Genomic DNA, 288358 nt, shown 5'->3' with positions numbered 1-288358 from the left:
TTTATTTAATTAATCCTTAATTTGTACAATTATAACCATACACTTTCTAGTGGGTTGGATCCATTTTTTTCCTAACAGGAGAAAGAACTTTCAGAGCCAAATTTTGTTCAGGTAACTCCGGCAAGCAAGAAAGGGAAAAAGTCATTCTTTTGTGATTGCTCCAGTGCCATCTGTCATGCTGTTCTAGGGGGATCAGCAACAGGCCAAATTTGGATCATGGCTGAAGAGATTGTAAGACCAAGGGGGCAATTAGCAAAGATCACCAACTCCCACTAGAAATACTCCCCGGATTTGAACCCTTTCATTTGAACAGAGCTAGTTGTTACTGATGAAAGGTAGAGATTCACATCGGGAAAGAGGAAGCTCTTAGGAAGATCCATACACCAGCCAAAAATTTCAGACAGGATGAAAAATTTGAAGTTGGTGCAAAAGCAAAAATATTTAAGATCGCAGAGCAACAGTGTTCTGAGATATTTAGTTTTAGTCCCTGCAAAATATTCAAAACAAAAGGAATTTATGAAAGAAGAAAACACTAGGATTAGGATGAGACACAGCATAAAATTTCGAGAATAGCAATGAGACAGAAAGATCTGTAGACAGATTGCCCTTGAAAATTGGTAAGAGAGCACCAGCACGGCTCACAGAATTTGGTTTGGCCTATGCCTCCATTTTGACAAACATACAGTACCTGCAGTAATCAAGTGAAAATGGTTTGGGGCTTTGGGAGATCCGTATTAGCAACTAACATATAGAAGAAGAAATTAAATTCCCCACATAAAGAAGGAGAAACACATCTGATCACACACAGAGCTCTTTGTTGAGGTTGACATGACAGTTTTCATTCATAACCCAGGTCCATGTGAACAGTATAGGTGCTCAATTAACTAATACTCATTGTACCAGAATAACAAGGAAAACTGCTGAATAAGAACAATTATAAAGTTACATTAAATTGCAAGATAATTTTTAAAAATGTACATATAAAGTTGATGACTTTGGATGCACCACACCAGAGATTCTCAACCTTTCATATCTTAATCCAGGCTAATCCTCTATTAAAAACAAGCAAACCTAAGTACATACCATGTTAAGAAAAACATTTTCCCCAAGCTGGATGTTTATGCATCTACAAGTATTTAATCATTATTATATTTCTTACAAGAAACAAATGTTCAATAAGTCTACTGCAGTAAGTGCCATCTGTGAATACCTTACACCTCTGGACAATTTGTGAAAAGTGCTCCATATCAGATGGCAAAACCCCTGGATCATTTTGAAAGAAATCGATCACTTATCTGCAATTGGCAGAGAACCTAAGAAACCAGGTGCCAATTTTGTGCTTTACAGATTTGAAAAATGTGAAGTGGAATTGCAATGCAGGGAGAGGAAAGGGGGTGTTGAGGTAAAAGAAAAATACCAGAAGAGCCAGAAATCTTACTTGGTGTGAAACCCCCTCAGCCACATCAAGCTTATGAAAAGAGGAAAGAGGTCTTTGCCAAGAGCAAACAAAGTGGGCGTGCCTTTTAAATAATTATCCTAAGACTGATTACCTTTCCAAGGAATTAAGCATTATGAAAGGTTATTAACATGCTGATCACTGATAGCTTTGAAAATTGCCAGCACAGCGTGAGGGAGCAGACAACTGCATGGGGGCAGAAGGCAGAATATATTTCTATAGCCTTTAATAGACTCCAGCCTGCTTGTCATCAAGCTGCTGCTATTGTTGCAGAAAAGGAAAACGATAGGTTAAATTATCTCCTTTTGTAAGCTTGGAAGAACCCATACAAAACAAGTGGGGGGTGAGGGAAAACTTTCAGGTCCTAAAAATGGTAGGGTGCCTTAAAATGCCATGGAGACAGCAAGAGAGGAAAGAGAGGTATGCACTCCATAAAACTGAAAGCCTCACTCACAACTGGGGGGAGGGGGGGCAATTAAAATTACGGTTCTCTAAACTAGCCTGATGATAGTGCTCAGGGCAAGTTAACTTCAGCATAAAGCTGGCCAAGCAGGAGTTGAGCAATGTTTTAATTCCAGAGAAGAGGGCTGCAAGAGACTGTCTCTGGAATTCATCAAGCCTGCCTATTTACTGCCCTGGAGCGGCCATGCAATATTTCCCTCCAATCTTCTCTTTACATTTTGTTCCCTTTCTCACGTTTCCAAAGGGAAGACAATGTTTGAAGGTTGTTTACTGTGGTCCACAACTTTTAAGAGGAACTAAATGTGTGTTCAAAGAAGAATTGTTTCTTTGATTTATTCTCTGGTTTTCTTGTCAGCTGTAAAACCAACAATGCTGGCTCTTCCTTACAAAGAAAGAGATTTCCTTGGGATTTTGGTGAACCCCTTCATGATCAAGAAGTCTTGGTGAGCTTCCCTGGTGCCTGGCAGCTTCTATACACTGACTACACAATACAAGATGAGCAGATCTGGTCACTAGGTTAAACTTCCCACAGTATGACAAAGTACTGTTCCAGGGTTCTGTGAGAAGTTAAAATGGTAGCAAGAATCCAAGCATAAATTATGGGCCCTGCCAGCTACTCAAGGATGCCAAATGCTGATGCCAGTCTTGAACCCTTCATAGTTGTAAAGACAGAATTTTCCCTGAAGGACAAGTAGGTAAAGAAAAAAAGCACCATTTTGTTTAGGGTTGGATCTACCATTGCAAGTCAGCCTTAGAGATCTCTATAACTTCATTACATCACAGAATGCTAAACAGAGCCCAGAGCAAAAAAATAGCCAGTTAACCTTAGCTATCTTGTCAGCAGATCATTTTGGATCAGGTGTTTCATTGGAAATTCCACAGAGATATTTAATAAGACACTTAATAATAGATGAGAGTTCCATGGAAGATGGTTTGTCCACATAAGGAAATGCATTTTGAGCAAGTTCTACTTCTGACAGACGTTCAGGGCCAGAGTAATGTTTTAAGTTTAAAAAAGTTGTTGTACACATAGAAAGCTTATCACTCATCTAGAGGAAATAGTGAGAAGTTTTCACTCTCACATTGCATCTGAATAGACTACATTTTTTTTCCAAACATGAAGCCTGCATTCAGTAATGCAGTTTCCGCCTATTTTCAAAAAGAGTATCACTTCAGAAGTTTTGATTCATCTCAAAGATTTCTGGGTAAAATACACCTATTTTTGGATTTTCACATTTTGAGGTCACATTTGATTGAGGGTCTTTACAGGATTCCAAAGTTCAAAACTGTCCACAATATTATTTGTGTGATGACAAAAGAAACCTAAAATGCAAAGGAAGAAAATATTGACCTATAACACAAGAAAACAGTTCTTCTATCTAAAATACAGCTGATTTTTAAAAAGCATTTTTTGTTTTAGGCAGTATTGTTACCAATGTCCTATACTAAAATGTTACAACTTTTGCTCCAAATAGTTTTCTTGATTATTAATTGATATGGTTTGTCAGGGAGCTAAGTTCTGTATCCCAGAGATGCAGTGTCTAGGTCTCTTGTATCAAACTCTTTTGTGTTAAGGAATCACAAGTTTTGGAGGGAAAGCACCCTGCGAAGACTCTACCTAATGGGGAACCAGCTCACCTTTCTTCCTATTTCTGAAAAGGGAAGATAATGATTGTAATCTTAAAGTAGCCCCCTTGCTTTATTTTACTAAATTGTTATTTCACCATGAGTTTGCTCATACAGGATCCTGCAGGGGTAGATGTAAGAGTCTGTGAAAATGTTGGAAGCATAGTCCCTTAGGCGAGGTTTTTCTCCCTCTCAACATACCATAGAAGCAGGCTGTTATCCATGAAATAATTGAACTGTAGCTCACAGGTAGAATGTAAGCTTTCCACACAGAAATCCTGAGGTCTGTTCTTGGACTCTGCAGGCAATGGAGTAAGCCCTCAGATGCTAATTGGCAGAAGCAGGCAGCAAGTTGTTCCTGGCCACAGTTGTATATCATTTGCCTGCCTTTAACCTCCTAAATAACCATTTGCCCTTAGGTGCAGTGTAGAATACTACCTTGTCATTACTGTTGAAATAAGATTAATTTGTTAGTCAGGTCACCATTTACTGTAAACATGGAATGGGTGGAGATACTTATCCTGCTTATTGCCCCCAGCAGCAAAAGGTTTTCAGCCAGCCCAAGAGCTCAAGGTGCAGTCAGTAGAAGACTCATATGGACTCCAGAAAGCCAATTGCTTATTTAACAACTAAACATAAATATAGTTATGTCAGCACACAAGAAATTTCCACAGTTCTGCAATACTTTTCTTAGAATCAAGCAAATTAATAATCAAACAATGTGCACGTATCTGAAAATTCTTTATTCATTTATTTTCCAAGATCTGTAGATGGTTAAATAATCTGACTTGCTCCCCTGTGTTCTTCAGGTCACAATTAAGACTGCTAGATTGCAAATTATTATTATTTAACTGCAGAGAAATACAAAAGGTGTATCATTGGCCCTGGTGCATACAGTTGCTTAGGTGTTTTCAGATTTTGTAAGGGATTGTGTTATTTCAAACCGTGCCAACTTCATTTGAACAGCAGCAATTCGGGGATAAAAAAAACACACGAAGTCTCTACTCTACCAAATAATTCAGCTTCTATTGCCACTCAGATATCTCAGAAACATGTCCAAGCTTTATGAGATGCAACCAAAAATAATTTGTCTGTGGCAATGTTGATTTGCCCAGACATTCCTTTTGAATAAATTCTCCAATCACTTGTTACAGCAATCTCGTTTCCTCTTGAGTGTTTTGGCCTTTATATTTTTATCGTAAAAAATGTTGGTTTCCCCATGTTTTAAGGGGTAATATAGTGGGTAACTTTAATCTTAGTTCAACACTCTTTGACTCTGTATTCAGATAGAGATAGCAATAGCATTTAGATTTATATACTGCTTCACAGTGCTTTACAGCCCTCTGTAAATGGTTTATAGAGTCAGCATACTGTCCCCAACAATCTGAGTCCTCATTTTACTGACCTTGGAAGGATGGAAGGCTGAGTCAACCTTGAGCCTGGTGAGATTTGAACTGCCAAATTTCAGGCAGCCAGCAGTCAGCAGAAGTAGCCTGAAGTACTGCATTCTAACCATTGTGTCACCGTCGCTCTTAATTTGCTAAAGTAGTCTTACTGGTCTACAGATCCTCCTGCTCACTCAGATGAATAGGTCTCCGGGGATCAATAAAAGGATCACTGGTTTTAAAAGATTTGGAAATATTTATATCTATGGGAGAACTTAAGTGAGTGCACACCCATCAGAAATAAACAGAAAAGGGGAGGGGGGATCCACATTAGCAGAGCCCAATTATGTAATCTGTAAGTGAGATGTGAATTATGTCACGTACTGTAAAGCATCTATTCATCACTAAGGGTAAATATAATTAATCTCAAGTAATAGAAGTAGATCACATGAAAGTGATCCAGCTTGGATTGCCCTTATTCTCAGTGTCTTTGGCAAATGATATATTTCACCTACTGGTTGTAGAAGCCAGCCAGAAGTATCTTTAGTACAAGCTGTAGAATGCTGAAAGGAACAGAAAGGCCATTACCTGAATTTTACATAAGCATCTTTTTCAATTCATCATACTATTCTACCTTACTCTTTCTTTGCTTTTCCCTCTTCAAGTCACTTATTCATCATAATCAAGTGTGAATCTTTCCCCTGAAAGTATTTCCTGAAAGTCCAAGAGAAGGATTGCTTGGGTGACTAGGGGAGACATGATAGCAGTGTTCTAATATTTCAGGGGTTGTGTCATGCCCCTGGTGGAGACTGACTCTGAGGAAGAGGAGGAACAGCCAACAGGGAGTGGAAGTGTGGCTTCAGAGGTGGTGGAGGAGGCTGGGGAAGGGCAGAGACCGGCTGAGCAGTCAGAGGAGGACCCAGGCCCATCCCCTATCCACCCTAGGGCACGTAGGGAGGAGAGGATCAGGGTAAAACGTAATCTACTCGGGAGGAGAGGGCCATGATCCTCTTCATGGGTTGCAGGTATGAGATTTGCATAAGAGTTTGGACCTGCGTGCTAACAGATGCTGAAGACAAATTAGAGTTTTATTCCCAAAGAAGGTTTATCTTGGTTGGCGTTCTTCCAAAGGACTGTACCTGGTTATCTTCCTGAAGTTGGCAATTATCTATCTGGTCTGTCATGGAACTTTATTCAGTGCAGTTTGTTTTTGGTTTTCGCTTCGTTATTGGCTCTTTGAACTGTGTTTCTTTTCTTTGAAATGTTATTTTGAAAATAGTTTACTCCTCCACTGTGAACAATTAAACAGTGAAGCCAAGTTAAAGGCATTAAAGGACTTTTATTTATGTTTTGGTTTTTGTTATATTTCTGATACACTCTGAGTCATCACAGGTTGCCACAAAGAAGAGGGAGTCAAGCTATTCGCCAAAGCACCTGAGGGCAGGACAAGAAGCAATGGGTGGAAACTAATCAAGGAGAGAAGCAACCTAGAACTAAGGAGAAATTTCCAGACAGTTGGAACAATTAATCAGTTAGAACAATCAATCAATTAACAACTTGCCTCCAGAAGTTGTGAGTGCACGAACACTGAATGTTTTTAAGAAGAGATTGGACAACCATTTGTCTAAATGATAAAGAGGTTAGCCATTTTCATTTCATTTGTGGAAAGTAGATTCATTTCCATTTTTTTTCCAGAGAAGAGAATGTTGGTAGAACTTTTCATGCCTGGGAAATAGTGTTCTTGCACTTAGTCTATTACCAAAAAGCCAAGGGTTTAGTTTCATTGCCCTGTCTTTCATTGCACAATTATCTCTCTAACGGTCTGCAGCTCCTTGGCTTCTCAGACTATTAAAGGAAAGACATATGACCAACACCAACCTCTTGTAGTGGACTTTTTCAATTGAAAAGTATGGACAAACAGGAGGTATTACAGCAACAGAAAGATGGAGAATAGAACAGGAATGTTAGCAGGCACACTTACCGTCCTCTTCCTCTATCAAGACCCATCATACAAAATACAAAAGAAATCCTCACAGAAAGGAGGCAAAAACCCAAAACTTTTTCACAAAGAAGGAAAACTTCTAGGAACTGGAAATGACACCCTTTCCCCCATTATCCAAGGCTGATCAAGTTATTGTAGCTTCAGAGGCAAAATATCCTAGAAGAGTTTATCTGTGAGAGTAAAACAGGTAAATTAACAAAAGCAACAGTGTCCATGATGCTTAAAATAATTTTTATAAGGTCATAACCTCACTCTGCATTATGATACAACTGGCTCCAGAAGATGTCAAGGAGATGTATCTAGTTCAGCCTGCCTCCTCATTGTTATTTCTATCTCTAGAAACAACAATTACAACAACTAATGCTTCATCTCCTCATCCTGTTTGTGGAAGTGTTCATACATGCAATCTCACCCTCCTGGAAATATCAGAACTTCACAATTCATTATATTAAATATAAGGACAGGCCCTCAACATATGAATTAATTAGAGATGTGTAACTGAATATTTATTTTGATGATGTATCAAACAATCGCAATATCCTCACATTTCCTATACTGAAAATAATCCTTTATTATACCGGGTGGAAACCTATTCACTTGGTATTTGTATTTTTGTTTTCCATATCAGAGGTTCTTATGGGTCCTACTGATATATAAAGAGAAGAAAGAATATTAAAAATTGATGGGGCTTGTTTAATCTCTTTCATAAACAAAGTAACCTAACATGTTTTTTTTAAATAAAGTTTTATTTGGGTTTTTACACACACAAAATACAAGTAAAACATCTTTTTTGAAAATAGCATGGTCCTGGGTTGAACTTCTTTATACAGACACAAACTCAATTTCATGCTCTTTTTTGTGTTCTATTCCATATCTTATACTATTCTACATTTTCTATATAGTTTTTCCCCTCTTTTAGTTTTCTCAATTTTATTTTGATTATCTCATCTCAATTCAAATCATTATATTTATATTTTTGTCTGTTCTGTTTCAATTTCATATTATCTTTTCTCATTAAACAAATTTTCTCCTGTAGTTACTAATTGGAGTATGACACCTTTATATCTTTTAATTATATCCATTCAACTCTTATTTAAACTTCAATATATACCTTAAGGTTATGACCTTCAATATAATACATAACTTCCAATCTAATTCTGCTTGGTACATTCTTATAATACACACTATATTCTTAAAAAAAAAGGATTATAAATATATGGAATGATAAACTCTCATTCCATTCCAATTCAGTTCTATCATTAATAATCATTAAAGTCTTAACATCTTTAAAATTTCTTTTCAATTAAATATCATACTTCCTTAAAGACACATATAATCTCCCTAATTAATTTTTCCCTTATTTCTCTTCACATGTTTTGTAAATCATTAAATATTCATTTTGTTACATTTATTTATTGACAAGCATTCCACTAAGTTACGATAACTATTTTATCAAACATTTTAATCATACATTGTTTCATATTTTCTGAAATTATTTCTATTTCTAATATAACAATACTATCCTGTGTACCTTTGTAGAATCCCTTTTTCCATTAGATTTTCACCCATTATCTCTAAATAGGCCCTGTTTCTCTATATATTGTTTCTGTCCTTTATAACTTCTTTTCCTTTCTTTCTTCCCTCTCTTCTTCTCCCTTCCCTTTTTACCCCCTTGTCTCTCTACTTCTAATTCTCTCTTTTGCATTTCCCTCTTCTGTTGCTTTCTGATTTTATACTTATTTTTCACTCTATTCTTTTTTTGGGTTGTTTTTCCCAATCTTAAACTTTCCATTCTCTTTCCCCCCTTTCCTTCCCCCCCCTCACCTAAGATTACTTCTTCATTAAAGATGGCTTCTTCTTTGTCCCAATCTTCTTGTTCGGCAGGCATTTCTTGTTGTTTCTCATAGTTCCAAATCTCCATTTCTAAGAACTGAAATACGAAGCCAAAAGAACCTTTCCCTTCTTGTGCATCTTCTTTGTACTTTTTAAGTTCCATTTTCAGTTCTTCTAAAAGTGGAGCCATTTTAAACAGTTTTAAACAACCACCTGATTGATTTTAGTCATTCAAATGCAATAACCAAGAATCCAGAGATCATCAAGTAATCCAAATAGTCCCAAGCTGTTTCTTCTTATTTCTTTTTTCACTTTCTCTTCCTGGGGTTTTACTATTTTGTTGCGATGTTTCAGTTAAGATGTATCTTTTGGAAGTCTTGTTGCAATTTTGCTGTAAGTTCTTTTCAATTCCAGGCAGTCTCCTCCCTTCCAGATCCTGCCCTTTTATTCTTTTTCTCTCCTTTCCTGTTTTCAAAAGCTTTTAATTATCCAGAAATCTTTATTATCCCTTTGACTTTTTATTTTCAGCATTAAATGCCTATTAATGTCAAAGTGGATTTTTTTCTAATTTCTTGGTTAAGTCTCTTAGCTGTCAGTATAGGAAAAGGAGAAAACCAAACCCTTTCCCTTTGCTCTCTCCTTCGCAGCTTAGAAATCTTCTTAGGGAACAATGTTATTGTTTTTTTTTAATAGTTTCAATTCCAGGATACCTTATTTGTTGCTTTTGTTGTTTGACCCGGTCAACCAAAACTTTCTCTTCTTATCTTCCTCCTGCACATTCTTTTCTGGTCGAGTTCTTCTTTGTGGTGGCCATTTCTGATCACTGCTACAACCACCTTCGGGAAAGGGAGTAATGGCCAGCTGGGGAGGAGAGATGCGGCTCTCCTCAACCCTGCAAGCAGTCTCCCCCTTCTTCACCACCTCTACGGGGTGGCTTAGCCCCGAAACCAGCCGGCTCGGGGCACTCCAGCGGCGAGCACGGATCGAAACCGCGCAGAGACGCAGTTTTGGTCTGTCGCCGAAGAAGCTCAAACCGGAGTTCCAAGTAATCTAACATGTTATGTGCCAATGTGAAAAAGTAGTAACTCCTTTAATCCAAATACATTACATTAAATACACTGATTTTAAATTAATTATATTTACATTAATAAATCAAATCCCCAAAATAAAATTCATCTACATGTTTTCATTTTAATTATTTTAATGTTGTTAATTAAATAAGTTGGGCTAGTTATGCAAGTATGTGATTAAACATTTAAGGTTAATTTGGACAAGCCTTTACAAAACTATTTCTAATGCTTTTAGGTTCCAGCAATCCCCAGTCAGGTGCATAGCCTGAAACTGAGAAGATTTGGAGCACTAATAAATCTTCTCAAGAGGAGCTGTCTGGTCAAAATCACTACCAGCCAAAATGAATGAACTAAATAGCTATCTGCAAGGCCTTCTTACCTTGGCTGAAGCCAGTATTGATGGCTCTACCATTAGAAAATTATGGTAAGATTAACAGGAGAAGAACAAGGCAGAAGTATTGCAAATTAAGAAGACTGATGCTCATCTCCGCTTTGCTAAAAGTTCCTAAAAGATCCTCAAGACTTCTGGAAGGAATATTTAAAGGACAAAAGAATCAAAAATGAAACTTTGGAGTTATATGGATATGTTACTGTATGTCTGGCACAAATCAAAAGCTATATTCCATAGTAAGAGCTGTAGAGATATTGAAATTTTTTTAATGACATACTGTAAATGCACTTCATGTGGTTTTATGCATATTTGCTAAATTGTCCTACATTGTATATTCAACTAGTCTTTTTTCATCTAAGGCATTGGTTCTCAACCTGTGGGCCGCGACCCCTTTGGGGGTCAAACGACCCTTTCATAGGGGTCGCCTAAGACCATCGGAAAACATATATTTTCAATGGCCTTAGGAACCGAGCCATAATTTTATGGTTGAGGGTCACCACAACATGAAGAACTGTATTAAAGGGTCACAGCATTAGGAAGGTTGAGAACCACTGATCTAAGGGTCTTTGAGATAGTAGTTAAACATATATTTTAAACAAGAATGAAAAACAAGAATCAAAACAATGGTGTGCCAAAAGTATATATAGCAAGTTAACTATATTGCCAAGGAGATTATTCCAGAAAAAAAGGTACGTACAGAATAAGTTAAAATATTATGCTGCTTAACTTGATAATTTGTGTGGGCCTTTACATCTGTGCAAATGAGATATAATTAGGCTTGCCTCTGGCTAGCTGTAAACCTGCCCAACCTGTTTTGTTTCTTCTGTATTATTGTATATATTTTGCTTATCCTGAATGCTTATGGGAAGATAGGAATGTTATCTCTTACAATCAGCCCAAACTGTTGTTTTGCAAGAATGCACCAAAACATAAAGATACCACAAATACATATAGATTCTTTAATGTTGGGCACACTGCAATTTAATGGATATACGTAACAGGGCTTGTATGGTATTGTAAACAAAGAAACAAAAGATACTGTGCACATACTGAAACAAGAAAAAGAGAGAAGGAACACTCACGTTTTTATATAAAGCTATTTTTAGATTCTCACAGGGGAAAACAATGTATCTCCTCCTAAGGTTATAAATGCTGATTCAGGAAATGGGAGCTATTCTAGATCTGAACTATTCTATTAATCTATTTTAAACTAATCTATTCTAATCTATAACTAATCTATTCTAGTTCTAGATCCTTGTGCTGAGGAGCACCCCAGCCTTTGAATGTCTCGTGTAGAAAAAGAAGAATGAGTTTGCAAAACATTTTTTTTACAAAAAAATGAAAATAAAATCTAATTAAGGTATTAGTACAATAACTTTTAATTAACATCATTGCTGAATTGTTGATTTTGCATTTATATAAGCACTTTACAGAGATCTCGTCACAATCACAGTTGATTTCCAGGTTGATCATCAAGTAAGAAGCATGTGAGCAAAAATACCTCCCACCCCACTGTCTCATATATACGACCTATCTATCTTTCCCTATCTTTGACACATATGTCTCACAGAGGAAAGAGGGAGAATGAGGCAGAAAGGTGCCATTCCAGAAGTTTGTTGCTGGTAAGGAACTGAACATAGGAGGATGTAGGGGAACTGAGTTATGAAGGGGTTGATCACCTGGGGTGCAAATTGTGTACTGTATAATTTGGAATTCCATGTCAGAAGAAAGATGAGGAGTTTAGCTTTTTAGGGATTGTGTAACTATGTACTACCAAGTTATTTTCAACTTCTAGCAACTATATACAATAGAGAGATTTCCTCCAAGTCTTCCATTTTCTCTCACTGTTCAGCACACTGGCTGGGGCTAGTGGGATGTTCACAAACATCCCTAGGGTATTCCAACATCCATACTCCCTACAGAATGAGTTTCCTTTTCCTCCTAGCAAAGAACTCTCCTTTCTTTCTCCTTCCACTATTCCCCCTCGCATGCCCCATACACAATAAATGACACCAGTCTAGGAACCCTACTGCATGTGCCTGCCTTTTTCAATAGGTGAGGAACGCAGATATTTCAGGCAGAAAACATTCCTCCTGAATGAAAATGGTCATCTAATCTGAGCAGTAAACTCTCACAATAGCCTACAACAGGGATCTCCAACCTTGACAACTTTAAGACTTGTGGACTTCAACTCCCAGCAAAGCTGGATGAGGAATTCTGGGAGTTGAAGTCCACAAGTCTTAAAGTTGTCAAGGTTGGAGTCCCCTGGCCTGCAAGAAACATTGGAAGGAAGGTGGCTGCAACTTCGTTTCTCATTAGCAAGTGGCAGAAAAGCAAACACGAGGGAGGATAGTTTTTCAGGTACATACTTAGAATTATTTTAGACTTCATTGCTATCTCCTGCTGTTTTAATTGCAAACAGCTTCTGTGGCCTAGGAATTCGAAGTCAGAATTTTTTTTTTTTTAAACAAGTTTTATTAATTTTTCAGAAACAAACAAATCATCATTAACCATTACATACTTAAACCTTTTTCCATTATAAATTTAACAAGTCAGATAAAACCTATAATTCTATTTTAAACCATTTCCATATAAGCATACAAAAACCTCTTATCCAGTTTCTCTTCACTTCTCTTTACTCTTATTCAATTTCATTATTATTATTTCATCTATTTCTTTCTCGAAGTCAGAATTTCTTAAACTATGGTCGGTGGATAAACCATAGTAGTAGAATGTTAACACACCATGGGATGTTTCATGTATTGTAATACGCCAAAACACATGATAATTTAGAATATGTGAATCAAAACTTTTACAATGGCATTTTTTTACACACTGTGAACCTCTGTCCTGAGGCAATCCAGCTTGCAAAAGTGATATTTTATTTTAGGGAGAAAAAGCCCATTGGTGTTGTCACCATTTTGTTTCTTCAAGATTAAGGCAAATATGCATGTTATGGAAGAAACACAATGGTGGAAAATATAATTGGTATTAAGCTGGGTTTCCTGTAAATTTGTGGACGATATTCATGGTGGATACATATTTTAGACAGTGCCCAGGTTGCTGGGATTCCCACATGAGCACACTAAGCTGGCAAAAGATGTGAACAGATGATGTTATTATCTAAGGTATTGCAAGAGACTTCTCTCCTATGCAACAACCATGCTTGCCACATAATGAGTAGCTTTTAATCAGCACAATGTAATATTTGTACCTGCTTCTCTGTGGTTAGCTGCACACATGCCAGCTGCCATGTTTCAGAATGAACACGTTTTTTCTACCTCAAAGTTCCATTAACCATCTGCCACTCAGCCTTATCAATGGTGGTGGTAAGAAGAAAAAAATCCAGTTCATTGGTAATTCTTCGCTGTCACATCAGATGGATGAAATGGACATTGCTATAGTAGAAATGATGAAAGCTTATTTCAAATCTCCCCTTGCCCATTATGTTCACTAGATAGATAATCTAAGTCACGTACAGTAGTTGTGAACATAAAATTAAGAGAGAAAAGGAATGTTATTTGAAGGAATGGTAGGATAAAAAAATTAAAATGATAACTGCTGTAGAATTACACTGACAAAAAGGACAAGGCCTTATGTCTTAGCAGCCATGTTTTGAATATACACATCAGGTCAAACTAAAAAATTAGCTAAAATTAGAGGACTAAAAAAAAATTAGCTCTACAGAAAGGGACTTTAAAACAAACAGCTAACACAAACTTATCCTCAATGCCCTACTTATGGAATATGTTCTGCATATGGATTTAATAGTTTTTCATTCTTATCTCTGCATCTGAGACTGTTTCATGATTTTGGTCATTTTAGATTTCACCATTATTTGGAGAGTTTTTCTGGAAAACTTGGCCATATAGTAATTCTAATCCACCAAGATCTCTCTATCTGTATTTACTCCTCTCTCTACTGCATAATCCACTTACAAGGAAAGTGATAATCATTCAACCTTTGATATCAAGATAGAAATAGAGTCTACCTTCTTCTCCAGCTGCAATATTTGTGTGTCACTGGAAATTGCACAAATGGCATCACAGAAGTGCTGCCATATGTCCATCAGCAGTGATACGTCCACCAAGTTTGTTCAAATATTATGCAAATTAAATAAGGAGTGTATGCAAACAAGCTGTGCACATTAGGTACGACCCTCTGGCTCACAATATGTGTTTTCCCCGAATGAGTCTCTCTCTGTGTTGAACTAATTGGCCATTTCGGGGGTTAGTATTACTACAATTTGGCATGGGAGGTGCATGCATGAGGCAGGGGGTGCATTTTAACAACAAAGTCATATTAGATCTGTGGGACAAAGTTGAAATTCATCTTTGGCATTGGTTGCAAGAGGGAAAGACAGGGATGGGAGGCAATGCATTGAATGCTTCTGGGCCAGAGATTCTGCCAAATACATTTTCTGATACATCTCAAACTTTCTAAAAACATATGAATACACGTAAAATTAAAAGGTGAGAAATGTTGGGGGAAAAAAGAAAAGCATAGTTGAAGGAAGAAGAGAGGGAGAATAGAAGGTAAGAATACTGCACATCTTCTTGTAGCCCAAAATATTAAAATTGTATATTTTTCGCTGGCTGAAATACTCTTCATACTTCTTACTAATCTTGAGTTTGATTAATATGTATACCACTGAAATGCTTTAAAAAAAAATAATAAAATTGAAAATAGACAAAGCCTCATTAAAATCGCACTACAGCAGTAGCACTTAGACTTATATACCACTTCATAGTGCTTTACAGCCCTCTCTAAGCAGTTTACAGAGTCAGAATATTGCCCCCAACAATCTGGATCCTCTTTTTACCGACCTCGGAAGGATGGAAGGCTGAGTCAACCTTAAGCTCCATCAGGATTGAACTGCTGGCAGTTGGCAGAGTCAGCTTGCAATACAGTATTTTAACCACTGCACCAGCACAGTTCAATATGATGAGAAACTTTATTTTGCCTTTGTATTGCTGTCCGGCAGAGTCCTAAAATGTGGAGGTTTTCTGTTGGCATTCCTAGTTCTGTTATTTTGTTCAAATTAAGAGCCTATTTTACCCATGACGTGAGGCCCTTGGTATACTGTATAGGAGTGATCATTAATTAAAGCGATGGAGTTATTTTAGTTATTTACTTCATTCTGCAAGCTACACTCGTGTTCCTGGAACATGCAGCACCCAAGCTTCTCATTTGCCTGTCAGAGTTCCTCCCTTGCCCTGAAACCTGGAACTTAACTTGTTTAATGTTCAGGCAAGACTGGACCGAGCAAGCATGCATGTTATCTCTTGTTTTTTAAGGAACAGATTGGGTTATTGCTCAACCCAAGGCAGCTCTGAACACATGTCTGGGATACTAAAAGACAAGCTTGTTTAGAATTACTTTGGCCAAGTAATTTATTGCAAGAGAACTTTATCACTACCAGATCTCAGTATGTTACACGCAACTGATTCTTTTCTCAGGCGATGGATTGCTTTGTGTATGTGGCGTGTATGTGAGCGCTGGTCTCTAGGACAAACAAGTCCAGTTCTAAGCTTCAAAAGCAGTTGAAGCCAATGGAAATTTTCAAATGCAATGCACCATAAGAAATCACAGTCATTTATCATAGCTGTAGCAGATGTAGGGTGAGTATGTCTACAAGTCACAGAGGAGAATTAGTTATGAGTGCCTTTTGGGAAACCTGATTTCTCACTACTAAATAATGTTTCTACCTGCAAACACCGATGAGGAAAGTAGGAAAAGGATGGATTAGGCTACCAAAGCAATTTCTTCTATGTGGTCTTTTTTCTAAATACTGATACATCCTCTGCAGAAAAGATAAAGAGCTTTTATGAACTGTCCAAAAGGAACCCAGAAAAAAGCATCTATCATAATTGACCTCCTGTTGCCTAAGTTTTTATGTATCAAAGTTATTTGGGGGGGGGGAGTTACTCTATGATATTAGAGCACTTTGTGTGCCTTCTCAGCCTGTAGCCCTGGTGATAGGGGATGATAGGCAACTGCAAAGTGATGCTTTTCCTTCTTTACCTTTAAACTGTCCCAGCAGAGGGCAACACGTCACTGCCCTTGGCTGATCCTTCTTCCATAAACAGTTAAGCAACATGTTTGTTTTAAAATTGACACGATACGCTGTAGCACCAGATAATCGCAGCCACCATTTTCATAATATTCATAATTGTATTTTGAACCAACTAGAGTTATTTCTGATAGGGGTGTCAGCAAGGTATGGCCAAAAATCTATCAAGATGATGGATGCAATGGGGAAGACCTGCTTGCGTTTTATGTGCATTGCATATAGAATCCATATAAAATTCAGGTGGGGCATCAATCGCACCATTGCAGCTGCTATGCCGATTTTGTTGACCGCATCCTAGTAATGTGGATACTAAACTTTGCCAGTTTGCTTATGTATTTAAACGAAATTTAAACGAAATAAGTGTGTATTATTTATGAATTTTTAGCATTTAGAGGATTTAAGAATTTTTAGCACTTACAAAAACATTTCTAGATTGCATATGGCTCATAGCATATAGATTGTCCTCTCTTGTCTAAAGAAAGGGTAGTCAATAAAAATCTTTTTAATTTGGTTTGGACCTTAACTCCATAGCCCATTGTTATATCTATGCTTATCAAACAGAACCTAGGATTGCACAGACAGAAAATCCAGTATCCAAGCCACGTATTACTTTTCATTTTAGATATAAAATGCCAAAGGTAGTTTTCTAAACTTTCTTTAAAATGTCTATCCAATTCTACATAGATTTTTAAAACCCTGTGGCATCAGTCTTTGTCAATGAGTAATTCAGAATTATTTCAACCATGGCAGTTTTTAAAATCTTGCTGATGCATTGGCAGAGGTGCTTTAGCTTCAGTAACATTTCAGTACAAATCAACTGACACAGTTCTTGAATGCATGATATACTATATAAGCCAAAAAAGGACAATAATCTTATTGTGGTTCTTCCACCTTGCTGCCTAAATATAATGCAAAAAGATTGCAGCAAATGGTCTTATTTTTATAGAACTAAGCACACCACCTCTAAAAATAGGCACTGCATGAAACAAAACAGCTAATTTGGGACCAGATCTTTTTTAGATGCCAGAAAACAAAACATCTGCCAAGCAATGCACACTAAGAGGAATTTGGTTCATAAAGAGGTGCTTAATCATATGCTAAAAGGTTTCAGCTTGATGTAGTCGCGGTTTCAAATCAACACTTCAAAATGAAGTGGAATATTTTCTTCAGCAATCTCCCCCAAAATAGAAAATAACAGGAAAATCACCTTTCTCTCAGTGCAAATTTATTGAAAATATATTATTCCATCTGGTGGACCTAATGAGGTCTGATTATGGAAATGTAGGTTTCTTTCGGTCAATAAAGGAATGGGCTAAGTGCTTCCTGGCCTCGCCTCCTTCTGAAGATATTACTTTAATAGCCTTCAGATAAGTAATGCTGTTAAGTTTGGAAAATAAGGAGACCAGACATCTGACCAGTGACTTCAACTCTTTAATAATAACAGGAATAGGAATAGAACAGAGCAATGCTATGGGCAGCAGTAACCCTTTTATAGGGTTAGCTGCTGCCTTATTAACCAATGAACATGTGCACTAGTTCAAACCACTAACCAATAAGAACAGTCCCAAAGTAGCCAATCAGGGACTGGTTCTGGCCCAATCCCAAGTTGTTGTACAAGGACCAATCAAGTGTGCAGGTTTTCAACCCCTAATTTGCATTCAGGTTATTCACTTTTATTGATTCACAACACCCCTCCCCCTTGGGTTCCGTTTGAGGGGAGCTGTGATAAAATCCTCAAGATAGGCAGGCCGTTTGGTCTGCCTGGAAGATTTCCGAGGCTCCACCGGGTTTTGTCCAACGTCCGGTTCTGGTGGAGCGTTTGGATGACCATTGTTAAGTTCTATTTCACTGCATGGCGATTCCGTGCTGCCTTCACTGTGGATGTCTCTGCTGCTGCGTGTTTCTTCGGGGTTTTGCAGTTCGTTTTCCCCTGTATTAAAGTTCCCTGGTGACATCAACTCCCTCTCCGCTTCACGTTCCGGTGCTTCGCTGGGCTGTAGGGCTCCCGTTGACCCGCTATTAGTTGTATCAAAGTCAATTCCCTCGATACTCCCTCCCCCTTGAGTTGTTGAACTGGGAATTTCATGGCCGCTGGGTGATAATCTCGATCAGAGTTGGTCTATGTGGCGTTTCCACACCCTCCCATCGTCTGTTAGCAAGCGGTAGGATCTAGGCCCGGTGAGGTGGGTAACGGTTGCGGGTATCCATAACGGGTCGCCGGAAAAGTTTTTTGCAAAGATTAAATCGCCTACCTTAAATTCCCGGCATTTGCTGCTGGAGCCGACAGGTTTTTCTGGTGCGAAAGCGGGGTGGAGTCGGTCCAGGTGCGATCGTATTTTCCGCCCCATAAAAAGTTCAGCGGGTGTTTTGTTGGTCACGCTGTGAGGCGTGATGTGCTGCAATAAGAGGATTCGATTGATTTTCTCGTCGATGTTGCCAAATTCCATTTTATGCAGGGTCTTTTTCACAAATTGTACCATGCGTTCTGCACGTCCATTCGCCGCAGGGTGCGCGGGCGAGGTCAGCGCATGGCGGATGCCCCGATCAGCCAGATATTGTTTAAAGGGCAATGCAGTGAACTGCGGGCCATTGTCTGAAACCAACACGTCCGGAAACCCGTGCGTGGCAAATAGTCTGTTTAGTTTATTAATAACTGAGTCGGTTGTAGTTGTGTGCATTCGATGAATTTCGAGCCAGTTAGAATAGGCGTCGACAGTAATCAGGAAAGTGTGACCTTTGGTAGGCCCCGCAAAGTCAATATGAATACGGGACCACGGTCCCCTCGGCGTTTCCCATTCGGTTGGGCTTGCTTTCGGTGGGGCGTTGCTGACGTCCTGGCAACGTTGGCACGTAGCGACCCAGGCCTCGATTCTTTTGTCGATTCCCGGCCACCAAGCGTAGCTGCGTGCGAGTGATTTCATCCGCACAATACCCGGATGTCCCTCATGCAATACCGCCAGCACAGTCTGTTGTAATTTGGCAGGGATTACGACTCAATCGTCCCACAAGATGCAGCCTTTTTGGGAAAACAGCTCAGTTTGGCGGGCTTTGAAAGGCGCCCATTCAGGTGCAATTTGGTCCGTCGGCCACCCCCGTTCAACCCAGCGTAGTATGTGTTGCAGAACTGGGTCACGTTTCGTTTCAAAAGCAATGTCTCTAGCCGTCAAGGGTGGTGCCTGTAGAGATTCAATCTGTAGTGTTGAGAGGGTTGGGGCTGGATCCACAACAGCGTCTGGGAGCGGTGTTCTGCTCAATGCATCGGCGTGGAGAATCGATTTCCCCAGGCGGTGTTGCAAAGTGTAGTTGTAGGCCGCCAGGAATTCAGACCAACGGGTCATTCTGGGGGACAATATATACGGGGTTGGTTTATTACCCGCAATGATCCCCAGTAGCGGTTTATGATCAGTGATTATTGTAAAGGCACGGCCATAAACATATTCGTGAAATCTTTTAACTGCAGCAACAATAGCTAAAGCTTCTTTGTCCAGCTGACTATAATTGCGTTCAGCTTTAGCTAAGGTTCGCGAAAAAAACGCGATGGGGGCTTCCGCTCCGTTTGGTAACACGTGGGCCAGAATTGCCCCAACCCCAAAAGGTGATGCATCACACGTGATAGTGAGCGGCAGAGTCTCGTTGTACTGCATAAGTACTGAATCAGAAGTTAGCAATTTCTTTACTTGTTGGAAAGCATGTTGTTCCCGTTGTCCCCAAACCCATGTTGCTTTTTTGTCTAATAGTCTATGCAATGGTTCAGCCACTGTTGCTTTGTGGGGTAAAAACACATTATAGAAATTGATAAGTCCAAGGAACGCCTGTAGGTTTGCCTTGTTCCTCGGAGTGGGTGCCTTTTTAATTGCTCGTAATTTGTCTTCGGTGGGATGAATTCCTTGGCTGTCCAGGAGGTATCCCAAAAATTCTACTTTTTCGGTACATAAGTGGCATTTATCTTTTTTTACTCTGAGACCTGCATTTTGGAATCTTCGTAAAACCTCTCTGAGTCGTTTTTCTAGGGTGTCTTTGTTAGGTGCGGCGATGAGTACATCGTCGAAATATGGGACAACGCCTTTTATCCCTTGTAACAACCTTTCCATTAAACTCTGGAAGATTCCAGGGGCGACGCTTACTCCGAATTGGAGCCGGTTGCATTTAAAGGCGCCCTATGTGTTACGATCGTTTGTGCCTCGGCTGTGGTTGGGTCTACAGGCAGTTGTTGATATGCCTGGGCTAGATCTAGTTTGGCGAAAACTTTCCCGCCGCCCAGAGAGTGGAGTAAGTGTTGCACTACCGGTACTGGATAAGCACTTTGCTGCAGTGCGTGGTTTAATGTGGCCCGGTAGTCTCCGCAAATTCTTAGGGACCCATCAGGCTTGATAGGCGTCACTATTGGGGTTTCCCAACGGGCGTGGTCGGTGGGTTCCAGTACGCCCTGCGCTATCAGCTTATCGAGTTGTTCGTCGATTTTAGGCTTTAAGGCGAACGGCACCCGACGCGGCTTAAGGCGGATGGGTGCTATTTCAGGGTTCAAGTTAAACGAGATTGGGGTCCCCTTATACTTGCCTAGTCCGTTCGCGAAAACGTCTTTGAATTCTTGCACGAGGTCTTCCTCCCAATCGACGCTTTCGGCCTTGTGGACTCCGGCTACAGTGATTCCGAGCGGCCTGAACCATTGGAGGCCTAGGAGACTAGGCCTGTCGCGGTCCACGACAGTCAGTGGTAGTGCGACGGTGCGGTCCTTGAATGAGACCTGGAATCTGCGGGACCCGACGACGGGGATTCGGTTGCCCTGATAGTCTTTGAGTATAACCCTTTGAGGGTTAAGGTCTTGGCGGCGAATCGTTGGAAGGAGCTGTTGGAGCGTTTTCCACGACACCATCGAGAGGGAAGATCCCGAGTCTACCTCCATCACGCAAGGTTTGTTTTCGATGGCGACCTTTACTCGGATTTTCCCGGCATCAAGGGATGTAGCGTGGCCTATGGTGATTGTTTGGTGGGTCTCTTCCCGCCTGGTTTCCTCACGCCTGGTGGAAGTGGTGGACGGCTTGTTTCTGTAGGAGTGGTTCACTTTTTCTTGGTGTGTGCCGAAGAATCCGGAAGACTGGAATTCGGCCTGTCGTGGTTTGGAGTTCTGTTTGCTTCTGCAAACCTTTGCGATGTGTCCGCGTCTCCCGCAATGGCGGCAAAGTGCGTCAAGGAATTTGCAGCCGGATCGTGGGTGATTCGCTCCACAGCCGGCACACGGTCGAAATGAGTGTTGTGAGGACTGCTCTCTCTCTGTTCGAAGTCGGTTGACCTCTTCCTCATCGCTGTCGGACGGGGACTCTAGGTCTTCGTGGTGAGTTGATACCGGGTGTCTCTCTGAGCGAGGCGAGGTATCAGTGGCGAGTTTACGTAGCGGTGCGTTGGTGCGGCGCATTTGGGCTGCTGACTTCTTTGTCGCCTCTGCTGCTGAGGCTTCTTTAAGGGCATCGGTGAGGCTGATGTCCCCCTTAGCCATAATTTTGCTCTGGATAGCGCTGTGTTCTAGGCCCAGAACCAAACGGTCCCGGAGGGCTTCTTCCAGGTCGGCGAACCCGCAGAGGCCTCCTAGGTTCCGGAGGTCCGCGATGTAATTGGCAAGGCTTTCGCCCTTCCGTTGATCCCTCTGGTAATATTCGTGTCTTCTTACTAGGGTTGGTACGGAGGGCGCGTAGTGAGCCCGTAGTAACGGCTCGAGGACATCCCAGTCCATTTCTTTTACCTCTGCTGGCTTGGCAAGCGACTTTGCCATTTTAAACACGGTTGGCCCACAATGCGTTAGAAAGATAGCTCTTTTTTTGCCGGTTGTTGCATCTTTCAAATTGTTAGTTTCTAGAAACATCTGGAACCGATCCATGTAGGCCTCCCAGTCTTCGGTCTCTGGATTGAATGGAGCGGGTGGTACGGCACCGCTGGCCATGTTGCCGTTGATGGTGCGTGTTGACCACGTGCTCTGTAGGTTGCTCTGTAGGTTTAGTCAGCTCTTCGGTCTCCGTATCCCACCCTCGTCGCCAGTGTTAAGTTTGGAGAATAAGGAGACCAGACATCTGACCAGTGACTTCAACTCTTTAATAATAACAGGAATAGGAATAGAACAGAGCAATGCTATGGGCAGCAGTAACCCTTTTATAGGGTTAGCTGCTGCCTTATTAACCAATGAACATGTGCACTAGTTCAAACCACTAACCAATAAGAACAGTCCCAAAGTGGCCAATCAGGGACTGGTTCTGGCCCAATCCCAAGTTGTTGTACAAGGACCAATCAAGTGTGCAGGTTTTCAACCCCTAATTTGCATTCAGGTTATTCACTTTTATTGATTCACAACAAATGCGATGTATTTTTATTTCTATATTCCAAATTATTTTCCCTCGTAGTTTATTTGCACTTTATATCACAATTCTTCTTAAACACCATAGGAAACTACTTTAACTTTTCTCATCTGTTAAAGAAGGAAAAGGAACTGTTTCTAACATATATTAAATTACACAACATCCCAATCCAAACTTGACCTCTATATCCTTAATTGAAAAGAAAACCTAGAAAAGCATATTTCCTTCCTAGCCAGATAATTTTTGAGACTGATATATTGATTAGAGTGGAAGCTGATATGTACATCTTACATTATTTTCTATATGAAGTGCCTTCAGTATGTTGATACCATCTCTATTCTTTATAGAAGTGATGTCATCCTAGTTTTTCTAGTTATTAAGAATCTGTCATCAAATATACATGATTGATGTTTAAGAACATTAATTGTTTTCCTTGGCTTATACCCCGGAGATTCTAAGGACATGCCAAACAGTTAAATGATATATTTAAAATAACTTCAGATGAACAGAGGCCACACTATGATAGAAAAATAAATTAAAATAGAAAAATCCACTACAGTCTTCATGGTCCTATGATCACAATTTGGAGACTTGGTAACTGGTGCACATTTATGCAGGCTGAAGCATTCCAGTCATCACCATTTGGAAGCTTCATAACTGGCTTTTGACAAGTAAAATCAATGGGAAAGCTGGCAGGAAGTTGCGAATGGCAGTCACGCTTAATGACCCACAATGATTCACTTAACAGCTTTCTCAGCCAGAACTGACAAACTGGTGTCAGTCACGTTTCACTTTGCGACCACATCACATAATGACAGAGTTGCTGGTCCCAGTTATGATTGGTGGGGATGACCTGTATATCTATAGTCAAGGAGAAGATATACATTTACAGTATTTGTTTTCACCATGCTTGTACATCATTCAATAGCCAAAGAAACAGAGCAGTGTCTGTAAAATTAACCAAAATAAAGAAAAACTGTATTTTCCCTTACCTGTTCCAGGTTTTCCAAGATGGCTAAACTATTTTTAGGAAATGATATGTTTTTGCAGAAACCTATGGACCCAATTTTCATGTGCAGAAAACTGTGGGATACTATCACACCTAGTGTTAATAGAGTCCCAACAGGCATTCTTATATTTACTATCTCAGCTGTGAAGGGAAATGCTGATTTCTTTCATGTTTCTATTCAGAAAAGTGACCTGCCCTTACCAGTGCTGACAAATCACTGGCCTCCCTCTCCCTCTCTCTCTTTCAAAAGGAACCTACCAATTCTTGCTGCCAAAGAGAGTTGATTAAAATACTTAAGAGAGATGTGTAATTAACAACCAGCTTTGTGCTCTAATAGGCCCCTTTGCTCCAAGCCCTTTGAAAAATCAATTAAGTGGCACTCTACCTCTTTGTGGTAATGTAGAGACATTAATCTTCCAGAAGGGGAACCTCAGGCATAAAAGAGTGTGGGATTTGCCCAAGACAAGCTACATCTTTGAGTGAGTTCCCAACGCCTACCTCTAATTTGCTCCTTGTAAATTTTGAACTAATTGGATTCAACAGACGCAAAACTTACAGAAAAAGCCGTCTTCTTTCTTCTCTTGGTATGTAGATCAACATGCATGCTGGATGAGAAGACTTGCAGGCTTTTAGAACACAGTATGCAAAACAGCAAGAAAAGTCAGTTTATTCCTCTCTTTGAATAATACTGGCCAGATTAAAAAGAATTTGCATTGCCATCAGAAAGAGCTTCAGAAATTTCTGGGAAAAGGGGAATTCTGAGGCAGAGAAGCAGCAAATAAAAACATTATTCTCTATCCCTGGTTTTATTAGACATTTACTTTAAGAACATGGCAATGTGGGTTCTAGCAATGACAGTTAATGTTTCCAATGTGATTGATTTTGAGCTCTGTATTCTCCTTTTAAATGTCTAGTTTGACAAATGGACTATGCTGTGGAGGTTCTATTGTGAACCAGTAGCTGGTTATATCCAATCTTTGGAATTCTCCCTCAAAAGGGGTCCATGGTTTCTAAGAACCATTTACCCTATTTGCCTCAATGACCTGGTTTTCAGCCATCAAGTAAATTGGGTTTATATTTTTATATTATCTTCTGCTGTTTGTATTTCTGCCATTTTGATTCTTTTAGAATAATGTAATAACAGAGTTGGAAGGTCTTCTAGTCCAACCCCCTGCTCAAGTAGGGTTAGGATATCATTTCAGGAAATGGTTGTCCAATCTTTTCTTTAAAATCTCGTGTTGGGGCACCCACAACTTCTGGAGGCAAGTCATTTCACTGGTTGACTGTTCTCCTACTACTAGATTGGTTCTTTCCTTGATTAGTTTCCATCTATTGCTTTGTGTCCTGCCTTCAAGTGCTTTGGGTAATAGGTTGATCCCCTCCTTTTTTGTGGCAGTCCCTCATACATTGGAACACTGCTCTCATGTCATCCCTGCTCCTTTTCATTAAACCAGACATACCCAATTGCTGCAACCATTCTTTGTATGTTTTAGTCTCCTAATCATCTTTCTTCTCTGTACTCTTTTCTAGAGTCTCAACATCTGGATGCAATATTCCAAGTGTGGTCTAACCAAGGCATTATAAAGTGGTGTTAACACTTCTCATGATCTTGATTCTATCCCTGTGTTAATGCAGCCTAGAACTGTGTTGGCTTTTTTTGGCAACTGTAGCACACTGCTGACTCATATTTGAGTGGTTGTCCACTAGGACTCAAAGAGATCTGTCTTACAATTACTACTATTGACCCAGGTACAATCTATTCTATACCTGTATATTTGGTTTTTCTTGCCTAAATATAGAAGCTTATTTTTCTCAGCACTGAATTTCATTTTGTTAGATAGGGGCCAGTGTTCCAAGCCTGTCAAGAGGCTTCTGAATCTTGGGGCGGAGTTGGCATCCCGACAATACGGCATACGATCTTGGAGGTCTGAGATCGCTGCCGATCTCTTTGCTCCTGGATGGTCCAAATGGATCTAAACCGTCCCGAACAGACTGTGAATGTAAAGAGTGCATCCTGTCGATCCCAGGGATACCGCAAAGTCCCTGGTAGATCCAGGAGAAGCTCTTTTTTGCCAGCGGCAAAGAGGCAGCCATTAAAGCTGCTGAAGTTGGGACAGCTCTGAAACGGAAGAAGATAGAAAATGTGCCAGTTTGGTGAGAATTTTTTTTTACTTTAAGATTTGAGAGGACACCCTAAGGAAAAGAAAGAATCTGTAAAATCTCAGACAGAAGTAATTAAGCGGCGATTTTAAACAGAAAGTCAAATTAATTTTTTCTTTTTCTTTTTTTTGCTGGACTCTTTCTATACGATTTTTTACTTTGAACTGGACTGGTTTTTTTTCTATCTTATTTTTCATTTTTGTTTCTTCTCCTTTTTGTCTTTACAATATTTTAGGCTAGAGATCCCCTTTTAGCCTTTTTTTTAAAAAACCCTTTTTACTTTTTAATTAACTTTTTTATAATAATTTGTTTGGAAAAGGAGGGGGAAAGTGAAAACAGAGGAAACTTTGTAACACTGCCAACTAGAGGCTTAGAAATATTTTTTTTTCTTGACCAGACAAAGCTGAGAAAGAACTGAGACTTCTTTTCAAGGACATTGCCTGTTTGATAAGATAGAGGGAAGAGCATGGGAGAGTGTTATTGCAGGTGCTCTTCTGGGTTTCTATCAGTAGCTGGAGTCTGGTGTTGAAGTATACAGAAAAAAGATGGTAAGATTCTAGAGAAGAGAGCTATAAAAATTAACGAAAGCCTTGGATAACTAAATAGGTGCAGTGTGTTCTTTTTCTCTTTTTTAAGTTGGGCTATTCCTCACAGCCCCTCCTTATCAGCTTATTATTTGTAATAGTTATTTGGATCTCTGGACTCTTGGAACCTGCTTTTGTCTTTCTTTTTGCTTTTGGAGCCTAATTTTTACTTTTGCATTCTATTTTAAAGGAAAAACCTTAGTATTAATGTTTTCCTTTTTTTTTTTTAAGGGAGTAGGCCTTTTCTTTTTCTCTCTCTCCCTCACCTGCATTTTTTATCTACTCTCCAAACTGGTTTTTTTTTTGTGGCTTCCTTTTCTTTTTGTATACTTTTTCATACCTGAGACTTTCTAATTGGATTAAGATGTTGAAGAACTTGAAGAAATTCCTTTTTTTTCTTTTTTCTTTTTATTTTTCTGCCTTTTACAAGAATTAACAATTTTTTTCCTTTCTCTGTTTATGGTTTTTTTTCTTCCTTTTTTGAGCTTTTACTGCTATTTAACTAAGCTATTGGATTAAGGTATACAAGAACCTGAAGAAATCTTTTTTTTTCTATCTTATTTCTTTTTTTCCACTATTTTTACTTGGATTTACAATTGGCTATTCCATGAGTGGATTAAGGTTTAGAAGAACCTGAAGATTTTGAATTGTCCGAAATGAGCAGGAAATTAACAGCAGCTGGTTCTTCAATTCCTACTTCTTCCTCTTCACCATCTGGAGGTCAATGCTCAATACAGACGATGTTACAGCAAGAAAAAGAACAGGAAAATGTGACATTGCAGATGATAATGCAAGGAATTCAAAGCATACAAGCAAGAACAGAGAATATTGAAAGGAGAATAGAAAAAATTGATGAAAAAGTGGAGAATATTCAACAAATAATGAAGTATGATGAGAAATTCAAAAAAATTGAAGAAGATAAACAAAGAGATCAGAAGATTGGAGATATTGATGACAGATTAACAGTTGAACAAGATAAAAGTGGGATGCTGAGATGGGAGATGGATAGATCAGAATTTTATCTCAGATTTCAAAACATAGAGGAAGAAAAGGGACAAAACTTAGCTGAGATAATGATAGAAATCTTGGCTGAAGCTCTGGAAATAACCAAAGAGAAGATGATGGATGGAATAGACGAGGTTTTTCGAGTCTTCACAAGATATGCAATGAGAAATAGCTTACCAAGAGAAGTTCACATCAGATTTACAAAGAAAGTCATTAAAACACAAATATTACAGGTGGCAAGAGAGAAAACATTGAAATATAAAGATAAGGAGATTGTGGTCCTGAAACAAGTGCCTAGAAGAGTGAGTGAAATGAGAAGAGAATACCGATTCCTGACTAAAATCCTACTTTAAAAAGAGGTGAATTATAGATGGCTGATTCCAGGTTCACATGGCAAGAACAGAGATACAGAATTGACTCAATTGAGAAAGCTGAATCGTTTTATACTGAATACTTTGGAGGGAGAGAGGAGGAGACAGAAAAAGAAATGTCACTAATTGAATTCCAAGAGGATTGCCAAATAGCGACTGAAAAAGAAGGTGGTGCAGTAGGCGGAAAGGTGGAAGTTAAGGAACAACGTGAACCAAGATCTACAAGAGCTGCTAAACCTAATTATAAAGTACAAACATGGAAGAGAAAAAGCTGATTACAATTAACATAAACGGACTTAATTCAGCTGCTAAAAGAAGGAAAACTTTTCATAAATTAGAGAAATTAAAATGTGATATAATCTGCCTACAAGAAGTACATATTAAAAAGCAACATGAACAACTGTTGATACAGCCAAAGTTAGGGAAAATATTTACTTCTTTGACACAATGCAAGAAAAGAGGAGTGGTTTTATACATTAAAGATATTATCCCAGTGAAATTGATTGATACAGATGATAATGGAAGAGTATTAATGGTGGAAATAATGGACAATAACATAAAAACACTCCTCATGGCAATCTATGCCCCGAATGACAATCAAGAAGAATTTTATAGAAAACTACATATGAAAATATTTGAACTGGACTATACTAATATCGTTATGATGGGAGATTTCAATGGAATTGTAGATAATAAATTGGACTATACAACACAGAAAACAACAAAGCAAAACAGAAAGACTCTCCCTCAATCCTTTTTTTAAAATGACAGATGAAATAAACCTAAAAGATGCATGGAGAGAAAGAAATGCTAAGACTAAACAATACACTTTCTATTCAAACAGACATTTATCATGGTCCAGAATAGATATGATATGGATGTCAACAGAATTGTTGGCCAATATGCAAGAAAGAAATATTGAAACAAGTATTTGGGCAGATCATAATCCAATGACAATTAAATGGAAAGGACAAAGAAGAAGATCTAGATGGACATTAAACAATACTATATTAAAAGAAAATGATTTCATACAGAGGATGGAAAAAGAACTGGCTTTTTTCTTTAAAGAAAATAAAAAAGAAGACACATCAACGCAGAACGTATGGGATACAATGAAGGCATATTCCAGAGGCTTGATAATAGACTATACAAGGAAAATATCATGAAAAGACTAGCCTCTAAGACATTAGAGGATTATAAAGAACTTGAAAAAGAGTTACAGAAAATGCCACAGAAAAAGGACATTAAGTTAAAAATGGATATAATTAAACATAAAATGGGACTAATGGAAAAAGAAGAATTAGCACAGAAAATCAGAGGCACGAAACAGAACTACTCTGAAGATGCAAATAAACCAGGTAGATGGTTAGCATCTAAACTGAGAAAGGAGAAAGAACCAAGGAAAATATTGCAATTAATAGATGATCAAGGCCAAGTTTGCTATGGTAGTAAAGAGAAGAAGGAAATTATACAAGACTATTACGGGAAACTATATACACAAGAGAAAATTGATGATGGAAGAGTTAAACAGTACTTACAGAATGCTAACCTACCCCAGATACCTAAAGAGATTGAAATAATGTTAGAAAGTAATATAACGATGATGGAGTTAACTGAAGCACTTAAGAAGCAAAACAATGGAAAGGCACCAGGCCCAGATGGACTTCCGGCGGAATTTTATAAAACACTACAAGAATCATTGAATCTTCCATTGCTAGAAGTTATGAATGAAGTTATGTCAAAGAAGAAGATACCTAAATCATGGTCAGAAGCTTATATTACACTTATCCCAAAAGAGGAGGCTGACCCATTACAAATGAAGAATTACAGACCTATTTCCCTACTAAATGCAGATTATAAAATTTTTGCTTCAATATTGGCAGAAAGACTTTAAAAATACCTAAATAATTTTATTCACTCTGACCAAAATGGATTTCTGCCAAAGAGACAAATTAAAGAAAATATGAGAGTAATCTTGGACACTTTGGAATACTACGAGGCGCACCCTGAAAAACAAATGGCTTTGGTATTCTTAGATGCACAGAAGGCATTTGACAATGTGACTTGGCGATTCATGTTATTACAGCTGGAACAGATGGGTTTTGGTCAAAAATTCATCCAAGCAATAGAAGCTATATATCATAAGCAAACAGCAAAGGTAATGATAGAGGGAGAATTAACGGACTCTATTGATATAAGAAAAGGAACAAGACAAGGGTGCCCACTGTCACCTTTGTTGTTTGTGTTAACCTTGGAAGTGCTAAACAGAAATATTAGAGAAGGACATAAAAGGGATGAAAATTAAAAAAGAAGAATTTAAATTGCAAGCATTTGCAGATGATCTGGTTTTCATCTTAGAAGATCCACAAGAAACAGCATTAAAATTGATAGAAAAGATAGAGGTATATGGGAAGGTGGCTGGTTTGAAAATAAACAAAGACAAAACAAAGATTTTGACAAAGAATATGTTATCAAGACAAAAGGAAGAACTGGCGGATGTATTAAAAATCCAGGTCACGAATAAGATCAAGTACTTGGGGATACATTTGACAGCAAGATGCAGTACATTAAAAGAGAACAACTATATTAAACTTAAGCAGCAGATAGCGCTAGATTTGGCGAAATGGGAAAATTTACAACTGTTATTAATAGGGAGAATATCAACAATCAAGATGAATATATTACCCAGAATTTTATATTTGTTTCAAACAATTCCAATTAGGCTTGGAAAAGATTATTTTGAAGATTTAAATAAAATTGTGTTGAAACACATATGGCAAGGTAAGAAAGCGAGAATACAATTAAAACTTTTGCAAGATGCTAGAATAAGAGGAGGATTTGGTTTGCCTAATTGGGAGTTGTACTACCAAGCTACAAATTTGATGTGGGTTAAGGAATGGATAACATTAAAAAATGCTAGACTGTTGACACTAGAAGGACATGATCTGTTGTTGGGGTGGCATGCTTTTTTATGGTATAAAGGTATATGGTATAAAAACACAGGGGTACTTTAGAAGACATTATATACGGGAGTCTCTGTGGTTAAACTGGGAGAAGACTAAAAGGCAATGTTATTTGAAAATTCCAGTCTGGCTATCGACTATTGAAGCTTTTTCTTATCCTATAATATACAAAAAGGAACAAACAGTTAGATATGGTGAAATATTGAATGAAAAGGGTGAACTTAAATCTATGCAAAAATTAGAAGAACAAGGTATAAAGATGAATGCGCAAATACATTCAAGGTATGATAAAGATGCTAAAACAGAAGGTTTCTGATAAATTGACTGATTTTGATAAGATTTTGACAGGTACTGATGAAAAGGTGATTAAAAAATTGTATGGATATTTGTTAGAAATTAAACTAGAAGAACAAGTTAAAGAAACAATGATTGCTTGGGGGAAGAATTTTGGATATGGGATTGATCTAGAGATATGGCAAAAATTGTGGTCTCAAAATTATAAAATGACATTGTCAACAGCATATAAAGAAAATTTGTATAAGATGTTTTACAGGTGGAATTTCCCAACAAGAATAGCAAGAATGTTCAAGAATAAATCTGAAAAATGTTGGAAATGTCATCAAGTACCTGGCTCATATTACCATATGTGGTGGACTTGTGCAGATGCCAAAAAATATTTGACTAAAATCCACACATGGTTGGAAAAAATGACAAAAAAGCATATAGACTTGAAACCAGAGATATTTTTACTGGGAATTTTACCTGAAATATATAGTAAAGAATTGAAATACCTGATTGTAAATGTATTAACAGTGGCTAGGATTGTATTTGCCAAAAACTGGAAAAATGAGAAAGTACCATCACAGGAGGAAATCATTAAGAAAATATTGGAATGTGCTGAAATGAGTAGATTGACATTTGAAATTAGAGAACAAGATGATAAACAATTTTATAAAATTTGGGATCTATTCTATCAATGGTTAGACAATAAAACATGGTAATGAAATATGTAAATTTTTAGAACATAATGAATATATAAAAATGTATTTTTTTATTATATCTACAAAATGATTGTAGGATAGATCTGAAATGATAATATGAACTGTCACAAAACAAATTTAATAAAATATGGATTATCTTGTAAAACATCAATGAAAATAGTATAGTCAAATGATTGATTAATAATGATATTAATGTATTTGGGATTGACAATATGAGAATATGTACAATGTAATTGTGGTTGAAGACTACGAAGTGGAAGCACAAAACAATTTGTAAACCAACCGACACACTGTGTGTGTATATATGGAAGATGGCTTGACGTCATCTGCAAATTTAATGACTTCCCCTTCTGTCCCCTCATCTAAATCATTGATGGAGATATTGAACAGTACTAGGCCTAAGACAGAGCCTTGGGGTTCTGCACTGCATACTTTCCTCCATGCAGATATAATTCTATTAAGGACTACACATAGAGTGCAGTTGGTCAGCCAGTTATGAACCCATCTGGTGATGATGCTGTCTAACCCACATTTTTCTATCTTATCAAGTAGTAAGTTGTGGTTTACAATGCCTCACTGAAATAAGTTATATCCACAATATTTCGCTGGTCCATAATTTTGTGAAAGATTGCAATAAGATTAGTTTAGCATGATCTGTTTTTGACAAACCCATGTTGGCTTCTGGTTATGACTTTATTTGCTTCTAGGTGTTCACAGATTCATTGTTTATCTTTTCCAGAATCTTCCCAGGTATTGATGTCAGGCTGATGGGTCTGGATCCATTGTTTCCTCTTTTTTTGGAAGCTATTGATTTAAGTAGCTTCCAATAAAAAGGAAACAATGGATCAAACAGAAGAAAGGGATGATACAAATACTTTTAAAAACAAATGATTTATTTAACCCAGGGGGTCAAACTTGCATCATCACGGTGTTGTCACGTGACGTATCATGACTTTTCCTCCCCTTCGCTAAACTGGGCATGGGAGTGTCCAGCGTGTGACACATTTGGCCTGCGGGCCGCGAGTTTGACAGCCCTGATTTAATCAAATCAGCCTACAGCTGCCTCTCTCTAGCTGGCTTACAATATAAGAAAAAATACAAACAGCAATAGCTTATTAACAGACAGAAAATTAGCAAGGACCCACACTGGAAAACAAGATAACCAAAGAGAATCATAAAGGATATAACAAGCACTACGTGTTCCTCTAAGTTAATCTTATCCAGTTGAAGCCTTCTAGATACAACTCCCAAAATTCACAGGCAGTGAACTGCCCGTTCTTGTAAAGCCCTTCTTAGTTTGAGAGGCTTCTACTGACTTCTGTCCCATCACAAGTGCTTTTAAGAATGACATCCGTATTCTTCTTGAGAAGAAATTCATAGTTTGAAAATATCAAATAATTCCTCACCAATTTCATAACTGAACTCTGCACCCAAAACTATGGTGACTGAGTATAGTTCCTGCCCCTCAACTTGTGCTTCTTGATCCTAGAGTTATTACTTTTGGAAGACCAAGAGCCCACTATATCCAAGAGTCACGCACTAGGTGAGCGCAGGTGAGAATTTTGTCCTCCTGGAGGCTAACTAACCCTAACCCTAACTGTATTTAAAATAAATCATTGTAAGGCCGGGCTAACCACAATGAACACATTGAGATGAGAGATGAATAAAACTTCCAAATGATTGTAAGGCCCAAGAGATTCATGCCTTATTATGAGCCTGGCATTAAGCTAATCATTAGAATGGTAAGTCTCTGAGCAACTTGAGATAAGGTTTTCATACTTCAGTTTAAAAATAAAGTATTGCACCTGACCCCTATCAGGTTACTGAAATGAAGAAAGGCAAGTTTACAAAATGAGATCTACTGTATCAGACCAAATTCTATCTAGTTCTGCATTCTGATTGCACATGGGCCAAATATTTGCCAGCCCCCACAATTTCTCTCCAGGGGCATTTTGTCCCAGAAACTGAAATCAATCAATAGCAATCTTGCTTAGTAGCCACTGAACAAGAAAGACTTTGTTTTTTGTGAATGTTTCCGGTAATCAGGAATGGACTTTTGTGCTCAATTATGGCAATCGGGACAAATCCCCAAGTTCAAAAGTCCAAAGGAATGATGTAAGGGTTTGTGTTTTTAATAATGAAAACACATTAAATATAACTCACCAGCCCCAGCTCTGCCTGACCTTACTATTCAGTGTCTGGCAACAGTTTTCCTGGGGTTTAACAGGAGCCTTTTCTAGATCTACCCAGAGATGACAGGAATAAAACTCTTGAGAACTTCAGTATGTAAACAATGAATCATAGCCGTATCAGGAACTACTGTAATTGATATGGCTTACAGGTTTCTACGCATTGCTTCATTGAGCCGTGTTGTCTTAATTGTTTTATCTCAGCTTTCTATACTACAATACACTGAGACGATTGATAAAATTTATCAGCCAAAAGCACTATGAAATGACTGGTAATTATTACAGGCATATTAGTCATGTAGACTTCATACTCTCTGACTATAGTTCCCATAGTCTTGTTTTTAAGTCCCTCTTGCAATTATATCACAGAATTGTAAATACATATCAAGCTGTGATTTATGATGATGCTGTCAGTATAACCTCTCATCTACATTAGCCACACAGAGGTATCCAGGAAATAGCTATTGGTGGAATCGAAACTTGGGGGACTTATAATTGAAATCTTCAATCTGAACATCTACTCAGTACAGGTAGTGCTCGACTTATGACAATTGAACCCAGAATTTATGTTGCTAAGTGAGAAATTTGTTAAGTGCCCCATTTTACAACTTTTCTTGCCACAATTGTTAAGTGAATCTGTCTTCCCCACTGACTTTGCTTGTCAGGTTGCAAAAGGTGATGACATGACCCCTGGACATTGCATCATCATAAATATTATGAGTCAAGCATCTGAATGTAAATCACATGACCATGGGATGCTGCAGCTGTTGTAAGTGTGAAAAATTGTCATAAGTACCTTTTTTTCAATCTGTTATAACTTTAAACCATCACTATATGAACTGTTCTAAGTCAAAGACTACCTGAAGTTGCTTCTGTTGTACAGCAAGTTTGGAGAAAGTTGCTTAGGTATTCTGGGAATTGTATTCCCAACACCTCAAGAAGACACACGTTTGTATAATATTTTACACTGCTGGAATGATAAGCACTGCAACCTCATGTATTGATGTCATGCTCCTGACTCAAGAAGTGTATTCAAATTTGGAGCTGTGAAGCAAAAATGAAAGGAAGGCCATGTCCCTTTGAAAACTCAAAACATAAAGCGTATTTGTTTTGAATATTTCTTGCTCTTTATGCCGTTTCCAAGATGTTCAGCAGCGACCTAGCAAGCGTTGGGGAGCAAGGGGCCTAAATGCAGTTTATGTGACTTATCAGCAGGAGCCACGTCGTTTCCGAACATATAATTTATGGCATCTGAAAGCCTAATCGGGCAAATCAGCCTTCAAACCCGAAAGAATAACTCTGTATTTTTTAAGGCGATGCGCGAGGCACTTTTGGGTAGGATTTCAATTGCCGGTTATTTTGCCAAGTCTTTTTACAACAAAAGCATTGCTTTGCAGGCACTTCGGGATCCCTCGGTGTGTCTTGTCCGCGATTCCCTCTTCCTCCCCTTTTTCAATTAATTTGAACTGCTGATGCGGAGTTTTTTTCTCATGCAAAACCTAAGTTTCCATATAGGCAAAGGGGAGGGGAGCCGTGCGCACCTAATTTCCTGGAGAGCTGCTTTTTCGAAAAAGAAAAAAAAAAACCAAACCAAACGTCCGGGCAGACGTAATTCTCAGCGGGAAATTCCATCTTCCGCCGCCCCCTCCCTCCTTTTCCCGCAACTCCGGTCTGGGCTGGGCAGATCTTTGCCCCCGTTACGTTTCCGGCCCGCTGCCTCCCGTCTCGGAGGCGTCACGGCTTCGCTTTCTCCTTCGCGGCGTTGCAAAGGTTGCATCAAGGGCCGCCCAAATTCCGCAGAAACTCCTTGATCTCTGGGGACTAACCAGCAGCCACGTCACTTTACTGGAAGGCAACCGACCCGAGTAACTCCATCGGTGCGTGTAAAGCAGCACAAATCAGACGCAGCAGCAGCAGCGCCGCTCCGCCTACACAGGCTAGCCGGCCCTTTACTGGAAGAGGAGTGGCTCTTTGCAGCGAAGAAGGGGAGGCTTTCTGGTCCGGCTCCAGACGAGGTTGGTCCGGGCCAAGCGCCCGACCGGAGCCGAAGGGAACATAGAGTCCCCCTCGCTCCCCTCCCCTCCTTGCAACTTGTTTATATGGTAGGCCATCGGCCAGGATCATAGGAATATGGGTAGTCTCGAAGCTCCGGCCCGGCTTTCCTTCTCCTTAAATGACTTGCGCCGCTTGGCGGCGGCTACGAACAAATCCTGTAGCTTCCCTCGCCGAAGGGCTTGCAAAGGCGGGCGCCGGTCGTTTCCCCGTTCGGTACAAAGCGTTCCCCAGATGTTCTTCTCGCTGATGCAATTTTATTCTTCTGTGCAAATTCCAAGTCGATGCTGCGCCTCTTAACTTCGAAACAAGAGCCAATTCGGGGCTTCGTGGAGTCTACGTGCCGGAGTCTTAAAAGAGCGCGGTTCCCAACGTCTTTTACTCGGGCATCCTGGGTTCCCTGGGTTCAACAGGCGGGGGGAAAAGAATTGCTCTGCGTAACAATAACGCGGGCGCAGACTCTTCTGTGGAGCTTTTTATCTTTCAGACGAACGAAAAGCGGCCGTCAGCCGTTTCCCCCCATAACTCCTGAGGAGCTGACAGTAGCGATACGCGTGTAGTATAGAAATGAATCAAGTCTGGACAAGGAGCCGCTCCAGACTGTAGAGTCCAGGTTCTAGGACTCCGGGTTGTATTTAGAGCAGGCGAGCTGAGGAAATTAACTGTGAGAGCCGATGGTCGCACCTCAAGAAGCCTCGGCTATTAAGTTTATACCACAAGATCAATGATAACGCGAGGATGTCAATGGGATTCTAGGCGGTGTTGAAGCTCCAGCAACGCTACCTGGGTTCTGGCCCAGGTTTCTTTTCTCGAATCCCGTCACCTTTTCGGAATTTTTCCGTTAGCTACTATATTTACTGGAACCCCCTCCCCCCCACCATATTTTAACATCTCATCTAAATTCAACATTGCAAAGAATGAAAATGGTGTTATGAGGAAAATTGTTTAATAAAAATATTTTTTTAAAAAATAAATTCAATATTTGAGTAAACCTCGCAGCCTCCGAAACGCAACTCTCTCCCCCCACCCTCTTCTTCCCTGCCTGTCCTGCTTCCGAGTCGCCCTCGAGTTTTCCGCCTTCGCTCCCGCGCAGGACGGCCTGCTCCCCGCCCGAGAAAGAACCGGGGAGGAATCAGAAGAGGCTTCTTTGAATCCGTTCTCTCCCGCCTTTTCTATTAAGATTCACCACTTAATTGAGATTTGATCTGTGGCGGGCGAGCAGGGAATCCCTCTCCGAGCGCGTCACTCTAACCAAGGAAACCCGCGCTCACGTAGTACCACGCAAATGACCATCTTTGGCAACCGCGACCTGCGACAATGGAACAGACTAAACCGAGACGTGGGGAGGGGGGGGAGAGAGAGGAAAAACCATTCCGGACCAGGCAACGGACTGTCCGGTCGGGCGGCCTGGCGAGTGGGCGTCAGACCGTCTGCCTGAATTGCCCGCCTATCCGCCTTCCGATCGTCTGCATTCAGTAAACTGGGTCGGGTTTAATGAGCCGACCGATTTTTGCCTTCCTCCTGTCTCCTCCTCCTCCTCCTCCCCCTACCGGTGGGAGGCTCCGCGTTGCGAGTGGGGCGTGGCCAAGCTGCAAGCTTGACGCTTGGAAGTCCACATGGTACAGATCTTAAGAAGAGGAGATGCAATGAGGCTCGGGATTTGAACTAATGCCATCGCACTGACTCATCCAGGGAGAGTAAAGGAGCTCAGAGAACAAGGATACCAAGCTAGAGAGGCGCTTGCTCAAGGGAAAGAGAAAGGAGGGGGAGGTTACGTGTAAGCAGGGGGACAGAAGAGTTCGCCTTCGTGGCCGAGGAGAGCAAAATCAAGAGCTAGATCGATAATTCAGTCAAATTTTTCAACAATAAGTAAATAAAAAGAGCCTCAAATCCCGGGCTGAGTCATCCAGTCCAGTTCGAGCAGGAAGACGGCACTTTTCTGAAGGGCTTAATTATACAGGAGGCAACGATCCTCCTTAAAACTACAGAGAGATTAAGACTTGGATACCAGTAGGCAGGCAAAGGGGAAAGAAGGGGAAACAAGACACGTCCAATTTTCTTTAGAAATAAAGACGCGTTTGGAAAGTCTCTCTTTTTTTAAAGACTGTTCACAGTTATGCTGACGTTCTTAAGAGACTCAATGATTTGGCTCTACAAGCAGTGAATTTTGCATTCTTATACGTGGTAGGTTTGGGGTGAATCTTTTCTTTTTTAATCCCACGGTCCTGTGTCAAGAGAGAGAGAAATCAGGCTTTAAAATAGAATCAAAATCCAAATTGCCAGCTGCATCCGCCTCCACCTGAGCGCGTTTGAAACCTAAAGCATCACGATTGGAAACCAAGACAGGAAGGTGGAACAAGAGGGAACAACAGCTAGAAAGAATATTATTTTTTCATTATTATTTCTCTTCCACTTGCACCTTGGACAATGTACCAGGACTTTCCGGCAAATTTTGATACCTCCTCTCGGGGCAGCAGCACTTCTCCAGGGCATCCGGAAACTTACTCGAGCATCACAACTCAACAGGTAGGGGGCCAGCTCGGGCACCTTGGTCACCAAATTGCCCAAATCTGGTTCTGACAGCGAGGCTCTCCTTTTACCAGGACACGTGTCCTATCTCCTCTCCTAAATTCATCCTCTCTCTCCCGTTTGTGGTCCCGTGACAGGAATTCGTCTTGGGGTGCGGAACAGCCTCTTACATTTTATTTTAATGTGACTTTGCCTAGTTCGGGTCGCTGTTATCGTGCTGATTATTTATTATTTGCTTTTCTTCCCCCTCCTCAGCGCCTCTCCCTCGCACGCTTCTCACCCCCCTCCCACCCCGCGAGCGATCTGTGTGCCCCCTCCCTTCCTCCGCGGCTCGCAGCAACTCCTTAACCAAATAGTAAAGTTCGCTAACCACACCCCAGTCCACCTCCTGTGCGAGCGCCTCGACCTCTCCCCTCAGTCGGAGATAAGAGGGGAACAGCGGGCGACGCGTCTCCTTTGGCCTCCAGTCCAATAGCCGCCTCTCTGCGCGCTCACACCTTAAAAGGAGGCGGAAACGGCCGCGGCTTTTCAAGAGTTGGGGCGGTTGCGGGTGAGCGCGAACAAGTCCTTGGAAGTGCAAAGGAGGGAGAGAGAGAGAGAAAGAGAAAGAGAGCGCGAGAGCCCTTGGAAGTTGTTAGGCAGGAGGCACAGCCCGATCGGAGTGACAAGCCAGCCCAATGCGACCCTGAGCCACCGATTTGGGCGGCGCGCCGGCTAAGTAAGCGGGGTTGGTTGGGGGGGCAAGGGCGGGCGGTCCTCTCCCTTCCCTTGTTTTTCCTTTTCTTCCTGGGAAAAGAGAGCTTCACGGTTGTCCGTGCGCTCGCGATCCCTTAGCCGGGATTCTTCAGAGCTCAAGCAGAACCCGAACCCTGCGCCCCTTAGGCGGTCTTGCTTTCCGCAGCTTGTGCTGGCCTCTGGTGGAGCCAAAGGCGATGAGGCAGAGGCGCGCGGTGGGGAGGGTGGGAGGTTGCTTTGCTTCTCTTGGCTTCGGGGTGGGGTGGGGTGGGGAGTCTCTTCTGGGAAAGGTGGTATCTTCGGTCCATTCTCCTCAGAGGAGATCAGTGTTGTCTGGAGGTCCTCTCACGGAGAATCGGAGGGAAGGGGAGCCTTTCTGGGCGAGAGTCTAGAAATCCAGGGCGAAGAGAAAGCCTGAGCGGCCATCTCTATGTACAGAGCCATACGCGCCAGGTCAAAGGGTTGGGTGGGTACGGCGGTCGGCGGCATGTTTTTCTCGGAATAAAACGTCCACTTGGGAACAAAAGAGAGGAAATCATGAGTAGCTTTCTGGAACTGTTAACACAGGTTTCCACTGGCGTGTAAGCAGTATAAAGGGGGATATGTGGGCCTCAAGCTCTTCAATCATTCCCATTGGGAAAGAATGCCAAAATGTCTGGTACCTTAGCTGAAGGAGAGCCAAAGAAAGAAGTTGGTTTCTTTTGTGGACTTTTAAGAGTGCAGAGGAGGAGATGAACCAAGTTCGTCTTCAGGCATATTCAGTAGAAAACGCCCCCCCACCCCCCAAAGTAAGCAGCTTGCAAACAGCAGCCTAAATGTAGGTCTGGTCATCTGTAATGTTTCCTTGACTTGACTTTTTCACTTATGGTATTTCCAAAAGTTCAGAAGTTGCAGTTTTGGGGTGAGATTTTACAGAGTAGAAAATAATCTGGGGAAGGACCATAAGCCATGAATTCCCAGCCCTTTTAAGCATTGGGCACATTTTAAGAGAAAGTTATATGTGTTCTTAATAATTTGGAGAGGACAGTAGGACTTGCACATTTACAAATGCCCATCAAGATAGTTAGGGCAAGTCACAAAACTCCTTTATTTTACAAAATAGAAAATGTAGGTTACCTATGAACTTTACCTAGGAAGGCAAGAAGGAATTCTGGGCTTCTATAAACACAAAATTTCTGCTTTGAGCTCATAGTCTTCTACTCCAGTACCCATTTCACAGAGGGCAAATTGAGGAGACTTAGGCTGAGAGATAAATAACTTTGCCAAATGAATACAATGCAGAGGTGTGGTCTGAATGTCAAGTGCCAAAACACGTATCTGCCTGCACAAAGCACAACAAAATACTTTTTTTTCACATAATGCAAACAGGTTATGTTTAAAGAAACACACAGATCATTATACTCCCACATAGAAGAAAATCTCAGACAAAAAGTACACCACACCAAAACATACAAATGAGCTAACATGCATCACATGATTATGTTGGAAACTGGTGCTTTGCTTTGCAGCAAACTATTTTCCAGCAGAAAACTAATGTTTAAGTAAAAAATAAAAATGATTTTAAAATTAGGGGCAATGAAATGAGCCCTAATGGTTCTAAGGGGCACATCTGTGAACCCAGTGGTACCCACATTAAAGGCCTATATAATTCCAGGGTAGTTGAGGCTCACCTGGACCCTTGTGAGACTTAATCAGTGTAAAAGGTCACTGAAATGACCAAACGGAATTGAAGTCATTTGAAATGCATGTGACTTTATGGACAGATAGATATATTTTCTTTATATGGATTGATCACTCCTCTATTTCTTATCTCTAAGTTTCTTATTTAAGAAATAGAAGTTTAAGGAGAGAAAGGAAATTGTGAAAGGCACCAGGTCTTGGGAACAGTCCAAGTCTTACATGTCTGTTCCCAGGAGAAGCCACAATGGGAATCTCCTTTGAACTGCTTCAGTTCCTAAGTTCCTTCAATTCAAATGAGTTAAGCTTATGAAATAATCGTTTTTAGGATTTGGAAAAAATAAAACAAAAATAGAGATGTCTTCAGGGAATATGGTTGGTGCCAGCTCACATAACTGTCAGGACAGAATTAAGGATTTGGAATGTGACTAATGTATTTGTAATACCATTGTGTGAATCTAGAAAAATGGAATCTACAATGTCCTCTAGAAAATTATTTCAAAGGTCCAAAGAAAGATACATTATTTTCATTATATAGTAGTTGGTCTATAGGAAGGAGCCTGAAAAAGTATATGGGCAAAATTAGGCTATACTTTGGCAGTTAACAAAATTAGATATTTTTATGAATGTTTAATGTGCTGGTTATAGTTTTCAAAATTGGGAATAATGCATCTGTATAATTTTTGTGTTATCTGATTTTGTATCTAGGGTGAAAATTATGAATCAAAAGTCGTAAGAAGCAGGAAAAGATTGGTTATTTAGTGAAGATGGGTTTACAGAGTTAATACATTTCTGCCTCACTCTTTGGAAATAAGTTCTCCCCTCCCTTTTCAAATACTAGTCTTCAATTTTCCAAGATATTTCTAAAATGCAAAATGTTTCCTTGATATTTGTAATGGTTAGCATTTTTTACTGTGACACCCACCCCATTTATTTGTGCTTTATTTGGTAGAAGTAGATTTTCAGAGTTATGGATGTAACTTCTTCAAATTTCCAAAGAACCACATATCTCTTTCTGTGAATCGAAAATCAAATTGGTTCTTCCTTTTTCTCCTATTGTATAAACAGAATTTTTATGTTATTTTTAGGATTCTAAGGAGGCTGCAATACTTTGAAAAGGTAGAAATTACATCAGAATAAGCTTGAAATAATTACATTTGCTTTTCAAAAAGGATTTAATGTTAGTATCATTAGCTTGATTTGTAATTTACTTTAACTCAGTTGTCGAACTAAATATTATACGCGCAAAGCAAAATGGCTTTTTCCATTGAAAATCTAGAATCTAAATTCAAAATCTGATGTGGGATTACATATTTGTTTTTTAGTTTCAGTATGTTAATGGTGACATATGTTCTGTATGTTTTTGTGTTCAGTACTTTCTTTATAATCCCATCTAATAAATGGCCCTGAAAAAAGCATTTTTGCAATGGATTGTAAATCATTTGTTACATTGAAAAAAATGTAAAGCAAGAGAGAATTTTTTCCCCTAGATTAGGCAGAATGTATTACTGTCTTTGTTGCTCTATTGCAAATTAGTGGAATCTGCAAGTGGAATTGTACTTTTTAAAATATGGATTTTCTTTATCTCTTGTTTGCAACTCTTCTGTTTTACTCTAGCTGGGATCATTTTCCCTTCCATGAACTCTAAGGCTGTTTCATGAAGCTTTTCGGTGTGTGCTAAAAATGTTGTTTAAATGATACAGCCATAGGCAAAATACAAACACCCCCCCCCCCCCCAATATCTCCTATCCTTTCAAAGGAGTTGATTCAATTTGGTTTCTACATTTTTAAACAGTTTTTCCCAGAAGGAATTGGAATGCCTTTTTTTTTTTTGTATCTGCTTTATCTTCAGGCAAACAAGAGAGGGCAATTACTGTTTTCCTTTGGTATTCAGACATTCCTCGGCTTGTTGGTATTTATTGTTGATTGGGTTTTGACCTTCAGAATGCAAGTTCTTACAGGATCTGAGCAATCTGGCTACATTTTTGGGATACTTTTTTTTGGTCAGTGTCTGGTCTTCAATGATGTCGGAACTTAAAGAATGAGGAATATTTCCTGTTGGAACTGAAGTCTGATGGCCGGTTTGTTCTCCGCCTTTTTTCTCTCAATTTGCATTGCTCTCTTGATTTCTTCCTCATCCCGCCCGCCTCTAGCTGCCTTTTCATCATAGGCAAAATTTATGGCTTCTCTGAAAGACATTGCACAATCTCCTCAGTTACACAAACTTATGATATTTCATAACATGTTTACATCGGTTGTCTTTGCTTTCCTTATACCTCCCCCCCATGGCTTTTTTATTATTTGTGCAGTAAAGCAGCAACAGGGGGAGTACAGCATTATTTTTACAATAAGCTATAGGTGGTTTTTTTGTGTGTGTGTGTGCATAATTGCCTTGTGTTAAGCTTTGCTAGTAATTCCAGTCTGCAAGATTCCATACATCAAAGAGGTTCTCCTCCCCATTTCTTTTTTTACCAGAAATGACTCTCTCTGTGCTTAGTTCCATAGCAAAGACACACACCTCTTTGGTGCCCTCTTTTGGCTAATCCAGATAGATTTCCAAAGATTATAGATAATGGAAAGCAGTAATTTACACTAAGTGTGTGGACTGGGTGAATTGTTTGCTTCAAATATACAGCATATTAAAAAATACCCATGTGGTTCAAATGGTTGCTTCCTCAGTTTTATACATTTTTTGCCTGAAAGCTTCATCCCTTTAGACTTTCCACCTATATTTACACACATCCCAATACACTTTTGTAAAATCTGCTCTCTGGGACTGGAATTGTTTCAGGTGCCTTTACCTTACTGGTTTCCGAAGATCAGGATTGTGCTGTTCAAGTGACTGGCCAAATAGCCAACCAACTCTGGCCTTCTCATATGCCGACTATCTGTTAGTAGTCGTTTCAATCTATTGGATGCAACATAAGAATCCCAATTGGCTTCAGCCTTCGACATCATGTATATATGACGATACTTCTGCCGGTACCAGTATTTCTTATAAGATTTCATTTGTAGAGGCAACAACTTTAAAGCTAGTCCTTGACTTACAACAGTTCATTTAGTGACCGTTCAAAGTTAGAATGGCATTGAAAAAAATGATTTATGACCACTTCACAGTTATGACCTTTCCAGCATCCCCATGATCATGTAATCAAAATTCAGATGCTTGGCAACCGGCTCATATTTATGACCGTTGCCGTGTCCCAAGATCATGTGATCATCTTTTGCGACGTTCTGGAAAGCAAAGTTAATGAGATTCACATAACAACCAGGTTACTAACTTATCAACTGCAGTGATTCACTTAACAACTGAAGCAAGAAAGGTCATAAAATGGGGCATAGTTCACTTAAAAATGACTCTCTTAACAACAGAAATTTGGGGCTCAACTGTGGTCGTAAGTCAAGGACTACCCGTATTCACTACTACAGTACATGCTGTCCTTAAATCTTTGCCAAAAGGCCAAGAAGTTAAATCCTACCCACCTGCCTTCAACTGAGGACCTGTATACTGCACGAGTCAAAAAGAGGGCTGTGAAAATATTTACAGACCCCTCACATCCCGGACATAAACTGTTTCAACTCCTTCCCTCAAAATGACGCTATAGAGCACTGCACACCAGAACAACTAGACACAAGAACAGTTTTTTCCCCGAAAGCCATCACTGCTAAACAAATAATTCCCTCAACACTGTTTAACTTACAACTTACTATGGGTGTACACTACTATTACTATTAATCTTCTCACGACTCCTTATCACCCATCCCCTCCCACTTGACTGTTTCCTAGTATGATTTGATTGTTGATTGTACCCTATGACTATCATTAAGTTGTACGTATGATTCTTGATTCTTAACGAATGTACCTTTTCTTTATGTATACTGAGAGTATTTACACCAAGCAAATTACTTGTGTGTCCAATCACACTTGGCCAATAAAGTATTCTACATTCAAGTTAAATCCTTTGCACAGAGGTCCCGAAATTCAATCTTGTTTTGTGCCTTCAGTGTTTGTTGACAGTTTGTGATAATAGTAGCTCCATTCTAAGAGTGTTTTTTTTTTAAGCATGATGGAAATTTTATAAAGAAATAAAGAACAGCTTGGTCCAAAAAGGGTGTGGTGTAACACCCTAAGACACTGCTGTTATGTTCCAGATTAAATAAAGACATGGCAAACATGTCAGAATAGATGCATGTATGGCTTGCGTCTGACAGTTCAAAGAGAATATGAAAGTTTCAGCTTTCAGCTTTTGCTTTGATTCTTCCTGATGTTGCAGATTAAGCATAAATCTGAACTTCAACTCAAGAATTAATGTTTCATAAACTCCTTATTTTATGTCAGCTGCCTTACCAGAGAAAAAAATGTATTGAATTCATTCTCCCTCATCTATCTCCAATCTGCCCCCTCCTTTTCTTAATTCAGAGTGAGGCATCTTTTCTTTGGGAACATACTGCCTTTAAATTGCTGCACTCTTAAAGCAGTCTGTTATTTATGAAAATGATGCTGTTATCACAAATTCCCAGTACAGATAACTTTGCACATAATGGATGCATTTTGATATTTCACCCTGGGACTTGAAAATATCCTGCAAGGTTAACGATCTGAATCATAATAATTCAGATCAGATAACAATTTATCTTTCAATTTATGAAAGAGTAAAAAAGATGAGATCCTGTAAGCCATCACTGTAAGTAGATCTGATCTTTTTACAAAAAAATAAATAAATCTCAAATGTTGTGAAGCAGTCAGAAGATTGCAGCAGATCAGTTTCATCATGAGGCTAATGGGTGACCTCAACCAAGTCACTCATTTTCTGCTGAATATCCTCATGGAGTTATAGTGATGGTAAATAAAATAATGCTAAGAAGAGTAGCAGATTTGTGTAATAAATAGGAGCCATAAGAATGTGCAGGTTCTTCTTGTCATGGTATATCTCTTATTAGGAAGAATGATCTCAAACATAGATGGATACTTATCATGGTTGTTACTTCCAATATCAGAAGAATACTATATCACTTACTATGGGTGCATAGACCGGCTGCTGTAAGACATAATAAAGGATAAAGCAAATCTTGTGGGAAATCCAGCACTATTTTTCTTAAACGTTCCACAAATGTACAATGGTTCTTCTTTGCTTTGAATTATGGAAGTCCACAGTAGCTTTCCATTTTTATTCTGATCTGATAGCTCTAGATTCCCCTCTGAATGAAAAAGATTAGCAGCTTGATGTTTAATAATTAAAATAGTTAAGTTTTCCATCCTGCAAAAGATTACTCAAGAATATCCATCTGAGCTTGAAGTGTGCTTCACTGAAGGGAAAAAAAATCCTATTAAAATGTAAAAGAAAAATAGCATTAGAAAGATTGTTTTTTCTCCCTCTAGCCAGATGTGTTGGAAATTAGCGTGTATGTGCATGTACACAGAGAGCTGCACATAACCAGTTTGAGATTAGTTAAGCAAACAAACTAACCTATATCAATCCTGACTCAAAATCCTTCTGCTTCGTTGTAGGCTCTCTTGTCTCTAGGGCTATTCCTATTTGAAAAGTAATGAGACCATGACCGTAGTTGCCAAGAATATTGTACCTGAGCCACTTTGCTGATTTTTATTCCACAATCATTTAGGATATTTTTATTTCTGAGTACTCACATAAGTAATTTAGATCAGGGGTCTCCAACCTTGGCAACTTTTTTGTGGACTTCAACTCAGCAAAGCTGGCTGAGGAACTCTGGGAGTTGAAGTCCACAAGTCTTAAAGTTGCCAAGGTTGGAGACCCCTGATTTAGATGACCTATATGATAGGAACTCCTCCCTTAACATATGGCATCATATAATACAGGTGGTCCTCAACTTATAGCATTTCGCTTAGTGACTCTTCAAAGTTACAACGGCACTGAAACAAATGACTTACGACCTTTTTTCACATTTATGACCATTGCATCATTCCCCAAGATCATATGATCAAAATTCAGATGCCTGGCAACTGATTCACATTTATGACAGTTGTCGCATCCTGGGGTCAGGTGATCCCCTTTTGTGACCTTTTGACAAGCAAAGTCAAAGGGGAACCCAAACTCACTTTAACAGCTCTGTTACTAAGTTAACAACTGCAGTGATTCACTTAACAACGGTGGCAAGAAAAGTTGTAAAATGGGGCAAAACTCACTTAACAGATGTTTCACTTAGCAACAGAAATTTGGGGCTCAATTGTGGCCATAGGTTGGGGACCACCTGTAGTGTTTCCTTGATAGCTCTTAATCACTGTTTTACCTTTTGTCCAACTCAGTGCCATTCAGATGGGTTGAAATTAAGTACGGTAAAAACACTCAAGTTCAGCTCTGTCTCTGGTGACCAGGCATACCTATCCACGCTGTTAGCCTTGACAGTAATATGGAGATGATTTGTTAATTAATTTCTTTTAGGATATTGTTTTTCCCAGTCGAGTCTACAGCCTTGGCTCTATTTCACCTCCAAATCTTGATAAAGTCCGCTAAAATCTTAAAATTCTCAATCTTCTGGATTTAATTGATTATGTACCATCCAGTTGGTGTCAACTCTTAGCGACCACATACGTTTTGTCTGTGACAATCTTTCCTTACTTATTCTTTTAGTTCTTCGAATTGTGTACTCAACAACATATCACAACTGAGCCGTCCACCTGGTTACTGATTGTCCTCTTCTTCTCTTTCCTTCTACCTTTCCCAAGCATTACAGGCTTCTTTAGAGAACCAGGTTCTCACATAATAGGATAGGTAGAGCCTTGAGTGAGAACTTTGGCTTAATTTGTTTGCTTGGTTTGTTTTTCCTTGATTATCCATGGTATTCTCAGAAGTCTGCATGTTCTAGCATTTGCATAGTATGCTTTCTTGTTGCACAGAAAAACAGCACTTAACTCCTAAATACGCTCTTTAGGAGGTTTTGAGGAGTATCTTCCTTGTTGATTACAGAGGGATGTTGGTTCCGAGAATAGTAAGACTGAGTGTTTTAATCTGAAAGCCATTGTTAATGCAGACTTCTCCTTTACAGTGGGGCTTTTTCCTTCCTTTGTAAGTCCTACCCCCGCCAACCCTTTAACTACTATTCTAGAATATTAACTTTCCCAAGCAGGTTGTGAGAATGAGGACATACAGTGTATCGCCACTGACTTCTCTCCTTTTTCCCTTGCTCCCTTGTTTATGTTGCATCATTCTGGAAAATAAATATGTGTTCTTCTCATCACATACCTTCACAGTTAAGATTATTACTAACTTTGCAGATTATCCTCAAGGCACCAATTCTGAATCAGTAGTTGACCTTAGGTTGGATTCTGCAGGACAGATCTGCTGTTTTTGCTCGTTTATTTTACTTCCCTTAATGTCATTATATCAATCAAAACAGCGGGGATAATTTCCATATACTGCAAATACTTTTAGTTAATGGGTTTAAAAACCCCATGCTGGGGCATGATGAGCCTGTAAATCTAATCCAACAATTGTTGTCTCCTTGTTAGAGAAAAGCATTCCCTTTTCTCTACTTTTTTTTTGTCCTTCAGAGGCTGCCAGTTGTTTTCTTTTTCCTCCATTGCCCCAGCTTTTGGTGCCAGCAAAAGTTCCAGATTTACTAAGAAAACAAAACAAGGTGGACTAGTATGCCTTTAAATTTTTATATATGCACACAAATACATACACATTTTTGAAATAAATTATTATCTAGCGTCTTTCTTAAAAGCTGCTGCTTTGTTTTGTCTAGACAGAGGAAAAACCTTCAGGGATTTTTTTCTGATCTGAATCCCAAAACACTTTTTATGGAGTATTATTAAAGTATAGGCACATAAATCTGCTTTAGCCTGAGGCATCTTTATATTCTGCTTTTAAAACCATCCTCTAGATCAGACATATAAAGCAGCAGTACTTCTAACTGGTACCAGGGCTTAAAATTCTGTGCTATATTGGTGGAACAATGTCTGTGAAACAGCTTTTTCATTTTTATATTTATTTGTCATGTTTCCATATATTCTTTTTTTTTCATTTTCTATCAGTTTGGAACATACCAGAACAACAAGTATTTTTCAGTTATTGACATTTTAACTGATAAAGCAATAAGCAGGAAAAGTTAAGGGTATTTGGATAATTTAAAACTCTCTTAAGGTATCTTTTTAAAATTCTATCAATACTACAAATATTGTTATTATTGGAATTGTTAAGCTTTTTTAGAAGAAAAGAAAGATGTGACTGTATAAAATGCAACCATTCAGTTTTCATGGGAATAGTATGGAAGTTTTTACTGGATGTTTTTGGACTTTCCAGTCTAGCATACAAACTTGTAGTTTTCTAGTAGTTTCATCCCTCAGTAGGTTTAACTTACAAGGTCAATGTCATTCAGATTCTTCCAGAAACATAAACTTTTTAGTTTTAAATATGAAATGGTTTGCTTAAGATCACCCTACTTTTTGCCTTCTAAAGAGCCAGGGATCTTGCCACTGTTTCCTTAAAGACTGCTGAAGCTTTGTCATTCTATGAGTCAGCCTTATCTTTTGAGTTACTATTGGTATTGTGGGAACATAAACAATTGAGTAGAATATGACCTAGTTACATGCTGGAATTCTCTGGGATGACTGGTTAGAAAACACAACTTTTTCCTCATCTACTCCTCCATATTTCACGGATGATCACACAGGTCAAAGAGTAAAGTTGTAATGAAGAAGGGAAAAGCACTCCCTGGGATTTAGATAAGAAAGCAGTCAATCTAAATAGTGTTTCTTAACCTTGGCAAGAAATGGTGGACTTCAACTTCAGAATTCTGGGAATTGAAGTCTATCTTAAACTTTCCAGGGTTGAGAAACATTGACCTAGACTGTGGACAGAACCCATCAAAACCCAGGAAACCCAAGCTCTAAGCAATTAACCAAGAACAATTTCCCCTATCTATCAGAACAGCTTCTGAAAAGGCAGGAGCCCAACTCCATATATCCCTACTTTTTTCATCTCCTATCAGGAGAAGATGGAATCTCTTTCAGCTGGTTTTTGCAGGCCTAGCTTTGAAATAAGGATTGATAAACAACCATCTATGGAAATGTGGGGCTAAAGGCAGATTAAAAGATGTGTGTGTGAGAATGAATTGACGTATGTGAATTGTTCAAAGCTGTTTGTTCCTTTGTATCTTTTGTTGTATTTTGTTGTGTGTGCATGTGTCTGAATGTATATTCATGCCTGGAAGAGATTGAATTTAAACTGAGAATTTCAATTTGATTTCTCATGTTGTCTTCAATTCTTAATTAGTTCCTAGTTCTATGTAATAAACAATTTATCCATTCTTCTTGAATCTGTAGTCTTAATCTGACAGGGAGTTTAGCCTGCCAAGCATCCTAGCCAATCTTAACTACAGAAACCCAGAGTAGGTGCAGATCTTAGTTGCTTCTTCCTACTGAAAACATAGAAAAGATTCTTTGTAAAGAGTGGGAAAGAAAGTGACTATATATTTTCCACTTCCACAAATCTATGCAAAGGACTCCAGGAGACCATATCTCTTGAATATATGTGGCTACAAAAGTTTTTTTTCTTTTATTGCTTTAGGTTGGGGTGTGGACCTTCAAGGTTTTCTTGTTTTTAAACAAAAAAACCTGCATGCAGGAATGAAAAAAATGGCAATATTGACATATATGGACTTAGTAATGTTCTGCAGCAACAAGCAGAGTATCTACCTGAAGGCTGCATTATCATTAGAGATTTAAATTGCTGTCCTTCCTATATTTATGGTACCTAGGAATAAATGCCATTGAATTCACTTGATGATTTTGCCATGTTTAATATGGATTTGCAAAGATACATCATTCTCCTCCATGCTGCATCGAGAGGCCAGGATGGGTTGACTCCTTCCTATGATGTCATAGCTGAGTCTGTACTAAGATATAAAAGCCAGCCCCCGGGAGAGACCCCAGCTTTTGACTCAGCTCCTTTCAGTCAGTAGCTGTGTCTCTGAAAGCGTTCTGTTAGATAGCAATCACCAGCTATCTTCAGTACTTTTTTCCTCTCTTCAAGCAGCTCCCAGGAGAGCAGGGCTCTCTCTCTCTCTGTCTCCTGCAACGTTGGGAACCGTTTTACAGAGCTCTGTGCAGGCAAGCTGGGAAGCGTCTGCAGACCTCCCCCACGCCTGCAGTTTGGAGCGATCATAAACATGATCGGCAAACTGATAAGAACTCCAGCCAGCTGATCATGTAGCTGGTTGCTGTGTTTTTCCCTTGCTGACTTCGCTCGGGGCTCTGTATAGCCTAAGGAGCGATTCTTCAATCTTGGAGCCTGTTTTCCTGTAGTCAGTGGCCATCTTGGATTCAAGCCTTCCACCACGAGGTGAGCGGCCATTTTGTAAGCCCGGGGGCCATTTATACCCTAAGGGGCTTAATAGAAAAATTTCTAAACAGCTTCTTTCCAACGCAAGAGCCTTTATTCTACAAATGGAGCAAGATAAGGCTCAGGCAGAGCTTTCCCCCCCAGTGGAGCAGTCTCTTAAGCCCAGTAGGAGAAAAAGACGTAGGCAACACACCCAATCAGTCTAGAGGGAGGTGGCTGCTAAAATCAAAGCTAAGGTTCTAGCCCCTAAGAAGGCAACTCAGGCTGAATTGAGGGCAGAGAAGCACAGACATGCAGCTCTAGAGAGGCAGTTCAACAGAACTATTCAACAGAAAGGAGTGCAACTACAGCATGTTTCAGGTGATACTCATGGGCCCCAACCAAGCCCTCCCAGGGGAGGAGACATTATTTATGAGCCTTTCCATCCTCCATCCTGGTCTCCTGAGGCTCTTGCTGTACAGTCAGATCCTCAGGATTTAAGCAGATCTGGGCCTTATTTCCAACAGGCTTCTGTGCCCTATGCTCCTCCCCCTCCCTCCAGGCCTCGAACCTCTCCTCAATCTAGGCCTGAAGCCACCTTCACTCCCACAGCAGCCGGCCTTCTGCCTCTACCTTTGAGCATAGACCAAGGGATATCCAAGATGTAGTCTCATCAGCCATTAGGCAGGGATTGGCTGAAGGCTTCAAGCAAATTCTTCAACCTCTGGAAAGGGTTCAGGCCCTTCTCCCTTCTCAATCTATAAGTTCCTTGCCTCATTATCCTGATTTACACAGGCCTCAGGACCTCAGGGTCCATTCTTCTCTACCAGAATGGGAGGAGGTTGATGAGGAAGGAAGGCCTTCTCATCTGAACACAGTTACTCCTTTCATTCAGAGTGTGAAGAGTGTGAGATTTTTGACCAAAATCTTTCAGAAGAAGACGATTCTCGCCCAGAGCAGACATTGGTCCTCTGCGTTGGTCTTCAAACCTACTCTCTTCAGACCATTACTTAGCAAGGCCTTGGTCACTGCCAAGCTGTTGCCAGGGGAAGTGGCTCCCGAGCCACAAGGAAATCCCTCTAGCCAAGGGGATTTGTTCTTCTCCAAGCCTGTAGTGCATGCAGAGGTTTTGCCTTCTCCCATTTTGTTCCTGGACATGGTCAAGGAACAGTGCGCTTCTCCTTCGGCAGGTCCTCGCCCATCTTCTCTAAATAAGCGTTTCTACAATGTCAGCGCAGCTCTGGACAATGCCCTGGCAGTGCCTTCTGTTGACATTCCGGTTCTGGCCTCGTTCTCATCTTCTAGCACTCCCACAGAGCCAGAAGATATCCTGAAACCGGATGATAAACGTTCCGAACAGACCTTCAAGCGCAATCACCAGGCTGCTGCTTGGGCTGTTCGGGCTTCAACAGCAGCATCCTTCTTCACCAGGGCATCCATACGGTGGCTGCGCCAACTCTAGAATTGATTGCTTGCTTCTGAACTTTGGTCTCACCAAGACCTTAATAAGATTATTGCAGTGGCGGAATTCACTGCGTATGCCACTCTCAATTTCGCCAAATTTGCAGGAAGTCGGAAGCCATGTTTGTTTCCTTTTTCCCTTCTCACTTGGGGCACAAGGCCTCTTCTCCTACTATAAGCAGGTGGGTCAGGTCTTGCATTGAGCAGGCCTACAAAGCTGCAGCCCTTCCGGTTCCCCGAGGTCTGATGGCGCACTCTACCAGAAGTGCGGCCACTTCTGCTGCCTGGGCGACCCAAGCATCCTTGGAGGAGATTTGTTGTGCGGCCACGTGGACATCCCCGTCTCCTTTCATCAGACACTACCGTCTGGATGCTTTTGCCTCGGCGACTGCAGCCTTCAGCAGACAGGTGCTTCAACGAGTGGTTCCACAGTCAGTGTGATGAGCCAGATGAGGACCCGCCCGTGGATATGCAAGCTTTGGTATGTCCCATCCTGGGCTCTCGATGCAGCATGGAGGAGAATGGGCGTTGGTAGAAGTTACCATGAACACCCTTTCTATCTATGCTGCGAGAGAGCCCAGCCCCTCCCTTGATACGTCCGGAGAGGGTAAGACATATTTCTGTATTTATTTTGGGCTTTCAGAGACACCTTTCAGTCTGTCAAGTATCTTCGCCAAAGCTGGGGTCTCTCCCGGGGGCTAGTACAGTATATCTAGTACAGACTCAGCTATGACGTCATAGGAAGGAGTCAACCCATCCTGGGTTGTCTCGCAGGATAGATAGAAAGGGCGTTCGCGGTAACTTCTACCAATGCCCATTCCACTTTAGCAATAGCAATAGCACTTAGACTTATATACTGCTTCATATTTACAGCTCTCTCTAAGCGGTTTACAGAGTCAGCATATTGCCTCCAACAATCTTGGTCCCCATTTTACTGATCTTGGAAGGCTGAGCCAACCTTGGAGCTGATCAGAATCGAACTCCTGGATTGAGCAGTGAGTTAGCCTGCAATACTGCATTCTAACCATTGAGCTGCTATAGCTTTAGTAAAATAATCCATGTTGTCACAGCAGAAATGGTAGATTTGCCTTGATTGGCCTTCTCGGGGGAGGGGCAGCTCTGTCATGCAGAAGACCCATTTTTCAGTCATAGCAAAACCATACAGTATAGCTGTCCTGGCTTATAAAAGCAATGCCTTTGTTTTTTAAAATTTAAAAAAATCAAATCCAAAGAATGATACGATGATATTATTTTTTGGGTGACAACAAAACCTTGTCTTTTAATAATACAGCTTAAAGTATCTGCTACTAATAACACAGGTGTCATCATACTGCTACAATAATATACAAAAATTACTTGAGTAATTCACTATTCAAAAGTAATTGAATCCCTGTGTCTCTCTGATTTATTTTACTTGTTTCCTCCAATGCTTAATAGTTTCTGTTTGTGTAATCACTCTTCTACCATGTTATCAGTGGTTTTAAAAGTTTCTAATTTGTTTGGTTACAACATTTTTCTGCATTTTCAATATTTCTGGTGCTGCCTGTTGTCAGAAAACTACAGTTAGTTCTCTAGCTAGTTGTAGATCTTTCCTATTGCTACGGTAAACCACTAGTATACCCACTGGAAGACTTGCACTTTCTCATTACTTGAGCAAGTTTTCATCAGTCATTTTCCTTAATTCTCAAAAGTGCTTTCCTACGATATTATTTTAGATTTTCCCTTTTCAATTTTTTGGTACACCTTTTTCAATGACTTTTTTTATTTCAAATGTCTGTGAAAATTTGGACTGCTGATTTGCCAAATGACTAATCTAATTTAACTTTTACTTTTTAAACATCCTTTTAACAGCTTTACCCTTTCTAATATGCCAGTTGGGTATAATAAGATTTGAAATAGTAAGTAGAATGACCCCTTTTTTTCTGGATATTACTGCAATTATTTTGAATTAAATTTAAGTAAACACTTCTTCCAATCCAGCACAATAGCATCAGCTGAAATAGAAATTATCTTATCAACAGTATAATATCTCAGATTTAGCAATTTAGTTAAATATTTAAGCTCTGCAAATACCTTATCTTGCATATCTAACCACTGAAACTCCACTTCTTGCAATAACAGTTATAAAACTGGTCATATTTGCTATGAATTTAAATGAATGAGTAATCATCTAAAAAAATCTTTATTTCATTCTGTGGACAATGTATTCCAACAATAGCTTCAGTTTTCCTTCATCAAATTTCATATTATGAGCAATGAGAATGTAGTCCAGATTTATTTCTGTTGATCTTTTAAAATTTGCTACATTTAATTTCAGATTTCTGTAAATTTGTTCAGAATTTGTTTATCATGCTCTATAATGATCTCAGTTTCTTTAAAAAAAAATTGCGGTATTCTTTGATAAACTTCAAAAGCTGATGAAATATCATATGTCAATATGTTAAAGTATACTTTAGCAAAGTAGATAAAGAAAAGTATTTTCTCAAAATTATCCTTATTCAGATTCTTTCAACTGAACTAATTTGTTCGCTATTTGATTTTTCCACATTCCACTTTTCCACATTTCCTACAGGATTAACCTATTGGTTCTTCAACTTGTGCTACTGTACCCAGCTTTTTCATCTGTTTGAGTTCTCATTATACCTTGGCTTTTAACATTAAGACATGTCTTCCAACCAGCACAAATAACCTATGGATTTCATTTAGTGGACTAGTAACCTGTATAAACAACCCCGTACTTGAAATACAGTTCATTTCTAATATGGTCTTCATACCTAAAATCTCATTTGCAACACAAATAGTTAGCTATAAAGACCAGTGAATTTTTTTTCTCTTTATTTGCAAATAATCTCACATCTTCCCACATACTTAATTCCTGCCCAAAGTAAATAAGCAATCTTGCATTTGATTTTCTCCGAAAGATTTACTTTACAATTTAATTTACAAATTGCATGAACATTTATAAACAAGATGTTGTGTATCTAAATAGTATCTCTTTTAAAGCTTTTACTTTACAATGATTCACGTTCAATTAAACTAATCTGTCCAAATCATTTGAAAAATGAAAGTTGTAGTTCCTGGATACAGTTGCCTTCCTAATAATCATTTTTATAGTCCACTACATACAAATTTCTTTTATTTGCAACTTCTTACCCCTTTTTTTGTTTTTTGTTTACTAATTTGCAACTTCTTACTCCTAGTTTTGCACTGAATGCTGTGTAGTGTCTGTAGAGTGTTGGATAAGGCGAAGCTTCTATTCTGTCATTAGAGTATTACATATACTGACTTGAGTTCCTGATTTAAAAATCAGGATAGATACCTGATAAAAAAATTAAAATGATTAAGCTCTCACATTTTTTACAATCTTCTTCCATATTCCAAGCAAGCCCGAATACTACAAATAAATATTACACTGCTGAAAGTATACTTAGCTCCTGTTCTTAACAGTGGCATTTGAAGTTATTTAGCTTTTAGTTTGTTTCATTAACTTAATATCTATAGTATTAAGTTGTTTTTGTATAATAGATCTACTATTTTTTCTGTGCAGAAACCTCTATTGTTTGTTTTTGTTTCCAGAGTTAAGTCTCACTCCCTGGGTAACTTGCTTGTGCTTTACTATCCTGTTTCCGCAAACAAAATTCACAAATTTGTACTAATAACTTTTCAAACAAACACTCCAGGATTGGTTTTTCCCCCCCTTCCTCTCGATGAAACCACATGAAATATGTATGCATTCCATACATAAATGTATGCATTCCATCCTTTTTTAGTCAATAATGTGCTTCAAATGTTAGGATAAAAGTTTGCAACTTTTGTTTACCCAATCCCTTGTCAAACTGGAAACACTCAGTGGGTTTTTCCCCAGCAATACATAGAAACGTTTGAACTTTTCAGTCTTCTTATCTGTAACAACCACACCACACAAACCTTTGCTTTCATGTTTTCCGGGTTTCGGCAACACTATCTTCAAACGCCAACTTACCTGGAGGCTTCAGCCAATCCAACCAGTACAGTATATCCCAACTATTTCTGTCTTTGTATTATGCTAAAAAGTCATGTCTGAGTATTATGAAAATATTTCTTTAAATTGGCAGCAAAAACTTATTTAATAACATAGCCTTATTTATTCGTGCTATCAGAATTCTGCTGTTAGCGACACAAGTGTCATCAATGTGCTAAAATAATTTACACATTATGTTTAATATTACTCAAAAGTAACCCAGTCATTATGGAGGGGAGTGTTTGCTTCATCTAAGCACTTTGAAGAGCTTGGTCAAGGCAAGGCATCCCTAATGTGTAAGTTTCTGCATTGAGTGAATCGGTTTAATACAATTCAGCTTTGTCCCTTTAATTGTTTTTTACGATAGTACATTTAAGCTGAACTCCAAGAAGATCAATTAGTGCATTTATTTCATATAAATTGTTGTCTAGTCATCTGCAAATTACAATGTATTCTGCCCAATGCTAAAGAGGAACCAAAGGCGTTTTTCAGTTTAACTGTCTGCTCTCACTTCTGGATTGTTTTAAACAAATGATTGGCTGCTCCAATATATAAAATGAGAAATAGAATTTCTACTATTTAGTAGGTCTAGAGATTTATGCTATGTTGTTTGCCTTGCAAATAAATAGTTAAGGTTTGTATATTTAAAAAGATTCATACAAAATAAAAATGCACACGAAGTTGTTGACTTATATTAATAGAAAACAAATTGTATGTATTTCTATCCTAGCTAGTATTTAAATCAATACTAACAGCTAGGACCATTAAAAAGCTTGCTCCAGTATACAAGTCAGTTCTTCAGAATAGGTAGATAATGGGTGTCCTTCCTAATACTTTAGGATTAATTGGAACAATGAACCACAGCAATGTTTGGAAGGATAAATTGCATCTTCTCCAATTATTACAATATTACTCCTATATAAGAATTGGAAATGCTGTCTCTTTCAATATTTTTAATAATTTACATATTTGCATATGTAACATGATTGTGTATCTTATACATCTCTATCACATCTGAAGCTATAAAATTGTGTGTGTTAACATTACACAAAAGATCAACTTTCAAACAATAATTCCTCTTTGAATAACTTGTAGCTTAACTGTTGAAGCATCAAAAAGTATGTCGTGTAAGAGAGTTGAAGATGGAGAAAGATACAGTTGTACTCTATTTAAAAATGAGAAGCAAATTCATTTAGAGGTAGCCCTTGAACTTACAACTGTAATTGAAACAGGAATTTCAGTCACTAAGTGATATAGTTGGTAAATGGGTCAACGCGTGATCAGATCTGATTTTATTGCCATTTTTATCACGGTCATTAAGTGAATGACCTGGTTGAGTGAATCCAGGTTCCCCAATTGACTTTGCTTGTTGGAAGCTGGCTGGGAAGATTGCACATTGCAATCATGTGAATGCTTGAGGTTGTGCCCATTTAAATGCAAGCCAATTGCCAAACGCCCAGATTGCAATCACATGACCCAAGGGGATGGTACGTACAGTGGTTGTAAGTTTGAAAATGGGTCATAAGTCACTTTTTCAGGATCACTGTAACTTCAAGCGAAGATTGCATGAAATACTATTAGGCTTTTCCAGATAATATTCTTGTTCTCACAGTCTAGAAACTGTATTTGTCTGGATAAGAATGCGCTGAAGAAAAATTAGGTCTAGTTATATGGGAAAATATTGCTTAAATTAGCAAGCAATAAGTTGAAAACAAAGCTCAGAACAAGAAAGCGTACTACCATCACTTTGATTAAACAATATAAAACAAAATCTCACAATTATGCTGAAATCATGCAGCAATATGGAAGTGTCTGATTACCAGATTTCTTGTAATATTGTTGATCCTCAAGAATGAAGTATTTGCTAATTATTCTTCTACCAAGCATTTTATTTGGATATTAATAGCAATAGCACATAGACTTATATACCGCTTCCCAGTGCTTTACAGCCCTCTCTAAACAGTTTACAGCATCACAGCATATTGTCCCCAACAAGCTGGCTCATCATTTTACCGACCTCAGCTCACGCTGAGCCGGTGAGACTTAAACTGTTTGAACTGCTGGCAGCCAGCAGTCAGCAGAAGTCAGCCTGCAGTACTGCATTCTAACCACTGCGTCATCACGACTCTTAAGGTCCTGAATTAATCCCTGGCATCTCCAGTTAAAACTGTTTTTCAGAGTCCTCTATTCCAGACCATGTATAACTGCTTTCAGCAAGGATGCTCAGATGAATTACATGCACATCATTTCCATTTGATGGAAAAGCAATGCATGCAATTGTCCTGGAGTTCTTTGACATCCTGTGTTTTCATTTAAATAGGTTGCTGACTTCTTTCTCTGTCTTCTAGAAATTCCGGGTCGATATGCCAGGATCGAGCAACACATTTATTCCTACTCTCAACGCGATAACCACCAGCCAAGACCTACAGTGGATGGTTCAGCCCACCGTGATAACCTCCATGCCAAGTGCCTACTCTCGCTCGCATCCCTACAGCCATGCATTGCCCAACCTGTCTTCGGTTACTGGACACACAGCCCTACAAAGGCCTGGTGTTATTAAAACCATTGGGACCACCGTGGGCAGGAGGAGAAGAGATGAGCAGGTAGCTCCCCTATTTAAAACAACTAGCGGTATTGAATGTGACATTTCTAAGTCTGTGCTTCAAATGTTGGTGGCAACTGACAATAGATTTAGGCATTACCTGAATCTGGCTTGAAGGAATACTGACTTTAGTATAAGAAAGTCTCTACAAACCATAGTTTAACTAGCTTACATTTTGACGTGAGACCTTGCATTGGTCCCAGGATTTTCCAGTGAAGGAATCTTGAATAAGAAAGCTGGGAAGATTTGTAGTGTTAAGGTAGAAAGTTGACACTAATCAGGACTGACAGCTTTCAGCAAGCTAAATGAGTAGCCCAATCTGATGTAATACCTCTGCCTAAGATTTCATTTGCATTAATGTTTTCATAGAGTCTCCTTCAGTGATAGTTTCACTGGAACATGTGGATTCCAGAAGCATTGGAAAGGTTCACTATCTCATTTTCATTGCAATTAAATTGTTGGTTGTAACTCACGTGTAAGGCTTAAGATAATACAGAATGCCATTCTTTGTTGTCTGGTGGGCATCTACACAGTAACTTCTCAAGTAAAGGGAATCCAAGGCAGCAGCCCTGTATTTCTCTCTAATGGGTAGTTCCATCCTAAAAACATAAGGACTGTTCCCCTGGAAATGCCCAGATCATGCCAAGCAGTCCTTCCCACAGTAGCCAACTGTATTCCTCTGGATAATCCATAACTAGGCAAGAGGTAATAGCAATCTCCTGCTCTTCCTGAGCAACTAATTTAGAGATAAATATCTGAAGTTGAGGGTAACACATTACTCATTATACTATGGCATAATGTGGTTTCTATGCCTCTGGTTTAGTGTGTTGTGCAAACCCACCCATTATAGCATAAGGATATGTACAGAAACCAGGCCGCAATGGCAAATTTAAACAATGTTTAAACTAAGGCCAGGCTTAGCATGATGGGTGAGTGCTCTTCTTACTATTACAGCTAGTCATTATCAAGAGCCAATGTGGTACAGCGACAAAGTCGCTGGACTAGACGTAAAGCAATTCATGTTGTAGTCAACTCTCAGCCACAGAAGCTTATGTACTTACTTTCAGCCAGTTACTCCCTCTGAGACCAGCCTATTTCATAAACAATCTGTTGTGGGAAAAATAGGAGAAAACACTGTATCCCCTTGAGTTCTCGAATGAAAAGTAAGACAGAAATCAAATAAACAAACAGTGGTATTCTCCTTCATTGGTATACTCCCATTTTAAAGCCATTAAGGTTCAGGATCATTGTGATTTCTTTTGATTTTTGAATTCACACAATTCTCAGTACAGTTGATGGCTATGAGTGCTGCAGTTCAAAGAATCTGGAACACGAGTAGATCAGTTGGAGCATCACAATCAAAGCCCTGCCCCTTTGATTGCAACACTGTATCCATCTTCATATCTTGATTTCTCCTGTCACCACCGTTGATCTGCAGTGGAACTGGCTGGACTTGACTTTGGCCATTCAGGCATAAGGAGAAGGATCAGAGAGTTAACAACGTAGCTGAGAATAAGCTAAAACCCAGTCCCCTGGGCATGGGTGCCATTCAAGTCTTTTGCACTGGGGTCAGGTTTCTTATTTCCAGTTTGTTGTTAGACCCAAAGAAATTGGTAGAATTAGATGATTGACTAGAATAAGAAAACTTTTGGGTGGCTGAATTCCTTTTTCATTGTAACAGATGGCTAACTATGGTTAGGATACTGAAGTGGTTTTAAGATAACTGTTATCTCTACCACATGTACAGGTGGGAGGAGAGGGCAGAGAAGTTACTAGAAATCTGAGTTTATCTACAGACCCTCCAAAAGCATTAATTCTCTTCTCTAGGCTGTGTATGGGCATAGTGAAACACTCCATGCCCTCCATGACATTTATCTCCTATTGCTTAAGGGCTGCCTGATGATGCAGGAAATGTAGGGTCTTATCTTAAAAAGTCAGAGGTAAGAGAGGAAAGAATGGAAAGGCAGCTCTTTTGATTTGATTAGGGTCATTCCAGTTTGTCCAGCCTCCTGGACCTTAGTTTCTGACCTTCCAGTTAATGACTGTTGTCCCAGGAAAAGAAGCGCACAGATTTTTTTTCCTAAGAAAGACAAACTTGCAACATCTTCCTATATTCTTACCTCACAAACCACCCACATTGCAAAACTACTGAGAGACTTCTATCTTTGCATTTAGCCTTAATTGCAGATTCATTGTTTTCTTGCTCAATCTTCCTGTGGTTTCTCCACTCCTGTGCTCTTCCCCTACCTTGCTATCACTTTTTCTTTCTCCTCAGTGGCTGGCTCCAGTGCTGTATTATATCAAAGCCCTGATAATATCTTGATGTGAGAAAGAATGTTTTCTCAGAGACCCTAGATCCATATGAGGGAGCCTCAGCTCTATTGCATTATTCAGCTAGTAACATGATAGTTTTTGAAGCAACTTGGCTTATCTTCACCACTCTTCAGGCCCTAATTGCTATCACCTTCCACACTAGTATAGTGTTTGAGGTTAAGAGGTTGGACAAGAACTGGGGAAGACCCAGGTTCAAGTTCACCTTGAGTCATGGAAGTTCACTGGGTGACTTTGGGCCAATCACACATTCTCAGCTCAAATCACCTTACAGAATGGTGGTTGTGGGGAAAATGGAGGAGGAAAGATTGTGGATACATTGCCTTGAGCTCCTAAAGGGAAAGCAGAATATAAATCAGTTAAACAATAAATGAAAAGTGGAAATTAAACCATGGGTTCATCAGTTGGGTCACATTTCTTATTGATTCATTGCACAAACTACCAGCTTGAACGAATGTTTTGTTCATTTGTTTATCTACAGTTATCACCTGAAGAAGAAGAGAAGCGAAGAATTCGAAGAGAAAGGAACAAACTAGCAGCAGCGAAATGCCGTAACAGGCGCCGAGAGCTGACTGAGAAACTCCAGGCAGTATGTATTTTGCATAAATTTCCTCCTTTCTTGTTATGGCCTTTATTTTTGGTAAGATGAAATGAAGTCTTGTTGAATTGAGCTCAATACCCGGTGACTTCATGTTGTCATTTTCTTGAAAATAATATGGATGTAATTTCCCATTGATGTCTTTTGTTTTTGACTTTCCATTCTAACCTGTAGTCTGGGATTTCTGAATAGCCTCCTTACCCAAGTGCTAAAATAGGCCTGTCTCTGTCCATGAAGCCAGATGACTTTGTAAATAGGGCATATAATATTCTGATTTTGTGGCTGCATGATACAAGATGATCTAATATCGTATTGATTTTTGTTGGGTATCAGGACATTTCTAAAACTCTGAAGACTTGCTGAACCACTGCTGATGTTGAGAGCTGCCCCATGGAGATTCTTGCCATGGATGGGTGGTTTTGGGTACATGGTGGGAAATTTTTTTTGATAGGGAGAATTTTTTTTGAAGAGCTAAACAGTTCTTCAAAAATTACATATCTGATACCTTTATTAAGGAATAGGGAAAGTGCTGGGAATTGGTTAACAAAAGAAGAGTAAAGTAATAAAGCTGAATATGTATGAATAGTGAGCTACCAACTTTTACTCATTCTGCTGGTGAAGTAAACACTTGAAGGTGTTAAAAAATCACCCAAAATACAGAAGAAGCAAATGCCTATACAATATTTGTTTCTGCTTTTCTTCATGACCAGCAAAAGAACTACAATTATCTCAAACCTGTTTGGATAACTATCTTTTTGGAGATCATATTTTTGCTGTAAGAATGCATTTATGCTCAGTTACAGGTAAATCGTGATTGCACCTTTACTTGTAAAGGCAAATGAGGGCATTAATCTTGCAATCATTCCAGTTTTTTAATCTGTTAAATGATTCAAATTTATCAAAGCAGCCAGTAGGTGTACATGGACAACATCCAGTCCTTGATAGATTCTTATGGTGACAAGTACTTTATTGTAGCTAAACAAGGTAAATTTTGGGAAGGAGCTTAAATTTTGAGCCTGAATATCAGTGTAGTGAATTTTTGTCAGAAAAGGTTTTGTGTTTTGGGTGTTTCAAGCCTGCTTTCAGATCTCTAGTCACCCTTTAAATGTCCAGCCATCAGTCCTTAGGCCAGGAGTCTCCAAACTTGGCAACTTTAAGACTTGTGGACTTCAACTCCCAGAATTGCCCAGCCAGCATGACTAGCTGAGGAATTCTGGGAGTTGAAGTCCACAAATCTTAAAGTTGCCAAGTTTGGAGACCTCTGCCTTAGGCAGTTAACAGAATCACTCAGAGGACCTAGTCTATCCCCCTTACAGCTGCCAATACATATTCTGCTACAGTTGGTTAAAGTGAAGTGAAGCCTCCTTATCTTGCAACCCCTTCTTGGAATGCTAATTGCTGTTCTTGCTGACTTTCTCTTTTATCTGGGATCTACAGGAAACAGAGGAGCTGGAGGAGGAGAAATCAGTGCTGCAAAAGGAGATTGCTGAACTAGAGAAGGAGAAGGAGAAGCTGAAATTCATGTTAATGGCTCACAGCCCCATGTGCAAGATCAGCCCCGAGGGGCATCGAACCCCTCCACCTCATAACCTCCAGGCCCTGAGGACTGGAATGAGTGGTCCTGTGGTGGTGAAACAAGAGCCTATGGAGGAAGAGATCCCCTCTTCCTCTTCAGATCCCGAAAAAGGGCAAAGATCTGTCATTAAGCCCATCAGCATTGTTGGGGGGTTTTATGGAGAAGAGCCACTCAACACACCTATTGTAGTGACTTCGACTCCTGCTGTTACCCCTGGAACATCCAACTTGGTCTTCACCTATCCCAGTGTGCTGGACCAGGATTCACCACTCTCCCCCTCAGAATCCTGTTCCAAAGCTCACCGGAGGAGCAGCAGCAGCGGGGATCAGTCATCTGATTCCTTGAACTCTCCAACTCTACTGGCGCTGTAACCCTTTAGCCACCACTCCACCCAGTTACTGTTGTGGGGGGGGGGAACCCCCACCTCAAGACCAGAGACAGCACAATGGCATTTGAGCACAAGGCCAACAAGAGCCAGGAAAGGAAATGATGTTGCTCCAGATACTTCCTTAGACAGGAAGACTAGAACAAATGAAAGCTGTATCAGTCTGGAGTTGGTAAGCAGCAGTCACAATCCCAGGACCCAACGATGAGGGGTTTTCCCTCACTCACCAATGACTGCAGTGGATGTGACCGTCCATAAATTGCTAGCCATTTTCCTGTTAGGTTGATGAATGGACCGTCTGACCTGGCTCCTTCTCCTGCGCTAAGTAGTACATTCCAGTTAGTTGATCTCATTTGGGCCTTAACATTTTCTTGATTTTTGTTGGATACCATGACATTTCGAAAACTCTAAAGGCTTGCTGAACCACTGCTGATATTGAGAGCTGCCTCCTGGGAATTTTTGCCATATTTGGGTGGCTTTTGGCACATGGTGGAAGTTTTGGGGGAGAAGGGAAATTTATTACAGGTCCAAATGGTTCTTCAAAAGTTACACATCCAGTGTCTTCATTAGGGAATGGGGAAAATGATGGGGAAACTGGTTAACAAAAAGACAAGAGTCTCCTTGAAGACAATAGGGAACAGTGCACTGTTTGTGTCTACAAAGGCTGTATCTGCAACATACCTTCGTCAGTGGGCCAGGAGTGGTGCCAAGGGAGCTGGGGAAATGCCAGAGTGGGTTTCCACTAAGCCTTTATTTCTGGCATGATGTCTTCTGTAATTAGTGTTTGTCAAATCTGTTGCAGGACCCTGTGTTTTCTTTCCTTTTGGCTGCCAGCCACCTTGGGTGTGATGCAGCTTCCTCTGAAGTATGCCTGAATCACCTGCTGGTGCTGTTTCTCAAACAGAGCTACCAGCTTCCAGGTTGCAGGCGGTTGCCCTTGCCCAGTGCTGCCATTCTTCTTGTGGCTGATCAGGGAAGGGGATTAATTTGAGGGAGAATGTGCAAGAAGCTCCCTGGAAGAAATCCCCACCCCACCCCTTTGGCTAAATTTCAGTCATCGGGACCTGGCCAGGGTTATGTGTATTGCCATCTGATGGTGTCAGGCCAAATCAGTCCTTTTCCTAGTCCTAGAGACAACTGAAGAAAAATGGATTCTGCACTTTGCCTCCCGCTGCGCTTGGTTTCCAACTCTTAACTACATACGACTGATAAAAAACAAAATCTGTGCTCACTACTGAAAAAGGCAGCATGTTTCACTTATGTACATCCCCTGTAGTGCCAAGCATTAATGCAACTGTACATAAAGAATGTGCCGATTTTAGCAGGGATACCCACAGATAACTTGGAGAGAGGTTTGTTATATCTTCATCTGGAAGTAGACAGTTTTACTCTAAAACTTGTCCTTTACAAAATACATAAGATAACTCAAGTTAATGGTAAACATATTAACGACTGGGTCTGCTTTCATTTTCTTTTATGGAATATGTGGACGAGCTAGGCAAGGAAGCTGATAATTTTTTTACCCCCTTGTGCTCTTCAAGCCATGTTAAGTCCGGCGGTGGGCATCTTTGCCTCTCTTCAAGATTTGCCTTAACAGCTGGGAAACTGCAGTCTTGATTCGGAAGTGTTTTTTTATTGATATCAGTGATCACATTCCTGTTTATTTTTAATGTGTCTGGGTCACAGCCATAGTTAGGAATATAATGCTAGGTTATTTGATCAGAGTTTCTAATTAATGAAGTTTTTAGAATGATCTAGATCAGGGGTGTCAAACTCACATTGTCACGGCGGCATTACGTGATGTATCGGGACTTTCCCCCCCTTCACTAAACTGGGCATAGGCGTGGTCAGACTGTGATGCATCTGGCCTGCAGGCCGAGAGTTTGACAACTCTGATCTAGATTATGGGCTTTCCCCCCCCCTAATTAGAGAAGTCAGATTTGGTGACCTGAATGAATTCTAGGGAATTTTGAGTACTGTAAAGGTAGCATTTGATTCAAGTGGAGGTCAGTTCCTGGTGATTTTGTGGACATGTTTTTATCATTGTTTGGACAATGATGGAGGCTTGCTTTCTTCAACAATATTTTTAAACTCCAGTCTAATCTGCAATCTGGGATTCCCTAGAGGTCTCCCAAATATTGATTAGATCCAAAACAAACTCCACTTAGCTTCTAAACCCAGAAATGATGAAGCTTCATTATCTATTTTTGCCTATGCTGGCCATAGGAGGAAAAAAATCTAGATTATTTCTGGCTACTGGTAGTATATTTGACTGCTAAACATGTCCTAGACATTACTTAACACTATAAAGTTTATATTTACAGCAATAAAAGCCAAACATTTGTTTTACAGGGAAGAAAGGGTGTACAAACTGATTTTTCTAGCTGTTATCTCCTATAGTAGATTCTGTTTATTGAAATAATTTAAACCAGCTGACCCAATTTATGCTCAATTTATGTGCAATGCCATAGTCTGAACCAAAATTCATGTGGTGAACAAGTCTTTCTGTAAACATGTTGAGCTGTATCATGTTGAGGAAGACTGGTGTAAAACCACACTAAAAAGTTGTCTAGAACTGCTTTTATATGCACATGATAAGTATGTTGTATGGCTGAAGATTCAGACTCGAGCATCTCATGTTTGGTATTTTAAGGAAGATTCTGATCTTAATGGGAGCATCTTGTCACTAGAGTCAAAAGGAACTACTCAATATACTTATATCAGAAGTAAGGGACCAATGCTTCTCTGCCTTAGTGTTTCAGAAATAAAATGGCCACAATTCATTTAGCACAAATTCCATCTTCTTAGGAATTATTGGAAAAACTAAAGGGTAAATAAAATTAAATAATTTGACCTGCAATTTTGGAAGTTAAATGATTATTGGCAGAAGATGACAATATTCTGTCAAAATTCCCCATTAATGTGCCAGTAGCAGGGTTAAGTATTCAGTTCCACGTTGAATCTATGACCTTGCCATCATTCCACAGATAAACTTGCTTTTCAATATGTGCTTTTCAAGAAGTGTTGCTCCAGAAAACTGGGAGAATTGAAGAAAGTACCTGAGTAGTGATCCTTTTGTTCTAATTCCATGAAGCAGGACATGATGATGCTGAGCTCAATCAGATAGAAAATAGAAAATTGCTTCAAACTTGGCTGAAGGAATAGCAATCTTAAGGGATGCTTCTAGATATCTAGACTTCTATAATTGGTTCTGATTGTTGACTCAGATCTCTCTAGGTAATTTTAGCTTGCTTCTCATTTCATTTTTATTCCATGGGTTTGTGTATCCCAGTTGGATGATGGTTCCTGGAATCTAGCAAAAGTATATTTGTATTTGTCTTCATCCAGTCTTATTACTTCAAGCAGGTTAAGGCCATTATGCTCTTCCAGTAAGTGGTGTCTTTGTGGTTAATACTTTTTGGTCAACCTTGTACAATTGGTTCATTAATGTGTTCAGATTGAGCACTGCCATATTTTGGGTAGTTGAATCCAGCTTTTATTCTAGTTTTGGCTTTTTTTTAGCATCTTTTTAAATATGCACATTTATACCCTTGAAATTGCATATTTGCATTTTCCCTTCTGCCTCACAGGTGTAAATGCTGTAAAATGTTTGCATGGCACAAACTCTTCTGTTTTGGCTTTTTCTTCCACAAGCTTCTGGTCTACAGAACAATTGGCAGAGACCCATGTTTTACAATTGTCCCAATTCGCTGAAGGAGACCTAGTAGTAGGAATTATTTAGCCTCATGAGAGCAATATAGGATGGCATCTTACACATGGCTCATGGTTATAACTAACATCTCAGATCTTGTTTTCTGTGGTACAGTTCTATGAGTAACACGCTTGTGCGTGAAGTCTTAATAACAGCTTTTATGCAATAAAGCAAACTTAAGAAGTTTTGTAGAATACATTGTATCCAAAATTTTTACAATCTACAGGATTTATACCAAACTCTGATCTGGCAATGTTTTGCCCAGCTACTTTAGGACTTATATGCATGCCTTGATGGAAAGCAATTCCTGTTCTTGCAGTATTTTGGAGAAAACAACATCTTTTCCAGAGAAAAAGTCTACTTGTCTCCCAACACTAATGCATTTTTCTCTCTCTCTTTAAATTCCTGCTTCCTACCCATTCTTAGTTCTAATGTTTATACTTGACTTTTTTATTTCCATTAGAATACAATCCAGCAAACTCTTTGCTTTGCAGCTTCTGTTAATTTCAACCTGTTTTCACCTGATGACACAGCTAGGGGTGGTGTAGTCACTGGGTTTGATGAATTTTGCTTATTAAACCAGCTGAGTACTTGTGATATAACAGGATCTGAGGTCATCATATCAGTATCAATGGATTTAAAAATATCCTTATTGTTTTATTTAATTGATCCACTAAGTTCACTTGAACTTAGCAGTATGCTTCTTTTGTATTCCAATCATAATAACACTCATTATTTCTTATTTATTGGCAAGCAAACATTTTTTGTGTCGGCTACAGTGAATCTGCTCACCATTAATTAAACAAATTGTTCCTATTTTTTATGCCAAAATGAAATTAATCAGAGAGGGTCAAAACTGTAAAAGAGAATGCAAGTGATAGCATATCTTTCTTGGTTTTTTTTTTAACATAGACTTATAATGTTTACATCTTTTTCTTTGCCACAGATCTGGATTTGAAAAATATTTTTTCCCTACTGATTTTTAAAATCCTGATTTTTTTTTCTTTTTCAAATAAAAATAGTTAGACATGGTAAGAGTTAATAATTTCTCCCCTTCCCTTTGTATAATTTTTCAATGAATTGTCTTGGTGCTTCATTTTGGTTCTCATTGTTGTTCTGTTCAAATCTGTATGAATATCTGTTCTGTTTAGAAATGGTTTACTAGTCTCAATTTCATGTTTTTTTCATTCATGAGAATTATTATTTTCGGGGGGGTGGGTGGGAAAGAATGAGGTGTTCATTAAGCCATAAGTATCTATCTGTGCAATAAACACTAGGCAAGTGCTTTCAGAAAAGGTTGGTATCTCAGTCATAATGCGCTTCGCAGGCAAAAGTTTCCAGGGCTTTTCTAAGTAGGACTGCCTCAACTGCTGAATGAAACAGACTTGATAACTCACTTTCTGTTTCTTCCAAAAAACCAATGGTTCCTATGATCATATTCAGCATTCCATTTAGGTGGCATTTTTGCATATCAGTATAATCCTAGGGTGTGTTTTATTCCAATTCATTAAAAATCCATTCTGCAGGCAAAAAGATCTAAAATGGGCAAGTAGAATATGATTTAATTCCCACAGAAAGAGTAAAAATGGTGCTCTTTCATTACATCCATCGGTTTGCATGAATTGGGTTTTTTTTTTTTTTAAATTGACAACAAAGAATGTTGATGTGATTCCATATCCAGGCTGATGGAATAGATTGTCTAACGCTGTTCTTGGCGTACACAAATGGAAAGAATATCGTAGCAAAAAAAAGGGGGGGGTGGAGGGGAATCTGCAAGAACACCAAATTGTTCATGTATATGCAGATTTTCTAATTATAGAAAACAAAGCCAGAAGAACTGAAGAAAGTAAGTGTTTTTATGTCTTTCTCTGCAAATCTCATGAGATTAACAAGGACTATAAAGATTAGGAGATTTTTTTGGCGGGGGGAGAAGCTCCAAACTTACCTATGTAAGGGGGAGAGGGAATTCTCATATAAAAATGTACAGAGGAATGGTTTCTAAAAATGAACTTTCAGTCTTCTTCAAATTATAAGATAGAACAAGAGCATTCTCTCTCAGTAAAAGACTGTTTTCCTGTCCTAAAATGGTTCTGTTTCTTTCCCACTCTTGAATTTTAATACTGTTCTGATTCTTTTGTGGCTGTTTTGATGTAGGAAAACCAGAATTATGTGTTGAAAATAGACATTTGGTCTGTCTCAGTGAGCAGATAAATGTTGTGCATGTGTATAGATTCTACTGTGTCGTCCCATTAAATATTGGTAAGAAAAAGTGCATCTTCATTAGCACAGTAAATTGATGGTATAAAACGAAAGAATGCTTTAGGATCAAAGGGCCTGATTCTCTCTTTATTTGACTGTGATCGTAAATGCATTCATTCACCGTAGATGTACGTACACCAGTGTTAAAATCAGTAGAGGAAATTGTTTCGGTGATTTTATTTTTCCCCATCGTATATACAAATCCATAGGGATCTTTATTTTTTTCTTTCTACACATTCAAAGTTTTGCATTTCCTTTTCCCCAACATGGGGTGAAATGAGTTTGGATAGGAGTGATTTAAATTGGGAGCCCTTTTCTGAATGTCTGTGTAAAAGATCTCTCATTGGTAGAGAAGCTTTCCAGGGAGGTCATCTTATTCCTTTTCTTGTAATGCAGGCCTACAATATTTGCACTAAAATTAACAAAAATAATGGTATGGAGGTGGTTTAAAGAAAGGTTGCTGCTATGAAAGAAAGAACTTAAAAGAATGGCCATGCTTTTACAGATTTTAATGTACCATTTTGTAAAATGAAAGCGGTCTAGATGGAAAAGAATGAAGGTTTTATATGTATGTGTGTGTATAAAATTATAATTATTATTTTTTACTTTCTCTTACTGTTCATTTCCACATCCCCCTTGATTCTATTCTGTGTTCTTTCATTGCTACTTTTGTGATTGTGTTCATTAACCCCATCCCCAAGTTTAAACACTTGTAAATGATGCTTTCATGGCACTGCGGACACCTTTTTTTGTTTGTACAGTGAGATCTAACTGGAGTTCTTCTCTCTCTTCAGTTGAATTCATTAAAAGAAATTATTTGTTATGACCAACTGAATGTTTACATTTTCCTTCTCTCAAGAATGGCGAACGTTGCCAGTTGCTTCTTGGCGTGATGATTCAGAGGGCAGCTTTCGTCAAAAGGAGTCTCTAAAATTCAAGACTTGGGATGATTTGGGAGGTGCTAAGGACACATGCTGTTATGTATGAAGACTTCTGACCAATATCTCTCCCTTTCTGTGCAGAACAAAGGAGAGTATTTTTTTGAAAAAGCTACTGGCCTCATAATAGTTATCTGCATAATGGAATCCCCACAATCATAAATGTGGCTCATGGTGAAAATTTTGGGTGCTCTTTACAAGTCTGTTTGAATATCCAACATTCTCTCCTAAATAGACAACCTTGCATTTTTTGAACGGCTGTGCAGGAATGAGACAAGGAACAAGGGTCCATTTTCTTACCAAAAAAAGCGAGGGACTTTTTTCTGCTGCACAGTTTTTAAAGATAATAGAATCAAGGCCAAAAATGATAGTTCCTCTCAATTCCAGGATTGAACACTTAAGTTCATGCACATTCATACATACACACATCCATGACATTTGGAAGAATGCAGGATTATTTTTTAAAAAAGCTTGGACAGCTGGGAATAAAGTTGTCACCTTACACAAATCATTTCTGTGACTCCTGCAGAATTTTTTTTTGCAGAAATATGGTTTATTTTTAGAGCATAGAGACAATGTACTGCTTCATTCTAGATGAAGCACATTTGCTGAAATCCTTTCTCTGCAGTTTTTAAAGATTATCTGAGTAGATGGATGCCATATGAGATTTTTAAAAAGTCAATGGATGACTTGTAGGATCCAGTATGTACATTTGCACAACATTCCTTCAGAGGTTACTGCTGTGTCTAACGGTTGGAAGCTGCAAGATTGTCGGTGTACAGTATTGTATATAGAAAATCTAACAATATGGCAATAACATTTCTTACTCTAAAAAGTGTTTTTATCTTTCCTTTTCGTCCCCTCCTGCCCTCCCCAACAGTTATCTAATTGTCATTTGGGAAGGAAAAATGAAGGCCAGCCATAGCCCGATGAGCAGCATTGCAGTAATTATTTTCATCCATTAGCATTCTTCATGACAATTAAGCAAAGCTGGTAGCATTGCCAGGTATCCAGCCCAATCTCCTTGTGGCTTTAAGAAAGCTTAGATGTTATGGCCCTTTCCCCACTTCCTAACAATTGTGAATGAATAGAGGGGGTAAGGCTAACTAACTCAATTTAACTTTAGCTTAATTTTGTTGGATCCTTTATGTCTTCATCTGAACCTGGTGATAGTTGGTGATAGTGGGTACCAGCAGGGGTGGGATTCGGGTGAACCCTTAGCTCCGAAGATCAGCTGGGAGTGAACCGATTCGCTATGACGATCATGTGGGCCCGCCCGCCTGCCCCTCCATTGTACTGACCTTTATCGTCCCAGCTGATCAGCGCGGAAGAGCAGATTGCCGCTCCTCAGCTGTGTTACTCCCCCAAAGTAACATACAGGTAAGGATTTTTGCATTGCTGTTCACGCGCTCGCAAAGCGCGCGATCACCAAACCGGTTGTTATACCGGCAGCACCCCATCCCTGGGTACCAGCAGATGAATGAAAAGCCCATCAGCATTACCGTGTTAAGGGCCCTGTGGAGAAATGAAATTACATCTTTCCAAATCCTGTTTATTCAAAGGAAAGCTTGGAGCCTGTGTTGACAGTGGCTTGGGCCCTGGTAATGACTCTCGGGGAAACTCACTTTTGATACTAAGTGCTGCCGCTGTGCCTGGTAAATGACATTAGAAACAGGAGCAGCAGGCCACAGCAACATTGTTGCTGCTAAAGTTTTAAAACGCAATAAGCACTTTGGTCCTATTAAAAATGCTTCTCAAAACTCCCTCAGAGGATGTCCTGGTGCCTTGTACATGCCGTATTCTGTTCCAGCCTCATTGCAGATAAAGCATAAATTGATGCCATTTCTAGTCCAATTGTTTTTGACCATTTTGGTAATACAGGAAACAAAACTTTCTATATACTTAGTGAATTGCTTGATACCAAATCGAGCAAGCTATTTATTTAATGATGCCTGGCAGAAGGATGCGCAACAACGTTTACCTGCTCTTTTTAAAAAACAACAGTGATGTTAATACAGTGAAAGAAATCACCAAACTTAGTGATACATCCCTTGCCAAATGCAGCATTCTCAAAGGATGTATTGGTTTGATTTGGGACACCTTTAAGTGCAATCAAAGTTTTATCCTGAGTATGTCCATTCTAGGCAAGCTAGAAACTATTGTTCATATATACCAACTAGAAGACATGTAATTTATAGCCCCTTGGAATTTACGGAATAAACATTCTTAGTTATTCCTGGATTCACTGATGTATACTAAAATGTATACTTAGAAATCATATTTGTCCACAATGTCCTTTTCAAGTAGTATCAAATTATTTTTCTTTAAAATTTATAAAATTTATCTGCACAATTCCTCCCTAAGTTGTTTTTTAGCTTCAACACACAGCCTCGCAAACTGGCATCTCAGCACAGTTGCTATAATTTGAATCTGAAGGTTGAAATTATGTGGCAGTACAAACTTCATGTTGAGTTCAACGTCCTTTCTCTGGGAAACAGTTAATCCACCACATTTTTCCTTCTCACATGAATTTTGCTATTTTGGTGCTTGCTTTTCTTCCTCTTGTTAAAACCCCAAATAAATATGATAATAGCTTTCTCTTTAGCAGTTTGCTTTTGGAAACTGTTTATATTTATACTATTAATATGAGATGTCCACATTAAGGATAAAATGATTCTATAGTTCCTGTTTGATGATTTTCAGTGTCTAGAACTAACTAAGAATTTGATGAAAAAACATCTGAATATCTTTTAAACTATTTACACAAAACCTAATTTTTTTAAAGAGACTTGTAACTTAAAACCTGGTATAGAAGATAAAAATAGGGCCAACCAAACTGTATCATGCACCCTACAACATTTCAAGATGTTTTGAATTTTAGGGTTTAGGTTTTTTTTTTCTTAAAAGATGAATATTTAGTATACATTTTTAAAAGTTTTTAAAAACCAACACATTAGACCAATATTTTTTATGAAGATCTTATTACTTTATTTGTACAATTGAATGTTTGAATAATTCCTTGGATGATGTCAGCTCCTGCTTGTGTATTGAAGCTTCTCAATTATTATATCTAACATGTTACTGTAATTAATTGTCCCAGTTAGAAAGGCTTGATGTAATTCTAATATAACTAGTAAAAATGGTCTTCATTTTGGTGAGATGGAATAATTGTGGGCCATTTCCCAATCATTTTACTAAATATTAAAAATTCAGTAAACGGTTAAGACAATATCTCAAAATTTGCTTTCAACACCTGTACAATTTATCACACCAATTGGTTATTAGTGAATCAAATATTTGAGATCATTTTGAACATAGCTTGGCAATGTTCAGCAGTTCACTGTGTCAGCTGCTCCCTCAATTAACTAGTTTACCCCTTGCAAAGGATGACAAGGATTAGGTGATTTCTTAGTCTCCCTTTAAAGGACACCTGGAAACAATCAAGGTGCTCGCTACTGCAGTTGGAGTCAGAAACTCAGCCTCCATGTTCTTTCTGCCCATTTGCCATAATTCAAACAGTTTAAAGAGAGAGAGAGAGAGAGATGGAATGTCTTGAAAGCAAACAATTTTTCAGGGCTTTTCCAGCCTGATGTTTCTCTTTTGGGAGTAAGAAGAGAGCTAATAACTCTGTTTATACAACACAGTTGTTCAACAAATTGGGAAAGAGTTTCAGGGTCAGCACTATTTAGGCTCTGAGATATCGAATAAGTATTGTGGGAAAATGCACGTAAGGCATGCCAAAATCTCTCAGTTTCTGGTTCTTTAGCTGTTGGTAACTAAAACTAATCTATGTCAAGTCACTGGCATTAACTGGCTGGTTTATGGTGCTTATTCACTAATGCCCTGCTCCAGTTAAGACTGTCCTATAAACAAGCCATGGTCAACATTAGTAATTGCTACAAAACATAACATAGGGACAACATTCTAGAGCACAGAGTTTAAAAAGGAAAAAAAAACAAAGGAGGTGCTTGTCAGCAGGATCACTCCAGCTATAGTTTTCACTCTTGAAAATAGGGCAACAGCCATGGAAGGTCCACACCCATTTGGCCTGATTTCCTGTTTTGAAAGGTACCCAAGTCTCCTCCCTCAAAGTGGATATATTAAAAAAACCTATAATAGATGCCTTCTCTCTCTTGCAATCCTTTCATAACAAGTTAGAGTAAATTAATGTGGAAACACAATATAGAATGATCATTTCTTTTGCTCAGTTATGAGTGTAATATATATAGCTATGAAAATACATATGTGTGTGTGTATTTACTGAATATCAGCATACACACACTCACTCACACGCACACACACACAGAGAGAGAGAGAGATTCAGTAGGTGCAGTAGCTCAGCAGGTAGTTCTTGACTTATGACCACAATTGAGTCCAAACTTCTGTTGCTAAGCGAGACAGTTAAGTGAGTTTTGCAAACTTGCTTGCCACAGTTATTAAGTGAATTACACCAATTGTTAAGTTAGTGAAACGGTTAAGTAAATCTGCTCCCCGCCATTGACTTTGGTTGTCAGATGGTTGCAAAAGGTGATCACGACCCCAGGACTCTGCGACCTTCAAAAATAAATGTCGGTTGCCAAACACCCAAATTTTGATCATGTGACCCACATGCCCCTGTGACTTTGAAGGTCACTAAAGGAATAGTTGTAAGTCAAGGACTGCCTGTATGTTATCTGGATGAAGTCACCAGGCTATACTCAAGGATGGCTACCATTTGGCTCTACCTCTCTGTAGGACTGGCAGAAATACCTTGATTAAATTTAAGCCAAAACAAAATTCAGATGAAGGGATTAATGTTAGATGAAGCAGCCTCAATGCTTCTGAAGGATGGTGTCGAATGGAAAATGTGCACTGGAAATTGCAGGCTCTCTCATCAGGAAATCATACAATAGTTTATTATGACAACATCTTCCATAATTCAAAGGATAAATCAGAGAACAAGCATGTTGATGGTGCAAAGTTTGAATTTGATAGTTACTCAGTGGAGAAAAAACTAAACAACAGATAATGATGTTACCACTATTACTAAAATTAAAATTACATTAAAATTTTGCTTTTATTCCAGTAACTTTAGGGTAATATCATTTAATCAAAATTCTTAAACTTATTTAGAATGAGAGGGACTTCCCTAAGTTGCTCTATGACCTCCCACATGAATAGATACTTGAATTTCAGCAATCTCACTGTGAATATGCAATTTTGTAACTACTACTCTCATTATCATACAGGCCTTAATATCACACATATAAGGAATATATTAAAAGAGAAGATCAAAGAGCATAAGGCAGACCCTGAAGAAAATGGAAAGACAACATCAAAGACATGCAATAGTAGCATTAAATAATAGTTAAGGCCATGAGAAGTGCAAGAACCACAACTTTGTAATTCCCTCAACACTTGAAGTGGTAAAAGGAGGAGGGGGAGAAAACAAGGAAGGAGAAGGAGAAGAACACACACCTTATTCAACTAAGATTTATTTTACCTACATTTTTGGAACAGTTAAGTCCTAACTCATGATTTACAAATGACAGTGGCTAGGGTCACATATGAGGTTACGCCAAATTCAAACAAACAGCATTGGGCCATAGCAGGATCTTTAAACACTTGCACTGTAGAAGAACAAATGGCACTCCAAAAATGTCACAAAGCAATCCTTACTGAGGTAAATGAATGCGGTCCTCAAACAACCAGCTTTTGGAGTCAATTCTATGACATTTCTATTGGTTGACCTTCTCCAAACAGTCGCCCTACAGGACTACAACTCCAAGAATTTCCAGCTACAAGCCACGCTTGCTGGGAGTTTGGAGGGATGTAGTGAGGGTCATGGAAAGGAGGATTAAAAAAGTCAAAATGGCAATCTCAATTATGGATATGAAGTTCCACATAAAAAGGCGTAGGGTTTCAGACACAGGGTGATGACTGCCATCTTGACTGTTTTGAATACTAGGCAATCCTGAATGTGGGCCAACACCAGGTTAGGGTGGTTTTTTTTTAGATATTTCTTTCCTGGACTGTAATGTTCCTCTATATCTGGACATACCTATCAATAGTTAAGAATCAGAAACATGAATATAGAAAAACAGAAATAGGGATGTGATTGTCTCAATATCTTTCAAACCACAGTAAATAAAACTTTGCTCTTCATTTTCTCTTCCCCTCACCACATGTTCTGTCTCTTGAGCTTAAAAGGAATAGTTTTCATACAATTCCAATCAAAAAAGAAATTCAAATTTTGTGTGTGCTTTATTGCATTGCATTGCATTGCATTGCATTGCATTGCATTGCATTGCATTGCATTGCATTGTATGCATACTCAGGATTGTTTGTTTGGTTGAAAACATTTATAAAGCTTCCCATCTTATAATCAACTCTAGAAAGCTCCCAATCACAAGTTAAAACAACATACAAAGCCACTTTAAAACTATAAAACTAAACACATTAAAAACAAGGTTAAGGAACTTGCTACAGCTGACTGATGGGAAAGGTTTTGGGGCTCAAATTTCAATTTCAATGAGAAAGCCAAAAAGACAGTCCTAGAATAATTAGGCAATCAGTTCTCCCTGAATGCCAATTTAGTTGTAAGAGCGTCTGCTAAGAAAACATGCTTCTCTATACACCTATTAGGAAATGAATTTTCCTAGATTCAGGGAACTTATTTTAATATTTGTATTTACAACATTGTAGCCTTCTTAAAGAGAATTACACAAAAACATGCCACAGACATAACACAACAGCTTCGTCCTTTTCCCCCTCTGACCAATATAGAACCATCTCTGGAGCACTTGTTCCTTTAGAATTATCTGATAAATCATTCTTTGCTCAGTTGTACGTATATATATTCAGATGTCAGTTCAGCTACATTCAGTTAATCTATCTATGCAATATGCTACTAACTTTCTCATGTTTATAACCTTCAGTTAGCCAAAATGGTGCATCATAGGACAAGAATTTTTGAATCAAGGTACCTCAATTGCACCAACTTAAATAATGCATACCAAAAGCAGGACTCATTAGTCCCACAGAATTGAAATTCCAAGGAGCTTTGGACCAGTTGTATTCACAAATCTGTGGCCTTTGCAGTGACACTATGGTCAGCCATGATGTCGTGGTTGTGATTTCCAACACTCACTGCCAATGGGGAAACCAGCAGGAAGTGAGAAGTCAACCCCCCCCCACCACTTTCACTGCTTTTTTGCGGCCTATGGTCATTCTATTTCTATGTTTAGGTAAGACATAGAGATATATCTCAAATGATGACCTAATGGGTTATGGATCATTTAGTGAGACTTAGTGTTAGGTAAAAATTAAACAGTACTGAAAAACACCGAGCACCATCAGAAGTAATGACTTCACTGGCAATGGTTTCTGAAAAAGGACCATTATTCCTTCACCTCCATTCCTCTCTTTTGATCATTGTGTTATAACTTATGAGGGTAAAATCATTAGGAAAAACATATTTATAATTTATGCCTCGTCAGAACTTTAAGATAGTTAAAAATCGCTCATAAATTCCTCTGCTCTGCCATTGCTAAAGCAAATATTAACTTCCCAGATATAAAGAAAATAGCAGCTCTAGATTACATTGGTTAAAGATGAAAATTCACTGTTATTGGACCCTTTGCTCTGACATGGCTTCAATATATGCCTCCAGCACAAAGGGAAGACCAACTCTCTAGTAATAAAGTGGGCATCAAATACACATGGCTTTGGAGAAGCCTCCTGCAGGGAAAACAGTGTTTAAAAAGCAAAATATGAGGAAAATAGCAGGAAACATTTCTGAAATTATTGATCTTAGATTTTTAGAGCCCAGGAACATTATTCTCTTATGGGATTGCAATTTAAAAAACATAATGGTCCTTCAGGAACATCCACAGGGAGGGGGCTCAGAAGAATACGAGAACTGACCATTACGATGTGATCAAAGCCAACTTTATTTGTATCGCATAGCACATTTTAAAATGAGTGGCGTTTCTTTTACGTGCCATCTTGACATTTTAACACACACCCTGGTGGATGCTGTGGAATTGTTTAAGTTTGTTGGGATGAGATGTTCCACTTCCATCCCAATCATCCCACAGTCTGGAGCTACGTAGGTAATAGCATGTTACTTAAACAACAGGAGGAAGAATGAACTCTCCCTTCTTTATCTAGCCATCTGTTGCATCACAGCTCGAAGACCAGGACAGGTTGGGACTGACAGTTGCTCAGATTTGCATGAGCCTTTTCTGACAACAAAATTCCCCACAACCTCTTTTTTCCTGCCATGTGCTCACATCTTTATCTGATCCCCAGCCCACAGCTGAAGCCGTCACCTTTACATAGATTCTACTATGAAACAAACTGATGCTATTTGCCAGCCATTTTGCCAGTCGGGTAGTTGGGTGACCCCTCTAGGGGATCACTCAACTACTTATGGATGCTATAGGTTAATGTGAGGACCCTCCTCTCTGTCTGTGCCTGGACCTGTCATTCAAGGCCATTCTGCTTTCAGCCAGTTCCAGCGAGGTTGATACCCCCCCCCCAATACTTATTAGATCTCTAGGCAATTCTCCAGCTAATGGACCCAAGTCAACAATAACAGCAACTGACACAGAAGTGGGGGAAAGAGAGTGAGGGGAAGGGAGAAGGCTGCAGAATGGGGCAGAAGAGAGAGACACCTAGAGAGGAAGACATTTGTTCTCTGTATTGCAATTTGATGTCTTCCTGTATTTATCAATTTGATGTTCAGACTAGTCTTGAACAGTGCTGAACCCATGTCCAAAAAGAAGTTGGTTATTAGCTCTTAAAAGATCAGGTTTTGGATACCAATGTAGCATTCTTTCAGAAGTGATTGCTGTGTTCCTTGTGGAAAAAAACCATATTGAGTTTTGATAGCTGGCTACCAGAGGAGGGCTGCACTCACGTTACCAACCAGTTGACTGGTTGGGAGCACACACTCCCCTTTGGGAGAGAAATGGAGCTTCAAACTTGCAGCTAATCAACTAAGGCACCTCTGGTGAGTACAGCAGGGGTGGCACAGAACTCACCTGGGCAGCGTGGGTGGGGGGAATGAGCCAGAAAATTAGTTATATTTGGAAAGGATAGCGCAGGGGCAGGTGGGCGGGCCCAGCCAGTGATTACAACTGCAGGTTCGCCCGAACCCATGCGACCAAGCAGCAACCCACCACTGTGGCTAACCCTGCCAGATTAGCCATCTGACAACATCCGTACCCTGCCAAGCCAAGCTCCATTCCACTTGAAAGAAAAAGATTCATGGATATTTCCCCACCAGCTGATGGCATTTGGTAGCAGGGAAAGGAAACAGAGTCCCTCTTCTTAGTTAGCTCTACATATTTTTTAAAAGTGGCATCATTTATTGGCATCACACCTGCAGCATGATAGGCAACATCAAATTTCCCTCTTAAAGTGATACAATTAACCGTTAAATGTTGCATTGTACAAGGGAAATCACATTTTAAACATTCCCTTCTAATAAAATATCCTTTTTGTGACACATAATTGTGGAAAGTGGGTTCGGAAAAAAATATTTTTCCTCCATGATGTGCTAAATTAGGAGAAGAATATCTGCAGTCTCCTGAAGGTTAGAAAAGGCTTGTTTAAGCCTCCTGGTCTCTTGCAGGTTAATATTTGTAAATATATTCCAGAGTCTTCAAACTTAGCAACTTTAAGACTTGAGGACTTCATCTCCCAGAATTCTTCAACCAGCCATATTATTCCCCATGCTGGCTGGGGAATTCTGAGAGTTGAAGTCCACCAGTTTTAAAGTTGTCAAGTTGGAGACCCTTGCTTAAACAATCCTTCATATTTTGTGACTGAATAGAGTTGGGATTAGTCCAATCGAAATGAAAAACATAAGTGCTATTGTAGTAATTAAGACCAGGAAAAGAAGCTCAAGCAATGACCAAGGGATACTTAATTCTTCTGAGGAAACATGGTTTTTTCTCTTTTTGCTGAATTCTTCATTCATTCTCACAGTATAAAAAGAATAAAACTTTCTCTCTGGGAAAAAAAAAACATCCTTACCATTTAGAGCTACTGTCTGTTCTATGGTGCTGGATTTTCAGTTATTTTTATATTGCCATTTTTGTTTACACATCCTATAGAAAATGTCCCTATATTGCAGGTAATCCATTTTGTCTAGTCACACAATCATAATACGAAGGTTAAAAAAAAATAATTCAAAGGAAACTTCTATCACCACCTGGAAGAGGAAGGCAATCTTTTGTAACCCACAATGTCATTGCAGCTGCTTTCCTGTCTGGTAGGATCCTTTGGAAAGCCATTTTGGTGTAGTGATTAAGGCACCAGGCTAGAAACCAGAAGATGGTAAGTTCTAGCCCTGCCTTAGACACAAAGCTAATGGGATGACCTTGGGCTTTTCACTCCCTCAGCCCTAGGAAGAAGCCAGTAGCAAACAACTTCTGAAAAACTTTGCCAAGAAAACTGCAGGGACTTGTCCAGGCGCCTACCAGGAGTAAGAAAGAATCACACAGGCTTTGTAGGAACTCTGAAGATTAAAAATGCCCTGTCAGCAAGGAAATGATGTTGGCTCATATGTAAAATCCGAAAAGTCCTATAAAGACAAACTCTCATACCACTTAATATGTTGTGTTCTGAGCTTTTGTGGCTGTAATGATTGAATTGAGGTTTTTATGGCTTTGATATTTTAATTTAAATTATTTGATGTCTCTTTTAGCAGAACAAATATAATTATCTTCATCTAAAAGTCTGAGAAAATCACCCTCTGAATGCTCCAGTGTGTGTGGAAAAGGGACAAGGAAATTATACAGGATGTCCCAGAGAAGAATCAACTCCAGATGTTCTTTCTGATATTTATTTTATGTGGGCAAGGATTTTATTTCTGTATCAAGCTAGGATGGAACAACATTTATGAAAAATGATTGCAATAAGCAAGTTTGATAGCTATGGGCTGTTGAATAAACTGAGACAATTATTATCAGGATAGGCTGAATGGTCTTCAGCTGGGTTAACAACAAGCAATCCTCATGCGCAGCACTTGGATTAATGACATATTTTGAGTTAGTTCTCTTCCTCGGCTTTTTGTTTTTTTGTTTTGTTTTGTATTTTTGAAGGAGGGAGTCTTTCAGTGCCTGCAAAGTTCACTGGGAATACAACTACTTTGTATTCAACTATCTGTACTTCTTAATTTTGTTCTCCATTCAGTTATTTCTATTGTTTTGTGTTTGTCTTTGTGCATTCCAAGACCTGATAGAATTTTCTGTACAATACATCAATGGTGTCTGATGTATATGTCATGCAAAGTACATAAAAAAGATGGAGCCTTGAATGCACAGTCCCAGTTGTCTTCTTTACTCTTTGACCTCCTTGAGGTACCGGTTGTACATCATGTTAGATCGGGGGAAATGAGACTTGAGACGAGTGTGACTATTCAGCTCTTTATTTGGTATATAGCTCTGTGCTGGACCTCGGAGCCATGGCAGCCCTTCATATAGGGATTGCTCGCGGCTCGCCAGCCAATGACGGCTCTTTGAATCTCCTGCGATCGGTCCGGCCAATCGCAGTTGATTCGTGGAGAGCCAATCAAGATAGTTCAGTGAACCAATCAGCTTGCTGTATGTGTGGACCAATCAGAAATGGTTATTTGGAGTATGGTAATATAGAACACATCACTTTGGCCATGTCCCTTCAGCCTGACAGAGTAATGAGAGAGATAAAGAGAGGTGGGAGGGAGGGAGGGAGAGAGAGGGGGGATCAGGCGGCTTCCTTACTCTGAAATAGTGAAAGACTATTGGCCTATCTAATTCAGAATTAGGAGAAACTTTATGGCTACTATCAGCCTGGTCTGAAGATACCAGAGACTTAATCAAGGTCCTTTGGAATTCAAAGGCTACATTCTACTTTTAGGCTGCAATTCTTCCTGTCTTCTTTCTTCCCTAAGTAGAGCATGAATTCTTTCTCTTCCCTTTCATCACAAAAAAGGTAACACCAGAAAAACAAAGTCCAGCTACCTTTTGAAAAAGCACCATTGGGACAGGGGTGAGGTTCCAATTTTTTAACAACCGGTTCTATGGGCGTGGCTTAGTTGGCGGGCGTGGCTTGGTGGTCATGTTATTGGCTGGGTGTGGCCAACTCAATTTCACTCACATCGAGGCACGCATCTCCTCGTCTGGCCTCTCGTGATTGTGGGGATGCTGCAACAGTCGTAAGTGCGAAAAATGGTCATAAGTCACTTTTTTCAGTGCCATTGTAACTTTGAATGGTCACTCCACACAAGCAAAGTACCAGCAAAGGAGGGGGGAAAAACTCCAGAGACATTCCTGAGACAGGAAGTCTAGTCCTGCCAAGAATGTAATAAGGGTTAACAGAGAGGCAGTTTCTGTAAGCAACACCAGCATGTTTCCTTCCTGCCTTCCTTACAGGATTAGGCCAGTAATTTCTTCTAACAACCGGTTCTCCAAACTGCTTAGAATGTTAAGAACCGGTTCTAGCAAATAGGTGCAAACTGATAGAATCCCACCCCTGCTTTGGGACAACCATAACCTGGATGACTGAGAATCTCCATAGACAGGTAACATCTTCATTTCAAAGTTTGATGAAGACTAAGTCTAGTAAGTTGTAGTAGCAAGAATTCTTATATACAGGGAACTTCTTTATTAATACAGGCAGATAGCAGACTTCCTTGTGATTTTGGTCTGGCCATGTTATTGATTCCAAGATTACTTTTGATAGTTTGAGGCTCTTCCTCAATAATAAGAGGAGAGTCTTTTGTTCTTACAGTCTCATTACCTGTCATCCCCCCAACTGTATAAATGTTTCAGCCATGTCCATACAATTTTCAGGAACAATACAGAAGAGGGTTGTGATTGCCTCCTTCAAAGTTTGATTTTGAATTCTTCCTCCTAAATGGCTGAGGTTCCTACTTGGCTACAGAACTCCACTAGCCCTCAACCATTTTTGGATTGCCTTTAATTTTAACTCTTTCCCTTGCAAATTTTCTGTCAAGAGCCACCTTATAAAGAATATGTGTTCCCAGCAACATTACTATCAAGGTAATTAAAACTACTGAATTCCACTATGTCTTAGGAGAAGCCATCTAATTAGAAATTTGCCAACAAAAATAGGAAAGGGTAGGGAAAAGTGAAGAGGGACTTTGCATCTGCTTGTTTTGAGAACAGACTGGGGTTTTGCACAGACCTGAAGTGATAATACTAGGAAATTATCACTAACTCTTCTTAATGCCTGTATTGTAACACCTGCTGAGCTTGTATATTTGCAAACAAAGAGATTATTGGTATTGAAACTGATTTTATTGCTCTTGTCTCTGCGGTGTGAATTCATTTAAGCCTTGACCCATCAAAATTCTGATATAAACTGCACAATGAAAAGATTTCATAAATCTTCAGTGTTTTGTTCCTCAAAGGAAACTGGTCTTGAAAGACAGTCCTGAATTGTCCGCTGCTCAGGAAGAGGAAAACAATATTCTTTGGAAAATAAATGCCTATAAAAATAGGTGCCGTGTTGTCGTGTTAAATCTGACTCCAGTCTGAACTAAGACGACCTGCAATCTTCTTTATTTACTTTGTATGCCCAAAGCAGATTTTTAGAAACAAACTCTAAGTCCAACGTTGGTGGAAAACTTGGGTCACAGCAGCAAAGAATCTCACGACACTTTAGAGATCCAGAGCCTGTTATTTGTTATTCACAATGCTGTCTGAATAGCCCCAGTTTTAATCTCTGTTCTCTTGAGGCTGGTCTGGTCTTGTTCCCAGGCCATGAATTACGCCAACTCATCCTGCTTTTTTTGGTTCCACAAAACATCTGCAGGCAGCAAAACACAAGATAGAAAAGAGCAGTCAGGACAAGATGTTAGCTCTTTCAGCTGACACAACAAGGCTGGATTGCACTAAGGATGCTGGTGAGGAACAGCTCCTATGGGGTTGTTGTGGAATAAACTTTCTTACCACAACAAATCTGCCAGTCTCTGCAATGGCAAAACATCCTTTTGTAACCTCTTTTTTCTCCAAAGTTTTTCCGTGTTATGCTATCATAATCTTAAGACAGAGTTGCACACCCACACTCTTCTAAAATTAAATAGGAAGGAGTCAGAGCATTTTGCAATTGCGCTTAGCTCTTTTTACATTGGAAAAAATTCATTTGTACAGCGACTAGGATTGGCACGGTATGTAATAGGGGAACCCTGTACTGTCGGTCTAAACATGTACTTCCTCATTTTTTAAATTTAACAATGAAATTAATTTTCCTCCAGATCTCGCTTCACTCCCAGCTTACTTTAGCTCTTAGGTTTGCCAAAAGGCAGTGAATTTCCAGCTCTACAAGGAAATCCTTAAATTTAAACACAATCAAAAACAGTATTCCCATAATGTTTGCTTACAGGCCAGTACAGTGTACTCAGCAGTTTAATTTTTTTTTAAAGTATGTCCCTCCTCTCTGCAAGTTCTTCTCCGCTAAGACCTGCATTGCACAAACAACAGGGTGTGTTCAAACGCACACAGAACAAAGCTGGGGATGAGGATGTAATATGCACAGCACCGGAACAACAGGAAGTGTTGCAATTTGGGACGAAATAGGATAAATGAGCTGCTCACTGCAATGCAAAGGGAAGGTGAGGCTGCTGTAGCCGCTGGTGTTGCAATTCAGGGGTGAAGTTTCTTGTTCAAGTATTGCAGGCTTTGGGGAAAAAAAAACAAAGAACCGTACATTTCTTCTTGGCAAAGAGCAAGACCTGAATTGCCTGCATCTGTACCTGAATGCATACAAACCTCAAAGGTAGATGTTGGAAGTGAAGAGTGCAATTAAGGTGGCCCAATGGCCAAATGTTGCCTTCTCAGAATTATAAGATGCAGAACTATAAGATACAGAGCTAGAGGACATTCCAGCTGATCTGGTTCCTCTTGTTAGTGCACATGCACAGGGCTGACTTGTCATAGGCCAGGCATGTATATAAAGATGTCATAAGGGAAAAGGAGAGGCAAGATGTTTGTTACATTACATAGGCTTGTTTACTATTTCCCAGACAGGTCACCTAAGCTTCCTCCTCAGTGGTAGGAAAATATTTTGCATAGTTTTCCCCAAATAGAGCCAACCAGGTGTTTTACATTATAACCTCCAGAAGTGGCCATTTTGTTGAGGTGATGACAACTATAGCACATACAGCTGTGGGTACCACGTGTGTAGACTTGTTCTGTGTAGCCCCACAGGATTTATCTATGTTGACAAGGCATGACTTCTGGTCTGTGGTTACTTCCCACTTTCAGAGCACCCTGAGAAGAATGATAGTCAGAAGATATCTGGGCACATATCCCCTCAGTTTCTTTTGGTTCTGTGTATATGCAAGAGAAAGAAAGAAAGAAAGAAGAAAGAAAGAAAGAAAGAAAGAAAGAAAGAAAGAAAGAAAGAAAGAAAGAAAGAAAGAAAGAAATTGAAGAAACCATGTTAAACAAAGGAGGATTACAACTGGACGTCTCAGCTCCAGGCAAAAAACTATGAATTAAGGCAGGGTTATTACCCAATAAAAATATTGTCCTGAAGTACATGAACCTGTTTGATCACCACAGCTATAATTAATGCTGGTGGCTTGACTGTACCTTCGCTATCTTACTAAAAAGCATTATATGTAAATCCTTCATTGTCTTTAAACTCTAAAGTCTTGATGGGTGGTGCAGATCTATATCTATAGGCTTATCCTGTGAAACTAGTATAAGATATAGGCATTTCCTTTCCTTTTTCTTATCTCATACCTTACCTATCTTTTAATTTATCATGTCCTACTCCTTTTCTGCCCCATGTTAAAACACTGGTTAACCCCAAAGGGAACAGAATGGTTCGGTAGCTTTGCATCTCCCTATCACAATTTGCACAGCCTCTATCATAGTGAAGCCAGAGTGAGCAAAGCGGTCTGTGATAGGGATTCACTCCCGCAATATGGGCTTAGTCAAAGAAGAGAAAGGAGCTGCGGCAAAAACTAAATTTGATTTAATTACTTTCCTGTATGTTTACAGTAAGGTGACCAATCATCCTCCTTTAGGGAGGACAGTCCTCCTTTTGAAAGTTCTGTCCTCTCTCGAAAAGTGTCCTCCTACATGTCCTCCTCTTTGATATTTGAAGACTAATCTGTAAATCTCCGTATTTGATCGATGCCAAGCCGATCCGTTGTGTGTGATGTAACGTATTTGTATTTGACATGACGATTCGTCAAGGCTCAGTACAGTGAGGCAAGACGCGATTATGAGACGCATGCGCTCCACACAGGAGAATTGTTTTGAGAGAGTGTGCCGCGCGTGAGCAAGAGTGTGCCATGTGCAATTGGCTTTGGTTTTTTTCTTCGATTTATTTGTGTCCTCCTTTTCATTGTAAAAAAGTTGGCCATCTTATTAACAGGTATACCATACTGTAATATAAGATAGTATGTTATCTTACAGTCTACATAGCCTTAATATAAATATCAATTATAATTTTACTTATAGCATTTAGTGATGAAAGTTTTATAACTTTTTATTAATACTCATTTTCAGTTTTTTTCTTGAGCTTTTTATATATTAATATTTATATTACATTATAATGCACTGTAGTTTACTTTTAACATTCACATATACATTGTAATAGGGTGGTGATATTATAGATTTTACATATTGGGTGCTCCATTGCTGAAGGTTTTCTTTCTTTCTTTCTTTCTTTCTTTCTTTCTTTCTTTCTTTCTTTCTTTCTTTCTTTCTTTCTTTCTTTCTTTCTTTCTTTCTTTCCTTCCTTCCTTCCTTCCTTCCTTCCTTCCTTCCTTCCTTCCTTCCTCTTTCTTTTTTTCTTTCTTTTTCTTTTTTCTGCTAAAATATGAGAAAAAGATGGGGAGAGACAGGATCAAAAAGGGAAAATGTTAAAAAGTGATAAGAAAAAAATAGCTGACTCCTGACTTTCTTCAATATAAATACACATATATAATAAAGTAATCTCTTACTCTAAGTTAAAACAAAAACACAGAAATAAGTAATCAAAATAACATTAGAATTGTATAACAAGATAACCTCTTACTCTAAGTTTAAAGATAAACATAAAAGAATATGTAGTATACATGCCTAATAATCACAGTAAAATACACAATATTTCTATAAACAGAGCAGATCCAATAATCAAATCATAATTTTTTACAACAAAAATATCACAAATTTACAATTTATTAAGATACATGATTAGCTAAGGGGATAAACTAAGCACCAATTTGGAAAAGAGATACGTTACTGAAAATATCAAAGTGGGAATTTAAAGTTGGAAAATATGCAGCAATGGGAAAATTAGCAGCATTTATTCACAATAGCCGCTTGACCAAATCCAAGCAAGAATGGGTCCCATACTTATCATATATTATGCAGCAAGGCAACTTTAGAGTTTAGGGTATGATTGTTTTTTTTTTTTTTTAAAACAAGTTTTATTAAAAGTTTCAACAACAAACAAATCATTACATATTAAGTCTTTCCCTGTCTTTCTACAATAATTTCCCCAGTATTCTCATAAAACACAAACAAACACAAACAAACATAAAAAAAATCTTTTAGTAAAGTACCTTGGCCCCAGTTACCTCTCTTTGCATGGGCTAAAATAATAGCACATATCACTCTTCACATTTCTATCTTATTTAATCCATCTTAATTAAATCATTAAATTTGTATCTTTTGCCCATTCATTTATCTCTCTATCTCTTCTTATAATAAAAAAAAATTTCTCCTGAAATCACTAATCAGAGTATGATGCCTTTCTATCCTCCCCTAAGTTAGTAAAATTAACATTCAGCATAACAAATACCCAATTTGGTTCTGCTTGGTACATTCTATCCACCAAAAATGTTTAAATACATTGTATCCTCCTTTCCTTCGATATTTTATTACATTTTAAAAATCAATCATTATTAAAAACTTCAACATTTTAATTTCTTATTAAATCTTAAACCATTCTAATTTACTATTTCAAATATAAATGTTACAATACCATCTTCTGTACCTTAGCAGAATCTTTCTTACAGAAAATTATATTTCATCCTTTGTCTCTAAAAAAATCCTCTTCTCCCATCCAATTTTAAAGCTTTGAGGCTTTTCTCCGCCTTTCCCCTTTCTTTCTTCCCCACCAAATCTTCCTACCCCCCCTTCTTCTTCTAACCTCTACCTTGCTGGGATCCCTTCTCTGTTGTGTTCCCTTTTTCTCTTGTTTGTTATCATTATATTTACTTTGAATCATATTTTCTCTTTCTCAAATGTTTTTTTAGATCTTAAGTCCTTCATTTTCCTTGCTCTCTTCCTTCCTTCTTCCTTAGATAAGTTTTGGGATTCAATGAAGATGGCGTCTTCGTCTCTTCCTTGTTGTTCTTCTTCCGTTTCCATCTGTTCCATTGTCTGTTGGTAATTGACCAGCGCCATTTCTAGAAATAGAAAAGCTTTTTCCATGCCATCTTTGCAGGTTGCTTTTGTTTGCTCATATTCATCCCTCAGGTCTTCAAAAAGGAAAGCCATTATAAATAAATCTTTTCTTTTCTTTATTCCTCTTTCTTCTTACACCAACCAAATATTCCGAGAGAAAGGCAAAACAATCCCAAAATCCACAATCCTCAATAAATCCAAGCAAGCCAAAATTCCCCCTTCCTCTTCCAGGGGTGGTATCAAACAAATAAAAAAAAAAAGAATCCAAGTCTATATTTTAAAGCCTTATTAAGATTGTATTTCTGTCCTCAAGTCTTCAAGGCATCTCCTCCAACAAGATCCAAATTTATATATTTTCTTTATCCTCTCCCTTCCGGCTTAATTCGTCGGGAGGGAGAGTAAACTTTCCCTTCAGCACCTCAAAATAGCCGCTTTTTTTTCTCTTGTGGAAGAAATCATCAGAAAACCATCTTTTCCAGGAATTAAATTAGATAAATCTCAAAGCCCTGGGTCGACCAAGAAGAACTTTTACTTTCAATAACTTTCTCTTCTTCCTCCTGCGCATACTTGCCCGGCTGTCAACTTCTTTGTGGCGGCCATTACGGACCGCCGCTGCACCGTCCTGGTAACAGGGGTTCTGCCGGCCAGGGAGGGGGTCTGCAACACCCCAAACCCTTCCTCCGGATCCCCTTACCTTCAGCTACCCTGCAGGGCAGCCTTGCTCCGCACCCGTCCGGGTCGGAGCCCCAAAACGGCTAGCGCGGCAGGGATCGCGCAGCTTCGCGAATCCCTACCGCTCGCGAAGCCGACAAACCGGAAACTCAGGGTATGATTGTTTTTAAAGTAAAAAAGAATTGATTAAAAAAACCTAAAGCTAGAAATATATGAAAACTTTATAAATATATAAATATTGTATATCAGTAAGAATGCAACAAAGTGGGAGTTAAAAATTAAATGTTTACCCAATGTTTTTAGCAGGTTTCCTGTTCTTTTCTCTTTTAAGTGATTTATCTTTAAATAACAAAACTGTGGAGATATTGGCTTGGCTTTCATCTCAAAGATTTTAATGAACATTTAAAATCCTTTCCTTTTTATTAAAAGGATTAAATGTATTCTGTTTTCATATGGTTAATTCTTCATCTACAATATACTGATTACAAACTTGATAACTTTGGCAATTTTTCTGTCCACTTATAGATATTATATTTTTGCCTTATTATTTTTTTTTACTTTTTGCTTGTCTCTTTTAATTTTTTTTGAAAAAGATTTATAAAAAATGAATTTTAATTCCAAGAATATTAAATTAATTAGAGTTTTGGTAATTGTGCCCTCTAGTTGTTTCAAGTAGGAGCTTCGTAACAGTCCTTGACTGAGCTAATGTAGCTACTGCTTGGTATATAGAAGCCATCTAGAAATCTATAAGTTTGTCATGGGGAGAGCGTGACTATGCCACAGCTATTTCTACTGCCAGTTGATGACTGAGAGATCCTTGTTAAAAAGTCAAAATACTACCCTGACTATGCAATCAAAGCTACTAGCTTGATGTTTCTGATTCCTCTTGTCCTTATACCTGGAGACAATAGGTTGCCATCATGAATATTGATGACTGACACCATTATCAGATAAACTACTGATTGTCATTATTGCTTAGAGCAGGGGTGTCAAACTCAAGGCCTGCAGGCTGGATCTGGCCTATGGGGTGCTTAGATCTGGCCTGTGGGTCCACCCTGGAAACAATGAAGGGCCACCCCGTGGTGCCTCTGTCAGTGAAAGCAGAGCTTGGGAAGGCCATGTACAACCCTCCTGAGCTCCATTTTCACTGTCAAAGGGCTGTAGGAAGTTGTCGCAACCCCCCTGAACTCCATTTTCTCTGGCAGAGGGCTGCAGGAGGATCCCACAGCCACCCCTGGCCATGGCCTCACCTCCTGAGGTCAAACAAAACCCTGATGCGGCCCTCAATGAAATTGAGTTTGACACCCCTGAATCAGGATGTCTATAAATAAACTATATGCTATAGAAATATATATCTGGTTTGAACCCCTTTTAATCAGTTTCAATGAATGATTCCAGATTTTGGCTGGGATGGTGGAAAAGAGTCTCTGTTACCCTTTTTTCCCCATATCATGCTTAATTTTGTGAGTCTTAAACAAAGGAAGGATGGTTTCCAAAATGGGCATGTTTAACAATGTGTCTCTTTCTAACTTGAATGGTTGGGAGATGGGAGTAGTTCTCCTTTTACATGTATGTTCCAGGTGGGATGCCATTGTATACCCATAAACATGTACAGAACATTCTAGACATGCTCAAATTTATTTAGGTCCTGTGATGAAGTAAAATAAATATTCATTGTAGCTATTTGTTTATCAGCTTTCAAAATCCAATAGCTGAAATTCAATAGCCTTTCGTCTGAATTACATACCAGATTTGAAATGAAAACAAAGAGATACTAATCTTATCATGCCATAATTTTTTGTATCAATTTACAGTAAGTACATCTTCCTGTTTCTGAGGTCTCCAGCAGTAATTTCCTTGTACTTGATGAATTGTGTGTTGCTTGTTTTCTAAGCCTACATTGGCCACCTGTTTGTGGTGAGCGGGGATCATGACTCATCTACCAGAAGCAGAAGCTAAATTTTGCATCCCACCACAAGATTCTTCAATGTGGGTTGGTTGATGGCTTGCAAAATATCAGTTTCTTCACAAAGCAAATGGATTAAACAATGTCTGGGACCTGACCAGGAACTAAAATCTGGCCAATCCAGATGTACAATCACACTCTAAGTAAGGGAGACTGTCTGGAGATGCAGCTCAGAATTATGAGCTTTATCAACTTGGTTCATCTACTTTACTTTGCTTCCCAAAGATGAAATGTAAAATCCCTGAAGAAGTGTACAGTAGGTAAAAAAATGGGAGTACAAAGCAGACCTATTGCTCTGAATTGAGGAGGAGGTAGAGCCAGATATGAATTTAAATGTGTAGTACTCACCAATGTCAATATTCTAATCACAAACAAGTAAACCACATGTTCACTGATTGTATTGTGGCACTCCAGCTTGCCCAGAGGAACTTTTAAAAACTCTCCACATTCAGAAAATGTTTAAACTTTTGCAACTGCTTGTTTTCATGTCTTATGCTGTACTGGTTAAAGAGTTAGAGCAGGGATGGAGGAAGTCCAGTCAGTTCCTTGATAACCCAGATTTTTAGGGATGGGTGATAAATGATGGTTCTGAGAAACCATCTTTATCTGCTCATAAGAGGATATAGGGTTTCAATCTGAAGTAGTTTTTGCAAGATACAGATATTTGTCTTAATTATTAAGTCAATATTTTTAACATTTTCATTTAAAAGAGACATCTCAAGCACCACTAGGTATCCAACAGTAAAGCAGAGGTCACAAGATCCAGGTTAAAAGTCATTAGACAATGCCTATCCTGTGTCTCTTTTTAAACTGTGAAAGTAAACTTTCAGAGGCCTCTGTGAACTATATTGAAATATACTTAATGTTCATTTACTCAGATGAGTACTCAAGAGGACTAAAAACATGAAAAAATTGATTAATACTGAGATGAATTAAAATTAAAAGACTGACAAGAGTTGCATCTTGGTTGTTCTAAAGGCATTTGTGATGATGTCCTTAAAACACTGGTTCACATGAAACAGTATTTTAGCTGTGCATACAGCAGGAGAGAATGGGGATAGAAGTAGGAAGAAAATTGCATGGCGTTAATTCCTCCATCATAATGAAGGGCCAACTTGGACTGGGACTGACAATACTAAGATACAACAGAAAGTGAAATGGTGGAATTCAATAGCTGAATGGATGCTAGGCTGGGTCCCTCATGAGGGCCTTCAGAAAGGTAGTAAAGACCATCTTGTAGTGGTCATTTAGGGCAAGGGTCTCCAACCTTGGCAACTTTAAGACTCCCAGCAAAGCTGGCTGAGGAATTCTGGGATTTGAAGTCCACAAGTCTTAAAGTTGCCATGGTTGGAGACCCCTGCTTTAGGGACTGACTGAACATTGACTGGAACTGGATTTTATTAAGTAAAATGATGATTCTGGGTATTCTTTAAGTGGTTTATTTTGATCTGCTGATATTGCAGGGGGTTTTATTTACTTTTTTTGTTGAGTTGTAAGCTGCCATGAGTTGACTATGGTTTGGTAGCATATATGTTCAACAGACAAACAAACAAACAAACAAGATACAACTTTCTGAAAAACGAGGGAAAGGCTTTAATGAATCTCCTTGCACTCTTTAAACTATATACAAATCTTTAGAGAAGAGAAAGCAAATATTATTTCACACCTGAACCTCTAATTGCAAAGACAATCAGAATTTAATTAGGAGGCCTCTTCTTCTCTATGAAATGTGATATGGCCAAATATGTCCCCAGAGTTAATGAATGGAAGCTGACTTATTCTTTAGTCTTCCTATATTGTAGAAATGCCAGCAGTCTCCATTCTCCAGTGGAAAACTAATCATGGGTAAAGAATGCCTTGGAATGTTTGGCAAATTGGGATGAAAAAGATTGTAACGATATGCTGTAATAATACTTCAAAAATCTTTGGTTGTTAGTTACGAAGCATTAACTGTGCCATTTAGGAAGGAGGAATTGTGAAACCAAAATAACAAACTTCTGTATGGGAACAAATAATCTTAGTGGAGGGAGGCAGGGAGGACTTTTCAGTGGGGTGTTTGCATGTTGACGGATTCAAAAACTTCATTCCAAAAATAAGATGAAAAAATGTGATGTAAAGGAGGGAGGGAGGCAGGATGGAGAGGTGAAATAGGGTACGACTGAGGAAATTGAGTGGAAGAGTGAACCAAACCCCACACAGCAACATCTTATTCCAAATGCTACCTATGTATGTGCCATTAACCCAAGAAAAAGTTTCTATTTTGCCCAGGAAGTGAAAGTGGCAAGTTTTGGAATGAATCAATCCATAGATTCTCCAAGGGGCATGGAAACAAAACAAAACAAAACAAAAACAAAACAGATATAGAATATCCACAAGCTAAAGGAATTCAATATCTGTTTTGTATTTTGTTATATGAATTCCCTTTGCTTGGCCAGTTTGTATCTTTCTTCAAGCAATATATACAGAAAAAATTCACACAATAAAATTTTCCTTGGAATTACAAGAGATGCCATTTACCATACTTGAGAATGAAAATCAGATTAATCTTACGTTTGGTAGATGGCAACCTCTCATGAACTTCATTAATTGTCCAGCTGTTCTAAAATGCACTGAAACACATACCTTGCCTTCATACTCCATGTTCCTGTTTAGCAAGGATATAATTCAGGGTGTGTGTCCCCAATAGAATGCCACACCTAGGGCGTAGTTATGAAGACAGTGTATAATTATTAACCACACCAACTGACCCAAGCATTGCACAATAAACTCAGGCCTCCTTTCAGGAGTGCGTTTTTCTTGTACACTTTGAAACGCAAGGACAAAATAAAACCTGTTTTAAAATATACATCAAACACGTCTCATTGAAGTAGGTGTCCTTATGACTTTTATTAGACATTGTAATACTCACATACCCACCATATGATAGACAATATGGACGTTTATTCTACATCCATTGATTTTATTACCATTATTCTTGCAGTCACTGTTATCATCCAGAGACTCTTGTCCTTCCCCTGCTTCAAAGAAGCTGCCATACCGTTCAGAATCTTTGCTTTGGATAGGGATGAAGAACTGCTAGAGTGCCTAATAAAAGGTTCAAATCAGAATTTAAAAGCAGTTTTTTCCTGCATGTACTTGCATTATTGTATATAGGCAGCTGGAAAAATTAACAATAACAAATAGTAGTGTAGAACCACAGTGCTTGTCCTGGTTCATAAATCAGAAGAAGGTTGGTTGGATGGTGGGTGGGTGGTTGGATAGATAGACAGATGGAAAGGTGGGTGGGTGGGTAGATTATCCCTAAATAATTTCAGGTGTGGGTGTTTACAATTGGAGGTTGTTGAAAAAAAGGATGAAACATGCCTCATGCTGTCCAATCTCTTTAAGAAGAGATTTAAGACGTAACACTTTAAGAAGAGATTGGACAGCATTAAGATGTTTCATCTTTAAGAAGAGATTGGACATTGATATTCTGCGTGACAAAGTCCCTTCCAACTCTGTTGTTCTGAAGTTGCAAAGTAAGCTTTGCCTTTTATGTACTTGTTTGCACTTGTATGTACTTGTATGCAACACAACTTGCAGTAGATTCAGATTTTTCATCATGATCCATGTTTAATCATTCCCCCCTAGATGGGCCAGTAACCTAGGACAAATCACTGAGAATTGGGCACTATACCAAAAAAAAATATATCTTCACACTACCAACTGAGCACAATAGGAGATATCATTGCACTTACTATTTTTTTAGCCTTTAGAAATCTTCTCCAACTGCCTTTCTTACTGGTGGTATATAAAATATCTACTAGGAGCTTTAATACATTCTCTGTATTCTGTCTTTCAAAGTGCCTGACACTTTTATAATCTACAGTCTTTCTGGTACCAGCTTTTCTATTTGCCCTGGCACTGGAAGAGATATGTCAACACAACCTGCTGGATAATTTAGTCTTTTACTGTCTTTTAATCTGCAGTTCTTATAAAGGATATTATTATTCATCTCTCTGGATTCCACCAAATGAATGGTTATTTAGAAACATTGTATACAGAATGTAGGTTTTCATGAACACAATTTATAGATGGCATTACTTCCATGTTATTCAGCATGAGATAATCAAAGGGTGCTAATTTTATTAACCACAATGTTGGATCAAAGTAGAGATTGGTGTGATTCCTCACTCTATCTCTTTATCACAGCTGTATCTTCTACAATCTGTGATTTTTTCCCCCAAATATGCAAGAAGTATTGAGCAAACTGTTCAAAAAGAAATGCAGAATTGAGTCCCAAATGTGTTTTTAAAAAATCGACTGGACTTCCTTGTTTTTCCTTGAAGATGTTTCACTTCTCATCCAAGAAGCTTCTTCAGTCCGAACTGAAGTTTCTTTGATGAGAAGCGAAATGTCTTTAAGAGAGAAAAAAAAAAGTATAGCTGCCTTTTGAAAAAGCACGTTTGGGAAAACCATGACCTGGATGACAGAATCTCCACAGACATACAGACCTGAGGTACTCAATACATCATCAGCCTTAAAAGTTTGAAGATACAGAAGTACATCAAAGCCATATCCAGATCAGCTTCTGGTAGTGTTGAATAGTATTCATTAGATCCTATATTTTTTAGAAATTAAGTAACTTGTTGCCCTGATGATTTAACACTTTATTGCAGGATTACTTATAGCAGTTACACAAGGTTCAAAGTTGCAAATGGGTTGCTTTTTAATAATCAAAATGGGAGTGAAGACAGAATGTTCATTAGTTTCTCAAACCTGATAAATTAAATAATTATAACCTAAGGTTAGAGTAATATATCACTGCAATGTTTTCTCCAAGCAGCATGAGAAATGAAACTCACACATATATTTTGCATCATCTTGTATCACAATTTCATATACATTTCTTACTCTGCTGCATGCACTTGGGGTCAGTCTCTTACTAGCAAAAAGAATGCTGTTCCTTGGCACTCTACTGATGGCTAGAGGGAATCCCAGCACGAAAATAGGGACTTGGCTCACCATTGTGATGAGGGGATCCATCCATAATGTGGCTGGTGCATTTTATCAACAGCCTCTCATTTCTGAAGCAGGCATTTCTTCTATTTGCCTGGAACTCCGATGGCATGACTAATGTTGAATGACCCATCTGCCCATTAATCCACTTTTGCATAGGGAATGGGAGGGAACACGCTCATCTTTTGCTCCTAAAGCATCGAGTGGATCTTACAGAGGGCATAGTATGTATGTGCAGAGTAATTCAGTCATCTCACGGGGATGATTTAGTAGTGACTTCTACATATGGCTAAACTGGCTGCCTTGCTGCCCTTGAGGAGCGTTGAGGTTCTTAAGTAATGGTGGCTAGTGTGGAGATTAACAGATTAACAGAGTTGGAAGGGACCTTGTAGGTCATCCAGTCCAGCCCCCTTCCCAAGCAGGAGACCTTACATCATTTCTGACAAATGGCAGTCCAGTCTCTTCTTGAAAGCCTCTGGAGATGCTTTGGGAGTAATCAATATGTTGAAGTAAAGTAGTAATTGTTTGCTCAACATTTCTAGGTACACCTAAGATAGCTATCAGTATCATACTGGCTGCCTTGGCTATTAGTTAATAGTCTTCCTGAGAACTCCTTTGTCTGTCAAAACCTAAAGAACCCTCTTTTTACATCTCAAATGGTAGTGACTGTTGGCAGGGGAAAATATTAATCTATAATCTGTTGGCAGGGGAAAATATTAATCTATCAATTACCTTCGGGGTAATGAGAAGAATGGAGGTATATTGTTCTTCCTCCCCTGTTCAACTTTTAAGCAGCAGTGTCTGTCTCTTCCATGAACCCTGATTTGAGTGCAAGTGAACTTATTCACCCTCCTTGGAGCAGACTGCCAGTGACGTAAACAGAAGGCATTAGTCACTCCTTTGCATCAGTTAGCTTTCCAGAAGTATGAGCAAGAAGGGTATCAGGACTCCACCAAGAAAGGGTGTATCCAGAGGCATGGTTAGAGGTGTAGATCTCTTTATTAAGGCTGTTTCTGTTGCAGCTATTGCAATCTGGTACTGTCTGAACATTCATACACAGGGAAGTTGTTTAATTCTCCTTAAACAATTGATTTGTGCCCAGGGGCAAGGAGTTGCTCCGGAGTTCTCAAGAAGGGAAGAAGATTGATGTACAAAAGGTTCACAGCTAAGGGTCAGTGTCCCATTTTGCAGGAAACGAATATTTTAGATTAGATAGAGCCTGTGATAAGTAAGAGGCAAGTCTCAACTCTCTCTTCCCTCCCCCCACACGTTGCATAGACACAAAACATCACTGTGTGTAGGCTTATTACTAACTTCTCTCTCGCTCAGACCAAAGAACCAGATAAGATGTGGTATGAAAAATCTATGGGAAAATATGAAGCAATTTTGGTGGGGAGGGAATTGGGGAACTTCTGATCCACAAACTGCAGTAAAACAACCAAGAAAATACTCTTGGAAAAACACACACTACAGCATCAAATCTTATCTGACCTTGGAAACAGGTCTTAGATAGTGTCTGCTTAGTGTGCATTGCTAAAGGTTGGCCTTGCCAAGCACTGATTATTTCTTTCACCGGCTATGACAGATTGTACCCAAGGCATTGATCTCAATCCTAATGAGATACCAGAGCGATACTAGGGATATGTGTATGAAGGGGAATGGGATAACTTCACAGTTGCTCTTCAGCAAATCTCACTGATCCCTATCAGTGGTAGAAATTCAATCATGTCCTTTTTGAAACTCAAAATATTCCCTGTTTCTCAGATAATTGTTGCTTAAGGTTGAGTAGAAATCTTCACAGAATCATAAGAATTGGAAAGGAACATTTAACTATTAATATCCTGCTCTGTGAAATAACCTAAACATACCTGATAGAGCACTATCTGACTTTTACTCAGACACAAATAATGATCTCTTACTTGGATAATTGATTCCACTTTCCAGTAGGAATCTATTGAAATGATTTTTCTAACATTCCATTAGAATTCATACTTTTATTCATTATTCTGAATCCCCACATTCTGAAATAGTTAAAAAAAACAACACCCTATTTTTATATCTTTAAATTTGTAACTTCCTTTCAGATATTTGAAGATTTCCACCCCCACCACACCATACCCGACCCCGGTCCTCTCTTTGATGATAAAATATTGTCAATTTCTTCAACTTTTCTTCAAAGGAGTACAGGTGAAACTCAAAAAATTAGAATATCATGCAAAAGTTCATTTATTTCAGTAATGCAACTTAAAAGGTGAAAGTAATATATGAGATAGACGCATTACATACAAAGCAAGATAGTTCAAGCCGTGATTCGTCATAATTGTGATGATTATGGCTTACAGCTCATGAAAACCCCAAATCCACAATATCAGAAAATTAGAATATTACATGCAATCAATAAAACAAGGATTGTACATAAAACAATATCGAACCTCTGAAAAGTATAAGCATGCACTCAGTACTTGGTTTGGGCCCCTTTTGCAGCAATTACTGCCTCAATGCGGCGTGGCATGGAAGCTATCAGCCTGTGGCACTGCTGAGGTGTTATGGAAGACCAGGATGCTTCAATAGTGGCCTTCAGCTCTTCTGGATTGTTCGGTCTCATGTCTCTCATCTTTCTCTTGACAATGCCCCATAGATTCTCTATGGGGTTCAGGTCAGGTGAGTTTGCTGGCCAATCAAACACAGTAATCCCATGGTCATTGAACCAGGTTTTGGTGCTTTTGGCAGTGTGGGCAGGTGCCAAGTCCTGCTGGAAAATGAAGTCAGCATCCCCATAAAGCTTGTCTGTGGAAGGAAGCATGAAGTGCTCCAAAATCTCCTGGTAGATGTCTGCATTGACCCTGGACTTAATGAAGCACAGTGGACCAACCCTAGAGATGACATGGCTCCCCAAATCAACACAGACTGTGGAAACTTCACACTGGACTTCAAGCATCTTGCAGTGTGTGCCTCTCCATTCTTCCTCCAGACTCTGGGTCGTTGGTTTCCAAATGAGATGCAAAAGTTGCTCTCAGCAGAAAAGGGGACTTTGGACCACTGAGCAACAGACCAGTTCTTTTTTTCTTTAACCCAGGTAAGACGCTTGTTTGTTGTTCAGGAGTGGCTTGACAAGAGGAATACGACATTTGAAGCCCATGTCCAGGATCCATCTATCTGTGGTGGCTCTTGATGCACTGACTCCAGCCTCAGTCCACTCCTTGTGAAAGTCCCCAACACTTTTGAATGGCCTTTTCCTGACAATCCTCTCCAGACTGCGGTCATCCCTGCTGCTTGTACACCTTTTTCTTCCACACTTTTCCTTTCCACATAACTTTCTATTAATGTGCTTTGATACAGCACTTTGGGAACATGCAACTTTGTTTGCAATTACCTTTTGAGGCTTTCCCTCCTTATGGAGGGTGTCAATGATGGTTTTCTGCACAACTGTCAGGCCAGCAGTCTTTCTCATGATTGAGCCAGACTGAGAGACCATTTAAAAGCTCAGGAACCCTTTGCAGATGGCTTAATTAGCTGATTAGAGTGGGACACTTTGAGCCTAGAGTATTGAACCTTTTCACAATATTCTAATTTTCTGAGATTGTGGATTTCGGGTTTTCATGAGCTGTAAGCCATAATCATCTCAATTATGACAAATCACGGCTTGAACTATCTTGCTTTGCATGTAATGAGTCTATCTCATATATTAGTTTCACCTTTTAAGTTGCATTACTGAAATAAATGAACTTTTGCACGATATTCTAATTTTTCAAGTTTCACCTGTATTTGAAGTACTTTTTCACAAGTACTACTAGCAAATATCTTTGATTATGTGTCTGCCATTCTATACTTGTTTGTTTTGTTCTGTCTCCTAAATGAAGAACTTTACATTTGTCTATATAAAGTTTAAACTGATTGTTAAGTTTCATTATCTTGTTTTCAACTTTGTCTTGTTTCTTTACAGTGTCAAGGTAGATGAAAATTAGATTCTGTCCTTTAGGAAATTAGCTATAAAGATCATTTTGAATTTTATTTTGAATACATTAATATGCTATCCCATCCAATTTTGTGTCATCTGCAAATCCGATAACCATTGTCCCCAGTTCTTCACTCTGAGAATCAATAAATGTATTGAAATATTCAAATCTCACAATTGTGCTTTGTAACACACTACCGTATTTGATTCTGATAACAGATCTCTAGTTTTTGGTATGGCATAAAAGTGCCCACAAAGCTTCTCATAAATTGTTTTCATGGTAAGAAGCCTGACTAAATAGAAGTCTGTTTTCTGTTTTCCAGGAAGAAAACGTTCTGCCATTCAATTCTATTTATTCAGTGAGACAACTGATGGTGCTATGAGAGTGAACCTCTATCATTTCACTATGGATCCTTAGGAAAAGAGGTGTAAAGAATAATGCAACAGGGAGCCTGCCCAAAAATCTGATTTTCAATTATCTTCTATATTCTATGAAATTGAGCTTAATGTTGTAAAAATGAAGAGAGAAATGAGTAAAGGCATGTCTGTTAAGAGGCCTCCAACTTCACTCTCTGCATGGAATTTCTCTGCATGGAAATTGTATTCAGGGAGGCAATAGATCATTAACCAAAGAGATCAAAGGCAATGATTTTATTGGAATTTTATATGTACTTGCTATCTTACCTCCTTTTTCTATATTTTGTTTTTTTCAATTAACTCCTTAGTTCTAGAGATTTGGTTTAATAAGGAGATTCCTGATTAAACCTCCCCTACTGCAAACCATTGTCTCTCAGTCAAATTACTTCACAGGGTGGTTGTGGAGAGAAATAGCTCTTGTACTGTCCTTGTATGTAAGTGCCAAACAAAACCAAATACCCTCTCCAGCCCTAAATACTAGATTCGTATCAGATTAGGACAGCTAATCCTCCTGCTCCTTCCTCTAGTTTCTGAAGGAAAAAAAGCAGCAAGGCAGGAAGGACAGAATTTGTTTCTAAAAATGGGATGATTGGATTACCCCAATATAACTACTTCCTTCCTCTCTGAAAGATCTGCAGTTTGTTTTTGGAAATTACCATCCATATCTCCTTGATTGAAATAGGCAATAATACACATCATCGATAGGATTAATTTATCTACATTCACCTTAAAATGTGCATTCCTATTACAGGAATGACTGTATTGCTATTGCAAGTATACTGTAGATACTTACACAGTAATTATGAGTAAATATAATTTTTTGTTAGACCAAATGTGTGAGTATCTAAGCATTTCCCCCTGACTGTTGGAATAAATGCATATGCACTGCATATGAGTCCCTGTTTATGTCCAATTGATTTTAGTGGGTTTAATGCTGAAACGCGTGCTGGAGGGCTTCACTGTGATGTGTACATATGCCTAATTGCTTTGCTGGATGGCAACCCTAGACAAATGTCAGACAAATTAAAATCTTCTCTTCTCCAGGGCATGGTGACTCTCCAGTTTTTAACATAGATGAAGTAAGAAACAAGAAAATATGCCACCCATCCCGTGCTTGAACATGAACTGCGGTTTTAATGTGAATAGACACACTTCTCACCCATCCAGTGATCTTTTGATTTCATGTGAAACCTAAACCATTCTCTGGAATGTAGTTCAAAAGGTATCTTCTGTGTCTACATTCCAACTTGTGTACCGTGCGTGAGGTTACATCTGCTTGACCATCCGTGATCTGACAGTTTAGTGTCAGGCTGTCATTTTGTGTCATATCATATTAGTAACAGGCTCTCAACAATTATGCAGCCATGTGGAGGATTCCTCCCCTCCCCCACTACAGAGATGTGAAAGCTAGATTGAGACCAAAAGATGCTTTTAGCATCCCACACTAAGTGGAACTGGCACAGCACCTTGGGATATCATGAAAGAGAACGGCCAAAGTGCAAGAGAAGGGCATTCTACTTTACCGGACTCTCTTTGCTAATTTTTCCATATTGTTTCCATTTACTCTCCATGACTTAGCTTCACATAAAGTTGGAAAGATTATTTAAAAAGCAACATGTTGACGTTCCTTTTTCAGAGGGGAAGGCACGTTAGCCTTTCGCCATAAAGCAGTCCTCTAGCACTTTAGAAAACAAGTCATCCAACCAAAATTAATGCAGACTGTGTTTGTGCCTTTTTAGGTACCCCCCCCCAAAAAAAGATCTTTGGAAATTCCCTTCAATTTTAATTCAAATATTCCTATATCTGCACAAAAGTAGCTCAGATGTAAAAGAAAGTGGGTACGAACAGACTTAAGATAATGTTTGTGGGCCATACCCACCAAGAAAACTTAAAGAAACTAGTAGGGACAAAGCTATCTGACCTCAACTTGATCTTCTAAGTTTTCCAACAGTACACTCATTACCATTTTAACTGTGTCCATCCACCTTGTTGCTGGTTGTCCTCTTCCTCACTTTCTTTCTATCTTTCCCAGCATTACAACTTTCTCCAGAGAATTAAGGTCTTTGCATTATGTCTCCAAAGTAGGATAATTTGAGCCTGGTCATTTGAGTGAGAACTTGAGTGAGAACTCTGGCTTGTATGTAAAAATATAGTGATTATCTACAAGAGCAAAATGAGGAAATTGAATTAAAATAAGGAAACTCTTCTCAAAGCAGCCCAAGAAAGAAAAAAATGTGATCAGTAACTACAGAATATGGATCAAGAAAACTAGGTTTAGCTGAATGCTCCATGGTGAGATACTTTGCTATGGGAATCAATGTATTTCACAGTTCCTTCCTTTGTAAAGAAGAAAAACAACAATTTGATCCACAAGGATCATTCAGAGACTAGGCCATGATTGGGGATAGCCATATCTAAATCATTAAATGCTTTTAGGTAAAGTAGTATTTACTGATTTTATAATTGGCTTCGGAGAATATTCATCAAATGTCATAGCTGGTTATTACTAAGCTATACCTTTCTATCTTGCTTGTATGCTGCCTTTTGAGGAGGAAATGATGAAGATGATGATGATATAGAAATAATTGCCTCACGTTTTTGTTTCATGCAAATCAATGGTTTTGAGCATGGAGAAAGCTCCAGGGAGGTACCAGAAAACCACAAGGCCAAGTTTTGTCAAACTCATTCTGTATATTTGCAAAAATTATTACTGCATAACTTGATTCCCTTCAATGTCTAAACAGCCTGTTGTGGCGCACAAATCCAGGTTGTAGTCTCAGGTTATTTTATCAAAATCCTAGATTTTCTGGTAAATGAAGCATGCAGAGAAAAGAGAACAGCCTTCAAAGAAACAATATAATTATAGATTAGATTTTAGTAGGGAGCAGCAAGACTTCCCAATGGTTTACAGACTTGACAGAAAATGAACCAACCTGATTATTATTTTCCTTTCCTTTATTTCTGTGATGAAGAGATGTTAACCTTTTCCTTTCTGTCTGTCAACAATCGTGACATTTAAGTGTGCTTTCTAAAGATTCATCCACAGGTAATTGGGCTCAGGGTGTTCCAGAGATGTACCGGAAGAGTGAACACAAGGGGAAAGACAAGAGTGACCTGCTGAACAGGTATCTTTGAGTGACTCAATAAACAGAGGGCAAATTAGAAGTAATTGTAGAAAAAAATGAATGGGAATTCATTCATAAAGTACAATCGCTTTTGTGAAGCGCATCCAACTTAACTTCAGAAAAAAATAATTACCAGTGCCATTGGGTATGTCCAAGCAGCAAAGATTCTGCACTACCTTTGAAGAACCAGTCTAACTCTTTCAGTGTAGGCATGAGAGCCAGTTTGGTGTAGTTGGTAAGGTGCTAGCCTAGAAACCAGGAGATTGTGAGTTCCAGTCCTCCTTTAGGTATGAAAGATGGCTGATTGACTTTCTCTCAACCCAGCCCACCTCAAAGGACCATTGTGGGAAAAATAGGAGAAGGAATGAGTATTATGTACGTTCACCTCCTTCAGTTATTTATAAAGTAATAAAGGAGAGATAAAGAGAAATCTAAATAAATAACACATGAAAGACATTGAGTCCATGATCATGGTAAGAATCAAACCATGTTCCAAAGTCCAAATATATGAAGAGCTTTCCCCCGCTTCACATTTTTGGTCCAAGAGGCACATTTGGAATCTGACAACATACTATGGATAGCCTGGCAAAGCAGTTGCCTTATGAACCACAAAATCACTCCTGAAATAAGCAAGCTGCTTACGGCCATCCCAAGGTTGCCTGTATCATTTTCCGCATACGGTGAAGCCACGTCCAGGCAAAATCCAGGGCTGCAGCTGCCTAGCATTTTAATTTTTAAAGAATGCCTAGATACATTATTAGAAATAAAGGTGATTCTAGCCAGTGGAATTCTGTTCCTCAGCTCATTATGGTGGCTTCTCAGAAGGGCTCAAATGCAGCTAAGTAGACTTTTGGCTCAAATTGCATTGGCTTTTGCTTCCACGTGTCGCAGAAAAGGAGGCTTGCCAACTTTTCAGAAGGAGGGAAATACGTAACTTTAAAATCTATTGAACTTTAATATGGGTATTTAATTTGCCAGTCTTGGCTCGGGATCTAGATAGAATACATTGTGCTTCCCAGCCATGTTTAGAGATAACCAAGTGTTCTGTTAATGATTTATGCATTTGCAAAAGCAGAATTTTCTGCAGCTAACAGTAGATTATTTTGATAACTCTGGAGGCACAATTCCTCCTTGTTTTTTCATCTGAACCAGTTTTGATATAGCAGAATGGTAAGTTTTCTGACTGCAGGGCACCGCTACAAGAGTACCTCAGAAAGAGCTCTACTTGATTTAGCCTGTTCTGTCTGACAGGCTGTGTCAGATTCCTGGTACTTATTTTACAAGATTCAGTCATTTGTGTGATGGTTTCCTTAATTCTGGAAAGGGCATAACAGCACACCCTCAATCAATCTAATAAACTGATGAGAGCCTGAATAAATGGATTCAGACAGGGCCCCTTTCTCAGAAACTCTCCTATGTAATCCCATTTGTACAAGGCCTATTGATAAAAAAGTAAATTAGGTTTTTATCATTCTGTCAAGGTTTGTTAAGAAGATAGAATTAGGTACTTAATAATTTGTGATTTTCTGGCTAGACACAAGACATAGAAAAGATAGCAGGTTACTCAACTGGGAAAATTAACAGTTTACTAAAGAGGCTGACTTTCAATTATCTGTTGAACACAGTGCTTAAAAGAAAAAGAAAAAAAGATTCCTCATTATTTGGATAGGAAGAGATATAACATCTTCCTTTCTATTTTTCCATAAAATTGAGCTGAAAGAGATAAGGTTCCCCAAATGGACAAATGTGGGAGATTCAACTCAGCTGGGACAATCTGTAAGTAATTTTTACAAACCTTTCGAAGAAGGAATCTGCCAGTGAAGTTCTTAAATAAAGTCTCCCTCCCTCCCAGTTTATCATAACTTAATGTAAGCATGAAGCAAATAACAGAAATCACTTACAGATTCATTTGTGTTTCCATAATGCATTTTTTACAAAGTCTCTACAATTTTCCAAAGTTTAGCTACTGCAGTCAAGTAAGTTAACAAGAATAAGCTGCAGCTTAACCAGGATGAGGTCATAACATCAGAATGTCCATGGCTTGGTGAAAATTAATCACTTTTCTGTGCTTGTGGGTGGAATTTAAGAGCCCCTCCCTTCATCAAGAACTTGGGCTTACATCACAAAGTGGACTAGGACGTTCTCCGCTTTTAGCTCCTTTTCCAGCTTATCACTGATCTGTTCTGTAACTTCTACATCTCATTACAGTACTGGGATGTAGTTTTCATGGGGCTGCCTCAGAAATTGCCTAATAACTTGAATAACTAAGTTGCATTAGCAGAGGGATACAATCAAGATCAAATGGGGTACTAATAACACTCTATAAAGCCTTACTGAAACCACACCTAGAATACTGCATCCAGTTTTGGTTACCACACTATAAAAAGATGTTGAGACTGTAGAAAAAGTACAGAGAAGAGCAACCAGGATGATTAGGGGACTGGAGACTGAAACATATGAAGACCGGTTACAGGAACTGGGCTTAGGTAGTCTACTGAAGAGAAGGACCAGGGGAGACATGATAGCAGTCTTCCAATATTTGAGGGGCTGCCACAGAGAGGAGGAAGTCAAATTATTTTCCAAGGCACCCGAAGGCCAGACAAGGAATAATGGATGGAAACTGAACAAGGAAAGATTCAACCTGGAAATAAGGAGAAATTTTCTAATAGCGAGAACAATCAACCAATGGAGCAGCTTGCCTTCAGAAGTTATGGGAGCTTCATCACTGGAGGCTTTCAAGAAGAGATTGGACTACCATTTGTCAGAAATGGTGTCTCCTGGAACTTCCGGTTTGTCGGCTTCGCGAGCGGCAGGGATTCGTGAAGCTGCGCAATCCCTGCTGCGCTAGCCGCTTTTGGGGCTCCGATCCGGATGGGTGCGGAGCTAGGCTGCCCTGCAGGGGCAGCTGAAGGTAGGAGGATCCGGAGAGGGGTTTGGGGGTGTTGCAGACCCCTCCCCGGCCGGCAGAACCCCCTTTTCCCAAGACGGTGCAGCGGCGGTCCGTAATGGCCGCCACAAAGAAGCTGGCAGCCGGGTAAGAATGCACAGGAGGAAGTGGAGAAAGTTTTCGAGAGGAGAAAGTTTTTCTTGGTTCCTAGGACTCTAAGACATATTTAACAAAATTCCTGAAAAGTATGACTTTCTGAATGATACCTTCTAGAAGAGGAAAAAAGCGGCAGTTTGATGGTGCTGAAAGGAAAGCTTACCCTCATTTCCTATGGAATAAATAAGTGAATATTAAGAAACCTATTTTTTTTAGGTGAAAACTGGCTTTAAGCAATGAGTGGGAAGAGAGAGGACTAAAAAAAATATTTGTATGTTAAGACTTTGTTGGAGGAGATGCCTTAAGGATTTGAAGACTAAAATATATTGTAATAAGATTTTAAGAAACAGATTTGGACTTTCTTTTTCTCTGATTGATACTACCCTAGGAGGAGAAAGTGAGAACTCTGCCTTGGTTTGGACTGATTGATAACTTTGGGACTGTTTTATTTTTTCTTTGGAATATTCTGGTTGTTGTAAGAAGAAAGAAGGGGAAAAGAAAAGAAAAGATTTATAATGGCTCTTTCTATTGAGGAACTGAGAAAAGATTGTGAACAAGCAAAAAAAAAATGGTAAAGCTGGTTTGAAAGAAGCCTTCCTTTTTTTTAGAAATGGCGCTTATTAACTATCAACAAACATTACAACAGATGAAGACAGCAGAAGAAGAAGAAGGAGAGGAAGCCATTTTTAATAAATCTCAGAACTCGACCAAGAAAGAAGGAAGAGGGAAAGGAAGAGAAATAAAGGACTTAAGATTCAAAAAAACACTTAAGAAAGGGAAAAATAAGGTGCAAAATCAATATAATGATAGTAAACAAAAGGGAAAAGGAATACAACAGAGAAGGAAGCCAGTAAGGCAGAGGCTAGAAGAAGGGGGGTAGAAGGGTTTGTTGGGAGAAGAAAGAAAGGGAAAAGGTGGAGAAAAGCTACAAAGTTTTGAAATTAAATGGGAAAAAAGGAATCTTTTTTAGGGATAAAGGATAAAGTATAATTTCTTCAAAGAGATTTTGCAAGGTACATAAGATGATATTGTAGTATTGTATTAGAAATAGAAAACTTAAATGGTTTAAGAGTTGATAAGAGATTAAAATGTTGAAATGTTTAATAATGATTGGTTTTAAAATTTAATAATATGAGGGGAGGTTTAGAATATTGAGTTTTAATTAAAGAGTTTAATAAGATTATGGTATTGATGTTATTATAAAATTTCTATTATAGTATTTGTTTTTAATATTTAGATCTATTGTTTAACTATGTATTAAATTATTCTGGATGTTCTATTCAGATAGAATGTACCAAGCAAAATCGAATTGGGTATTGGGCGTTATTTTAAAGGTTAATTTGATTAATTTAGTGGGGAGATAGAAAGGCATCATACTCTGATTAGTGATTTCAGGAGAAATTTCTTTTTTTTTTATAAGGAACGAGACAAAGGGACAATAAAGAATGGACAAAAGATACAAATATAATGACTCAAATTAAGATGATTAATTGAGATAGAATTAAGAAGAGTGAAATATGTGGAGAAGTTAATATAGAAGACTTAGAATGGTAAATAAAATAAGTAATGATATGTAAGATGAGCATGAATATAATTGAAGTCCATGAAGAGAGAGATACCTGGGTCCAAGTTACTTTCCAAAAAGATCTTTTTATGTTTTGTGTGTTGTGTGTATATGTTTTTTTTTTTTGGGGGAGAATTAATAAAACCTTGTAGAAATATAGAATGAGAATAATGGTAACTAAGTCAGAAAGAAATAGATGAAATAATAATAATAAAATTGAATAAGAGTAAAGAGAAATAAAGAGAAATTGGATAAGAGGTTTTTGTATGTTTATATGGAAATGGTTTAAAACAGAATTATAGTTTATCTGACTTGTTAAATTTATAATGGAAAAAGGTTTAAACATGTAATGAATAATGATGACTTGTGTGTTTTGAAAATTAATAAAACTTGTTTTAATAAAAAAAAAAAAAAAGAAATGGTGTCTCCTGTTTGGGCGGGAGGGTTGGACTAGATGATCTACAAGGTCCCTTTCAACTCTGTTAATCTGTTAAATCTGTTAATGCAGAGTGCTCCTGACACCCATCAGAAAATTAGATAAATATTTGCATCCTGCTCAGATTAAGGCCAGTTTTAAATACATGCACAATTTGAGAGATTTAATTTCTCTATGTCTCTCTTCCCTTTTCTACTAATCCATTTAGATAGTGACAGTCCCCAAAATGATTTACTCTGTTTGCCCTCCAACTGTGCTCTCCAACTTGAAGAGCTATGGAAATCTTTGCTAGAATTTAGGGGCAAGGAAAAAAATATTGCACGACACAGAATTTCTGTGATAGAACATGGTCGGAAATGAGCTTTGGTTTTAATTTGCCTCCTAATATATACAGTTTTTATGTTTTAATTGTATGCCACTCGGGGTTATTCTGTGAGAGAGATAGGAGGTGGTTTTTAAACTCGATAAATAAATAATAAATAAATAAATAAATAAATAGGTCAGCTTTCAATTCACAGAAATGTTTGTATCCAGACAAACAGCCTATTGGTAGAAGAGGGAAAGGAGGAAATTTCCTTCCCCCCCCCCCGTTCCAGAAATTTTCTCACATTCATATCAATGCAGACCTACTTATCAATTAGATCGGGAAAAATGTCCATTCTTCTGACAATTTTTAAAAAACTGGAATCAGAACCATCCAGCTCTAGTAAAGCCTCTAACTCATGAAGACACGTGAAAGGAGAGCCCTTCTCCACTTTTCCAAAATTGTTCCCCATCCCTGAAACCCTTTCCAAAAAGATATCTCATTCAGGAGGACTTTAGAACCTTACGGATAGACCTGCCTTCAATCCACTTTCAGATAATATATTGTCACACCATTTTGTGGTTCCTATCAGAATTTTAGAGTTAGCAAACACCGGTATAACAAACATATCTCAGATTGGAACCTTGATTTTAACCTTACAGCAATGTGCCTGCTCCCGTATACTACACACGGAACTCAAAAATCATCTAGACAATGAAGAGAAGGACCTGTACATTGATTACTGTGCAGACTGTATCAAAAGAAAGTCACACAACCCACAACTCAGCATCCAAACCTTCTTCAACCAATCCACCATCACCCAAAACTAGGCATGCACGCCCCCAACTACCACAATTCAAACTACAACTGGCCTTAAATGCAAGCTACTCAATGCAAGAAGCCTTGTAAATAAAATACCTGAATTTCTCCTCTTACTAAATACGGCTAAATTTGACATCATATTTGTCTGTGAAACATGGCTCAACACATCTCTCTCTGACTCCATTACCTCAGTAAGAGGCTATCATGTTTACCGATCCGATCGTGAAATCCGTAGAGGAGGTGGTGTTGCTATCTTCTATAAAAAGTCCTTACATCTAAAAAACATCCAAGTTACCCAAGAGCTTGCTCTTCCTAAGACCATTATCTGTGAACTGACCTTAAATATCACATTTCGGTTCTTACTATGTTACAGAGCCCCTGATTATGGCATCGAACATGTAAACAAGCTAAATACGCTACTAACATGGGCAGCATCCTGCCCACACACTTTTATCTTTCTTGGTGACTTCAATCTACCTCATATTAACTAGACCCTAAATGAATGTACAACTGAATCCATACATGCAACCTTCTACAATGCTGTAACAAATCTGGGACTGGAACAACTAGTAACCAACAATATTAGACTAAACAACTGCCTTGATCTCATCTTCTGCAATAGTTTGAATTCAATTTACGGAATACAAATTAAAGAACCCTTTTCCAACAGTGACCACAACATGATTGACTTTTGTCTCAATATACGTCCACACAAAAATCATCACAATGATGGAATCCCCAATTATAACTTCAAAAAAGGCAACTATGATCTTATAATCAACAATCTCTCTTCCCTTGATTGGCAATTTCTATTCACTGGATGCAATACTGTTGAAGACCATTACAACATATTCTTACTAGAAATCAAAAGAGCCATCAAACTATATGTACCAATAGCAACTCCCAAAACCAGGAAAAGCAGATTACCCTTAACAATAAGGAAGCTTCAATCCAAAAAGAGATCACTTTGGCAAAAAAACAAATCTGGTCACGTTGGCAACTTCAAAAGCCGATACAAAAATTTATGCCACCAGATAAAAACTGAATGCACTAATTATCACATTAAACAAGAGGAAAACCTTCTACGCACACATTCCACCCATGCTTTCTACAATTTTGTAAACAACAAACTAAAAGACTCAAGGTCCATCCCACCCCTGAAAGGACCTAATGGCAAAGACTGCAACGATGACACCATCAAAGCCAACCTCTTTAATACATTCTTTGGCTCAGTATTTGTAAACAGCAATGGATCAAGCCCATTATTTCCTAGCCGTACCACAGATAACGACAATGATCTAATACATATCGATTTTACAGAAGACATTGTTGAAAAAGTACTGTACAATCTAAAACCATCACTATCTATTAGATCGGACAGAATATGTGCCTACTTCTTAAAAAAGCTATTCACTGCCATAGCCGAACCTCTAAGCATAATCTTTGAAAAATCTTTCAGGACCAGCTCCTTGTCAAAACTATGGTCACAAGCCACGGTCATCCCCATCTTCAAAAAGGGAGACCCCAGCCTAGTTGAAAATTACAGACCAATCTCCTTATGCTGCGTCACCTGTAAAGTCATGGAATCAATTATTAACCAATCCATTATCCTCCACTTAGAGACAAACAACCTACTCTCTAATAAACAATTTGGTTTCAGAAAAAAAACCTATTCTATCATCTGCAACTCTTACACTGCAAAAACATGGACTACACAACTCGATCAGGGCAAAGCAATAGACGCAATCTACATAGACTTCTGTAAAGCCTTTGATTCAGTGGTACACAACAAACTACTACTAAAACTAAAATCTTATGGTATCTCTGGACACCTACATAACTGGATAGAAGCATTCCTGTCAAACAGACAACAAATGGTCAAAATTGGGAGCGTCCTATCAAATTCTGTACCTGTCAACAGTGGTGTCCCCCAAGGCAGTGTTTTAGAACCAACTCTCTTCATACTCTACATAAATGACCTCTGTGATCATATTAAGAGCAACTGCGTTCTGATCTAAGTGCTTGAGCCCACTGTAACTACATAGCCAAAAAGGCATTAAGAGTTGTTAATCTAATCCTATGTAGCTTTTTCTCTGGTAATATCACACCACTAACTAGAGCATACAAAACATTTGCTAGACCTATACTTGAATACAGCTCATCAGTCTGGAACCCATATCATGTATCTGATATTAACACAATTGAAAAAGTCTAGAAATATTTCACAAGAAGAGTTCTCCGCTCCTCTACTCATTGCAGAATACCTTATGCCAACCAGACTTGAAACTCTAGACCTAGAAAACCTAGAACTACGCCGCCTCCGGTCCGATCTAAATATAGTATATAAAATCATACATTGCAATGTCCTACCTGCAAATGAATACTTCAGCTTCAACCATAACAACACAAGAGCACACAATAGATACAAACTCAAGGTTAACCACACCAAACTTGACAGCAGAAAATATGACTTCAGCAACAGAGTGGTCAATGTTTGGAATACTCTACCTGACTCTGTGGTTTCTTCCCCAAACCCCAAAAACTTTAACCTTAGACTGTCTACTATTGACCCCACCCCTTTCCTAAGAGGCCTGTAAGTGGCATACATAAGCACACCAATCGTGCCTACCGTCCCTGTCCTATTGTTTTTTTTTTTTTCTTATAAGTGTCTATCTTGTGTATTCAAAAATATGCTTATTCTTATACCTGTATCTTGTAAGCGATTGACAAATCAAATAAATACTAAAAAACAAAAACACCAAAAAACTAAATGAGCTAACCAGAAGTTTGCATCCTGCTGCATGGAATGGTGGCCTGGCATTGACCATTTCTGTGCAACTGGGCAGTTGGACATAGAGCATGAAAATCTTGATGATAATGAGACAGTGAATAAATTACATTCCTTGTTAAAAAGGACATCCATTTTGTGGAATTGCTGTAGCGGCTTCAAAGTACATCCTTTCTGGAGCAGAGCTTAGCAGAGCTTAGCTCTTGGAAACTTCAGGGAAAAATCCATGTTGCTGTCTTAGCCACAGCATGAAAGTGATTAGCCATTTGTATCCCTCTGAAATACTTTTGACTTCAGTCTATCCCGTTGCCTTGAGTTTTCCTGGTGGTTTCCCATTCAAGTTCAAACCAGGTCACAAAAGAAAAGTTTGAAAACAAAATAATGCACCAGTGACCTCTAGTGGATACAAGTGGATTTGAATTTACAATGCAGGTGCTCCTCAGCTTACAATGGCAATTGGGTCCAGAAAGGCTACAGCTAAACAATGGGATCATAAAGAATGATGTCACATGATCATATTGTTTAGTGACTACAATTCTGATGGTCCTGGTTGTTGTCATTAAGTAAGGAGTCTGTGAGGTGTTAAGGGACCCTGACCTTCAATTTCCTGCTGGCTTTCCTGTTGTTTTTGCTTCCAGGAAGGCAGCCGGGAAACATTAAAAATCGTGATCATGAGATCACCGAGATTCTTGATGGCTGGAATTCAAAGTACCCATAATAAGTACCATTCCGTGCTATCTTGATTTTAAATGAATGGTTGTTGTAACCTAAGGACCCCTTCCTGTACTTTCTGACATTTTAAATAAAATTTCCATTACCTATTAAAGATGTTATGATGATAAGAATAAAAAAAAACACGAAAATCAAGATATCACATAGGCTACTAGTAACCTCTTATTGAAAATAGATTAAAATGCAATTAATCTTCTATTTCCCATGGAATGAGTTGAACTTTTACAATGTAATTATTTACCACTTTTTGGGGAGGGGGAGATGGGAGGGACTTGCTTGCCAAGTATGGTTCTCTTCATCTGGCCAAAGCATCTAAAGAGGTTTTGCTAAAGATCCCACCACCCCCAAAAAATAAAGTGGACATTCCACAGTAGCTCCCATTTTCTGCATGCTGCATCTTAATGATACACCTGGTCATTCCTGAAGGCTCAGAAAAAATTGTTTCAAAGGCCCTTTGGCTTATAACAGGATGATGGGCAATCACCTAATTGTTATCATTATGAAGTTTGAACGGCCCCAATCCTGGTGGCTTTTCGAAATGCCTTAAAAACCAAGACCTTCCCTCTGGATTTAGGATCAGGTTAGGTTGTTGTTTTTACTTGTGCTGCTTGTAGAATGTATTTCTATCTAGTTTCTTTTAATTGTTTCATCTATTATTTATATATGGAGATTTCTATGTTTATGTGTGCTTATCACCCAGAATTATTTGATTAAGAAGGTTGGGCATATAAATTTGAATACAGTAATAAATAAATAACAAAATAGCAATAGTAATAGCACTTAGACTTATATACCGCTTTATAGTGCTTTCCAGCCCTCTCTAAGCGGTTTACAGAGTCAGCACATTGACCCCAACAATTTGGGTCCTCATTTTATCAACTCAGAAGGGTGGAAGGCTGACTCAACCTTCAGCCTGGTGAGATCCAAACTGCCAAACTGCTGGCAGCCAGTGATTAGCAGAAATAGCCTGCAGTACTGCATTCTAACCACTTCGCAGCTCTAAAAGTTGTTTTCATGTGGATTTGTTTGTTTCCTGCATATGGCCGGGAAGCTATGTTATATTGACTGAGACAGTGTATAAGTACCATAATAGATAGATAGATAGATAGATAGATAGATAGATAGATAGATAGATAGATAGATAGATAGATAGATATTAGCAATTTCACAATACATGAACCAAAGTTCAAATATTCTTTGAAAAGTATATACCACTGAATTTAGCACTGTAATTCACCTGTGTAATTACAATAATATATACACCTTTAGAAACCACCAAGTGCCCCAAATGAGATCATTTGATCACTGGGGAAGGGGTTGGGTGGGAGGGAGCCATTGGTGCTTTGAAAATGGTTCATAAGTAGCCCTGGGGTAGTCTGTTGTAACTTCAACCAGTCACTATATGACTGGTTGCTAAGTGAGAACAACCTGCAATAGAATGAACTGAACATAATGAATGGAAAAAAGAATATAGAGTATAGAATGAACCGAACATAATGAATGGAAAAAAGAATAGAGTAGACTAGACTAGACTAGAGTAGAGTAGAGTAGAGTAGAGCAGAGCAGAGCAGAGCAGAGCAGAAGAGAAGAGAAGAGAAGAGAAGAGAAGAGAAGAGAAGAGAATAACAGAGTTGGAAGGGACCTTGGAACCCCCTGCTCTGAAAGGAAATCCTATATCATTTCAGACAAATGATTGTCCAATCTCTTCTTAAACACTTCCAGTGTTGGGCCACAACTTCTGGAGAAAAGTTGTTCCGCTAATTGTTCGATAAGCTGATATTTGTAGGTTTGCCTCTTTCTGCTCTTAAGTAAACAGATAATATATATCGGTAGACTTCAGTTCTGAAGTGTGCTTGTTTTCTCTAGTACCTAGAGTGTCTAGAGTATTGCCTACATCAAAGTTCTATGGAAATGGATAGGGAAAATGTGTTGATTATAAGCCCAATGAAACCACTTATTTTCTGCTTCAGAAGTGGCAATGGGACATGGGGATGAGAAAGGTCAAAATGGCAATGGTGAGAGTGAATCAAGATTATGGCTATGTGTGTTGCAAACAATTCCTATAAGAAGAAATGGGAGAAGTCTAAAGATGTCAGTGTGTATACTGTGAAATGCTGAAAAGAAAAAAAGTTTGTAGACAAGGAAGAGAATAGAGGACCCATTCAATGTAGTCTCCAGATATTGTGGAAACTCTCAGAAAGACTAAAATCTTAGTATAAGCTATATCTCAAAAGAAATTCCAGAAACATAGAAAATGGATTCTGTGGGTACATTAGAAGCCAAAGGAAGGGCAAAGAAGGTCCACCGGATGGACAAAAGGGTGAGAAAGCAGGACTGTTTTGCATCTGTATTGTCTCAGAGGGGAAACAGAGCCCTAGTTGATCATCAAAGAGAAAACCACAATTTAGACTGGAGAAGATTAAAAAAAAAAAGATTTTAGCTGATTTAAACAAACTTAGGTCTCCAGCTCAGATGAACTACATCCTGGGTTTTGAAGACACTAGAAATGATTGCTTAACTGTTCTTCGTAATCTCAGATTGTTCCTGGAGGGCCAACAAGGTTTCAAAGGACTAGAGAGTAAATGTTATCTCCCTTTCCAGAAAAGGGAAGTAAGATGATTATAAACCTGTCAATGTGATATGTATTCTAGGCAAAGCTTCAGATTATTAAATAGCATGTTTGCGAGCATTTAGGCAGGCTGCAATTAACAGAAGCCAGCCTCAGTCTATCTATCATAACCAAATCATGCCATATCTCCTCATCCAGTAGAGTTCCTAGTTTAGTAGATTGTAGAAATGCTACAGGCATAGTATAGTTGGACCTCACCAAAGCTATTATAGGGGAGTTTCTCATGGTAAAATAAGGGTTAGGTGATATTACTCCGAGATGGACTCACACTTGGATGAATGATCACATCCAAAGAGCGCTCATTAATGGCTCTAGTTCATCATAGAGGAAGCATCCAGTGGAGTGCCATGGGGCTACGATTTGGGTCCTGGCCACTTTGAAATTTTACCAGTGACTTGGATGAAGATTATTTAATGAATTTGCAGTTAATACAAAGGAGGAACAGGCGCCGACACTTCAGAGAAAGTATTGCAAAAAAAATCTATCCAGGCTTGGGCAGTTGGATGAAATGAATACAGCCCTTGAGTCACGATCGTTTGTTCAGTTACTGTTCAGAGTTTACAGTGGTGCTGGATGGATGGTACTTATGGTTGATCCCTGAAATTATGGCCATTGCAGTACCCCAGCAATTACAGAATCAAAACTTGGGTGCTGGGCAGCCTGCCTATACTTAAGACTGCAGGGCTCTTCAACTCCCCTCACCTGCCTATTCTCTCCCCCTGCACCTCTGCCATTTTATTCCCCCTGTACTCCAAGGTTGATGCTGCCCTGCCCAAAGACACCCCCCCATCTTGACCTTTTCCATCTTCTTGCTCCTGATGCTGACCCCTGTCCAGGCCAGCCATGCATCATCAGCAGTGGGAGCAAAATATACAGGGCAGCAGCAGGGTCCTTAAAGTGCAGAGCAACAAAAGAGGCTCCATGCTATACTGCTATGTTGGGGTGGTCATGGACTCCTGTGAGCAGCTGTGTGGCTGGGTGGGAATAGCTTGGATCGGGTGGGTCTTCGGATAACAACCAATGGAATTCAGTTAACGATGGCAACATAGACTGGTGGGATTGCTGTCACTAAGCAATGCAGCCACATGATATCATGGTTTATGCAGGGGTGGGATTCATTTTTTTTAACAACTGGTTCTGTGGGCATGGCTTAGTTGGTGGGCATGGCTTGGTGGTCATGTGACTGGGTGGACATGGCTTGGTGGTCATGTTATTGGCTGGATGTGGCCAACTCAATGTCACTCACATCGAAGCACGCATCTCCTCGCCTGGCCTCTGATGACTGTGGGGATGCTGCAACAGTCGTAAGTGTGAAAAATGGTCGTAAGTCACTTTTTTCAGTGCCATTGTAACTTTGAATGGTCACTCCACACAAGCAAAGTGCCAGTTTAAGGTCACCCTGCTGGCTTTGTGCCTAAATGGGATTAGAACACACAGTCTCAGTAGCCTGATGCCTTAACCACTGCACCACTCTGTCTCTCCTTTTAATAATCCAATTACTTTGCAAATCATTTTATTAATCACAGGCTTTTTTACAAGAGGAATTTAAATGGCAAAGGGCCAAAATATTCAGTTTAAACACCTGGTGTATTGGCAACTTATTTCAGATGCATTTCCTGAATTATAATTACAATACTACTAGAATGTGTTATAGTTATATTTAACCTTACATTATGTTTCAATAAAAACAACTATTCAGTTTATTCATAAGGTAGAAATTTATTATTTTTAAGAACGATGGGACAAGGAACTAGAATATTCTATACTAATGATTCAACAGAAAAGGTTTTGTTGTTGTTGTTATTAGTTGCTAAGTCATGTCTGACTCTTTGCGACCCCATGGACCATAGCATGCCAGCCTCCCCCCCATCTTCCATTGTCTGCCCAAACTCATGCCCACTGCATCAATGACAATATCTAGACATCTCATTTTCTTCTGTCCCTTTCTCCTCTTGCCTTCAATAACAATGATTCGTAACATCTGTTAAATATATCTCCTTTGATGATCGTACGACGAAACTAATTCAACACAAGCTTCTTTTCTGTGTCTACCATATTCCACAGAAAATGTTCCAAAAAAGCTGGTTACCAACCCCTTTGGGTTGAAAATGCAATATGGATGAGGAACACATGTAGATATAACATGAGTTTGTTCAATTAATATCATTTTGGTTTGGTGTTTACAACGCTTAGAATATGATACTATAGAGATAGTTGTTGCTTAAAGATGCAATTATGTTTTTGAATTATATATTAAAATTATAGAATGGATCACAATATGGAGAATTATGGATACATACTTACAGCTGGAAGGATAGTTAATGCGGAGTGACAAGTACATATTACTTCCTGTCTATGAATGAGTCAATGCAGTAGAAAGACTGATTAATATTTCATGTGTCACTGTTTAATGAGTTACCGGTATTTTAATTAAGGCTGAATGATATCTTTAATGTACACTATAATATGGTTTGGTCCTTCCTTCCTTCCTTCCTTCCTTCCTTCCTTCCTTCCTTCCTTCCTTCCTTCCTTCCTTCCTTCCTTCCTTCCTTCCTTCCTTCCTTCCTTCTTGGAATACTTAAAGATGGAACAAGCTTTTGGAAACTTGCTTGAATTATAAAACTGTTCAGTGCTATCATATCAGAAATGTAGCCCAAGTCCCAAGCCCAAACCATCAAAGCAAAACCATGCCTGAGGGCAGCATCTTATTTTGACCAGGCCCCGTGACATTACTTCCTCCCTATCTTATAAATTCAAATATTAGCTATATATTGGAGTTAAAGTATTATTTTCCCTCTTGTTATGGTTCAGAGCAACTTGCAATGACTGGGCACAGGGGCAACAGAAGCTGGAGAGAGATTGATAAATTGTACCCTGGTGTAGTTTTTTGGTTTGGTTTTGCTGACACAAGGATGGGTGACAATCACTATAGCTCAGCAATGGGAGAAGACTATTTCTTGGGCAAAATGGTTTCACAAATAATTTGGATGCCTTACATGCATGTAAGCAAAGAGAAGAAGAGTGTGACTACCAGGAAGGTGGACAGGCTCACAGTAGCCAGGAGGCACCATGGATACAGCTGAAGGATCAGATTAGGGTCCGATCACCATGGAGGAAAAAAAATCTATCCATTTGGACTCCAAATGAACATTGACTTGATGGCACATAATATTCAATTAGGTTTGTGCATGCATTTGTGTGTGAAGGAGACATCAGCAGCATTCACTTACATTAGCAAGGATGCCACAGATCTTCCTAGAGCTCTGCAAGCAGAACGGGTTCAATCTAAGCTCTGCACTACGGCATCTCATTTGGAACAGTCGGGTGGGGCAGTTTCCTGTTGACAAGCAATATCCATCTTCTCAAATATTCATACCCTATTCTTGTGATTTCCCCGTCTTGCCAGCCTCCTTTTGTTAGGTAGGAATAAGAGAAGGCATAAAAGCAAATGCTGCAAGAAAATAGCAAGTGGGGAGCAAACATCTGTGGCTGATTTTTCCATCTCCACATTGACCACCTTGGTCAACTCTATGACCTATTAATGCTGCTGTTTTTCTCTCAATCACCTGTTGCAGAGGACGCACAATGAAGCTGGTGGCAATATGGAAGTACTCTTAAGGTCCCCCCCCCACCCCCTTCAATTGTGGATGCTTTGCACTCTCATAATGAATGCATAATTTAACTTTTTGAGATTCTTGTAATTTTTATTATGTACTGCAGGGGGCAGCAGAGTATTTTAAATATTCCCTTTTGTTTGCACAAGGGATGATTTTTTTTTTTTGGTGGGGGAGGGGAACAGTAGAAGACAAACCAAAACATAAATCTTTTTTAGAAATTCATGATGTGGCAATTTGGATAGATCACTCTAAAATACTCAAATACGATGCACTGGGGGTTCAATAAACCTTACAGTTAACATCCCGTAAGAAAGACTAAGTTGTGCTGTGTGTGTGTCAGGTTTAGCCCTTTTTTTCCAAGGGGGACAGAATGTCAGAACTGTCATCTCTTTTCTGTCTATTGCTGGGTACCGGTCTGCCATGAACTCTGGGGGTGGGGGAGGGGAAAGCTGGATGGGAGGGGAGAAGACTTTACCCCCTGAGGCACCGTTTCAAGGTCATATGGCTGGGAATGGAAAGCAACTGCATCCCAGCCCACACTTGAAGTGACTGTTCCAAAAACATCTTCTTTGAATATGATTGGATGATGCAGGACCAGAAATGGGAAGTACCTAAGAGAGAGGAAGTTTACACTTTAGGAATTTGGCGCATGAATTTCAGTTCTTTACTGTATGTCACCTGACCTTTAATAATTAGCATACAGCATGTTTGGAGTATATATGGAATGCTAAAAGACTAATTAAGTAATTAAGTAACAGTATGTCCCATATAAGTAGAAAAAGGTGCATGATAATAGTTGTCTTGGATGCAAGTATGTCACAGCATTCTAATATATCTCCATTATTTTCCAAATTAAAAAAAAATGTATTAAGAAATGGACAGAACCGGAAAGTTTCAATTCCATCTAAATGACACCTTAAAAAGAAAAAGAGAGAAGGAAGAGATGGTCAGAGGAGAATTGGCGAGGTGAGAAACAGGTTCACTTATCACTCCCTTATCTGTCCCACCATTTGCTCTAATAGCCAAAACAGGCTCTCAGGAGGCAAGAAAGAGCCGCCATCTCTTCCACCCTCTTTCTTCACCCTGCTAAACCATGTAAACACCCATGAATGGAAAAGGAAAGAAATAGTGGGGACAGAGGGAGTGAAGAATTTGGAACATAAGACTGATATAGGTAAAAGCCAAGGGTGGGATTCAACTGGTGTTACTACTGGTTCGGTGACTACGTTTTGCACGTACATCTAAAGAAACCTTAAGCGGTGCCGCCCGGACAGCTGAAAAGCGCTGCGGGCAGGTGTGCAGCATTTGAAAAGCCTCTTTTTTCCTGCTTTTTCAACCTCAGCTGTGCCGTGCAAAGCAGCTGAGGTTGAAAAAATAGGAAATAAAGGACAGGTAAGAGCCTGGGCAGGCGGGTGGGCCAAACAGCAGCAAACACAGAACCGGTTCTGTGTCTGCTACTCTTCAGAGTTACTGGTTCTATAGAGCCAGGCAGAACCGGTAGCATCCCACCCCTGGTAAAAAACTTTGTTAAAAAGAAGGTGCTTCTATCATATTCCAGATTCCAAAGCACAGACCACTCTGAGGTTTGGAATGCTTTACATTCATATTTTCAGGACTAGAAGATTGCCCTTTCTGTCCACAACAGTTTGTTTAGTGATCATTCAAAGTTACAATGGTACTGAAAAGGTGAGTTATGACCATTTTTCGTACTTACAACCATTGCAGCATCCCCATGTTCATGTGATCAAAATCCAGGCACTTGGCAACTAACTCATACTTACGACGCTTGCAGTGCCCCAGGGTCATGTGATTCCCTTTTGAGACCTTCTGATAAGCAAAGTCAATAGAGAAGCCATATTCATTTAACAACTGTGCTACTAACTGAACAGCTGCAATGATTCACTTAACAACTATATCAAGACAGGTTATAAATGAGGCAAAACTCACTTAACAAATGTCTTGCTTAGCAATAGAAATTTTGGAATTCATTGTGGTGGTAAGTCAAGGACTACCTGTAACACTAACTCCTCTTTAATAAATGGGATTTTCTTTTTTTAAAAGGAATTAAGGGAATAAATACTGCAAAGGCTCACTCTCTTTGAGCGTGTTATATTTAAGCCCCTATGAGGTCTGATGCTATGTTCCAATGTTGTCGTTGAATCCTGTTAGACTTTAAGCCCTATGCTTTGAAATATTACCTTACTTGGATCTTTTCTATTTCTTAGGCTCTTTTCTCAGAACTGCTGTTTCTTGAAACCATGAAGTAGGAAATGTCCAAACTATTATTGCGCCATTTTTGTTGTGTTCCTCAGCTCCTGACGTTTCCTCTGCCTGTTGTCAAATATACAGTGGTGAATTTCAGGTGAATGTTGAGAAGGAACTGTACTTAAGCATTTAACATTAAGTAGTAAACAAATGAATTTAGTGGGATATGTTGGCTGCCGTTTAAGCAAAGTTGAATGGAAATCCTCAGGAAAAGAAAATACTGAAAAATGATGAATTAAATTTGCTGACCTCTCATAATGTCCCAAAATAGCTGCCAGCAAGGATTTCTGTAAATTAATATGTGGGCGTGGCTTGGTGGGCATGACGTGGCTTGGTGGGCATGGCAGGGGAAGGATACTGCAAAATACCCTCCCCTCCCCACCTCACTAACCTGCTTTCCAGCTCTGTTCTCCTGTGCAGGGCAACCAAAACAGACTCAGCCAATCAGCTGGTACTCAGGAGGCAGAGAATAGATGGGGGTGGGGCCAGTCAGAGGTGGTATTTGCCGGTTCTCTGAACTACTCAAAATTTCCTCTACTGGTTCTCCAGAACTGGTTGGAACCTGCTGAATACAACCTCTGATGCTAGCCAGATGAATACTGATGGATGTTGGTAGGGAGAGACAGAATTTGTTTTTCCTTATTTTCCTCCCCAAAACCCCAACCACATAATTTCGTAGCAAAGCACGGGTATCGAGCTAGTAATTCTATGAACAGTGCAAATTTTGCAAGGATTTAGCTGTAAATCTGTAAGTAAATCTACAGAAATCTGTATCTTGGTATCTACAGATATCATACAGGTTTTCATCTTCTTTTAAATTCTTAGGAGACATAGAAATGTAATTCCCAATTTTGTAATTACATGACATTATAAAGTAGAACATGTAATTATTGAAGAAGCAGGTCTGCTTTGATCTGATTTTCCATAATAAACTTATATAAAAATGGGAAATTGCCAAGTACCGGAGGTTGCTTGTTTAAAGAGCAATTGCTCCTTTTTATTCTTTCTTGAAGAAATGATTATGAAATACATAAGACTCTTCTTCTTACCTTGAAGTGTTAATATTTTATCACTTCGCTTTTAAAAGTTGCATTTTCAAATGAGAAAAGGGCAATAAATTTTATGACAGCTGAATTATCTGCTCACCAAGTTATAAAAACTGTCAGAAGAGAAAGTAATTTCTTAACCACAGAATCATCATTTGGTAAAGCAAAGCCAACATCTTTCCAGACGCATTCATTCAAAGAGGAGCAAAGCATGAAGAAGCTGAAGCTGTCATTCTTCCTCTGGCTACCCTTCTTCTTAGGTAAGGCACTTTTCCTTTATAACCTTTCCAGACATGCCTCAAGCAGCAACTCATCTCAGAAACTCATCTGAAAGTCAAAGCTGATAAGAATTTAATTTATCTTCATTATTAGCAGAATGAAAAAGCAGACAAGTTTTCATCTGACTAAAATAAAGCACGCCCTTGTTGCTGGTTGAGTTCTAATACTACCAAATGCTACATCTGCATTAAAACTGATGTGGTTTCTCTTCAAAGTAATTTGTTTTTAATTGACTGGGTAAATACTAAGACTGGCGGACACAAATCCTGGTAACAGTAGTATATAGTTATTCCAGAAGTATTTTACCAGAAGAGTACTACATTCCTCTGTTCGCAACAGAATACTCTACGCTACCAGGCTTGGGACTCTAGGCTTAGACAACCTTGAACTACGCCGGCTAAGATTGGACTTAAGCTTAGTACATAAAATCATATGTTACAACGTCTTATCAGAAAAGTTTCACAAATAATTTGGATGCCTTAAATGCATGTAAGCAAAGAGAAGAAGAGTGTGACTATCAGGAAGCTGGACAGGCTCACAGTAGCCAGGAGGCACCATGGATACAGCCGAAGGATCAGATTAGGGTTTGATCACCATGGAGGAAAAAAAATCTATCCATTTGGACTCCAAATGAACATTGACTTGATGGCACATAATATTCAATTAGGTTTGTGCATGCATTTGTGTGTGAAGGAGACATCAGCAGCATTCACTTACATTAGCCAGGATGCCACAGATCTTCCTAGAGCTCTGCAAGCAGAACGGGTTCAATCTAAGCTCTGCACTACGGCATCTCATTTGGAACAGTGGGGTGAGGCAGTTTCCTGTTGACAAGCAATATCCATCTTCTCAAATATTCATACCCCATTCTTGTGATTTCCCCGTCTTGCCAGCCTCCTTTTGTTAGGTAGGAACAAGAGAAGGTATAAAAGCAAATGTTGCAAGAAAATAGCAAGTGGGGAGCAAACATCTGTGGCTGATTTTTCCATCTCAGAAGAGAAAGTAATTTCTTAACCACAGAATCATCATTTGGCAAAGCAAAGCCAACATCTTTCCAGATGCATTCATTCAAAGAGGAGCAAAGCATGAAGCAGCTGAAGCTGCCATTCTTCCTCTGGCTATCCTTTTTCTTAGGTAAGGCACTTTTTCTTTATAAACTTTCCAGACATACCTCAAGCAGCAACTCATCTCAGAAACTCATCTGAAAGTCAAAGCTGATAAGAATCTCTCTGATGGTTTACATGCTAAAGCAGAGAAAACATAACTGAAACTAATCTAGGGTAGTGAAAAGAGCTACTGCAAACTGAAACATTATAATGCCAAGATAGGTGTGTGTTGTGTGTTGTGTTTTGTGCTGGTGACAAATGTAGGAACATTGGAACCATAGTTATGAACTGCAGCTTCCCGAGAGAGATGCTTTTCCCATCATGATTTTGGATCATCAACACTGTTGGCATAAAATGCAGAAAATGCCAGGTCACATAGCATTGTTTAATTTATCTTCATTATTAGCAGAATGAAAAAGCAGACAAGTTTTCATCTGACTAAAATAAAGCAAGCCCTTGTTGCTGGTTGAGTTCTAATACTACCAAATGCTACATCTGCATTAAAACTGATGTGGTTTCTCTTCAAAGTAATTTTTTTTAATTGACTGGGTAAATACTAAGACTGGTGGACACAAATCCTGGTAAAAGTAGTATATAGTTATTCCAGAAGTATTTTACCAGAAGAGTACTACATACTCTACACCATCAGACTTGAGACTCTAGGCTTAGACAACCTTGAACTACGCCGGCTAAGATTGGACTTAAGCTTAGTACATAAAATCATATGTTACAACGTCTTACCAGTTAATGAATATTTCAGCTTTAACCACAACAACACAAGAGCCAAAACAGATATAAACTAAATGTAAACCACTCCAAACTTGATTGCAGGAAGTACGATTTCAGCAAACCGAGTGGTCAATGTCTGTAACTCACTACCTGATTCTGTTGTCACCTGCTTTAACCCCCACTCCTTTACCCTTAAACTAACCTCTATTGACTTTACCCCATTCCTAAGAGGTCTGTAAGGGGCGTGCATAAGCGCACAATCCTGCCTACCATCCCTGTCCTATTATCCCCAATTATTAGTTCCTATTTCTTACATTTAAACTAGGTTTATTCTTATTTCTATTGTATTGTAAGCTTTTGACAAAATAAATAAATAAATAAAAAATAAAAAATAGTTCTGTAAGTAGGAGTTTGAGAGAAGTTCATAATAAGCAAATTTCAATTTTTGTTGTTGTAAGCAACCTCTATTTTTACACATTCTGTGCAGTTGTGCCCTCCCCTATGAGAAAGAGCAACAAGATCAAATGCCAGTTCCACTGATACTTTTCATGCAAGTGTTTGATATTTTAATTAGATGCTGTTATTGGAAGCATTTTTAAGAATCCATAATTCAATCATTAGCAAGTGTATCTGTTGAAATCTGTCCTGTTATTTGTGTAGAAACCAAACATTTACAACCCCCAAACCATCATATTACTCAATCACTATGAAAGTTGGTGGAACAAAGAAATAAATTAAACAAACACATTTTTTTCTTAAAGGGACGGCAGCTCATATTCTGGCAACCAAGAATAAAATGAAAGAAGAAATTGAACTGGATGTAAGTCATTGTTTCTGCACTATTGCAAGATGGAAAGGGATGTGTGACATCTTTCAAACACGATCTCTCATTCAGATGTGTACTCAGTGTACTCAGCTATCTTTTCTAGCTTTAGCTTTCCAGTTATTGAACCTGACTGGCCTGGCAGATGAATTTAATTCCTATTTATTATCCTCTACTAATTAAGCAGAGCAACCTAGTTTAGGCTTGTCAAGGCAGGTATATATATCACAGTTTCACTCAAAGCAGATGTAAGATTATGTAGCATTAATCAATGGGGAGGGATGTTGTTCATATTTGGTTCTGAATTTTCTGGTTGCCCTGCTTTGTTTAATTAAATACACAGTCTGAGGCAACAAGTAGTTTGCTACCTGTAGTTCAGTAACAATGGAAGATAGTAGCCAGCTCTCTGTGCTAAAGACAGATACAGTTGCTAGTCCAACTAGCTTAGTATATGAAAGTATCAGGATATATGATTGATGCAAAGAGCCATGGTGGCACAGGACTTAAAGTGCAATATTGCAGGCTAATTCTGCCCACTGCCAGAAACTCAATCCTGAGATTGACTCAACCTTCCATCCTTCTGAGGTGGGTAAAATGAGGACTCAGATTGTAAATTTGTAAACTGCTTAGAGAGTGCTATAAAACGCTATGAAGTGGTATAGAAGTCTTAAGTGCTATTGCTATATTTGATAAAGAATGTAGACAGCCATTGTACTGACATGTCCTTGCAGAAAGTCTTTTAATGTTTTAAGTACAAGGTCTATAAAAAATATTTCCTGGAAAAGTGGATGAGCTTTCTTATTTTAGTGTTGTGGATCTCATTGTCCATTATAGCATACTGACTGTCCATTCTCTCATATTGTTTTTCCTACAGCCTCTAAGGAACTACAAGTTACAAAGTTGTCATCAAACTTCATCTTCAGGTATTTGTCCCAAGGAGCATATTCAAAGTAAAAGATAAGAATTATCTTATTGAGCACAAGAATGCGGGAGTCAAGATTACTTATGTCATCCAAGTCCTAGATAAATCAGGGGGGAAATATAATTCAGATCAAATGAAAATGAGTGAAATAATGGATTGTTATTATTTAATTACAATACATTTTGTTTTATTAGTTAGGATAAAATATTTCATCCTTATTATTTAGAATTATTTCAATCAACTGTTATCTGCTTTGCCCATAGCATTTAAGTGTCTGTGTGTAGGAGTGCAAAAACACAACATATACATATATCCACTTTTGGAATAAAGCAATATGCATGTGTAAAAGTAATTGTAATATTTTGGATTTGCCTTTATTTTAATTTAAATAAATAGTGATAAGGAAAACTATTATCGTACTTGGTTAACTGATAGCCTATGTTTTATTTCTTCAGTTCACACACTGCGACCATCAGACATTCAAGTAGCTGTTGCTATAGGAAGTTTGGGAAATGTGAGTATAACAGTGAATTCTCTTGAAAAGGGATTGTGCAAGAAGTACAGTAGCCTTTAACCAGATAGAAAAACTATTAGTCTGTTGAATCAAAGCAAACTTGCCAACTTATGAATTGGCTCCTGTAGCCATGCTCTGACCAACTACTTGATCTGCAACATTCCTAATTTTTCTTTCCTTATCACTCTGATAATTTTTCTTGGGTGAATTACTGACATCTCAAGTACATCGAAATGGATTTATCAAACTTTCTGCCTTTCTCCCATGCTTTCCTTTCTTCATACATTCTCTTTGTCTACTTTTAAGATTGTCACATGCTAACATGGTAGAAAACCTTAACTTCACCATCTAGTAAGTATTCTGCTTTAATTCTATTCAATTGACAAAGTCTCTTTATTGGGCTTTTATTTTTATAGTAGTGACCAACTTTTGTTCCTTCATCTCAGCAGGTCTTCTTATGCAAACTGGCATTCTCTTTGAACTTCTGCCTGCTTTTTGTTCTTCATTTCTTTTTCTTGGGGGTTACAGATCACAGTAGTGGATCAGGAACAAAATTCATTACCAACATAGAATTTCCCTTCCTATTATGGTACAAAAAGGTAAAGGTAAAGATTCCCTTCGCATATACATGCTAGTCATTTCTGGCTCTAGGGGGCGGTGCTCTCCTTTTCCTCACTCTTTCTTTCCTGGTAATAGTTTAAAAAAAAAACAATTTGTTGTCATCTTCCTTTTTCTCTTTATTTCCAGATGGGAGCTTCTGGAAAGGAGCAAGCAGATCTCTTCCAAAGGTAGTATCATTTATTAGGTTCTGAGGACATGTTATTTTCCATTTGTGTGCTTTGCAGAATTCCAGATCTTTCCTTTAATAATAATAGAAGAAATCTACCTGAGGCAGGAATCAGTATAGAAGGAACACAATATTACAACAGGAGAGACCATCAACACTTTCTTCAAGCACAGTAAATGGAGCAAATATATGAGGAATTCAGCTGGTGAGGTGTTCCAATAGGGGACAGCTAAATAGTCAAATATATACCATAATATTGGGGACGCAGTGGCTCAGTGGCTAAGATGCTGAGCTTGTTGATCAGAAAGATTGGCAGTTTGGCGGTTCGAAACCCTAGCGCTGCATAATGGAGTGAGCTCCTGTTACTTGTCCTAGCTTCTGCCAACCTAGCAATTCGAAAGCATGTAAAAATGCAAGTAGATAAATAGGAACCACTTCAACATTTAGTCATGCTGGCCACATGACCACGGAGATGTCTTTGGCTCTTCAGCTTTGTAATAGAGATGAGCACCGCCCCCTAGAGCCAGAAACGACTAGCATGTATATGCGAGGGGAATCTTTACCTTTACCTTTTTGTACCATAATAGGATCATATTTCCTTCATTTCTATCCCGATATTGAACAGGGATACTAATGGATATTTAGATACATTAGATACATTTCTGACAATGTTTTTTAAAATGCAATTTTCCACCGCTCCCAAATGGATTAACAAGTAGGAAAAGAAGTGTCATGGCCCACATTCAGGATTCAGATTCTGAGTTTGAACTGAACGTGTGGTATGTCAGCCTCAGATTGGAATCACATGAGGCTGATCAAACACAGGCAACAGCTGAGCAGCTTGGAGAGTCATGTGAAGTGATATAAGACCTCCCAAATGATGTACCTGATGTTTTGAGAGGAGAGCAGTACACTGAAGGTCTATCAGGCCTCTTACCAAACAAAGAAGTAGACCTTTGCGATAGCTGGCTGCAGCTTATATAAGAATCTGCTCTGCCTCTCTTCTCTTTGGTGGAAGCAATGTCTGACTTCCGGCTTGTGTGTGAATCCTGTTCTTGAATTTCTGACCCTTAGACTGGCTGAAAACCTTGACACAGAGCTTTGAAACTTGGACACAATTTTGGGTGATTCTTCTGAATGTTCCTGTTTCAAAACAAACTTTGCTTTGTTGATACTCTTTTACTCCTTTGATAATTATGCTCCCTGAAAGTAAAACTGATAATCTCCCAAGAGAGCATCTGTGCTGAAATCTGAAGCACAACAGTGAGAATTTCATTGGAAGTTACATTTTCTCATCCAGTGAGCACATTGGATGATCAAAAGATTAGGGTTATCTGACATATTTTATGTAATGTTTAAATTGTCGTCCATTACTACATTGAATAATAGCAATTAAGATTTTAATAGTGAGAAGAAAAATAGATGATTGCCGGACTCAAAAACAACCCCTTTCAGGAAATATGATTTTTTCCTAAACATCCCACAATATAAATAATATAGATATTAAATGGAAGGGAGGGAAAAAGACAAGGCCTAATACAAAGCTAATATATTCTGGTATCTGTTATTCTGTATGAAGGAATAATTAATTGATATTGCTATTTTCAGCTCAGAACAAGACTTTACTCAGGGAAGCATGAGAATACTTACAGGTATGTCTTAAATTCTTGACAAAATTATTTTGCTACTCAATGATTAGAAAAGTTTAAGAAAGGAAATGGTTCTCATTGTTTAGCCTCAAAGAGGAAATGGTTTTCCCTCCTTGTTCAGCCTTGATCTTGTTTAGTCTCATGATGTTAGATAGTTAAAGCTGATGCCAGTCTTGTAGTTAATCAAACCCATTCCTTTATTGTGTGCAGAAAATTTAGAACTAGACCAATAGTCCAACTATAATCTATGAGCATATTGAAGATGGCCTGTGGGAAGCAAAATAACAATGCAATAATAATATAAACTCCCTGCATTACTTTTACATCCTAGTCAGAGTTAGATTAATTATGGGGTAGTTTGTTGTTTGGTATAATATTCTGTGAATTTAAATAGAGGTAAATCTATTGCACATGTGTAGTTTTGCTGAAGTATACTTTCTTTGTTCAAGCCTGTTTGATTCAGTCCTGATATCAGGGGCCGCAGAAAACAAGTCTTTGCTTATTTTTAAGTGACATTTGGAGAAATATCAGAAGCATGCCATCATGTCTGTAGGAGGAGTGGCAGAACCTAAGGCCAGAGTTAAAAGAGGGATCAGCCTAGAATCCTTTTGTAGCCACAAGAAAACTAAGTCCAGCCTCCTTTGAATTCCATTGACCCTTATTTAAATCCAAGCAAGTGTGATCTGTTAGTTGAGAAGATTCTGGTGCATAAACATGATAAGCAATAAATCAGTTTAATTGAACCTTCAGGTATGACCAGATCTTTCACACCTGACATTATCCTCCATTAAATTTTATTTTTCTCCTGGCTGAATTTGTCTGTACCTTTTAATTTTCCCTCATAAGACTTGTTTTTATTTTATTATTTTTTGCTCACCTTTACCTTCTGTCAAATTCATTAACATTTTCATTTATATCCTTGGAAGTTCTGATGAACCACACACTATCACTCCATCCCACCCAGTTTTGTGTTGTCTGTCAATTCAATATGTATTCCACCATTTCTTGGTTGAACTTAAGAGTAGGGAAGCTTTGGCCCTTTAGCTATTGGTAAACTCAACTTCCAGCAACTCCTCCTACTGAAAAACTGTGCCCAAAATACAGCTAAATTTCATCCGCTTTACTTTAATATGATGAATCATTAATTAGCACTGTGAATATAAACCAATTATACTTATTTTGTCTATTTTTCTTTTAGCATCATTAATAAAATAAATCTCATTCTTAGCCAATCTCAAAAAGCTATGCTAAGTTAAAATTGGTTAGTACTAAAGTGAGAGGTGGTTTGAAAATTATAGGGACTAAGAAGAAAACAGTGACAAACTATTTCCAGAATAGTTTCATGGAAAATAACAAGGTAGGAGGCCATAAAGTCTTCAGGGTTTGAGTTCAACTCAAAGGAATGTTACTTCATATATTATAATTAATATTATCACTATCCATGATGAAATTCCCATTCTAGTCTTCCTTCTGTATCCCTTTTTAAAAATCCCTAATTTGTTGCCTGGTTGGTTTCATTGTCATGTGTGCACAAGCAGTTCCAGAGCCTATGAATAAACTGAACTAAGTTTATTTCTTTCAGCTCTTATTAGGACGTATAATCCTTCTGTGCAATATTACTCTCCCTTGGGAAATAGTGGGATTTTATCAAGAAATGGAACTATGTAAGTTCATTTTTTATATACTGGGCTGTTTCTTGTTCACCTGGGTGTCATTGTTGAATTGATGAATGATGCTATACAGAGGTGATATTCAGCAGGTTCTGACCAGTTCTGGAGAACTGGCAGTGGAAATTTTGAGGAGTTCAGAGAACCAGCAAATACCACCTCTGACTGGCCCCACCCCCCAACTATTCTCTGCCTCCCGAGTCCCAGCTGATTGGCTGGGTCTTCTTTTGTTGCCCTGCACAGGGGAACAGAGCTGAAAATCAGGTTAGTGGGGTGGAGAAGGAATGGGATTTTGCAGTAACCTTCCTCCAGGAGTGGGGTGGGAATGGAGATTTTGCAGTAGCCTTCTCCTGGAGTGGGGTGGGAATGGAGATTTTACAGTATTCTTCCCCTGCCATGCCCACCAAGCCATGCCCACCAAGACACGCACACAGAACCGGTAGTAAATTTTTTTGAATCCCACCACTGATGCTATAGATGAAAATTATGCAGGAAATAAAAAACATTGTCAACTCATAAAATATTTCTATGGTCTTTTTAGAGTTGCCAACAGAAAGAGAGTGGGGAGCCGTGGGCAGCTTGCATTCCATAAATGTTTTCAAAGTTAGTTTCTAAATGACTGAAGTTTTTCTGCCACACAAAATTCTAACTGGAGATATGATTGATGACTCTTGGCTATGGATGTGTCCCATTGGAGAATAGAATATACACCCAGGGGGTGGGAGAAAACCAGGGTCAAGGGTGACAATGAATGATGGGACTCAGAGTCAGGTAGCTGTAAGGGATCCAGCAGTTACCCCCATTTAAATCATGAGTCTCGAGTCGAACTTCCAAAACTTAAAGAAGATTTATTAGGAGTAAACATGCCAGCATTGCCTGGGTGTAGCCGACTCTGAGACACATCATTTATTGTCACCCTTGACCCTGGTTTTCCCTCACCCCCTGGGTGTATCATAATTCATATTCTCCAATGGGACACATCCATAGCCTAGAGTCATCAATCATACTCTCCAGTTAGAATTTTACGCGGCAGAAAAACTTCAGTCATTTAGAAACTATCTTTGAAAACATTTATGGAATGCAAGCTGCCGAAGGCTCCCCCCTCCCTTTCTGTTGGCAGCTTTAAAAAGACCACAGAAATATTTTATGAGTTGACAAACATATTTTTGAAATAGGAGTAATTACCTATTTATTTACATGACACACTTCTCTGTAATGCTTTTGCTTGCTTTTCTTTTGGAAAATCATCAGAAGCATTCCATATTAAAAGGGAAGCTAATTGAACAGGAAAAACAAAGAAGTGGTTAAAATTATTAAGATGCTAAGAATAATTATTTATTAATTATTTTTCATCATTAGGACTGTTAATAAAAAAGGAAATTGTACAGATAGCCCTTGATTTACAACTAGTCACTTAGCAGCCGTTTGAAGTTACAACCACCTAGGAAAAGGTGCTTTAAAACCCTTCTGGCTGTCATCAAATATCATGCTGTTGGTCGCACCCATCCAATTACCGCTTTTCAGAAGCTTAGCAACTGGCTGGTTTCAGAGTCCCACAATCATGTGACCATAATTTGTGATTTGGCAAAAAAAAAAAAAAAAAAACCCAAGCAAACAAACACCCATTCAGGAGAATGGGTTCAAACTTATGGCTGTGTGATTTTGCTTAATAGTTGTAAAATTAGGTCAGATAAGGTGGCTGCCTCAATTTATAACTGGCACAATTTATAACCAAAATTCCAATCTCAATTGTGGTCATAAGCTGAGGACTACCTGTATTGTTATGTAGGAATGACACTTGGGAATGTGGGAAGGGAAATTGCTGCCTAGGGAATAGTCCAATAAGAGAGGGCGTAGCTCACAGCTGCATAATAGGTAAAGAAACAGACTCATAAAGTAGTTCCTGTATGGGAATTTTTGTACTTTTGTAGAGCCTGTTAAGGTAGCATTACAACAAAATGGAATCATCTCATCTGGTCACGTTTCCTATCTAACCTGGGTAGGCTGACATCAGTCTCACAGGTGTGAAAGTACAAATATCCCATCATCCCCTTTAGTAAAGTCCTTTAGACTTTCTAAATACTGCACATCCTACTCATAATCTCTTCTCTTGGCTTCTGAAAACATCACTTAAGAAAGGGCCATTTTATACTTTGGAATAGCCTGGATTCTGTAGATTAAAATTCATCTTTCTAGCTGCCAAGAAAGAATATTTACCTGCTTAGCCATTTCTCTCTTTGATTTGTGACACAGTGATCTTTTGGATCAAGCAAAAGAACTTGTGGAGAGCATGAGAGAGATCCAGGTATGTATATTGCAACATATTATAATGCAATCTACTTATATTTATAATCTCTTGAATATTCAATGTTTGGCCAAAAGCATTTCCATCCTTGAATCATATACATCTATTAGAGCATACGTGTCTTTCTGGTGCATTCAGGAAATGGTTCTACCAACATTTGCTGATTTCTCAGGTCACACTTGTGTGATAGGATCAACCCTAATTAATTGTAACTTGAAATTCTGCTTTGGATAGAAACACTGATATTTTGAGTTTGAGTTAGGATATCAAAATGCTAAAGACACAGAGACATGGAAGACCATCAAATAAGCTTATAACAATATCTTGTTGTCTTTTGCTTTCTCTTGCTTATAATATTATGATGGTCAAACCTTAAAAATTAATATATTTATATAACATAGCAGCATTTAATTCTTGGTCCTATGAAACTAGGGGACACGTTCCTTGTAATTCTGAAAATTGTTCTGATTTTTTTTAAAGGCCAGCTTTATTTTTCAATTAATAAGACTACCTAAAATGTACTAGGATAAAAAATGGATTTTTTTAAAAAATAGAATCAGATATATTAATATTTAGTTCTCAGATGATGGAGAATTCTGAAGACGCCTAGCTTGGTGGAAGCCATTCATATCTTAGAAGCATTTTTATGAGAAAACACACTCTGGACACTTCCCTCTTATCTGGACATCATTCAACTTTTTTCATGACAGGAACTTTCAGATTAGAGTCCAAACGGTACTTTTTCAAGAGGCAACTGGACTTTCTGGTTTTTCTTTGAAGGCGTTTCTCTTCTTATCCGAGAAGCTTCTTCAGCTCTGGGTAAGAAGTGAAATGTCTTCAAAGAAAAAACAGAAAGTCCAGTTGCCTCTTGAAAAAGCACTTTTGGGATAACCATGACCAGGATGACTCAGAATCTCTATAGACTTTCAGATTAGAGTTTTTGACCCTAACATTTAAACAGGTGCAATTTTTACAAAGTTCATACTATGATGAATCTATTTTTTTCTGTCTTGGTTCTCCAAACAGATTTTGGTAAAATTGTGAAGAGGACACAGTACAGCTCCTCTTTGTTATTGTAACTTGAAACCTTTATCCTAGTTTAGTTCAGTTTTATCCAAGTTTAGTTCAGCTAGTAATGTGGCCCCACAAGATTGGAACAAATGTAATAAAATAAAGGAAGTTAGCTATGAGACCCAAGGCAATTCCTTTTCACTCAATGTAGTCCAAGCAAGCCAAAAGCTTGCATATGCCTTGTTTAGTGGTTAAGGCACCAGGCTAGAATCCAGGAGACTGTGAGTTCTAGTAACGTCTTAAGCATGAAAGCCAGCTAAGTGACTTGTGGCCAACTTAGCCCAACTCACTCACAGGGTGATTGTTGTGGAAAAAATGGGTGGAAAGTATAGTATTAGGTATATTTACCACGTCCATTTATTTATAAAAATAATAATAGTGGGATTAAAAATATTTTTAAAAATCAAACAAACTGCCTAGGACAATTATTGTGATCTGGCCATTCAGAAATATTGAGGACAGGTGTATCAGCTGTTCTCTTTAACCTCTTCCTTGTGATAGCTTGTGTTCTTTCCCTTTAGTTGTTTGACTATCAAAATGACTGGAAGCTAATCACAGTTTTTCACCTGTGTTCTTCGCAGAATTCTGACTCCCAGGTAAATAAAAGGCGTGTGTCTTTACTTGTCTGTGTTGATGTTTCTTGGATGGTGCCAGCTTTCTTTAGAATATAAAAGCCACCCTAGGCAGGGGCATCCGCAGGGGGCAAAAAATGTATGTTTAATACCCGTAAAAAAGGGCTGGAGTTTTGATTACATTATCATGGCTACTATATTGACTTTCTGACCGCTCCTACAAATGGCCTTTCATCTAGGCCAGGGGTGTCAAACTTGTGGCCCGCGGGCCAGATGCATCACATGCTGGTTCCGCCCCCACCCAATTTAGCGAAGGGGGAAAAAGTTCCGATATGCCATGTGACACCACCATGACGACGTGAGTTTGACACCCCTGATCTAGGCAGCAGTATCTTCAGGATCTCATTGCGTTTGTCTGAATGATAAAAGCTGCACTGCTCATGCAAAATTGCAATGATTGTAAAAATGGGGTGTGGCTGTATTGCAATGCTGCGAGACTGATTTTCCTTCCAAAATAACATTTTATTTTTCCTTTAGTGGTATATTACCCATAATAATTTGTATTATTAAAAATAACTCATTTTCCTAAGGGATAAGCTTTCTCTTCTTGAAGATGTAATCAAATATCTGTAAATCAAAGTGTATTAAACATTCTTAAATATGTGTACAGTAACAATTACTTATCTCCCACATTTTAGAAAATGCTACGAATACCACAGTTAATTACTTAATATGGAAAAATCATTTTATTTATGCTTGCAGTCAAAGTAGCAGATAAATAGCACTGATATCACAGTGTTGAAATTCAGCAACAAATCAATTTCAACAGTATATTTGGAGTTTTTTGCATTTTTCACTTTAAAAAAATGAAAAAAAAATGAATGATTTGTAAATGATATGTAAAATATACTTAAACTTATGCCTACTTGGCCCCTAAATTCTTTTATACTATTCATGTTGGTCCACTTCTCATTTCATTGTTGTCATGGCCTCTAAAGTACATTTTTAATTTAAAAAAAATTGTGCCGAGTTATGAATAGATTGCCCCTTTGCCTAATCTAACAAGTAAGACTTCACAGGACATTATGTAAACTCAATCACAAGCCTTGGAAAAGGTATACGTTTTTTGTCTTCACAAATACATATTAAAAATATTTTCAAAATATAATAATTTTAGCAGAAGAAAAATCTAACAGAGTCCCTGTAAAAAGTATATGCCCCAGTTAGAATTAGGGTTTAGTTCTAAAATTATTGAATATAGATTATTTAATGCAGGAAAGGAGACGGTTAATCCATAGCCATCTTTTCATTGATTAAATTAAGAAATGGAAAATTCCCACTCTTTTCAAGATATATTTACTTGAGATTCCTTTCCACGCTGGTGAAATGACAGATATGAGAGGTAGACATTATTCTGAAATGTTTGATTTGGAGTGAAAAAGTTGCACTGTTGACCATTTTCTCATATAAATTGCTTTATTTCAAACAGGATATTTCCCGCCTCAACAGCATAAAGAAACTTGAAAGAGTATTGGATTTTTTATACAGAGAAGTATGAACTTTTTCCCAGCTTCAATAATTTTGAAACATTGGAGTTATTGATATGGACTTATGTATAGCATATGCATATCCCTGTATCTGTGACAGCCGGTGTAATATAGTTAACATAGTTAAGGGAATAGGGAGACCCAGTTCTTACAGGCAGCTGGGTGGTTTGGGGCCAGTAATTCTCCTTCTTTAAATGCTAGATTGGAAAGTTGAAAAATACTGATCTATTTTGGGCCAGCAAAATAGAATATAACCTTCAATCAAAGGACCTTCATCCTGTAATGGATTGATTCAGCCTGATATTATTATTACCTATTACAGTATTAGTAATATCATACACACAAATATATACAGACCTACAGATATTCTGTTCACTGTTATATTTGTCCCAAGATGGTTTATAATGTAACAATAAATATGAACTCCACTCAAACTACTGAACATGAATTATTGCTATTTTTACAATAAAAATTGTAGTGTTTATAATACATCCATTGCCCACATAAAACATCCCCTATGGGAAAACGTCTGGTTGCCTAATTTAATCACATTGAATTACAGAGGTAGTTCCAATGTTGGAACATGTAATTAGTGTGCAGGGAACATCCTTCCCCTTGGAAAGTTGGGGAAAGTTGTTTTAGAATTTAAGTAAAGGTAATAAGATCCAGCTCAATCTCACACAGCCTTCTCATTATACTCATACATCACCTCTGTTGATGTATACATACAGCTATCAAAGTTTTGCCTACAGATAATAGCTGTTAATATTATTTTATAATCCAAAAAGCTTACTTTCAGTTGTGTACAGTTATGTCCACATATAAATAGCATGCTTAACCTAGTTACTCAGTTGATCCCCAATACACTAAACCAGGGGTCCCCAAAGTTTGGAGATCTCTGCACTAAACTCAAACTAATCAAATAGGTGTGTGCAACCTGCTCAGAAGCCTAACCAAGAATAATTCCAAACAACCTGTGAATTGTTGTGAATTTATTTGGTAGGTTTTCACCTGATTTAAATAAACTGGCTATATGAATATTGCTCAAGCTCTTTCATAGGCTAAATCAGTATCCATTCTCTCAGTGAAACTTCTTTTACCGTTCTCTTCCATCCTGAAATAGTGAGCAAGGATTGCAAAGGCACCAAAGTTCATAGTAAAGATTGGTGGTAGAAATCCTTTTCTGCAATAGGAAACTATTAAAGTAATTCATTTGGCTATTCTTCTATCACTGCAGGTTCCTAAAGTCTTTGTAAATCTGGTGGATTTTACATTGCTCCCAATCTCAACTCTTTCACACACAGATCGGAATTATGTCAGGTAACCCAAAATTATAAACTGGGACACTTTTCCTCTTCCATTTTAGCTATGTATTGTTTTCTTTATTTTTCCCCCAGAGGTTTGTTCCAAAAATGCTCTATATGATTTGGCAAATCACTAGTCATTTAGGCTTCACTCATAAAAGTTTTCACTTGGGGCCCTTTGGCCCATTTCTGTATTACCTTAACACGTACCAGATGTGCATGTTGATTAGCACCTGGAAACTGAATTTTCCCTACTGTGGTGCCTTTCTAGAATTCCCAGGCAGTTGAGGAATTTCCAGGTTAGGGATGTTTATTCTACTTTCTTAGACATGCCAAACAGGTTGTGTGATTGTAGGCATCCACAATGACTTATTATGAATCATGATATTGCATAAATGAGAACTTATGCAGTTTGCATGATAACAGTTGATTTTTGTAAGCTACTGAAAGTCTGTTTGATTATAGCATGATGGAAACATATTTAATAAATGTCATTTCCCTCCTTCTGTCCCTTTGGACACTGCACTGTGGTATCAGATATCGGACTAGGATTGAGTAGATGCAGGTTCAAAGCTGCTCACAGCCATGGAAGCTTCTCCATCAAGTTAGAGCCAGTCACTTTCTCTGCAGAGGAGTATTCTTGTGCTGGAGGAAAATGGAAGGAGAGAGAATTATGTTTGCTACTTTAAGCTCCTGCTTAAAGCAGCATGCGTAAATGGAAAGGAATGGAATATAGCATTCCATAAATGGAACGTAAATGGAACAAACATGGCATTTGTGATAGATTATTTCACTTTAAACATTCTAAAATGACTGAAACAAAAGTAACAAAAAATGAACCCCATAACATATTTTCTTCTAAGCAAAAGTGACTCTCAGAACCTATAAATTGCATTTCTTATTTGTACTTAATATAGCACATTAGAACACTTGTATCAATTTTGAGTATCTTGGCATTTGGGAATCTCTGGACTTTATCTGTAAATAAATACATAGGAGACAATACTTAACAAATAAACTTTTATCAGGTAGTTATGTCAGAAAATAATGTCAATCTTTTAAAGAGGAAAAGTAGTGATATGCAAAATATTTTGAATCTGAAATGTTTTGAGCTTGAAGCTTCCTATTTCAAGTTAAAAACAGTTGTTCTGAACTTCCTGGACATGTGCCCATTCTGTTCCTGAACTCTGGAAGTATTCCAAATTGAACAGCTCTTTGAATAATTGATTGGAATATTGGAATATTTCCAAGAAGAACATACCATCCAATTTTGAGCTTGAGATAGTTTAAATTCAAAACATTTTGCACATTCCCAAGGAAAAGATAGACTAGCTGGTTATGCCAAGAAATTGTCTATTGAAGACACCCATTTTTCCTTTGCTAGATATCAAGAGATTTCATGTTTTAAATGGAGATTTTATGGCCTTCCATATTTTTACTCTGCTTTCCTATTGATGTATTCTAGGAATATAGTTCCTAATTCATGCATTTGTTTCAAAGACTGTTCCAAATTAAATGCGTCTGTACAGAAATGGGTGTATCAGGTGAGTAACATGGTTTAGTGAAAAGAGAATGTGCCTCCCGTTGTATATTACAAATAGACCACTTGTTTTTAATGTTTCATATCCCTTTTTCATGGTATCATCCACTTCTACAAAGGAGCCTATCATGACCAATTTCAGAGTGCTTGGGACAAGATTGTTACAAGATCACCATCATCACCATCAGTTGCTAAACTGATGAAATGGATGGAATCTGCTGCTAAATATGTCTGATTACTTAGAGAAAGCAAGAGCATCACTGGGATGTCCTCATTTCTGAAATGCCTCCAGGATATGGAAAGTCTACTGTGAAATCCAATGCTAGCCTTTCTAGGCGTATGCTTTTCTTAAGAAAATGGATTTATGTGAAATGTTTCATAGCCACTGGGGCATTTTTAATGGTTATTAAGAAATAGATTATTTTCCCTATTTTGTTTATATTTTGACTATGTACTTTTATTATTCAGATTTACTAGGCACAATAAATGGGCTTTATTTAAATCAAGGAGAAATGTGAATATTGCACTCAACTCTCTGTAGTTTTTCTTTAAAAAGTTCTTGTTATCCCTTTCTATAGGATGCTTTGGAAAAGTTACTGGCATCTGAAAAGTATGCCTTAAGGAGAGATTTCACTGCAAGTCTCCAAATTTCATTTGAAGAAGAAACTATGCCGCTCACAACAGTAAGAATTGCAAATTTCTTATATTTTCTAGGCCTTCTTCTTTTCTTTTTCTCCTTTTTTCTTTTCCTTTCCTTTCCTTCTTTCCTTCATTTTCTTTGTTTTCTGTGTATGTGTGTGTGTGTGTGTGTGTGTGTGTGTGTGTGTGTCTTTGAGTCAGTATTAATTCCTGGCAACTGCAGGAACTGTAGGATTTTAGAAGTGGTTTGCCATTGCCTGGTCTGTTCAGGAGTCTATGCAGTGTTGGCTCAGAGAGTGAGTGGAACAAGTTAAGGAACAGTAGGAGCTGGTGGGTGGAGCACAGGGAAGGAGTAGTGTGGAGAAGGTCTCTATCAAGCCTCTCCCTTTTCTAGCGATCAGTGCAGTTATACTGCTGCTACTGCTTGAAGTCACTATGGTCCTGGTCTCCTGCAAACCAACTGTGCTACTTATGAGTATCCATTCTTATTTCAAGTCAGAAGGCTTAGGGTTGGAAAGTTAAATTAACCATCAGGAGAGACATCGGAATTTGTTAGGCATGGACAGCCAAATATTATTCTATGGAGTTCAATTCCTCACCACTAGGAATTGAGTTCTTAGACCTTTGCCCTTTAGAGCAATAGCAATAGCTCTTAAATTTACAGTATATAGTGCTTTACAGTCCTCTAAGTGTCAGTATATTGTCCCTAACAATCTAGGTACTCATTTTATTGATCTCAGAAGGATGGAAGGGTGAGTCTCACCCTTCCGGGATTGTTTATTGAGAACTATATACTAGTTTTAGGAGCTATAGCTATAAGAAGATTTGGAAAGAAGATCATGAACTCTAGGTGCCAAGTTGTCAAAGCTTCACTGGGGGCACAATAGACATGAATATTGCAACCTTTTATGACTGCAAAAAAACCACTAAAAGGCTAAAAGGACATCCATTCTCCATACAATGGACTGAAAAGCTTCTCTTTTCTAGATAAACAATTATGCTGATAGTTCTGTTGGAGGATTGTTTATAAATTAAACAGTCATTTTTCTATTGTTAAGGAAGGTAATTTAAATGTTAATTTAATTGTACAATGAAAAACACATATAAGTAGTAATAATATATGTAGTATATGTAATGCATATGAGATGACATGCTTGGGATTTTTTAAAAATGTGTATACATAAAGTAGTTGGGTTGGTTGGATTGCCTGTTTTAAACTAAATGTAAAAATATTATTCATTTTACCTCCATCCTTAATTATGTTGCAGGTTGATTGTGATGTTGATTATTCACTAAAGGAGGCAATAGTGAAAATTGCAGGAAGGAAAATTGCTGCTGTAGGAATAGGACTTTGGAACAATATGGTAAGAGGACATGAAAATATATGGAAGACTTCACGGTGTTTTTCATTCTAAGGAAAAGTTGCAGTAGGAATGGGTGTAGCCCTTCTTTCATGAAGAGGCTTTGAGATAGTGACTAATCAGAGACATATCCTTGTAACTAAGCAAGAATTTGAATTCAGGTGACCATAAAGCAAATATGTCATTCTGACTACCTCCTTAGGTATAACTTCTTCAGCCTGGTTTCTTTTCAGTGTGTTGACTTTCAATTCAACAGCCGCATAAAACAGGTATCAGTGACTTCTGCCATAAATAATGAGTTCTAACTTTCTTTTGGATGTGGACGTCCTTCACTTTAATGACCCCCATTTATCTGATATGGAAGAACAAAAGTTAAATCCTTGAATCAAGATTGCAATCTTGGATGACAAGAGCTGCACTTAGTTACCTTGATCAATCTCTCTTTTATCCATAAACACACATAATGATGTCAAAGTTCTTGTCTCAGCCCTACATTTATTGCCAGTCGGATGCCTTGATAAGGGGACAAAGGGTGGTATCCTAGATTATTAAATTTGATTTGCTTTTTTAAAAAAAATCACAACACTTGAATTCTAATTCCAATTTAAAATCTGATATACATGTTTACTTGAGCTGGAAAACAGATTGTTGAATCTCCCGCTCCCTTTTTTTAAACCTAATTAAAAAGTTTGCAATCTACCCATTCCAGTATTTTAAAAGAAAAGCTTTATTGCTAAACTATAAACTCCACATTTCCCAAGTGGGAAATGTTTCCATCTTCTGCTCATCACTCCCTTTTAAGCCACTTCTCATTCTTCTTTTCGTAATTCTTCAAAGTTTCCCGATGAGCATCTCTCTGGGTGTTTCTGTATTAATGGCTTCAAACAGTATTATTCAAAAGATACTGTACAGCTGTCCCATCTGTTGTGAACACAATTATTGTGGTAGGAGAAAAGCCAGAGAATCAGTGTGGAAATAAAGAAAGCAGTTGTTAGATGAAGACATTGCCCACAACACACTATAAATGAGGCAAATTTTACAGATCGTGAACAATTTTGGAATAAGAGGCAGAACTCTAATATAGCCTAAGAACTGTTGTGCTTCACTATCCAGGTTCTCTTATTACCAGAAGAAATGACCATAGGTTTATTTCCTCCTTTTATGTACTGTAGTTTGCAAGGGTGTAATCCATACAAGTAAAATGTCTGATAACTGCCAGAATTTAAAAAAAAAAACATCAAGGAGACTTGATGTTCTAGAGAAAAAAGTCCATAAGAAATCAGAATCAGAATAACAAAATAACCGAATCCTTGTAGTTCCGTATACACACCTTAATTTTCCTTAGTTATTTATTACATTTCATTTACTTATTTATTACATTTTACACCACCAGCCCCAAGGGACAAATGTCTTGTTCTATGAATATGATAGAGAGAAAAAATAGAAAATTATTTTATATCTCTCTATATCAGTGGTTCTTAAACTGGGGTTAACATTCCTTCATGTTAGGACCAGTTTAGTCAAGTGCTTCAGCTAAGAAACACCTATTGCTTGTATCCATTGTACTCAGAAGCAAGGCTATTGTCCTTGTAGTAGGCTTACAACTCAACCCTGCAAAGGAGTAACAGGAGGACTGATGAACTGAGCAAACCTCATTTATGGTTTTCTTTCTGTTTTTTAATTTTAGTTGACTCCAGCTGGTCAGAAGAAGCCCTATCGCTTTACAGAAGTACCTGATCCAAAGTGTCCTTCTCAGGTAAGAGAACAATATTTTCTGCACACAACTTTAATATTATTTCTTTTTCCAGAGAAATACTTTCTCTCACAACATGTGTGGCTCTGTGGTTCTATGGTTGTTAGTGAACTACAATACCTTGTAACTCCAGCTAAGATGACTGATTGTAAAGGCTATTGGATGTTTCTATTTCAGCAACACTTCCAAGATTGATTTCTACCCTTGCTTCAAGATTTATATATAGTACCTTCCAGATTGTGGATAATATAAATTATTCTCCAAAACGTCTGCTGGCCATCAAGTTCAGGAAAGCGGGTTAAAGAAATTTAACACAGTCTTTAAAACCTGCATTATTTCTACGTATAACAGATAATGTTAGATTGGCCAGAGTTACCCTGTAGTAAGATGGGTGGCCAATATGTTTTACAAATAAATTTTAAAAAATGTTAGAAGAAAAAAAATGTTATTCTGTAAATTTCTGTAGGAATGAGCACAATACATATACCTAAAGTGATATACAGATACATTTTGCTTCTTCCCACATTTCATGGTACACTATCCATTAAAAAGAATCGCACTATGCCCATAAAACATGTAGCAAAATGTGTAATAAACGTATATTTAGAGGCATTTTTTTTAAAAAAAGTAAATATGAATATATTTGCATGTAGTTTTAGCGCATTTTTAAATAAAAATCTAACTTAAGGCAAAAACAGAAAAAAATGGACAAAACACAACCCCCCAAAAGAGGGATGCATCTCTAAATTATGAGTGCCTATTCTGTAATATAATTTCCTTTTTGGAACAAATAAATTGGTACACTGTATCCTTTGACCAGCATGAGTTAATAACACTGCAGTATAGTCCAAAAGTTAATGAACAGTTATAATTAATCCTAAAGGTTAAAGGAAAGCAATAATTTTCAAGAAATATACCCCTTGCTGGGGAGAAATAACAGAAGAAAGGTGTTATGTTTAAATTGTGATCTCATTTCTTTTCAAAAAGATCTGATTGGCCACTGTGGTGATACGATGCTCTCTTGTTCTGTGCAAAAACTCCATAACAACTGTTACAACCTGAGTGTAACAGTTCTGAGCCATTTTGGACTAGCAATCCTCTGCAGGTAGTCCTCAATTTATGACCACAATTGAGGCAAAATTTCTGTTGTTAAGTGAAATAGTTGTCAAGTGAGTTTTGGTCCATTTTATGACCTTTCTTGACACAGTTCTTAAGTGAATCACGGCAGTTGTCAAGTTAGTAACACAGTTGTTAAGTAGCTTCCCCCTTGGCTTTCTCAGAAGATCACAAACTGTGATCACATGACCCCATCTCACTTCAGTTGTCATAAATATTAATCAGTTGCCAAGGATCTGAATTTTGATCATGCGGCCATGGGTATGTTGCAACACTCATGAGTGTTAAAAGAGGTTATAAGTCACTTTTTTCAATACTGTTGATACATCCAGTGGTGGATTAAGGCTCACTGGTGCCCTAAGCACTGACAAATCTTAGTGTAAATCTCCTTTGTAACATACTGTACAAACAAAACCAAGCTGAGGCTCCATAAAAGTTTTTGTGGTCCCCCCTTTGGGCCTGGTGCCCTAAGCATGTGCTTAGTCTGCTTAATGGTTAATACACCACTGGATACTTCAAACAGTCATTAAAGGAATGATTGTAAGTCGAAGACTACCAGAAGTGATGGAACAATGCCAGGTCCCCTCTGTCTTTGTGCTTTCTTGTGTTTTGTGTCAGGCTGATGTTTTCCACTACAGGGGGGAAAAAACAGTAAAGGTTGGTTAACCATGACATGAACATGAGACAAGGACAGCATCACTGGGGCATGGAGTAAAACTGGGGCTATTTGATTATTCTGGTCATGCTGCAAATAGCTAATGAAACAGGATGGCAATTATCACCAAGTGTTGTGATGAACAAACTTTCCAGAAGAGGAGCAATAAATTCCAAAGTCTAATTCAGGACAACTGTGATGGCCCAGGGTGGGATACAAAATAAACACAGTCAGGTGAAGCCCTTTTTATTCCTTCATTTTGCTTCAAAGCTCCAAATATCCTTGACTGAAGACAAAAAACTTTCCCACAAGCAGTTATGAAAAGAAGGAAATGCTGTTTAAACTAAAAATGGCTATAAATTTAAAGAGGAAAAACAACACAAACCATACTGAAGCAATTAAAGCAAGATGTCCACAGATACAGGAATACACACTGGGAAGGATGCCAAACTCAGAGAGGAACAACAGACTAGAGATATTTCCATGCTTTGTTTCCAGCACTGGCCCATATGCATGTCCGTCCTTTTAATCAGTTCTCACATTGCAGCCCATGAAGAGGATCAAGGCCCTTTCTTCCCCCATAGACCATGCCATTCAAGTCTCTCCCTTATCCTCTCCTCCCTGCGTGCCCTAGGATGGAGATGGGATGGACTTGGGTCTTCCTCTGACTGCCCAGCCAGCCTCTGCCCTTCCCCAGCCTCCTCCACAACCTCCGGAGCCACACTTCCACTCCCTGTCGGCTGTTCCTCCTCTCCCTCAGAGTCAGTCTCTAACAGGGGCATAAAACAACGGAACTTTTGCCATGTCATTAAACACTACAAGAACCCAAATTTTGGCACCCAAGGTGGTAGCAGTTTCATTAAAAAAAAGCATTTTGTATGAGAACATAGGAAGTCAGGCAATTGCCTGCCATGCCCACAGTAATCTACATTAACTGGCAGCATTCTCCAGAGTTTCAGGCAGGACTTTTCCAACCTCCAAAGAATCCTGAATTCTTCCTGTGCAGAGCATATACAGTATGTTACAATTGAGCTTTGCTTCTCTCAGCCATTATGGTCAGAATCACAGCAACTGAATAGACAGAAAAAAGCGTGTTCCAGGCTCATGTCAGTGGGCTTTCAAATGTGTCTCCAAGGACGTTTGTTCATCAACTGGCATTGCTTCTTCATGGTGTTAGTGTACCATTGAAAATGGAAGAAAGATCTTTTGAACTCAACTGTGCTTCCCGGTTAATGTATATTTTACATTTGCTATTTAATGCAAGGAAAAACAAAATTGTAGCCTGATTGTGTCTGAAAATTAATTATAGTTGCTTGTTTTAGCAAATGTGTCTTCTACGGGTGGTGTTCTTCTTTAAAAATAGAATAATAATGCAATAAAATAGAAACAAACTTATGCAATTTTATTACCACAATAAAATTACAAATTTGAGATCCCACATGATAAAAATTAAATGCTGAGTCAAAGTAGTAAATATGAGGTTCCAAGCTCAGTCATGGAATAGAATAGTAGTTAAGCCACTAATGGTAGGTTAAATGGCAAAGATCTGAAATGATAAGCTTAGCTTTATCAAAACACACCTTAAATTTCCTGGTGGGAAGAGTTCCGCAATCACAGGGCCATCAGCAAGAAGCATTTTATCTGAGTCTTCCCTCTGAATTTTGAAATGAAGGAGGTCACCTGAGAAATTACCTCCTTGCATAACTATTGTGCTTCAGCATGCACAAGAAGCACATATAGGTAGTTTTCAACTTACTACCACAACTGAATCCAACATTTCTGTTGCTAAGTGAGGCACTTGTTAAGTGAGTTTTGCCCCACTTTGCAACCTTTCTTGCCACAGTTGTTAAATGGATCGCCGCAGTTGTTAAATTAGTAACATTTTTTCAGTGTCTTTGTAACTTTGAATGGTCACTAAACAAATGGTTGTAAGCCAAGGACTATCTGTACTGAAGTCTAATCCATAAATAACTTTAGAGATCCAAACTACCACTTAGCCAATTGTTGTGGTTAGCCGGCAGCAGATGCGGACAGCTGACAAGAGCGAGGACTCAGATGAGGGGCCAGGACCATTTGGTAGTGGACTGCTGCCTTCAGAGATTGTGGGGGCTGGCAGCAGCGATGAGGAGGTTCCTGAGGAGCCTGTGCCAAGTGCGCGTGCGTGCAGGGCTGCTCACAGGAAAGAGCAGTTGCAGCAGCATGGGCGACTCAGGAGTAAGGCTGCAAGATAATGGCCCCTTTTTCAAGAAGTTAAGAGCCAGCTGTGAATCAGATGTTCTTTGTAGGAAGCAAAGATGTTTTGAAACTAGAGGCTTGTGGACATTGCAGTATCTTAAGTTGGTATTTGAAGACTCTTGTGTTGTAAAATATTTCTAGGTAACCTTATCTGTTATTCTTGGCAGCCTCACACAGTTTTGGTGTGGCTTGTGCTTATCAAAGTTAATTAGCTTGCGGCAGCCTTTTAACCGTGGAGTAAGAATCATTAAAAGGTTTCTGTTCCCTTTGGTTCGTGTTTGTTTTATTGGAAAAGGTTTGGGTCAGAACAGCAATGCTTGGAAATAAACCAAGTGTCATTACAAGTCACAGAGGACTTGATATCAGTTAAAATCTTGTCATCAGATTCTGCATTCATAGGGTGTGTTAAATTTTTCAACTTTCAATTTCCAAACATTAGCGGTGCTCAAAAGTTGTGACATGCCTTGGGGATTGTAAATATATTTTGGTTACTTTAATATAATTTAGATGTGCTGAGTAGGTAACTACATAAATATCATAACTTTTTAACATTTTGTTTGTTGCATTAAGCCATAATTCCTACTTATTCAGAGAAAGAGATGGGCAATATGTAATTTGATAAACAAACTGACAAAATATTCCTACTATAGCCCTGTGTACAAAGGCTGTTGGCAAGTCAAAGATTTCAGCAGTTCCACTTTCCTAGTTTCTTTCTGAGAAATAATAATCCTGTAAGGTAACAAGCCTCTTTCATAGATTCAAAAACAAATTCCATCTCATTCAAGAAAGTTTAGTTGACAATACATCTTGCATACAAAGTTCACAAGGCTAATTTCAGTTACAATTGCATTTTGATTACAATTTTGCAATTTTCCCTAATCCATATGAACTACTCTGCTTCACAAGTAAGGCGAAGAATTGTGGTTTGGGGAATTACATGTGTAAAAGAAGTATTCTCTGTGTTATATTATACCCATCTGAGTTACATATGGCATATTCTGTCTCTTCTTAGTGCATCTCTTCTGTGTCTGGACTGCTCTTATTAACCAGTAGCCCTGACTTTCTCACAGATCTTGATCATCCATGGAGAAGTCATATTGCACATAATATACTACTAAGTATTTGGATGTCTCTCTGTGGATTGGCCATAGAGATTTTCCATCCGTTGAAACGATTGCTCTGATGACTTCATCTCTGGAAGCAAATGATTACTTATTTTAACTGTTTTCACTATCTTATCTTTTCAGGACTATCCGTACATCTTCACATACAGGAACAGTAATTACTCATCTTTTCCTGTGGTATCACGGACTGAAGCACAGCCTCACGTATGGAAAACATTGGTTGCACAATATTTTATTATTATGGATTGGAGATGAAAGGAGGTTTGGCACAACATGTTGCATACCTCATTCTTTCCTAAGGAGGAATTCTACTTCTCCTATCTGTTCAACATATTCACCTTTCCCAGGACCCAAATACTGGAGACTGTGTATAATTCATTGTTCTGTGTCTCTTTTCAGAAAATGAACTTTGGGACCATTATTCCATGTTCTGACCGTAGCCCCTCTAACACAGTTCCTGTCTCAGGTACGTATTCTGTTTATGCAGTTATTTTAGTCTGCAAGGTCTGGAATCTCTCAATATTTATTAAGACAAGGATGGGAATCTTATTTATCTGTGAACTTGAGGAGCTCAAGGCAAATACATAGGGACTTTGCCATCCAAACATAGCGGAATTATAAGCAAAAATACAAGGTCTTTTGATAGACTTTATAAGATGGAATGTATTCTGTATACAGAAGAATGAATATGAATAGTTTCTATAATAAAGAACAATTATACTGAGAATGGGAGATTTTTTTTTTTTAAAAAAACTTTATTTCCTTTTTATTCCCACTGCAACCAGTAGTACATATCTGTATTTTAGCACCAAATCTATTGGCCCTTTAAATGATCTGAAAATATATAATGGTGACTTGAGTTTCATTGAAAATGGCCATGTTGAATGTCCATCCATTCAACAATTGGATTCCCCTTTTTCTGTATGAAATACTCATTGAGAAAATGTGACCTCCACCATAGGACACTCATCAAGAACTCGATATTTAATATGAAATCAAGGATATGAATATATATGCTTAAAATTTAATACTATATTCAGATAAATCTCTGCTCCTGATGGAACAAGGAGGATAGAAAATAGAGTGCATAATGTTGTTACAGACCACATTTAATATTGCAAGGTCTAAATGAGTTTACTGAGCATTGAGGCTGATATTTTGAAAGCATAATCATAGGTGGTTCTTGTAGAAAAGACATAGTGAGGATTATTGGCTTGAGTTTACATTGGTGTTTTTCAACCCAGGGCAACTTTAAGATGTGTGGACTCCAACTCCCAGAATTCTAGCCATGTTCTTCAGTTCTGGGAGTTGAAATCCACACTTCTTAAAGTTGCCAAGATTGACAAATGCCTTCCATAAATTACAGATTACAGATTACAGATAATCAGAGTTGGAAGGGACCTTGTAGGTCATCTAGTCCAACCCCCCACCCAAGCGGGAGACCCTACACCATTTCTGATAAATGGAAGTCCAATCTCTTCTTGAAAGTCTCAGGTGATGGTGCTCCCACAACTTCCGAGGGCAAGCTGTTCATTTGGTTGATTGTTCTCACTGTCAGAAAGTTTCTCCTTGTTTCCAGGTTAAATCTCTCCTTGTTCAGTTTCCATCCATTATTCCTTGTCTGGCCTATAGTAGCTTTAGAAAATAGCTTGACTCCCTCCTCCCTGTGGCAGCCCCTCAAATATTGGAAGACCGCTATCATGTCTCCCCTGGTCCTTCTCTTTACTAGACTAGCCAAGCCCAGTTCCTGCAACCATTCGTTGTATGTTTTAGCCTCCAGTCCCCTAATCATCCTGGTTGCTCTTCTCTGTACTATTTCTAGAGTCTCAACCTCTTTTTTATAATGTGGTGACCAAAATTGGATGCAGTACTCTAGGTGTGGTCTTACTAAGGCTTTATAGAGTGGTATTAGTACTTCCCTTGATCTTGACTGTATCCCTCTGTTACTAAATCTATTTGTAGGATAGATTAGTAGTTGTGGGAATCTAATACAAGTGTTTATTTCTAACATTATCACAGTAGACCATCAAATATGACGATAAATCCTTGACAGGTTGTGATGGCTGAAGATAATGGGAGCCCAGATACCACATTAGGGAAGGTTTCCTTATTAAAAAGAGAATGAGGAATTATGATACTTCAGTTCAGAACAGTCTATACTGAAGTATCATAATTCCTCATTCTCTTTTTAAGAAGGACATTTTAAGAAGGACTCTTTTTAGAAGGACATTAGCGGACCTCGCCAGAGCGCGAGACAAACGCTGAAGAAAAAGAAGAAGAAGAAGTTCAGAACAGTCTATGCTCGATATAAATGTTTTTCTACAATAGCATACTAAAAAAGTAGTTCTGTGCTGAAAGAAGAAGGAATAAGCTGAAAAAGAACTTCCACTTGGTGAAGTTTTTATCATTGATGCATCGATGCATTGATGCATTGATGCATTTCTAGACTTCTTTGATACCACAACATTGTATCAGACAGAGTCACATGGTTGAGTAGAGTGGCTGTGGAAATTGAATGAATGAATAAATAAATAAATTCAATAGAGTCAAGACAGAATCAATTATTATTTTTTGCTTATCTGTGGAACATCTGAAACCACAATAAAGCTAATTGTTAAGGTTCAATTTTTAAGGCAAGGAGTAGTGATTTCAGGCCTTTCAAAGTAGCTGGAAGTCTAAGTGCTATTGCTATTTTAGGAATCTAAGCATTTGTAGGAATTTTCCCTTCCAGTTCACCTATTCTTTACTTGTTGAATTGCTAAGTATTCAAACTTGTTCCTTGCTTTATGTTACATATTGATTTTCCGATTATTTTTATATAGAAAAAGAGAGCTGAAAGGGTAATTCGTGTAAAAATGTAGCTTTTAAAGGACAATCTGGCTTCCTGTGAAAAGCTTCTAAATAATTTAATAACAACCACTAGAAACCAAAACCATTTAATTTACTTGTTTTGTAAAAAAAAAAAAAAAAAGGCCACATGCAAAGTGTTTCTTGAGAAATAGCTAGGAAATAATGTTGTATTAATTTCTTTGGAAGAAGAATTGGTGAGAATATGGTGTTCCGGTTAGAAGGATGAGTTTTTAGTAACATGACTTTTAAGTAACATTTCAAATTCTTACAAATTCTCCAAAGAAGTATATTCTAAATCCTAAAGATTTTCTAAAACTTATATCATTCTCATTCTTTTTTTTTTATAGTTCATAATTTGAGGCCAGGAGATATAAAAGTTATAGGTGCCCTTGGGGATTCAATAACAGTAAGTGTGGATCACCAAATGTACAGTTGTCTATCAGACCGAGCAATATAAAAAGCATTTTTGAATTCTAATTTGAAAAAGGAGGAACAAATGATCTTCAAGGCCAATTGAATTTTCGATGTTTCCTTCTGCTATAGCCCCAGTGATACTGGGTTATTAATCACCTTCAGACTAGAAATGCCATCTCTCTTGGCATTGTTTCCTACTTCCACGTGGCAGCTAATATAGCATAATGGATACTGCGAACATTTTTCTAGCAATGAAAAATAAGCATCCTGACTGTGTAGTAAATAACCTATCTAGTATAATTTTATCCTCAGTAAGTGGCAACTCTGCAAGCCATAAACAGACACATAGTCCTCAACTTGCAACCACAATTGAGCCCAAACTTTACATTGTTAAGTGAGACATTTTAAGACTTTCCTTGCCATATGTTAAGTGAATCGCTGCAATTTTTAAATTAGTTACACCGTTGTTAAATGAATCTGGTTTCCTCATTGACTTTGCTTGTCAGGTTGCAAAAGGTAGGTCACATGATCCCAGGACCCTGCAACCATCATAAATGTGAGTCAATTGTCAAGCATCCAAATGTAAATCATGTGACCATGGGGATGCTACAATGGTCATAAGTGTGAAAACTGGTCATAAGTCACTTTTTTCAGTGCCGTTGTAACTTTGAATGGTTGCTAAACAAACTGTTGTAAGTCAAGGACTACTTGTATTTTGCTGAAAAGCCCTGTGAAGGTCAGTTTAGATGTGCTGCTGCTTTTATATGCAGTGCAGATCTTACCTGTGAAAGCTCTGTGTGCATGTCATAACACTAAAAAAGTCTGATATGAGCCAGGACAGATACTTATCTCCCACTGGTGTGTAATCCAGACAGTAGCAATGCCATGGGTGTTGAATACAACCCTTATTATTTCTTCTATTTCACCATCTCCTCTCAGGAGCTTAGAATAGTGTGTAGGATTACTCCCAATCTGGTGCCAGAGGTTACACTTGAAGAGATTTTTGAATCCACAGTAAGGTGTTTAGCTTTATCATTGATGGGACAATGAACCTGGACATTATGTCAATTTTGGTCTGAATTGAATCTTTGCAGCACTAGTTCAATATTTAAACTCACATTATGGGTTTATTCTTTACATTCATTCATTTCACATTGCATCCATGAATTTTAGGCTCATGAAAGCGTTCATTAGTTGGACCAAAATGGGTTACGATTTTGCATTTCTGTGCAATCAGTATTCTTGAGAGATACTATACTATTGTAATTTCTTGAAGGATTTATTTCTGATTTGTTTGATTCATAACCATCCCTGCACTCATTTTATTTTAACTAAGGATTCTTACATTGAACCAATTCATTTGTCATTCTGCTTCATCCCATTATGAAGAAGCACAATACTTTCAGATTTCTGAAAAGCAAAAATTGGGGACGTTTCCTTTGGATCACATGAGAGCAGGAGCCCCTCTAAATCATTAATTCTATTTATTCTTTTGGTGATCAGGCAGCAAATGGGGCAGGAGCTTTGCCACACAACATTATTGATGTGCTGACAGAATATCGAGGTCTTTCATGGAGGTGAGTGCTCTAACCTAAATACTTTTGATTATCCCAAATCTGCACTCTGTTTTGTTTCCACGGGCGTTAAAAGTCAGTTTGCTACCTGCTCATATAAACTATCCGAAGTATGTTTCTAATCTGTTTTGGAGAAATCTTCAAGTTGTTATGCTTACAATTTGGGTTAATCTCTTCAGTAACAATTTAGCAGTGTTCACAATAATAGCTCAGCATAGGTCTACTGGCACTAACAGACAAATGCTTAAAGAGAGCTGTAAATTGGAAGTCAGAAGTCACTCCTGCTCCTACTGTATTTTTCCCCTGCCTGGGATCATTCAGTTCCCCTGTTTTGGTTAGGAAATATCTGAAACAAGGACCCAATGGATCACAGCTTATCAAGTTTGCCTTTAAAAACAAAAATGGTTTAGTGCATTTTATATCAGAGGAAATGTAATTTTTATATTGAATCAATATTTGGGGACAAGTGAAAAGAGGAGGAAAGTGGAAGAATGATTTTCCCCTTCTGCTTTCCTCTCCCACCTGCTTTCTCGTGAGTACCAAAGTCTTAAGGCTGATATCAAAGACAGGAGTCAAAAGTGGCAAGCTATTGAGATGAAATAAAAGAAATATGGGAAAAAAAGCTAGCAAAATGCAGAATTATTCAAAGAAGGGTGTATAACATACTCAAAAAAATCAAAAGTAATTGAAAACAGTCCTGCTCTTCTGTACAGTCCCTATTCTTTTTTAGAATACTTCAAGCTTCTGATCTGGATGATCTTCAAAAGTGGTGCCATTCTTCATCTTGGCATGGTAGATACACAGATAAATGAAGCAATTACAGTGTTTTTAAGGGAAATAGATATTACTGTAAAGATGCCAGATTTTTCATCATGTCCTATATAGCAGGTTGATATAGTTTATGAGTTCCAAACTCTGAGCAGCCTTCTACTGTAGCCTGACAGTCAACCTCCATTTTATTTGGATGTAAGGCAGCAGCAGAAAACTGAAAACTCTGGGTCTTCAGATCCTGGGAAAGCGGTGGCTGAAAGCATCTAATGCTGTAACTGAAGCTGAATTAGTCTGGAGACAAAAACCAAGAAGTGCTTTAGACAGATTGGTGGTGGGGAGTTGAGTCTCACTTCAAATAAAAAGAGATTGTTAAATGTTTAAAATATCACCAGACTGATTCCAAATAAATCCTTCCTGTTTGCTTTCTTTTCCTTGTTTTCCTTACCCCGTCCCAACTCTGCAGCATTGGTGGAAATGAAAACATAACAACAGTCACAACGTTAGCAAGTAAGTATCTCTTTCTTAGAGATTGGTGTCTTTTTTCAGACTGTAGGGAGCAGACTTGAGAGAAAATGTTTAGCAAATTGTCAGATGAAACCACTTTGCATTCCAGGATTCAGGACCAGTAGGAACTGCTGAACCTAATGCTCTAATTTGCTGTCATGTTTGCATCTATCATTTCATAGGTTTTATTTTATTTTATTTTATTATTTTATTATTTTATTATTTTATTTTATTTTATTTTATTTTATTTTATTTTATTTTATTTTATTTTATTTTATTTTATTTTATTTTATTTTATTTTATTTTATTTTATTTTATTTTATTTTATTTAGTCAAGCGATTATAAGGTAACAGGTATAAGTATAAACATAATTTTGAATACATGAAATGGATACATATAAGAAAAAAGAAACAATAGGACAGGGCCAGTAGGCACGTTGGTGTGCTTATGCACGCCCCCTACAGACCTCTTAGGAAAGGGGTGAGGTCAATAGTAGACAGTCGAAGGTTAAAGTTTTTGGGGTTTGGGGAAGAAACCACAGAGTCAGGTAGAGTATTACAGACATTGACCACTCTGTTGCTGAAGTCGTATCTCCTGCAATCAAGTTTGGTGCGATTAACCTTGAGTTTGTGTCTATTGTTTGCTCTTGTGTTGTTATGGTTGAAGCTGAAGTATTCATTGACAGGTAGGACATTGCAATGTATGATTTTATATACTATACTTAGATCGGACCAAAGGCGGCGTAGTTCTAGGTTTTCTAGATCTAGAATTTCAAGTCTGGTGGCATAAGGTATTCTGCAACGAGTAGAGGAGTGGAGAACTCTTCTTGTGAAATATTTCTGGACTTTCTCAACTGTATTAATAATATCAGATACTTAATGCGGGTTCCAGACTGATAAGCTGTATTCAAATATTGGTCTAGCAAATGTTTTGTATGATCTATATGATTATTCCAGAGAAACCTGCAAAAAGGTACCCCCAATGACCAATGCCACTTAGGCCTCCAGGAATATGTTAGGCCAGGAGCAGTCCTTTTAAAGTGATTGCCACCTGTCACCATAACACAGTTAACAGTGTCACCGTTTCTGAACAGGAGATGTATTTCTTTGCAAAGGTGGCAATAGACACAGAAACACTATACTATATAAGGGGATTTACAACAGATATTTACAGGGCTAAACAATGCAGTCCTGATGTCAGGTTTCCTTCCAGGTCTCCCTCCCAGAGGCTATCTCTCTTTCTCTCTCCTGCTTCCTTCCCTTTCTCTCCTTCCCCCTCCCCATTTCTGGGATCGACAAGAGAGAAAGCAAAAAGTAAGGAAAGGATTGGGAATTATTGTGGTGTGCTTAGTCTTCATCTTCTCCAACTCAGCCAAAATACCTAATGCTTCTCTGTTGAAGGAAGAACTTCCCGAGTTCTTTGATCCAGTTTCCCCCAAATCAGGACCTCTTTGACAGCAACCATCTTTTTTCACCCCACCGCACCTCATCTTTGGAGAAGTTGCTATCTGCAGCCAGATGGGGACCTTCTTCCCATTCCTGGACTTTGCATGGAGTACTTGGCCCTCTGAGTCTTCACTTCCTTTTTTTCAGGGAAACCCCCCTGAACCCCAAAAAGAACTAATAACTGAACTGCAGGCTACTCTTCAACTTCCTCCAGTTCTTCCATTCACTTAGACTACAGACTTTTACTACACTATTTTCTCTCTCTCTCTCTCTCTCTCTCTCTCTCTCTCTTTCTCTCCCTCCCTCCCTCTTCCCTTCTCCCTCTCCTCCCTCCCCCCCCCTCTCTCCCTCCCCCCCATTTTTGATTAGAACAGCAGCATGCCCCACAACAATTGAGGAAGTGGGTGTTCCCGTAGGACTCTAGTTCCCACTTACATATTTAGTTGCACCAATGGGCAATTAATCTCCCCATGCCAGCCCTGGCTAGTGGCCAGATCAGCCAGCCCATTAGCCTGTCGGAGCAGCTGCCCTTCAAGACCAGAAGTGAATTGCTCTTTTATCTTTTTCTTCACTCTAATAGCCAGCTCACACCAGCAGAACAGCAGATATGACAGAACATTAAAAGCCATATGCCACACATCCGTATCTAAAATAAACTGCACGCCCAATTTCCAATGATGAGAGCCATCTAGCTCCCATCTTTATTTGTTCATCTATGGCTGTTCATCTATGGCTTAATCCAAACACTAATTTAGCACCTGCATGGCCATGTAACTAGATAATGAGCAGATATGGATTTGGATATTATCAGCTTTTTAATAGATCCTCTTAACATTCCTTGATGGCCCTTACCACCAGTTTCATAAAAATAGCCAAAAGCATGAAGGGAAAGACAAAGACAAAGAAAAAGAAAAAGACTTTTAGGACCCTACAAATGACAGAGTCAAGCAGAAAATTCCCAATGCTATTTTCAGCAAATGTCTGATCACAATCATTATATAATAGTGCGCAGTACCTGACATCTTCAGAATTAGTACTACAAGAATCATGAAAATTGAGATATGTCCCTATGTCCCTAAACTTTTTGCACCCAAACCAGGCTAAACCCAAACTGACATGTATCCAGCTAGAGCAGGGGTGTCAAACTTAGGGTAACATCAGGGTTGTGTTTGATGTTGGAATGGGTGTGGCACAGAGTGGGCATGGCTACCTTGACATCACTTGTGTCAGGGAGCCTGTGGCAGCTTGAACGCTCTGCCAGCGAAAACAGGCTCCCGTTCTCCATTTTCAGCTGGGATGGCCTCCTGCAACCCTCTGCCAGCAAAAACACAGCTCACAAGGGCTGCATGCGGCCCTCCTGAACTTCATTTTCATTGGTGGAAGCACTGCGGGCTGGTCCTTCATTGTTTCCAGGGCAGCCTTGCAGGCCAGATCTAAGCACACTGTGGGCTGGATGCAGCCCGCGGACCTTGAATTTGATACCCCTAAGCTCGAGTATATCACTAGACTAGCTTTGGGTTGTTTGTTGTTGTTGTCACATCCAAGTGAAAAAGTAACGTATACATTTGCCTTTCATTCTTTTCTAGACATTATTCGTGAGTTCAATCCTTCTCTAGTGGGCTTTTCCATTGGTAAAGGAAAGGAGGACAAACCTAACTCTTACTTGAACCAGGCTGTGTCAGGAGCTGAATCTGAGTAAGGGACCAGAAAGGTGTTGGGAGGATTGGTTTGTTTGTGTGTCTTGTGAGAGTAATTTATTATTTTTAATACCAAAAGTACTATTTTAATAGCAACTGAATAAGCAGAGATATAACTTTGTTTTTTATTAGAACTTTGGTTTTTTATTACTTTATTAAATAAAGTTCCATTTTTTAAAACAAGTTTTATTCAGTTTTCCATATTTTAATGTCTCTTTTTAGTGAACAGCATGATTACAGGTTTGACATATACATACAAATATGAACATGATTACATATTCAATTTTTGCATCCAATTCCTTATCTTAACAGTGCTTTTATACATTTTCTATTTTATTGTATTATTCCAAATATTTATCTCATTATTTAATTCACTTATGATAACTTCATAATCATTATACTTTAGTACTTTTAACTGTCACATTTGTATATTTCATCTTAAATTCTAATTTAAAAAAAGACACTTCTTCTATAAATTGGTTTCCCCCCTGAAATCTCAATATAAGTGCGCCACCTCTAAGTTATAAATTCATTTTCACCCCTTTTAAATCTCATTAAAACATTTAACATTATTACCTAAAACATTAAACTTAACAATCCCTTTAAAAATACATAGCATATATAAATCAGATTCTGCATGATTTTTCTCCTTTTAAATTTCATTAAATTCCCCCCAAAAAGGACATATTAATCTACTCATTCAAACAGTAAAACAATCCTAAACCCTAAAATTAATTCCATTTCAGCTCTCCTCCTATATCATTTCATTTATTTCCATATATTTAATACACATATTCCATTAATTATTCCATTCATATTTAAACCAAAAAAGCCAACATTCCAATCTTAAAAATATTTCAATATATCTAATATACATATCCCATTATTTGTTACAATTATCTCTCTACATAAAGAGGAAGAGAATTAGATTCCATTATCCATAAAATAACAATTCTGTTTTTTGATTTTGTCAGTCTATATGTCCCTATTTCATAACTATAAATTTATTTATATTACCCCTCAATGCCTTGCAGAATCCCCTTTCTATATAATAATCACCCATTATCTCTGTGTCCAATTAAGGATTTTCCCATTTTTTTTACAATTCCCATATTTCTTTGTTTCCAAATCCTGTTTCTTGTCCCTTCTTTCCCCCTGTCTTTTCTCCTTTGTTCTTTCACTCCAGTTTTTATCCCTCTCTCTATTTATAGCTTCCTTTCGCCCTTTGAATTTCTGCTGACTCTTTTCCCCTTTTTTAATTTTTTGGGATATTCCCCTTTTTATTTAATTTCTTAAATCTCCTGTATTTATTTCCAACTCTTTTGTTCTTTCTTTCAAGAGTTCTTGGTTCTGGATGATCACTAAAGATGGTCTCTTCTATGATTTGCTCCACCTCCTCTTCTGCCTTTTGTCTTTGTTGTTCATATTCTGCTGTCGCATTTTCAATAAATTTTAAAGTAAAACTCAGCGATTCACCTCGTTCTTGTAGTGTTTCTTTCATTTTTCTGAGTTCCATTTTTAATGCCAGAAGAGAAACCACCATTTTACAGCTTTCTAATTTGCAATTTAATCCAAAAAGTATCTTTAAAGTTTATTTCCAACAGTCAACTTTTCTTCCTCTCAAGTTTTTAAGTCTCCGCTAATCCAGTGCCAAATTCATGCCAGAATCAGCAACTAATCCAAAGGCAGAATTTTCCTAATTCTTTCTTTGTTACAATGTTTCAATTTTTCAAAGTTCTTGCTTTATTGTATCAATTTCCATGCAATTTCAAGAAACAAGAGTTTTTTAAAAAGAAAAACAAGTTGAGTTTAACTGAGATGGCACTCTTTATTATGCTTAGTCTTCACCCCCTCTTTTTTCTTCTTCTCTATTATTCAGAGTTTTTTAAACCACAGTTTTCCAACAAGAAAAAGATCAAATCCAGTTGATATTAAATTTCCTCTTTAACAGTCTATAGTTCAGCTTTATTAGTGCCAATATAAAATCAAAGTATACTTATCCAAGTTGATTATATAGTTCCTTCTCCAGCTTCTACCTTTTGCGGTTTTGAAGCCCCAACGCTATCAAAAGCAATTCACACCGTTTTTTCCTCTCTCTTTCTCTTCTCCGCTTAGATCCTTTCTTAAAGATTCTTTGAAATGTTAATCCTGGGGGTATCTTCCATTTGATTACTTCGTCCTGTTCCTCCTGCTGTTCACTTCTTTCTCTCTCTCCTGCACAATCTTATTCCAGTCTAATCTTCCCCTTCAGGGTGGCCATTTTAGACCACCGCTTCAGGTGTCTTTGGGAAGGAGCAATTGCCAAGCCGGGGAGGGGATTTGCAACTCCCCTCTACCCAGCTGACGGTCTCCCCTTCCTCCACCACCCCTACGAGGTAGCTTCTGCCCCGAATCCAAAGGATTGGGGCTCTTTGATGCCGAAACACAAACCAAAGCCGCGCACGATTGCCGTCAGCAGTCCATCTTTGGGGAAGCTCAAAACAGGAAGTCAATAAAGTTCCATTTTTGAAGAGTTGAAGCAGGTTAGTGAGTGTCAAGTTTACAACTCGGAAAAGGATAGTCTTAGCTACTTCAGTTTTTTTTAATGCTACGGGTGGCTCTAATTTATCACTGTAATTTTTCTGTCAGGGAAAATCATTTCTTTTCTTTTGAAGAAGATTTTCATCAACCCTACCATTCTTTCCTAGGACTTGTGTTGCAAAGATATATATTTCCAGCACAGTTAGGGTTAGGGTTACAGTTACAGTTATGTTTGTTTCCTATTCATTCTTAAAAACACTGAGTGGACCATTTCCCTATCCTAGAATATCCTGATATGCCTTAATCCCCTGGTCTCTTGTATACAACCTGTCCAGTCACAGATAATGAAGAAGAGTCTGTATGTCTTCCTACAACTGTTAATAATACATCATCTTTTGAAACTAAGCAAAAACTGAATAGTCAAGGGATTGATTTAGCATGGTGGCCGCATGTGCAAATACAATCAGATATGAGAAAGATACTATAATGTATGGCTTTTATAAAGAATCAACAGAACCAGATCAGATGGAAAAATGAAGAGATCCCTACAGATGAAAATGTAATAAAAAAATATTGGAATGTGCAGAAATGGATAGATTAACACTCAAAATTAAGGAGAAGGAAGAAACTGAATACTTTTTAATATGGGATTTGTTTTATTAATGGCTAACTTGCAGAAACAGAAGTTAGAAATTTAAAAGCATAAGAGTGATTAATTACATAGAAGATTTACTAAAATGGATATGCAAATACTATTATTATGTGGTTATTATTGTTTTGAATATTATTATTATTGCTATTTCTCAAAATCAACTGTATCCAGACAACACACTGTTTGTGTAGACATTGAATTTTTATGTTTAATATTTAAAAAAACTTTAAAACAGAAAAAAAATCATCTTAAACAAGCTCTGTCCAGTTTTGAAATAATATACAATACTGGCATTACCAGTGGTTTGGGTTTTTTTAGCTGAATTTTATCAGACATTTGCACAGGTAAATATGAGAAACCCAATTTACAGTATATGATTGTCATGTAGTTTGTAGAAAAGTTGCTCTCAAATAAACATAACTGTTTTAGCCAGTGGTAAAATATAACAAGTATTGTACTTAAGGCAGATTTTCTTACAGTTTGTAATATTGTTTATTGACCAATCTGTTCATTCATTCATATCCTGCCCTTCCCATAGAGAACTAAGGCAGCATACAAGTATTCATCCTCTAGCAATTTACCTTTGCAATAACTTTTGCTCAGAATGGGAGATATAGAATATGAATGATCCAAAACTAGGTATAGATAGTAAAAATCCAGATGGCTACTAGATGGTGCCAATAAGATTTTTTTTACCTCTTTGGTGCCATCTAGTGGAATGATAGATTTTTGAAGCTCATATCTGGTAGATAATCCTAAATGAGCTTTGTAGCAAAGTGAAGATATGAGTTCTATCTCCCCAACCATACATTATATTCTAATTTAGGAATGGAAAACATGTGGCCTTCCAGATGCCAACAAACTCGGTGGCTTTTCTTTGAAACTCAAGTCAGAAAATGTATCTCTAGTGGTTAAACACTGTGCTACAGATTCAGTTGCTTCTTTTACCCTTCTAACAGGTTACTAGAAGGAGTTGGCACAGTGCTGATCAGATCCAAGGTTTATACAAAAGAAATACTGTAAATGTATAGAATAGAGCAGGGATCCCCAACCTTTTCGACGCCGCGGCCCGGTTCCGGCGTCAGCTGGGCGCCGCGGCCCGGTTCCGGCGTCAGCTGGGCGCCGCCATCTTTTTCTGATGAAAAATCACTTCCGGTGACGTCACGGAAGTGATTTTTCGTCAAAAATAGCGGCGCTAGCGCTTCTGGTGAGCTTTTCGGGCAGAAATGGCTTTCTACCCGGAAAAGCTCACCAGCGCTAGCGCCGCCATCTTTTTGACGAAAAATTGCTTTTTACCAAAAAAGATGGCGGCGCCCAGCAACCAGCGGCCCGGTAAGGCTTGTTCCGCGGCCCGGCACCGGTCCGCGGACCGGCGGTTGGGGACCCCTGGAATAGAGTATGAACTGACTTTATTTGCAGCACTACCTGTGAGGTTCTGCATTTAAAAAAAAAATTGAAGTACTGGTATCTCTTAAGATAATTTATTTAAAGAGTAGATAGGGGAGATAGCAGAAGACATAAATATATATAGATATAGTAATAGGAAGGAGTAGCTATAATATTGGCGAGAAACTGCCAAGAGATATATTAACCATGCTATATATGAGAGTCAATTTTTATGACTGTGATAAGCAGTATTTGATCATATTTTTTTTTCATTTGTGCATCATGTTAATGAGAGAAAATTTATATTCTGAATTTTTTAAGGATATTGCCACTCTACAGTTACTGTTTATGCATATAATAATGGGCAGGACAACTTCCAGTGAGCATGATTATAATATCAGCCATCGTAGCAAGGATTAACTATCATTGAAAACAAAATAAATATCCCTTTTAAAAAAAAGTTTCATGAACATGTTTTAGCCAATATGTACAGTATCCTTGACAATGAATCTTGTCTGAAATACATCACATTGTGAACCATACATATTTACTCTGGCATTTGGATTCTTTTTCCTTTCTCCTTTTTCTTCTGTTTGTAGCACTACAAGCAAAACACAGGATGCAATACATCTACTTTACTTGGCAGAGATATTTTACAGAATCCTGTTGCAGGATTCTGCATCTCTCATGCAGAAACAAAGAGCAGACTCATTTCTCTGTATTCTGTATGTAGAAACACATAAGGACTATACACTAGTTTCTGTACACCAAGAGATCCAATCTGTAGTTGCATTGCATGCAAGGTGTCAATTACCATGTTGCTCAATTAAAAATCTGGTTACATAAGTTTATTTTGAATGAAATAACAGTTTATAGGTCATTTATATTAGTCTCCTTGCCATTATTCATCCTTGTCTATATATTCAAATTGCTTCATTGTTTGCTTGCAAAATTCATCTGTGAAATAGACTCTATGTCACTTGAATTATTATTTTTGCTTTGTGTTTTCAGAATGATAGTCTGAACTGCTGTGTTGCTCCTAATATTTGTTTGCCTTCTTTATTTTCTGTTTTAGTACACTCATACTTCAGACCAGAAAGCTAATAAATTTGATGAAGAATGATTATGTGAGTTTCTGCTGATATGAACATTTTTTTCAACAGGCAATTGTGACTTTTTATTGTTGACAGAGGAAAGATGGGGTTCTGTCCTTTTGTATCTAATTAGTGGTTGCTATCTTTAATTGTTTCACTGAGAAAAGAAATAGATTTGATTCTGTTTAACAATTTAAGGTCTTCTTGGTAGTAACATCTTACTAACTTTAGCTGATCTCAAAAAGCTAATTAGAGTTGGACTTGAATGGCAGACTATAGGAGATCCTAAGCTCATTAGAAAATTATAGAGTAAAAAAAAACTATTCTGGAAAAAGACAATGGAAGATGCCTGCCATAAACTATGTGATACGTCCATGAAGTCATCAGGAGCTGAGTTTGGTTTGAAAGAAAATTTATCTGAAATAGATTTAAATATGCTTCATGAATTTTTGGAATTTCCAGTTAATCAGACATTGTAAAGGGCAAAACTACGGAGGCACTATGACCCCTTGCTCTTTGACAAAGAAAGTCCCCACACAGGGGTCAACCACACGTCATGGCAGTGTCACGCACACCAGCCCATGGGCCGGTGACAGCTTGATCTAGCATAAGCAGTCTTTCCTTTTTTTTATTCCCTCTCTCTCATAATTATTCTATTAACTCTTTCTAAAATGTTAACTCAAGTATTTTTCTTTATGTCTATTCTCCTTTTCCTCCTAATACAGAACATAAATTTCCAAGAAGATTGGAAGCTCATAACCATTTTTATAGGAGGAAATGACCTTTGTGATTATTGTAATGATTCTGTAAGTTTCCATATATTTTACAGTTATTCCTAATTTTCCCATTTTCCCCTCCCCCATTTTTTTAAAAAATGTATGTGATCTAGGTGATTATCTCTAGATATGCAGGTAGGAGTTTTCCAAGTGCTCAGTGATATATGTAAGAATATGATGTGTATAGTATCTGTCCTTCACATGACTTCATTTAATATTAGAAATGTTATATGTAATATCATGCCAACTGAATAACATTCGGGTTGATAATAGGAAATGGTAAGATATTCATTAATTTTTCAGAAAGTTATTACAAACATGGCAAAAAAATCAGAAGGATGCTGGTAGTACCTTTTCCAATTTTTATTAAATGGCATGAACTTTCATGAGCTACCATAGATTAACTCAGTTTGATTCCCACAATATCACAAACATGCAAACTAATAAGAAATTGGGGCTTAAAGCTTGCAGTTCCACTCAAGAAAAATTACATTGGGATTGACTCAAAACTTGCTACTGACCCTTTCTTAGAACCTTTGTAGATAACTCACTGAAAACACTACCTTGAACAGCAGCCATTCTTCCCTGGCACCATGGGTATTTTAGAGAGGGTGATAATGTGTCATTGCTGAATCAGTATTTTAAAGAAAAACAAGTATAATGTCTTTATGCAGGGCCTTGAGGTCATTCAACCTGAAGGTGTTTTTCTTAATCTGCTGTAATTTCATATCTTTGAGAACTTCTACTGATTAGAATATCAGTACTACTTCATTTTAAAGATAATTTTCTGTTGATAAAGGCAGATGCTTGATAACAGAGCTTATAATAAACAGGCAAGGTTTGTACCTTTCTTACTTAATGACAGTTTGGATCCCTAGAAGATCTGCCATTTATGTAACTTGGATTAAAACACTGACATTATTTCCCCCTTTTTATAGTTAATCATGATAAGATGGTTGTAAAGTACTTATTTATGAATGCCTCCAAGTGATAAACTTTCTTTCTTTTGGCTCTTATCAACATACTAAAATTAAATATGTATTTCTGAGTTGGGTTTCACACAGGTTTACTTTTGGAATGGTTAGATAACATTTAAATGCTACTTCTAATTATTGTTTTTAGCATTTTTGGGAGCTCCTAGGTGAAAGAGATGTGATACTTATTTAGCCCTCCTTATTTCTCCAACCTTTCAGTGTCCCTTGGGTTACAGGTTTAATTCTATTTTGGCCATGATCCTAGGCATGTACAAACTGCAGGAAGATTAGTGGTACAGTACATATTTACATGAAAATTTTGCTCAGCTTCTAATTTTTGAGTATTTTTCTGCGTTAGTTTCAGGATAAGTGAATTAAACAGAAAAGAATAAGTATTACACTTAATTTTAGCCAAAAGGCCAAGTAAAATGAAGTAAATAATTTTATTTTAATAATAACCCAATAATGATTATAGTCTAATAAAAATCATGCATATTATAGTAAATTGTATTTTGATCCGGTATCCTGGAAATTCAGTCCAAACTGTCCCATACCTGCTTTCCTTGCATGGTAAATTTTGAGTAGTTCTGATAAGATCATGCTTTGCAAACACTGCACATCTGGCATAAATGACATGGAAAGAGGTCTGTTTCTGAAGCTGGTTAGTGTACCTTCTCCCTCTCCTCTCCATCTGGGACTTGTGGTAGCTACGTGTTTCTCACAAACGCCTCCACCAATAAGCCAGCATGTTTTCTAGGCAAAAATCAATTAAGCCTCCCCCAAATTTACCTAGTTTAAAACATGAAAATAGGGGAAGGTGGGGACTTGCCATTTGAGTGCTGAGTCTACCGTTTGGAGTCTTGAAGCTGCTGCTGCCTTTTGATCTCTGCCGGGAGCCGCACTGGTTTGACGCCGCCCCCTGTTTGACCTACCGTGTTTGGAGTGCAGGTGCTCCAAACCGGCAGTACTCAACGGCAGCTTCAACCATAACAACACAAGAGGCCACAGAATAGCTACAAACCAGTACCCGCCGTTTGCCAACGTTTATGCCGCTCCAAACTCGGTGTTGGGGGTGGTTGCAGGAAACACGACGGCAGCTCAAGCACGGCGGCTCAACGGCGCGGCGCTTGTCTCTCCCCGCTCTGTAGTTTCTTCCCCAAACCCCAAAAACTTTAACCTTAGACTGTCTACTATTGACCTCACCCCCTTTCCTAAGAGGTCTGTAGGGGCGTGCATAAGCGCACCAACGTGCCTACCGTCCCTGTCCTATTGTTTCTCTTATTCTTCTTTTATTTTTCTTATATGTACCCATTTCATGTATTCACAACTATGTATACACTTATACTTATTATCTTGTAAACAATTGGCAAATCAAATAAATAAATAAATAAAATAAATAAATAAATGACATGGAAAGAGGTCTGTTTCTGAAGCTGGTTAGCGGGAAAAGCAACGGTGATGGAAGGTCTCCCGAACATCCAAGCTGTCGCCCCGCCCACCTGAGGATGCAAGGGGGGAAATTAAGTCACTCCCCGAAAAGACGGCCTAGCCGGTTTTGGGGTCAAAAAAAATAAGGCCCGGCCTTATTATGACGAGAAACAGCTGGTAGTGTAGATTTTTTCCTTTCGCTGAAATGGTGTCAAGAGCTAGTCAGGCATGAACAGTCAGGTGAAGGTGAAGGGAGCACAATCTTTTTCAGCTTTTTCCCTCACCGTTTGATTTTAGTCCTCTGTGAGCGATGGGGGACAGAGGAGAGGCAGGTGATACCGCTCAGGAAATATCACAGTAGATGTGGCGCAGTTGCCCTATCTGAGTTGCAAAAATGTGGGTGACCACTAGATGGCAAAGAATATGGACAGTTCAGTTTTCTGCCCTCTAATGGTCATCCATTTTTTTTATAATCCAGATATGGCAGCCATAGAATGGCTGGATGGAAGGACAACAGAAAACACAGAGAAGCCCAAGTGAGTGAGAGATATATGAGACTCACAGGTTAGCTTATAGCTGTGCCAACTTTCCTTTTCTCTCCCTTCTCTCTTCCATGCTCACTGCTGCCAGCCTGAGACATCAAAAAAGAACAGTGATGCCTTGGAGCCTTTTCTATCGTTTCTAGGCAGAAAAGCTCATAGAACATAAGAAACAAACCGGGCACGGAGTCTCTATTTACAAAATAGTAATGTTTGGCTTACTATTTAGAAAATTATGTTTGTCTCCAGACCATGTTGTTCTTCAGACCATTCTTTTCCGAGGGTGAAATTTAATGGTTTCCTGAGCTAAACCTTCTCAAATCAAAGTGATATGAGGTGTTCCAGGGATCCTCCAGTTGCAAAACAAGTTTCATTTGGAATGTTACGTTCAAAACACTTTGAACTGCTTCCATTCCCTGCCATGGTTCATACTCAGATTGAAACTCATTACTACTTTTGATCCAATTATTGTGTCTGGGTGTTTCAAAACAATTGGACTATGTCAAACGTATCATGGAAAGAAGGCCATTATGTCATTTGTGAAAGGTGCAAATTAGTATAAAAACTTTCAATTGCCAAATGTGCTAATGTGATAAGGAAGAGCTACGAGCAGCTTATTTTGCCCAAAATTCATTGTTATCCTTTTCTTTCATAGATGCATAATGCTGAGTACTACATAAGGAATATACAGTCAGCTCTGGATATACTCCATAAAGAGGTATCAAATGAGTCTCTGCTAAAAGGGAAAATGGTTGGATGGATTATTACAGTCAATTGTTTCTTTAAAGCAATTGTTTCCAGTTATGAATTGCAAAGGTTGCCTGCAATAAACTTCAAGGGTGTATTGTAACTGCAAACATAATTTTTAAAAAAATTAAAAGGGCCCAGATCTCATTAGGATTTTTGTTTTTGTTTTTACTCTCAAATATTGCCCCCCCCCCAAATGTCCCCACTCAAAATCTGGTGAAATTTTGGCATTCTTTAATTTCCAATTTTTTAAAAAATATATTCATTTGCACTTGCATTCTTGACTCCTAGTTTTGAAACCCTTCTCAAAAGCATTTGAGGACTGCCACCATTTTAAATGGCTGTAAAAGTAGTAGTAAAGCTAATTAAAAGAGGGGGCAGGTTAAATGAGCACCTTTGGAGAGAGTATTTCAGAGCAGATCTGAAAAGAGCAAAACTTAAATGGTAGAGACTTTCCAAAAGGAATGTGTGCTTGAAATCTTGGTATTGTTTTAAGCCCATAAAAGGGAAGGCAAGCCCCCAATTGCAGAATTTCTGAGCCATGAGTCCTACAAGTCAGACTTTGGATTGGATCTGAGTTTTCTGATTTTGATGTATAGTCCTCAATGCAGCCATGGGCTCTATCTATGGCGGTCAAATGCTTTTCAGTCTGTCCTGCCCCTCAATATTTAATTGCACTCATGGATAAGCATGATTCAGATTAGCACTCATGGGTATACATGACTGCCAACCAAAACCATTCATCTGGAGAACATCTCTTAGAAGTCTTAATCAAATCAACCAGGGACAGACAATTACATTTATATCTCGCTGTTTTCCAAGGGACCTTTTCCTTAAAACATTGCCAACTTAGCTTTGTCAACTGAAGCAGAAAATAGTGAGCCTCAGGACTCTTGTATTATGAAGATTGGGTTTAGAAGGGTTTTTTGATTTCCAAGGATTGGACAAACCATAGCATAGCAAATCAATACAGAATGCTTAATGGTAGCAGACAATTCCCCCAACAAGAAGCTATTGCTTTGGGTAAACTTCATCCTTCTAGGACTTCCAAGTTGCTGTTGCTACATAAATGTATCTTTAACACTAACCCTAACCTTTATACTCAGCCATGTAATACACAGTTGAGACAAATGCCTCAAAATCTATAAAGTATCATGTAACTTTTGCCTTTTTCCAGAAGTTCTTCTGAACATGAGGAAAAGTTACTGATAGTTAAGATCAGGGGCTGTTTCAGTGTGGTTGCTCCCCTTCTAGTTGTTGCCCAGCTCCTGGAAAAGCTTCAAGTGGGACTCCCACTAGGATATGCTATTTGTTGTAGCCTATGGTCCATGCAGTTGAATTAGAGTCCCCTTGCCTGCTTGTAAAAGCTGCCAATTTCCAGATATTGCCCAAGATCCAACTTAGAATTAAGAAGAAATTTCCTGACAGTGAGAACAATTAATGGAACATCTTTACCTCCAGAAATCCTCACTTCACGTTACCAGAATTTTTTAAAGAAAAGACTGGACAAGTCATTTGTCCAGAATGTTATAGAATCTCCTGCTGTGGTCAGAGGTTTAGACTAGAGGACCTCTACGGTCCCTTCAATCCTGTTATTCTATGTTCTCTGTTCCAACATTCTTCCTCACTCTGTCTTAGCATTTGCTTTTGTAAGCTAAGGGTCTGAGTGGAGAAAATTTCAGGGTGTGGCTCAGTTATCACAATCATCACACCAGTTTGGATGCTTGTAAGTTAAGTTGTGAATGAATGAATGAATGAATGAATGAATGAATGAATGAATGAGGAAAATGTGGTGAGAACTGTTTCTGTCTGTCTTTAGTAACTTTTCCCAACTTCCCAATGACCTCACAGAGTCGTTTGGCAGTTCTTATGTATTACAATTGTAAAAGAATCACCTGGCTTGTAAACTGCTACTATCCATTCTGTTTTACATTTTTTACTCTTTGCAGGTCCCTCATGCATTTGTAAACCTCGTAACATTGCTTGATGTGATACCTATCAGGAAACTGTATCAGGAGAAGAGCATTTACTGCCCAAGATTGATTATGAGGTTTGAAAGAATTGATACTGTGCCAGAACTGGGGAAAATCTCCACTTTCTGTGCTGATTGTGGCTCCTCTTAAATTTAAGCAATTGCTTTTTACTAATTCTAATTCAGGGGTGGGATACAACAGGGTTAACTACCAGTTCAGGATTTACGAGCTTCCCTGCAGGCTGCGAGCCACGCGCCTGTAAATTGTCATCAGCAGCTGCCTGCAGAGAAGCAGCCTTTGAAACAGCCCTCTTTTCTTGCTTTTCTAACTGCAGCTGTGCCTCGTTCGGCAGCTGAAGTTGAAAAATCAGGAAATAAAGATCAGGTAAGAGCCCAGGTGGGTGGGTGTGCAAAAACATCAGCAGACATAGAACCGGTTCTATGTCTGCTGCTCTTCAGAGTTACCTGTTCTACAGAGGTGGACAGAACCGGTAGAAATCCACCCCTGTTCTGATTGTTGTGATATGGAATTATAAGTCAAGTACACACTATTTATCTAAATGTATAGAAATAGTCTTGGAAGAGTCATAGATTATTGGGGGGAGGGGTTGTCATCAAATCTGCTTCATAGAAGATACAAAGGTTTGCAGTGGAGGGATAGGTAAAACATGAATTTCCTAATTCTTTTTCTGATGGCAGGAATATTCTGAACAATCCACTGTGAGGCTTCTATTCATAGAAAAGAGTAATGACTCAAATCCAAGAAATACAGCATATTACAGAAAAACTGTTCTTCATGAAATCATATGTGATATTTAAGCAATTCTACCAGAGGAGTCAATATTGCTTGACCCAAAGTTGCTTTTTCAAAAGGCAACTGGACTTTGTTTTTTCTTGAAGAAAATTCACTTCTCATCTGCAAGCAATATAAATTCTTCTATCCTCCCCCATTTGGTCAGAACTGAAGAAGCTTCTTGGATGAAAAGTAAATCTTCAATGAAGAATGTCTTCAATGAAAAACAAAGTCCAGTTGCCTTTTGAAAAAGCATCTTTGGGACAACCATGACCTACCTGCATTATTGAGAATTTCTATAGAAATATCGTTAGAGCATTACATGCCTTTCACAGTATGTGTCACATGAAACATAGTTGTCATGCTCCTGGTGGAGACTGACTCTGAGGGAAAGGAGGAACAGCCGACAGGGAGTGGAAGTGTGGCTCCAGAGGTTGTGGAGGAGGCTGGGGAAGGGCAATGGCCGGCTGAGCAGTCAGAGGAGGACCCAGGCCCATCCCCTATCCATCCTAGGGCACTCAGGGAGGAGAGGATAAGGGAGAGACGTGGTCTCCTCGGGAGGAGAGAGTCTTGATCCTCTTCATGGGCTGCAGGTGTGACAACTGAATAAGAGTTTGGACCTGCGTAATGGCAAACGTTGGAAACAAAGCATGTAAATATCTCTAGTTTATAGTTCCTCTCTGATTTTGGGGTCCTTCCCAGTGTGTGTTATCTGTGGACATCCTCCAGCTCTTATCTTGCCTGGTTTGTGTTGCTTTTTTCCTTCTTCATGGAACTGTGTGGGAGTTTTTTTTGTCTTCCGTCAAAGATATTAGGAGCTTGGAAGCCAAGTGAAGGAATAAAAGGGGCTTCACCTGTTTTCTGTGACTGTGTTGGTTTTGTATCCCGCTCTCATCACAATAGTTCTGGGACAGGAAAACAGTTTTTCATTTTTAAAAAATGTCTGAGATAAGAATAATATGGTCAACATGTGCCATTTTAATCCTTAGGTTCATCTGTCCATGCATTTTCACACCTAATGATAATTCCTCTGAAATTGAGAAGTTGGAGTTTTTAAATCAAAGGTATCAGGTAAGGGAAATGCATTATAAATAACAAACAGCAGTGTTCTACACCTCATCCTTTTAAAAACCAAGCATGAACATATTAGGTATTTTTTGTCATTTTACTAACTCTGCTTCAGGATTTGTTTTTAACAATGAAAAGCAAGTTAGTTTAAAAACAATAAGTAGTGACTTAAAATGTCAAAATTACATTTGGTCTTTTTCACACCTTCATTGAAAAGCTTGTTTGCGGTCCTGGGCCAACTTTAAATAATAATCACATAACTTAATTTTTATCAATGAAACACACACCTCAATCCTATGCACATTTACTTACAAGTTCAAAAAGATTTGAAATAAATGGAAACACATCATAATTCCAATAAATGCAAGTGGCTAAAAGCTACGGTTATACACTTAACATGGTAATGCATCAAACTTGTTTAAAAATACTTTGTGTTATATAGTTGGCCAATAAAATACTGGCTCTCTTGAGAAATATAAGGCTGTGTTTTTCTGACTGAAATTAGTTTAACCTGATTAAATTCCTTTAAAGCCTGTAAGTCCATTACTTCATTTTGGGGGTACATTATATATTTAAACAAAGAATAATGCAACAATTCCTCCAATGTTAGATAGAACAAATATCTAATGTGTGTTTTAAATAGGCAGCATTGCTGCTGTATGCTCAATAAATATCAGATACCTGGTTAGAAGCAAAGCCCAGTGACCTGGGCTTTGAAATGTGACTTAATTTGACAGTCAGCAAAGAAAAGTTGACTGTGGTAGAGGCAAAACTGCAGTGGACTATTGTTTTGATGGTAGATTTTATTTTATTATTGGGAATCTGAAGAAAAGACTCTGTAGCAGAAACGAAATCACATCACTTATTACGTGATGATTTGTGACTGAACCTCCCTTTCAGATTTAAAAAAAAGAATAGGGATTCTAATTGTTTTGCTGAATGATACATATGTGAAATTTTGTGGGCAATTTTAATCAGAAAACCAGAATCTTTTTTTCTCCCTTTGAACTCTTTGAACAGGTTTCTAGTGGAACAAACTCTTGCTTCCTGCTTCCTCCTGGCTTTTAGTTTCAACCCTGCCGTTACTCTCCTTTCCTTTCATCTCAGAACTCCTTTCATTTAATCTCAATTAAAATTCCACCTTTGAGGTTTTAGTTTTTCATGGATGTTCAGAATTCATCTTAAACCAACAATGAAATGGCAGGTTAGGAATCCTTTGGAGGACTTCAAATGTACCCGTAGGTAGCTTCTCATTGTAGCAACTTTATGTGTGTCTATCCATGAGTGTGCAAGAGGAAGACAAATTGTAAATCACTAAATGTATATAACACAAATGTACTGAAAACATGGATCAGATGAATTATGGGATGGAGAAGGATTAATTTTTACTCCATGAACTTTGGTAGTTCAAAGGATGGGAACACACGTGTTTTCTTACATGTCAGCTGGAGCGGAAAATGCACTAATGGACTTATGCTATGTATTGTATAGTCCTGAATTTCAAGGTCCATAAGAAAGTAGACAATTAGGGGTTAGATTCAGATGCGCTGAAAAATTGACAGTTTTCCCCACATAAGCCAAGGAAGTAGTTGAACATTATTCCTGTTTTTAACATCTCTTTGACAGCCTGTCATTTCACTGTTTAGTAACTCTAAAAGGAACAATATATTTGGTTTTTGTTTTGCCAGGAAGAAACTCATCGCTTAGTCGAAAGTGGAAGGTATGACACAAGAGAAGATTTCACTGTGGTTGTGCAGCCACTGTTAGAAGAGCCAGAAATGCCCTTGACTCCGGTAATTGCAAATCTATACATGTGCTACATTTTTGAGAACTGTAAATCATAGATGGAGCCTAGCTAACTTAAACACCATTGAGTTCAATGGTCTTGTTTACATTTGACTGTGTCTGACTCTGAACCCAACTCATAGTGTGGTAATTTGGAATTATTTGGGCAGGAGAAGGATAGTAAAGCCATGATGGTTGTAAGCAACTATAACTTAATGGTCAGCAGACTAAATTAACAAGCATAATTAGATGCCTGCAAGTAGAAGATCCAAAATCCAGTTACAATCATATGAAATTACTTATCTTGTTTTTCCCTTTAACATGAGATAGTCCTGGGTCAAATTAAAAATAAGAGACTATATTTTGAGTGATGAATGAATGAACAGACTGAAAGTAATTCCAACAGATAGCACGGTTTCCAAATTATTAGCAACATCAAGGAAAGATTAGATTATTTCTGATAAGAACTGTACATTGAAACCTTGAAGAGGACAGTTTTCCTTATGTACAAATGGTAAGTACAAATTACAAGCATTCAGTCATCTCCTTTCAAACCAAGAGAAGCAATTTCTGACAAAACGAAAACTGCTGGCCAGCATCTTGACCTTCTGGTAGGCTGCAGGAGACTATCTGATGGTGGTTTGATATTCATGAGAAGGAACGTGGACAAAATATTCTGTCCTGTTTGGGGGCAGTTAAGGATTGGAATAGAACCGGGAACCAACTGGAAAGAAAATACAGTACAATACTTTCCACCTTTCCCACCAGGAACCCAATTCCCACTAGGATAAGTTTCCTCTCACCCTAGAAAACTCCACGAATTGGCTTGAGATAGTGCTCTTGCATTTGTCTATTTTGAATTGAATACTGGCAACTTGATCTCAGTCCTAGAGGACTACATAAATCCCATTGTCCACTTCTGTTTTAAAGCATGTAAAACAATCTAGGATTTCTTTTCTGAAATATTTTCACTTACTTGCCTGAGCATTACAATACTATACTGGATTTGTCCAGTAATCCTTGCTTTTATTCTTGGGCAAGAGTTGCTCAGGATTTTTACAGTAGAAACTTACAGCACCATCCATCTATTGTTATGTAATAAATCCCCCAAACACAGAGTGTTCACATCAACTCAGTTGTGGCTGTGAGGTATTACTGTTCTTTGGATGATATGTTTCTGTAATCAACACATAAGGAACATTGTCTTCTAGTTCATGGAAACTAATGTGAGACCACAAAGAGTCCTGGCTGAAGATAATAATGTTGTATCCATTGACACTAGTTTTTCAGTAATATCTACTTAAGTGTTGAATTGGGCATGGAAATGTATCATCTGAACGGGCTACAATATTGTAAATTGCTCCTAAAGCAATTGAAAAAGGCATGGACAATACCTGTTTGGAATTTCCAGACTTTTAAGAGGTTGTTTAGTAGTGTTCAGTTATAAATTATTCCTCACTTGAGTAAATTTGTTTGACCTGTTTTCATCCTAATCCAAACTTTATAAAAAAAAATAGACTTTTCATTAAAATGCACAAGCTAGCCACTTAAAAAATGTAAAGATTTTCTTGCAAAAATATGGTGGTATATGTATTGCAGGACTCTGCTAGGTTTCTCTCAGTTCATTATTCCGCTTTCCATCTCTTCAGAATAAAATTAGACACATTAAGCATATCTGTTTTTTAAAAATGCACACATTTCTTGGAATGTATGGACTGGACTTCAATTTGCTATATATATATATATATATATATATATATATATATATATATATATATATATATATTTTATTTATTTATTTGGTTTGTCAATTGCTTACAAGATAATAGATATAAGTAAAAACATAGTTATGAATATATGGATACATATAAGAAAAATAAAAATAATAAAATAAAATAAAAGAAACAAAATAAATAAAATAAAAAAATAAAAAATATATATAAAAAAATAAAAGAAACAATAGGTTATAGGAAATTTTGATTCAAATTCATCTTCAATCATCAAAGATAATTAAGTGACTTTGGGTAAGTCACACTGTCAGTCCAATCTCTTTATCTCTAGTTGTAGAGATGAAAGTGCAAAAAGGGAGCACAATACAATATATTACCTTCAGCTTCAAGAAGAAAGATGGGATATAATAATCTAACAATGAAGAATTTCTTCGAAACTTGTTGTGTACAGCATATATTTAGGCTATATTCTGTATATATAGACTGAATATCTTGAACCCCCCCCCCACCACCCCCCCCAAGCCCAGCCCCCCCCGCCCCCCCCCCCCCCCCCCCCCCCCCCCCCCCTTCACCCCCCCCCCGCCCTGGGGGGGCGGGCCCGGGGGGGGCCGGGGGGGGGGGGGGGGGGGGGGGGGGGGGGGGGCCGGGGGGGGGGGGGGGGGGGGGGGGGGGGGGGGGGGGGGGGGGGGGGGGGGGGGGGGGGGGGGGGTCCCGATAGACATTTGTTTCTATTTTACGTTTTTTCTGTCCCTCAAGTGAAGTGCGCTCTAGTTCTTGAAATTATATTCAGCAACACATTTTTGCTTTGCCGTAAAAAATCAACAGAGTTGCCCTTATATAAGGAAATAATAATGTCTGATTTCTACTTTAGGATGGGCTACCAGATGCTTCATATTTTGCCCCAGACTGTTTTCATTTCCACCAGAAGTCTCACACCCAGCTTGCTCGGGGGCTGTGGAACAACATGGTAAGAGATTGCTCTAGAGGATTTTCTCTTAGTTCCATTCATAAATCTGAGAATGTGGACATTTTGTACTAACAACATAGTCTAAGAATAATTTAAAAAGCAAAGAAAAAACTGCATGAGAACCTGATGTATATCTTTCACATCTACAGAACTGGCATTTGTTTTAAGCTATAGGCAGGAAAAGTGAGATTATACACTGAGAACTGAAGAAAATCTGCTAGTAAAGGCACTGAAACTTTATAATGTCCACAATAGAAAAACTAACAGAAGATAGCCATCCTGAAAATCAATTGTTTTCTGGTTATGGAAAGATGTTAGTGAATCACATTCATTGCGTATGTGGGGTCACAATGGATTTTTAACAATGGATTTTTACCACCCACCATCACCCAAAACTACCCACCACCCACCATCTCCCAAGACTAGGCACGCACGCCCCCAACTACCTCAATCCCAACTGCTGCCGGACTTAAATGCAAACTACTCAATGCAAGAAGCCTCGTGAATAAAATACCTGAATTTCTCATCCTCTTAAATATGGCTAACTTTGACATTATATTTGTCTGTGAAACATGGCTCAATGCATCTCTCCCCGACTCCATTACCACAGTAAGAGACTATCATGTTTACCGATCAGATCGTGAAAATCGTCGAGGAGGTGGTGTTGCTATATTCTACAAAAAAATCCTTACATCTAAAAAATATCCAAGTTACCCAGGAGCTTGCCCTTCCTGAAACCATCATCTGTGAACTATCCTTAAATATCACAATTCGATTCTTACTATGTTACAGAGCACCTGATTATGACATCGAACATATAAACAAGCTAAATACACTACTAACATGGGCTACATCCTGCCCATACCCTTTTATCTTTCTTGAGATTTCAATCTACCTCACATTGACTGGACCTAAATAATTGTACAACTGAAATCATACACACAACCTTCTTCAATGCTATTACAAATCTAGGTCTTGAACAACTAGTAACCAACAACACTAGACTGAACAACTGCCTCGATCTCATCTTCTGCAATAGTTTGAATTTAATTTACCGAATACAAACCAAAGAACCCTTTTCCAGTAGTGATCACAATATGATTGACTTTTGCCTCAACATACGTCCACGCAAAAATCACCACAACGATGTCATCCCTAGTTGTAACTTCAAAAAGGCAATTATGATCTTATAGATAACATCTCTCATCCTCGATTGGCAATCTCTATTCACTGGATGCAATACTGTTGAAGATCATTACAACATATTTTTACTTGAAGTCAAAAGAGTCATCAAACTATATGTTCCAACAACAACTCCAAAAACAAAACAAAAAAGCAGATTACCCATATCAATAAGGAAACTTCAATCCAAAAAGAGATCACTCTGGCGGAAAACAAATCTGGTCACGTTGCTAATTTCAAAAACCGATATAAAAATTTATGCCACCAGATAAAGACCGAATGCACCAATTACCACATTAAACAAGAGGAAAACCTTCTAAGCACCAATTCCACCGTGCTTTTACAATTTTGTAAACAACAAACTAAAAGACTCAAGGTCCATCCCTCCCTTGATAGGACCTGATGGTAAAGACTGCAGCGCTTTGACACCATTAAAGCCAACATCTTTAACACATTCTTCGGCTCAGTGTTTGTAAACAGTAATGGATCATGCCCAATGTTTCCTAGCCGTACCACAGACAACAATAATGATCTAATACATATCGATTTTTTACAGTAGACAACGTTGAAAAAGCACTACGCAACCTAAAACCATCTCTATCTATTGGACCGGATGGAATATGTGCCTACTTCTTAAGAAAACTATCCGCTGCCATAGCCAAACCTCTAAGCATAATCTTTGAAAGATCTTTTCAGAACCAGCTCCTTGCCCAACCTATGGTTACAAGCCACAGTCATTCCCATCTTCAAAAGAGGAGATCCAAGCCTAGTTGAAAATTACAGACCAATCTCCTTATGCTGCGTCACCTGTAAAGTCATGGAATCAATTATTAACCAATCCATCATCCTCCATTTAGAGACAAACAACCTACTCTCCAATAAACAATTTGGTTTCAGAAAAAAACTATCCTGTAATCTGCAACTCTTACACTGCAAAAACATATGGACTACTCAACTCGACCAGGGCAAAGCAATAGACGCAATCTACATAGACTTCTGCAAAGCCTTTGATTCAGTGGTACACGACAAACTACTCCTAAAAATAAAATCTTATGGTATCTCTGGACAACTGAATAACTGGATAGAAGCATTCCTGTCAAACAGACAACAAATGGTCCAAAATTGGGAACGCCCTATCAAATCCAGTACCAGTCAATAGTGGTGTTCCCCAAGGCAGTGTTCTAGGACCAACTCTCTTCATAATCTACATAAAGCGACCTTTGTGATCATATCAAGAGCAATTGCGTTCTCTTCGCTGATGATGTAAAGCTGTTCAATACCACAGACAATACTACTACCCTTCAAAAAGATCTAGACTATGTATCTGAATGGTCTAACATATGGCAACTCCAAATCTCAACAAATAAATGCTCTGTCTTACATATTGGTAAAAAAATCAGAAAATAAAATACAAGCTGAATAGTCAAGATCTTGTTGATGACCCAAGCTCTGTAAAGGACCTGGGAATACTCACCTCTAATGATCTAAGTGCTAGAGCTCACTGCAACTACATAGCCAAAAGGCATTAAGAGTTGTTAACCTAATCCTACGTTGCTTTTTCTCTGGTAATATCTCACTACTAACCAGAGCATACAAAACATTTGCTAGACCAATATCGAATACAGTTCATCAGTCTGGAATCCTTATCACGTATGTGATATTAACACAATTGAGAAAGTCCAGAAGTATTTCACAAGAAGAGTTCTCCACTCTTCTACCCGTTATAGAATACCTTACGCCACCAGACTCGAAATTCTAAAACTAGAAAACCTCGAATTACGCCGTCTTCGGTCCGACTTAAGCATGGTATATAAAATCATACATTGCAATGTCCTACCTGTCAATGAATACTTCAGCTTTAACCATAACAACACAAGAGCACACAACAGATACAAACTCAAAGTAAACCGCACCAAACTTGATTGCAGGAAATACGACTTCAGCAATAGAGTGGTCAATGTCTGAATACTCTACCCGACTCTGTAGTCTCTTCCCCAAACCCCAAAAAACTTTAACCTTAGACTGTCTACTATTGACCTCATCCCTTTCCTAAGAGGTCTGTAGGGGCGTGCATAAAGCACCAACGTGCCTACCGTCCCTGTCCTATTGTTTCTCTTATTCTTTTATTTTTCTTATATGTACCCATTTCATATATTCACAACTATGTATACACTTGTACTTATTATCTTGTAAACAATTGACAAATCAAATAAATAAAATAAATAAACTGGATGTCCACTTGCAGATTATTAGGAACATAAGATTTAGGAAGCCTGTGTTAAGATACTTTTATTCTACTTTTGTCAGCCATTGTTATTGCCACCCAAACCTTCCTAATTGCATATAAAACACTCTTGTGAGAGTCCTCAACTGTGCTGTCAAAAATCCTCTTAAGTTAGGTGCTTCTTCCCTCCAGAATGTGACAACTCTCCACAGCCAATTCATTACAGTTGACTCACCACGGTCAACTACCCATGGCCAACTTGCCGCAGGACAACTCACCATGGGGCAACTCACTGTGGAACAATTCAACAAGTCAATTTAATTATTTAAAATAATTAAAAAAATATTTTAATTTTTCATCATTCACATTTTATTTGGTCCTTCCTTTGGCATCCTTTCTTTAATGAATCTGTTGGATTATTTTATTTTTATTTTATTTTATTTATTTGATTTGCCAATTGTTTACAAGATAATAAGTATAAGTGTATACATAGTTGTGAATACATGAAATGGGTACATATAAGAAAAATAAAAGAAGAATAAGAGAAACAATAGGACAGGGACGTGTAGGCACGTTGGTGCGTTTTATGCACGCCCCTACAGACCTCTTAGGAAAGGAGTGAGGTCAATAGTAGACAGTCTAAGGTTAAAGTTTTTGGGGTTTGGGGAAGAAACTACAGAGTCGGGTAGAGTATTCCAGACATTGACCACTCTATTGCTGAAGTCGTATTTCCTGCAATCAAGTTTGGTGCGGTTAACTTTGAGTTTGTATCTATTGTGTGCTCTTGTGTTGTTATGGTTGAAGCTGAAGTATTCATTGACAGGTAGGACATTGCAATGTATGATTTTATATACCATGCTTAAATCAACCCAAGACGGCGTAATTCAAGGTTTTCTAGTTCTAGAATTTCAAGTCTGGTGGCATAAGGTATTCTACAACGAGTAGAGGAGTGGAGAACTCTTCTTGTGAAATATTTCTGGACTTTCTCAATTGTGCTAATATCAGATACGTAATGTGGTTCCAGACTGATGAACTGTATTCGAGTATTGGTCTAGCAAATGTTTTGTATGCTCTGGTTAGTAGTGTGATATTACCAGAGAAAAAGCTACGTAGGATTAGGTTAACAACTCTTAATGCCTTTTTGGCTATGTAGTTGCAGTGGGCTCTAGCTCTTATTTATAAGTAGCTCTTATTTCTTTGATATTAGTGTAACTCTTATCCCATAGCAAGTTGTCCAGCAGCGGGTTGGCCATGGTGTGTTTTCCCGCAGTGAGTTGGCTGTGACAAATTGGCCATAGTGAATTGGCCATGGCGAGTTGACCATGGTGAGTTGGCTGCAGCACATTGACTGGGGCAACTTGTCATAGATCTTCTTCCCTCTTTCCCAGCTAGTAAATTGCAGAGTATAAAAATTAGCACTCCATCTAATGGCTCCAAGAGGTGAATGGGGTGGACTTTGCACAAATGGGTAACTGGTGTGCACTGCAATTCCAGAGGAAACACAGAAAAATATTTGCAATATTTCTTCTGGAGTAATAGTTCAGCTAGTTAATTTGTACATCAATTGTCCCACTTTGTTAAGCTTTACCTAAGGGGTGTAGCATTTGTATCAACACAATCCTTTTGTCTGGAAAAGGTCTCAGCCAAACTTTCTGCTGCAGTATTCTTTCCCCTGTGCATCATATCTTTAATACACTAAAAATTGCAGGATTAGATCATTATAGTTCAAACATCAATTATGTATTGATTTATCCAATTCTCTGAAGGCTCTGTGGATTACACTTTGTAATGATTTATGGCATACATTCCTGCATCTTTTGTTTTTCATTTCCTGTTCTATGCCTTATATCTTTTCTAATTATTTGTTGCAGTTGGAACCCATTGCAGAAAAGACAACAATGCACAGATTTGAACATGAGATACCACTCAAATGTCCAAACCAGGTAAATGCATTTTCTTAGGACTCTATAGTGCAATGTAATTTCCAGTATTATTTTCTTTCCCATCCTTGCTGTGCAAGTGAGATTAATAAAGCCACCCCCATCCTGTTTCTTTTCTATGAACTGTATAAATCCTACAAAATAGAAAGAAATATTCAATTGCAAAATTATCTCAGTTAGCCTTGACTGGATGTTGACACTAACATATGTAATAGAAGTGAGAAGTGTTCTATAACTTCACTAAACTTAGTGAGGAACTTCTGTGCATAAAATGAGACATCAGAAAGGGCGTTGGTGCTTACCTGACATGCCCGTTCTCCTTGAGCTGCGAAGAGCATCCAGTAGTGGGAGGTGCTTCAGTCTCTGCTCATCTAGGCTGGGCTTAATTTGCGGAATGCTCCTCCTCTTCCACGGGACTCCTCCCCAGCGTTCCCCAGTTTTGGCGAAGATGAGAGAAACAAACACTCTCGCCCTTAACACTGTAAAAATTTGTTGGCCGAAACAGGATCCCACCAGACGGAAGAGGATGGGGCTGGATGCTCTTCGCAGCTCAAGGAGAACGGGCGTGTCAGGTAAACACCAACGCCCTTTCTCCCACTTGCTGCTCAGAGCATCCGGTAGTGGGACATACCAAAGCTTGGCCTGTCCTACGGGAAGGACTCCGTCTGTCTTGGGATCCCCTCCTGGTCCCTGTGGACCTGTTGCAGCACCCTTCTGCCAAAGGAGGCCTCAGCTGATGCAAACACATCTATTTTATAATGCCTAATAAAAGGCGACGGAGAGGCCTAGGTTGCGGCACGACAGATGTCAGTGATTGGTGCTTGCGTGGCCCATGCTGCCGATGTTGCGGCACTCCTTGTTGAATGAGATGTTATGCCCCTGGGCACTTGAAGTGCTTGAGTCTGATATGTTTTTGCTATTGCGGCCCGTAGCCAACAGCCTATTGTGGAGCATGAGACCTTGCATCCCTGGTTGTTGGGCTGAAAAGACACAAATAAAGCCTCCGTTTTTCTAAAAGAGGCTGTGCGGTGAATATATATTCGTAACGCTCACCTCACGTCCAGCCGATGCCACTGTCGTTCCAGCCCTTGGGATGGCTTGGGACAAAAATTAGGAAGTATCAGTTCTTGTGCCCTGTGAAAGGCTGAATCAACTTTGGGTATGAACGTAGGATCGGAACGAAGGACGACCCTGTTGGAATGGAAGACGCAAAGATCTTGCCTGATCGACAAGGCTGCCAGTTCCAAAATACGACGAGCAGAAGTGATTGCTACAAGAAAAACTACTTTATACATCGAAATTGGAGACTTGATGATTGCAAGGGCTCGAAAGGGCACTTAGTGAGTGCAAGAAGGACCTTGTTAAGGTCCCAAGTGGGATAACGGTGAACCATTGGTGGGTGTAAGTTTGTGGCTCCTCGAAGGAAACACTGTATGCGTGGATGATGGGAAAGGGATAGGAGACCTTCATAAGTGATGACTGACGCCAAGGCCGCCACTTGTCTTTTCAACGTATTAGGTGATAATCCCTTGTCAAGCCCATCTTGTAAGAACTCTAGGATCTGCGCCACAGATGGAGAAATGGGATCAATTTGAGACTTAGTACACCATTTGTAGAAACTGGACCACGTGGCATTGTAGATGCGAGTTGTTGAAGGGCGTCTGGCAGCTTGGATAGTGGCGATAACTCTGTTGGAAAACTTTTGCTCTTCAGATGACTCCGCTCAACCTCCAGACAGTCAGGTGCAATCATTGAGGGTCCAGATGTTGAAGGGGTCCTTGGGTTAACAAGACCCTGTCTGGCAAAATTCTCCATGGTGGTGATACAGATAGACTGCAGAGGTCTGCAAACCACGACCGTCTGGGCCAATAGGGAGCTACTAGAAGCAGTTCCGCCCTCTCATCGAGCAGCTTCTGGAAGACCTTGGGGATCAGTGGAAGGGGCGGGAATGCATACAGAAGCCCCAGGGGCCAACAGCAATGGAGCGCATTGAAATTCTCCGCTCCTTGTGAGTGGTATCTGGAAAGAAATCTCGGGAGCTGAGCATTGAGGGGGGAAGCGAACAGGTCTACTACTGGCTGCCCGAATGTCCTGACCGCCTCTTGAAAGAGGGTTGGATGGAGGCGCCACTCCAATGGATCTATCGTGGCCGTGCTTAGCCAATCTGCCTGTGTATTCAACAGTCCTGAAATGTGTTCTGCTCTGATGGAAATCAGGTTGCTCTCTGCCCAACGACACAAATGCTCCGCTTCTGCATGAGGTGTTTCGACTGAGTGCCCCCTGTTTGTTTATGTGAGCTTTCGCAGTTACATTGTCGGTCAATATTAATATGTGTTGGTTGCGTACCTGTGGAAGGAAGCTGCGGAGAGCCAGGTGTACTGCTCAAAGCTCCAGCTAGTTTATGCTGCGCGATCATTTTATGGAGGACCAGTGGCCTTGGGCTGTGAGCGATTGAAAGTGAGCTCCCCATCCAATCAGGTTGGCATCGGTGGTGATGGTAAGTCTGTGGGGCTCTTTGAATAGGCAACCCTTGTTTATGGCTGGTCGGGTCCACCAGAGGAGAGATATGAGGACCTGTGATGAACTTTGACCTTGTATTTGGAGTTGCTTCGGCCAGATTGCTGGTATGGGAGCAGGAACCACTGGAGGGATCTAATGTGGAGCCGGGACCAAGGAATAATAGATATACATGAGATCATCTTGCCTAACAATTTTGATAAATCAGCTAAGGACACCCTCCTGCGAACTCTGACCTCCTTAACTAATTGATGAATGCTGTTTTGTCTATCTGGTGACAGGAAAACTTTGCCCTCCACTGTATCTATGACTGCCCCCAGATGGATTAATCGAGTCAAAGGCGTTAAATGACTCTTTTCCCAATTGATTGAGAACCGTGTAGTTGTAGGGAGTGTAATGTGGTCTGAGTATCTATGACTGATTGATGAACAGAAGATGACAGAATTAAGATATCTCTGGCTGTTGCCCTGGTCGGAAAGGTGGGGATCTCTGGTATCTGGTTGAGAACGGTCCCTGATAAAAGGGCCAAAAGGATCCCCTCCGAAAGGACTGAGGGTTTCTAGGGTCTGACCTCCGAAAAAGGGAGGGTAAAATTTTCTTTTTATTTCGAGTCTCAATGAGTAGCGGATCGAGGGAAGGGCCAAGCAGTCTGTCTCCCGCTAGAGGAGATGAAGCAAGCTTGCATTTATGTTTAATGTCCGCTTTCCAGTTCTTTAACCATAGCAAGCGTCGTGCTGTGACATGTGAAGTGATGGCTCTGGCTGAAAACTTAACTGCATGAAAGGTTGCATCAGCTGAGAATTCGGCGGCTGCTGTCAGCTTTGCAATGTCTTGGTATGCTCTAGTATTGGAATTGGGGACATGCTCCCATAATAGCCGGAGCCATCTGAGGGAAGAACGGGTAAAGAAGGAAGTGGCCGTGGCTGCTCTGATGGCCCATGCATTAGACTGATGGGCCCTGCATAGGGCTAGCTCGGCCTGTTTGTCCTCTGGCTTTAATGCCTCCAGTGCCTCACTGGGAATGGAGGATGAGGACACTAATCCCACAATGGGTTCATCTACCTCAGGAGTATTCAACAATTTTAAGAAATCTGGGGCCAAATTAAAGAATTTCCTGTCGTAACCAGTGGGGGCCGGGTACACTGCTGCAGAAGCCCACTGTTTCTGTACCAGGTCTGCAAACATGTGGGGGACTGGAATCACGTCTGCTTCAACAACAGGTTGGGTGAAAATGAGATCTTCTGGTCCCTCGTCTGATGGAGTTGGAGTGGTAAAAGGGGCCAGCTTGTCCAATTGCGCAGTATTTTTGGCCTTGAACAATAGAGATTTGAAAAGTTGTGGCCAGAACAAGCCTGTAAATACAGGTTGGTCGGGAGCGAGGCCCTCACCCTCAGACATCCCCCTTTCTAAGGGGTCTGTTTCCAACATGGCTGGGTCAGTATCATGCATTGATTCTGATTCACTCTGGTCCATGTGTTCAATTGTGTTCCACCTCTTCCACCTCCTCCTCCTGCTCCTCCTCCTGCGGCTCCTGTAGGAGCATACCCCTTTGACACTGTACCTGGGTATAGCGTAGCTGCAACCTGGCCAATGACCAAACTGATTGCGAATCATACTCAGCGGGTGCGGGATGATCCCTGGTCAGAACTGCATGTTGCAGGCCTGCTGCGATTCCCTGATGGATAGCCATCTCCATCCAGGTCTTCATTCACTCTGGCACATCCTCTGGAAGAGATTGTTCCTGTCGAAGACCGGCAGCCATTGGTGTGAATGTCGCTTCAGGTATTCTTTGCATGGTTGGTGATTGAGCTGACTGGACCTGTTGACTCAGGGGAGCCATGCTGCGCCTGGATGAGAGGGAGAGATCTAGGGGGGTAGGAGGGAGGAAAGAGGAGGACGGCTCTGGACTGTGTGGTGAAAAGGTTTGAGAGGTCCTGTGTGCCTCCCGTGTGCTAGCGGTTGGGGGGGCGAAATGCGTGTGAAGCCTGCCTGCGCTTAGGAGCACTTCCTGGTAATGTGATCCCCAATGGCCAGATGGCAAGGGCAGCGTCAGTAAGAAAAGAACAATTGACTATCTGTCAAACCTGAAAGAGAATTCTCCTGTTTCGGCCAAGGAGTAACGAAAAAGCACTGCCTATCTCACGCAAGGCTGAGCCAAAACTGGGGAACGCTGGGGAGGAGTCCCGTGGAGGAGGAGGAGCGTTCCGCAAATTAAGCCCAGCCTAGATGAGCAGAGACTGAAGCACCTCCCACTACTGGATGCTCTGAGCGGCTCGTGAGAGAAAAGGTATATGTATCTAGAAAATGAGAGATGACTTGAGGGGTTAACACCACGTCCTACTCCCTGTCCTATTGTTTTTTATTTTATTTTTTATATGTACCCATTTCATGTATTCACAACTATGTATACCTTATACTTATTATCTTGTAAACAATTGGCAAATCAAATAAATAAATAATAAATAAGTGTTGATGTGGATCCATCTGAATTCACTAGAATGCTTTACTCACTCCAAGGACTTAACACATCATTAGCATCCACCCTTGGGATGTCTGAAGTTCTGGAAGGCACATGTATTCTTATGTTGGTCTTCTTTAGGTGTTGCAGCTGCACTGACTGCCTAAAAATTGGTGGCTTTCTATTTTGGCACTTGGATAATTTACTGGTCTAAGGAATCATGATAATTCCTAGATGGAAGCACCACCCAGAATTCTTGGATTAATAAAACAAGACATCAGGAGCTGCATGATTTGCTCTCTGGATTGTGTGTGTGTGTGTGTGTGTGTGTGTGTGTGTGTTTAACAGAAGCTTCTCTTATCAGACTAATCAAATCAGTTTGTGATACTGAAGAGCAGGTAAACTGGCATGCCTCCCCACTACAAATCCCAGACTTATAGCAGTTATTCATCCCACCAAATCTCTGTATATTTTCTTCTGAAGATCAACAGTAATTGAGATGGTAGGAGTTAATGTGAGAGAGATTTAGATATAAAGACCAATATGAAGGAAGTTGACTTCTTCTGCTTGAGAAACAACAATGCCTGCTTTTATCGTGTTAAAATGGCTGAGATCTCATAATCTCCTATCTCATCTGCTTGATCATCTGTACCTAATCAAAGGTACAGATGACTACAGTATCTGGGTTATTTGTAAGACAGGCTTGCCTCTGGAGGGCATTTTGGGATCATCTTTTCACTTTGACTTGCTATTCCTGTTCCGTAGGCCCAACCATATTTAATGACATACAAAAACAGCAACTATACTTACCACAAGGAAAATACTCCAGGTTATGGAAGCCAGATGCTATGCAAGGATAAAGAACCATCAACCGAATATCCTACTACAGGTAATCTTAGATGTCTGACACCAAATCATCAAGAGAAGGACGAATTTAAAATGTTGTTTCCCCTGCCAAAAGATAATATAAAATATCAACTTTCTCAATTTCTGAACATATTTTGCTGTATTTTCAGCAGTCGTCCACATTTTTTATTAGATAAAGTTGCAGATATGATCCATGGCAATGACCATTAACATGGCTAAGATACTACAGAGAGCCAATTTGGCCTAGTGGTGAAGCTGAAAAAAGCCTCCTGCTGAAAAAGCAGGAGAGTGTGAATTCTTGTCCCCCCCACCCTTAAGCACAAAGCCAATTGGGTGACTTTGGGCCACTCGTTCTCTCTTACCCCGACTCACCTCACAGGGTTGTTGTTGAGGGGAAAACAGGAGGATAAAGGTGTTTCGGACATGTTCGCTGACTTGTGTTATGTATAGAAATAATAAAGGTGGGTTACAAACAAACAAAACAAATACTAATAATGTATTGTGGTCCCTGGGGAGGAAAATACTTTTTAAGGAAATTTGGATTGTTCATTTATACAATATATAAAGGTGTGAAACTCATTCTTATACATAAATATCACTAAGTACCACCAAAAGAGTTTGGTTGAACTTATTTTGAGGTGTGTATAAGGTTATAATCTAATTTATTGTAAATGTATGAAACCATACTGATGTTGGCCGTGACTTATACACGTTTCTGTTGTACTACTTACTACATATTTAAAATTTCTCAGAAAGATTCCCCAGAAATTTCTCAGATTTTTTTTCTGCAACATATCAGAACAGTTGCTTGCATTCTGGAATGAGTTTGCATATCTTGTTGAAATGTATTGATGAAACATATGTCCAGCTAGTTCATTAGTGTGCTTGCTCTTTCAATTGAAAAAAAAAAATCAGGTAATTTGTGGCTCAGATGCTGTAAACAGTTATTTCTAACTTTGGAACTTTACTTGCATTATTATACTATTTTTTCTTAACAGTATGAATACTTTACATACAGTTCTTAGCAACTGTCTTATTTAGTGACTGTTCAGTTATGATGGCAATGAAAAAGTAACTTTACAACTAATCCTTACATTTACAACTGCTCAGGTCTATAAAGCAAAGGAAAGACCACAAGCATGGTTGTGTTTTCACTTACAACCACTTCAGTTTACAACCAAATTGTTGATCCCAATTGTGGCTGCTAAACAAGGATTATCTGTATTTATTTAGCATATTTAAAAACCACTAACTTCAGTGGCTTTCAAGGGGAGGATAGAACCAGTGGAAACCATGAATTTGTAAAGTAATGCAATAATATCACATAGGTACAGTCAAGAAGTTAGGTTCGTTAGCAGGAATGTTTGGAAGAAGTTGTGAGAGGTAGCTCTTTGGCTCAAGGGAAAACCTAAGTTGAAAGAAGAAGAAGCATTTCCATGCCAAAAGAAGAATGGCCCTGGAATATGGTGCTCAGGAACCTGGGGGGAGGGGAGCCATGCTTCTAGTAACTTCAAAAGGCTAATACCATCTGGCAGTACTCAAAATCTGATGGAGTCATCACCAGCATTAATATAGAGGCATCATAGATTGATGGTCAGGAAGTATAGGGAATGTACATCTTCTGAACTGGAACCATTACATTCAATGGTATGCTCCTCTGTAGAGAACTGGAGGATGAAACAAAGGTGACATTGTGACGACAATGTCTTACACAAATTATGAGTAAAGCTTTTTTTTATGCTGAAATTAGCCAGAATGGAATTCTGCTTCCTGCAAGAGGTTTAATTGCAATGTTGATTTTCTTTGTTCTTTTTCATTTTTGTTTCACAGTTCATAGCCTAAAACCAGCTGATGTGCAAGTAGTAGCTGCCTTGGGAGAATCCTTGACTGTAAGAAGCCTGGTTCTTTTGTCATTCTTTTCCTAGGAAAGCTGCAGTTCCCTTTGTTTATTTAAATACAGAGTACAGGTTCCTGTGCTGGCTCCTGGGAGAGGCAAAGGCTGCTCCCACTGTGGAAATATGGACGTAGGCTCATCGTAATTCTCAGCCCTAATGAGATCCCCTCCACTTAGTTTGAATCAAATCATTATGGCTCAAGTTTTCATGTAAATCCAGCCTGGCTTTTTCAACAAACTTGACAGCCTTAATAACTTCATTAAGTAATTTAATCAGGCATTGATAATAGCTGTTTTGAGTCCTAAAGGAAAACTTCATCATTCTGTTACTTTTTCCCTGGCTGCCTGAATTTGAGCAGAGTTGGGCTATTGGTTATGAGTGGCAAAAGATTTCTAACTCAGTTATTTTCATATAAAGCATGACAGAGGCTGACAGCGAGGAAAAACCAAAATCAAGTTGTTGGTTTTGGGGAGGGCTTGGTTTTTTGTTTTTGTTTTTGCAAAAGCACCAACTTTAAAAGTTGATTGATCACAGCAGGAGTTGAGATTTCAGATGAAGGATCACAGCCCTTAGAATGTCAGGTATTAAAAGCTTTATGAACAGGTGTAGCTCAGTTGTTTTGGGGGCATTCTAAGTGCTCATTTTGTGTAGGTTGGGATGGGAGAGAAAATTAAGGCAGCAGGATTTCCTGATTGTTCCAGAATGGGAGGGAAACACAATGCAGACGATGTCTAGATGTGGCCTAAATAAGGAACATCCATATCTAAGTTGTGCCATTGCTCCTCCCAGTCATCTTCATTTTGTCTCTTAGTTACATTAGATGGGCTACCAAGCAGAACTCTGTGCTTGTTGCCCCTTTACACATATGCACCAACCTCATTCTGACTTCTCTCCATTCAGCTCCACTTGAATAAATAATGGGACAACAGTTGTACAAGAGCTCAGTGAACTGATAGTTTATCATTTCTCGATGAATTTCTCACTATATTGCTCCATTAATCTTGCCTCTTGCTCATAACAGTTCAAAACACCACTTTGTGCATCCATACATCTTGTTGATGGGACATGGGGCATATGCCTCCGCTATTTCAGACCTTTCAAAAAAGCCATGCAGAGGAAGCTTATAATAATGATAGGTGGATAAAAATGCCAAATCCACCTAAACATTTGGCCGACACTGTGTGACCAATTATAATAATAAATTTTGGGCTGCACTTAGAAAATCTGTGCATTTGACAACATTTCCATCTCAGTTACAAAAGGCCACACTGCTTGGAGTCTCACATGTACTATGTGGATATATTCCAACAGTCTAGATTCTTGGGAAGAACTTGCATATGAAGCTCTTTAACAATAGTTAAAGAGCTGGCATTTCACATTTTTAGGTGTATAATTATTATATAAACATGACTAAAAAGGGTCAGATGCCCATGTTGTAAGCTCCAAAGACTTAAGGGGATAAGATTTATTTGAACAATAAAAAAGGAAAAGAAAACACAAAATTAATGAAATTGTTCTTTCTGTTCTTTCTGAGATAGGCTGGTATTGGAATAGGGTCAGCACCAAATGATATGTGGGATATGCATACACAATATCGGGGTCTGGCTTGGAGGTAAGTCTGCTATTTTTGGGCTCAAGTCATTGCTGATTAAAGTGTTATTCATCCGTCCTTTAGTCAGCAGAAAAGTCTACTACAATATTCTGCTATAGTTTTCTGCTACAATAAGCAAGCACAGCAGATGGCGCTTATTGCCAGTTTAGGAACTGATGGAGTCCTTTGGGTTAATTTCACAGCTGGTGGGGAAAACAAGCACTTGTCCTTCTCTCTTTCTGGACTGAGGCCAGTTTAGATAAATGCTTAGAATAGCATGTTTATCCACCAGTCAAGTTACCCAGCTAACAGATGGTAGCACCTAAGACAGACCCAGACTATCATGGGAGAAGTTCTCCCAATGCTTCTTGTCACACTGCCTTCATCCTGTTTTTATAACTTTTATTATTATTGCAATGGATTCATGGATGAGTGCTAAAACTACGGTATGGCCTTGATCAGATCACTGCCTGGACACGTCTGAGACCATTGCAACTGTCAGGCTGTGCATTACTTATGAACTAGACTCCGTTTCCTTTCAACCATGGTTGGGAATGCAACTCACTCATCATGGATTTGCTTCTTCTCACCTCCCTGCTTTACCCCACATACCCTTCTATGACTGTTACCTGTCAGCTGGGTTCACCTTCTTTCAGAAGAGCCTTGCACCCATGTTTAGAAATAGCCCATTAGGCAACAGATGCAGACCAAGAACTTTGCAAGAGCCCGGTTCCATTCCCCTCTGTGCTGCTTCTGTGTCTATGACTTATCAAAGGAATTGTTGCTGAGCATGGGTTGAGCCCCCTTTTGGAACACCAAAGTACACTCAACTAGGCAATTTCTGAAGATTTTGAGGAGAAAAAGCATTAAACCATTCAGCAAGAAGGCCACTTTATTCATTTTGTACTTTTAAAGTACAAGTTTCACCATGTGCTCTATAATGGGCAAAATAATACAGTTTTAAGGGGTTTAACTGAGATGACACCTCAAAAATCTAGAAAGTTATTTGCTGATATGCTAAGAATACTATGGGCCCATATTCCTTTCCTTGTAGGCTTACAGTTTTCAAAATTTTCTGGAGGAGGTGTAACTCCTGTGTCTCTTTATAATTGTTATGCTGGATCTGCTATGCAAAGGAAAGTTTACAAGTTGCCCATTCCTTCAGAATAAAGTTTGCCTTTGTTTTATAGAAATCAGGGTATAGAATAAGAAGAATAAGAAACACTACCTATGTTATGTGATGGTTCCTATTGGTCATTAACAAGTTCTGCTCAGATGATACAAGATTAATATCCCATAAAATATCATTTATTGTCAGAGAGATTGGACATGCCAGAAGGAGGAGTTAAGTGGGGAATTAGTCTGGAATCGTTACATAGGCAAGGTCCAACCCCCCCCCAGGGGTGGGATTCAAATTTTTTAACAACCAGTTCTGTGGGCGTGGCTTAGGTGGTGGGCATGGCTTGGTGGTCATGTGACTGAGTGGACATGGCTTGGTGGTCATGGTCATATTATTGGCTGGGCGTGGCCAACTCAGTATCACTCACATCGAGGCACGCATCTCCTCGCCTGGCCTCTCATGACTGTGGGGATGCTGCAACAGTCGTAAGTGTGAAAAACGGTCATAAGTCCCTTTTTTCAGTGCCATTGTAACTTTGAATGGTCACTCCACACAAGCAAAGTACCAGCAAAGGAGGGGGGGGGGAAACTCCAGAGACGTTCCAAGACAGGAAGTCTAGTCCTGCCAAGAATGTAATAAGAATTATTGGAGAGGCAGTTTCTGTAAGCAACAACAGCATGTTTCCTTCCTGCCTTCCTTACAGGATTAGGCCAGTAATTTCTTCTAACAACCGGTTCTCCAAACTGCTTAGAATGTTAACAACCGGTTCTAGCAAATAGGTGCTAACTGGTAGAATCCCCCCCTGTCCCCCCTCCAAATGCTGTTAAACTTTATCTAGTCTGGCCCAGGTGCAAACTGTCAGTCTGGGAGATTGCTGTGAAACAGGCATTGAGCAATAAAAAAACCTAATGTAAACACTTTACATGTGGGTCTGGTTGTTTGGGTCTGACATTAATACACCTTATCCTGTCCATCCTTTCCTTTCCCTGCTACTTATATCAGCATGTCTTGGTTCCAGTTATCGTTCTACTTAAATTGCATTTTTCCTGAAAAATAAGTTCTCTTTTATACTAACAGGGGCTTTCTTCTTCTGTTTTTCTCATTGCAGCATTGGAGGGGATGCTTCATTAAAGAATATAACAACTTTACCAAGTAAGTCAAATCTGGTTCCTGCAATTGTGCTATGAGAAAGTAGCAGTCGCTCGCTCTCTGTGTTGTTATTAAGAATTAGTGATTCAGTAAGGATGGAATCCATGACACAATACAGCACAGAACTCAATGTTGCAGTTGATATCAGAGTTATTCTTAAAATTAGATTGCTTCCTGACTCTGAATGTTTGATCAATCAAAATATCATCTTATCTGTAGATAAGACAGTTTTGGTTTTTAAAAGGCTTTTATTATAGATCGTCAATTTATTTAGAGGATTTGAATTTAATAATAAATTATAATTAACAATGTATGATTCAATTGAAATCCTCCAATATTTGTCCTGCTTTGTTACCCTACAAAATATCTGAATTCCTGCTGAATGCAATAATATATAGTATATTTCCAAAAGTAGTGAATAAGATGGGTAATATTAAAAAGCCTACAATAATTGCTCAAAACAGATCACACCATCTAGTAACTGTTGAGTAAATTTTCCTCTAAAGGGATCCTTTGATTTTCTTCCTTCCTTCCATTATTTGCCATTTTTTCTAGATATCCTTCGTGAATTCAATGCTAATCTCACAGGCTATTCGGTTGGTATTGGTGAATTTACTGAGGCAAATGCCTTTCTCAATCAGGCAGTTCCAGGAGCCCAGGCTAGGTACGTGTGTTTTTTTTTAAATTGTACACACACAAAATTTGCAAAATGTTGCATTCCAGAATGTTTATAAACTTCTTCAAGATCACTTGATTTAAGCATTTTGGCCCAGCAGTTTTCCAGCAGCAAATTTTTCCAGAACAGCTACTAGTTCATGGTGTTCTTGATACAATCGACACACATTGATGGCTGTTTCAATAGCCAGAAATTGGCAACTTTTGTGGCCCCAAGGGCTGAATTAAATTTTGAAACTGAATATGTTTTTATTTATCCATTATGTTGCATTGTTGACATACAAATGCATGTACTGCACATATACATTAAATCTGTTTTCTTCTCTCCCAGTGTTCCTGGAGATTTGCTGGGAATAAGGCACATTCTGTCCAATGCTTCTGTTTGCTAATTTATGGTTTTTATTCTAGCACTGTTTAGAAAGGCTGGTAGGTCCTGGAGAGCAGTCATACTCATTTTTGTTTCCAGTAATTCTGCTTAGAATTGCTTATTTCCTCATTGATTTCTCTGTTGATCAGAGAAGGACAGAATGTGCTGTTCCTGCTGCTAATGATAGAAAATCCATGATCTGTTTACCTTGATCAGCTTTCTAGTATGAAGAATAAGTGAAACTCCTTGTGGCTCCCTGATGTGCTCATTGCTCACCTTTGCAGGATTATTTCACTTAAGCAAAGTAGCCAAAGTGACAGCAATGTCAGAAACATATTTTTATTAAAATGTTTACTATTGTCTTCTTAATGCTAGGGATTAGGAGAGGTTTTTGCAGAAAATTCTGCTTCATACCCCTTCAGTTTTGGGTGCCATTCATCCACTTCAGGGAAATTGTCTTGGGACAGTACCAAAAGACATGAAAGGAATAGCACATCAATATTATCCAACACTTTTATCTTGGAATTATAATGTAAAGGTTTGTTCCTTTGACATCTCTTGGCTTCCCTTAAATGTATTCACTTGAGAAAGAAGTGGAGAAAAATAAATATTCCCTCTTTCCCCTTTTTCCAAAAGCTGCCATTATGTTCACTGATATTATTACAGTGTCCATGAACTCCTAAATACTTTTGCTGGGAGTTATTTGCACTCTAGGTTATCTAGTAAGGATAAAACAGATGGATATATATCCTGGATTTTCACCCAATAGCCATATACATCAGGGAATGATCTTATCAAAGTTAATTATTTATCTCCGCTGATATGAAGCTGTTTCAGGAAATATTGGGACATCCTTATGTATGGGAAATCTATGAAACAGAACAAATGAAGGAACAGACCAACAACTCACTTCAGATTCTGAGACCAGGGGTTACAGAGGTGATATTCAGCAGGTTCTGACCAGTTCTGGAGAACCGATAGTGGAAATTTTGAGTAGTTCAGAGAACCGGCAAATACCACCTCTGACTGGAGATTTTACAGTATCCCTCTCCTGCCATGCCCACCAAGCCACACCCACTGAACCAGTAGTAAAAAAAAATTGAATCCCGCCACTGAAGGGTTAGCTCCTCTTCCATATTTCATCACTATTAAGATGCTCCTATATAATAGCTTCAGGCAATAACTAATAATTCAAGAATGAGGTGGCATGCTGCCTTCCTTCCTTCTGTTGGAAGAAATGTCCATCTGGGTTCAGTTCCAAGTGGGGAGAAAGACACTGGAAACATGGAGGCTATTTGGAAAGATGGTTTAATGGTGGACAGGACCACATGGTTTGAGGACCTGGGCAATGAAGCACATGGGTGTGTGTGAAAGAGAGATTTATACCCTCTCTTGGGCTTTGAATTTGTTTCCTGTTCCTGTGAAAGAAATGTATTCTGATTAGTTATCAGACTCCCATGGGGCCATGCAGGGATAACTTAGTAGGTTGTCTTGAGTCCCAGGTTTGGTTGAATCTTGCTGGGTGATGATGTAATGAAGAAGGTTGTGTTTTGGAAGGGTGTTGGGCTAATCCTATCATGTTGTTTCATTTTGTAAATAAGCTGGCTCAGCCTTTTGTATTGTATATCCCTATGGTCTTTCTAGGGCTATTAACAAAGGTGGGGGCTGTTTTCCAAGAGTATATTTCTCCTTTTCTCCAGGGAGTTATAATATTCTGCCTTTTTAATATTTCCTAGAATATTTCATTCTTCTAGGAGAAGGGTAGGTGCTGACTTTCTACCTTCCTTCCTTTCTCTTTCCCTCCCTCCCAAAAATACAGTAATTTCTAATACTATTAAATTTTATGCACAACTGAAAGCAAAATGCTACCATGTATAATTCTTCAGAGACAGATCTGATTCTGAAGCTCCTAGCTGTTAGACATGTCATCAACCACTTTTGCTGATGAATCACTCCCTTTTTCTGAGTATTATTTTACTTATTCCATTGTAAACAAAAGCAATATATGATGGTCCTATATTAAAGTGTTCCCTGGGGGACTTCCAGACAATTTAATTTAATTTAATTAATTTGTTAATTACGTATCTGATATTAACACAGTTGAGAAAGTCCAGAAATATTTCACAAGAAGAGTTCTCCACTCCTCTACTTGTTGCAGAATACCTTATGCCACCAGACTTGAAATTCTAGACCTAGAAAACCTAGAATTATGCCACCTTCAGTCCGATCTAAGTATAGTATATAAAATCATACATTGCAATGTCCTACCTGTCAATGAATACTTCAGCTTCAACCATAACAATACAAGAGCAAACAATAGATACAAACTCAAGGTTAATCGCACCAAACTTGATTGCAGGAAATATGACTTCAGCAACAGAGTGGTCAATGTCTGGAATACTCTACCTGACTCTGTGGTTTCTTCCACAAACCCCCAAAACTTTAACCTTAGACTTTCTACTATTGACCTCACCCCTTTCCTAAGAGGTCTGTAGGGGACGTGCATAAGCGCACCAACGTGCCTACCATCCCTGTCCTATTGTTTCTTTTTTTAAAAAAAATTCTTATATGAATCCATGTATTCATAACTATGTTTTTACATATAACTATTATCTTATAAGCAATTGACAAACCAAATAAAATAAAAAAACAATACTTATATTGTGCAATTATCCTAGTCTTTTCACAATGCTTTATTGGGGGAGCCACAGTGGTATTTATATTTCTGATTTTACTGTTGCTTTTTAATAGTATGTTTTTTAGGTATTTTTTTCAGGCATCAGTTCTCTATTAACCTGATTCATCTTTTTTTCTTATTTTTTTTTCCTCTAGGGATCTACCAGATCAAGTAAAGCGTCTTGTAAAAATAATGAAAAATCATTTGGTGGGTTGGCAACATTCAAGGAACTCATTTATTTGTCACTGTTGTGCAATGGCTAAGCCCATATAGTAGAAAGTAGAATATCAAATATTCCCATATACTTTCTGGCTTTTCACTCCTGGTTCTACTTCCTATTTAAGTTTTTAGCTTGATAGACTCTGCTATTTCCATCTATCAGGGACTCCTTACCTGCCATTCACCTGGGGTGTATAGGCGAAAAGACTGTCACAATCTATGCTGCCTTTCTGGAAATTAAAAGGTCAAAAGAAATAATTTCAATAAGGCTATCTAAAGAGACAACTACAAAGAAATAGCATTAGGATTCAAATCACACATATCAAAAGTACATGCCAAAGAGATATTATCTATCTCTAATGAGACTGTGGATTACATGCTTAGCAAGTAGCCCAAAATTCAGTGAACAGTCAAAATCATAACAATTTAGTGATTTATTCAGAATTACAATAAATTGCATTTTAAAAGTGTAGGATATCTTTATATTTGCATGGATAAACCAGAAATGATATACTGTATTATTTTATTCTTTTCATTCAGAAAGCCAAATTCGATACTGACTGGAAGGTCATAACAATATTCATTGGAATCCAAGATCTCTGTAACTATTGCAAAGATATTGTAAGTTTTTGGAATGTATAAAAGCCAACATTTTAGTTGTGTGGAACTATTAACATTGCAACTTTGTTTTAGAGAAGACAAAGTTCCATAACTGAACAGCCTATTGACAACTATAGGGCTCAATTGGAAGTTGTGGTGATATTTGCATATTAATACCAAAAAGATTAGTTATGTAATCTGAAGTAATTTTCTGCAGTGAGGATAAAGTTTCAGGTGTAAACTGAAAGGTGATCACTTTTTTCTCCTACCTACTTTATTTCGTCCATGGTTTGATTGTAATTTTTTATTAACTCATGGCAATTAACTGATAAACTCTCTCTTCACTCTGTACCGTATTTATCGGCGTATAACATGCACAGGCGTATAACACGCATCTTCATTTTAAGAGGGAAATTTCAGGAAAAAAAATTAAATTTCTAAATAAAAACTTTGAAGCAAAATAAGGGTAGCTCAGAACTTTTTTTTTTATTAATATTATTACCACTTATAAGGTAAATCAGTGGTCCCCAACCTTTTTGTACCAGGGACCGGTTTCAAGCAGAAAATTTTTGCAAGGACCGGGGGGGAAGAGAAGAGAAGGAGGCTTCGCTCTCTCGCTGCTCCACCATCCAAGGAAGAAACTGCTTCAAAGAAGCGGGGGCTTTTCCTGTTGCCGCAGCTATTCCGAAGCGCCCGTTTCACCCCACTCCCACCGCGCGCGCTTCAATCCACAGTGTCCCATTTGCCTGCCTGCCTGCCTGCCTTAGTTTCTGGTTGTTTGGGAGCAGCTTCGCTGAGAATAATAACTATTCGCCTCTTTTACTCAGCCGAAGCTGTTCCGATTCAACCATTAATGAAGGCAGGCAGGCAGGCAGAACGGAGCACTGCGGGCGGGCGGGCGGGCGGACGGGGTGGGGTGGGGAGAAGCGGGCGCTTCAGGGAAGCTGGCGACAGGAAAGCCCCCCGCTCTTTGAAGCAGTTTCTTCCTGTGCTGGAGGAGGAGCGAGAGAGCGACTGAGAGAGCTGACCCAGAGAGAAGGACAGGCTTCGGTTGCTTCCTCCCTCCCCTTCTTTCATTTGTGTCCTTGATCCCCGATCCAGCAGCATTCACCGAAGGTGAAGAAAGCCGCCATTTTTTTAAAAAAAATTCTTTGCGGCCCGGTAGAGAGTGCTCCACGGCCCGGTACCGGTCTGCGGCCCGGTGGTTGAGGACCCCTGAGGTAAATAATGCAAAATAATGCCCTCTGCTCGCACCGCCTGGCCTCCGCCGCACCGCCCGGCCTCCGCTGGCTTCTTAACATTATATGGGCGTATAACACGCATACATCATTTGCCCCTATTTTCAGGGGGGAAAAAGTGCGTGTTATACGCCGATAAATACGGTAATTCTCCTGGGCTAATTTGATGCTTCAAAAGTGCCAGATTTGCATAGGAAAAAAAATGAGGACAGCTGTCCTTAGTGTGCTATCTCAAATTAGTTCCAGAAATACTAGAACAAGAAAAGAAAATTAGGGAATCTCATCGATTTTCAGAAGTTACATAATATAGCTCCTGGTATCAAGCCAATGTTTCTGACACTGGTATTCATTTACCATGATGAAAAGAGAGTAACTGACATTTTCTTCTTTAAACTTTGGAAAATTTCAGCAATGACTTTATAGTATCTGTTTCCTTGCTAGGAAATATAGTAAGTGTATTTTTGCTTACAAATATAAACACTGATCATTTTAAAGATGTAGACAGCTGATCTCTAAAAGTATGCTAGTTGAATTCAGTTAAAAAGTATTGCCCAGCCTTTGACTCATTTTTTCTCTTAATTAAGAACTGCCAAGTTGGTGTATCTGAGCTCTTTTTGTAAACCAAAGTCTCTGACCTTACAAAAACCAGCAACAGTTCTAACTTTTGAGGATTGAACAGAAATTAGCTTCAGTGATTTACTCTTTCCATTCCCTGCCCTTGCCTGAAGATCTAAAACAACATTTAAACCCTGCTAAACTGAATGCAGTTACATTCCCCACTCCCCAGTATGAAAACCTATACAATCAGGGTTCCTCTCATAGAAAATATTCTGTTGAAAGTAGTTATAAATTTTCTTTCAAAAACTTTGGATGGGCGAATTTAGCATTTAAATGCTTGAGGGCACTTAAGAGGCCTACAAGTAGGCCTCGACATGACCACAATTGGGCCCAAAATTTCTGTTGCTAAGTGAGACATTTGTTAAATGAATTTTGCCCCATTGTAAGTCCTTGGTTGTTAAATGAATCATTGCAGTTAAGTTAGGAACACAGCTGTTACATGAATTTTGGGTTCCCCATTGACTTTATGGTCAGAAGTTTGCAGAAGATGATCACTTGACTCTGGGACACTGCAATCGTCATAAATACAAGTCAGTTGCCAAGCATCTGAATTTTGATCACATAACCATAGGGATTCTGCAACAATCATGTGTGAAAAATGGTCAAACATCACTTTTTTCAGTGCCTTGTAACTTTGAACAGTTATTAAATGAACTGTTGTAAGTTCAGGACTTTATTTAGAATTATTGAAGTATTCAGATGACTAAGACTGTGCATTGTCTTTCTAGCACAGCTTTTAGTTACTAGTTCATTATTGCCTATATCGTTGTCTGATTTAGTTTTAATTTATTGATTGATTGATTTGTCAATCGCTTACAAGATAATAGGTATAAGTATAAACATGAGTAAGAATACAGTTATAGCATAGTACTATACATGAATCCCAAGTTATGTTTTCCAGTAGAGAGTCAACTTTCAAGAACAATCACATATTTGAAATCAGAAACTGCAACAATTCACTTCACCTTTCCTTTTCTATAATCAGTAACAGTCTCTTTCCATGTCTCTTCCCCATTAGAACTACTATTCAGCGGTAAACTTTTCAAATCATGTTCAAGAAGCGCTTGACTTGCTTCATACAGAGGTAGGAAGGTGGTTGTTGCTCAGAGAACATCTGTTCATTTTGTCCATCTTTTGCTGATTCTCATTCAAAAGCCATATGTCACACACTTTCAAGTGAGGTCACATCCCACTCCATCTGCAAGGGGACTGCATTTTCTCAACACTCAAGGGGCATTATTTTATTGCTGTAATAAAATAATGTAGTTCCTCTTTCTTGTATTGTCAACTGCAAAATGATACTATAAATACACTTATACATGTGTCACAGAATCTTTTCAGACCTGGTATACAAATCCCAACGTTTTATTTTTACAGTCACCTTTTCACTGGGTTACCCTATGGCATTTTTATTGGAGTATCCTGCAAATTGGAGAGGATTTGGAAATGTGGTTTTGTAGTTGCAATAATAAAAAGGATTATCTTGCATAATACAAAGCTAAGGAATCATATGTTTCAGTGTTTAATGGAATGTAATTAAATGTAAATAGGGAGACAATTTTTTTTAGTGAATCCTGTCATTGGCTAAAATCAATAGAAGTGAATTTAGCATATTCTCCTTGACCTGAATAATTACTTTCTGGTCCCACTCTTTCCCGACCAGATCCATTTAGATAAATTGCGCTGTAACTCCATTATCTGTGATATAATGGAGTAAAAAACATGTCAATGCAGGGATAGGAATGTGAAGGGAATGCAAAGGGAATCTGGTGAAACCTGATAGGAGGCAAATTAAATTTGACAGCAGCCTTGAAACTACTGTAGAACAGATGCAAGCTCTGCGTTACATGTAATGCAATTTGGATAATTAACTCCTTTCCTTTTCAGGTACCTAAAGCTCTGGTTAACCTGGTCGAGGTGATGGATCTTCTCTCTTTAAGACAACTATTTCTAGATAGTAGATTACCATGTGCTGTGCACTTAGCAGAGTAAGGCCCTCTTGCATCTAAGCTATTAATTTATATAAAGACCACTAAGTTCTGAAAGAGCTTTTTATATAAAGACTACTAGTTCTGAAAGAGTGACTAAAAGTGAATTGCAACATACTAAGGCTTACACATAGACTTTATGACCAATATAACACAGAAAAATATCCCACATAAGATTACATTAAAATTCAACGACATATCATTTTGCTGATGTATTTTCTCTGGTAAATCATGATTCAGCATATTTCTTTAAAAATAAACCTGAGCTATTACAGTACTTAGTCTTCCCTGTGATTAAACTGGCTATTTTGGATCCCAAAAAATCTGGTCATTCACTCATTCAGATTTTAGATGCATAAGTGAGACCTGCATGCTAAATGTTGCTGTTTTCCATTTCATCACTTTATGTTCTCCCACTTCCCCATTTTTCTTCTGGCTTTACTTCTGTTTAGCATTCAATAACCCCTGAACACATCTGGTTCTCATTAAATTGATTTGAGGTCCTCTCCCTGTTAGATTGTTATTTCTCAACCTCAGCAATTTTAAGCTATGTGGACTTCAAGTCCAACAATTCCCCAGCCAGAGTTGAAGTCCACACAGCTTAAAGTGTTGCTGACATTAAGAAATACTGTTTTAAAGAATTGGGAGTGGGGGAGTTATTTTGGATTGCCACAGACCTGCTGATGCCTCCTGTCAAGCTTTTGCTATGTAAGTTACAGAAATTGGAGCCTTATTCTAGAATAGAAGGAAGTTTCATACTCTAGATTTAACAAGCAAAATGTCGATAATGACACTCAAGAGGCTGACCTACAGCAAAAAAATAGATATTCAGGTATTTTGTTGAACAAAAGGCAGTGATAACCTTGTGGGGAATTATCTGTGTTTCCAGCATGACACTCCCTGGCTTTCCCTATATCTTGCCCCTAAAAAAAAAAAACTAGCACATAACAAGGTATATTCAATGTGTGGGGGAAAAGAGAGAAGTGGATTGTGTACTTATTCTGTGAGCACATTGCTTTCCTGGCAACTCTTGTTTCATAAAAGGATAAGCACAGGAATAAAGATGGATAGAATTGAACCCTTCTGCATTTTTAATAACATTTTATCCACATTCATCGTTAAGGAGAGACCACCACTAAAAACCTCATTTCTTCTTTGAAGAAATGGAGTATATGGATATCTGCTTCCTTGCTAGAGGAACTGTTTACTTTATGGATGTATCAGTCTTTGTGTGTTTGTTTCATATATGCCTTTTCTTCCTATATTTTCATATGCAGAAACCAATGCAGTTGCCTTCTTTCCCTTAAAGAAGGCTCATCGGATCTCATGATGATGGGGGAAGCAATCAAAGCTTATCAGGTAGGAGTGCCATGAATCAATACTGCCATTTTGTGGATTGTCTATTATACACTCTCGTCATGTTGTTTCTAATATAACATTGTGCATTACATTTGAAAGTTATACTACATAACGTAAGGCTACCATGTCCCTCGATATGCTGTGCTATAATCCAAAAATCACATTCCCATTCAAAAGCAAAATATTGATCTCCCCTTGCTTGACTAATGGGAATTAGGTAATGAATTGAAGGATGGATCTTTATATTTCTTATATTTCTTTCACAGAGCAAAATACAGAAACTAATTGAAAGTCACAAGTATGATACTGAAGAAGATTTTACAGTTGTACTACAGCCATTTCTCCGAAATATTTCATTATCTGTTTTACAGGTATGTTCTAGATTCCCATTTACTTATTTTATTTTACTTTTTTTTTAACTCTTCTGTACAAGAACAATTCTCCCAAGGTAGGGTAGAAAACAGTAATACCAGCAACAACAGCAATAATAATATCTTCATGTTGCACAATTCAAGTGTTGTACATAATGTTCCCATTTCCCTATTTTCCTTCAATGACTATCCACAGAATCAAAGTAAATTGGATATGGATGCATATATTTATGAGATCCTGAAAATGCAAACATAACATTATTTTGATATGTTTTGACTGAGTTACAGACTTCTTTATGAAATTGTTCAACCATAAATAGAAAATGGTCTGTAGAAACAAATCTGATCTGTAGAAGCATTGCCTAAATTTCAGCCATTGCTACAGTACAAACTTATAGAACATTCATAATATAATCCAAGCAGAACCACATAGCTGTTTTCTAAAATATTGAATAGCCGATGTACTTTGGATCAATTTCCTGTTTTCATTGTATTATATTTAATTATATTACATATATTAATTATATATTATATTACTTATTCATGGACTGAAAATCACAGCATAGATTCCTAGAATCACTTATACTAGGCTGGATTCTGTGTTTCTTACATAGAATTGAGATTAGATATATAAACACTGAACAAAGAAGAGTGATGGCATAACAATAGGAATAAAAATATATCCTGTTATGAGTTTGATTGGCAGGCATATTCTTACAAGTATTACTTTCATATTTCAAAAAACTACAACTATTTTTTTCATATTATGTAAAAAAATTCTTGTTTGCATCATGTGCTTTAACAATTTATGCTATGATGTCATTCATGCATTTTTAAAAGACTTTAAGTGATTGCTTTTTCAACATTTAGTTTTCATGAAATAAAAGAAAAAGAAATTCTATTCTGCCAAAGTTAAAATTTAAACCTGCTAGAAAGAGTTCGCATTAAAACTCATTTCATAACATAGATTAGGCAATGTAATCAATCCTGGCTATAAAAACCAAGGAATTGCAAGATTTATATTAGGTTTAAGGGAATATTCATTTAGAACAAACTGAGCTTTGTGATTAAAGTCTTTTCACCTTTCAAATATGTAATGGATCAGATCAATGACTTATCCATAGTGGTCATTCCAGCACCTACTGAAAACCCACAAGCAGAACATGATTGTAACTTTACCCATAAAAACAACGGTACTCAGAGCATAGTGTCTAACATTTCCTCAGATTAGCGAGAATTAAAGTTGTTTGAGTTGGGGGGGTCCACCACTACAGCTTTTGATGAGGAATTTCATAGTTTGATTCTGTAAACTGTAAAATTTGCCAATCTGTCTAAATCTCTCATTGTCCACTCATTGAGTGACTCTGATTTATGCCACAGATAGGATAAAATATTTGTTAAAATTCTAGTTCTCTTGGAAAAAAATAAATATGGGTTCTATTTGGCTTTGTTATTTTTGCATCTTTAAAAGCATAATAATAACAATACTTTCCTCATTTTTAGGATGGGCGCCTAGATACCTCCTTCTTTGCACCAGACTGTTTTCACTTTAGTCAAAAATCACATTCCCAACTTTCTAGAGCTCTCTGGAACAATATGGTGAGGCACTGACTCAGGGAATAATTCAGTTTTGAAATGGTTATATTGTTTTATTTGGACAACATATACATTCCTACCAAAACCCCTACTTTTATTTCTGATAGTAAGCTGATAACTTACTATCAAGACTGGTGAATCTGATTGAATGTCAATGCTAAGGACAATAATTTTCTCTCCATCCCCATTAAGTCTAGACTTTTTTCTACTCCAGTCTTAGCTGGATCTTGAATTGAGTAATTGTTGTGTTTTGTTCTCAGGATATTATAGGACAGTGTTGGGAAACCTTTTCGGCACCAAGTGCCGAAATGGGAGTGCGCACGCACGGAGGGGAGCACCGGAAACCAGAAGAGCAGTTCCCCAGCGCATGCGTGTGCCAGGAAGCTGAGCTTCTGGTTTCCAGCATGCACATGCATGCTGGCCACCTGGTCTTCCAGCTTCTGGAATGCATGTGCGTGCAAAGACCAACTGGCTGGCTCGCATGCACGCACCAGAAACCAGAAGCTCAGTTTCCCCACACGCGCATGTGTGCCGGGGAGCTGCTCTTCTGGTTTCTGGTGCTCCCACATGCACGAAGACTTGCTGGCTGGTGCGCATGCATGTGCCAGAACCCGGAAGAGCAACAGGCTATGGCTGGTGTACCTGGAAAGATGGCTCTGCATGCCATTTCCGTCACACATGCCATAGTTCACCATCACGGTTATAGGATATCCTGCAAGAAGATATTCTGTTTATAACCTTTATATTTGCCCATTGCTTCTTATACCTCTTTTTCTTATTACACAAAATATGTGAAAGCAGTAAACCAGATAGTTGCATGAGACCTTAAACAAAACAGTCACATAATCATATCTTTCTTTTATCCTCTAGCTTCAACCTGTTGGAAAGAAAGATGTTTCCTTCAATTTTATGGATAACATAACATTGAGCTGCCCAACTGTGGTAAACATAATACTGTCTTCTTCTAGTGAAAGGGTTTTGTGGGAATGAACAATTTGGGTATCAAAGGAACAGCCAGCAGCTTATCAGTTCATGCTTAATTAGGGAACAGATGTTCTTTGATGGTCTTGATCTTTGAGGACCAAGCAAATTTTCAAGTAACTTTTGTGTTGAGGGTGAAAACTCTTGGTCCTATCCCTCAAGTATTAGAGTGAAATTCTAGACAATTTTACCACAAAATGTAATGCAGCTTACTTCTGATTCTTCTGAGCAGTATATGATTACACTGTTAACCTATAAATAAATTTATATCATGTAGATCTCACATCCATGTACTAGATAAAATAGAAATATTTCCAAAATAAGCTTTAAGATTTCATATGGGTCTGCCAATTCTTATGTCCTTCACATCTTCTGATAGGAATTAGTGGTTTTAGCTCGGGAAAATTCTTACCTCATTCACATACTTTAGTGAAATAATCATACAGATTAACATCACAATGCTGTGCAAGTTTTTTTTTTTAAAGATCCACCGTAACTTATTCATAGTAAAAAGGCATAACTGCAGCATAATACAGATACTTACATTTAAAATTAGAGTTTTTATTTTATTTGATCTTACCAGATAATTCATGAAAAGTGCCCATCTTCTTTCATGATCAGAACTGAAATTTTACATGTAAAATTATGAAGATTTGCTGAGGGCCTTTGTAGGATAAGGCAGCACTGCTTAATGTCATGGAGAAATATCCTTGGATTTTCTAGCTCAAACTATATGCAAGATGGTCAAACACATTATGGCTGAGCAATGTAAAAGTTAAATATCACAGTGTCCCTGAACATTGGCAATTTTAAGATACATGGACTTATACTCCCAAAATTTCCAAAACAGATGAAGAAATTTATCTTAAAGTTACCAAGATTGAGAAACATTGGACTAGAACTATAGAGAATTAGCTTCATTCTGAGTCATGAAAGATGACTGGATGCCTTTGAGCCTCACACTACCTCTCAGCCCACATTACCTTTCAAGGTGTTGCTGTCAGGAAATAAAAATAGAGGGCAAAGTACTATTCATGATGTGTTGTGCCCTTGGAGATATAACAAAGCCAAGAAATAATAAATAGCCTCCTACACAACATGAGGCAAATGGCCCAAGCAATATTTTTTCTCTCTGTCTGCATGTTAGGAGCAAATGCAATTAGTTCTATATCTGTTCAAATTTGTGATGTGGTTTTTTTTTCCTGTGAGACATACTGTACAATTTAAAACACAACACAGTAAAATCATGAAGATAAACTGGTTTGTACTGTATTTCTTTTCTTTTTCTTTTTTAAGAAAGCACTCTTTTTGGGTTACAACATTTGGTGGACTACGATAATCTGAAAAGTGTCTCTGTAGTCTTTACAAGGCAAGAGTATTTGAGTGAGATTTACAGATTTATTTGCATCTGTGCAGTGTCTACATTTGAACATTGAAAGGAGCCCTGGAAGGCATCTTTTAAAGCACTTCATGCACAAAGCAGCAAAACATTCTGAGCAAATGCTCATATCTGACCTTTGATAAATGTTTAGGAAAATGGGATTCTCCATACTGGTAGCAACAGAAAGTGAGCATAGCTTGGGACACAGATTTTTCTGTTTGGAAATTAATGGGAAATTTAAAGCCTGCTATAGCCATGTAAGAAGTTCTAACATAGACTGCAAAATATTATTAGAATTTAGATTATTAAACTGCCTGTAATTCTAATTTTCCTATTCTTTGCCCTATTCTCTGTCAAATAAGCCAGCTATGACTCTTTTGCATTATTTGTGCATTATCTCATGAGGTGGTAGCTCTTTCTGTCACCTTACAACCAACTTGCAGCATTATGTAATTGTTGGATTGGCTGACAAGCGATGTGATGAAAAGATACACACTTTTTTTCCATACAAAAGATTCCAGACAATTGCACTTTGTATCTTAATACTTATTTGAAGTGGTCCCATTATAGAAGCTTATCTCAGTTCAAATTCTCCAATTTTGCCTCCATTATTCAAATAGACTGGTACCAAAATAATCCCCTTTTTTGTGAGACAACCATTATTTGCAGCATTTCCATTACTAGACTTATAGGCTTAGCTGCAGTCAAGTGGCTGATCTAGTGGCTTGAATCTATGCTTCTGTTTTTCTCTATTGAAATTTTGAAGCTTGGCATTCATGTTCTTTCTCTATTAGCTCCAACCTTTCCTGCGTACCTTCAACAACAGCAATGCCATAAATCCACCAGAAAACCCTACTAAGTTGCCAGACCAGGTAATGCCTTTATTATTTACTGTGTATTATTTCTCTTAGTTAGAATATCCACAGTTTTCTGGTATCCACAGGATGCTTTCACATCCATACAGTTTTGTAACAAAATTTTTGGAAGTGTCTATGGAGATTCTCAGTCATCCAGGTCATGGCTGTCCCAAAGGTATTTTTTTTCAAGAGGCAACTGGACTTTCTGGAAATTTCTGAAAATGTTTTGCTTCTCATCCAAGAAGCTTCTTTTTGGGTGATTATCTCAAAGTAATTCAACTGGCTTCATGCCTAACAGAGACCTAGAGTTCAGGTTGCCAAGCTCTTATTTCAGCATCTTTAACCAGTACACCAAACTGTTTTTCAATTGTGGGCAATAGTAATGAACAATGCTGGATATAATTCTGTTCCTGATACCCCAAGGATGAATTAGTAATTTCAGGTTGCTTTCTTGAAGCATAGAAATAGGATGTAGAGGTCCCTTTGAAACACAAGTTGCTTCTAGATTTCTTGTAGTTGTAGTTTCTTGTTACAACATATAGGAACAATTTCCAGTGATATGTTGACTGCATTTTGTTTTTAAGAACTGGGGTATTAATCTGCCATGTTCTGTACAGACTGAATCCAGAGAAGTCCCCACATCAGGTGAGAAATAACTGCTCGTGTAATAATAATAATAATAATAATAATAATAATAATAATAATAATAATAATAATAATAATAATAATAATAATAATAATGTCTGCCAATACATCATGCAGTCCTAAACACTTGGGAAGTGTTCAACTAGTGATTTGTGATACGAAACCCAGCATGGTTATCTCGTCTGGTGTGTGTACTGTCATTTTTGTGTACAACAACAACAACAACAATAATATGTATTTTCCCCCTTTCTCAGTGCAGATTTATGTAAAATGCTAGAGCTTGGAGAGAAAGTGACAACAAATAATAGAAAACATCAGTTTTCTATTTTCCTTTTCTATTTTTATAATCTTAAGCAATCTAGCGACTGTATTTTTCAGCTCATATTTTGCTATCAATGAATGTTTAAAATTTATTTTATCTTAGCTATACAGTAATACTGTATGTTTACGGTTGGTACAGATGAAAGTAGAACATACAATGAGATTCCTTAAATCCTATTGACTTAGTGGAATTTCAGCTGCCTAATAATATGCAGGATGGTCCTCAAAGACAAAATTAATTGCCAAGATGGACAACAAAGATAATGAAGAATCTGGAGAACATAAGGAATATTTAGGTTGTACTTTAGCAAACTAGGCCAGTGCTTAATATTGTTGAACTGCCTGTTATATTCTTCTCTTTTTTTACAACTCAGTCCTATGCAAGATTAAATGGAGATGGGCCCAAATTCTGTCTAGTAAGACTTATGCCCCAGTAAGGATATGGAGCTCATAAGCTTTAGAAATGCTCAATTTACCTTTTAAGTTATACCTATCACTACAACATGTTTATGTATCAGAATACCTATCAGGACAGTGATGGGATTCAAAATTTTTTACTACCGGTTCTGTGGGCGTGACTTGGTGGGCGTGGCAGGGGAAGGATACTGTAAAACCTCCAGTCACAGGTGGTATTTGCCAGTTCTCTGAACTACTCAAAATTTCCGCTACCAGTTCTCCAGAACTGGTCAGAACCTGCTGAATACCACCTCTGAATCAGGATATCGAACTGGGTATGTCTAGTCTAATGAAGAGAAGAACTAAGGGTGACAGAATCCAGTCTTCTAATATTTGAGAGACTGTCACAAAGAAGAAGGGATCAACCTATTCTCCAAAGCACCTGAAGGCAGAACAAGAAGTAATGGTTGGAAACTCAAAAAAAAGAGATCCAATCTAATCAAAATTTCCTGACAATGAGAACAATTAATCAGTCAAATGCAGAGATAGTATCCAGTAGGTTCTGACCAGTTCTGGAGAACCAGTAGTGGAAATTTTGAGTAGTTCGGAGAACCGGCAAATCCCACCTCTGACTGGAGATTTTACAGTATGCTTCCCCTGTCATGCTCACCAAGCCACGCCCACAGAACCGGTGGTAAAAAAAAATTGAATCCTACCACTGGTCAAATGGTTTGCCTCTGGAAGTTGTGGGTGCTCCATCACTGGAGATTTTTAATAAGAGATTGGAAAGTCATTTGTTTGAAACAGTATTTTCAAAGTCCTGGCCAAGTCTGGTAGTTATGTAGATGAAAAAACGCAGTCAATCAAACTCAGTTTATGTATTCATAGAAACAATCTCCAGCAAGAATCCACAATTAAGAACAGGGCAACTCTTAAAATGCCGAGTAAGCCCTCATGAAGGTAGCGCTGAAAACATCCGCTTCTCAGCACTACCTAAATACCCTCAGCCCAACCACCTTCCACCCACACAAACCCCGACTCGCCTACATCAGTTACAACCCTTAATTACAGTAATGTCCATTAACAAAACAATTGCTGGTCACCGGTTTCCCCTTCCCTTCAGTTCTGTGGTGTCTCCTGGTGACTTCATCACTCCTTGGTCACTTTGAGTAGATGTCATCCCACAGCGACAGAGACAGCGGAGACATCGGGAAATTGCAGCGGAGATCAAGCTCTCAGCGAAGTGGATGGTTACTGCAGTTTGTGGCAAGCGGGTTGAGGCTCGACAAGTATAGGGTCTCCTGCTTGAGCAGGGGGTTGGACTAAAAGATTTTCAGTTGCTTCCAACTCTGTTATTTTGCATTCTGTATATGATATTCTCCCTCAATTTTATTTTTATTTTTTTTTAGTGCACAGGCTGCAGCCAGCTGACATTCAAGTGATAGCAGCACTTGGTGATTCAATGATGGTAAGTACCATATTTTTCAGACTTTGAGATGCTCCAACGTATAAGACACACCTAGCTTTTGGGGAGGAAAACAAGAAAAAAAATCTGCCTCTGCCCCCCAGCAATTTGCCTCCTTGCAGCAAACAGCAAACAGCCTGGTCAACTTCATCACAGCCTGATTTAACACAAGCAGCTGATTGTTGGTTTGATCGGCCTCCCAACAATCAGCTGTTTCCGGCTGCAGGGATCGCCATCGCGTATTGTCACCTCCACGCGCCCCATTTTCAGCCTCATTCACTGTATAAGACGCGCAGACATTTCCACCCACTTTTTTGGGTGAGGGAAGTATGTCTAACACACCCAAAAATATGGTATATCCACATTTTCAGTAATGCAGTTATTCCTAAGAATCTGAGAATGTTAGCTTAATAAAATGACATAAAGCAGAATATTAATCCTGAATGTTTATTAAATGAAATTTTATAATTGGCCATTATAGTTGGAGCTACGATATGTGGTGTCAAGTTCAGAAATCAGATTCTTTCTGTATCCAGGTCAAATGGTGAATATCTTCCTGCTTTCTTTAGTAAATGGAGGTTTTTTAGAATATTCCTCCATGTTGCTTTTGGTAGATTGAAAGTATGACCTCATCAGAAACCATTACCCAGATTTTAACTATTTGATTCTGTAAGAAATAATAAATTCTTGTTGATTGCATTTTATTTTTTTCTATTTTTAATAGATTGCTGAAGGCGCTAAAGCAATTGGTTTGAATGATATCAAAACAGCTTGGAGAGGACTTTCCTGGAGGTAATTGTTTTTTCCCCAAAATTTCATTCACATTCTACTAAAAGTCTTCTCCAACATTGCACCCCTTAGGTGTGTTAGGACATCAAGGCCTAAAATCTGGAGGGTATCAAGTTAGATAAAACAGTAGTAGAATATAGAACTAAAGGTTCATGTTTGAAAAGTTCAGGTAATTATAGATACAGAAGAAATGAAAACAGGCTGCATTATGGGAAAGTTCACCCTACATCATATTTCCATGCCCAAACATGCAGTTTGATCTTTCTCAACCACTTATTAAAGGATCTTTTAACAATGTGCTGCCATCTGGCAATCTTTAGTGTGGCTTACATTTCTATCACAAACTGAATAAATAGCTTCTGATCAAGATTTGAGATAATTCCTAAGTCATTAAGCTTCTACTAGGAGTGGCACAAAGCAATGATAGGAAGCTTGCCTAATGCTTATGTGTATAACAATGCTTACATTATGAATATTATTACCAATTCTCCTCTACAGATTTTCTTTCTTGCACATCTTTGTGGAATGCTGATCATTTTGTCAAACAAACTCAATTCTTAAGAGAACAATTGTTATTATGCTGGCATTTGGAATAAAAATACAATGAAATAATGCCTGTTGTTAAATAGGTACCATGATATGTCTTGGTACACCAAATGCACAAAAATAAACAGGGCTATATTTTGCTGTTTAGGTTAGCTATATATGTTTTCAAATTGTTTTTTCAGAAATTATGGCAAATATTTTTATTTAAAATAATCTGAAAATTTTAAAAACAGAATTCATACATGCCTAATAGTTCATTTTGGAAGAGATTTGTTTTTTCAAAATCTATCCTCTCCTTTCCACAGTTATTCTCTCTGACACATGGTATGTGCTGGAGGTGGTATTAACTAACCAATTTTTATTATTCTTTTTCAAGCATTGGAAGTGATGGAAGCTTGGAGACTCACACAACATTACCTAGTGAGTAGCCTGAAATACATCAAAATACAAAATAGCAACAGACATAATTAAATCTGAAATGCATTTGAATTATTACTTTCCACATTTTCTTTCCTTTTTTAGTCAGTCATCCTCCTCTCCTTTAGTCAAACCACTGTTCAACATGCCATTCAAAGACATTATTATTAGACTGATCTCTCTTTGTATGATTTGACAATGGTTTGAAAAGCAAGATTTATAATATAGTTGGCCAACAGTTGTGATTTAGCTCCAAAAATAAAGAAGACTTAATTTCATCATATGAAGAGGTATGTCAGTTGTATTCCCATTGCACACTGAACTGGATAGTGAGTGGAATTAAAGTTAGGGAAGTTAGGGAAGAATAGGTTTAACCTAAAACAGACTAGTGACTGTTTGGAAATAAAATGCCTTCTCTGGTCAGCCATCAGGGGAAGAACAAATTCCAATCAGTAGAACAGCTGCCCTGCCTTGCCTACTCAGTCTTCCAAAATATAAATCTGGATCTATTGTGTGGATAGAACAGATCAGGTCTCTGCTTGGTAGAAAGTATTGCAGTCATTTGCTCCCTTGGTTACAAAGGGAACTAATCCCCATATACAAATTAGGTTAGTGTTGTCAGAAAGGTTCTTTTTGCAAATATGTACACCCAGCAGTGAGTCCAAATGAGGAAGGGGGGAAACCCAGTTTGTGCCAAAACATTAACATACTTTCCTACACTTCCAAATGTAAATAAGCTCCATGCAATGCTATTTGGTAGCCAGTTTATATAGCAGATATGTATGATGGGGTTTGATGTTTGCTGCCCTGTTTCTAAAGGCTTCCTGGTTGTGTCCTGATTTCCAGGATATGGTCTGAGTTACTTCCTAATGTTACTCCTCATTCTCCACCTGCCAAGTTGTCTTATGCCATCTCATGGGCTTTTTACTAGTATTTGTCTTTCCCCCTCCCTCACCTAGGTTGGCACAGGCCCTGTAAGGCTCTGTCCTTTGATGTCATTTTTCTTCCTCTGAGTTCAATAAAAGAAAGCTTTATTTTCCATGCAGAGTATAAGTATGTTTTTGTCTTCATGGGTAATTTGGGAGGGAAAGATTGTCAGGACCTGTGTAACTTGTTCTGTTCTTATGGTAGGCTATCTATTTCCCCCTGTGGTTGCATTGCATTTGTGTGAATTGTTGCTGCCCACTTCCCTTGTTCTCCCTTCCATATAATTACACTCTGTAGGAATTCTGAGAACTGTAAATTTCAGGGCAAAGATGGAGGATTTGATACCATCCAGTAAAATTGTGAAGAAACTATCTCACAAGCATCCCTTAGCATTTTATTTTTTTGGACTTTCCAAACCAATAGACTCAAAGAGGTCTTCAATAAAAGATTGGACATCTATTTGTTCAGGATGGAATAAGATCTCCTGCCTTGGGCAAGGGACTAGAATAGGAGACCTCTTTCAGCCTTATTATTCTAGGGAATTTGGTGGAGATACATGGCTATTTCCCACATTCTAATAATTCCAATCCTATTTTCCCTATCTGTGAGGATGTTTATGAATTCTCACCCATTTCTACCAGTCAAATTTAATAGACACCATTATTTGTAACATGAAGAGACCATGTTCTATTTGGTTACCATATAGCCATTCAAATGAATTGCCCATCTGAAACAGGGGTGACCTTTCTCATTTAGTAGTGTAGTGATGGATAAAGACATAGAGATTCAAAAATAGAATTTTACAAACTAAGTACTCATAGCTAACTAATATCAACTAGCAGTCAGAAAACATGATGAAAGTCCTTAATTTCACAATACATGGGCAAATTTCAGCATAGTTTCATGTGGGAAACTGAACCTCCTAGACCAAGCCAAGTCCAAAAACGCTAGCAAATTCTAGAAGACTGGCCTTTGGACAAATCAGTCCATCAACAGGCACATAGAGATGAACAAGTTCTACACACCATTCTAAAGAGACAATCAAAAAGCAAAAAAGAAAACTAAAAGATCAAAACACCACCTTACTAGTAATCAATAGCCAACTAAACAGAGATTAACACCAAGATTAACATTAGAGCAACAATCAAGAAGCAAATAATACCCCGATCAAGAAACCACCAACTCAGACAAACAGTAAACAATAACCTGACAAGGAACTACCAAGAACAGTACCACTGACATTGACAGGCAATCCACTAGTATATAAATAGATACCAAAGCCCACTCCATTCCAGCATTGATAATGATACCTAATTCAGTAATGAAAAACCTGAAAGAAAACAACCAAGCTCAGAAAGCACTAAGAACCCCATAGCTATATTTTTTTCTAATAATTGTCCAGAATAATTAGGAAAACTTTTGCCAAATATGAACTAACTTTCAATGATTTGTAAGGATTCAGAACCCTTAAAAGCCTTAAAAACCAATACCGGGAATGAGATGCTGATTCTTATTTACTGCAGAAACACTGATGTTGAATTTCTCTTCTCTGTCAGACATTTTGAAGAAATTTAATCCAGGCCTCACTGGTTTCTCCACTGGCACCCAGAAGGAAACTGCTGGGTTCAATGTAGCTGTGGGAGAAGCCACAACTTGGTAAGTTCCTATGGGAGATATTTGATCAAGGAAGTTCATGACTAAAATAGTACTGGAATATTTAGCCTTACTAAACCAAAGCATATTCCAAAACTGAGAGCTTTTCTTAAAATTAATCATCCCACTAGTTGTGGGTTATAATCAACTCTCCAGAATTCACCATGCAAAAATATCACCTCAATAAGACTTGGATGAACATGCTGGGGAATTAGAAGATTGCAAAAATCCAGAAATCCAGGAAGTCAGTTACCCACAGTATGAACTCATTTAACAAACTGATGAAATAATGCCTGAATATATTATATAACAAAGCAATTTAAAATTCATCTCTGTTCTTCATCAGAGTTCTGTACCTACCTCTGACACAATTATTTAATAAACCATTTTGAAGAATGAAGAATAAAAATCTTAATACATTTTAAAAACTCTTATATAACATACTTGGAAGATATGTTATAAGATTGTGCAACCCAGTTCTTTTGAAAGTTTAGCCATAAGGAACACAACAGTAGTTGCTGTCTTCTTGTTTCTATTTTTTTAAGAGATCTGATGATACCAAAATGACTATGCAGAAGGCAACATCATCATACAAATATCACGATTATTGTCCTGATGTATAAAACAAATACATATGTCAAACATGTTTGATCATTTGCTTTCCTGTCTTCCCTATTGCCAGTGTCTATGATCTCATGCTATGGGCCAACAGCTACTCAGATTTTTCTGATCTTATGAGGCAGCTCTCTATTGTCCCAAATGCATTTCTTTTCTGTCTGTTGATTTCTTAACTACCCCATTTGGTAAAAACTGAATCCTGGCCAAATTCAACTGATTTCTATAATTCTGCCTTGGAAACATTTGAGCCAGGAGATGCCAGTTCAGATCTTCTAAGTGGTCATACATTGCTGGGCTGATAGCCAACAAAGTGGAATTAATTCTTGGCAGACTCATGAACCTATATACTGTTAGTATAACACTGCAGTTTTAAGATGTGAGTCTCACCTCATTGTCCATAACTGCATGTGGTTTTCATAGACAAATTAACTAAATTATTCCCCCATACCTTTTCTGCGTTTTATCTCAAACCTCCTATGATACTGTTTCCCTGGAAATATGACCTATCCTGAAAGTAAGTCCTAACTTGATTTTTACACATGTGCCCAATATAAGCCCTACCCCCCCCCAAAATAAGCCCTAATTAAGACCCTGCCCACTCCAGGGCGCATGGGTAAAAATTATGCTAAGGTGGGGATGGGGGATGTGGAGCTGCCCTACGACTTACCTTCAAACAGTTGCAGCCAGGCCTTGCACACCCCGACACCTGCCTTGCCGGCCCATTTCTTCTGCAGCCGGCAAGGCTTTCCTAAAGGCCTCTGCATCCGATTACAGAGCTCCGGATCGATCCGGAGCTCTGTTATTGGCTGCAGAGGCTTCAGGAAAGCCTTGCCGACTTTGCTGGCTGCAGAAGAAGTTCCTGAAGGCCTCTGACAGCAAAAGGGAGGCTGGGGGCGATGTGCACAAGTGAGGTGAGTCAATGGAAGACACACACACACACCCCTCTGAAAATAAGACTTGGTGCCTTTTGTGGTGGCAATATATATATATATATATTGACGGGATTTTATTTTTGGGGAAACACGGGTATTAATCTGATGTAAAGATCTAATAATAATCTCATACCGTTCAATCTTTTACAGTATTATACCTGTTTGCATGCATTTGGCAACCCTAGACAATGGGATCCCCATTTGATCACTTTTTGCCAAAGACTAAATTGACTGCAGAGGGAATTGGAGGTTAGACAGCATGACTGTGAAAAAAAGTCACTGCTTCCAAATACAGCCTTGAGAATGTAAAGCTTTAGATTTCTGTGCAGGCTGTCAGAGACAATCCTTCCACAAAATAATTGATCAAAGCTTGTCTGCTCTTTGACAAGAAGGGAGGCTGGTTGGCAGGTGGACGTTGTATTGCAATATGAATGTTACTATGGCATCCACTGTTTCAGGGAATCTATATTGCTTGCTGGTTTTGTTCATGAAGAGATTATTTCCCTATATACACAGAGAAATATTGCTCTTGGCATGAAAGTTCATAAAATAAAGGGAAGAAGTAAAACCACCAAAAGTTAAATGACCTTTCGGGAACTTGATTTTTGCAAATTCCTAATATACAAAACAATCTATTAATTAATTCATTAAATTTTTCTCCTGGCTTTCCTTCAGAAAATTAAGGTGATATATCGTCCTGTTCTTTTTCTCTCAACAGCATTTCTATAAGCCAGATTGGGCTGAAAAAGTGATTAGTCCAAAGTTTCCCAAAGCCCTTCTGTAGCACTCAAAAGGGAATGACCTTTTAACCTCTCTTGATGTTGTAGTACACTTTTTCAACAGTTTAAGTAAATCCTTATCATGTTTAAAGTAAAATATATCTTTAACATATCATGTAATATCATTACTTAAAAGAATGGGGGCACTCATTGCTTTTCCTATTATCAGTTCTTAGTGGTGGTTTCCACACAGCCAATTAAAGCAGTGTAACAGACATTGTAGTCCCTCTGAACCATGCCTACCTATATCCTTACCCTGGTTCACAGATAATGCTAAACATTAATGTTTTTGATTTGCTTCTAGCTTAGCACAAAAGTAAAGCATCTGTTAAGCATCCTGAAAATATATTTCAGGGTTTGGAATCTGAAGCAGAGCTAGATTCAGTTTTCAACCAGAGCTGTGGTAGACCTCAGGGCCAGTTCTAATCAGTGATGGAAAATTACAAAAATCTGATCATTCAAATGCATAAGTAATGTATGTTAAAACAGAGAAGTCATGCAAAAGTAAAGCACCTATTTTGTTAAGCGAAAAACAGCTTCCTGCCATTTTTCCTTTCATGCAAGAGGACTCACAACTTTCATGAATTACACACTCCCCAGATACATTGCTTATTTCAGTATGTTGGTTGTACAAGAAGGTGATTCATTTTCATCTTATGTTGTTTTAATGACTGTTGACAGCTGGAAAATGATTAGAAGTAACTCTTCAAGTCACACTATGAACTTCCACTGGGAAATCCCTGTTCATTCCCACGATACAGCTCACTCGCAGTTTATTGGTTTCATTGAGGCTGCAATTTCAAGGCATGTGTTAGACATTTTTTCTTCTTTGTTTCTCTAGGAATATCTCATCCCAAGCACATGAATTGGTAGAGCTCATGAAAAGGAGCCCAGTAAGTCTGAATTTTGGAAGCTTGAAGAAAAACCTAGAATCTTCTATGTTAAGTAGTCTTCCACATCATTGCACAGTTCAAGATAACAGTTATGGTCAAGATTCTGAAATCATTATAAAAAGGTTCTAATACCCTTTTCATGTAATATAAATTAATTATTGCATGATCAACATCAGCAGATTATTCTATATTATGACACTAAGATTGTATTTGCTTCTGAAAATATCCACAGAGCAAATAGTCCCAGAAGATGGTAACAAATGAGCAATATTATCTTCGTTATTTTAACAGATATAACAGATAATCAGAGTTGGAAGGGACCTTGTAGGTCATCTAGTCCAACCCTCCACCCAAGCAGGAGACCCTACACCATTTCTGACAAATGGCAGTCCAATCTCTTCTTGAAAGTCTCAAGTGATGATGCTCCCACAACTTCCAAGGACAAGCTGTTCCATTGGTTGATTGTTTCTCCTTATTTCCAAGTTAAATCTTTCCTTGTTCAGTTTCCATCCATTATTCCTTGTCTGGCCTACAGGTGTTTTAGAAAATAGCTTGACCCCTTCCTCTTTGTGGCAGCCCCTCAAATATTGGAAGACTGCTATCATGTCTCCCCTGATCCTTCTCTTCACTAGACTAACCATGCCCAGTTCCTGTAACTGTTCTTCATATGTCTTAGTCTCCAGTCCCCTAATCATCCTGGTTGCTCCTCTCTGTACTTTTTCTAGAGTCTCAACATCTTTTTTATAATGTGGTGAACAAAACTGGACGCAGTATTCTAGGTGTGGTCTTACTAAGGCTTTATAGAGTGGTATTAGTATCTCACTTGATCTCGATTGTATCCCTCTCTTAATGCAACTTAGATTGCATTAGCTTTTTTGTCTGCTGCTGCACACTGCTGGCTCATATTTAGCTGGTTGTCCACTAAGACTCTAGGATCCCTCTCACAGTTATTGTTATTGAGCCTGGTTTTACCCAGTCTATATGTGTACTTTTGGTTTTTCTTGCCTAAGTGTAGGCAATGTTTATTTAATGTTATCCTACTTTTTATTATTTTTATAAATAACTCAAGAGGAAAACATACCTACCGTATTTGCCGGCGTATAAGACGCACCCGGCGTATAAGACGACCCACCACCACCACCAGAAACGCCCTCCAGAAATCCCCGGGGCTGCAGCGGCAGGGCGGAGTGCCAGGGGCCGTGGGAAGAGCAGGAAGGCTGCAGCCTCGGGCGGAGCGAGGCGGCGGGATGAAGCGGAAGCGACGCAGGGGATCCGGGAAGCCAGAGGCGCCGCTCGTCCAACAAGCATCCAAAGCCGGCAGTGGATATACCGGCGTATAAGACGACCCCCCACTTGGAGGCATGTTTTTCGGGCAAAAAGTCGTCTTATACGCCGGCAAACACGGTAATATTCTTTCTTCCTCCTATTTTCCTCACAACAACCCTGTGTGGTGAGTTGGGCTGTGAGAGAGTGACTGGACCAAAGTCACTCATCTGGCTTTCATGGCTAAGGCAGGACATTTTTGTCCTGTTTCTAGGCCAGCACTTATCAAACTGACTGTCCCAAGTTAATATATCTGCTATTTATTATTTTTATTATACAGTACTATACCTGAATCCTAACTTTTACCTTAAGCAAAATCTGATTACATTTAAGGAGTCTTTTTTTTACCTTTTTTTACACAATAAATACACAATAGGTGTTTAAAAATTCATATGACATAATAATACAGTCTGGTGCCTTAACCACTAGACCAAACTGGATTTATGGGAAGACTCCTGTCTCCTAATGTAGGATGGAAAGAGACAAGAATGCCTTCCTTAACCCAGATATTAGAATACGTTTCTGAATGAAAATAAAGCATATCATGTATGTCAATTAACACATCGCAAAAGAGCAAAAGATATTTATTCCTTGAGTGGTATGGTGGAATCTCTAGATGTATTTGGCTGTGGAAAGCGGCCAGTATACCAATGGATCAATGAAATCTGTGAGCACCAAAATTTTACTTTTGCTGTTTGGATCCAAACCTGTATCTCTAATTATGAGAATTTTTAATGCCAACATGTAAAAGGCCAAAGAAAACAAACAAACAAACAAACAAAAAACAGCAGGAGGTAGGGGAGAAGAGGGCAAATTTTGGTCCATCCTTCTAGCTTTAGTTCTTACTGCATGACATGGTAGGATCCTTGTTAATCATCATAAACCTTTCTACTTGTGTGACTGCAGTTTTATGGAAAAGTAATAATCCAGCTGCAGGCATGTCAGAAACTGAAGTAATAATATTGTTTTATGTAAACCAGGTACAAACATGGAGTTTGCTTCCTGTAAAACATGCCCCCTCTGTACAGTATTAAGCAGCGGCAGATAGCAGTTTATCTTGCTTTTCATGTTGTTGCTTATTTTCTGTGCTTTTTTGAAATCTTACTTTCTTCAGTAACTCTTCCTACTGCTGCCAACATATTAGTCTTCTAAATTGTGTACATTTCACGTATCCATCACACTCAGAGGCCTTAGAACCTGGTCAAAACTTTGAGCAAGTGTATGAGTCTTTAAATTTAGATTAGGCCTGGCTTCCTTTCTAGCTAATATCAGGCGTTTAGGAAATGTTGCAAAAAACGGGGGAAGCTACAGAACTGGTGGAAGTTTTGCTATAATTCTGACGGTTGGGGAAGGTGCGGTTGATTGATTTTAATTTTCTGCTTGTAATTTGAATTCTATCTTAATTTGTCCTTGTGAAGATTAATCCTATCTGAACAGAACGCACATATGTTAAGTAGTATCTGCAGATAAAGAGTGCTACAAAACTATTCTTAGTAGAGAGATAATAACAAATGGGGACAAAAAAGTGGCACTTTAAAATGTCTGCCATTTTGCTGGAATCTGTGAGGGAGCTTTGTAAAGTTGGCTCCTTCAAGATTTGCAAAGCAGCAACATGACTTTCAACTCTGTCTGGATAAGTAGTTTCAGTACTTATCAATGAGATAGCTGAGATACCGGGCATAGGGCACCACAAGCATGGTAACGCAATGTTTTAGTGCAAAAAACAAACAAATAAACCAACAAACCATAACTAATTCATCTTGAGCATGGAATTACCTCAGCCTTGATTTCTCAAATTTAGAAATTTCTTCATTCCATTATGCAAGCATTAAATGAGAACACGAAGCACAGATTTAAAAAAAACATGTTCTTACTGGTTGTCCAACATTCATACAACTTGTTTCCCCTGAATCTGGATGTCTTTCAGAGGCATTGCCAGATTTTTTTTTAATACAAACTATATTTAGGGCTGATTGGAGAAAGAGTTGAGAAACATCCGGCCCCTCATCCTTTTACTTTGAGAAAGGAACCTGGGAAGACTTCCAGGAGGGGACAATGTCAGAGAATGCCATTTTGATGCCTCTCCCCCCCCCCCCAAAAAAAGGTGGTGGTGGTGGTGATGCTAAGACAGTGAACTGGGACTGAGTGGTGAGCCTGGATTAGCAGCGCTTTTCTGGACAAGGAGAAGCTGGAGAAGATGCCCAGGGGTCCTCTGGAAGGTAATTCGTCCTAAGGAAATCTCCTGGTACCTCATGAATACAGTTCCAGGAGCCAAGGAAGAAAGATCAAGCTGACAAACTTAAGCAGGGCCCACAAAGGACACTGGTCCACCCAAACACCACTTCTGAGAAAGGCATCTGGGCTTGGGGCCTAATGGCATCACTCTAGTGGCACATCATTTTGTGCAGCTCTGAAATAAAAAGAAGAGCATTTCAAAACTCAAGACTTGGTTAACCAATATTGAGAGTTTTCTACATAGTTGTATATTTAGTTATCTATGGCAGCATCTATCCCACTTGGGCTGAGCTCAAAAGCTAAGCAGGGTCAATTTGGGATAGCACCTAGGTGGCAAATATTAGGCAAGAATGGGATGATGAAAAAAAAAATCCCAGAGGAAGGCAATAACAAATCATTTCCATATTGTTATCTGCCTCCCTCCCAAAAAGTACATGCAAGTGCCCATGTTGTCAGAAGGAGTTCAGCTGATTGGAAGGAGGCTTTATCATGAAAAGAAAAAGGGAATTGATTTTCCTTTTTTCGTGTTCATGCCTCCTTTCATCTCTCTCTTTCTCCCTCACTCCACCTTCCTTTCTTCCCCTCTGTGTCTGATTATTCCCGGGAGCAGCTGAGTGGAAACATTGACATTTGAACAAAAGTCAGAATAACTGCTGGGTTCCCAGAGATCATGATCCCTGATTACAAAACAGAAAGAAGTGATGTCAAACACTGCAGGCATTCTTTGAAGTAAATGCGAAACAAAGTAACAGGCCAAGGAAAGAAATTAAATTAATGAGACAAGAAATCCGCAACATTAGTGATTCCCAGGCCAGGACAGATTCTTGTGATATAAACTTGTTGCTCCAAAAATAGCTCTGTCCATTCCTTTTTGTCTTGCATATTACAAAATGTTTTCCACAGAATTACAGCCTCAGCGGTTCCAATAGTTGGCTGGTCCATGACGTAGGCTAAGTCCCAATCTCAGGAATACAAATGTACCCTCCACCAAAGCATTCCCCTTCATTCTTTCTTGTATTCCTAACAAGAATTCTCAGTTTTTGTTACAGAAGAAATGTTTCTGCCTCTCCTTCTTTTACTTGTAGGTTGACATGAAAGTGTTACAGCCTTTACAAACTCAATCTCTCATATCCATTGTGAATTGAAGCCTCTAGTATAGAGGAACCCAGAGAAGCCATCTGGTTTTTTTTCTTTTTCTTTCAAATGCATTGCCATTTGTCAAATATAAGGAAAACAAATCTGGCATTATTTCTTCTTTGGTGACTTTTGGCTGCTGTCTCCAATGTTCAAACAGACCACCCCACCTCCAGACAAAAGAACAGATTTCAGCCTGTTTATTTCTATAAGATCCAACCAAAGCATATTAATTTCATGGGTTTTACAATAGTCAGTGACAGACATGGTGTTGGGTTTGTAGCCAGAACTCATGATTTCCCCCCTCCTCCCATGCTTATAATTCCTATTTCATATATTTTGCTAATCTATATAAACTTATATAAGTTTAGGGAAATGATGCAGGTTCCTTCAATCCATGCATTGCCTCTATTTCATATGGAGGGTTTCCCAGAAAGTGAAATGTGGTCAGCCAATGGGGAACAATTGAAGGATTCATTTGACTAAATGAAAATATTTGAGGTTGGACTAGAAGACCTCCAAGGTTCTTTCCAACTCTGTTATTCTGTTCTGTTAATGGATGTTTGAGAGAGTCTAAGGCTTGAAAGCAATTTGTGTTACTGATAAATAACATTATTAAATTGAAACAGATATGCTTTGGAATCCCCCTGAAATAATTCCTATTTCCATGGAACAGACCTGAGGTCACAAGTTCTAAACATTACCAAAAACAATCTCTATGGTTCCAAGGAAAGGATTTGGGGGCACCAGGGCAAAAGCACTTGAGGACATCTCTTATTATCTCCAAAGCAACTCTAACATTTATAATATTGGATCCCATTTTTTTTATTCTTCATTAGAACCTTAACTATAAAGAGGACTGGAAGTTAGTCACCATCTTCATCGGAGTCAATGACCTCTGTCAACACTGTTTAGATAAGGTATGTCAGCAGGATATTTGTAGGCAAACCTATTAAAACTAAGCCTTATTAATCCTACAATAGCATCATTCTTCAAATTCTAGCTATTCGATAAAATGATTGTTAAAATTCACTTTGAGAGAGAACTGATAATTTATTATTTTATTTATTAGGTTTTTTATCTTGATTTTATTACTTTTTAAGTCACTCAAGGCAGCAAACATACATAAATTCCCTCCTATTCTCTCTGCAACAACTACCCTGGACTGAGGGAGAGTGACTGGCCCGAAGTCAACCAGCTGACTTTTCATGCCTTTGGTGGGACTGGAACTTATAGTCCCCTGGTTTCTAGGCCAGCACCCTAAATCACTACACCAAACTGATTCAGCTGTTTTCAGACATTCGCAAGAATCCTCTATTTATTTGCAAAATAAAATTTGAAAAGAGAAAGAATTGAGAAATCAAAACAAATGGAATACTTTAAAAAAAATAATCTGAAAAAAATTCAGAGAAGTAGCAGTTCTATAGCAAAACAGAAGAATCTTTTTCAATGTTGAAAACCAATTTGGATTAATCATTTTTGTATATATACCATGGGATATTGAGATTCTATAGAATAAAAGTACACATTTACAGATTTATTTTAACAAAGATCATTTTAACAAAAATCATTTGTTTTAACAAAGATCTTATCAGAAAAGACCAGCAGAGATTCAGATAACAATACTTAAATTTTCTGTTTGTGAACTTTATTTTAAATTTGTAAAATATATTTTTGCCCTTTTTTGAATAATAATTGTGAAACCACATTTCAGATTTTGAACATTATTGCAAATTATACTTTCTTTCTTGACTTACACAAACCTCATTTTATTTTCATATAAAGATTTTAAATTGGCTTACAATCCTTTTAGTTGGTTGAGGCAACTAAACTGCTTTCTAGCAACTTTATAAAGCATTAAAATACTCTTCCCATCTCTGTTCCCTCCAGATGTGTTGAGCTGGTTGGCTCAGGCTGCATGAAACCAATTAAACAAACTTTATAACCAATATTGAAGAAAAGAATAAGAGCAAAAATTAAAAGTGAATGGAGCAGCAAAATTACACTGTCAATATTCCTATTGAGCAGTACCGAAATTCAAATTAAATAATATTTTTCACTCTGCCAAGAAAGGATAGGGCTACAATACAGCGTACCCTGTATTAGAGCACATTGCTTTAGAAAGGAGTTTTAAAAGGAAGGATTACTGTGAAAGGAATGCCTTATTTTGAATTGATAGTACTTTAACATTTTTAAGGAGATAGGTAAAAACCAGAATCTCAGATTGTTATGATTTGTGATCATTATAATAATGCATCATAAATACATGACATTTTTATGAGTATAAAATATACCCTATATAGAGAACTTGGGCAAATCAAGTTGTTTCGTGGACATTCCATATGGGTGAGCATTAGGGATTGTCAAAGATAGCATGAATAATCTGGTATTCTATCTTTTTCAGGAGGCATATTCAGTGGAAAAATATATAAAGCACCTCCAGGAAGCTCTTGATATTCTTTACAAGGAGGTAAGAGTTTGAGACACTCTAGACGGCTGAATTCTTGCCACCTCTATTAAATGTTGCTTACTCCCTTGGCATTTCCATGATTATTTTTCATTCCCACCATTCTATCCAAGTAGCTGGCATCAGTACAAACATCACTGAAGGATCATCCGGTGAATATGAAAACTAATGGTCAGGGACATGGATGGAATTGTAATATGAGGAAAATGACACCATGTTGCTATATTTTCATCACCTCAGATAACATGGAACTGGTTCCCTAAAGTGTACTATAAAAATAAAGACCTTCTGCTTGAGACAGCAGATGACACATTGCCATGCTGGTTTTGTGAATTTTCAGTATCCCAGGTTCTTTACTGGTACTGAGTTATGGATATTGGTGAAATAATTCAGGAAAGGATGAAGTAGAGTTTGTTCAGTTATCTTGAGGTTATGATCAGTCTAAAATCCCCCAATTTCATCTGTTGTTATCTTTTAATTCCATTTAAAATTGTGAGCAAAACAAACATCAAAGCATACAGGTCGAGTTTGAACTGAGCTGCTTTCCCAGTAGTTCTGTTTTCCCCTTTCCCTAGGGCCATAGCCAAAGTAGGTGGCATTAATGTGTGGTCTGTTATGTCTATTAAAAAAAGCTTTGAGTTGCCAAAATTATGCAGTCATCATTAATGCCTGTAGAAAAAGCATTCCATCTTAGCAGAACTTACCTTCTGGTTGATTCGGTTTTAGCTACAATGTAAATATCATGCATAATATATTAGTGATGTGCAATAGCTCACTGCTGTTCATTTTTTTCTACTTCCTGGTCTGTGGGTTACACAAAGGCCAGGTACACTCAGAATTAATCTGTGTATAACCTTTCCGTGTTGTTTGTTGACCAGCTTGTGCTTTGGGGGATCAATAAAGCTAGTTATTTTCATTCCTGCAGCTCCCTCGGGCCTTTGTCAACATGGTGGAAATAATGGAGCTCACTGGACTGCGCCAGATAGAAAGGGAAGAATCCAAATGCATCCTTCCAGGGGTGTAAGTAAGCAGACCATGCATAGTAGTCTGAGCTGAATTCTATTTTTAAGGCTAATCTGTATCTTCTTCATTCATAAAGCAGCCACAAAGAACTTTAAAATCTGTGCTGTCAGATACTATTGGATTTGGGAGCTGTGAAGCAGCAGATGATCCAAATATAACGCTGGGTTTTTCTGTAACTCACATGGGAGCAGCTTCTATTGATTTCTTTTAGAGATGCAGCTACTTAAGAGAGATAACTTTGAGTTCCAGGTTTTTCTGTTCAGATAAAAACAAAACTGAACACAATCCACAAAACCAGAACAAAGACTTTAAAAGTATCTTGATTACAATATCTTCTACTTCTTATCTCAGTAACCACATCACAACAAACTCATTATTTTTGCTTGGTGCAGTGAAGTGTTTTGATCATATTGCTAGTTTCATTCTCCAAGGTAAAAACAATGTGGAGCTTCAATATTTTTCTTGGAAACTTGCCTGGGATTTGGACCTTCTAAAGGAGGGATCAATGGTTTTCCATGTATTGATAACTAGCTCTAAGTAGCATTAACCAATCTAGCCAGCAATGGAGAATTCTGGGAACTGTAGTTCAGCAACAGTTAAAGGGCCATATGCTGGTTAGAGTCCAATTCAATAAGCCACACAAAATTGATATCAGACAACAATAGATTTATGTGCTAAATTTGCTACATGTAAACTGGCATCTTTAGTTATAGTAACAATGTACTATCTTTAGACTAGAATAGAAGCATATTCTTCTGAGCAGTATATTATTAAGCCAAAGATCAAGAACTGCCATTATCATCCCAAACACAGAAAATGATACTGAAACTGATATGGGAAACTGACACGGATCTGCATATATTCATATTTTTTTCTAAACTCTTTAAATTTAAATTTGTTTATACTCATCTTTACTTTCAATGTTGCTCACTTTTAGGAGCCTTTGTCCATGCTTTCTAAATTCCTGGGATAACTCCTCTGCTCTGCAAGAAATGGAGATAATTAACAGAGATTTTCAGGTAAAAAAATTCTTATTTATTTGATTCTAAGACCTCCACCATGCATTCTTTTAAGCAAACATCATAGGAATGAAACAAAATCTGTTATGGACTTCTTAAAAAGTGATAGTGTAATCTATCAAAATAAAACTGGTCAGAGTCAGATGTAAATAAAATTCACAGAGAATGAGATTATTAAAACATTTATCAGATTAATAATGCACTACAAATAGGGCATAACTGAAAATATTACATGGTGGGGGAGTGAATTTGAAAAAGTTGACTTTAAAGACAATTGTGCAGGGGTGGACTGCTACCGGTTCTCTTCGAGCAAACCGGTTGTTAATTTTATGGCCAGTTCAGTGAACTGGCAAATCCCACCCCTGTCTGGCCCTGCCCACCCTGCCCCTCCCCTCCCAGGAGTCCCCATGCGGCCCATTTTGGATCCCAGCTAAGTGCAGGGCTCACGAAGAGGCTCGGGGAGGCCAAAAAACAGGCCTCCTGGAAGCTCTGAAAGGCCAGAAACAGGCCCATTTCCGCCCTCCAGAGAGCGAGGAGGGTGAAAATGCCCCCCTCCCATGGTGCAGGAGGCCAACTAGGCCATGCCCACCCTGGACATGCCCACCCAGCAACTGGGCAGAGAACCGGTTGTTAATTTTTTTGAAGCCCACCCCTGCAATTGTGTGTGTGTTGGCTTTATTTGCAGTCTAAGAAAATATAGAACATTTGATAGAACAAAGTAGTCTTTGAAAGTGGTACTCATATGGAATGGGTTTAGATTGAGGGTGAAGGTTCATTCTCCGCGTTTGCGGGTTGGTTTCTGAACATTTTGTTACCAGGCTAGGTAACATCTTCAGTGGAGTTTAGGGGATGTCAGTGTTCTGTTTATAAGAGCTTAAGGTGTGAGGGTGTGAAGTGAGGATCTTGGGATGAGTCAGCAATAAGTCATCATGTATGATGGGTCTTGTGATAAGGAGATTACATCAGGTCAGGGTCATTGGGAGGTGAATTGCTGGTGTGTGTGTGTGTGGATTGCATGGGTTGGTTGAGGATCGTTGCTGCCTCTGGTTGGCTGTGCAGTTGATTTTGATTTTGAGGGGTTTGTAAGCTGGTTGTAGGTTAATGTGTCTGTTGATTGAATTGCTTGTGGAGTCCCAGGCTTTGATGAACTCACGAGCGTGGTAGGTGGTAGCGTGGCTGATGATTTTTGTGTTGCTCCAATCGAACTGGTGCTGTTTCGTGTTGGTGTGGGTAGGGTTTAGATTGTCTGGAGCTCCCTAATACTATATATATGAATGGTTTATTTATTTTCTAAGTGTGGATACTAGAAAGCAAAAAGGCACCATTCATACATAAATGGCTCTGGAAAAATCTTAAGTTCATCAAAGCAAACAAACACACATATGGTTGCAATAGAAGCACTTTGCAATGCATGCATTGTTTCAGGTTCTGTCTGTAGCTTGAAGTTGGAAATTTTCAAGAATGATGATCAGCCAAGGTTTCTTGTTTCAGCAGTTGCATTCTTCTTCCACATACATTCGCCTGTGACTCATATCAAATCCCGTCTCTTTTTCCCGTTACCTTTATTTTGTGTACCAATTTCTATGTTTTTAATTTTTTCTAAACACTTAACTTGCAGTATAATTTATGCCAGAAATTTAATGTGACATGACATCTGATAACACAGTTATGGAAAGTCTTACTTTGAGAACATCAAAAGCAGAGTCTTTCCATTTGTCAGAGAATTATAACGAAAGAAGATCTTTGACATTCAGGATTATAACTGAAAAGACAGCAACTGAAAAAGATGAAAATACAGTAATTAGGCAAAGTATGTTGTTGTTGTTTTAAAAAAATAGGAACCAAGTTGGATGGTTTTCTATGATACTACCCTGTTTATATCACCATTTTTTTTCTTTTCTGAGAAGCGGCAAAACAGAGGACCAAGTAGAACCATCATTTTCCACCGATGTCTCAGAAAGAGTACAATTTATTTCTGTTGATCAGAGTTGACACCCCAGAGAATCTGTATGAACTGAGTTTAAGTGTATAGTTTCTAGAAGGCAGATCTTGTTTGAGTTAGCATTGGTAAACTGGAGAAAAAAATAACCGTGAAATTTACTCCTGTTCATTTCCAAACAGATTAAAAGTGCAATGCTATTCAATGGTGACCGTTATGATCAACGGGAGGATTTTGCCGTTGTTGTGCAACCATTTTTCCGAAACACCTTCCTACCACTAGACAGTGTAAGTTGCTGTGTGTTGCTGAAGCCTTCATTATTACACCCAGATTTGTTTTACTGTGTACAAGACAGATACAAAGGGTGAGGATTACATCTTCTTTATAACATTATCTGCCTTGACTTCAAGGGAAACTGCAAAACAGAGGAGCAAGTAAGCAAAACCATCATTTCCCACCACTGTCCCAGAAACAGTACAATTTAATTCCATTGATCAGGCTTGGGGCCACAAAGAATCTGTATCAATTTAGTTTATAGATTCTAGAAGGCAGGAATTAACTGATTCTGGATTTCAGACACAAGGAACAATCTCTTAAGATAATATGTTACACTATGCATGGGCACACACACATACAGAAACTACCATGTTTAATTATAAGAATTAACTAGGTAGCCTGCAATATAAGGAGCTGAATTAAAAGGAATATTTTAAGAAGTATTTAATTTTTTTTTAAAAAAATACTGACCTAATATGCAAGGACTTATGTGTGAAGAATTAGGGCAATGCATATTACAATATTTTAGCAGGCCCATGAAAATGATAAGTGGGTTTAAAACATATTTTTTTTATTCAAGTGCATGCAATTAATTATCTAAAATAACTCTTTCCAGTTCTAGCATCACATCAATTTAGCCCTACTTTGTGTATCTCTTCACTATTATTCCATCATTTCTCAGTTGATGAATTGGAACTGGAAAGCTGAGTTGCTGAAATAGGTTGCAAGAAGATGCCAGGTGACAGGAAACCTTGGTAATTAACCCGTGATAATAAGCTTCTATGCTATTATTCACTACATTTGCAGTAATTGGAAGGAATTCTCAAAATTCACAATTTATTAGGTCTCAGAAATTATCCAGTAAAATAATTGAGCCTTGTCATCTTATATATTTAATATCTTCATTATGATATAATTTTTCGTGGATTTAAAAGCCGTGATGGCACAGTGGTTAGAATGCAGTGCTACAGGCTACTTTTGCTAACTATTAGCTGACTGCAGTTCGGCAGTTTGATTCTCAGCAGCTCAAGGTTGACTCAGCCTTCCATTCAGTGGTGGGATTCAAATTTTTTTCCTACTGGTTCTGTGGGTGTGGCTTGGTGGGCGTGGCATGGCTTGGTGGGTATGGCTTGGTGGATGTGGCAGGGAAAGGATACTGTAAAATCTGCCACCCCACTCTTGGGGAAAGGTTACTGCAAAATCACATTCCCTCCCCACCCCACTAACCTGCTTTCCAGCTTCGTTCTCCTGTGTAGGGTAACAAAAGAAGACTCAGCCGATCAGCTGGTACTCAGGCGGTGGAGAATAGATGGGGGTGGGGCCAGTCATAGGTAGTACTTGCTGGTTCTTCAAAATACTCAAAATTTCCACTACCGGTTCTCCAGAACTGGTCAGAACCTGCTGAATACCACCTCTGCTTCCATCCTTCCGAGGTCGGTACAATGAGGACCCAGATTGTTGGGGTCAATATGCTGACTCTGTAAACCACTTAGAGGACTGTAAAGCATGGTGAAGCAGTATATAAATCTAAGTGCTATTGCTAAGTCCATCGGATTTAAAGCAAGAATTTATTAGCTTCAAAAATAGTATTTCACACAATTGTAAGTTTTCTCTCATCTTTTCATTTTTGAACAGTAACTTATTTGCTTTCTATCCTTAGGTACTGAGAGCCTCTGATTGCCAAAGTAGCCTAGTGGATTAAAATAGTGCAAACATTTAAATTAAAACCAAAAATATTGAAAACAATTTAAAACAACAATTAAAAGTTTATATTAATAGCTTTTTAGAAGTGAACAAAGCAGTTAGATCTATCTATTCAGCAAGGAGTGCATTCCAAAGAGTTTGACCTCCTTCACCTGAAAAGCTTACTGTAACAGGGAGGATAATTCTTCAACGCACCTCTAATGACCGTGTGTGTGTTTGTGTTTACTGGGAGTGGGAATCATACAAAATGAGGCAATCTTTCAAAAGCCTACAACTAAATCGTAGTCAGCTTTCAAGACAGCTATACCAGTGCTTTATCCTATTCATGAAGTACCTATGTAATTTGTGAGAATTGATGCTGACTTGGCAGCACATAATCAATCAAATGTCAGTGCTAAATTTTCACTCAGAAGTAAGATAAATACAGGGGACTGGATATAGATTTTAATCCTGTGTTAGGCGCTGGAGGGAAAATACCCTCCATCTTAATATAGTCATCCCTCTTTTTTTTCAAAGTAAGAAAAAGCACTGTGGTAGTTGCATCCTGTCTATGGACTTGAAGCATTATGGCTCTACAAATTTCAGAAGGTGTGTGTGTGTGTGTGTGTGTGTGTGTGTGTGTGTGTGTGTGTGTAAAATGAGAAAAGCCAATTGATAACTAATGGTTGCTGGAACAGCTATATTTATAATCTGTAACTTGTCTTGGTAGGTAAGATTTGACTAGCAAATCTTGGCTCAGAAACAGAAGACAAGGAGCCAAAATGTACATGAGAAATGCCAGGGATTTTCTAACAAGGAATAAATGATTATCTGAAATAATGATTTGTATTAAACCATAGGATGGGAAACCAGACCTGAGTTTCTTTGCAGTGGATTGCTTTCATTTCTCTGAGAGAGCTCATGCTGAGATGGCTGTGGCACTCTGGAATAATATGGTAAGTGAATCATAGAGTCCCTGGATTCAAAGGGACCTCAGAACTCACCTAAGGCTTAGTCTCACAGCCATCTTAATGTGTTTTCCTCCTGTCCTTGACATGGAAGAGACTGTATTGCTCCCTAACAGCCTACATATTATTGCACCTCAAAGTGAGCCTGCTCAGCGTTGCTGCTCTTACACAATTCAGTGGGAGTTGTTTCAGAACAGGGATTGGTGGATTCCCTATCATTATTTTCCCTTCCACGCAGCATCTGGCCAATCTTTAATTTTACCAAAAAATATTCTGAATGGATGGGGCCCACATTTCATCTAGGGAACAGGTGATCTGCCTTTCCACATGTCTTCTCTTTTCCAAGTCTGGGCTGGAAAAAACAGCTCCATATCTGGAGAGTTTCCCAACCATTCCCACTGGCCAATCATAAAAAGGGATGGGTTTTGTGTAATAATTGCTTCCATTCTTTTTGGGGGGGGGGGTCACATCATGATGGCTTAAAAGTTCAAGTCCTAAGAATATTGATCTGATTGAACTTCTGGGTAGAACTTTTGAAAAATCACAATATATTCCAGAGGAATTTTCATAAATTTCAGTGAAGATAAGTAAAGTGAGAACATCAATATGACTAGGAAAGAAATATGAATATGAAAGTTAGAATATCAACATGACTGATGATCACTGAGTATTGTATCTTATGATTTATGATTGTATTTTATGATTATGATCATGATCACCTGTTGCTTGTGTCAACTCATAAAACATATCTATGTCTGTTTTAGAGTTGCCATGAACTGTACACTGAGAGCTTATGCACCAGAGGCAAACTCCTTGTGTCTAATCATACTTGGTCAATAAAGAAATCCTATCCTATCCTTAAATACCATTGCTTTTTTTTTCTTTGCAAGACTTGCCAATACTGAAAAGATTATCTTCCTTGCAACCTCTTCTGAAATTGCTGGAAATTGTGACAGCATAGTTTCCCACCATTCTGAGACAGGAAATACATGAAAGTATTTTTGTAAAAAAAAAAAAAGAGAGAGAGAGAGAGAGAAAGAATGAGAAATACTTCTGTTCATTGATGTTGCATCATTCATTTGTTTTGGCCTTCAGCCTCACAAGTATCTTAGCTGTAGCCCTTGGCCAGCACAAAAGAGTGCCTTCTCCAGCTGCAAAAAAAAAAAAAAATCAAAGTACACCTTTGGAGAATAATTAAGAATATCAATAATTTTTAGAAGGCTTTAAGCCTTATCAAAAAATGTATATGATTATCTAATTACTGTATATTATAGAATATGTTTATATTATAAGAAACCATGACCAATTTACAGAAATGGCCCAAGGTGCTTTTCTTTGCTTTTTAAGGATGTTATGATGCAAGAAACTGTTATTTTCTGAGCTAATCTAAGGACAATCTTGTTTCTGCCTTGTCCTCAGTCAACAAATAACAGAATAACAAAGTTGGAAGGGACCTTGGAGGACTTGTAGTTCAACCCCCTGCTCAAATAGGAAACCCTATAACATTTCAGACAAATCCAATCTCTTCTTAAAAACCTCCTGTGTTGGGGCACCCACAACTCCTGGAGACAAGTTGTTCCACTGATATGTGGGAGACCAGTCATCCTTAAGAGCAAAATTTCCCTCTCATTCTGATACCATCCAATGACAACTTCAAAGTGTGTAATATCTGTTAGACTTTGACACCCATTACTCTGGAGAGAAGTTAGCCTTCTCCAGTAACTGCAAAGAGACCTATGAATCAGTGATGAAGACAGCAAAAAATGTAAATAAGAAATGTCAGTATAGCTTTCTACCAACTCAAATCATTCATGAGTGACCCGGAATGATACTTTGTAGGATTAAAAATGCTTTGTGGTTCAGAAATTTATGAGCTGTTGTTCTTTGATTAGAAAATCCCTATTTAAAGTTGTTACGTTTTCTTGAATTACTAGAGTGTTATACGTTTCTTTGGCTAGTGATTTTCCTAACTTTGTGCAAGAAGAAGTTCTTTTTAAAATAATTATTCTGTCTCGAGGTTTTTCTGGGTCAGGCAATGTTAGAATATCTGGTGGAATTCTCTCTGAAGTCCTTCCAGTAAAGACTGCAGAGGGAGTATGCCAAATCAGCACATTCTCAGCTGTTTTTGCCAGCCACTTTTCTAAGCTTCCCATGATTTTTATTTTAGGCTGCTCTGTGTCAATGAATGGTGCCGTCTTTCCCAGGAAAGCACGTTCCCTGAAGCCAAAACACAGGGATAATATTTGCATAGTAATTTTATTAAATGTTACAATACAAAGATAAAAACTAATATTTTTTTTAAAAAAATACAAAAATACAAAATGCAAATAATATAAAAGAAAAGGAAAATAAAAAAATAAGAAGACAAAGAAATATATGATTTCCCCTTTCTTCACAATTTTCTTAAAATACAGCAAATAATATCTTCTTCCCATATTTCATCTCCCATCTATAAACAATCCTTCAGATAGCCTCCTTGTTCAATTCCAATCAGCAAAAATGAATTACAAATTACAGAGATAACATTATCTATTTTAACCTAGATCAGATAAACCATGTTTATATTCCTTCAGTTTATGTTGATTAGTAGAGCTGGGAAATACTTTGAATTTCATTATGGAAAGGTCTTTTGTAGTGTTTGGGAGCACAAATGCATCATCTATCTATGAGTCATTAAAGAAGCAGCATGTAATGAGGTTCTGCATTCACTACTGTTTCCCATGGAGTCCAAAGCATTGCACAATTCTTTTGTTTGTTAACTTCTACAATAATGATGAGAATCAGCATGACCCAACAGAGAGATGATATAACATAGATCAGTATGTCTTATGTTATTGCATCTAATTAGATACTACTTTGACATCTAATATTTTGGAAGCCTCTTGCTAGGAATGGAATTAGGGAGTGTTGGGTTGTATTTTTTAATGAAAAGGATACATTCTATTACTGAGTTATGGTGTTTAGGATGAAAGCCTTAAGGAATCACTAAGTAGTTTAGGGCTAGTGGTTATACTTCTGTCTATCTCCTATAAATATGAATTATAGCCCAAACTGAATGGGAGGGAGAAAAAAGTTAAGGAAAGAAAAAGTTATGAATAACCTGTTCTTCAGTCTTTATAGCCAACCAATGACAAATGAGGATTAAGAAAATTAGAGTAAAACATCATAGCAATATCTCAAAAGTGCTTTTTCAAAAGGCAACTGAAGCTTCTTCAGTTCTGACTGACTTTGGCGGGAACTGAAGAAGTCTTGGATGAGAAGTGAAATGTCTTCAAGGAAAAACAAAGTCCAGTTGCCTTTTGAAAAAAGCACTTTTGAGACAACCATAAACTGGATGGCTGAGAATCTCCATAGACATCATAGCAATATGACCACATTAAGAAACTATTTTGCCCGAACAGAGGTGAGGATATATGCCTGGTTACAGTGGAGCATGTTCCCTGATTTTAAGTTCATTGTGACCATGAGAACCAAGAAATGGATTGACTCGGCATCACACAAGCAGTTCAGGAAGTAGAGGCAGAGCAAAATTTCCATGATTGCATAGCTTCATTTGATGCTGGAGCCCATCCAACAGGGCTATTGATAAATGTGTGCTACAATTGTTCTCTCTTCAAGAGGAGGAAGCAATTAAGCTCTCTCCAGATCAGTAAGGAGATGGAAATGAGACTGGCTTGCAGACTGTCTGAAGGCCTTATCATCTTTCTTGTTCTCATCCCTGTCAGGGATTCTAATCAGGTAGCTGGGATTCCATCTAAATAAAACTGAAGCAACAATCATAAAGCAATATTTATTGCCTGTTGGCATTGCCAGTTTCATTCCTTCTTTATGTTGCACTGCTTTTGAAGATGGGTGCTGAATCACCTTTTGGCTAACAGCCAGCTAATTCCTGCATTTCTGGCTATCTTTGGGAAGTTGGGATACTACCCTGGCAACTTATACCCACTTATCCTCAAGTGAATCCATTAAAATAAGGGTCAGGTTTCACAGGTTTGACTTCTTTCGATTCATCTCTAGCCAAAGAGGCTCAACTATAGATACTTGTCACAGAGAAGCGGACAGTGTTATAGGGGACATATATTCTAGCCCTCCCACATTCATTTATTATTTCGCCTTGTTAATTTGCTACTTAGCATGAGCTTCACAGTTGCTTGCAACAAGCTATTTTTATTCCTTTGATGTAAGTTTCTCTTCTGCAGGCTTTTAGTGCCCTGCTTTCAGGGGGTTTGTACGATTACTCAAGTATAAAAAGTTTTGCCTTTATCCATAACAGGAAGCCTTGCTAACATTTTTATCTCATAATTATGTAAGTACAGTTATATATTACGAATTCCAGAAAGGCCAAAACAAGAATAACAGAATGCTACAATATAAAAGAGCAATATATTATTTTTTTAATGTGATTTACAGTGTTAGTGTGTGCCCATATAAAGATTATAGGATTCAGTTTCTGTTGGAAACTCTTTGTCTCTCTTTCAGCTGGAGCCAGTTGGCTATAAGCAGCCATATAAACATTTCACCAAGGAAAGGCTGAAGCTCAAATGTCCAACCTCAGTAAGTAGCAAGTTAGCTCCTATAAAACTCTAACTCTGTAACATGAACATAAAAGCACAAGAAAGGTCCTTCTGAATCTGGGTGAAAACTAAAAACCGTCTGGTTCAATATCCAGGCAAAGCAGATGCTTCTTGGAAGCTGATAAGCAGCACCTAAGCCTTTTTCCCACATGGAGCCATTAATTCCAAAGGTAGTACATATTTACCATATCCTGGTAACTGTTAGACTCAGTAACTATGTTTTCACCTCACAGTTTGAATCTGTCCAACAAGCCCCCCCGTTGAAAACTTTTTAAATGATAAACTAGATCTGATGTTTCTTGTATGGGAGCACTGCTGTGCAGGATTTATTAGAAAATAAATAAATCCAAACAGCCAAATTAGACTGTTTTCTTCTTTTTCCTTCTGCTCCTCCTGTTCCTGCTCCTCCCCCTTTTCTTCAAAATGCCAGGGATATTTGCTGATAGTTCATCCAGACCAAATCTCCCTTTTTAAAAAAAAAAAAAAAAATTCAATTAACTTTTCATTGTTTTTAATAAACAAAAGAAAAAAGAGAAAAACAAAAATGATGATAGAAATACATACATTGTCAAAGAAAAGAAGAAAGCACGTATAAAACGTGCTTTTAGCAAAAAAGTGAAAGAAATATGACAAAGGAAAAAATGATGTATGTCATTATAACAAACAGTTGCAATTCTATATATACTTATCTAATGCTTATCTACATATAGTACTATATGTAGATATTTTAATACATTTATGTAACTTCTTTGTAACCTATTGTATACTGTATAAAAGACTCCCAGATTTCATTATACTTGTCCATATAAAATCTCCATCCGTTCATAGGCAATCCGTTCATTAGTGGCAAAGCCAATCATGTCTTAGTCCACTGTTTTGTTTTGTTTTTTCATTTTTAACAACCTCCAGCAATTATTAAATTGGGACAAATTATTAACACTTTCCAGTCATATTTTCCCAATTAATATTATCATGCCTGGTCTTTAGAATGGTTCTATCCCATAGAGAAGAATTACATACTATAAAATTTCCCTAAAGTTGTAAATATTTCTGAATGAGAGGGGAAGAGACAGATTGAGTTCACAGACTACAGCAAATAGTCTAAAAACAGATGTCAGAAACAGTTTTACGGAAATGGGTAATAATGTACAATTGGAAAAGAAGCATGTGCAAAAAGTGAAGCCTTTTAGCATGAGTAAAGCATCACGGAGAAAATAATGATAATAAGCAGAGTTAAGACAGTAATGAAAAGAATAGACCATCTCCAGGCATCAGTAGTAAAAAATTCTCCTTACCTGTATTTCATTTGAGTTTATTAAAAAGTGCCAATCCATCATGAGATTTATGCAATATATGAACAATCTGACTGCCTAAAAATTTAGATAGTATCAAGACTAGTATAACCTCTTCAAGTCATATTTGTCCCACTTCTAATGGAGCCACAGCTAGATCTTCTTTTCAGAAAAAAAAAAAAAAAACATCAGGAAAGGATGCCACAGAGCTGAGAAGGATTAATTTTTTAAAAAAAAGGCCTGAGATTTGCTTGTAAGCAGGATACTAGTAGGGCCTGGTAGAGAAAGGGAAATCTGCTACAATAACGAATGAAAGATGACAGCAAATGAAGAATAGATACGTTAAGAACGGAAAGGATTTAAGCAATTATGTATACCATTATGCTGACATAAGTACAGGGATTGTTGATAATTACATTAACCACTTTTTTGCCGTAAAATCCTTCTTAATATATTTAATGATGTTTACTTAAATTTGCAATGATGTTAACTTAGATTTGCATAAGTCTCACCTGGATAGGAGAAGTTCCATCCCCATTTTATTGCTTTGCTATTGAGAAGAAATGTTTACTCTCTCATACCCTCAGAATAGAGCAATCTGTCATAAATAGACCACTCTCTAAAGGTTTTGTAAATGTTTTCTTTCTGCTGTAGGAATACCCATATCTTTTCACCACAAGAAACAGCCAAATGCACAATTCAGTACTGGAAACAAAGTCCAATGGAGACAGCATACCTTACTGGGCTGTGATTATAGCGGCCACAACTGGAATTTTGGCAGGATCCCTGATTGTTTGGGGTCTGATGACTCATAAAATCAACAAACGCTCAAGGGCAAGAGATGCAGCAGCTGAAGAGAAGACAACGTTTTAAATGTGCATCTGAGCCAAAGAGGTTTAACATATGCTACCTCTTGTGACATGAAAAAAGCAACATGGAAGCTTTGCACTTGCTATTTTTAACTACAGTTTTCCATCTAAAAGTGGAATAAATGATCTCATCCCATCTTGAATAGCTAGACCTAGTGAAAGCTAATGCTTAGCCGTTATTAAACGTGGGAAATATAAAGAGATCTTACCTGGCAAATAAAAAAATAATATATGTAATCTCCTTTTCCGATAAATACAGTATCACTTTTTCATAACGTTGTAATTATCCAGTTTTGTGCCTCTTACGAAATTTTATCATGTGTCTAGATCACATTGTCTCCCCTTCGTGATTCCCTTGCCATCTCTCTAGTTGTAATCCTCTCCGTCTTTTCTCTTAGCTCAGAAGGTAAACCTGAAATAACTGCACAATGAATTTGGAACGGTAGTTCACAGGTGCTCTCCACATGGAAGCATCTATATTTTTTGTTGGTGTGACGGAGATGCCAAGTTTCCAGTGTTACTAATTTGTCCCCTGTAACAGGGTATTCCACTGGGTTCATAAGATTCAATAAATACTATCATGCAACCCTTCTGGATTCTCCCCCCACCCCCGTCACTTATTACAGATATAGCTAGCAGCACTCTTTCATTTTGTTTTCTCCAGCCTAGCTCCATTAACAAAATTCCCATTTGGATAATGACACACCAATGCTCACTTTCTTCACCTGTTGATAATGCTGCTTCTTGCCTTTCTAAATTGCCTTCAAGAGAAGACATTTTCCCTTCTTCTCTTGAATATTATAGTCTAAGGCAGTGGTGTCAAATGTGCGGCCCACGGGCCAGATGCTGGCCACATGCTGGCCACGCCCACCTCTGGTTTAGTGAAGGGGAAAAAAGTGTTGAATTGTCCTGTGGCAAGTTATCCTGTGGCAAATTGGCTGTAGTGAGTTGGCTGTGGCGAGTTGTTCTTGCAAATAGAGAAATGGATTGCCCATGAAGTTCACTGAACTGCAATTCTGCAAAGAAAATAGTTTCGTTGCAATCTGGAATATATTGCAGTTGATGCAAATAAATCTTAGCACCATTAATATGGTAAGATCACAAAGAGTTGGTGATGTTTTTAATCTGGGATAGACTGAAAAATAACAGTTTGAATGCTCTATTTGTGTATGTAACACTCAATTACACAACTGGGCTATAAGTGTAGCTAATTGTTTTTAGCAATTCATTCCCAGATTAATTTGCCTTGCAAAAGTATGTGCTACTCTTAGATTGTAGGAGGAAGCCAGGAAAAGCACCTGGGTCAGACAAGATAACTCCTCCTTGCTTAAAAGTCTGTGCTGACCAATTGATCCCCATCTTCACCTGAATCTTCAATAGATTACTAGAGATGTGCTATGTTCCTTCCTGCTTCAAATGCTCTACTATCATCCCAGTGCCAAAGAAGCCCTCCAAGGAACTGAATGACTACAGACCAGTTGCTCTAATATCTGTAGTTATGAAATCTTTGAAAGGCTTGTGCTGTCCCATCTGAAAAGCATCACGGATCCGCTGTTAGATCCCATGCAGTTTGCATACCGAGCAAATAGATTGACAGATGATGCTGTTAATATGGCTCTGCATTACATCCTACACCTTGAATCTCCAAATACCTATGCAAGGGTCCTCTTTGTAGACTTCAGTTCAGCATTCAATACCATCATTCCAGAAACTCTTCTAAGTAAATTAAACCAACTAGCAGTATCTGAACACATTTGTACGTGGATCATAAGCTTTCTAACAGACAGGAAGCAGCAGGTGAAGCTAGGCAGAATCACATCTGATACCTGTAGAGAAAGCACAGGGCCCCACCCAAGGCTGTGTGCTTTCTCCACTTCACCCTATATACCAATGACTGCATCTCAAACGATCCATCTGTTAAAATACTGAAGTTTGCTGATGACACAACAGTGATTGGTCTCATTCGAGACAACGATGAATCCGCATACAGACAGGAGGCTATACAACTTGCCTCGTGGTGTAATCAGAACAATCTGGAACTGAACACACTCAAAACTGTAGAAATGGTGGTAGACTTTAGAAGAAACCCTCCCATACTATCACCTCTTACAATACTAGACAACACAGTATCAACAGTAGAGACCTTCAAATTTCTAGGTTCTGCTATATCACGTGACCTAAAATGGACACCTAACATCAAAAACATCATCAAAAAAGCACAACAAAGAACATTCTGCGCCAACTCAGAAAGCTCAAACTGCTCAAGGAGCTGCTGATACAGTTCTACAGAGGAATTATTGAGTCTATCATCTGCACCTTTATAACTGTCTGGTTTGGTTCTGCAACCCAACAGGACAGACCCAGACTTCAGAGGATAATTAGGACTGCAGAAAAAACAATTACTACCAACCTGCCTTCAATCAAGGACCTGTATACTGCATGAGTCAAAAAGAGGGCTGTGAAAATATTTACAGACCCCTCACATCCCAGACATAAACTGTTTCAACTCTTTCCCTCAAAATGACCCCTCACTCCCGCATAAATCATTTCTCTATAGAGCACTGCACATCAGAACAACTAGACACAAGAACAGTTTTTTCCCCGAAAGCCATCACTCTGCAAAACAAATAATTCCCTCAACACTGTTCAACTATTACATTACTGCTAATCTTCTCATTGCTCCTTATCACCCATCCCCTCCCACTTGTGACTGTATGACTGTAACTTTGTCACTTGTATACTTACGATTTATATTGATAGTTTCCTAGTATGATTTGATTGCTTATTGTACCCTATGACTATCATTAAGTGTCGTACCTTATGATTCTCAACTCTTAACAAATGTATCTTTTCTTTTATGTATACTGAGAGTATTTACACCCAGACAAATTCCTCATGTGTCCAATCACACTTGGCCAATAAAGTATTCTATTCTATTCTATTCTATTCTATTCTATTCTATTCTATTCTATTCTATTCTATTCTATTCTATTCTATTCTATAGAAATTCAACAGTAGAGATGTACTGTGCTAATTGGAGATTAGCATTCAATTACAGGTTATAGCTAGCCAGGAGACAGCATCTATTCAATTTTGGCTGATCTAGAAAAGTTATGCACAGTGAACCTAGGATCGGGAGCTACCAGAAATCCCAAGTTGTAGGTTGGACTGAGAAATTGAAAAAAGGCTATGACAAATCTTTTCCGCATTTTTTGCTGAGAAAATGATAGTCTTCGGACATTGAACTTAACTTGGACTGTTTATTTACCAACAATTTAAAAGATAGAATGAACATTTTCAGGATGAAAAATAAGTTACATGTGCTAAAATAATTAGGGGATAGGAAGACCAAAAAATTTGTAATAAATATTTGGGAAAAAACTATTTTTGAAACTTAGCCTCTATCTTAACTATGGACTAGTTAAAGCATTTTCTTTTAACCATCCTGCAACTCTGATTACTCAATGCTGGATAACCTCAGATTCTAATCTTAGGATGCAGGAGGCAGAACACAGGATTAAGTTATATATTCTAAGACCATAGTCAAATTTGCACTTGCCTTTTCTCTTATCACGCAAGAGAGATTTCACTGCAGCAGTGCTTAGTTTCACAATCCAACATACCAACCATCTTCATGCATCAATTACAGAGCAACAAATATCTAGACAGCATTGTGAACTTGGGAAGAGGTTTTAATCTGTTCCGGATTACTGAGCTAGAGCATCTATTCCTCCAAAATAGCCTGGCTCCATATACCACACAGATATGCCTCCTGCAGTACATACCAAATGCCAGTACATTGTTGTCCATGAGCAGATATAAAATCTAAACAAAAAATCCTGCTAATCTTGAATGTATTTTTCTCTCGTCCTAGCACACACAAACACAGAGACACACAGACAGACAGACACATAGAGAGATCCTGCCTTGGCTTTGAAGTCTCTCATTCTGGCAATACTGCTAGGAGGCAATATCAAGTGGACTTCTATTGATCTTTAAAAAAATAAACAGGGTTAAACTGGATGGGAGATCATCAGGAAATTCTAGAGTTATAGCAGAGACTGGGACATTAAAAAGCATCCAGAAAGAAGGCAGAAACAGTTGACTTCTGTACTACAGGAAAAGGAGATGGATGTGCCCTTGCAGTCAACAGGAGCCAAGCACAATCCCAAGGAGAGCTTGCATTATCTCTGTTATTATTATCTTCATTAACAACTTAGATAAGGGAATAGAAGGGGAACTTACCAAATTTGCAGATGATACTTAGCTGGCAGGAATAGCTAACACCCAAGAAGATAGGCTCAAGATCCAGATGGATCTTGAAAGACTAGAACACTGGGCCATATCTAACAAAATGAAATTCAATGTAGAGAAAAGTAAAGTCCTACACTTAGGCAAGAAAAACAAAAAGTGCACATATAGACTGGGTGAAACCAGGCTCAATAGCAATAACTGTGAGAGGGATCTTGGAGTCTTAGTGGACAACCAGTTAAATATGAGCCAGCAGTGTGCAGCAGCCGCCAAAAAAGCGAATGCAATCCTAAATTGTATTAACAGAGGGATACAATCAAGATCAAGGGAAGTACTAATACCACTCTATAAAGCCTTAGTAAGACCACACCTAGAGTACTGCACCCAGTTTTGTTCACCACATTATAAAAAAGATGTTGAGACTCTAGAAACAGTACAGAGAAGAGCAACCAGGGTGATTAGGGACTGGAGACTAAGGCATACGAAGAACAGTTACAGGAACTGGGCTTGGCTAATCTAGTAAAGAGAAGGACCAGGGGAGACATGTTAGAGGTTTTCCAATATTTGAGGGGCTGCCACAGAGAGGAAGGTGTCAAGCTATTTTCTAAAGTGCCTGTAGGCCAGACAAGGAATAATGGATGGAAACTGAACAAGGAGAGATTTAACCTGGAAATAAGGAGGAACTTTCTGACAATGAGAACAATCAACCAATGGAACAGCTTGCCCTCGGAAGTTGTGGGAGCGCCATCACTTGAGACTTTCAAGAAGAGATTGGACTGCCATTTGTCAGAAATGGTATAGGGTTTCCTGCTTGGGCAGGGGGTGGACTAGATGACCTACAAGGTCCCTTCCAACTCTGATTATCTGTTATTATATCATCATCATCATCATCATCATCATCATCATCATCATCATCATCATCACATTAATCATCATCATCTTTATTCTGGCAGTTGATCAAGTCCCTTTCCACCTGGCCCACAGAATTTTACAAACAGCACAGAAGCCTGGTTATTTAATAAATACTTATATCTCATCCCAAATGGCATGTTAAAAAATGACGCAATAAATAGAATGCAGCCTTCAGTTGATGGAAAAGTGACAACTCCCCTCCAAAATAGATTCAACTTTTCCACCAGGCCGCCCACCAGCTGGGACCCTTGAGTCTGATGCCTTCCCTCTGCAGTCATCGTTAAGGAAAAATGTCATGAGGCTGCCAATTAAGACTGTGTAGCCGAGCCACATTTCACGGGCTGTCTTTGTTTACAGTCAACAATTAACAATATAATTGCTTTTGGCTTTTCTATCCAGTCTTTGTCAGTTGGTCTCCAAAACACTTTTGCAAATGTTTGTTGACCTTTCTGCTGGGGCTTCTCACCATTTGGCCTTCTTTCTGGCATACAAAGTAAGAAAGAATGTCAACGTTAAATCAGCAGAAGCAACCCTTACTCTTTGCAAGTATGCCCTGCTGCCTATTGCAATGTTCCTGCAAGTTTGCTTTAGGAGGGATTTGCTTTACTTACTCACCTTGGGGGCGTGGGGGAGGCAAGATTCTTTGAAAGGGGAGGGAACTGCCTCCTTTCCTTGCAGTTGCTGTTTATGTAGTAGTATGCATACTCTACTTCCCACCTTCAATGAATGAATGAATTCAGCATGGCTCCTGGTAGTTTACAAATAAGAGTAAAAAGAGACCTAAGTCTGCAAAGTAATAATAAGGCCAACCCACCCACTCACCCACCTGCACCCAGTGGTGAGGAATGGTGTATTGAACAATATGGTTTTTAAAGGCATAATTAATAATAATAAATAATGGAAGCAAACAGGTTGCCAGCCAGACTTCTGGAGAGGCTATTTCAAGTGCCAAGGAAGAGAAACTGAGAAATTCTGCCTCTGGACCTCCCTATCAATGTCTTTCATGGTAGGACTTTCGGCATCACTTGCTGGAAGAAGTGTAAATTACAGAGTGGTTCTACTTGAAGGAGGTAGTCCAAAAATATCAAAGAGCCAAGCTATATATGTTAAAACCAGGGGTGGGTTTCTACCGGTTCTGTCCACCTCTGTAGAACCGGTAGCTCTGAAGACCAGCAGACATAGAACCGGTTCTATGTCTGCTGATGTTTTTGCCCACCTGCCCACCCTGGCTCTTACCTGATCTTTATTTCCTGATTTTTCAACTTCAGCTGCCAAATGAGGCACAGCTGTAGTTAAAAAAGCAGGAAAAGAGAGGCGCGCGGTTCACAGCGGGCAAGGAAGCTCGTAAATCCTGAACCGGTAGTTAACCCTGTCGTATCCCACCCCTGGTTAAAACCAGTACTTTTGAATAATATACCTGGGACTTATCAAAAGCCCATGCAGTGACCGGAACTACGGTTTATAGAGCTAAAATGTTTCTGATTAATGTTTCCTTTATTAAAATAATCCCTATTGAAACTGGAGTGAGAGTGGAGGGCTTACATTTATTCAGCCCCTTCATATAAATATATTTTCATAAGTACGTCCAATAGAACTGGGAAAGCACTTAAAGCTGCCCTAATTTTGACTCTTCCCCCCGCCTCTTCCTTGGGTTGACGGTATGTTAAACATACCCAGCAGGGGTTCCATTTAGAAAAAGCAGCTGGGAGGAGTCACTGCTCCAGCTGGTTGTCCATGTTTAGTTGCCTGTAATGTTGCCTTTATAGTGCTTCTGTATCCAGTCAACTCCCAGCTTAAGTTGATTCAAAGAATTACAATAAATTAGCAAAGTAGAAAAGGGATGCGGCAGAAATCCTTTTGCTTGCACCAAAAGCTGACTATATGAAGTAGATATATAGACCTAGAAAACCTAGAACTATGCCGCCTTCGGTCCGATCTAAGTATAGTACTGTATATAAAATCATACATTGCAATGTCCTACCTGTCAATGAATACTTCAGCTTCAACCATAACAACACAAGAGCACACAATAGATACAAACTCAAGGTTAATCGCACCAAACTTGATTGCAGGAAATACGACTTCAGCAACAGAGTGGTCAATGTCTGGAATACTCTACCTGACTCTGTGGTTTCTTCCCCAAACCCCAAAAACTTTAACCTTAGACTGTCTACTATTGACCTCACCCCTTTCCTAAGAGGTCTGTAGGGGGCATGCAGAAGTGCACCAACGTGCCTACCGTCCCTGTCCTATTGTTTCTTTTGTTTTTTATATGTATCCATTTCATGTATTCATAACTATGTTTATTCTTATACCTATTATCTTGTAAGCAATTGACAAATCAAATCAAATCAATCAATAAATAAAAGAAAAGTATAAATATTAACCTGAAAAAGACTTCTAAAACTCTGGGGGCTATCTGCTTAAGTATTTACCTAGGAGGAAGACAACCGAGTGCAATACAATGTCACCTTAAGTCAATATGTCTAGGATTGTTTATTACAGACCTCCACATCTGTTTAAATATTTTATCCCATTCCAAATTCCAATGCATGGGCTCATTCAGAGATATTTTAAGTGTCACTAATAGCACTCAGCAGTTGGCTATCATTACTCATCCAGTAGCTGGCAAAACATGATTCTTGCTCATCTTGGCAATCATTTGGATTAGGCCTAATTAGTTGTTATGATCCAGGTAGTCAAGGCAGGCCTCCAGAGAGCCAACACCCCACCCCCCAATGACGGATAAGGCTTCACACTCATGCTACCCTGAAGGCATCCACCCTCAATCAACCCAAAACAGTCCCCTTGGTACAAAGAAAGCCAACAGAGTAGGAGCATGCTCACAGGGCAAGGTCCAAGGTTCAAGTCCAGTCCACAAGAAATGGCAGTCCTCAGGACAAGGAACAGGCCCCAGGCCCATGCACTCTTCCAAAGGCACTGTGAAGTAAAGACCAAACACAGGCCACAAGAGAAGGGCTGAGTCCAAAACACAGTGCGAAGAGCAATCTTCCAAGTGAGGCAAGGCAAACAGTACAGGCACGAGTCAAAGCAGGGGGAATGTAAGCCAATTGTTGGCAAAGACTTAATTCCCCATGGCTTCTTCTTAAGTTACTCCCCTCCAGGTGTTCCTTGTGAGGAGGAGTGGGGTGACCTCCTCCCCATTAACCTTGCAATCCTTCTCTGGGCTTGCTTACTCTCCACTCTCTCTTGTCCTTGGATGAGTGAATTAGACAACTGTTCCTCATTATAGTAGGGGACTTTCTGCCTATCAGCACCACTGCCAGTCAGCAGCCAATCCTCTTCTGTGTCTGTGTAGGCAGGCAGTTCTCTGTCTGGTCGACTACCTCCCCCAATGCTTGAGGGTCCCAGAACAGCATTTTCCTCACCCCCTGGCCTCTCCAAACATCCAAAGATGCCTTCCCTATCAGATGATCCCAGTTCCTCCTCCTCCAAACTGGACTCTGATGGGGCCATGACATTAGTAATAGAGACCATCAAGATGCCCTAGGGCTATAGGCAGGAGGGGCAATTTAAAAAAAAAATGCTCTGGAAGCAAGTGACAGTGATACACCTTCATTTAATTGCTAACATAACTCTACAGAAGTGTCCATGTAGTCATCAGGAGAGACACTTCATCTTAGGTACATTAATTCAGTTTATTTGTTTGTTAAATTGATTTGCCACCAATCTCAGCTTGGGACTACTCTGGGTGGTTTACAACAATAAAAAAGAAAAAAGATTTTAAAACAAATAAAAATCAAACAATAAAGAAACAAAAAATAAAAAGCAATGGAAGCCCAATGATATGAAATTAAAAAGAGGAGTGGAGAGGGAACGGGAAGTGCAGGGGAAAGGTTGAGATCAGCCAATTAGTCCAGCAGCCACCTCCAGGGATGTACTTCCCTATTGGGTCCCCAGGCCAATCTACAGAATCCGGTCTTCAGGCCCTTGTGAAAGGATGGAGGTGGGAAAGCCTCACCTCAGAGGACAGTTAATTTATTAAGTCAAGTTTAGCTCCATGTGACTGGTCTTGACCTATCCTTAATAATAACTTATAACTTTTCCAAGGATGTATCAGTAATTTCTTAGATGTATTAGTAATTTCTTCCCCGTCTTCTATTTCCCTCAGCCTTGTCAAGCATAAGTACTTTTTTCTAATCTATCTGATGATGTTACCTAGTATGGTAATGAAATGTCTGCAAGAAAGCCACCAAGCTCAGAAAACACCAAGGACCCTACATTCCAATCCATCATCTGTTTACCACATGCTTTAAATGGTTATCTACTTGCTGATTATTACCTTGAAGTTTCAGATTAATTAGATTCATTCTTATAGTCCACAGAACTCTCAGTAACTGTTCCCAAACCTACTATTTGGAGGTATCTATTTTCTGTCTGTTACTTCTCAATTGTAAAATTCAATTTGCGGGATTTGCTTTAACTGTTCTGATCCTTGTTGTGGATAAAATGTTTATTTATTAAATGTATATGCCCCCATCTCACTCTACAAAGCAATTCTTTATAAAATGTTCTTATTCTTCATGCTCTTGTCTAAGTTTAGCAGTGTTTTCCTTTTATTTCCTTCTTATGTCTCCAGCCCACTGACCCCCTACATTTATTCTTGAATCCAAGAAAATAAAATCATTCTCTTCCATTTTTTACTTTGGGCTAATAAAAGTAGTAATGCCTAAATATTTCAAACTAAATATTCTGTCTGTCCATTTTTAATTCTAGGGATTATTTTTTTTCCTATTATTCATTTTGAAGCAGCAACCAATTCTTTTAATTGAACAACATCTCTTAGATCTGTATAATTCAACAATACTACAGACTTCAATCATAATTTTCCCCAAGTAATGTAGATGGGCAGTTATGGAATGTCCACATTTTTAATTTTATAGAGTCAAAGGTAGGATTGTTGCAACTGCTAATGAACCTGCCATTTTCTCAGTGTCTTGATATCTCTCTGTGAAATCCAACTAGAAATCAATTTTATTGTACTGAATTGATGGTTTCAATGCCATCATCACCATTCTTATTCAATATGACAGAAAATAGTTTATCACCCCCCCCTTTTTGGGAGGTACTGTTGACCATATTTTCATTCCTGAGAGTGGAGTTCTTAGACTCATCTACATTAAACTGTAGCCAAACAATGCGTATGAACATCCTATCTTTCCTCTTTCGTTGCTGTCTGAAGCTTTTCTGACTTCTCACACTTTTCCTAAACCCCAAGGGAAGCTTTTGTAAGGGAATCCCTTCTTGATATTTTTTTTTCTTTTTAGTTTTGGGATAGAGTTGGCCAGAGAGGCTGCTGGATGATGGAGAATAGGATAACTGGGGGGAAATGTCTCCAAATCCCATGAACATCTCCTTAAAAGTCACTCTAGCACTTCTGATCAATCTCTCAACATGATCTGCTTAGAAGAACTATTAGAAGGCAATCCAGGATCATGGCAGAAACACCTGTTGTTTACACACAGGGACTCATGCCTCTTCTCACGGCTAACCTGAAGTCTCTTTTAACTAATAACAAACTTCCCCCAGGCATTCTGCTTCTGGTTTCTCTAAATAATTCATCAGCACTACACTGTAGCCTATACAGTCTAACAGTGATTAAATTCTGAAAAATGAGGTGTAAGCAGGTTCATGGAAAGGAAACCCCAGAAAAATCTAAAGAAAAGGAGGTGGGTCAACTAAATAGTCTGATGAGAACTGAGAATGGCTGGATGACTTGGGAGATATGGAACTGGAAACAAAGGGAAGGAGGGAGGGAGAAATAGAACAGAATACGGTGTCATATAAGTTGACATTGTGATTGGCTGATGGGAAATTTGAGCAACAAGATTTTCACTTTGCAATGTTTTGCTATGGGTCCTTCTTAGATAAATCTCAATTCAAGAGTGGGCAACCTACTGTCCACCAGATAGATCTCCCTCCTTATAAGTGAAATTGGCTACGGCTGATGGGAATTGTGGTTTCAACTACATCCGGAGAGCCATAGATTGCTGGTGCTGTTAATATTTACAGGAAATGTTGGTTTTGGGGGATCCAGACCACTGGATTCCTTGTTTGTTCAAATGATTAAATCCCCAGGCACTGGTTACTGCCAGTGTCCTATCCTGTAATCATTTCTGGAGAGGTACCACACTGCTATTCATTATTAGATTCTAATTATGTAAGTGGTTAGCTTGACTGAGCATGGAGGGTTGTCACAGGTTCCCACTTAACTGAAATGGGTAATTGAAAGTTAGGCCACTCCGGACAGTTTGTTTGCATAAAGACAGGGGTATCCAAAAGTGATTGGAAATGCATTAGCTCATCTCCTCCTAACGCTCCCTCCTTCCTTCTTGGAATACATCCAGAAGATACACAAAAAAGGGAAGGATCAACAAGAACCCTCCTTCCATTCCAGGAGCGTGTGCTGACATCAGCTCCTATGAACCAGCATTTTCATCACTGCAGAAAGGTTTTTCAGTCCTTTACCCTTACTTAGACATTTTCTGTACTCTAACATAGGAGTGCAGGGGACTATAAACAGAATGACATTTCTTTCCCAGAATCAAAACTATAATAATCACCAGTGATTATTCCTAAAATGTTCAGACTGGCTGGCCTAAAAATTCATTTAGTCTCAATGTACTAAACATACAGTTAACAGTAGGTGAAGCTAACCCATAAAAAGGAACAGAGGGAGAAAAGGGCAGGCATTCTCTCTGTCTATTCCATAATTAAATGGACACAAATATTTTTTTTCCTTTTCTCCCTAACAGCAAAGCAGTCAACAATTGTAGAGTTTTTTCCTCTGAAAAAAGAACTGAACACAGAAAGCAGCCTTATATTGTGTTTATTTTTGCTCAATATCTGTCATGCCCATGGTGGAGAGTGACTCTGAGGGAGAGGAGGAATAGCCGACAGGGAGTGAAAGTGTGGCTCCAGAGGTTGTGGAGGAGGCTGGGGAAGGGCAATGGCCGGCTGAGCAGTCAGAGGAGGACCCAGGCCCATACCCTATCCATCCTAGGGCACGCAGGGAGGAGAGGATAAGGGAGAGACGTGGTCTACTCGGGAGGAGAGGGCCTTGATCCTCTTCATGGGCTACAGCTGTGAAAACCGCATAAGAGTTTGGACCTGCATTCTGGCAAATGCTGGAGACAAAGCATGTTTTATTTTGGTTTGAGGTTATTTTGGTTGGCGTCCTTCCAACAGACTGTGCCTTGTCTCCTTGAATTGGGTAAATATTTCTCCTGTTCCGTTGTGGAAATTTCATCATTGTAGTTTGTTTGGTTTTTATTTTCACCTCTGTCTGCTTATTAAATTTGGACTGTATTGCTTTCTTTTGAAGACTATTTTTGAGTACGTTTTATCTCCAACTGAGAATTATTGAACAGTGGGGCCAAGTTGGAGGCATTAAAGGACATTTATTTACGTTTTGGATTTTATTACGTTTGTGTTACACTCTGGGTCATCACACTATCATTTCAAGTAGGGAGCTATGCCCTTCAATTGCTGCTGGACAGATAGCAATGAGGAGACTGGGGATTGTAATTCAACAATACACTAAGAGGCAGAGTTTCTCAACTGTGGGACATGAGTAAGCTGCTTTCCTGGATTCCAGATAGTTATCACTTCAAATTCTCCTGAAAGTTCTCTTCATGCAAAGCAGGTACTCTTGGCAATGCACGACTTTTGGGCTGATCTAAAGATATTCCAACAGAGTAGAATATCTAGCTGAGCATAACACCATATGATACTGCCTATCTGAATTATCTGCCATACATAAATAAACCCCACCCAAATGGGAGTGGCCCCAGAGAATATTCCAACAGCATTTTATCTTTTCAATTCTGCTGATGGGAAGCAGTAAGTGCCATACTGGCCAGTGAAGCCACAAAGAAAAATGGTATGGAGCTTTATATCTGAAAGCTTTATTTAATTATTTTTGGTGAGAATTCAGTGCTACAGCAAGTTGAAGTAGAAAAATGGCTCAAACATCAAGGCCAAGTCACAGCTGATGATAGCTTTCCATAGGCCTCTTCTTGGCCACTATCAGAATCAGGATCCCTGATCATATATTTGAAAAAACGTTTGATCATGCAAAGCATGACTGGCAAATCTTCCCTTTAGACATCAGCCAGGACTGCAAAGATATTTATCCAGCCAACTGAAGCTTACCAGTAACTGCAAAGGATTATTTTACACAATACCTTAGAAGCCACACCAGTTGATTTAAAGACAAGGGTCTGTGTGTGATAATTTGGGTTATCAGCATTGCAATTTGATCCCGATAGCTGCTGGCCTATGATTTAATACCGTCCTGCAAAACAGCAATCATAACAATAATTATTATAACAGAGTTTGCTCACTTAGCATTTGATATATATATATTTATGAGCCGCAACTTATCTAGCGGGTTTAAAAGTTATTTTTAAAAATATAGGAACTGTTCTTTGTTCTCTTTTAGGTTTTATCTCTTGTCATTTCATGTTCGTTTTGTTGCTTCCTTCTAAACAAATGAGGAACTCTTCTGACCTTGTGGCACTGTTCCTCAGTGGCAGGTCTGAATGTACTTTGCATTTATTCATCCAGAAGAGGGAAAGATTTGAGTTTGGAACACAGTGGGTTTTATTCTCAACAGAGCCCAGAGATTGCTGTATTGCGCACGTCCTGAAACACACCAGAGGGCAGGAACAGGAGATCAATACTAAAGGTGACAGTAATTGCAAGTGGACTACAGCTGACGTAAATGCTCTCAGTTGAGCCTGTCAGCTGTTCTAGTGAGGCAGCCTGATACAGAAAGTGAGATGTTTTCTCTGTTGCTACCTTGCCCAAATGCTTCTCTGGTTTGCTCTAATCAGACTCCATTGCCTTCCGAGACTGCCACTTCTAGGGTTCTGTCAAGTAGGAAAGTCATCTCCATATCCTTGGTTAATGTAATCTGTGCCTTGGGACACAGATGCCAACTGCCATGAAGATCTGCCATTCCAGAAAGGTTTTGCCAAGATAGTCCTGTTGTTTCACATTAAAACAAGTAGCCAAGTTTTTATTAATGCCTTGTATAACTGATAGTGAAACTCAAGTAAAATTAAAAGTGGAATCACCCCCACATTTAAATAGGGGTGAATTTAAATTCACATCTCTTCCTTGTAATAGCATGCCTCTTCTGGGGCTGCGACTGCTCATTATATCTTTGTATCTCACATATCCCTTTCTTTACGGGTTAGGCTACTAAGCACACAGAGATGCTCTGATTCTTAATTCTAAGTTGTTTTCTAGATTCACCTCTGTCTTAACGTATATTATGTTTCAACTTTCATCAGATTGGTCCTACTGGGAAATGTAATTCAATGAAGGTCTGAAGAAGTAAAATCTCAGAGAATGGACGAAGGATAATGCTTCCTTCTTGCAGCAGAATTATATCAGCCAATGTGGTACATTAGATTATAATGTCCATCATCCATTTAAACATTCTCATCGGTTATAGTTACTATGATTTTGTGGTTGGAGTTGTGCTTGAACCAAAGGATGACAGCTGTTACAGTACATTTAATGTAGGAACATACACTACTGGGATTTTTTTCTCATCTAAATCAGGGGTCCCCAACCACCGGGCCATGGACCGGTACCGGTCCGTGAAACATTTCCTACCGGGCCGCCGGTTTGCTGGGCGCCGCCATCTTGTTTGACGAGAAAGTGCTTCCGGATGAGCTTTTCCGGTTGGAAAGCAGCGTTTGGGTCCTGAAGGAATCATCGCGCCTTAGTTTCATCAAAGGGGGGGGGCAGCTTCGAACGAAACTAAGGCGCGAGGATTCTTTCAGCACCCAAGGCAAGGCGAGCCGAGCGACCGTCCCGAAGCCGTCCTGAAGCGAAGCCCATCGAAACAGGTACAAAGGAGGAGTTGAAGGTGATAGGGAGAAGCGGGGGACAGCTGGCTGGCCGGTCGCTTGGCTCGCCTTGCCTTGTCATGCGTGCTGATGCCAGTACCGGGCCGCGGATCATTTTGTGATGCCGGTACCAGGCCGCAGTACAAAAAAGGTTGGGGGCCACTGATCTAAATAGTAGCTGTGGGAATGGATTATCTGTATAAAATTATATTTTGTTTTCTGTTCCCTATAGGTTATTGTCACTGAAATTATAATTCTCTTGAAAAACAGCCACACCCAACCACATAGCAACTTGTAGTTGCTTCTAATTTGGCCCTTAAAAGCCTGGGGAAATTTAACACATTCAAAGCACCACTACTTGTAAGGTTCTATTTCGTAAAGGTATTTGAATCCCAAAGTGTTTCAGGCTTAATGTTAAGGTATTTTGAATGGTTTATATGCAATTCTACAGCTATCTTACTTAATACATTAGTCACCTATACTGTTAATCATAGGGTGTGTACACTGACAATAAGTTTTGATTACAGAACATGACTGAGAAGATGTGAAGACTTGCTTTGAATCGTACTAGGGCCATATTACCACTTGCATGGTGCACCTAATCACAGGGGAAATATTTCCTACAATCTCTTTTTTTCTGATGGGTCCACATAATATATAGACCATGAGTGAAAAAAATGTAGCTTCCTTTAAATAAAACCAGCCCACCTAATTCTAATGTGCTGCCAAGATAGTCTTCAGTTGAGTATCAACTAACAGGTTTTGTCACCTATTAATGTGGAGGAGATCAGGAGGCTGGCACTCATTGGAAACAGAAGGCACAGACAGCGGATTGGCAAAGGGACAACAAATGCCCTGCTAATATAGTTACTAATGACTCAAAAATGGATCACTAGTGGGACAAAGATCCAATTATAGGGATTGCCAGTCTAACTTATGGGACATACAGGAAGTAAGGGTTGTAACTGGGGGAATGCTATCAATATTTGTTTGCAGATAAACCAAATGATATAACTTGGTGTGGTCAACTCACTGCTGCCAATTCGCCACCTCCAACTGCTTCTACCAACTCACTGTCACCAAGTCATTGCAGGTAACTCAATATGTCCAATTCACTATGAGAACTGACCGTGGGCAGCCGGAGGTAGAGCCAGATGGAAAGTGATGGCACCTGCAGCAGTGGCTTCCCATATTTATATACCTCATCACTGCAGCTGCTGTGCTGAGCCCCCAGGCCATTTGAAGTTGGCTGCAGTGGGCAGAATGGGAAGCTGGAGGCAGCAGAGGCCAGGAGCATCCCATTTTCACACACACACTCCTGCCACTGCCACCATTACAGGCCATTCAGCAGCGGCAGTGTTCAAGGCTGTCCAGTAGTTCTGATGGGCAGGACAGGTGGTACGGAGATGGTGGAAGTCAGGTACATTCCATTTTCACACACCTGCCACCAAACTGCTACTGCACTGAGTTCCTGGAGCTCAGCATAGCGACAGTAGTAGTGGGGGCATGAACATGGGATGCACCCAGCTGCTGCTGTCTCTCTGCCACCCCTGCACACTGCCAAATGGCCCAAACTCCAAACATCCTTGGTGCACCAGCAAGCGGTGGCAATAATAGCAGCGCTTGTGTGTGAAAATGGGATGCCCCTGGCCATCAGTGCTGCTATGCACTCTACCCACCCACTCACTTGGCTCACTTTCCCTCTAGTGGGAAGCCCTCAGCCACTGCTCTCTGCCCACCTGTTCCCTGTCCGTCCGGCTCTCCCTCTGGATGCCTGTAGCAAGTTGTCCCTGTGGCAAATTGACTGTGTTGAGTTGTCCTGCAATGACTTAGCGGCATGAGTTGGCAGAGGTGATGAGCTGGCAACAGTGAACTGGCCGAGCTGAGTTGGTCAGGCTGAGTTGTCCTAGATCCGCAAAAAATCAGTCCTTTTTCTCAAAGAGCAATATAGCTGAAGTTATAGTTGATTTTATTTATTGTGTAATCTTTCTGGTGTGACAAATAATTAGTGGGGCTAAGAACATTTAAAATCCAAAATAAAATGTTCGTTTTTTGTTGTTGAAGAGAATCCAATTCTCTGCAGTAGATGTAAGTGTTGAATTACTGAAAAGTCTCTTTGTGCAACTTTGGTTACTTTAAGGCAATTTCTTTTTGCCTCATTAAGCCACATGTTTGGTGTAAGGCACCCCACGTGCTTGGAATACGAGGTTTGGCTGAATGAACGCTAACTTCTATAATCTATTTATTCAGGATGGCCTTCCCTACTTGGTGGCTTTTGGCTGTGTTTGCTCATTTAGACAGAAGGCTGGCTTCGTCTGCCCCCACAGTTTTTTGGAGGGGGGAGAATGCCTATATTAAAAAAAAATCCACTTACTTACAAAGTAGGACTCGTGCGAGTTTTAAATGCTATATAAAATCCTACCACATAAAAAGGCAAAAAGGTTTGCATGGCTCATTTAACAAAGTCGATGTTAACATATGCTTTCTGTTATATCCTGTAAATGTTTTGCTAACTGAACCTGAACAAAAGAAACCTTGCTGTTGCCAATTTTGAACAGAAATGCATTTAAGTTAGACTTTTCACACCAGTGTCATGTTTCAGTAATTTGTTTCAATCTGGAGAGAGATATGGATTTCTTTCATCTTGTTTCATTTATCCCCATATTCTGTTCTACTTTTCTGTTTCTATCTGATTTCCTTCTCCATCAGAGTGTATTTAAAATAAATTAGGCTAAAACACAAATCAGATGGGTCCTACAATATTCAATGTATACAGAGGTATCTGGACACAGAAGATTGATTTAAGGCTTTTCGACATGTTCCTTAAAGATTTGTACTAGATGAAGTCAAATTAATACAAAGTTAATTTACTACTGGGACCAGGTTGATACAAATCGCTAACCATTAATCATAATTTATTAATTAGAACGGTTGAGATACATTACACTACAAAACCCACCTACACAATTACATGTTTTACTGCAAGAAGATTTTCTCTTGAAGCTCTTACAGGCTGTAAGTAAAATTCATAGCAGAACAGTCTTTTTAGTTGTGCTTAGTTTGCACCCTCTAGGTCTTAGATCAGACTTTCTCAACACTGGCAACTTTCATTTCAGCTTTCAACTCCCAGGATTCCTCAACCAGGAAGGCTTTATTTTAGAATAACAATTTGAAAACATAGTGGGGGAATCGAATGTTTGGGAACAGATAAAACATAAGCAACCTAAAACAGCCCCCATGCATGCTTCTGCAGAAATTGTTTACCACTTTTGAAATGGAAGGCATGTATGAATTGGTTTCTTGAAAAAGGAGGATAAATCCCTATTTCCAGAGGTATGAATTTATTTCCTTGCAGACAGCTTCTGCTATTTACTTCAAGAACATTTAATTGCTGAAAATCCAGATGCAGGCAAACTGGTAATAAAGATGTACACAACCCCATCATAGACACATCCAGTATACTACTGCAAATAAACTGACAGTGAGCTCAGCAAAGACCCAAAACCACTTCTAGACTTAGTGCTTCATACCTTAGTGCTTCGTACCTGAACATTTTATCGTAGGTTGTGATGGTTAATTTTGTTGTTATAGAAGTGGCTTGTATCTATCAGAAATGTAAAGCAAAAAGTTGAGGATGTTACTATACTTTGTATTCTACGACACCAAAAACAGCCAGAAGCCACTTTTTTCTGTTTCTTTACACTTCTTTTCCCTTTACCCCTCTTTCCCCTCTACCCCTCTGAATTTAATTTTTATTTGTATTTTATATTACAATAACTCTGTTTTTTTAAAGGTATATGTGATATATGTTCCACACAGAGATGTGCAATCGTTATTCCAAGAATTAAACAAAGCTGCCCTTGTCAAACTTCCCTTTTTTGGTTGGTACCTTGTGATTGTTTGAATTTCTGTATCTCAGGATTAGTAGCTCAAAATTGGGCCTTGAATTGTTATTTTTCTTTTCTTTCTTTCTTTTGTTGCATATGGGAGATAGGACACCTGATATTTTTGCAGGACTACGTGTCATATTTTCCATCCTGACCTATACAAATACATCATGAGGCTTAATTATCTCTTTCACCAGCATAATACATGCCATACAAATATTCACAGAACTATGTCATAGTTTAAAAATGCGTATGTATGACTTTTGACGATTAACACATCTGTATTTCCAACATATATTCCATCCTTATTACAAATTTTCTGATTTTCCTTGGATCTAAAAAAGAAATCTCCAAACCCTAGAACATCCATATTCCTTTCTATTGGATTAGAACAGCTACACAATTATAAACATAGGTGATGTAGCACACAGCTGTTCAACAGTTTATTTTGGCCAGCATTGTTCCAATATAGAAACAATTGCTTTAGAATTCTTTTCTATGCAGTCTGTCCCTTTTTAATAAACTGATCTACAGCTTTTCCTTAATAACCACCCTCCCCTCAGGTTTGCAAAAAACAAAACAAAAAAACACACCCTTACCATCATAAATTAAATTAAATTGGATTGTTAATTCTATCCTAGTTGAATAGTGTCTATACATGTGTTCAGTTGTTATGTTCTAACTGGCAGGTATGCCAATACACTCTGTACTTCACCAAACATCCCCTTCCTTCTGGAATTATATATGTATTTATGTATGTATACCTTTGAGTCAATGTTGACTCTTGCCGAATCCCTGCAGTTTTCTGGCAAGATTTGCCTTGTTCCTAGGGTTGACAGAGAGTAATGGCCTAAGGTCACCAAACTGGCTGTATGCCTAAGCTGGCACTAGGATTCATCATCTTCCAGTTTCTAGACTGATACCTTAAACACAATATCAAACTGGCTCTACTGGAATTATTACTTTCCTCTTTGTCAATGTCACCAATTGGTCAATATCATTTATATAAATCATAGTGGTAGCAAGGAAGAGAAGAACTATTGTTTTATACTGACACCACTCTAAAACTGTACTGGCTCACCTTTAAAATATTTCAGCTTTATACTAAATCCTCTCTCTCTTTCCTCTTTTTAGATGGTTGTGGTCCTTTATATGGAGCTGAAAGTCTTGGGGTGTTTGGCAGAAAGGTGAAATTGTCTACAAATTATGGAGAAAGCTCTTGAAAAAAAGTGTTGCGAACTATTTCTCTTTTATTTTCTGGATACATCAACTCTCCATCTCTATAAGCAATGAGATATATGTCATCTTTTTTTTTAGGTGGGTACGTTGCAGTTTTTTACAGGGGTGAACAAGATACGTGGGAAAAGTGATGAGCCGTCTGTGCAACTAAGCCTTATTTATATATTTATTTGTCAAATTCCCATGCATGCAAATCACTTAGAATTTCAGAAAGGACAAGGAGTTATCGAACTAGCTATTGAAACATCCTTTAAATTGTATTAAAGTAAAACTGCTATTCTATTTACAGCCTGAAATAGATGTCCAACAATTTGGTGCAACTAAATTAATACACCTAGAAACAACTTCAGTAGCTGATATAAGAAGTGATAATAGATAAAGCGTCCCTTTACCTGAGGCCTTCCAGATATTTAGCATTACAACTTTCAGAGCTTTCAGCCAGAGATCATATTGATGGGAAGTTATGGGAATAGTAATCCCAACATACTTAGGGGGCACCAAGATATAAATCTGTTGCTTTCAGAGTCCAATGTTTCTAGCTCTCTGGGGTTGATAGGATGGTTTAAAATGCTAACAGAATAAACATATCAAATGATTCATAATGCCATGAACCATCATTTATTTTTATTTATTTGATTTGTCAATCACTTACAAGGTAATAGATATAAGTATAAACATGAGTAAGAATACAGGAAATAGGTACGAATAAATGGGGACAATAGGACAAGGACAGTAGGCACGATGGTGCACTTATGCACGCCCCTTAAATATTATTAAATATAAAGGGAATACAATGGCAAGATTTCTTGAAAAACAGATGTAGGAACAATCAGTAATCAGATATTCAGCCACAGCAGTTGTTTGAAACTTTTAACTTAAATATAAGAACAAAATATTCTTCTCTCCTTTTTGTATTTGTGCTCTCAGGTCTGGTTGCCATACAGGAATAAAGGCCGCATTTAGTCTCATTGAGTAAAGCCAAGAATGGAGTAAAAGTCCAAGTCAGCAGGGATTTCTGTATATAGGTAGGTATCAGACATTTATATGAACTGTACAAGCTGTACATATTGGCTAAGGAGTACATTAATTTAATCTAATTATCCACATCATTATATGAAATGTTGCCTACATAGCACATCTGTGTGCTTTCCCTATAGCCATATCTGACAGGGTCAGTTATACTGACCATTCTAAGCATGGGTGATAATATATCATTACTGAGTCTAGAAATGCAGTGCTTTTATTACTTGCCATCTGTTTTGTTTTGAGAGTGCCCCTTGACCTTGAAAAGGTTTTATAAGAGGATGGTCCTTAAATTAAACTAAGTGAGCTACTTGCTGCAAGTAGATGTTCAAATGGAGGTGATGACACTGAGATGCCGGGTAAAAAGGCCAGAACTCTACATACCAATTGGTCTAATCTAATCTTGCTATCCAGGATAAATGGAGAATGTTATCTCATCCTGTACCGATATAAGATTTTCACTTCCGGCCTCTCTGGCTTCTCTTTACAGAACTGAGAAAGGGAAGCATAATTTTGTCCTTTGCAGCTGGGGCAAAATATCTTGAGTCCACATGCAATAATTTTGCTGTAGCTATGCCTTCCAGGGCAAAGGAATGTTGCAGGAATTCAGCTTGTTTTTGAGTTGTTGGGAAACAGAGCTTCTTCTGTGAATAAAAGGAACAAGTACTTGAGCTGCTATAATCACAGTGAAAAGTCACTATAAACAAGAGCAAGGTTCTCCAGGAAATACTTTCACTGAAAGACGTCAAGAAGTTCTCAGAGAAACCAACTGTGAATCCAAATATTTGCCCAGGGATTAAAGGCAGCCTTCTTTGTTTCAGGATTGTCTAATAAAAGAATAAGTGACACCTGGTAATAACTAACAATATTTAGTATTTAGATATGTTTTCAAATGTTGAAATTACTCCCCAGATATTGCTTAACTTGGCCAACAAAGAAGAGAACAGCTGCCTCTTCGTGGTGTTGTCTTTTTCCCACCTTCAGTAAAGCAATGTATGAATTGTTCCTCAATATTCAAGATTAATGCCAGCAACAGTAAAGAAACATAAGAAAGGAAAACTGTAACCTTGATTGTTATCCATCAGTTTAGACAAGTACAATGCATAATGTCTGCATAACTTCCATGTGATTTGAGTAAGACTGATAATGAAATGCTAAATGAACTTTTGGGAGCTATTTATACAACCACCCAAGGAACTTGTTTATACTGATTCTCATCCAGCAGGAGTGCCAGTATGAAAAGAAAAAACAAATGGATATCATAGCTCTGATGAATCTGGACAGAATAGGTGCAGACTGAAACTATTTCTGTTATATATACAGAAACAGAATATTTGGCAATCTATTATTTACAGAGAATGGCAGTTGCCCTCCATGATTTACAGGAAAAGTCCCTTTTTCACTTCCTTGGATTTGAACTTGCAACTTTCTAGATGCAAGGCATGTGCAATATAATGAATTATTGGCCATAGATTCATATTGTGTAGACACGTCCAAATATTCCTGTCTAAATAAAATAGCTGGTAATGTCAATCAATGCAAAGACTACTTCTCTATGCATACAGTCCAAAATATGGAGATTATAAGATCATATGTATATTTCAGGGTCATAGTTAATAAGTGGAGGGTGTACTTGTGCTTTCAGCTTTGTAGTTCATAATCTCTTTGTCCTTCTGAAAATAGCACCCTACACTATAGTCAAACTCTGCTGTTCAGTCAGGTTGAAAAAACTAGAAGGTTTGCAAAAAAAAATGCAATTTATTTTTCTATAATTTTGCAGCTATCTTGTATTCCTTGGAACTACATTCTGATAGAGTTTCTCCCGATGAGTAATAACTTTCTTCAAAACCTTTGCTACTGCAATCAATAAATGTAGTAAGGAAAGTAATTAATGGAAGGATAGTGTTTAAGACCATAATTTACTGTTGACTTTAAAATACAATGCATCATAGGGTTATGGCAAGCTTTGTTTCATAGTAAGAACAAGATTTTATTTTTTTTGCATGAGTTGCAGAATGGGGAAATCATCCTAAAAGATAGGACAGGAATAGAATATTCTTGAAATGACAGAAAACTAAAAAGGTATGAAATTTCTTTTCATAATTGCCAATCCCTATGCAACCTCATCGCCTCTCCAAGGTAATGAGTGGCAAAGGCTTGCATATTTCATATATTTTAAGGGTGCTCCTGTGGAAATACTGCTTTAAGTTTAACACTAGCATAGCAAAGAACAATTGAAATGTCTCATATGGGAATCAGACAAGAGAGCAGGGCGGGAAGGGATATCTAAAAATGAATAAAAATTGTGACTGTTTTGTGAACAGCTGCTTAGAATAGTTCTGTTTGTTTCAAGCACACTGTTTAAGCATGTCATTCATACATATAGGTGTCAAAAGAATGAATATAAATAAACATGATTGATGTTATTGTTCATGATATAAGATTCAGATAATTAAAGATACAAGAATGATGAGAACTATGAAAGTGGGGCAAGTAATGTTTGGTAATGTCAGGAGTGTTTTGTTGGCTATAGAAAATAAAGAATAAAGCAGAATGGCTGCAGAAAGAGATAGTACCTCCCAATTTTACAGTGTAGAATTAACAGGAAACCTATAATGTTAGTGTCCAAGTAAAATAGGGGTTATCAGGATGTACGTGATTGTAAGTAGTATCACTGCAGAAATATTAAATTATGGATATGATTTCCTTATAGAATGGTTAAGCAACTTGTTTAATATGCATTTGTGTCTGATGATTGAAAGAATCCTATTATTCCCTTATACAAGAAAATAGTTGACAGCAGTTAATTCAGAAACTATTATACAAAGTCATTAGTTTGCCTAAAAAATATTTGGCAGAAAAATAATTGAAAAATTACAGGAGTTGGCAACAGGGCAGGCAATATTTGGAAATGAAATTTAGCTTTATGCCAAGCAGATGTGCAGAATAATTTAATACTTTTTCAGGTGCACAATCCAGATTTTTATACTGAGAATTACAAGAACATGAGAAACAAAATTTATTGGGCATATGTTAATGTACTGCTTGGTGACCAGGCAGGGAGAAGGAGGGGATGGTTTTATATGGGTGGCCAGCCTGGCACGCGCACAAGCAGCTCCATTGGTGTAAATGGCAGGCACATGCACACACCGCTTGCACAAATGGACCTTTGTGCACGAGTGAGTACACCCAGCACTCATGCAAGTGGAGCTGTGAGCATGCGCTCACTCACCTCTCATGTGGCCTGGTTCCAAATGGGCCAAGGCCCGATAGTGGGTGGTAGCCTGGGGCTTGATATATATGTATGTATGTATGTATGTATGTATGTATGTATGTATGTATGTATGTATGTATGTATGTATGTAAATAATGTCATGCTTACAAAATGTTTCAACACTAATCAGGCTCTAAGACAAGTATGTGTGTCCTATATAAATGTATATGCAGCATTTATGGTGACATTAGAGGTGTATTGGTTATGAACATAAGTATGCATGTTGTTTATTTTAAATATAAATTATTGGCAGTGAATATGAGATATATTATGCTACAAGGTGTATGGACTTTTTTAAAAAAATATTTATCATTAGACTTCTGTGCTGTCCATCTCGGAAAGGTGATTAATGGATGGTATATGGTTTGCTGTAAAGTATGGATTTTTATCCAAGCATCAAATTTAGGTGTGTAAATAATTTTACCCAAGCATCAAATTTAGGTGTGTATAATAATTTTCTGTGTACTTTGGTATAGTGAAAGGTGGGTATGTCAGAAGAAACATTGCTGACTGTAGTGGAAATGAATTGCTTAAGAAAATGATAACACAGTAAAATGTAAAATAAGAGCAGGCAAGTTCAGAAACAGAATAAATGAACTTATGTAGACTAAGTACAAAGAGTGATTACTATAAAATCAGAATAAGGGTTAATTACTAACAATGATATGAATCATTGTGAATGGGTTGAGATTGAGTGAGTCATAACTGGGTGGCGTTGATAAGATCCACAAAGAGATGCGTTGAAAGAGAAAAGGTAATATATGAATGAGTGCATGGATAATGTAGAAACAGAAACGGACAAAAAAGTATTGAACAGTACCTTAAACAAATTAAGTTTAATTCTATTTCTCTATTTCATCATTATTTTCTTTGGTTTATTATTTTTTTCTCCTTATCTGTGGTTTGCATAATTTGCCCACTGCTAAAGGGAACAATGTAATGGATATGTTTCTTTGCACATAAGTACTTCATCTCGATTTATTGTCCAATCTATTTAATACCTATCAGAAAATATCATTAGCTTTTTACTTGAATTGTGTAAATCTTAAGAGTTGGACTTACTATGATTGATTTTATTAGAATGAAAATGAAGAAAGTCGTTCTTTTTCTCTAACTTTTCATTTTGATATGTATGGCCAAAAACGAATGCTGGATATTACTTCAAGGTCTAAAGAAGATGGGACATTTCAAATTTCCACTAAAAGAACTCCAGTTAGCACCATGCTATTTGGTATAATTGTCAATGTGTAAAATATCATTAACAATAAATTTCAGAAATATAATATTAACAGTTGGCTTTCAAGATACCCTGGCAGCCCTATGCCGTTTCCTGCTTTGGAGATTGAATTCAATATCTGACAGTGAAAGTTACCATTTTAAAATTTCACTATAGTGAAAATGAGTCCAAGCATAGGTGTGCAATAAACAACTTCTGAAATGAGCAGGGGGTTCTTGTTCACATTATGAACAACAATTGCTAAGCTCCAAACGTAAATAATAGAAAAGGTGCTTAGTGATTTTAATACTGTAAATCCCATCTATTAAATATGAAGGCTATATATAATAGAAGTGCACACAGGCATTAAATAGAAAGTCAATATTTTCAGTCAAAATTTTACAGTATTATGCTGTATTTTGTTGTTATGTGAGGCAACAACCTGGTAAATACCCAGAATTACCCTTCAGCCCAAAATAGCTAAAACTAACCAAGATCTTGCTGTTCTTGGTTATTGTGGGTAAACAAAACCCAAGCTTGCAACATAAAAGCCAACTTTCAAATGAATTCATTTTTGTCTAAGTTTCTTAACCCTTCTAGACTATTTCTGAAAGTCTTCTTTCAAAGTGTGCTAGTTTTTGTATTGCCTGCCCTATGCCAAAGATTCCCCATCATTTTTCATTTCACCATGTCATTACCATGCTTTTCCCCCATTTAATTCTTGGATGTCAGTATGTTGCCAAATGCTCAGGAGACAGGCAGTTAGAAAACTTGCAGTGCACTTTTCTTTGCCCAAACACATTGCTGTACATAGAATAAATGATGACAAAGTGAAAACAGTAGATGATATTAGGCTTTGTCTTTATACACTGAGATCTTTCAGGTGGTATCCTTTCATCACAAGGTGTCAAGCTTTCTCTGCCTGAGGCTCTTGTTCTTTCTATTCACCTAATTGAATGGAATCACTGAAAGTAATGGCAAAATGCTGATAATTTTCATTTCTTTTGGACTTTGCCAAAGATACCCAAACATCATACAGAAATAAGTCAACATTGGTAAATAAATATATATATATATATTATATTATATATATATATATAAATATATATATATTTATATAAATATATATATAAATATATATATATATACAGAAGCCTGATGATGGCAGATGAGATTCTGCTGAAACGCTGCTACAACTTTAAAAGAACTACAATGACGTGGAAAATACCCTAACCAAGCCGAACACCATACATGTAAGTACCTGCGAAAAACTTAAGAAAACAAATATCAAACCTCTACGGGAGGAAATAAACAGCCAGATCAAAACCTACGAAACTGGAAATTAAAAGAGCAGGAATACTATGTGACCTCCAATTCCTACGCAGCTGCAGAGACAACAACACTACACCAACCTGCTTCAAATTAACATTTCATCAAAGCACAGCAGCCACTAAACGTATCCTGAAAAGAACTGAAATGGCTTTACTACGAAACGAGCTCCACAGTAAGAGACTCCGATTAGATCAGTTAAACAAAGATTTGCTAGCACTACACCTGGAACTGAGCAGCAAAATCCACCCTCTACTTTGGGACAAGATAAAACAACTTACAACTTGAGAGCTGATTCTGAAGGTATTTACAAACAGGAAAAATTATTGAAAAAATTAAAGAAATTAGAACATGACAAGAAAAACCCCCAACAACTCACAACAACACCTGAAACAATTAGTGCACAACGCTTCCAACAGAGAACTCACCAAAACAGAAACAGATGTCCTAACCAAAGGATTCAATTATGCTATAGCACCAAAAAAAATCCCCACAGAATCCATCATATGTAGTAGAATCCAGCCTAACTAAATTAAATACAGATGAAGCTGATAAAATAAGACACCAAGTTACCAACATCTTATGCACAAGCAAACCACCAAAAAGCAACTTACAGAAAAATGAAATCAAAGCACTACAAACCCTGAAAAGAGATAGCAGCATAATCATCCTCCCAGCAGACAAAGGGAATGCCACTGTAGTAATGGACAGAAAAGACTACGAAACAAAATTGACAGACCTACTCCAAGACTCCACATACAAACCCATAAACACTGACCCAACCACATATCTGGAAAAATTAACCAAGAAGAAAATTATAACCAGCCACATAAGCAAAGAGATCCAACACATGATCATACCCAGAGAGAAATCTTCCAGATGCCCCAAACTATACGGCCTCCCAAAAATACACAAAGAAGGCATACCTCTCAGACCCATAGTCAGCTCCAGAGGAGCACCACTACAAAACCTAGCTAAACACCTAGCAAAAGAGCTACAGCCCCATGCTGAAACAGCAGCTTCTCATGTAAAAAACTCATACCACTTCTTGGAAATGATCAAAGATCTACACGTGGAGCAAGAAGATCTGCTTGTAAGTTTTGACGTGGTTTCACTATTCACTCAAGTCCCGATAAAAGAGACCCTTGAAATCATCAAAAATAAATACCAACCAGCTAAACACCTCATGGAACTAACAGAACACTGCTTAACCAACACATATTTCATATACAAAGGACAAAGATACAAACAAATAGAAGGAGCTCCCATGGGATCACCACTGTCACCTGTCATTGCAAACCTGTTCATGGAAGAATTCGAATCCAGAGCCCTGGCCAATGCCACCTCAAACCCAAACTATGGTTAAGATACATCGATGACACATTCGTGATTTGGCCCCATGGACAAGAAAACCTAAACAATTTCCTAACACACCTAAACAGCGCACACCCCAAAATCAAGTTCACCATGGAAACAGAAACAAACAAACAACTACCATTCCTAGATGTACTAATCTACAAAAACAGATGGCACACTAGGACACACCATATACCAGAAGAAACCCACACCAACCGCTACCTCAACGCCCAATCCCACCACCACCCAGCACAGATAAACTCCGTGGCTAAAACACTAATTACCAGAACCAAACGCCTGGCAGACAAGACACACATTAAGACTGAACTATGCACCCTGACTAAAGTACTGACAGCCAACGGCTTCCACAAAAGCAAAATCACCAGCTTGATCCACAAAAACACACTGAAACATAATAGAGACCCAGAAGATGAACAGACCTATGGAATAGCTGTCCTGCCCTACATAAGAGGTACTACAGACAAAATTAGTAAGGTACTACACAGACATCACATCAGGACTGCCTTCAAAACAGACAGAAAATAGCAGCCATCCTTAGCAACCCCAAAGATAAAATTGACCTGGAAAACCAAGGCATATACGAAGTCCCCTGTGCATCATGCCCGGCCACATACATTGGACAGACCAATAGAAGAATAAGCACCCGCCTGGATGAACACAAAAATGCAGTCAAAAATCTGGAACACACTTCCTCACTAGTCCAACACATGGAAGCCACAGGTCATAGCATCAACTTCAATGGCACCAAAACCCTGGCCACTATAGAAAACCCTAATCACAGAATCATCAGAGAAGCCATAGAGATTGAAAAAGACCAGAAAGCATGAACAGAAGAGATGATTCCACCAGGCTGTCAATCATTTGGAAGCCTGCACTCACAAACAAAAAAATCTCCACACCACAAGCCAGGCAAACACCTGGACACAAACAGATCCCCCTGATACCTCCAGCTCAAACACACCCCAACCAGGCACCCAGATGAAACCCAGCTTCCTAACTAATGATAGCCGTCCATTTACCCGAAGCCAAGCTGCACTAAAGGCCTCCATTAAAGCAACACAATGCTGCCAGCCAATCAAGATACAAAAAGAGCCAAAAACAGACAGAAGATATTAGAGACACCAATCAAGCAGAACACAGCAAACTCCGAGACCAATAAACACAGACCAAGACCCCAACCAATCAGGATGAAGAAAAACCATTCTGGCACAGCAATAGGCTGCCCCAAATTCAAATCTGAAACTACTGTAAAAGTCTGACTCACAGACGGACACAATACAGAAGCCTGATGATGGCAGATGAGATTCTGCTGAAACGTTGCTACAACTTTAAAAGAACTACAATGACGTGGGAAAATAATCTAACCAAGCCGAACACCATACATGTAAGTACCACGAAAACTTAAGAAAACATATATATATATATATATATATATATATATATATATATATATATATATATATATATATATATATGTGTGTGTGTGTGTGTGTGTGTGTGTGTGTGTGTGTGTGTGTGTATGTGTATGTAAGCACAGAGCTGAAGACAGAAGCCTGAAGATGATGAATGAGACTTCATCGAAACGTTGCCTAGATACTTCCAATCTTACGCGGGAGAAAACCCGAATAACCAAAGATCTATCTATCTATCTATCTATCTATCTATCTATCTATCTATCTATCTATCTATCTATCTATCTATCTTTCTAATCTATCTATCTATCTATCTATTCATCTGGTTTCATTTCATTTCAAAGTATAAATGTTGTTGTAACTTGAAAAACTATCTTCACAGCATCATCCATTGATAAAGGCTAAACAAGGGACTTCTCTGCTAAAATTAATGAATATATTTAGCATAGAGTTTTATAAAACAAATTCCACTCGTTTTGAACTTCCATATATCAGAGGACTTTTCTGGGGTTACACTTGTCACATTTGAGCAACATGCCAAGTTCCACACTCCCAAAGTAATTGATAATGTTATCTACATGTCATTAAGTATAGTTTATGAGTACTGTCCAGTTAAATACTGCATAACTTCCTCTTCTGTGACATGAAACATTCCAAATTGACAATATCTGGAGGTTTTCAGGGCAGAATAAAGTCTTATGGACCAATATACGAGTCTGATGCACTATCTTACACACCTTCACTGCCTGACTAACCAAAAAAATGTTGAATTGGATGTTGCTTACTTCCAAGTAACAGTACATAGTAGTCTACTACTACTGGTAGCTACTCAAAATTGGCATCAGTATGTTTCCAGCTATGGAAAAAGGAAGAAAGGAAAAAACTGTTTCTGAATAGTACATAAAAAAAACCATGGACTTCAAAGATATCACACTAATCAGTCAGGAAGAGATAGCTTCTGTTGAGAGAAGCAAAAGATCACCATCTGTCAGACCAAATAGAATCAGCACATACAGCAGATCAGTAGCAATTGTGACCAATGAAATGCTTGTGAACTGTACAAAAAAGGCCAATAGATATTTAGCAATAGCAACATCTCCCAAGCTTAGTTTGATACACAACTTCACTTCATGTTCCAGTTTTATTTCTTTCTGCTTCACTAAAAAGCTGCTTTGCCCTTGTACTTTTCCCAGACTCCTTGTGCTTGGCATGCTTCCCCAGGTTTTAATAAAAGCATTTGTCTCATTCAACTGGTTCGGGATATTTGGCAGCTGTTAAAATCCTCCTCCCTTCCCCCTCTTCCCTGCCTCCCATTGCCCAAGATAAATAATCAAGAAAAGCAAATGCATGGTAATTAAGATGACAATTTCAGAATATGTTTAGAGAAAGAGAAATGGCTGCCAATGACAGAAAAGAGGTCTGTAGGTCTGAAAAAATGAATATTGGACACAACAAAGCAGGGTTGTTACTTTATTCACAGAGGACACTCACTTTGTTGTTTTTTGTGCTAAGTTGTACATTCTGTAGGAGTGCTTGGAAGAATAACAGCTGGTTTATATGAACAGTAAATTATATGGTAAAACTATTCCTGGGGTTGAGCTATATAGAATGAGACCATCAAGTACAGTCTGCAAAATGTTCCAGGTTCAGAAATGCATAAAATGCATTATTTATTCCCCATCTTTTAAAAAAAGTTTTGGGGGGAAGAAAAAGAAATAGAATAGTTCCACTCCATATTATATATGCAATTGCTCTGCCCTGTTCACTTCTTATGAGGTATCCACACATTGCCATAATAATCATTACCGTCATCCTTCCCCAGTTATTCTAAGATAGATGAATACTTTAGAAAACAGAATGGATAATCCTCACGAGGGAGAAATCATTATTTTTATTGTTCCAACTTTTTTTAACTGGGGTTGTGTGTGTGAGATTAAACTATTTGGACAGAAGTACCTAGGAACCAGTTGTTAAACTAGGACTGAGGAGACCCAGGTTCAAATCCATCCTAAACCATTGATGTTCAGTGGATGACTTTGGATCAGTCACTTTCTCTTAGTCCAAATAATCTTACAGGATAGTGGTGGTGGTGGTGGGGGGGGGAATGGAGGATGGACAAATACTTATTTGAGCTCCTCCAGGAAAAGAGGGATGTAAATAAAATAACATTAAAAAAACAACTCTGATAGATCAGACCAAGAGGACCCAACTTTGTACAACACTGTGTTTCTGATAAGGACTAGCCAACTGTGTGCCTCTAGATTGTAGGCCAGCAGAAGAAGGAGAAAGACCCTACTTCCTCCACTGTTCCCCTGCAAGTAATATTTAGTCAGAAAGTTCAACCGGGAGGTAACATTGAATCTCAAGACTAAGAGCTTTTAAATAATCCATGAATTTATCCAATCCTGTTTGGTTTTTTTTGAAAATTTTATTTGGGTTTTCACAAAAACAAAATACAAATAAAACATATTTTTTTGAAAATAGCAATAGTCCCAGATTATCACTTCTTCATACAGACACAAAACTCAATTTCATGCTCATTTGTATATTCTATTCCATATCTTATTACTTTTTAATATTTAATTTTCTCAACTTTATTTTAATTATCTCATCTCAATTCAAATCATTATATTTATACTTTTGTCTGTCCTGTTTCAATTTCATATTATCTTTTCTCATTAAACAAATTTTTCCCTGTAGCTACCAATTGGAGTATGACATCTTTATATCTTTTAATTTTATCCATTCAAACTCTTATTTAAGCTTCAATGTATACCTTTAAAATTATAGCATTCAATATAATACATAACTTCCAATCGAATTCTGCTTGGTACATTCTTAAAATACACACTATATTCTTAAAAAGAAAAGATTATATATATATATATGTAAATAAAACACACATTCCATTCCAATTCTATTCTGTGATTAATATTCATTAAAATCTTAACATCTTTAACATTTCTTTTCAATTAAATATCATACTTCCTTGGGAAATATCATACTTCCTTATAAACTTTCCATAGTTAATTCACCCCCCCTATATTTCTCACTTATATTTTTATAAATCATTAATAATAATTAAAATGTTCCCATTTAATTCTCTCATTCACTTTAATTTATGTATTTATTAACAAACATTCCACTACATTACAGTAAATATTTTATCCATCATTTTAGTCATATATTCTAAATTTATTTCTGTTTGTAATATAACAATGCTATCTTATGTACCTTTGCAGAATCCCTTTTACAATTAAATTTTCACCCATTACCTCTAAACAAGCTTATGGTTACAATTCTTATATCTTTTCCCTGTTTCTCTATTTCTTGTTTCTGTCTTTTACAACTTCTTTTCCTTACCTTCTTCCCCCTCTTCTTCTCACTCCCCTTTCCCCCCCCTCGTCTCTCTACTTCTAACTCTCTCATCTGTAATCCCCTGTTGCTTTCTAATATTATACTTATCTTTCAAATTGTTCTTCTTTTTGGTTGTTTTTTCTGGTCTTAAACCTTTCACTCTCTTTCCCCCCTTTCCTTTTTTTCCCCCCACTTAAAATTATTTGATCATTGGGACTTCCGGTTTGTCGGCTTCGCTAGCGGCAGGGATTCGCGATACTGCGCGATCCCTGCGGCGCTAGCCGTTTTGGTGCCTCCGATCCGGACGGGTTTGGAGGCTAAGGCTGCCCTGCAGGGGCGGCTGAAGATAGGGGGATCCGGAGAGGGGTTTGGGGTGTTGCAGACCCCTCCCGGCCGGCAAAACCCCTTTTCTCAAGACGGTGCAGCGGCGGTCCGTAATGGCTGCCACAAAGAAGCCGGCAGCTGGGTAAGAATGTGCAGGAGGAAGAGGAGAAAGTTTTTTAAAGTGAAAGTTTTTCTTGGCTGACCCAGGACTTTAAGACATATTTAACATCCTGAAAATTATGGCTTTCTGAATGATACTTTCCAGAAGAGAACTATAAGCGGCAATTTTGAGGTGCTGAAAAGGAAAGTTTACTCTCCTTCCCTATGGAATCAACAAATGGATATTGAGAAACCTGTCTTTTTATAGAAAGTTAAAACTTGCTTTCTGTGATAAGTGGGAAGGGAGAGGACAATATATATATATATATATTAAGATCTTGTTGGAGGAGATGCCTTAAGGATTTGAAGACTGAAATTTATTGCAATAAGGCTTTAAAATACAGATTTGGTTTTTCTTTTTTTGATTGATATTACCCCAGGAAAAGAATGTGAGAACTTTGTTTTGGCTTGGACTGATTGATGACTTTGGGATTTTGGGACTGTTCTAACTTTTGAAACATCTTGGTTGTTGTAAGAAGAAAGAGGAAAAAAAGAAAAGATTTATAATGGCTTTTTCCGTTGAGGAACTGAGAAAAGAATATGAACAAACAAAAAGAGATGGCAAGGACGCTGTAAAAGAAGCTTTTCTCTTTTTAGAAATGGCGCTTGCTATCTATCAACAAACACAACAACAGATGGAGGCAGCAGCAGCAGCAGAAGAAGAAGAAGAAGAAGCCATCTTTAATGAATCTCAAAATTTAATTAAGAAAGAAAGGAGAAAGAGAGGAAGGAAAATGAAGGACTTAAGATTTAAAAAAACACCCAAGAAAGAGAAAAATAAGATGCAAAATCAATATAATGCTAGAAAACAAAAGAAAAAAGGAACACAACAGAGAAGGGAAGCTAACAAGGCAGAGGCTAGGAGAAGGGGGGTAGAAAGGCCTGGTGGGAGAAGAAAGAAAGGGAAAAGGTGGAGAAAAGCCACAAAGCTTTGAAACCAGATGGGAAAAGAGGAATCTTTTTTAGGGACAAAGGGTAATGTATAATTTGTTTAAAAAAGATTCTGCAAGGTACATAAGATGGTACTGTAGCATTTGTATTAGAAATAGAAAATTAGAATGGTTTAAGAGTTAATAAGAGATTAAAATATTGAAATGTTTAGTAATGTATTTAATCATTTTGGATTTATTATTTTTCTTTTTAAAAATTAGTAGATAGAATGTACCAAGCAGAATCAGATTGGGTATTAGGTGTTATTTTAAATGTTAATTTAGGGGGATGATAGAAAGGCATCATACTCTGATTAGTGATTTCAGGAGAAATTCTTTTTCCTTTTTACTATAGGGAATGAGACAAATGGATAATAAAGAATGGACAAAAGATACAAATATAATGACTTAAATTAAAATGAATTAAATAAGATAGAATTAAGAAGAGTGAAATGTGTGGAGAAGCTAATTTAGAAGATATAGAATGGTAAATAAAATAGGTAATGGCATGTAAGATGAGCATGAATATAATTGAAGTCCATGTAGAGAGAGGTTTCTGGGGCCAAGTTACTTTCCTAAAAGATCTTTTATACTTTTGTGTTTTGTGTGTTTATGTATGTGGGAGAATTAATAAAACCTTGCAGGAATATAGAATGAGAATAATGGTAACCAAGTCAGAGAGAAATAGATGATAATTATAAATTGGATAAATATAGAGAAAAATAATAATAGTGAAATTGAATAAGAGTAAAGAGAAATAAAGAGAAATTGGATAAGAGATATTTGTATGCTCATATGGAAATGGTCTAAAATAGAATTATATTGTATAAAATAATGTTTTATTTGACTTGTAAAATTTATAATGGAAAGAGGTTCATGTATTTAATGGTTAATGATGGTTTGTTTGTCTTTAAAATTAATAAAATTTGTTTAAAAAAAAATAAAAAAAATATTTGACCATTAAAGATGGCTTCTTCTTTGTCCCAATCTTCTTGTTCTGCAAGCGTTTCTTCTTGTTTCTCATAATTCCAGATCTCCATTTCTAAGAATTGAAATATGAAGCCAAAAGAACCTCTCCCTTCTTGTGCATCTTCTTTCCATTTTTTAAGTTCCATTTTCAGTTCTTCTAAGAGTGATACCATTTTAAAGACTTTTAAACAACCACCCGGTTAATTTTAGTCATATAGATGCAAAAACCAAAAATCACCAAATAATCCAAGGCTATTTCTTCTTGCTTCTTTTTTCCACTTTCTCTTCCTGGGGTTCACTGTAAGTTCCTTTTAGTTACAGTTCTATTCCTTAGTTCCAGGCAGTCTCCTCCATTTTTCCAGATCCTGACCTTTTATTCTTTTTTTTTCTCCTTTCCTGCTTTTAAAAACTTTTAAATATCCAGAAATCTTTATTATCCCTTTGACTTTTATTTTCAGCTTAGATGCCTATTAATGTCAAAGTGGATTTTTTTTCAATTTCTTGCTTAAGTCTCTTGGCTGTCAGTATAAGGAAGGGAAGAAAAAAAAAACCCTAATCCTTTCCCTTCTCTCTCTCCTTCGCAGCTTCAAAATCTTCTTTGGGAACAATGTTATTTAATTTAAATTCCAGGGTACCTTATGTTGTTGCTTTTTCGGTTTAACCCGGTCGACCAAAACTTTCTCTTCTTATCTTCCTCATGCACATTCTTTTCCGGTTCAGTTCTTCTCTGAGGTGGCCATTTCTGACCACCGCTGCAACCGCCTTCGGGAAAGGGAGTAAAGGCCAGCTGGGGAAGAGAGATGCGGCTCTCCTTGACCCTGCTGGTAGTCTCCCCCTTCTTCACCACCTCTCGGGGTGGGGGCGCTCTGGTGGTGAGCACAGATCGAAACCGTGCACGATCGCGGATTTCGGTCTGTCGCCGAAGAGACTCAAACCGGAAGCCTATCCAATCCTGTTTTTTGACCATCCAAATTAGTGTACATCACCACATTTTTGTGGTAACAAATTTCACAGGCTGGTTATTCACTGCAGAAGTGCATCTTCTACATTTCCTTCCAATCAGCTTCACTGAATGGTTCCTGATTCTAGTCTTTTGAGAGAAGAACAATATATTTGCCTTTCTACATTTTCCATACCATCCATAATCTTACTGATAATCAAATCTTCCCTTCATTTCCCCCCTTTTCAAGCTAAAAGCCTTGAAACATTGTTTGGATTTTTTATCCTAAAAATCAGCCACCCTAACATCCTGATACTTTTAGTTGCTCTTTTCTATAATTTATGTAAATTCACATGCAGTTTCAGTCCCCATACTTGAGAATGAATGAATGAATGCATACACACATTCATTCATTCATTCTCAAGTATGGGGACTGAAACTGCATGTGGATTTACATAAAGGTATTACAATGTAATACCATAAAGATATTATCACTTCCATGGAATTTGTCATTTTTCTCAACCACCTGAATTGATATTTTCATTGATCTGTTCACTGAGTTGACATCTTCACTGATGTATGCAGATATTTCCTTCCTTAATTACTGACAGCCCCAGATCCATTGATATATCTAGAAATTTAAGAAAAGGTTGTTGCAATATGCAGCACCATTCACTCATTTAAATTGAACAATGCCATTCACTCATTTAAATTAAATTGAACTCATTTAAATTAAATTGAACTCATTTAAATTAAATTGCTAGTTGGTTTACCCAATTTAAAGAAATCCTTCTGGAATTCTTCTCAAATGCTTTTGGTTTTACTACCTTGAATAGTTTTGAATTAACATGAACTTAACCAAGATTAATTTGCAACACTAACGGAAAGCCAATATGTAGCATAGTGCAAATATAATAGGGGGAAAATAAGTTTGATGCTCTCCATAATATCATATGTATCAGTTGAACTAGGAACTGCATACTCAGTTGCAGTTCCTAGTGCTATCTTTTTAAACTCTTATCTGTGTCCAGTGTGCAGTGTTTGAAGAAAGTTTGGGTATTAGCTTAACACATGATGTGACTCTCTCACTAAATTGCCACAAGATATACATGGGAAAGAGCCTGAGAAATATGCACCTTGGGATAAAGATATAAAACTGTCTGGATTACTTCTCTTTTGCCCCCTTTTTGGGAAGATCAAATAATAGACCGTTTCTGCTTGTTAAGCCATAGCTGTTGGTTAGGCAGACCCATTATGCCCTGGGACTAATGAGGATCCATTAAAAAAAGATTGATGCTGGCAAAGCTTCCTGCCAGTTCAAGGATATTGCTATGAACTGATGATGCAAGAAAGATTCAGGGGAGAGATAGAAATGGAACAATGGGAAAGTGTGTGTGTGTGTGTGTGTGTGTGTGTGTTTTACCCGAACAAAACTGAATAATATATATATATATTCATTCTTAAGTTTTCGCGGGTACTTACATGTATGGTATTCAGCTTTGTTCGGGTATTTTCCCATGTCATTATAGCACTTCCTCACTAGTCCAACACATGAAAGCAACAGGTCATAGCATCGACTTCAATGGCACCAAAACCCTAGTCACTATAGAAAACCCCAGCTACAGAATTATCAGAGAAGCCATAGAGATTGAAAAAAGACCTGAAAGCATGAATAGAAGAGATGACTCCACCAGACTGTCAATCATCTGGAAGCCTGCACTCACAAACAAAAAAATCTCCACACCACAAGCCAGGCAAACACCTGGGCACAAACAGATCCCCCGATACCTCCAGCTCAAACACACCCCAACCAGGCACCCAGATGAAACCTAGCTTCCTAATAAATGATAGCCATCTATTTACTTGGAGCCAAGCCGCACTAAAAGCCTCCAATACAGGAAACACAATGTTGCCAGCCAATCAAGACAAAAAAAGCCACAAAACAGACAGAAGATATTACAAACACCAATCAAGCAGAACACAGCAAACTCCAAGACCAATAAACACAGACCAAGACTCCCAACCAATCAGGAGGAAGAAAAACCATTCTGGCACAGCGTAGGCTAGCACCAAATTTAAAACAGAAACGGCTGTGAAAATCTGACTCACAGACGAACACTATACAGAAGCCTGATGATGGCAGATGAGATTCTGCCGAAACGTTGCTACAACTTTAAAAGCACAACTATAATGACATGGGAAAATACCCGAACAAAGCTGAATACCATACATATAAATACCGGTGAAAACTTAAGAAAACATCTATCTATCTATCTATCTATCTATCTATCTATCTATCTATCTATGCAACTGCAACAGCATTTATTTAAAATTCATATACTATACTAACATAAAATAAACAAAGGATGACACAAAGGTCCAAGAGAACAATATGGGAGGAAATGTTATGCTTATTCAGTCTCCTTTATGTAATTATTGTTAGGTATAAATGCACCAAATCACATACATTAAAAATTATTACACATCCTTAATAAAATTTCAAAGTGGTTTCTTTCAAAACCTTAACTAGAACTTTTTCCTGATTTTCTGTCTTGAGTCCTGGCCAATTTCCTTAGATGGTCCTCTGGTTGTGCACCTGAGCACAGCTCCCTTATCTTTCTCCACAGCTTTTCACAGCAGACTACTGAGAAAGGGCACTTGCATTAAAGTGCACTTCAAACAGCAGAGACCAACAGCAGCATTCAATCTGCACCAGAATCAGATGCCCACTATTCTTCCAACAGCTGAAGTAATGCTATAAACCAGAGATAGCATGCTGCCCATCAGGCTCCTCCCTTGATGTCTACCAAGCTCCCTGCTGTATTTTTATTTAAATTATTATTTTAATTAAAGTCAAACAGGAAGCCAGGGTGCTTTACAGGAAAGCACAAACTTCTAGAATCAGATTTATATGCAGCAGTGTCTATGGGTGTCTCAAAACTCTGGGAAAGCAGGAGGTATACTGAGGATACTTTGCTTTTCATAAATGGATGCTTTGTGACAAGTTATGCCCACCATGGTAGCCATTCTACAAACAGCCAAGTTCCCTATAACAGCGATTTTTCCAGTGCAACCATCAAAAATATCCTGAAAATTTCAACAGGACTTTTGGCCAGAAAGATTGCCTATTAGGTTTGCACAATTTTGTTGTGCACTTTCCTAAATTTCTGCTCCATCCAGGTATTCTGATCAGGTCAGATGGTACTGAATTAAACTTTTTTTGTATTGTCTCTATTATTAAATGCCCACATTGTTGGACCACATTGTAAAAAAGATTTACAATGTTAATTCATCTGAACTTGAAAGTACTCCAAGGCTCTGTCTTAGGTCCAGTACTTTTCAATGTCTTCATCAATGATTTAGACAAGGGGACAGAAGGAGAACGCATCAAATTTGCAGACAACATCAATCTAGCAGGAATAGCAAACATTACAAAAGATAGGCTCAAGATACTGAAGGATCGCCAGAGACTTGAACACTGTGTCCTATCTAACAAAATGACATTCAATGGTGAGAAAATTATGGTTCTATATTTAGACAAGAAAAAGAAAATGCACAAGTACAGAATAAGTAATATCTGGCTCAACAGTAGTAACTGTGAGATGGATCTTGGAGTCCTAGTGGACAATCACTTAAATATGAGCCAGCAGTGTGCTCCAGCTGCCAAAAAAGCCAATGCAGTACTAATCTGCATTAACAGAAGGATAGAATCAAGATCATGGACATGAGCACACACCCTAGAGTTAGACACTAGGAAGCAAACCTTTAGCTTTAGTTTAATGAAAAGTACTAAGGGTGACATGATAACAATGTTCAATATGTAAGGGGTTGCTACAGAGAAGAAGGGGGGGTCAAGCTATTCTCCAAAGCACCAGAAGGTAGGACAAGAAGCAATGGGTAGAAACTAATCAAGGAGAGATCCAACCTAGAAGTATGCAGGAAAATCTGACAGAACAATTAATCAGCGGAATCATTTGCCCTCAGAAGTTGTGGGTGGTCCAATACTGGAGTCTGTAGAGATTCTCAGTTATCCAGGTCATGGTTGTCCCAAAGATGCTTTTTCAGAAGGCAATTGGACTTTTTTCTTTTGAAAATCCTTCTATTCCCCACTATCCTAGCAGAGCTGAAGCGGCTTCTTGGATGAGAAGTGAAACATGTTCAACAAAAAAGCAAGAAAATCCAGTTGCCTTTTGAAAAAGCTCCTTTGGGACAACCATGACCTGGATGACTGAGAATCTCTACAGACATTCAGAGTGTGCCAAATTCTAGCCTGATGTTTTTAACCTCTATACCAAAATGACTTTGGTAAAACTACCATATATGTTAGAAATAAAGTAAAATGACAAACTGCAGTAATAGGTGCAGTATTAATAATTGGTGCAATAATAATAATTGAACATCAGCAATAATACAATAAAAGCAACATTGAAATATTATTCAATACAAGTGCTGGTAAAATTTAAAAAAACGGTTCTTCATTTTATTCATGATAAAAGACAGCTATTTTCCAATTATATAACAATAATAATGAATTTTAAAGCATAAATTCAGATAAGAGTACATGTCTTCCTAGTAGCTCTATGAAACTGAGAGAGGTTGGTGTAAACCACTAAAACAAGCCTAATCTACAAATTACAAACTAAAGTAATAATCCCAGAGTCAGTCAGTCAGTCTCCTTTCAAAAACAGCAAATTACTATAAGTAGCAAGTAAGCCTTTCTACTGATGTTACTGCAGAAATAAGAAGCCACCATTATAAAGATCCTTTCTCTTGTGACCATTTATCACATGGCATCTGTAAGCCTATTAGAGTTTTTGGAAATTCTTTGATGTATGAATTTCAGACTTCCAGGATTTTCTATCTAGAAATGGACATTTCTAAGAATACTGAGAGTCTGAATCCCACATATCTGAAACAAGCAAGTTGGGAACAGCTGACTGACTTTTGAATCAGTCCCTCTTCAACTTGCAATGTACACACTATGAGTTAATTAGGAACCACAGTACAACTGATTACAGTAATGTGTGAAGACAAAAATGTCAACCTGCTATATAGTTCGTGGAACAACAAAATTCTCCTTTACCTCAACCATCATGCATGTAAAATAAAATGGTAGCCCCTTGCTCCCACCATGCTTTTAGTAAACCGGACATTTTTCTGATTGTTAATAAGGAAATAAAACTGGCTTCTATGAGGAGAAGCTAGCAAAACTCCTCTGTTTTAGTCAGAAGCACTTTGAAATCACTGAAGGAGAAGTTATAGCCTGCTTGCAGTTTTGCAAACAAGATACGTTCCTCAATAGCTGTAACCATGGTTGCATATCATCTGGTGGTGGAAAGGGGAGAGATACTTTCTCTAAGGTTCATGATGTTGCCTGAGTTTTTTCAGCTTTTCAAAGATGAAGATATGCCGATGATTGCAGCTTCAAATCATTTGCAGAGTAAATAAATTATTTGAAGAGTAAAAAATGGAGGTAATGTAGAAATTTGATCATCTGTGACTGTTTGTTGTGCTTAATCCTGAATGAAGAACAGCAGAGGAACAGGAAATTCAACCACAAATTATTTCAGCCTCATTTCTCAAATTAGCATTTGATTTAGCTCTGCAGATATTAGAAGGTGACTGTTTAAAACACCCCCAAATTCTATAAATCCTGTTTGTCTAGAAAAAAATTAAAAACTGATATTTTATCACAAAAATGTACAAAATAACATTTTTTTCTTTAACCCTTGGACCTATAATTTGACAGTGCCCAATTTAACTGATTTGGAAGCAGATTCAGGAGATGACAAAAGCAGTTCTTTAAACAACTGACAATTTTTTTTTAATAGAATTCACTCCCATAAGATGAGGTGCCTTTATATTTGTCTTCAGATTTTGAATACATTCAGTGATCCTCAATCATGCATTTACTAAATTACCTATTCAATTTAACTTTTAATTGTACTTAATTAATTACAGTAATTTCTCCTGCTTCACAGATTGAATAGAGGAAAATACTATTGTGATTATCAGCATGTCAAAACTTGCCTGGTGAAAGCTTAATATGCTTGCTTCATTTATCAACATTGGTTATTATGCTAATTATTATGTATATATTGCCAAACAATAGAAAGAATTACTTTTCTGAAACACTGTAGGATTACTTTTTATATGAGAGGCTTGGAAAATAATGCCGTATTTGAGTCATATTTTAATAGCATAATAATAATAATAATAATAATAATAATAATAATAATAATAATAATAATAATAATAATAATAATAATAATAATAATAATTCAGGTGTCCCTGTGTGCACACATAGGAAGAGTTTAATCCAAAATTAAAATATCTATTAAATGACTCTTCTAAGGTAACCCACTAACATCTTACAAAGCCTTTATTAAATTACCTATTCATTAGCAAATTACCAAAAAGGAGAGGCAACAAAAAGAGCTTAAGTGGGCTTGTATAATTTTCAGAAGTAAGGTTCATCTGAGATTTAAACAGAATTATCAATAATTGCATTCTCACCTTAGTTGGAAAAAGTATCTATGACAATGTGTCTGCTTATTTAGTTCTTTCCACATGGTGACTGTTGTTAGGCAGCTGGGGAAAAAAACCCCTGTTTTTTATGTCTAGATTCCCCACCCCCAATGATTTATCAAACAAAGCCACCCAATCCTCATTCAAGGCACAAATGATGAAGCTCAAATTATCCTACTTCAGACACGTTATCCAAACTCCCAGTTCTCTGGAAAAAGGCTCTAATGCTGGAAATGGTGGGAGAAAAGAAAAGGATGAGGAGCAGCAAAATGGACAGCCTGTGATGGAATGTAACTTTGCCAATTTAAAGACTTCCAAGAAAAAAGCTTGGAATAACATTGTACAAATTCTGAGCTGGATGGGAAGGGGGAGATGAGGTTCAGGGTTACAGCCAGCCAGGCCTTTTTCTGGAAAGGCTCAGAGTTGGCAAAATATTCCCTCTCTTCTTCCAGGTGCACATTGCATCACATGGAGCCAGTTGCAGCTGCAATGGATGCACCATTGGGAGATTTGAAAGAGCAGGTTGGAGACAGATTGTCATGGAGACAATATATCAATCTGATTGCTAGAAATAAAAAAATACTTCATAGCACATAATCAAATTTTATATCCAAGGTGGCCCAATAGAGAATTATTTTGATTAGAAGATGCTCTTTGCTAATATGACATCAAGTATAATCAAAAGTAAACAGTTTCTGAAAAAGCCTTTATTATGAAAAGCTTTTCCAATAAAATGAGAAGATACACAAGTTCAACCAGACTCCTTTGTGATTATGCTGCGGTCTACCACCAGATTAAAAAAAAAAAGTTAACAAGATGTCCGTATAGTTTCATATGCCAGAAGGAGGGGGAAGATAGTGAAATAATTAAAAAATAATTAGGTAAACCTAAAAGGGCCTTTAATTGTAAAGAAAAAGAAAAGGTTAGGAGTCCCGAGGATGCAGAACTGAAGAGTATATTGCAAAAATATCTTTGTAGACCACTTGTATGAGCATTTGGATTTGGGCCACTGTTTTCTCCTAGTTTCCCATCTTCCTAAGCAGATTCCAGTGGTTGGGAGAAGAAGTATTGTGTTTTGTTCTCTCTTTTCAACTTCTACATGAAACCATATTGTTGACAGTTGGAAGTCTATTTGTCCCTAGGTAGGAAGTATACGCAATATACTGACACAGATTCAGGAAAACTGGCTCCACAAAACAATTACATAAGATTACTTAGTAATAAATAAATAAAAATATTTACTATAAGGACTGCATAGACAGTGAATCCCAATGCACAGGGCCCTCATGCCACACCTGTTGGCAATTCCTTAAAGGAGCTGCATCTTTTCCTTCATGCAATCCCAGGAAAAAACATCTTTGGTTTAAAGACATGCCAATAGATGAAATGTACATACCCAGACAGACTCTAAATTACCTTTTCTCTTTTGAATCCATATCATTTGCTAATTGCCAATGGAATACTTCAGATGAATTATATTAAGTAGCTTAGCCAGGCTCCCTTCCCATTAATAAATTGAAATTATGAATGTCTAAGAAAAAGTTAGTAATTTGCAGTTCATATAATTATAGTGTTCAAGGACACTCAAACGTAAAATATATAACATATCATTACATCCAACTTCTATAAATTATCTTTGATCATGACAGAACATGCAAACTTTCAAGAGCACGAGGGAAAGCAAAAAAAATAATGAAATAATGGTCTATTCATGGCTATTAGCTGAGAGGCTCAACATACGCCTCCTGAGTGGGTGGTGTGTTCCATTAGTGCCCTCTGCCATTATAATTTTTTTGTAAGAATTGGGTCATCATCAAGAGTGAATTCATTTCTATATAATGTGAAAGGTTGCTGCTTTAAAACTTGAATGGAAGCAAAAAACTGAATATCACATGATAAAATTATGCATTCTTATTGAAAATTGGCAACTTAAACCTCACCTGAAATATATAAAGGGAAAGTCAGTTGGAGAAAGATATTTTCATACAGTCTCTCTGCATTCTTCCAGAATCAGCTCTTCACCTCTGTGACCCCATGCCCTTGTCTTCCTTTAACAGCTGAACTAGTTTATTTTGACCTCAACTACAAGTGTTTTCAGAATCACACTAAAAAGCTATCCATTTGCAATACCAAATCTCTGCAGTGTTTGTATTGTAAGTCATTTTCCCATGAGTAAGTACTTGCTTTACATTGTTCCTATCATGCTCCTAGAGAAATTCAGCTGCAGAGTGCCTGTCTTTGGAGCTTTGTGTATCCCCTTCATAAAGTAGGACCTGCTCATTTGAGAAGAACAAGAACCAGCTGACAAATACACACAGCAGGAAGCATAAATGTTGTTGAGGCACCAATTGAATGCTGTTCCTTATGCTCCTGTTAGGAAGAATTTATTGGCACAGCATTTTGTAGTTAATAGTAATGAAGATGATCAGAGATTGGCTTCAAACTGATTTTGCATAATGCAGAGTAGTATCAATAGTATGTGGATTCTATTGTGGGTGAAGGAAAATAAATCTTTGATTCTCCTTTGAAAAATAGTTTGAGGAACCTTCTTCCTTAAAGAAGCTGTTGCCCCATTATGATTCTGATTGGCAGTATAAAATTTAGAAAAGCTGCCTAGAATTGCTCCAAACAGTGAGATGGGTTGTATATATATTTAAATAAAAATATCAGGAACTCTTAATAGAGCTTTGAATATTTAGTGATGCATCTGTATAATCTGTAATTCTGAATAAGTTATGATTTTATCTAAACAGTTCAAATAGATTAGAAGTTGTGTATTACAGTAGTTAAAGAAGTGAAACATGAGTTTTAGAGTCTGAAAAATAGTTTTCTAATAGTATTTATATGCCGATTTTCTTACACATAGTACAGCTTTTATGTTGAGAAGGCATCTTTTTAATTTCTCTTTAATTTCTCCTTTATTACTTGTTAAAGTAACTGCCTAAGCATAGGAGTGACTACTCCAATGTAGGAAGCTTAATCATTCTGGAGAAAATTTCAGATAAAAAGTGGTCCATGTAATTTGTTTGCATAAAAAGCCTAGCATCATGACAGCCTTAAAGCAAATTGTGACATGAATACAGTTAAGTGCTTTTGTTCTCATGTTTATGCCAACCTCACTACCTGCATGTTTTCATTTCTTAATAGAAACAGCTTTGAAAATTACTTTGAGGATGAATATTTTTAGCTTTATTAACTTCCGTTCAGCTCTGAAATGAAGCTTATATTTCACTGTATTTGAATTGTTTCTTGTTTTGTCACAAGCTAACCCAGCTGTACTAAGTTCACTTATAAGAATAAAAACAACCATGCCTGAAGTAAAACTTGTATTATGATCAATGATAAGCAGGAAGAACTACTAGCAAAGTGCCATGCTCCCTATAGTTGAGGCTTTTTATAATCCCAATGTGGCTTCTGTTATGATTTGAGTTCCAATTAGCTGAAAAATCAACAGTTGTGACCTGTTTCTTCCAATCCATCAGAAAAAAAGGCCTAACAGAAGGACTGAACCTCTGGTGACAATGCTGTCTGTGAGAAGAAAATTTAAAAATAGAGGCCTGAACTTCTTCAAAGCTCTAAATTGGAGTAATGTAAATATTCCTGAAGTATTATACAAGTAGTCCTTGACTTACAACAGCTGGAACTGGAGGTGGTAGTGAGTTACCAAGTGAGGTGGTAGAGAAGTGACTCATGTACAAATTTACAATATTTTTCACTGTGATCATTATGTTAATCATGTGGTTTAGTGAAACCAGCTTCCCTCATTGACATAATTTGTCAGAAGCCAGCTGGGAAAATTGCGAATGGTAATCATCTGACCCCAGGATATTGTATTACATGCCACTTGCCAAATGACCTAATTTTAATCATATGAGTATAGGGAGATTGTAATGGTCATAAATATGAGGACCAGTTATAAGTCACTTTTTTCAGCATTAAATGGTTGCTAAATTAAGTCATTATCATTACATTAATATTTACCAACATAAGTGAAATATTTAATAAAATACTCCCAGTGTCTTATTTGGGAATAAATTCAAAAATAAAAATGTTTATTTGATTTACTATTATAAAAGTTTAGTCTGAGTTAAAATAACCAGCCAAGATGCTCACTTGCAGCACTGTAGACATCCTGTTTCAGAGCAGCATGGTCTTTCCATTTCACACTCTGCAGTGTTTAAATAATCACATTTCACACTTTGTTGACTGTAGCTTCAGATGCATGATTGAAATAAATTGCCAGCTTGTAAACCCACAGAACTATCTGCTCAATGTTAATTGAAGCACTATTCTTTAACAAACCAGAGCTATTAATGTTGATAATATAAAATCTATGGTATTGGGAAATATGAATACTGAACTCAAAAGTGGTATCATAGCCTATAATTATGTAAGTTCTATTAATAGGGAATAGAAGTCTTAAGAAGATATTGGTAATCAGAGAGGGGTATTAACCAGTTTCTATTTTACATGGTTGTGTGCATTTCATGTTTCATTCACCCTAACAAAAAGATAAATAAATGGATAAAAATGCCAAATCTGGCTGACTGGGCAACCAACTATAATAATGTATAATCAATCAATATTAATAATTAAAACCGGACTCAGGGGTGAAATTCAACCACCTCGGCCCACCTCGGGAGAGGTGGTAGGGACTATTTGAATTGGTAAAAAATTGTTCCTGGTTGCTATTACTATTATACCAAGTATACCACAGAGCCGGTAGGAAAAAAATTGAATTTCACCCCTGGTTAGCATCCCTTCACTTCTCTTTCAATCATTATTTGATGAATTTGTCTGTAATACTATAGAAACATTTAGGGGATTTTTTCTCAATTAGATGCTTCTGGATAATTCAAATCTAAACTCTTGTAATCCTTAACTAGTACTTATTGGTGTTGAAGTTTATTTATTTATTTTATTTATTTGATTTGTCAATTGTTTACAAGATAATAAGTATAAGTGTATACATAGTTGTGAATACATGAGATGGGTACATATAAGAAAAATAAAAGAATAGAGAAACAATAGGACAGGGACGGTAGGCACG

At 38.3% G+C, this 288358-nt stretch overlaps 2 protein-coding genes and 1 long non-coding RNA gene across 7 annotated transcripts; 2 read left to right on the top strand and 1 right to left on the bottom strand.

The window, feature by feature from the left end:
• Positions 1-37551: 37551 nt before the first annotated feature.
• Positions 37552-70968, top strand: FOSL2 (FOS like 2, AP-1 transcription factor subunit). Of its 3 annotated transcripts, none has more exons than XM_026681658.2 (4): positions 37552-38502; positions 59028-59282; positions 62094-62201; positions 63648-70968. In XM_026681658.2, the coding sequence occupies exons 1-4, from the start codon at positions 38404-38406 to the stop codon at positions 64155-64157; spliced, it is 972 nt and encodes a 323-aa protein (XP_026537443.1). In that variant the 5' UTR covers positions 37552-38403; the 3' UTR covers positions 64158-70968. The 3 variants fall into 3 exon arrangements, with proteins under 3 accessions (XP_026537443.1, XP_026537450.1, XP_087821382.1); XM_026681665.2 differs by lacking the exon at positions 37552-38502 and adding an exon at positions 38921-39223; XM_087965256.1 differs by lacking the exon at positions 37552-38502 and adding an exon at positions 38975-39055 and having other exon boundaries at positions 63648-66301.
• Positions 70969-126752: 55784 nt separating this feature from the next.
• Positions 126753-241256, top strand: PLB1 (phospholipase B1). Of its 2 annotated transcripts, XM_026681679.2 has the most exons (56): positions 126753-126794; positions 127672-127720; positions 128175-128233; positions 128981-129021; positions 130629-130672; positions 132252-132333; positions 134590-134641; positions 136234-136308; positions 137774-137836; positions 139069-139151; positions 140601-140679; positions 141254-141358; positions 142583-142678; positions 144363-144431; positions 149682-149762; positions 149958-150024; positions 152756-152814; positions 154326-154399; positions 155631-155674; positions 158704-158812; positions 164448-164499; positions 165192-165272; positions 168839-168901; positions 170880-170980; positions 172685-172766; positions 174452-174556; positions 177150-177245; positions 182523-182594; positions 188332-188455; positions 190264-190322; positions 191867-191940; positions 194148-194191; positions 194744-194852; positions 198063-198114; positions 198667-198747; positions 201601-201666; positions 202470-202570; positions 203848-203929; positions 204196-204300; positions 205804-205899; positions 206767-206838; positions 209053-209130; positions 209700-209760; positions 211887-211945; positions 212667-212734; positions 213654-213697; positions 216178-216277; positions 219445-219496; positions 225028-225108; positions 226593-226658; positions 227581-227675; positions 228616-228697; positions 230819-230923; positions 233456-233551; positions 238043-238117; positions 240084-241256. In XM_026681679.2, the coding sequence occupies exons 1-56, from the start codon at positions 126771-126773 to the stop codon at positions 240300-240302; spliced, it is 4353 nt and encodes a 1450-aa protein (XP_026537464.2). In that variant the 5' UTR covers positions 126753-126770; the 3' UTR covers positions 240303-241256. The 2 variants fall into 2 exon arrangements, with proteins under 2 accessions (XP_026537464.2, XP_087821423.1); XM_087965297.1 differs by lacking the exons at positions 126753-126794; positions 127672-127720; positions 128175-128233; ... (1 more) ...; positions 130629-130672; positions 132252-132333 and having other exon boundaries at positions 134627-134641; positions 165192-165277; positions 168841-168901.
• LOC113421350 (uncharacterized) lies at positions 228530-248680 on the bottom strand. Of its 2 annotated transcripts, XR_015749534.1 has the most exons (4): positions 248309-248680; positions 246077-246209; positions 230380-230474; positions 228530-228661 (listed from the first exon to the last, which is right to left on the bottom strand). It is a non-coding gene; the product is annotated as an uncharacterized LOC113421350 (long non-coding RNA). The 2 variants fall into 2 exon arrangements; XR_015749533.1 differs by lacking the exons at positions 228530-228661; positions 230380-230474 and adding an exon at positions 232777-234714 and having other exon boundaries at positions 246073-246209.
• Between the last annotated feature and the right edge of the window lie 39678 nt (positions 248681-288358).

Source organism: Notechis scutatus, chromosome 1 (assembly GCF_049901735.1).
Source record: "Notechis scutatus isolate UNSWTSFEM ecotype Mainland chromosome 1, rNotScu1.2, whole genome shotgun sequence".
NCBI lineage: Eukaryota > Metazoa > Chordata > Lepidosauria > Squamata > Elapidae > Notechis > Notechis scutatus.
This window is presented reverse-complemented; position numbering and strand designations above follow the sequence as displayed.

Bases quoted from the DNA above. Each gene is read 5' to 3' on its own strand.
- FOSL2 (XM_026681658.2), top strand. From the start codon at position 38,404: ATGTACCAGGACTTTCCGGCAAATTTTGATACCTCCTCTCGGGGCAGC. The intron at 59,283-62,093 runs GTAGCTCCCCTA...GTTTATCTACAG, and splicing joins GGAGGAGAAGAGATGAGCAG to TTATCACCTGAAGAAGAAGA. The intron at 62,202-63,647 runs GTATGTATTTTG...TGGGATCTACAG, and splicing joins TGACTGAGAAACTCCAGGCA to GAAACAGAGGAGCTGGAGGA.
- PLB1 (XM_026681679.2), top strand. From the start codon at position 126,771: ATGAAAGAAGAAATTGAACTGGAT. The intron at 142,679-144,362 runs GTAAGAGGACAT...TTTTAATTTTAG, and splicing joins TAGGACTTTGGAACAATATG to TTGACTCCAGCTGGTCAGAA. The intron at 188,456-190,263 runs GTAATCTTAGAT...TTTGTTTCACAG, and splicing joins AACCGAATATCCTACTACAG to TTCATAGCCTAAAACCAGCT.